The sequence below is a fragment of the Dicentrarchus labrax genome, unplaced genomic scaffold (assembly GCF_905237075.1).
Source record: "Dicentrarchus labrax unplaced genomic scaffold, dlabrax2021, whole genome shotgun sequence".
Lineage (NCBI taxonomy): Eukaryota > Metazoa > Chordata > Actinopteri > Moronidae > Dicentrarchus > Dicentrarchus labrax.
This window is the reverse complement of record NW_026136709.1, coordinates 4,555,607-4,802,860: the sequence shown is the minus strand read 5'-3', so window position 1 is coordinate 4,802,860 and position 247,254 is coordinate 4,555,607. Positions and strand designations below refer to the sequence as shown.

Genomic DNA, 247,254 nt, shown 5'->3' with positions numbered 1-247,254 from the left:
ATAGTTTGGCAAAACCCGGTTTTGAGGTTAAACTGCAAAAAAAAGCTGGGACCCTTTGGACGGCAGTTTGAATGAATAAAATTTTAACAAACTGTCAGACTGTTTTAGCATCTTTCAGCTCATTGTTTTTTTTAACAGGTAGCTGTTGTAACAGAGCTAAAACCACAATGAATGTTGGACTTACTTTCATCAGGTGGACATAAAAACGGCTCTAATGTTAGTCTGCGCCCGCTGGATGTGTAAATGGACAACTACTCGCAAAACAACTTTAGAATAAAATGTCAATGTTGTGTTTACCACTGATTGCACCGCCCCCACGTGGCCAAAACAATTCAATTAATGAAGGCTTAATGTAATCGGCAGGGGCTGGGCCCAAAACATTTGTCAGCAATAAAAATGCAAATGGCTCTATCTAGAGCCAGTGTTTCCTTTGTCCATTCTGAGCTACTGTAGAAACATGGCTGACCCCATGGAAGGCAACCCACTCCCCTTTGTAGATAATAACGGCTCATTCCAAGGTAACAAAAACAGAATGATTCCTATATTCAGATTCTTACACACTTACCTATGGATATTATATTCCATCCTCCAATCCTCCTGAATGTTACACACTGGACCTTTTTAAAGGGTGGCCTAATTCCTGCAGGTAAAACACTATAAGAGAAGTGGGCATTGCCCAGGAAAATGCACAGAATAAAAAGATACTTGTACAATTGTAAAAGTTGTAGGGTACAAATAAGACAATTATAAAGGAACTAGTAAGTCCCTAGTATCAACTACTTGAAGCTGCATCTTCCAACAGAGATGAAATAAATCAGTTATGGCTGCTGTGTGAATAAGGTGAGTAGGTGAACAGTACACCCTGTCTTTATATTTACGGCCAAAATCAGGTTGCACCTCTCAGACAGGCCCTCTCTGTGATCTGCACCTCAGACCATATCGTGTGTTGCTTTAAATATACCTCTGTGGATGGTTCATTTCATGGTCACTTGAACATACAAGGCATGCAGGATTTAGCGCCTGATTGTGTCACTTCCCGTGTTGCTCAAGAGAAGCAGTTTGAGCTCTAACCGGCTTAGCGTGGAGAAGAATTTCTCCTTTGTGTCCTCACGGCCGGCCACTTGATGTGGTTCAGCCTCACGGAGTCTCAGGCATGACCCCGGGCAGGTGTGCGGATCTCCCCCAGCCTCATTCCCTCCCACACTTATTCACACACCTACAACACACACGTACTGTACATACTCATAGAGGCTCTCAGGTTCCCCTGAAATGAAAGACTGGCAAAAGATCTATCAACAGAAAAATCACGAGGTAATGACATACTTAACTCCCTGGTGTGTGCGCATGTGTGTTCACATGTGTGTATGTGCTCACTCATGTTTGCACGTGTACAAAATGCAGCCAGGACAGCCCCCCCGCCCCCACCTCCAAACTCTCCTCAGCCACTCTGCAACTTTTGCCTCGCCTCATTTGCTTCGTGGTGAAGGGGCTGATTAAATATTTAAAGTATGGAGTACTTTCCCTTGGCATCAGGTGTAAGTCACTCCTGTAATCTCAGATAGCCTGGTGCACGGCGCAGTAATTATAGTCGAGTTAACCATGTGAGGCGGAGAGGGTCTACGACAGGCAAGGCTTTGTTGTTTATGTCTGCTTACAAGTTTATAGGCCTGTTTTTGCTCTCGCTTGCTCCTGTGTGCAGGCATGTGGCCTTTTTGCATCCATTCTTGTGAATTATGATATTGTTCTGCTTTGAGATGCAACAGGGCATATAATGGTTTTGTGAATATAATGAAAACATTGAATTCAGTATATTTTTTTATTTCTCCATAACTACTAATATGAAATACAGATACCACTTTCTAAAAAGGAACCCTTTATTAAGGGTTTGTAGGGTTCATTGATGGTTAATAAATAATTAATTTAATGCCACATACATCAGTTATAAGCCATTAACAGGCCATGCCTTGTACTCAAGCAGGGAACGTTATTGAAATGTCTGTCTGACTTATTGCGTGTTTTATCAGTAAACTAGGCTATTGCACTTTGCAAAATGGAGAAAACTAGCAGGCTGTGCTAAGTGGATAATCATGACACCAAACCAGGGTTAGACAACCTGCGGCTCCGGTTATTTTTTAAACATTTTTAGTTATCCATGTTGTAGGCCTAAAGTGAGCTAGGCTAGCTGTGGATTCCAAAACCAAAAAAGGAAAAGTCTCAAAGGAAAATAGAGACTTTAATAGTGCATTCACAGGTTGGTTTACTTTCACCAACAACACTACTGGTTTATTAGAATGCCTAATCTGTGGCAAGAGAATAGCATTAAGTATAGGTTTTGTGGCTCCAGACAGATTTTTCTTTCCTTTTTGGGCCAAAAATGGCTGTTTGGATAGTAAAGGGTGCTGACCTCGCCGCCGAACCATCAGCATCAACAAATCCACTGATGCCAAAAATGTAGAAAAATGCAAAGCTGTTTGCTCACATGGTAAAATGCAACTAACGTTAGCTTGTCGCTAAATGAAGCAGCACCATGAGCAGAAGGAAAACCATAAATTCTTTTATGTATTTTAGGGTTTTAATTACACAATTCATTAATCACAATAAATTTTGAGGTAGCTTGGATTTGTTTACATTTGTTGAGTCGACGACGCTATAATCCATCATTACATCAAATCTGCCATCAAGATTTTTATGAAGGGGTTTGTATGATGTTCTCTCAAGTCTGCAGTCGTACATGTTAAATTAATACTGTTAATGTTTTATGTTTAACCTTTTTCCAGAAAAACGGTGTCATGGTGGAGAAGGATGAAAACCAAAAGAGATTTTTCACAACCTTGTCATTTTTAAAGATTCATAACTCATCGATAAAGTAAGTTAGTAAATTATTTATTGATCATTAAAAGAAGGCGGGAGGCAATAATTTGCATGTATGAAACCCTTACCAACCAAAGCTACTTTGCTAAAAAGATTTTTCTCCCTGGGGAAATTAACATATATAAAATGTGAAAAAATAGTTGAGAAAAAAGTAAAACTTAAGGCCCAGGTGAGATGTGCTTTTACATAAAAGTACATTTACTGAACTTATACCCTGTGCTGTGAAGCCTTGTGGACAGCCTCCTTTAATCTTTAAAAACAATACACTTCCAACTGTGAAGCACAACCTAAGAGCCTTTAGAAGAAGAACAATAGATGGCAGTGTTTGGCACCTCCAAATGTCTGAGCCAAAGCTCTGCTGAACAGACAATTCAGGAGCTGTAAGAAAGTCACAGTGGGCGGCTGGTTGAACATCAAAGCATACAGTCACAAAGATACAGTGAAGAGGATCTATGCCTAAATGTCTGTTTTGTACGTGGAGTGAATTGTGACTTTAATCCATTTAGGTGCGTACCTCCTCCAAAAAAGATCCCTTGAATGTAAGATGAGTAATAAAGCGAAAGGAGCCACATCCATGCTTTACCTTAATCCCACACACTCTCATTTTTGTCACTAATCTGACAGATTTACACCCTTTATTACCTGAATATGCCGCCCTCTACACATTTCACCTCATGGAGAATCCTGTTTGAAAATGTTTAAGTTGTAGGAGCATTTCTTCATGGTTTCTGAGAACGCGTTATCTCAGACAACAGCTGAATAGACTGTGTGGAAAAAGGTGAAACGCTACCCCAAGTAACAGCAAAGGCCTTTTAACTTGAAGGTCCTGGAAGCTGTTGAGCTGCAATCCTAAATAAAGTTTCTTGGATACAGTTATTATTCCATCAGGACTTGAAATACAAGCCCCATAATTATCCTTCAGAGGAACTAATGTTGTAAGTTTAGGTAAGATGACAGTAATAACCTGCTAATGCACGAGCCGTCCTGACTTTATACTCGTGAGGAGCAGAATAAGGGAGAGTGACAAATTGTGGTTACTCATGTCGTGTTCATAAACCTATTCCTGCAGGCCTTTAGGTTTATATATTGCTCTATTTCCATTACAAATGTGGAAGGTCCCTCTCTTGCTCACCGCTGTTCTTGTTCTGCAAAGCGCTTTGTTAATCTGTACCGTTGCCAAGGATATTTATGAGTTTTTGGCTAGTGAATCAGTCAAATAAACAAACTTCCTCACTGTTTCCACAGCAGAGAGAGCGCGGCCCCGCAGTGTACTGTAATGATCAAGGGGAGTTTCAACTTTTGACTAAATGCAGGGGCCTCGTCATGTTGAGATGTGCCGCGAGGCCACTCTGAAACTCGTGTGGTCGCATTTGGAAACGGGTCTAATTTCTTACTTGTGTCTGCGAGGGTGTGAATTCACAAACTGTGATTCTTGTTGGCTTGCCTGCCGCAGCTTTTATCATGTGGATTGATGAACTGATTGTAAGGGAATGAATCTGCCGAGCTCAGGCACTTCGGTGATGTAAGTGTCTGACTCTGGGTTGTTTCCAGCGGGAACAATGAAGAAGCTCTCCCTCAGCGTTTTAGTTTCACCCTCACTTTCTGCATCGCCTCAAATGCACTCCGAGGTGTGTTTTCACATGTGCTTCGAGAGATGAGAGAAAATCTCCCAGGTTGTATTGAGTGGGCGGAGGTGAGTTTTCGTGAAACGGCTGTGTGAGAGGTGCTTGTTTTCCCACAAGTCTTCGGGGGATTCCCCTCTCCTCTCTCTGCTGTAAACCAGCATCACAGCACCGCTGATGGACGTCTCTGTTTGGCAGGTGCTCATATACTTGGCGCCTACTGTTGCCCACAGCGATGAGGCTGTCAGGGCAGAATGCTTCCAAGAGTGCAGGGGAACATTATATTTCACATTATCTCAGAACAATAGGCCATTTCCTGCTCGCTGCAGGCCAGAGAGGCTGATCAGGGGCTGCCAAGCTCCAGGAAGGGAGCACAGACTGCAGGAGAGGTTGGCGTCTAAAGGGGGGGAGCTGTGTGAAGTTGATGAATTGTTAGGTAGGTGGTTCCAGAGTGGGTGCGAGCTAACCTGCTAGTGTGAACTAGTGTTAGGGTGAGCATGAACAGCCACGTAGTGTAGTTCAGGTATGATTTGAGAAGAAACACGTGTTCATAACTTTACCGCCGGTTTCATTGTCAGTCTGTCAGTTCACAACGTTGGTCCAGACTGAAATGTTGTCATATGACTGTTCGGTTAAATTACATTTGGTACAGACTTCCATGCTACCCAGACAAATACTTGTAGTCACCTGACTTTTCCTCTAGTGCCACCAGCAGGTCAACGTTTCACCCATCCAGTGAAACATGTACTGGGTACACTGGCAGAGAGTTTGTACAGACATTCATGGTTCTCAGACGATGAATATTAATGACCCTGGCGATCCCCTGACATTTGAGTGAAACATCTCAACACCTATCGAATGGATTGCCATGAAATTTGTTTAGACATTCATATTCCCCTGAGGTTAAATTGTAATAACTTTTTATCTAGTGCCATCATCAGGTAAAACATTTTTGAAGTCTGTGCAGTTCTTTATACCTGTCAACTATGGACATCCCCAGTCGGACTTAGCAAATGGTAAACTAAGATGTTAACCCTGGTAAAAATAGTATCATCACTGTGGGCATATTAGCATGCTTAGCATTTAGCTCAAATCACTATGTTGCCTGAGTACAGCCCCACCAAGCTGATAGCATGGCTGGAGACTGTAGAATAAAGTCATTTTTGGAGCTGCTGTGGTAGTTGGTAAATCTCACAGATTTCAACACACTGTGGTTATGTGGAAAACAATCGGGAGGTCAGTCCGGGTCACTGGCTCACCCTCTACCGCACCCAGGTCTATCCAACCATTTAGCACAGGCGCCAAATGCTTCGCAACCTCTGGAAATGCCTTTTCACTGAGTGCTCTTTTTGTCTCTCTCACCCCTTTCTTTGGGTTGCGTAACTGTTCTTGTGTTGTATTATTGAAACGTTTGGCTCTGATTAGTGCAGCAGATGAAACGGCTAAATGCTAATGTGTGATTTCCCAGGGGGCCACCCGGCTTCATGGGCTGCAGGTGTTTGCAGGGGAGGAGGAGGGCCTTTAAAGTGCATCAATGCCAATTACGCCCTGCATTGTTTGAATTTTCTGTTACTCATCGGGGCAGGTAAACACTCCAGGTTTGCTTCCTAAGTATTTTCGTGGTGCCTGTGGATGCCCGGTACAGTTGGTATCGAACGCCTCCTCCCCCTGGCCATGGTGTATGAGCTGTTAAAATCAGTCAGGCAGTAAATATGAGAAATGTTGGGAGCACCAGAACCTCTCCCTGGCTGTGCTCTAGTGAATAACATGGTATTGATTATCTTGATGGACACGAACCCTCCCACATATCAGCCCTTGGTCATAGATCTCTTGTTCTTCTCAATAAGATATGTGATACCTGAGCATTTATTTCAACAGCTGAGCATCTAAGGTCTAAGGTGACTCTGCTTTGCATTCATGTTGAACGATGTTTTTACAGCTCTGGCTCAGGAGTGTTTAAGGCTTCCAGCTGTATGATATCCTGTGAGCAAACTCAGCTGCCTTTAGGATCAAGCACACAGGGTCCAAGGTGAGTAACTCTCTTTTACTGTCCCGTTTCACCCTGCCACTCCCCTTTTCAACCCCTCTATCTCCCTCCTTTTGGGATGGACTGTTCTTTTTTTCTGCTGTGCTGAGCAGACAGGCAGCAGCGCCAAGCCTCCCGGCTTCCCTTCTCTTCTCCTTCATTTAATTTTTTTCTACAGTACATCGCCACAGATTTATCACCTCGTGCCGTTTTCCTCCCGAAAGCGTCGGAAAAGGAGGGGAATTATTCCTGGGTCCTGACAGTGGGGGCCTCAGGGTGGTGGGGAAGGGTGGGGAGGTGTGTCATGAAGGAAGAAGGGAAGGAAGGAAAGTGGAGGCTTGAGACGGGGTCTGAAAAATGTGACTCATGTAAATGCTGCCAAGGAGAAAACGGGGGATGAGTATAATTGATTCTGACGACCCGAGTCGGATGGCGGTCTTCCCCAGGGGGGAGACGGTTAACGGATCCCAGCCAGAGTCACCGTTGTGGGGGAAGGGACAGGGGATGAGATGGGGGTGGAGGTGGAGGTGAGGAACATATATTTCTCTGTTTCGCACACACACACACACACACACACACACACACACACACACACACACACACACACACACACACACCCATCCTCAACTCATTTACCATGTAATCCAACACATCCCCTTCCCATCATGCTTTGAACAAAATGCCGTGAATCCAGGCCATCCTCTTTAATCTACTCAATCTGTAGTTAACTGCGTATGACAATACATATGCATGAGCTAATTAACCTATCAAATCAGTGATGAGAATTTCCCCACTTGTCTCTTTCTTGTCTTAATTGCAGGTGGGAGTGAAAAGAAACACAACGGGTGGATGATGGGCCTTAAATCAAAACCTCTCCTTCTCTTACACACACACTCTTACACACAGTGCTGTTCAGACGAACCCTCTTCCTCTTATTAGTCCACGCCCACGGCTCCTTGGAGCCAGACTAAATAAATAAATTACAGATTCAGATGCCAGCTTACTTGCTAACCTTGTTAGCTTTTGCACTACAGCAAACAGAAACCTCATTGTTTGTTTGTGAGTGTGTCTGGAATGATTGTATTGATGATTGTTATATGTGTGTGTGTGTGTATGTTCATACAGTATGAAGGGCCCATTCGTCCTCCAGCAGGCCTGATTCATTAACCTTATGTGTAAGACTGCTCAGTAAATGTAGGTTACTGCTCAGGCAGACGTAATTCCCCACGGGTGAAGAGCAGCATTAGCATCCGGTTATCTCGCCACATTCCCCGGAGCTAAGATGACTCCAGAAAGATGCTCTCTGTCTCGTTTGAATTCTGCCGGACACCCACACACACACACACACACTCTTACAGTACACTGACACACACACACACACACACACACACACACACACACACACACACACACACAGGTAGCAGAAATAGAAGCTGATGTGAGAGCAAGGAATGAGGACAGGACATTGGTAAAATAGGCCCATCATGACAGAATACAGGCAGCGTTTTCTGCAGCTCCCGGTACGTCTGTGCAGATGCTTCGATCTCAAGTTGAGCGGTTCTTGATTTTATTTACTCATCAGTCAAAAACACAGGATGGGAAAGGATCAGACAGATCTGAACCCTTACAGTGAGTGGATGGAGGCTCAGAGAGTTACATGAGAAGATAGGAGAGGATTGGAACAGATGGCAGGAGTCCCCCTGGGCGAACGGCGCCTACCCCGCTGAACACTGGGAGCTCTTGACCATCTGGACCAAAAGGCAATGAGCAGCACCCCGTAGCGGATTCCCCATCGAAGCGTCATGCAAAAGGAGAAGCGGGCTCACTCGGAGCAATGTCACCAACATACCGTCCATCAGCTCCATGTTGTTAGAATACAGTGTCCCACGTGTAGGGTTGAGTGATCAGGTCTGTTGCTCTTCCTGTACAGGAATGATTGCATGTTGAGTGCATGTTGGGTCAACCCCTTCCACTCTTAAACTGCTACATTTCACACACAGATCAAGCTTGTCTTAAAGTCCATGTAGTCTCAATGTTTGCATGCCCGATCTTGGAGAGAAAAATGTTTTATTGCTAAATCAGAGTAGATGCAAGCAGGGTGGAGATCTCTCTGATACAGTTTAAGCTGTCCGTCATTCCATGTAAGCACTTGCTGGAATGTATGAAGTTGAAGTGGTTGGTTGAACTTGCTCCTTTGGCAGAAATAATGTCTCCTACAAATCAAAAGTTTATTTTTGATATGGCTTTGTTAGTTGTGCAGTCGTCTCTCATGCTGAAGCGCATGGGGATCCAGACTGGGAATGGAACAGGAGAGAAAGATATGTATTTAGTAAAGGTACTTGATGTGAACCTGTAAGTGAGTTGTTCTCAGCACATTCATTTGCACTTCATTTGGAAGTTTTAGTCTTAATGTGGCTTACCATCCAAGCATTTGTTATCTAGGCTTACATTAAGTGTAGTGGTGGGGGAAAACAGTTTTGTTAATGGAAGAATCCTGACTTTTTTTGTGATTCTGATTCAATTCACACTGCTGGTAATGTTGAGGTGCTGCGTGCTGTTTCCGATACAGTTGCAGCAGGCTATGTGATTAATGGCTGGTCAGTCGCTGCTAATGTTAGCTCTTGGAGTTGGTAGCCCATCGACAATGGAGCAGCAAGAAATTCAGCCAAGTGTTTGGGTGCACTATGGATTCTACAATCTCATGGAGAAGGAGGAGCTTGACATGACTCATTCAGTACGAAAGGCTTCCTTAGCGTACAGCAGACTGGAGTAGATCCTGAAATTAGCATCCCTATTTACTGAACTGAATCGTGACCCCAAGAATCAAACCAGATCAGGTCAGATGAAATACCGGAATATTCACAGCCCTAGTAGTATTTTTAGAATGACTTGTAGGAGTTTCTCAAGGAAAACTGGTCTAGTTTTGTTCACATTTGCTTTTCAAAAATGAACCAAAAGGGAAAGATGAGGATAAATGGACTTAGAAGTAATTTATCAACTGGAAAGTTTTGGTGACCATCCTGCATCATCAGTGCTACATGACCATGTGGTAAAATGACATTCTGGACAATAGGCCTACAAGTGACAGACAGTGGTCATAATGTTATGCAGCCCCATACCAACAAACTGTGATGCACTGTGTGTTCTGACACCTTTCTATCAAAATCAGCATTAACTGTTTCAGCAGTTTGAGCTACAGTAGCTCGTCTGTTGGATCAGACCACACAGGCCAGCCTTCACTCCCCACGTACATCAATGAGACCTGGCCACCCATGACCCTGTCTCCGGTTCACCACTTTTCCTTCCTTGGAGCACTTTTGATAGGTACTGACCACTGCAGACCGGGAACACCCCACAAGAGATGCTCTGAACCAGTCGCTTAAATCCTCACACTGCCCATTTTTCCTGTTTCTAACACATCAACTTTAAGGACAAAATGTTCACTTGCTGCCTAATATATCCCACCCACTGACAGGTAGTATGATAACCAGATAATCAGTGTTATTCAATTCACCTGTCAGTGGTCAGAATGTTATGACTGATTGGTGTATATTCATGTTCGCTAGCTCATGTACAAAATAACTAGTTATGAGCATTATGAGTATTATGTGTGTAGCATACAGTATTTCTGGGCCAAAAATAAATACACAGACAATGTATAATTACAAGCGTTATTTAAAAGTGGGCATGGTTTAGCAAATACATAGCAATAGAGGACTGTTGTGTTGTGCCACCCACACCTCCCTCACTAAAGTCCGATCAGGAGCGGAAGCGGGAGAAATGAATAAATTGGACCTCAAGCACATTCTTTATGCTGCTCTATTTGAAAAGTGTCCTGAGATAATTTCTGTTATGAATTGGTGCTATACAAATAAAATTGAATTGAATTGAATTCATAAATGTCAAAGACAAGTTTTTGCAGATTGACATCCAAACACACATCGCCTACTATGATATTGATCGCCAAGGTAAGACCCACAAGCTAACTATGAATTGCGGTTCCCATCCCATCTGATTGGATGGCTTTATGTATATGCCCCGGGCCTAAATAGTCTCAGACCAAGGTCCCTAATGACAGCAAACATTCTTCCATAATATGGTGAAACAAAGTTTCATTATATGGGGATCCTGATGCATGCTTTTGGGAAAAACTGGTGAGGCCCATGTCGTCCAGAGGTGGCTCTTTATCCTTTTCCACTTCATGAAACTGACACAAGCACTGACTCTGAATCCCAATCAGCCCGTACAGCACAGAGTGTTGCAGTGATGTACCTGTGCCTGCTTATCCTCCTGAGGTGTCTCCTTCCCTGCTCCATTTAGAGCCACAGCCCTGCTCGGATCGATGCCTTTCTCCAGCCGCCTGTCATCAATTATTCACCTGATCAGCCCTGCTGCTCATTAGATGACTAATCTGGGAGGGTGAGGAGAGACGGGACGCTTTGAAACCTGAGACCGAGAGGCAGCAGGGAAGGGAAGGGCGGATCACATCTCCAGATCGAGAGAGAGAGAGATGGAGGCAGAGTTCATAGATGTGGGATTACCGATTTGTACATCTAAGTCCTGACATCCAGGAGGGCTTATAAATCTTTGATGAAACCATAGAATCGCTTTGATGAATGTGCACACGTATCACCAACATATTGCACGTGCCGACAGCAGCTTCATGGATGTTAGTGTATTAAGACAGACTGGCAATGGAGCGTCAACAGTGAGAAGTGAGAAGGTGGGAGTCAAGCTTCCGTTAGCCAAAAGATTGCATGTTGCACTCACATTACACCCCACCTAAGTTGTTCTCGAGAACATCTGTGGTCAGTGTGGGTCACATTTTTACTGTCCTATAAATCTCCCCCGGCATTCTTCCAGTGAAGCCAGTTTTGTTATTCCACGTCTCCCTGCATGTTGCTTAGCGGTCTTATTTCCTCCCTGCTAGATCTTTGCGTCAGGGTTACATGAAAGAGAGACAGCCAAACAGGTACACACATGAAGTAAGTAGATTTCTTCTGGCACTAGTACATCAACATGCTCAACATTTCTCTCTGAACTGGATTAAAAAAGCAGTGTAGCTGTTTGTCCCTCACCTTTCTCAACACTTCCAGGGCCACAGTAGTGTTGGAAGGGGGTGTAGCTCCGAGACCCAAAGAAAGAAAGAGAACGAGGGAAAGAAAGAGAGCAGCCCCCAGTTCTCCTTCTTTCCCACTGATCATGTACAAGCGGGGGGGTGGCTTTGATCTCCCCTGTCCCCCTGAGAGCCACAGTGAGGTGGGAGTGCAGTGTGACGGCTGTGGTACATGTTAGCTCTGATTAAAGGGAAATATGCATCACCGTATAGCGCTTTCCTTTTTATCTGCGCCTGCGACGTGGTGCGATGGCGGCACTAGATTGGGCCCCGATATGTACTGATGTCGCAGCTTTATCTGTGTTCCACCGGAGCTGAAAGTCACCTGAAGTTGAGTCACTCTCATTTGAAACCTTTGAGTCCTTTTATAAAGAGTTTGAAGAAGTTGACGATTTAACGCAAACCTAGCTGAGGTTGTTTTGTGTCGGGGAGTTGCTCTTACTCTTGGGCTGTTGCTTGAGTAGAAATCACAGCAGAAGTGCTCTTTGACCTTTGATGTAGGGTCATGTGCCTTCAAATCAATTAGAGCTGAGGACCTGCATTCCACAACTGTGTAGCAATGACTACCAGGGCTGGGCCTGCAGCAGAGTAGAGAGCTTTTGGTTCTGACGGCATGGAAACTAATAGAAAATGTATTGTTGAATTTGAAAAGAGTGATTTAGTGTTTCTGTTTCTCTAAATGCATCTTGCAAAGCAGAAAAGACAAGCAGAGGGAACATGGAGATCACAACTAAAGTCAGCTCCATTCATAAAATATGAAGCCATCACAAGGCATACAGCTATTGTTTTTATGCGCCTCTCAGAACATGGAAACCTTACCTTTATCTGAACTTCCAGTCTTTCAAACATGGTCCCCAACCCACTATCATGTTGCATTTCTAAACTAGTCTTTGTAACCTGGATCATGCGTGGCCTATTTAGTAAAAGAGATACATTGATGTGCATTAAAACCAAATGGTAGGAACATTTGCACACTTATCTGTAGGTTTGATTATGCTAAAGCAGACAGATGGAAGGTCTGTTGGGAGGGGAGGAGCACATAGGTAAGGCATATGTAGGCTCTTAAAAGCCCTTTGGCTATCCCACTTTGCTTGACCTTTACATACTGCACACATGCTCACCTTTCCAGAGTGAAATATCAATCCCATTCTGCCAGTCTCTTTTGATGAATCCACAGTGACTACCCTCCGGTCTGCCTCAACCCTACACTGTGTCTGTCTGTCATTTTTCTGTAAGGCGTTCACGTCTGCAGGGTATTAAGTGTGTATGTAGATAACTTTATTCTGTATTTCTGCTTGTTATTAAAGGTGAATAGGCAGTTATTTGTCATAGGCATTTGTTTACATTCTCTGGTTCCAGCCTCTCAAAAGCAATTGGTCTGTCGGTCCACCAATTTGAATGAGAAATATTTCAAAAACTGCAGAATGGCTTGAATTCAATTCAGTTCAATTCAATTTTATTTGTATAGCGCCAATTCATAACAGAAGTTACCTCAGGACACTTTTCAAATAGAGCAGGTTTAGACCGAACTCCTTATAACAATTTGTCAAATTTGGTTCACATATTTATGCCCCCACAGAAATTTTTCATTTGTCCAGTAGTTTGTTTTATGACCAAATACCTGCAAAAATGACATACCTAACAGCCTCAGCTGTGTTTAGTGCTAATTAGCAAATGTTACCATGCTAAGATGCTAACCTATGATGGTGAACATGATCAACATTATACCCGCTTGAAGGACCAGTGTAAAGGATTTAGTGTCATCTAGCGGTGAAGTTGCAGATTGCAACTAACTGAATACCACTGGCCTTACAAGTTTGTAGGAGAAACTTGTGAAAAAGCCAATGTTCAGTTTGTTCATTCTGGGCTACTGTAGAAAAATGGCAGTTTAACATAGAGGCATACCTTAAACAGCATGCTGATGTTATCATTTAGGTATAATCACTATTAGTTAAGTACAGCACCACTAACGTTACTGCAGACTCTTGGTCTTATTGTTGTGAGCTGTATCTTTTGTGTTTTAACTGTTGGTTTGACAAAACAAACAATTGGGAGACGTCTTATTGGGCTTTAGAAAATAATAGGCAATTTACCTGCTTTTTTACACATTTTATAGACCAAACAATTCATCAAAAATAATATAATCATTAGGGTTATCCCCTTCACTATTTTAAGTGTTTCAGTTTCCAAGAACTTAAATCTCTCTCAGCTTTCCTGGAACCATAACACTGTAATTGTAAGATGTATTGGAGTGTTCTAAGAAAGCACTACAGTCATAAAGTCCTCAACAAAGCATATCTTTATTCTCATAAACATCAGGTTTTCAGGTACACAAACAGTCACAAGCACAACACTCTCAGTCTTTTTTTTTTGGACACGGTCAACATAAGTGAGCCAAACAACATTATATCACCAAATATGGGATTTTTAAACTTTCCGATTTGTGCTGACAGTCATGTATGTTTCTCATCTAACTGAGGAAAGAAGAGTCTGAACCTTAATTCTGTCACTTCCTGGTTTGTGTTGAGGGCTTGAAAACAAAGGACAGTTCACTGATGAACACTCAAACATCGCATTCAACGAACAGTAGTACAGCATACCGTAGTTTACCCAGTCAGTGTGACATGTACACATCAGTGCTTTGCCCTTCATTCAAAGTCCTACGTTTTGTGTCAGAAAGGACAGCTCTACATGGCTTTTGTTGCCTGTTGTGGCAATGATATATTCATCTCTTGTTGCCCTCCTCTCCCCTGTGACAGAACAAAGCAGCTGATTCACTAGTTACTCTATGTAAATATATATATTTTTCTCAATATATCTATATATTCTATCTATAGAATTAGTCTATATAGCATACATATACTTTTGGTAGGGTTTTTAAAACATTCAGGTACATTCACTTTGACCCTGTGATGTTTTTTTTTTTCTTCATATGAAAGATAAACACAGACAAATGTTAGCAGAGCTACTTGCCATGTAGTAATGGCCTCCCAATCAAGAAACAAGACATTAAGCATCCCCAAAATTAGAAGAAGCAAACATAACAAATGTCTTAGTGCTGATTCCTTAAGGACCGACAACAAGCTTAAATATACTAAAAGACCTCTGTATTAATCTAGAGTATAAAATAGCATATTTTTCTGGACTTGACAACAGTTTATATTAACTCTAATAATAGAGTCTGGGTGCACACAATTCCACAGGTGCGTACATGAGCTGGCAACAACAGGTAGGCAATTCGATGGTTTCTTTTGCGTATTTACTAAGTCAACAAAAGGTATTCCGTCAGTGGTTAAAACGCTTAAATGCAAAACTCACTTCTACAATCACTAGTGTAAAGACCCTTGGCATATCACAGAATACACATATAGGCATTAATCAACAAGTCAAGGAGATAGAACTTGGCCTACAGAGGACCACACTGACGATAAGCCACATTACGCATGAACACCGATTTTTTTTCAGAAGGCCACAAGGATGTCACTTGGGTGCTGGTTAAGAAAGTGTTCCTTCATGGGTCCAGGTTTACAGAGGACCCTCATACTGCCCTTAATCAGACTATGAAAGTTCAAGTCATGACTGAAAATATCGATTTTCAATTACAGGAGCAATATTACATCACAGAATCGGGTACACGTCTGATTTCATTTAACCTGTAATAATCCAAGGCCAAGAGATAAATTGTCAGCCAGTGTGATAGTAGACAGTGTGCCCTTGTTATGAGATTTACATTTCTCAGTATTTGAACGGTCAGTCCACCCAAATTTAAAAAAACAAACATATTTCCTCACTTTCCTACAGTGGTATCCAGACATACAGATTGGGTAGTTTCAGTCAAGATGTCATCTTTGAGATTTCTGCCTCCATCACTATAAAATGGAGGTCTATGGATCAAAATCAAAATTGCCTTTTACAAATGTGGAGCTGTGGTTGATGGGTTAAGATATCAACCATGAACTGAAATGTTGCCGGGGACCTTTGTTGTTTCTCTCTCTCTTGTTACGTGTCATCGCTCTACTATAACTATCAAATCAAGATAAAAAATTACCGGCAAAACAAATTCTCTCCACAGAGTAACAGGGACACTGCTAGAGGATTTTGTTGAACATTTAAAAAGTATTTTTTCATTGGGGTGGAGGCAGAAATCACATACAGATATATCAAAAACTGAGCACCAAATTATTTGCATACTAGATGTCACAAGAGGTAAGTGTTTGGGTGAAATTACCTTTTAACAGTTTTACTGTGTCAGACAGTTTATAAATTACCCTTCTAATAACATTTAAATAAGCAGTAGAAAAAAAAATCCAATAGGATATTAAATACATACCTCTAAACAAAACATCCAAAACAGAACAGTGCAATCAAAATAATAACATAAAAAAAATATTGTCTATAAAACTGGGTTCTCTGACCTAGAGAGAATATCCCTTATGAATTGTAACACAAAGGTCAATTTTCACCATTAGCTTAATATTCTCTTTTTTTCCCCCTTTTGGACCAAGTCAAATACCTCAACTGGTGAAAGATGAAACTTGTGCTAAAAGACCAAAGAGAAACTCTCCATCCCTGTGCTGCTGATTGTTAGGACTGAGCGTGTATGAGGAGGAGCCATAGCAAAGGACTCGATGCTCTCAAAGGGCTAGGCTGGATAGTGTGGGCTTGGAGCAGGAGTGTCCAGATCCCCGTCCGCCTCACCCTCCTCTTGGCCAGAGTATGAGCTCAAAGCGTCCCACAGCAGGCTGGGCTGCTCGCAGTGGTGCCGACTCCTCCAGTGCTCCATAACCCCCTCTTTAGTGTCCAGAACCTCATTGCAAAGCACACAGTTAAAGGCCATACCTGCAGCAAGGATCCCGAGGCTGTCACCCCTGTCTTGTGATGAGAGGGTCCCACTGTCCTCCCCCTCCCTTCCACGGTGGTGGGACAGGATGTGCCTCTTAAGCTTGGAGAAGGAGAAGAACTCCTCGTCGCAGCTGCCACACTTGACCAGGTTACGCTTCTCGTTGAGCTGCCGCCAGTAGTGGGCAGCATGTTTTACCAGCTCATTCTCAGCCTCACGGCCACCTCGCAGGGCTTGGCCATCGTGAGGTCGTACCTGGTCCTCCTCCCCATGCACATATTGCAGGTGCATCTTCATGTCGGCAAAGGTGGGAGTGATGGTCTGGCAGCGGCCACATTTAATCTGCAGCTCCACGGGGTCTTCACGATCCTGCTCATCTGATGGCTCCGGTGAGTTAGCCCTGGAAAAGAATGAATATTGCTTATTTACAACTTTGTTATGAGTTTTTGGAAAAAGTTACCTGGTTAGGCAAACAATCAGTATCTTAAGCCGCTAATCTATATGTTAACATCTGTGCATAAATCCTGGTACAAGGTTATGGTCACAATGAAGTATGTGCACGTGTTGAGTTATCTAAATCGATAATAATCTCACCCTTCCACAGACACATCATCCTCATGATGGCTAATGGACGGCTCCACGGTCAGCACCACTTTGTGGACCTCTCTCAGATGACTGAAGTAAACTCCCACGTATCCAAAGGCCTTCTCGCAGAACTCACAGCCTAGAGACCGACGCGGGCGTACCTCAGAATGGTGAAGCTTCATGTGTGTGCTCAGGCTGCCGGAGTGAGCGTATGCTTTGCGGCAGACTGGGCAGACGTAGGGCCGACTGTTGGTGTGACTGTTTATATGGCTCTGGAGGTGATGCTTGAACTGGAAACAGCGGCTGCAGGTGGGGCAGCGGTGCAGTGGACGGCTGCCTATGAACACTCTTGGATGGGAGGCACCTCTCAGGTGGAGGGTTAATGGGGGTGGTTGGGGAGGACAGTCCAGGGCCTTGGTTGTGGTACTCGTAGGGAGCTGATGACCAAGTACAAGCTCCTGTTCTTGACCATCTGGGGTAATGGCAGGCAAACTGACCAATTGGGGAACTGTCTCCATAACCAACATGGGCTTGGGTCGAATGCTGCGGTACTTCTTTGAAATATCAACTTCTTTTTGCTTGGAGCCTGGAACAACTGCTGGCGGTTTCTCTGGGACCCTTCTACGGAAGAAAGACAAGGACCTCTTCTTTCTGGCCTCAAACGCCAAGATGTCTTCCATTGTCTTTCTCTTTCTCCCCCTCTTCTTGCCAGGTGGTTTCTGGAGGGTTCCCAAAACAGGCATGAGTGTGGTCTTGGTCTGTGGCTGTAGAGTAGAGTTTGGCATCTGGTTGTGACCCAAGGCTTCAGATGTCTCAAGGGTGCTGGATGTAGGATCTAAGGGGCTGGCAAGTCCTGTCTGGCTAGAGAAACTGGTCTTCTCTGGGGACAAATTGCAATTGAGTTTGGCAGTTGGGATAAGGGTGCTCTTCATTTTAGAGTAGGGCATGATGGGCAGTTTACCCTTAGGTGGGGATGGGATAATCTGGACTGCTTTGCTGAAGATGGCTGGGGACAGGACAGTGATACTGCTCTGGGGCTGGGCTGCAGCAGGCTTAGATTGGCACAGCCTCACTGTAGTCTTACTCTCCTCCGGAGATTTGCCTGTGGAGCTTTTGACAGCAGCAGGGGGGTACTGGAGGTTTTGAATAAGGCCAGTTGTAGCAGGTCGTTCAGAGCCATCTGATGCTCGCTCTAACTGAGAACCCGGGTACAGGACAGCATTGTCTGGGAGTAGAGCAGTGACAGAGATGTCAGACGAGGCTGGGTCAATCAGAATTACCTGCTCTGAAGGCTCTTCTTTGGGAACGAGGATTTCCTTTGTGTTTTTGGACTCCTGTTTTTTCTTCATCCCTGTTGATGTTCCACACCCCACTGACTTGGTCTGCACTGTCACAGCAACCTTGGAAGCTGTTTTCACCCTGGCAGCTAGTGGTGGTGATTTAACCTTATCTGTGGTCCCCTTGCTTCTCACTGGCTGGTATCTGGGAATGGGCAACTTGAGGTTCTTTTGAATTGATTGGGTTTGCTGCTGTTGTTGCTGTGGTGTTTGAGAGGAGACAGAAGGGGGCAGTGCCACCAGAGAGAAAGTGCCATCCTGACCTGCTATTTGCATCAGTGCATAGTTTTGAGTGGGCACAATAATGGACTTAGGACTGGAGGCGGTGGTAGCCTCAGGGAGGGAAGAGGGAGGCTGGCAGGACAGGACCGCAGGGGAGGGGGAGGGCACCACGGCTGGGGCCTTAGGGGCAATGCTCCTGAACTGAAGGCTCTTCATCTGAAGGTCTGGACTCACTGGTTACCAACTGAAACAGAATCACAAAAGAAACAGAGTTTTATTAGTCATTGACTAGCAATCCATTCCAGCCTTAACTTTCCCTTTTAGCCCTAACCAACTAACCTCAAGTTTCCACAGCGACAATAACTGCCAACATTGCAACACCGTGTATGATTGCAGTCTTAAATCTGTTTGATCTAACGCACTTAACAGGAATAATCGAGATGGCTGCATGACTTCCTGTGGTCTCTCCTGAAATCTGCCAAAATCATGAGCATAAATGTGACCCAACTACACAAGGCCTCAGTTTAGGGTTTTAATACTGTGCAGTCCAATCAGAAGAGAAGGAAACATGCACTGTCAAAAATACAGGCATCTGCAAAAGTGTGACAAGCAGTCTTATTACCTATGTCTCTTTGGTCACACATACAGCAGACTCACTCTCCCCCAGGCTAAGGACAGACTGCCCCCTTTGATTTGGACTCAGCATACATGCTGGGGCTCTGTGGGGGGTTCCTTATACCCCCCCCCTACTTCCTGGAAGGATCAGCCGGTGGAGCATGAAAGCTGCCTAACGGCAGGATCTTTACCAGATGAAGAGGGACTCCCCTCTCATCTCCCCCTCCACTGACCAGCACTGTAGCCTGGCCAAAGGCAAGAAGGATGCCCCTGAAAAAAGCCCTGGATTTACTTTATCTTCCCTTGTACACAAACAACGTTTCATGGTTATCCAGTTGGGGATAAGGCTGTTTCACTCTGTGGATCGCCATTCTGACTGTTGATACAAAATACTGCTGAAGTCTATGGGGAAACTATAACCTCAGAGTGAGGTTTTAAACAAGTCTATATTATCTAAATCTGCTGTACAGTTTCCATCCATCAATCAAAAGCCACAGGTATGGCTTTAAAAACAAAGGCAAAATTCCCTTCATTTATATCAATACTGTATCTTTATATCAAAAGGAGGGAGAGATTACAGTGGAATGTTTCAAAGGGCCTAATTGTAAACAGACTCTGAGGTTTGAATTTCACATTATGACCTGACTTTCAATAGCAACGTTTGATACAGGCAGAGTTCCAACTCCACTCTGTAATACTAATCAGCATAAAGTGCAACAATCTGGAGGTGTCACTAAAGGCAAACATTCAACAACATCATTTCTCAACACAAAAAAACCTCAGTATTCATTTTCAAAGCAGTCTGGGCAGGACGCTTTATACATTCAAAAAGAAAGAGAAGAAAAGAAAAACTGCAAAGGGCATATTGTTTAACAGCTGGAAGTGTTTCTGCGCAGAGATTATTTATACAGTACCCCTACCGCATTACGACTCCATAAAACTGGAGATATTCCTTCTCTGTGTGGATAGTTGACTCCAGTTTGACTGTGACTTTGGCTGAAAAGTGAGTGGAATAAAACCGTGGGATGTGTGTTCCTCTGGGCATTTTATGTGGCTATAGAAAGTGAGAGAATGGGATAGAGGCAACGTTTGGCAATTAATTCTACCATGTGAAAGTTTACAGTTGGGCATGAGGGGGGAAGAAAGGTGTGTGTCAACAGCTAGAGAAGCAGCCAGTAGGCCTATAATCCGTTTGTCACAGATGATTCAGCAGACATCACCTGACAACAAGGAACTCCATGCAAAAACAAGTTCAGCTTTACTATTTGGTTTATCTCATTCCACCTGGAAAAGTAGGAAAAGTACTGGAGCAGCATGGTCATTGAAGGGGGATATCATGTTTGATCTTTGAAGAAAATCAATGCATTTGATATTATCTAAGACCACATTGAATTCATCATAATCCTAAAAAGGTAATAGATTTTCAAACACAAAGCCAGTCCCACCAATTTTGCTCATTCATATGCAAATGTATTCAGCTAGGTGAACCAACATCTAACTTGATTATGTACACTGATGTTTCTATCACGCACTGTTCTTATAAGTATATCAAATTCACAAGGGAGAGAGATGTACAATGGCAAGAAAAAGCTGCTAAGACCAAGTGTATCTATAACTGATCCTACAACAGCTGGTATTTTTGTAGTACAGCTTTGTACTGATCCCTAGAGGCTACTGGTTTAGCTCTCACTCACTGAGCTCTACTACAGGAAGTACGCTGATACAACAGGTGAGTGTGTAGATGTGGCCTGAGGCTGTATCATCATAGTTATTCACTATACAGAACGAGGCAATGACAAAGTCTCTTTTACTGGTGTGGGCCAACCAATATAATTACGGTATTTGAAGAAGCACTCAAGGCTACCCATTTCTATCCTTCCATCCTCTCTCCATTATTCTTCACATTTTGAGATGCTCCTCTCAGAATTCTGCCATCTGCATAATAACAACTTCTGCAGTTCAGCCACATGGGAGAGAGGGTAGACAAGAAGGGTGGGAGAGAGGGTAGACAAGAAGGGTAGATGAGAGAGGAGAGAGGAAGAGAAGGCTTGTGGATGTACCAGTAACTGTCAACTTGCCCTGTCATCATCATTCTCTATTCTCCTGAGGTGGTTCTTGTGGCATTCAAGTGCTGTGAGAGGCAGAGGAAAGAGACAAACTGACTGGAAGAAAACAGCTACAGCTGCTTAATAGCCAGACCTGTAAACCTGTATCTGATCATGATGAGCTAGACTCAGATGGGAGAACAGCAGAGACAAAGGCAGAGACAAAAAACAAAGGCTAGAATTGTATCAAGACAGTGCTACCACTCTGTTAATTCCCTTCAAGTGGTATTTTAATAAATTTTCAATATAGGGACAGTTGTTTATTTCAGAGAAACTAACAGCCTACAGGGGGGAAAAAATCTCAAGGAAATAGACATTTTCAGTATTTGTCAATACTACACAAATGACGCTGTCTTGGAAAGTTTTCAGATGCCTTCATTTGTTGCTTGATGCTGCCACCCCCATTGCCAAGTCATATTCATCAGATAGTTCACAGTTTGTACATGTTAACGATGAATCTTCAATAAATACTACAGTTAGTCATGGAGTTCCACAAGGTTCTGTACTTGGACCAATACTATTTACTTTATATATGCTCCCTTTAGACAACATTATTAGGAATCACTCCATTAACTTTCACTGTTATGCAGATGATACGCAGTTATATCTATCGATCAAGCCCGATGAAATTAATCAATTATCTAAATTACAAACATGTCTTAAGGACATAATATCCTGGATGAGCTGCAATTTTCTGATGTTAAACTCAGAAAAAAACGAAATTCTTGTTCTTGGCCCCAAAAACCTCAGAGACTCACTGTCTAAAGACATAGTTACTCTAGATGGCATTACCCTGGCCTCTAGCACCACTGTCAGGAATCTTGGAGTTATCTTTGTTCAGGATTTGTTATTTAACTCCCACATAAAGCAGACCTCCAGGACTGCCTTCTTTCATTTACGTAATATTACAAAGATTAGACACATCCTATCACAGACAGATGCAGAAAAACTAATCCATGCATTTGTTACTTCAAGGCTGGATTACTGCAACTCCTTATTATCAGGTTGCCCCAATAAGTCCATTAAAACGCTCCAATTAATTCAGAACGCTGCAGCACAAGTACTGACAGGAACTAGAAAAAGAGATCACATCTCTCCTGTACTAGCTTCTCTGCACTGGCTCCCTGTAAAATTTAGAATAGAATTTAAAATCCTCCTCCTCACCTATAAAGCTCTTCATGGTCAGGCCCCTTCATATCTTAAAGAGCTCATAGTACCCTATTACCTCACTAGAACACTGCGTTCTCTGAATGCTGGGCTACTTGTGGTTCCTATAGTCTCTAAAAGTAGAACAGGAGCCAGAGCCTTCAGTTACCAAGCTCCTCTCCTGTGGAACCAGCTTCCAGTTGTGGTTTGGGAGGCAGACACCCTCTCCACATTCAAGAGTAGGCTTAAGACATTCCTCTTTGATAAAGCTTATAGTTAGGGCTGGATCAGGTGAGTCCTGAACCATCCCTTAGTTATGCTGCTATAGGCCTAAACTATCGGGGGATTTCCCATGGTGCACTGAGCTCCTCTCTTCCTGCACTCATTCACGTCCCATTAATGCATGTTACTAACTTCACTTCTTCCCCGGAGTTCTTGTGCTTTCTCGTCTCACAGGTTCTTATCGATCCTGGTGGAGCCTCCTGCCATGGTCCTGCTAGATTGCCATTGCCAATACTGTTTCTGTCTGTCTGTCTGTCTCCCCAACTGGTCGAGACAGACGACCACCGACCTAGAGCCGAAGGATCTGTCCTAGGTTTCTGCCTTTTAACAGGCAGTATTTCCTTGCCCTTGTCGCCAAGTGCTTGCTCATGGTGGTACTGCTGGGTCTCTGTAAATAATGTTATAAAGAGTTCAGTCCAGAACTGCTCTATTTGAAAAGTGTCCTGAGATAACTTCTGTTATGAATTGGCGCTATACAAATAAAATTTTATTGAATTGAATTGCGTTGTCATAAGTACAGTGATGAGCAATACCTGGCTTGTTCAGGTCAAATGTTTCATTCTTTAAGTTGGAAACCATGAGATATGTGATTGAAAGCTTTAGAAACAGCAGACCTTCTGCTTAGAATTTTTGTCTCATCAGACTAGGGCATCCTTTTCCTCATGCTCTCAGAGTCCTTTAAATGCAAAGTCTCGGCTTGCTGTTATATATCTTTTACTCAGTAGTGGCTTCTATGTAGCCATTCCACCATAAGAGCCTGACTGTCTAAGTGTTTCTGAGATGGTTGTCCTTCTGGCAGGTTCCTCCCATCTTTGTAAAGGACCCCTGAAACACTGTTTCAGTGTCCGGAGTTGTTCTTGGTCACCTCCGTGTTCAAGGCCCTTCTTGCCTGATTACTGGTTTTGGCTGCACAGCCAGCTCTCTTCTCTGGACTCAAGGAACAGTCTCGGTAGTTCCACATTCATGTGCTCCAAGAAACATTCACAGTCGAGTTGGTTTTATACCCATGCCAAAATAAATGCCTCAACACAATTTGATTGCAGAGCTCTATGGAGAGTTCCTTCATGGCTTGGTTTTTGGTCCAACAAGCACTGGACCTTACCAAATCATGCCAAATCAACTGAATTAATCTCCAATCAAGTTCTACAGTATCTAGAGATAAGGTATCTTCAGGATAATAAAAGAAAACAAGGCACACCTAACTCAATTTAGAGTGCCATAGCAAAGACACTAAATGTGTATGTAAGAGAGATGTCGTGTTTTGATTTTTAAAAAATCTGAAAACATTTCTCAAACATATTTTTACTGTAAATATGGGGTATTGTGTGTAGACTCATGGGGAAAAAAATAACTATATTTTAGTGTATTAAATAGAAATCGCAATAAAGCTTGCAAAAAGTGAAGGGGTCCGAGTACTTTCCAGAGCTTCTGCAACGCACCTATACAGCATGGGCACTTGCATTAGCCCATTAACTACAGTATTGTTTCAGTGCCTGCAAATGCCCTCAACTGCCAACCTACGTCTAACTGTTAGTGAGATCTGACCGCCCTTGTCTTGACTCCTAGGGGGTATAGCACAGTGGGGCAAAGGGAGAAATGTACAGAGAGGTCACAGATGCTACTCAATCTGCTGCTGGATTTGAAACGCCAACCACTCTAATCTGACTGGGGTCGGAGGTCAGGGCTAGGGTGATGCAAAAACCTGGTTTCTGGAGAGAATGTGGGAGACTGAGGGAGAAAGAGACAGATTATCAGGTAAAGCCAGAGGGGTGAGAGGTGAGGGTCTGGTGTTTATGCTGGAACCAGGTCAGGGTTGAGCAGGAGGGCAGTGTAGGGACAGGCCAGCCATCCACCTGGAATGGAATGGAATGGAAGTGAAAGCGCTGCTCTGTGACATGTCAAAACATGGAGAGTGCTGTGTTTTGGTAGCATCCCTGACGCATTCTCTGATTCCATTCAGTCTTGCTTTTAGCCAGCTACTCTTAAAAGTCCAGCATTTTGCTCCCAGTCTATGCAGACTGCAGACAGAACTCAAACACAAGACAACCTAACCTGTTGTTAAAAAGGTTAGGTTATTAAAAAACATCCACATGTGAAAATGTCAGTCTGTGGATAGAGTTTGTTGACAGTATAAAAAAGGGAAAGGGAGGTAGTTTCTTTTTCTCTTGTAGTGAGTTTGAAAAAAAAAAAAAAAAAAAAGTGTTTTGAGGAAAGTAGAGCAGAGAGCAGAATGGTGTGAGGTTTGTTATCTGCCTTGTAGGTGAGAGCGACGCTCATCTGGGACTCAAAGATAGAGCCTGGAGATGGAGGGGGTCTGGAATGAAGTGTGTGTGTGTGTGTGTGTGTGAGGGAGGGAGGGATAAAAACCCAGCAGAGGCCAAGCTCCCCCAGGTTTTAGCCCAGATGAAAGGCCAGGATCTGGGCTAGATAAGAGGGCAGATCACGGGGGGTCGGGGCCAGCCGGCTGTGAGAAGCCATGTCCAGCGGCCATCTTTCACCAACCTCCTCCCTATCCCTCTCCCCCTCTCTCCCTCACACACACACACACACACACGTGTGGGATTACTGACACACTGACACACACACTTAAACAAAACAAAAACACACTCTCCCACACTTTTTCATTATTAAAGCACAATAAAGGACCATTCTGGGAATCTTGCAGTGCAAGAGGGAATTAGATCATTCCATTTGTTTTTTCCTCCTGAGTGAACTTAAGCGTTATCTGTGCTCGATTGCTTCTTCCTGCATGCATGCTAACTGCTCATCTTTGCTCTCCGGGCTAAGGTGTACGTGTGTGTGTGCGGGCGTGCAGGGGAGCTAGGGTCTGGAGCGAAGGCGGTCATGGGGAAAATGAAATCAGTGTTTGCAGAGGTCCTTGTTTCATCTCAGAGCTCTGCTGAATGAGAAGGCCAAGAGTGGGAGAGTAGGTGCACACACACACACAAGCCGATATGGTAGTGTCAGCTGCTCCTTTTACCTTTTCACCGGACAGCAAACAGTGAAAGGTGTTGCAAGAGAGAACATTACAGCACCATATGGTATTCATGGCATGCGCACAAACACAACCGTATGTCATCCACTGTCACCTGAGCAAATCAATGCAAGGGAGAAATCCATTCCAATTAGGATCCCGCTGCTCTGCCCTGCATGTGGATGTAGATGAATCGATATAGAAATCCCCCTGCTAACCTGCCGTTCCTCTGAAGAGAATATGCTGAACTGAGACTGGTTGTTTTGCTTTCACTGACTTACATCTCACAAGTAAGAAAATTCACTTTCATTTGTAACTGTTTTCTATACACACTTCAAGGAAAGGCGCTCCGTGGTGTAAGGATTTCAGAATTGGTGGTCACTATGGACAAGCTGGACGCTCAATAAAAAAATGAGGCAGTGCCCTTTGAAGGCAGGATGCTGTAAACCCTTGACAGCCAATGACCTTTGACCCGATGTCCAATAAGGCCATGTGTCATCCCTGGGAAGCGGTAATGTCCTCAATCAGCCATGCTCACAGATGAACCAAATGAGCATAAGACTGCATACACAAACACACACTCACAGTCACGTGCACACAGATAACACGGCCGCCGGCTCGGAGCTGAGTGGCGTCGACATGGAGTGGAGGTGACAGCAGTGTGTCCGAGTGCGTGTATGCGTGTAGAGGTGTGTGTTCAAGGTCTCAAGTGTTAACGTGCTCCCCCCTCAGGCAGCCAGCACTGCGTTAGCCAACCAGACTTTGCTCAGCACTGAACCTTTACTTGACCTTTCCCTCTGCCGTGACATTTGGACCCTGGCGAATAGGTCAAACAGCACTAAAGAGTGGTGGAAAAATGGAAGGGAGAAAAAAAACTGTGCAGTGAGGTGACAACCAATGTGCTTGGAAATGTGTCAAACGTCAACAACTAAAAGTTTCAATATTCCTCAAATTCCCACAATTGAAACCTCAAGTGGAAGGGACTATTTCAGTTACTATCCCAGACCTAATTTAGTCATGGTGGGTGTAGTTCTTGGGCCATCATTTGGTGCAACAGCCATGAGGATGGAAAATTCAAAATGCTACTCTGCTGAATTTAAGTCTGTGAAAAAGCACTGTCTGTGCTTCTGTTTCATAAATGTGCAGGGTCACTGTTGTCAGGAAGCTGCTGCAAGAACGTTTTGCCGAGTGACCAACAGGAACAAGGCAGGGAATATGCTGATAAGATTGCTACAGAAGACATTAAGACCTGTGGAAAAAGGGGTAATGTGGATGTATGACATTGGATTGTGTACCAATGCGGTAGCTGAAACAAATAGTTCTGTTGTGCAAGAGTAATAGCAACAGTAGTAACGCATATTATGATGAGACTTTTATCCACCAAAATTCCAGAGTTTGAGAGGCATAACCCAAATATCAAGACCATGTGGAGGTGACAGCTGGACGAGAATACGGAATATGAATTGGAATGAAATACTGTTGGGCAACCAATCATCAAAAAAAGAGCCACAACAAGGAGATTGGTCAACCGTAGACCATGTCTCAATTGTCGAGAGGCACGCACAGGTCTGTACATGATTGTGACAATCGTGTAAATGTGGATTTTAGCAGTAGGGTGCGCAAGAATGCATAGACTAGAGCAAAAGCAATAGACCTAAAGGCCTTGGTATGCTTCAAAAAGAGTGTTAGTCGGACCATCCAACTAAATCTGCTTTGACCTGGAGCGTGGAGGAGTCATCAGATGAGTTTTGTGACAATCCAACAATCACACAGAGCTAGACAGGGTTTAACCTTATTTTTCAAGCTCTTCATTTTCATTCGTCACGAAACTAGGACCTTGTCAATTTTTGTGCGAACAACTGAATGCAACATAAGTGAATTAGGGATGTCATGATACACGTAACTTATGGTTTAGTACAATTCACAACACTGGGCTCACAAAACGACAAAAGAAGATTGAAGACAAATTAAGACTTATTTGTTTCCAAGGTAGGGTATAAACTACAAAACAATGCATATTTCCTTTTCTTTGTGCTTTGATACCTCGATTAATATCACAATTAATTTTTCATCTCACCGATTTGAATCTTCACATAATTGTCTCGCAACATATCTTTACATTCCTACAATGAATGCCTTTGAGGAAAGACTGTCTGAAAGTGAAGTTGAAGGATATTGAGACCTTAAATGGAGGGAACAATGTACAAAAGATTTATATATATATATATATATATATATATATATATATATATATATGTATATAAAATTTTTATTGAATCAGGCAATCTTTGATGAACACAAAGATGTTGCAACCTGCACTGCCGGCAGAGGCAAACAGCAGGACATGTCCATTACAATCGGGCACTGTCCTCCAGTCCTCTCCCTTCTTCCTTCCTTCATTAATCTGCTCCTCCATCTCTACTGACAGACGTGCAGTATGTGCAGTAATGCACTGATATGCATACTCACAAGTAGAAAACCTGTTCAGACACACAAACACTCCTACGGATGAGGACTGCAAAGGGTTTTTGTTTCAAGTTGCCCCTGCCAAGGAAAAGTGATGCCACTGCAACCTCGACTGGGACACTAAGAAAACACCTGCGCTACCGGTCCCACCTTAATGATCACTCATCGCAATGGGAGAACTTTAATGGGGGCCCTGGAAGGAAGGAAGCAAGCTGCCAGCTTGCTAATTTTAGGCACTCTGCATCTCAGATGAAACGCTGGAAAAGGCAGAGAGGAGGCGTGGAGAGGCGGGAAAGTTCTCTGTCTCTCACTTTCTCGACTTTCTGCATCATGTCTTTTTCTAACTATCATTACCCCCTGTATCCGCTATGAGAGAGAGTCTCATAGCTCTTTGATTCTCTGAATCATTTCTCCCTCTCTTCCTGTTCCCAGCCCTCCCTCTCTCTTCCTCTTCCCGGCTTTCTCTGTCTCTTTCTCCCCTTTTTCTGACTCTCTCTTTCATTCTCACCTCCCTCCCCTTCTGTCGGTACCTGAGTAAATAAACAGTGTTGTGTGGGATGCTAATTAGAGCAGGTTCAGGGACGTGACGAGCTCAGAGACAGATAAACAGCAAGGTGGGGAGGAGAAGAGATGAGATGGAGGGGGTGGGGGTGGAGGTAACCCACCCCAAGGGCAACACAACACAGACACAAACACGTCAGCTTAGCGGTGAAGGACAGACAAGAGTGGTTTTGGCTTTCAACCCAACTTAGGGCGGCTTTGAAGCGAAGGGCGGTAGCAGGGTAGAGGACTTTGAAGGAGCTGCCATGGAGTGAAGGGCACTAGCAGAGAAGGAGGCACGTGGTGGAGCTTCAGCCACGATGAGAGGAAGAGGGAACGTCGTGCAAACTTCCTTAATGACGTGCTCCTAGAGACCCGGTGCAAGATCAAAAGAATATGCAGATGATCCCAACAGTTCTTCTCCTGTTGAGGTGAGCCTGGGCTTCTAAAAGCAGGTCAATGTGAGGCAGCTTGTTCTTATTTAACATAAGATGGCCTTTCTGGGAGGAATAAGCTGCTGGATATGCAGGTGAAAAGGTAATATTACAAAGGAGAGGTGAACACAAACAAGTACGCTTACACTTGGTGGTGACACTGTCAAAGCAAAAGCAGAATTTCATCAGACAGGCAGCAGGCAGACTTCGAAAACCCTTGCACCTTAAATTGTATTATCTTTTAAAATCACTTCTTAAATTAATCTCTACATAAGCTATGTTTTACGTGACATGGCAACAGAACTGCAGTCACAAATGCAAGAACTTAATCTGTATCCCTGGACTTCTCATGACCTGGATCTTCAAAACCTCGTGAAGCTTTGGTTCGCTACTCTTCCGTGTATTTCCACTCCATTTTACAAAGTGGGACATTCTGGATGTATCTGACTGAAACTAAACTGAATTGAAAACAAAAATTCAAAACAAAATAAAAACTAATGAAAAATACAAAACTGTTATAACTGACATGTTTAAGCTTTTGTGGGACAGTCAAAGGAAGAAGTAGCACTGACATTGTTAATGATTTTCTTTCAAGCTTACTTGAACATGTTAATACACTGATGTAGGAACCCGGGGCACTGCTGGGGCTGGACAAGCTGGTCAATGGTCAAACATGGCCTCTAGCGCATCTAACCACCAGAGATGAAATGCAAGTAGAAGTTTAACATATCCGTGAATTTGTAGACTGCCAAAACACAAGCAGCGGTTTATAATAATAATACTCTCGGATAGGATTTTAGAACAGTGGAAAGTTAGCACAGGGGCAATTATTTTATCTTTCCCTAATGATGATTGTGAACAGTAGACTTGGAATGTGCACTTGCATGCATTTTACTGGCCAGTGCAGAGCCTTGCCAGTAGATATTGTGCTGCGGTGTAGCAAAAGTTGAGCCTGGTTTTTGCTGGAGCCCCTGCGTTGGCACCCCTGCTGCACTGTAGAACTGGCTTCATTCAACTGAATAAGGGGGCTGTGTATCTACATGCAGGGCTGAAGACAATCTAATCACAACAAATATTAATAGTCACTTTTACTAAACTATCAATTGATCACAGGCCCATTCTATAGGGTCCATTGCAATTTAAATCCTCTAGATTACAGAAATGAAAAATGATGCTGCTTTGTATTCAATGTCCCCCAAATTATAAGCCAATGTCACATTCCACACACTGCCCCCATCCCCCTTATTCCCCTAAGTGTTGACTTTAAACTGTTTTTGAAAACTGCAACACAGTAATGGTTATTTATAATAATTTGTATTTTAATTATAATTTCTGCAGATCTTCAGTACCCCGAGCTGCCGGAGTGGAGTGGCTCAGCGGCCAACAGTGCTGCGCCTGTATAAACAGCTCCCAGGGGTGACTGTGTGTTTAACCATGAATGTAAAACAGGGCTTTACTGAAATACAGAATGAAGGCTCAATCACCTGTTCCTTTAAAGTCTTCAGAAATCTTTCAAAGCTATTCTCATTCCTGAAGATTTGGTGGATCCTTCATGTCTGTCTGTCTCTGTCTTTGTCTGGAGTCCATAAATTGAGCATCTGCTAAGGTGTCTTTGTTGGGTTATTAAAACACTGTCTGGCAGGATCAAAGCCAGCCTTGGACTGTAATGATCACTGATGCTGCTGTTAAATTAACCAGACGTGAGCGCTGTTCACTCTAATGGGGGGGGTGGTATTTTGCTCCACTAGCAGAGGAGGTGAGGAGAGGTGGTGGACCAGGTACGAGAGAGGAGAGGACGCCCAGGGAAAATAACGGCGGAACCTTAGCAAGAGACATTAACAGATCATGTAAACACCGTCTTTAATGTTACTCAGAGATGTTTCATGATTAAAAGACATCTTATGATCCCAGATTACGGCCAGATTGGTAATGACAGGTGCGAGAGGAAACCTTACCGTTACAAGGACTTGCGTAAGCTTTTAATCTCACGTTAAGTCCAGCGCAAACACTGATGAGGAGCCGGAGAGGGGAGAGTGGAAGGGAGACAGGATCACGATATATCTAAGAGATTGCAGAGGAGAGGGGAAATGGAGGGAAATGTGATGGCTGGATAGATGAGCTATTTTTATAATGAGGTCAGTGTGAGCTGTGGGATTTCATTCTCCTGGGAGACACACACACACACACACACACACACACACACACACACACACACACACACACACACACACACAGGGGAACTGTGGCGATGTATCGCTCCTGCTGAGTAGGGCCGCCTCTGTCCATAGGAGGAAGAGGAAGAGGAGGAGGGGGAGGAGACACAGAAGGGAGACAAACCAAAATGTCCCAGAGGGGATCTTGAGGATTTTGGTCATAACCTGACTGTTTGGAGCGGTCTTATTGGCTCCCTCCAGTACCAGAAGACGAGTACAGATGCTTAATTATTGAATAAGACTGACATTCACTCACTGCCTTTGTTTCAGAACAAACATATTCTTCCACTCCCATGACTCCAACTGTCTCTAATCCAGTCAATTTGGAAAACACTGCTACCATTTTAGACACAAGACACTTTACCCAGCACCTAATGGCATCCCCTCAAGTGCAACTTCTGATTCAAGTGCATTTAAAAAAACTTTCTCTCCTGACATTTTTGTTACTATTTATAGTATTTAGTACCTTTTATCTATTTTGTTGATGCTTCAGTTGAATATAGGCAGTGCTCATTATGTATTTAATATTTTTAAGTTATGGGTTCTCGTACTTCTGCTCCTGTCACACCTTAAGTGTATCTTCTTCTACAAACAACTCATGTCCAACCTAAGTGTTTACCAATTGGATGATCCGTCCTCCTCAGCTGCTCCCTCGCTCCTCCTCTTCCTGGGTGGTGCCCGGGATGTGGTCCTGTCCCCCCCTCTCCACTCTCCCCCTGTAAAGAGAAACAAACAAACAATAACCATTAAAATATATAAAAAGTAGAAAAAAAGTGAGAAAAACAAAAACACTCACAAACTCTAGAACAGAATTGCTATGCCATTAGTATGGAGCCCCAAAGTGTCCAATAAATAAAGAAAACAATATATGAATGAACAAAGTACACTAAATAAATACACAGTTAAAGTGTAAAATAATTCAATTATTGATTTAAGTATCGACTTAATAATTGTATTATTATTTTTGTTGTCGTTATTGGTAAATGTATATCTTTTTTATTTAACTGTAAACATTTTTTTTCAAAATGTTCTTTTTAAAATGTTTTTATTCAATAATGCAAGTTTTCAAAACAGTGGCGCCCCCCCCCCACCTTTAGCCTCTGTTAGCACAGTTTAGCCAGTTAGCTCCTCTTAGCTACTGCAACACAATGCCAAAGTCTGTGTTAATCTACCACCTACAGGCTGCTCCTGCACATAAACACAGTGCACAATTACAATACAATAACTAACTTCTCCTTTTATTCACACATGGTACCTTACTAGTTAGCTAACTAGCTGGGTGGGCTTGTTTTATTACCCCACATTAAAGTGAAGAGCCAGCACCACCGGCCAGCAGCAGCTACCTAATTCATTCAGTGTGACCTCAGCAGTGAAGAGAATGTTAGAACGGCCTCAGATAAAGACGCACAGCCCCGTGAGAAGCTGCGTCTTTCTCTTTGGTTTTAGCCAAATGGATCAAGCTAGCTTGCTGGCAGGAGGTTAGGGGGGCTGAGGGCTGATGTGATTGGCTGAAAGGTGAGGGGGCGGGCACTGGCGACAACTCCACTGTCATGAAAAGTGACATGACTTTGTACGTTTTGGAAAAAGGGCCCTTTGAAATAACAATTAACAAAAGAATTGGGTTCTTTTTTGTCAATAAAATAAACTTTGTATAAATATGATTATTTATTTCATAATGTCCTATGATCTATTTAATATTGATCAATTTGGGGCTCCATAAATAAGCACCAAAATGAGAGTTTTTCAATGCATTCATCGGAGGATGAGCATTATTCCAAATTCCTGGAAGCATTTTGAAACAGGCGAAGGCTCTCTCACGTGATCTGCCTGCATCAAGGTATAAACTGTAACATGGTGCAGGTACATTCAGCAGCGACAGGATTCACACACTAACACGGCTCTGCATGGCCTGTTTCACAAACACACACGCACACCCTACAAACGCTCCCTCATGCACCCCCTTGCTCTCTCTAAATGCCTGTCGCTTTGGCCCTCCATTAAGCCAAGCGAGCGCTCGTTTAGCCAGTGTCTCTGCAGTTGGGGACGCAGGCTGCCCACTCAGTCAAATCCAGCCGTATTAAATAAATAAGGAGCGCTCTTCTGTGTAAATTATTCATTTAACACGCCTTATCCTCTTCCAACAACCTTGTTAGAGCAACTCAGGAGTGGAGAGGGGGCGAGCACGAGGGGGGGCAGAGGGGAAGAGGCAGACACCGCGGCTCATGTGCGACTCAGCAGAACCTGTGGTGCATCCCTAAGCTCTCTGGGCGTTCAGTCGTAGGGGGGCTAATTCGCCCTGACACCTCCTTTGTTTCAGGGGGGAGAAGAGCTGCATACACACAGCTACGCGTTTGCTCACATGCACACACACTTGAGCACACACCGACATGCACAAACTTAGAGAGAAAGAGCACAAGAAAGGAATTTTTAGTGCATATTCATAGAATAATCATTCTAGTTGTCTGGATAAATTATTGAGAAACGGGAGTTCAGGACACGAGATGCTGGAATGCGGGTGCTTTTTTTTTTTTGTACAGCCTGAACTCGAATCAGACAACACAGCAAGTCATCCACTCTAAACAAGCTGATTGTAATGAGCTGGGATGGGGCCGGAGAGGAAAAATGCTTATTGTGAAGAAAACAAGTGTTCTGGAGATTAACCTGGAGGAGAAGCTAACGTTTGTATAATGTAACTGTATTCATGGGATGACTAAGAAAACATTTATTCAAGGTGAATTAGGGTACGCAATAATAAAATTATTCTATGGTTATTCATGCATATACGCATAACTTTTATTTAAATATGAAATTACAAGTCAGAAACCAAACTGCATTCAAATAAAACCTCATTTCTAATACTTGAAAACTGCAGTGAGGCAGTTTGTAGAGAAGGGCATTTAAATCTAAAAGAGAAATTAGAGCCCTGCACTCTAATGCCTCACATTACAGTGCAGGGCACGGGCAAATACCAAGCCAATGGCCAAAACACAGCTGAACCTGACTGGGAATTTCAATGGTTAATTTGCAGATAGTCCCAGGATCAACGCGGCATAGAGAGAACCAGCTCTCTTTCTCTCTCTCTCTCTCTGTCTGACTCCAGTGTTCGGCCCCAGAGCGGGAGGTTGTTATGTCAACTCTGACAGTGCTCATTACCAGCCTCTACGCTCTGAATTGGAGTTAACAGGCTTTGGCCCAGGCAGAGGCCAGCTAGACCCGACCGCTACAATGGGATCAGTGTGTGTGTGTGTGTGTGTGTGTGTGTGTGTGTGTGTGTGTGTGTGTGTGTGTGTGTGTGTGTGTGTGATATGCGCTGAGAGTTAATCACAAAACGCTCTTTCATTTCTAAATCACGCCCTGAGGCCACTGTACATTACAGACGCACTGATGCACAGTGACATGTACTGCTGCTTATTTTCATTTTCACTCACAAACTCGTCCACACGAGGGCTGATCGCTGCATCCTGCTACCAACAAGCTTCTGTTTGAGTTTGCACATGTAACACTGCTACTGCGCTGCATTTCTACGTGAATGACCATCATACTGGGAACACATCATTCTATGGTTTAAATGATAAATCACTTCCACCACCAATAACATGTCCTTCAAGGTGTTGAACATCAATCTCATGATGTAATGTTGCATGTTAGCATATGTCATGACACATTTGTGTAGAAATCATTTTCAAATTTACAAACTGACATGTTTGTACAAGCTGCAGATTCACCACAAGGGTTATTTCAAAGCCACCTGCAGCAGGGGTTAGCCACCTGTGCTATAAAAAGCCGTAAATAGAGCAGTGAGCCTTATAATGCTAATTTCTCGCTGCAGATCAAGCCAGCAGCGCTGGTGGTGAAAGCCAACAAATCGGTCTACGCACTATTAAATTATTTTCCTCAAACACTTGGATTTGGAATCCACAACTAAACTGAAGCCTAGCAGCCACCGCTATTGCAGTTCGGCAAAATATAAAGGAAAAGGCAGCAGGTCAGGATGTAATGTACGCCCCATTATTCTGTGTGTAATGGACCTACATCAGTAATAAATGATAAAGCCACTGGAGAAGGGCTATCTATTTTAGTTGATCATCTCAATGAGATGTATACATAATTTTTACTTAATGATGCAATTACTCGCTCTTCATAGTTAAACCAGGAAGCTAACAGCTAACTGAGGGCCTTGATCAAACATTAAAGACAGTGTTGATAAGTCAACAATATAGATATTCATGTAATTTGACTAAATATGCTGGTAGTTATAGGTCCAATTATGTTAAAATCACAGCATACAACTGTCGTCACTTTAATCGGATAGTCTGCATACAGGTAGCTTAGACCAGCTTTATTTGGTTGCAAATACATTTCAGAAGTTCCTTCTCCTGCTAAATGCACATGTTTTTTTCTCATTTATAAAGTATTTAAAATGTATGCATTGTTGTGCTCATGATGGAGAAACAAGATTCTTAACTGCTAAATGCACTTAAATTGTCTTGTTTATAAAGTGAGTGTACATTCTGAAAGAAGGAATTTTCAAAATGGCTGCTTTACCTGTTCAAGAAAATATGACGTGATGCAGAAATGGGAGTAAAAAAAAATAAATTCAGCAATGTACATTTATGCACAAATTTGCTCTTCTCACTATGAACTGGGTCAGAAAGTGGGCCCCCAGATAAAAACAACGGTTGGAGAAACACTGGTTTATAGAGTATTTGTATCATTTGTCCTTTTTTATCAACAGGCGCTTTTTGAGGCCCCCGAGGGGCTTGAGCAATTTACGCGAGTTTTGCCGCCACTGTATTCTCTCCTTCACACTTCACAGCCCGTTCTCGTTCCCAGGTCTTCAAATATAGACGCGAGTGGTGTTCAGTAGTTGCAATCTGAAACTCTACCACTCTATGCATGCCCCTGAATCCTACACGCTGGTCCTTTAATATACATAAACAAAGATCATTTGTATGAGATTGGTTTCGGTATTAGCAGTTACTTGATGCTGTAATATTACTTTCAGAAGTAAAACGTAAAAAGTGACATTAAACTGAGAGAGACAGAACGTAACTGATCGTCTTGTCTCCTGCTGCTATCAGGCGTCTCTACAGGCCTTGATGGTAAACCTTGTCCGCCCCTCCTCTCTCAGGCCAGCAACCACCTAGCAATGTCAATGATTACACTTGTGATTAAGGCTTTCCACTTCAAACGGGCCTGATGTTTACACAGCCCCTGATATGGCGGATGGGATAAAGAGCAGGTAGAGCTCTGTGTTTGTGTCGGTGTGCGTGCGTGTTTGTGTGTGCGTACTGGATGGGAGGATGAATGTCATTACGCCCAGGCTCTGTGGACACACAATCATAATGACACACCAAATGCCATTCTGCGTATTACAGCTGCTTCTTCCTCACGCTCTTACTCCTCCTCCACCTACGTAGGCCTATATAAACCACATTGTGCTGCGCTGACATATGCTGCTTTACATTCAGAATGAGTCTTCAGGCAGGAGGTGGTGGGAGGATTTATTTCTTCAAGGTTTACCTAAGAACTTTGGTGGTTTTGCAACAGGCAGTGAAACATTTTTTACCAAAACCCTTTTAAAGCCCAATTCCCATGTCTCGTTGGACAAAACGTGCCAAGTCTTCAAATGTCTCACCAACAGTTTACTGACTTATGCTTCATTCTATCAGTTCTACTGTGTGTCTAAGATTGGGCATGGTCAAAGTCCTTTATATTACCTTATAAACAAGTTGCTTTTCCCATATTTTTTTCATCTCTAGGCAGAATGAGAAGGACAAAAGTGTGAGGTGTCCCACAGCTGCAGCACTGCAACCTAAATTAGCCTGGACCACATGAAAAGCTGTCGTCTCTATTCCAGGCCGGGGCGGGAAAATTACAGCCCTGCTCTCTCTACTCTAGCATTAAACCTCAATTAGCGCACAACTACACAGATGATGTCATCACCGAGGGACCCAAGAGCTCTGAAAATAAGGGGTCTATTAGCTTCACAGAAACAGACGCTTGCAAGCGAACTACCTTAAACTTCCAGGTCCCCTCTGAACGCTGCAGCAGCCGAGGAAAGTATTCCATCAGACGGGCAAGAAACAAGATGATGTTCTTTTGATATGGCCTGAAAAAACAAAAGACCAGAACCCGTGGCCTGGTTTGGCTAAATTTACCAGGAATTTTAATCCTGAGTCGTGACTGGAGTTTTCCCAAGAGACCAGAGGTCAGTAAGGTAGGACAAGAAAAACTCCTGTTTGACCTCCAGTGAACTGGCAGGAGAGAGAAGAGAAAGAGGAGGAGGAGGAGGGTGATGGGGCCTGGCTCCTGTCCAATAGAAAGCTTCCACTGCCCATTCCTCAGAAAACCAGTTATACTACACAACAAGCTCACATCATGCACTGAGGAGATTTCACACATTGCTGCATTTATTACAACCTATTTTCATTCATTTGGCCATCATTCTATCGAGGATAAGGGATGGGTACCAATATGCTTCAGTACTACCAAGTATTAAAAAAAAAGGTTCATAGGTGGTTCTCGAATGGATTTCGAACGGGGGCGGGTTCTAAATCAGTAGAAACCTGTATTTTGGGGTCATCTGTGTGTACTAAGGAACCCAAGGAGTGAGACAAGCATTACAATAAACATGGTTCTAGTGTAATTTTCACATATCACATATGGTAGTCTTGGGTTTCTCTTTTCTTTCCCTCCTCAGGTCTTCCACCCCGCACACAGTGGGCAGCAGAGCAGAAGTCACGACAGACAGACAGGAAAAAAAAAACGGTTAAAGTGTGGTTACATCTTTGTAACACCTCATGAACAAGCAGAACACACATATGCAGACTGCTCCGCCCGCAGACCATTCCTAGTCCCAACTTCCTCAACCACTGGTATGTTTTAGATTACCATATGGAGACTGTTAGGTTAACAGTGTATTGTTATAACCAAGCTACAAACACAAGTTAACCGTAAGCTTGGGATGCACCGATACAACTTCTACGGTGATACAGAATCCATTACCCCAACTCCGGAGTACAGATCCAATACCCGTGAACTCATTTTCCCCAACTTATAAATGGCAGTAGCCGTGTTTCCATACAAATATAGCGCATATTTTAATCAAATGATGATTAGTAATTTGAAAATGAAAATGCAAATGAATGCTTGTTACCATTATGTAATTATTGGGTGTTAGTTCATCAAGATAAGCAGTTGTGTTGATAAAATGTTACGACATCCATCCATACACAGCGAAAATGCCTCATGTAACTTTTATTTAATAAAATAGATTTAAAAGTTAGATGGATTTTTTTATATAGCTGTATAAAGCAGAAAAAAAGTAGTGAAAAGGAGTATTGTTAGGAATTGGTATATGTCCCAGTAGCAATAACAGGTGCTAAACTGTCTTGTTTAAACCCCGTCCTATTATCTCAACACTCATGTTTCTGGCCCTCCGTTGTAACAATGTTATTGTGTTCCCAGATTACAATGTCAACATAACCGATCGGAATTATGTCCTAAAATCAGACCCAAGTTGTAATAAAGCAGAATTATCCTTTAACAGCGCTCTAGGTTTCCAACAAAAACATGAAACCCCGGACAGAGCGCTCCCTAGTCAGTTATTGTAGTCTTATGTAGTCCCTCTTGCTCCAGGGTCACTGTTCCTTCATGTCGTACAAAGGAGGGAGCACCTTCAACACAGCTCAGCATGGGAACGCTCCCAGGCACCACCTCGTGCCTTTCTCCTCTTTGTAACAGAGCAAGCCGCTCCCCACGCTGTGTGAATTATGCATTGCACCTCCCAGCAGCTTCTCACCAGTTGTTCGAGCGAGCTGCCCGAGGACCACAAGTCCTCTTCAGCGTACCTCCACCTGAAGAGACAGATCGCTCTCACATCTTCAAAGAGAAGTCAATCACGCCATAGATTGTTAGTACCACCCAGTGGGTTTACAAAACTTTTACTCCGTCTCTCACAGGTGCAGAGAAAGGGGATGGGGCCCACATTTCTCAGAAAGTGGAACAGATTTTTTTTTTTTTTTTAGAGCCAAGCTCTGACAAAAACTTCGAGCAGGGGTGGGTGGTGGGCTTTCAGGAGGGGGGATGGCTGAGATCAAAAGCCTGCAAGTTCCTGGCGAGCGGACCCAATCAGCCAAGAGGGCCAAGGAGAGGAGGAGAGACAAGCGCTTCCTTTTTAAATTGATCCCACTGAGACCCTCAAGGTTCCCCTCGCAGGACTCGCAGAAAAGCGATAAAAATCTGGCCCTGTGGATCTGACGAGGAACTGGGAGGGGGGAGAAGGCGAAGAAGAAAGGTGGTTTCGGGGGGAGAGGCACAGAAAGAACAGAGGGGAACTGTGGGTAGAGAGGAGCCAGTTGAGGCAGATCAAGGGGAGACGAGGGAGACGAGAAGGGTGGGCTCATTCTCCGAGGGCGCATCCAGGCATCGTTGTGTGCCAGCAATGAGCTAGAGCAGGGACGACTGGTTAGCTATCATCAGCTATCAAACCCGTGTTACACGTCTGATGATGTGCTCAACCAATCAACCACGGCTGTATCTTTATCCTGCCCAGGTCCTGGCAGCTGAAACGTTGGATCAGTTCGCGCTGGCCTGAGATCAGACTCTGGATGAAGCTGGTGTCGTTATCCACAGCATGTTAGGGCCTCAAAGGAACAAGCGCTATCAGAGCAACCCAGAGACCCCGTAGCCTGCCAGACACACGGCAGACCTGCCCAGTTGACACCAGGAGCACACAAACACACAATGAGGTGGTGTGTGTGTGTCTCCACTGAATCCAGGGGTGTATTTTACAGTACAATATGGAGCCATTATCATAGGGTTCCACAGTCATCAATGTTATGACTGAAGGCAGATGAGAAAATAATTATCTGCAAATAAGATTTATTCATTGAGTTTCATTCACTTTTACCAGGGATCTGCATATCAGAGCATTCACAACTTTCTCATGACTTTTCAAAAACAGGGTTAAACCACTTTGACGACCTAAAAATGTGATTTCCTTCTGGTTTGTTAATATTGTTTGCCTTCTCAGAATCTATTAAAAATGGGGAAAACAACCAGATTTCTACAGTTGAGCTGTAACAAAAAAATTTGTGAAAAATAACTGAAATATATTATCTAATTAAATAATATGCAGCACATGTAAGTACATTCTTGCATTTCTGCACTGAAACCTCTGTAAAATAGGAATCACCGATATTCATAACATTTTATAATTTTTCTTGACTGGAATACACTTTCAATGACATTGGATTTAAAATATTCAATTATAAAAAGGAGCAGTGTTTTGTGTTTGCCTGACGGGGAAATATGCATTTGCATTTGTCACAGGGAGAGTGTAGAAGGTCAGAAGTCCAATGCCAATTTTTTGTCCTTAGTCTGTCATGGCAGTCCTTGGTAGGTCACATCACTGCAAGGCCTTGCTGGTAAAAACATGTGAGATCTCTTCCCAGGTCGGGGCACTGCATAGTATCTTGTTAAAGCTGCAGTAGGTAACTTTATGAAAAAAACTTTTTGTCATATTTTCTAAAAATGTCACTTTATAGTACATGAGACAGATAATCTGTGAAATAATCAGGTTCCTCTGACTCATTGTAGTGCTCCTAATGGGATTTTGAAGAATCCACCAGGCCTAAATAAAAGGCCAAATAACAACGCTTTGGGTCCCAAAGCTTCAAGCCACCAACCCAAACAGTCGCTATTTGATGCCCTGGGAATAAGATTCAACAATCAACTATCCTTCTCAGCTCTGATTGGTTGTTTTCCCTTCAAGTTATACTAAAAAAGAACTAGTTTGTACAATGCGTTGCCCGACCACATCAGAAAGCAAAAGTGTTTATAGTTGGACCCAGCTGCAAGATGTGATAATTGTTTAACTATGGGGATAACCACGCACACTTTCAGTCTCTCCTGGAAGGCTTTCATAGTGTTCTGCTCAGTTGTACACTCTAAACAGTTGTGTAAAGGATTAGAAAAGTTTAAATCCTGCTTACTTTCTCACCTATGCACATATGGCCAATTGCTAATACGAAAGTCACAGAAATTGTCGGACACAGCCCATCTAATTTTGACATCAGCAAGGCGCGAGGGGACTTTCAAACCAAGAACAAGCTGTTTTGTCGAAGTATACTAAAGCCTTCATCCGTGTTCGGATAATTTATTGCATCAGACTACAAGTTCACATTGCAAACCTCAGAGCTCAATTTTGATTTACTGCTCAGATCTGATTTGATTACATTATTTTTGGAATGAGGCCCATATCAGATTCCGGCTTGAACAGGTCACAGTCCTGACGTGACTTGCATGACGAACGTCGATCAAGACTGACGTAAAAGTCACATGAATTGTAATATCACTGATCACACTGAGGTCACATAAGAGCCCAAAAAATATATAAAATCAGATCTGGGCCACTTGTGCCTGCAGTGGGAACGTAGTCCACAGAGCTCTTGGAGAGAGACACTGGGGAGACAGGCTTTTTACACCACATTCAACTTTGGACATTTAGTAACAGCTATACACACTTTTGCCCTTAGACAGGGTCAGACACATTTCACAAACTAGACACTTTTAAGGGTACTGAACCTGTAAGAGGGAGCAGGCAGCATTCCTCTACAGCTCAGACACTGAGGACAAGTAAGAGGCAAGGTGGACCAGCAGGCAGCAGCATTCAAACCCTCCAATATGATCCAAATGACCAGATATTAAAGGAGATGATGAACAAAGTTTTTGAGTATCAGGCAGTCTGGTAGCAGCACTGCTTAGCTCTGTGCAATAAACCCACCTAACTGTAAGGGACGGCCAGCGCTGAGCATGAATAACTTACAGCCTCATAAATAAGCAGATCTCTACTAATATCATTAAAGCTGCCCTGGGGCTGACACGCCCCCCTTATTCCTGTGCAACACCTCCGTCAACTACCCTCCTCTCCCTGAGACGAATGCCCTGAAATCGCCTAACTATTCAACATCAATATTTTGACATTTCATTCAGCTGACTCTCCAGACGGAGCCATTTATTTAACTAGCTGAATAAAAATTGGCAGGAGAGGCAAATTTACGTGACCGGGGCTCAGTTGCCACAGGTAACCTTTTTGGAGGGACTTAGTGTGGCAAATTGATTGCTGAGAGCGCAGACTCATCATGAGTGCTAATTTTCAGCAGCAGCGCACAGCGGAGCAGGGAAATAAGAGGCTCTATTTATAACGGAGGGAAACAGGAGCGGGGGATTAGCTTGTCATTAGAATAAAGAGCGCAGAAGAAGAATCAATTTCAGGGTTTAAAAAGCTGACAAACACAGTTCACTTATTCTTTCCCTCCCTCTCTCTCTGCTTCTGGGCTCATCTTTGGACTGAACAGCCCACAACCTGCAAGGTATGAAGGGGAGGCTCAAATTTGAACTTTGATGACAACTCTCCTAATGTCTGTCCTCGTTAGGGTCTCACTGACCAGAGTTTGAGAATGATTGAAAATGAGTGAGTCCTTCGTTCTGATGGCAGTCAGACTCTTTAACACCAGCGTGACATAATGTAGCACTGTTCATTGTCTCTGTCACATCACTCACCACTTACAACATCACAGATGCACTATTTATCATATATTTATCTCTGGTTATACATCCTATTTATTATTTATTATATATTATATATGCACATTTTATACACATACCCTTTACATAATTATATCTTCCTATACATATATCATTTAAATTACACGTACTTGTGCAGTTTTTCCCGTGCAATTAGATTTATTGACACAGTGCAAGTACCTCCTCATGTTTATTTTTTGTATAATTCTACACACACAATAATCTGTGCAATCAGTTCTGTGCAATGGTCAATCAAACACTGTTATGTGACATCACCTGTATTATATGAAAGGTGTATATAACCTTTTCTCTTCTATCATACCTGCTATTTTATGTATATTCACCACATTTACCATCACTTTATCACTCTTGAGCTGCTGTAACAAGGTGTGGGTCCATAAAGTCTATCATATCTTATTTTATCTTATCATACCACTAAAGCTTATATACTTGCATCGTAAGTCTGAGTTGGGCTAACTTTTCAAAAATATCCTATTACTCATTTTTGATTGAGGAAGAAACCCAAGTACTTAATTTACTCCCTGTGGATTACACTATGCGAGTAACAAATAGCACTGATACCCAGTTCGGAACAGCCTGTAAATTGTCTCTATGTACATTAGTCAGTACATTGTAGCCTGGAGAACCAACAAAATCTCATACATCCAGATAATCCTCGCGAGCCCGTCGACATCACCACTAAATCTCTGTGACATGATCCACATTGTTTCCAAATTTGAGGGACTTAGCACAGTCACCATCTAGAGACAGTATTCATGGACGCAGAGAAGATGGGGCCCTTAATCTGTCAGGAGTGAGAAACTTTAAAATGCTAGACGGCAACACGGACTGGCTTTAAGGACAGATCATACAGGTGGGGACGGCAGCAACTACCCCTGAACCAAATTCTTTGTAAGGAATGACATTTAATAAAATGCCTGCATGCATGACTCTTCAGAACTGAACTCCACCAGAGGGATGAAGACAATTTTCTCAAAATTAGTCTGCAAATGTGCTGCTATTAAAGTATTAGTAGTAATATTATCATTTTCATCACTGGCAGTCCACCTGGTCTCACTCCAGGTGCGCGTCATGGAAAAGGCCTTGGGGAAAAAAAAATCAGGTTTCCCAGTATGCCCTTGGGAACGAGGCCAGGAAGGAAGCTTGGGGCTGACTATCGGGCAGAGAGGCGACCCAACGTGTTCGTCCTACCACCCCTTGCCACAAACCCCTCACCCCCTCACCCGGGTCATCGTGTGCCCGCTGTTTAACCTGGACAAGTCTTGGGGACAGGAACCACACAGGAAACGGTGCAACTCGACACGAGCAGGAACTCAACAGGACGGGGGTGGGGGGTGAAAACAAAATACCAGAAAGTAAACTTTTCCCACCAACGCCGTATTACAGCTAAGGCGAGTTTAGCAGGGCGGAGGCACTGGCGCATTTTCTCTTTTCAGCCCAGGTTAGGCCCACATAGAGGAGCTAAGCTGGCTGTAGGAGGCAGTGAGGGAGGGATTTAACATTCACAAGGGATTGCTCAAGCAGGCATCAAAAGCAGGGATGAACTAAAGACAACCTCCCAATGTCGCCTGCAGAGGATGCTGCCAAGACTCTTCACATTACTAATACAGTACCAGGAAAACATATTCAATTAATACACTACGGCAGACAGCAATACTGGACTCTCCAATCCAATCCGCTTATGGAGCATCTAATAGCATACGAGGAGGAAGGATATTGTGCTAATTTGTCTTGTCTGTGGAGCGCTCTGACAGCCCCATTGATGCTGACATCTCTTTAACATGAGGTTAGTGGGTGTTTGGCCTCCCCTCCAGTCGTTTGTGAGCTGCAGAGCCTGGAAATGATTAGGCCTGGGAGGGCAATTAGCCTGAGCATCGCTGGGCTAAATATAGTCCGGCTTGGCCCAGCTCTGCTCCTGGGTCATATCCACACCACAGCCTCCAACCCAGGCATGTTAGCTCAATCTGGATCCCGTTTGTTTTATGACTGATGCAAAGGCTCGGCTGACTCAGACGAGATAACATAACTCAGCCGTCGATCAGGTGTCTCGAGAGGAAAGGAAGTGAGTGGGAAGGAGTCGTGGAAGAAAAAAAATACAGGGATGACGTTTGAAAGGGAAGCACATGTTAACCTCGGCATCCAGAAAATATGACTTGGAGGAACATGTTTCTCAAAGTTGACTGACTCATATTTATATTTATCACATTTTAAATGTGTGCCCTGCTTTTTCACAATCAAACGTTCAGCTTGAATGCAGACCTCTTTCACAAGAAACACTGTGTCAAACAAACCGGGGTTGGGAAAACACGCTTTCCCACAGCCTTACACCAACTAAACGGAATGCAAAGAAAGAATGCTTTCCCATTGCATGGCTCCCTGCCCCTCCAGTCCCCGTATCTCCCACCCCTTGTGAGAGATTTTATCCTTAAAAACAGGAGGTTCGCCCACTCGTTCACCTGGGACGGCTCTTGGACGGCAGAGGCAAGCTAGAAGGTTATAGGAGCCTGGGAATGTTTAACATCAAGAAAGCAATCAGAACGTAGCCGGAGCTCTGGGAATTGGACAGGAAACATGGAGAGTAACCCCTTCCTGCCTGAGAGGAAAGAGAAGAGGAAGAGATTTGGGTTATGTGACGAAGGGAGCCTGTTGGCATTTATAGAAATAGTAGGTTTTTACAATAGCTAAATTTAGTCAGTTCACACTTAAGACTAGTTTCACTTCTCTTGCAAGTTACACTTTTTGGCTGATCTCTTCCTACATCAGCATTCAGAAAGGGTGATGTGTGAAGACCCAGGGTTCAGATGTGACACAAGAAAAGCACTGGAAGAAAATATAATGGCCTCTAACTCAACATAGACTCCGTTTCAATTTCCCCATCACTGACTTTACCCGGTGTGTCTTTCAGCGTTTATAGACTGAGGTGAAACACAAGTGGAAATGTTCTGGGGCTACACCGAGCTCAGCACAAATTGCACAAGACAGCTCAGGAAACAGGGGTTTGCTTTGTACCCTGAGCAGAGAACACTTGTCAACCAGTAAGTCGCACCATAAGAGGCCTATTTCTGCACTGTCCTACGACCGAGCCGGGCAACAAGAGTTACACGCATAAAGACATGTACACAGGAGTCGCAACAAACAAGACTATGAGTCTCCAGCCACACAAAGTGCCATGTGATGCTATGCTCATTGTAAAGGAAACCCAAAGCAAGATAGATTGAGGTTGAGGTCCACAGTCTGACTCAGATCATTAGCATTAGTCATTGTTCAGGAAACTGATTTGGTTGTCTATTTATACGAGTAACCAGGTTTCCAATTGGCTTTTGTTTTGTTTTTTAAGTACGCATACATGACGAAGACTTCAGAAGGAGACAGTAACACTGTGACAGCAGTGTGGCAGGATGAGATCAGAGATAAATACAAATAATGATGCATCATGTATTCAAGGTGATTCCATTCCACTGAAGCTCATACAGAGTAACCTCTATAAGTTTAGATCATTGTGTTTCAAGTGTCTTGGAACACTTTTTGGAACAATCTTTGTAATCATTACATACTTATTGCATGTGCATATATTTACAGCACACAGATCACCAGAGAACATCATGTAAACATCGTCTGATTTCCTACCTACTTTTTCCGAGTTAAGTGGTAAGAGGGCACGTCTCATCTGAAATAAAGAAGGAATTATTAAATATTTATGAAATATAATATTAGGCTTATTAATCTAATTGGAAAACTCACACTGGCGCTATATAACACAGCACATGTTGCATATTTAATGAGTGAAGCAATTGCTTAAATTGCCATCTAGTGGCCACAATGATAAGGAGATGCATCAGGATCTGTCTGATTCAGCTCAGCAAGTTGTTAGAAGTAGAGAAAGAGAGCCAGATCTGTTGCATTAGGCTGAAGTTTGTCTTCACCTGTGCTGACCAATTTCCTGTTCATGGAAACTTATGCGTGTTAAGATTTCATGATACCATTAACACCATCATTAATTATAATAAAATATTAAGCCAATCCTATTATAATCATATTATCCATCCAACAATAGATGTGTATATGTTTCACTCCATAAGTGAAACTTTAGACTTACCGGTGGCATCAGAGCAGAGGTTCATAGTATTCCATCCAGATACACTGCTGGCTTAAAAGAAATATGCTAACTGTGCTAACTGTGCTAACTGAAATATGCCTTTAACTGTGAGTGAAGATGAACTGTGGTGTCTACTTTGTGGAAATCAGAAACACTGTTTACATGACATGAGAGCGTGCTGCAGCACTACCGCAATTCCACTCAAGAAGCAGTTCAGGGAAAAGATGCAGCATTTCAAAAGTCAACACACTAGATGACAGCACCACCTAAATACTACCTACCAGAAAAAGCCCACTGGACTTAATCCCAGCCATAAATTGCATCCACTGTGCGCCCACTATATGAAATTCCCTGTAAGCCCTAACATTATGGCCCTACCTGCAGATATCCCTGCAGCTTGTAGCAGCAGAATAAAACTGGAAAATACATCCATCATAAAGAGAGGTTATTTTGGCAGTGTGCGGCGATGATAAAACTGTGGACATGCTCGGTGCCCTGTTTATAAATTGTTTGTTAATCTATCATTCGCCACAAGAGGAATGAGATAACAATACGCTGTGGCTTACAGTCGGCGTGGCCACCGTGGAAAGATCGAAGCGTGTCCTTGGAGTGACATTATTTATTGAAATAAATTCACTCAAGCTGAAATATGTATAGCGAATGCATTATGAACAGTGCTTCTGATGGAGCAGAGAGGGCTTTAACTCACCATAACATTGGCTCACTCTTTTCAACAGATGTCCCTTGTGTGACACACGGCGGGGATAATAGAGAGGAGAGGGTCTGAACGCTTTAATTTACCCCTTTCATGAATGGAAGGGATTTCCTTTTGATGGCCTATTTGAACATATAGACAATTTAGATTCTGATCTTAATTACTTTGTTAATTAGCTGTGATTCACAGGGAGAAGTCTTGCCCTATCCATGGTCCCTCTGCATTGCTGAGGGGGCTCCTCAAAAGCCCTCACATCCCCGCTCCCATTTTAGAGCACCTATCCTGCTCTTGTGACACTGATTTGCAAGTCTGCCTTTGCTGAAGCTGGGCTTTTTTTTTTTTTTTTTCCTCAAATGTCAGCAAACCCCATAGAGCTCCGGCTCTCTAATTCTACTGCCTGAAGAAAGCAGACCAGATCAACACCCCCCCGCGGTCTGCCGTAGACCTATATCACACAGACGCATTCTGCAGATTTATGTTTATCGTTTTCCAATGAAAGAGGGACAGTCGGTGCAACATCCTGCGCGCTCCTCTCGCTGTGTGATAAATATTGCTCCCTCGCTCCAGGTGCCTCAACTTGGCCGATCGATGGAGCATTTAGCTAATCACAAAAGCAAGCCACAGTAGGAAGAATAAAAAGGATTGTCATAAGTAGTGGGAGTTGAGTGAACTCGCCGGACGAACAATGATGCTTTTCATTTGCACGCTATGCTTACACCAACGCTGCCTCGCAGGAAGTTATCGCTCATCAAGGTGGATCAAGCTTTTTTTTTCCTTCATCCCGATTACACGCCACCTACAGCAGTTGGTGTCTTGAACAGGCAGTGCAGAACTTGAGCAAAAGTAGGTGTTTTGGCATGCAGGCTTGCTTGAGAGAACAGCAGGCCAACAGAAAGGAAAGGTAAGGTCCAACTGAGGCAGCTGCTTGCTATTACTCCACCCCCCCCCCGGCAGGAAATAAGCAATCATTTAGTACTGACAGGTACATGCTGAACCATTGCTATCTGCGCTCTCAAACCAAACCAAATCATGGATTACAGCAGTTTAGTATTAACCTTAAGCCTCTCGAGTATCTCTGCCAAGGTTAGTCAAGGTATGAAACCTTTCAGATTGTGAGTGTATATTTTCCTGAGTAGGATAAAACATTAAGTAATACTGCTGTGGCACGCACATGTGAGTATATGTGAAAGAGATTTTACTTCTACTTTCAACAGCAAAGAGAGTATCAGCTCACACAAGCAGAGATATCAGATGTACAAACCATTTCTGTGTGTGTGTGTGTGTGTGTGTGTGATAGTGTGTGTGTGTGTGTGTGTGTAACTTGCCGCTGAGACAGAAAAAAAAAACATAACGGCAAACAAAGAAAAATCTCCCCTTAAATCCTCCTCAAACATGTGAGGTGCTTTTCTGCTCGTGAAAAGCAGCAATTTAGAGGCCTCTGGTGAGCTGTAGAGGGCTTAGCGTGTCCAACTGGATCTGGAGTGTAGCTGCAGACCTGCCTCAACGCACCGCCAGGTGACTGTTGCTGTGTGAAAATGGCAAAGCAAGGCCGGTATGGCTGCTTGTAGCTTGGGGCACATAAAGAAGGTGGCAGCCTTCTTTATGTGCCCCAAGCTACAAGCATGATCAAAAAGCTGAGTGTTTTACCACTCAAGCACTGTGCAGGAACACGAGAGATACGACATTTATCTATACTTGAGTACTATTACAGATCCAGTGTGTAACATTTAGGATCTATTGGCAGTAATGGAATATAATATTCATAGATAGTTTTCATTAGTGTATAATTTTTGTTACCTTAGAATGAGTCGTCTACAGACAATGTGGGTTGCTTTCCATGGAGTCTGCCATGTTAAACCAAAATGTCTCTACAGGAGCCCAGAACGGACAAACCAAACACTGGCTGTAGATAGGGGCCTTTGCCTTTTTCAGCTACCATAGTTTCACCTTCACACATGGAAGGGGATGAAGGATAAAGGATGGAAGGGTGAAGCAACAGAGTAGCAGTCTGCAGCTACACTAGTAGATGCCACTAAATCCTACACGCTGGACCTTTACACTATATCAATGCTGCATAAATAAACCACTATCATTACATAGTGATTCAGTAGTTAATGGTAATTACTAAGCCATATAGCCTAATTAACCGCATTCTCCACAAGAGATCTGAAGGCAGCTGATCATCTATGGAAGCCACAGTGCCGAGATTATAATGATAATTCATTCAGTGTGCCATTGAAACAAATGTTGCTGTGGTTCCATAAAAAACAATGCAAGAAAGAATTAGCATTGAGGACACATTGCAGGACGAGATGAAGACGGTGAGATGGCTCACTCATCAGCTACTTTCACCATCGGCTCTGGAAAAAATGATGTGTTTCATTCTATTGATCGGGCAAGTGAGTTGCTAGATTGACTAGCCCGAAGTGACAAGACCTTAACATCAACTTCAAATAAAGTTACCCCTGACCCAAACTGCGACAAATGCATAGGGATTAAAAGCACGGCTGCATAAAATTAAAAAGGAAGTGCTGCATTAAGGATTGTTGATGGTATCAAGAAAACATTTCCTTCAGTAATTTGAAAATGGATGCCACAAAAGTGCTCCACAATTAAGTTAGTTAATCTACTAAATTAGGGAGGCCAACCAAGGTTCAAACACATCCAGATACAGCATTTGTGTGGCACTTGCTGAGGTTTTGCAGTACAATTGAGCTCATGAGCAAAAGGTTTGTGCACTCAAATCTAAAAAGCTGAGCGACAACATCTCTCTCCAGACAGAATGAATTACTCATGATAATAAACAGCCAGGTGTATCTTGGTAGAAATAGTTCTCAATGAACTGCTCACAAGGACTGTAGATCACCGTGATTGTTTCAGGCACCAAAAACCACATGCCTCTGCGAAGTGTGAGTTTATGCACCCAAATCACATCTAAACTATAGGCACAGATATGGCAGTGCATTGGAGTAATACGGTTTTATTATATTTTTCTCATAAAAACAGTTGCCGTGAGACTCTGCAGTGCAACACCCTGCAACTGTAACAGGTTGGGTGACCTCTGACACCCACACTGTATTTACAGGGTGTTTGTTGAAGGCCCAGGGTGCTCAGGTGCCCCTGGGCAATCTAATAAATGTGCCAAAATAAACTGTATTAGTTTTGTGTTCATACAGTTGTGACCAAAATTATTAGCCCCCCTAATGAAATTAGACAAAACTCTTGATTTCTCCATGGAAATGGCCATTAACAACACGTGTTTGTTATTTTGGAAACAAATACACTACAAAAACAAAAATTGACAAGTTTGATTAGGATATTTTATTGATACAATGAGTTAAAACAAAAAAGGGCAAAAAATGAGAAATCCAAAATGATTAGCCCCCTGGCCATTAATAGTCAATAGTACCCTTTCTGAGCCACAACTAACAACAACCCCTTAGAGTAGTTCTTTACTAGGTTGGCACAGGTCTCCTGAGGGATTTTGGCCCATTCTTTCATTGCAAATTGTTCCAGCTGGTCCAAATTGCGTGGTTTCCGAGCATGGACATTCACTATGAGCACCCGCCACAGATTCTCAATAGGATTGAGGTCTGGGCTCTGTGCGGGCCACACCAGGACCTTGGTTTTGGTATCCTTCAGGAACTGTTGGACCAATTTTGATGTGTGCTTTGGGTCATTGTCTTGTTGGAAGACCCAGCGATGACCTAAGGATAGACTACGAGCAGATTTCTGCATAACATAATTTTCTTTTTTCATGATGCCAAGCACCCAAACAAGGCTCCCTGTGCCTGAGGCTGCAAAACAGCCCCACAGCATGATGCTCCCACCACCATGTTCAACTGTGAGAACTGTGTTCTTAGGGTTCAAGGCCTCTCCCTTTCTTCACCAAACATAAGCAAGATCCAATTCCAGTTTAGTCTCATCAGACCAAAGCACAGACTTCCAAAACTCATCTTTACCTTTCAAATGTTCACAGGCAAACCTCAGTCTGGCTTTGATGTGCCGCTCCTTGAGTAAGGGGGTTCTTCTTGGACGATGGCCCTGAAGCCCACCATGATGGAGAGCCCTCACAACTGTGCTCCTTGAAACATCAACTCCAGAAGAGGCCAGGCCAGCAACAATCATCTTGGCAGATGTCCGGGGATTCTTGCTGACATCTCTGACAATTTTCCTCTCTAGAGTTCTTGAAATCTTGAGCTTACGACCACACCCAGGTTTGCTTCTTACAGAATTTGTCTCCTTGTACTTGGCAATGATGCAACGTACAGCGGTTCTAGACACTGTGAAACGCTTGGAAATGGCAGTATAGCCTTCCCCCTTATCATGAGCCTCCACTATCTTCTTTCTGAGCTCAAGACTGATTTCCTTTGTCTTTGGCATGCTATGAGTAAAAGTAATCCCTCTCAATAATGTGTTCAAGTGCACTGTTCCTTGGAGTCCTTTTATGCTGATTGAATGTTCAGGTGTCGTTAGGAAGCCAATTGAGTGCACAGGTGTGGTTTGAAAACTGATTGGTTAATTAGGTGTGTTCTTGAAGGCAAGAATTCACATGGGGGGAAATATTATTGACCACCCCATCATGGGGGCTAATATTTTTGACATCCCCATTTTTCTCTATATTTGATATAAAGCAAGCCTAAAATGTTATTTTATATTCCAAAATGTACCAAAAGCTACTAAAAAGCACTGTTGAATGTTTGATTATATCAAGTTTTATCAATGCTGCAAACATTGGGAAGAATTTTAGGAAAATGTTCCATAATTCCTGGGGGGCTAATCATTTTGGTCACAACTGTATACACATAGGCACGCCAATTAAGACTAAATAACAGTTAAACCGATCCTTGTAACAACAGCCTAAGCCGACAGTCTCACTATACTTGCAGTGACAATTTGTGGCCTAATCATTTTATATCCGGAAACTACAGAGCATGATGGGAGATGTAGGGAATGTGAGCCTAATATTAGTAGATTCTCTCCTCTGGGCAAAAATATAATATGCCCTCCCATACCCTTAAATACCCTTACCCCAAATATCCCAAATGTATCATTCTTTCCAATGAAATAACGCAAATCTAACATTAGCATGAGACCGTGCCGAGGCCCAATAAAAGGCCCACGTAGAGACGGGAGTAAACATGCAGTCGGCTCTGTTGCTTTGCCTGTGACAGCCCTGGAGGCCCTCGGGCTCGGGAGCCGTTTCTCCCTCTACAAACAGCTCTGTTCTCCAGCCCCAGATGTCTCATTACTGTAAAACAAGCAGAGAGATGAGCGACATACAAGCCACTGGCCCACAACGCTGCCTCCCTTTCAATTAGAAAGGATTAGCCTAGCCTGAGCGGGCCTTCCTCTGCGATATGTTACCTTGCATCACACAGGACGGCCATATGTCAGACCTAAATAAATTACCGAGGAGCTGAAAGCTTGCCGATCGCAGAAAGGGAGTTATGGCTCCACTAGAGTGCACAACGGCCTTAATAGGAGGAGGATGCTGTAGCCTCAATAAAATTTTACACTCTATGAAAGGGCATGGGCAGAGACACAGGTATACACCTTCCCTCGCTGACTCTCATAAATTAGACCTATAGGATCTCACAATTCCTCAGTAGATTTAGGAGTTTTTACTCAGCATGCATTAATCAAGCGATAAAGCCAAGCTAGTGAAATTTCTGCAGTGTCATGATTTGGCTAAGCCAACTGGACAGATCCCATCCAGCCCCATGACACATACAGAAGGAGGAGAGACCAACCTAAACGGGATAGAAAGGCCCTCATACCGCCGCCTGCATCACTCACTTTTATGGGAATAGGGCGGCGTGGGGTTTAACAAGAGGTTTTACTCGTCAAGGGAACCGACATTACATAACCATAAAATGATGAGGGCCGCAAATCATCGGTCGACTTGTGACGCATGGTAGGGCTGGGCTTGTCGTGCAGCTCGCAACCTGGCCAGTAAACTCTTGTGTTTGAGGGTGTCAGCGTAAAGCCAATAACAAAAACATTTCATCCTACAGTCAGATGAAGGCAGACTTTATGCTGGAGTTTCCTTCACCCCACATGGAATTGAAAACACAGCCCTGAAACTGCAGCTCCCCGCCACTCGCAGAATTTTCCAGCGACTCTATGCCATAGCTGGAGCGACTCCACTGACCAGGGGCGTCTGTGGTTGAACCGTGCTCGTCCGCAGGTCCAGAGAGGCAGGCAGCGAGCAGGCAGGCAGGCTCCGCTATGCCTGACATGGAGCACCCTCGCAGGGGGAACGACTGAGTAATGGCAGGGTAACTTGATCCAGGGCTGGGAGGGAGTGGGAGCAACCCTGACGCCTAAATCATAGCTGTGGGATGGAAGGGAGGGAGACACGCAAATGTGTTTGCAAGAAATGTACGCACGGGGATGAGAGGCCGAGGGAGACAGCGGGTGGGACGAGCAGAGAAATGAGCGGCGGTTAGACAGGATAGTTGGGACGCGGCCAAATGACAGGGGATGAAAGTGAATGCCTCTCTGTTGCCTTTCATGCACGTGCCATCTCCGGGGTAGGAGGGACCACAGAGGAATGACAAGGCGTGGGCTTGAGTTTCAAATTCATAAGCCTGTCTGAGGCAGAATAAACACGCGTAGGCCCAAAATGACTTATATTTTCCCTGGTGTCTGAGGCTAATTGAGAAACTTAGGCTGGTAGACATAAATAAATGTATACCTCTTTGTATAGGCCGAAACATTTAAGCAGGAATTAACCTGTCCTACGGCTCCAACAGATAATCACTTTATTACATCTAGAGCCTAGACGTAATTAACACCACAGCTGAGTTTTACACAGTTATTTCAAGAGGGGCCCAGCAGCTAACCTGCTCATGTTATACTGTCTAAACAAATTAAGATCTAAAAGCGAAATATCTTATTTTTACGATTCATGCTCAGCTAAAGAGTAGTGCTAGGGATGGGTTTCGAGTAGGGGTGTAAGAAAATATTTAAAAGTATTGTATTTCGAGATTTTGTTTTATGATACTCAAAAGCACTGTATCCATCCACTTGTTTAAACCCCCAACCGTCACATGTCACATTCACCCATTCACCCACATTCACACACTGATGGAACCACCAACCTTCTGTTTAGAGGATGACCAGCCCCCCCCCCACCACCTCCTAAGCCACAGACGACCAAATTGCATCTGTGGCTCGTGATGTTGGACGTAGAGCTTTGATCGGGCTCGAAAACTCAGGCCCAACCCAAGAACAAAACAAAAAGAAAAAGCACGAACCGAGCCAGAACTACAGAAGCAATTTTGGGCCCGAGCCCGACCTGAACCCAAACTCTGTATAAAAAAATAACTTGAAATAGTTAATCATTTAAACTACATTGTGCGTAAAATAGTGCATATTATTATCAAAACGAATAAATAACAAATTCACTCATTAATTATTGCTTGCATTAAAAATAAAATATTAAAACGTATTTAAAAATAAATAAAACTGAAAAAAATGCTTTAATTTTTGCCACAAAATATATAAACAGTACCAGTACTGCTAATGATTCCACAATTAATTTATTTTATTTGGTCAAATCATGTCAAGTTGTGAAAAATGCCAATCCCAAATTCAGTTTATCATTACAGCAGAGAAACAGCAAATCTTCACACTGTAGAACAAAGTATTCGGCATTTTTGTTTTAAAAATGTCACAACTGTTGCTGATTAATGTTCTGTAACTGTTTCAGCTCTAGTAAACGCAGTAAATTACAGGCAAAACATGTTTGCTTATTTATACTGATACTAAATTAGAAAAAGAACCCAAAAAATTTCCAAAGATTTTGATATATTCGTTTTCTTTTAGCAACCATTACTGTGTAACACGCATGACAAGCAGTAAATATCCCTGTAGAGAAAAATAGACCTTTGAAGAAACACCCTGCCAAAACACAAAAACACAGACACAAAAATAGAAAAGGATGAAAACCCCTGATTGCAGTAACTCATAGCACAGCTAAGCTGCTAAGCCACTTTTTCATAAAAGTGACAGAAAGCTACTTCCTCTTTTTAAGCCTTTATTTACTGAGCACAAACGCTGTTTTACAGGAACACCCTGCTCCACATTGTGAGTTCCTTCAAACTGGCCAGTACAACCGCTGTCTTATCTGCTGTCGGCTGCTGGAACAGTTCAGCGTCTTTGCTCGAGGGCGCTTCAGCAGGGGTAATAAGGGAGGGGCGGATTTACCCAGATTTATAAAAGCAGGCCTTTACTGCACTCCATTTTAAAAACTGACTTCACTTTTTTTTTTTTTGAGGGGGGAAGAGACTTATGATGTATCATAAATATATGATTACACTGAGCAAAATGACAGATCTGAAAACTACCAGCCAGTTGCCATGCCGATGACCGTAATGCTGCAGTCTACTCTCATCAGCCTCTTATGATGTTACCACACGACGACAAAACACAGCGAACAAAACACTTCGCTAGAAGTGGAACATAGCCAGGAACTATGCTAATGCTCAAAGGAGCAGCCTAATATAATCATATGCCTTAGCTGCCTGCAGCCTACAAATCCTGTAAAAGTCAGTCATTAAGCTTCACATGTAATTTTCATTAACTTTTCTTGGAAACAAGAGACCAACAATTTAGCAGAGAAAGAAATGTTCACCAGACTATTACGGAACCACATCCTCCCTTTTTCCATCCACAATATGGCCTCCATTCATTATTCAGACTAGAGATGCACTTTCCTTGTTCCTCAACTCTCCACTCATGACATCTTTGGGCAGCACTTAACAGACGGGATACGTATCAGCTGCTTATAATTCAGGTATATCTAAAGAAAAAAGAAACTTAAGGTTTTATTCAATTAAGCTAAACAGGCTGATGGACTTTCTAATTTTGTGTCAGAACTTAAGGTTTTCTTCCAAAACTTAAGGCAAAAAGGATTCTGTCTTTGAATGCATCGCGCAATTAGCCCTCGTATTAATGCTTCTAGGGGAGAGCTGCATTTTAATCCAGTCTTGTAGTGCCTATATTACGCTCATAATGTAGAGATGCCATAATGTGAGAAAGTAGGCCAAGCCTTAAAGCAAAATTCAAATGGGGGGAAAAACAGATACAGTGTCCAACCTGTGAGCCGCTTCATGCAGAATGAATGTTTGGCTGTATTATCATGCACCTCGTACAAAATGTCAACAAGATTTGGGAACGCTCTCAGCTTCTTTTGTCATCACCTACTTCTTACGCTGCTACTTCAAAGTCTGGCTATGAGTGGCGCCTCAGTGAAAAAATTTTGCGTGTGTTATGGTAACATGATCTTGGTTATGATTGAGCGGAAATGTTAGACAAGCATCTAAGTTTCCCCTGCCTGCTTCCACCCTCCTCATCTAGCCACATGTGAAACCACACTGGAACAGCTCGCCGGCCAAAGTAAACGCTCCAGCCGTTGGCCTGGCATGTGTTTACACTGGATGCCAGGTTTACATGCCAGCCCCTTACTCATATTCTGCTGATAAATGATACCACGCGGTGGAACTCTTCTTTTATAATCATTGTATTCGATGAACCTTAAAGTGTGAGATGTTTCCCACGGTGAGCTGTGAGATAAAGGAGCCAGTCAAACTCTGCCGTGTGTGTGTGTGTGAAGAAGGGAGGGTGTTCCTCACACTGACTCATCTATAAGGCAGAAAGCTGCTCTGAGTCTGCAAAATGTATTCACAACAAAAATGTGTAGGCTAACCAATTTTCTAAGTGAGCAGCAGGCTGCTCTAAATGAACAGTGGATGGAAATGCAATGTCATTTAGCAGATGAACTGGAGCCAGAATTAAAGCTGATTTATGTGTGTGATTAGCTTCAGAATTGGCTATGTCACATACTCCTTAGATAAACTGTATGTTGGCCTGTTTACACTGCTCTGCTCAACTGAAGTGACCTGCGCTTATATAACATGAACTGTGCTGAGTTCTCACAGGGCGAACAGAGAGCAGCCGGTTAAGGCAGAGAGATATTTTTATAAATATATATATTTAAGCTGAGATCATTAAAGGGTCATGTTAAAAAAAAACAATCGGTAGTCCCTGCTGACTTTTTCTGTATGAAAAGCACACCACGATCTTTCCCTAAACATAACCAGAAAAACCTGGAATCAGGGCTCAACAATAGGGCAATGAATCAAAGTGTTATTGAAATCGCAATTTGGCTAAGGGCAATATCCAAATGGCAGAAGCTGCAGCTGTTTGATAAAAGGTAAAATATGTGACAATACAGCATTATAATCACGTGCTGTAGTGCTGCAGAGATGTCTTGGCCTACAAATCTGGCTTATCCAGATGTAGAAAAAATGTTTGTTTAGTACACACCCCAACAAATACCACATCATGATTGATGATCATTTTCTTTTCCAGTCTAAATTATGTGTAGAAAAAAAAAAATCACAATATAATGTTTTTATCATATCGTGCAGCGCTACTCAACAAGATGCCCGCTTGCCCGGGGAAAGTAAAATGCCACATCCGTCTAGCAAATCTGGCACTTGCCCGATCAAGTGAGAGTTACACAGGCGCAGTACCGATCGGGCACTCTCGAGAAAATTGAGGTGGGTGAGGACAAAGTTTATGAGCACAAGTGAGCATTTCAATTATCCTGGAATCAGTGGTTTAGTCGAGTGGCTTTAGAATAGGTAAGCGAAACTCCAACTATGCTGCACAGTTTGAGATGAAAATGAATAAAAGAGGCTCGTTTTTCAAAGACACCTTGCATCATGCAACAAGCATCCTGGATAGGGAGGGGTCTGTGTGTAAAGTGTTTCTCCTACCATGTTCAGTACCCAGCCCTGATCCTGGGTGATGATGACTGATTGCTCACTTTGACTATACAATGTTTGAAAAACATGAAACATCTTTTGTTTCCAAGAGCTCGTCTACAAATGTCTTATTTCAGTCAACAGTCCAAAACCTAAAGATATCCTGTTTACGATGATAAAACAGAGAAGCAGCAAATCCCCACATTTAATGAAAGAAATATCGCCAGGGCTCCACACTAGCTTTCTCAGTTGGTGGCACTAGCACATGATTTAGTTTCACCCTTTTTTTTATTGGTACAGCAGCGTATGAATCAGTGACCTTTCATGCTGATGAACAGAAAGGCCCCGCCACTGAAAGTTTTTCAAATCAGACATAACCATGAGCTCTACCAAACAACTCAGGTCTGTTTTACTGAGTGGAGGCAGAAATCCTGGACGGCTATGATAGGGTGCCCCTTCTTCACTAGCTCAGTCGGTAGAGCTGGCGACCCATATATGCAGGTGCCCGGGTTCCAGTCCGACCTGTGGCCCTTTGCTGCATGTCATCCCCTCTCTCTCTGGCCCCCTTTCCTGTCTATCTCCAGCTGTCTCTCTATCAAATAAAGGCCAAAAAAATAATACTTAAAAAAAAAAAAAAAAAAGATAGTGAAGAAGAGCCAGTATGGAGTGCACGGCTGTGTCGAGGGAGTGTGAATGTTGTACCCAAGGTGAAAAAAAAGTGTTTGCTGATTTGTGTGGTGTGACCCGCTTTCTGTTATCAGCACAAAATATTGCTGAGGCCACAATTTTCCAACAAAGAGAAGGTGTAACAGTGAGAGCGTTTTTCTCTTTACGGGTCGTGGCGTTTCCTCATCATGAGTCAGATCTTTTTTTAACTGATCTTACAAACACAGACGCATACAAAACCAAATGACGCCGGGTTGACACCAGACCCCTCGAGCAAGGCACCGAAGCCCCAACGGCTCAGAAGAAAAAAAGAAAATGCTGTTTGTATTGGGAAGCTCTCAGTTCAGAGCTCGAGTGAACTGTAAAAGTGAAGCTGCTGCTGAAAAGGAAATACTACATAAGATCCTGAGGCGTGTGGGGTTCGACCTTTACGGCATCTTTTATGTGACAAAAACTGGGCTGCTGCAGATAGTGAAAATAATAAATTGTTGTATCTGGAGAGGAAAACCAAGAACACTCTCTGGAACATGGTGTATACCGCAGGGAGAGAGATTTCCAGTTCCAATGAGGATGGATCTGACTGGAGGGGAATTTTCTCCTTCGCCATAATCCGTCTTCATTTCACCACAGTGGATCATATTCCTCCTTTTTAAACATCTTAGAGGCGTTTAATCTAAATCTTCACTCTGGACCTCAAAGATCATGGACTGCCTCAACACCAGACACACAGCCTGCTCACTGAGACTACATCAGTACTCCCAATTCAAAGAAATCACGGTCTCGGAGCTTTGCCTGAAATAAATGCCTCACTTGGAGCAACAGGGTCATTCAGCTACAGAAGCAACATGTGTGCAACATACAAACTGCCTGCCAGCACTAAGGGAGCTGTCCTGAAGCTGGCTGACCTTTGACCTCTCCACGGAGAAGTGCAAGGAATATATTAATACAGAAACACAATTTTTCTACATGCATCACAAACTGTAGCTGTGTTTCCAGCCAAAGCACTGCATCACGTCATCAGTCACGCACTCATTTTACCCGAGACACTGATCTGATAGCAGTGCTTTCACAATCTGTACAGTATATATCACTGTGCTGAAATAACTGCAATTATTTTATGATTCACAGTTAGAGGGAATGGTCATTTTTGCATCACAATTTTCACTGAAAAAAACTATGAAAATCCTTCAGATGTGAGACTTGTAATGGTCTGTATCAAACATACATGCTTTCTTACATCTGGAGAACAAGATTTGTAAGCCAGGATGTTTCTATTAATTGTGCACTTCTATTGAAACAGTTTTTTTTTTTTTTTACAACAGTTGTAGAGTGGCATGACTCAGAAACAGTGCAGTAACAGTCCTCTTAATAGTGTCAGACTGAACTGGTGCATCACTAATGATACAGTCATCATTGTGTCAGAAGCAGAAAACATAAGCGCCAGCATGTCTGAGCGACAACTGCCCTGGAAAAGGTGCAGTGTCATCGCAGCAGATCCTTTGCAATTACCCAAAAACCTTCAGTGCTCCATATTATAAAACAACACAATGAAAGGGATTATAGTGGGCTCAGGGAACCAGGGGCGTATCCAGACTTTTCAGCCATTCCCAATTCATGCAACACTGTATGGGGACCCCGGTATGCAGAAATATTCTAATTAAAGTGGGCATGTGTGCAAAGGGGAGACTTGTGAGTACCCACAGAACCCATTTTCATTAATATGTCTTGAGGTCAGAGGTCAAGTTTTTCCATCATCAAAACGTAGCCTAACTTTGGAGCGTTATCTAGCCGCCTTCCCGACTTGCTAGCATGACACAGCTGGTAACGATGGATGGGTTAGATCATCTAGTTTCTAGTTATGATACCAGTATCTTCACTCTAGCTTTAAAACAAGAGCCCGCTACAGAACACAACTCTGAGCACAGTTTTTAAAGTGATAAGTGATGATGAGGGGTATGAATAAACTCCTAGTATAAATATAGTAGTACATATAATCTTTAATCAGAATATAGTAAATATACTGAACTCATATAGCCATATATAAATAAAATGACCAAATGGGGACGTTCCAGATGCAGAACTGCTGTAAATCCAGTCTGCTGAGTACGTTCCTGCAGTGGCCTGACACAGCGAGAACTATTAAACACACCAGAGTATGAACACCTACAGGCAACATCATCTTACAGTATACGTCAGCAAACTGCCCACACCCTTGGCCCGCATCAACTTGAAATGTAAATTGAATTATACAAAGTGCAACAAGGAAAGAATCAATCAATACTAACTGGATTAGTCCTGTTTTCATATGTCCATCCCCAATCTACATTTCAGCTCTAACTGGGCAACAACTGGGCAACTGCAATTAGTGTTTATTACATCCATAGCAACCAAATAGGTTGAGTTAACCCAATATGTTTAAGGTAAAGACAGGTGAGCCATCCAAGTGCACTTAATTCCCTCCTCTACCTGAGGTACCTCATGGGGTACGTCTGCAGATACCTGGGGGAACTTGGAAGAACTGTGAAGGTGCTCAGCTAATGTGGAGGAAATACACAAAAACTATAACAAATTGGTGTGAGGCTAATTTATTTTTAATTTTTTTTAAACTACCAGCTACGATAAGCCGACTGTGCAGTTTACCACCGCGTTACCTGAAGCTCCTGAACGCAACCTGCTGCGATTGAGAGACCGTAAAATAAGTTTACACAAATCTAGTTAGCAGAGAAGTTGGAACTGAATAGCTGAAAGCAATAAATGATTGAAAGTAGTACTTCTGTAAAACTGACCAAACAGAAACATATTATAAGAATATCCACTTGTATATAACAGTAGTAAATAACCTCCAGTTTAAAAGAAGTTCAAATGAACACATCAAGGTGTCACCTGACAGGGTTGTGGGAACAACTGCCGTACACTACACTAGAGGTTCTCAACCTGGGGTATACAGGGACCCCAGGGGAGGTCAGGGGGTCCCCAGAAAAATAGGGATGACACCCATCCCTGTTAATCTACAGCATAGACAGTTGTGGAATTACTAAATGCAATCAGACGGGGATCCCCGAGACTACATCTTATCAAATACAGCTCCACGGCCTGATGGGGATCAATCTGAGGGTCCTCGACACCATAAAGACCGAGCGCCACTACTCTACACCATGCAATGCCTGTTAGAAGAACACAAACCAAATCCCACCAAAACTTCACACACACACACACACACACACACACACCTCTGAGATTCACACACACTCCTGCACTCCACCACTGCTGACACTCACTTCACAGTGCAGAGACAGTTCAGTGTCTCAGATCTTGTTTATGTCTACACACACACACACACACACACACACACACACACACACACACACACACACACACACACTGCAGGGAATCCTGGGCTGATGACGTATGTCACAGCTGCAGGGTTAGCCTCAGGCCTGCTCTGCATTAGCTCCACACACACTGTCTGACACCAACGACACGGTCGCCCACGCGCTGTTTGTTGCGTGTGCACTCTCGCCTAACACCCACACTTTGTGCACACTGTTATTTGACTTTGAAGCTGTTGTTCATACTGTAAATACACACAGAAGCCAGGGCTGCTCACTGCTGCAAGTACAGCCTACCGTGATAACACTGCAAACGAGCCTCTGTTTGGCTTCATTGTCTGTCCCGAAAAGCGGCGGGCTGTGTGAAAATGTCGGATTAACTGTAAACATGTCTCACCTGGGTCCCCAGTTATGTGGAGGAGGCGCCTTCAAACTACACACAGGCTCATTTTTCGTAAATACCTGGCAAAACCGTCGATCCTCATAGCTGTTTCTCTCCAGCCATTTTGAGCCAAACCGTCGGCTCGCTCCCGGCGGGTGGAACAGATATGTCCGAGTTATTAATTAAACGCATTTCTCGGCTCAAGCGTACCAAACGAATAAAACAAAAGTCAAAACAAAGTCTAATGTGTATTTCAGTGAGTAGTGTGTGTGTTTCAGGCGGGCGAGGAAGCGACATCCTGTAGTTACTAATTTCCCGTACCACCCCGCGAAGGCAGAAATGGTACGGCTCGTGAAATTCCGGGGACCTACTTTGCTGTGCTCGGTCAGCGCAGCCAATCAGCGGCTGTGTAGTAACCTGTAGCAGTACAACAGTGCTGCCACTCACTCACACAGCTGAGAGACTGTCACACACTGCTCAGTGTTCTGCTGAATGCTTATTCAGGAGAGTTTAACAATGGTTTTATGACGGCAGAATAATACAAGCAAGCACTGGTGGAGGTATTCAGTATTAGTAAGTATTCAGTTCCTGTATTTCAGGGAAAAACTGGTTTGGAGAAATGCTGCATATGAGTGTAATATACTTACTGGTTTTAATGGAATTATCGGGGGTTAAGTTTGTAAGTTGGTACAATTGTCTTAATTTACCCAACTTACCTTTAGAATAAATGCCTGTGGTACTTGTACCCAAAAGTACAATATCTTCCTATGAAGAGTATAAAGCCACATGCAATTGAAATACTCAGTCAAGTACCTCAGATTGCATGTGAGCGCAGTACTTGGTTAAACTTCACCAGCGCAAACAAGTCCAATAAATGAAGCTAAGACCCTGGTCAAAGGAATCGCAGCCCCTTTCAGGCTATTACTGCTGTAACTTCTGCTGCTACAGCCAATTGCTCCCACTAAGATTGTGTTCTTGCTGCAATGTTCCCACTAATGTTACATTCTTACTGCAACAATAAAAGAAATAATACAAATATCATTTAGAGTCCTCAGTGGTGGACAGGGGCAAAAAAACAAAAAGGACGCCAGTGCACAGAAAGTTGTGATGCATGTATGGGGAAACAGCTTAGTCAGGGTTAGGATTAGCACTCTAGAGGGTACTTTACCACATTTTCTCCACTGGAAGGGCACTGTAGAGGGCACTTTATTAAGTTTTCTCCAATGGAAAGGCACCCACATTTTTCTTCATTGAAAGGGTACCCTAGAGGACACTTGACCACATTTTCTCCACTGGAAGGGCACTCTAGAGGGCATTTCATCACGTTTTCTCTAATTGAAAGTCACCCTAGAGGGCATTTTATCGTGTTTTATCTACCATAGGAGAGTTTGTGAAGTATTTTTTCTTGTTGTTTATTTTTTTCTTTATGCTTCAGTCAGCTTTTACAATCCTAATGAAGTCCATATTAGTTATAGCAATACACTATGGTAATATGACACAAATGCATATTCATAGCACACACATTTAGACATACATGTGAATTGACACGCACGTACACACACACACACCCTTTCTACTGGTATTTCACACCGCGTTCTTGGTGCAATGAAGCATGGTGTTGTTAGTTTTGCAGTTTGAGTCACCTGGGGCTACACATGTCCTGTTCTGTTAACCACTGTCACAGGCCTCCGCGTATAGTCTGTGGCAGGTGGCGACGCTTGTGCAAGTGTTTGTTTGTGCATGCAGATGATTGACAGACAGCCAGACAGAGACAAAAAAAGACGCATTCAGTTTCATGCTGCTTAGGATTTCTCTGTGTCTTTTTCTGTCTCTCCGTTAAATGCCTTTTCATACACACACACATAAACACACACACACACACAGGCTGAGAGGCAGCAGCAGTGACAGAAGCGTTGAGAACAAAGACACGTAATCAGGAACTTCAGTACAGGTGTTATGACTGCTGCTTTACTGAAAGGCTCTGTTTCATGCTGATAGTGCCTCGGCCGACTAATATCAATATTTCTCATCTCCCAAAACAGGATATGAAAGAGGGTTGCCTTTTTCTGTAACTCTTGATGAAACACTGAGGTACCACTCACATAGCATGCGCCTTATGACTGTAACACTTGATTAAACCCTAAGGTATCGTTCTGAAACATATGTTTAAACATTCAAAGTGATGATCTATTCTTCAGTAGCATGTGGCTGTATATCCCACTCTGACTATATGAGCTAAGAGCTTTTTCTTGAACAACACATAGAGGTCTTAACTAGAAAAAAGTAGTTGTGGCATCCTGACTTTGTGATCAATACAAGGATCTTTAGCTCAGGGCCAAATAGAATTAAGAATTGCTTTAGGATAATGACAGTATCGACCAGCGCTCAGTAAAGCGTTTCAAGCCGTGGCAGGTTAATTCCCATCTATGAAGGTGTACAGGGAGCTAGTGTGAGTCAGGTTTGACGGTCAAAGTCATTCTCTCCAGCGTGGTGCTACTGCTGCTGTATGCACCTACTCTCCCGCTGTATCACACAGCCATTTGAAGCCGCCGCGATATAATTTACAGCCTATTCTTTGGAAACTCGTTTAAGAAAGACGTTTGAGAGCCTCTGTGCCATAGCAGAAATGGAGAAGATTTGGCAACAGCGTGCACTTACATAGACCACACTAGTAAAATTCAACTACTGCAAGGTTATGGAATAATTTATCCTCTCTATTGGCGTGCCTACATATCTGTAAACCCAAAAGTCCTCAAGCGACTCATGGATGACATGTCATGAATTACAGGTCAGTGTGAGTTATAGCCAGATCAGGCTACAAAGCATTAGGGCTGACACTGTAATATAACATAATAACACAATTACAGCTTAGAAAAAGAGCTAGGCAAACAATCATAGGAAAGAATTAGCTCTTTTTGCGTCTTAAAACAACCTCTGAGGACACAAAGAATTCTGGCAAAATACAAAAATAAGTGGTGTAAGTTCTCTCCCTTTCTTTTTAAGCTGATATATTTTTTAAGCAAGGTCCTTTGAGTGAGCATTCCTTGTTGCATATTCCCTCAGTGAATAAAAGTAATTTACCTTGCTCATTATGTGAGACGTTGAGGTGTTTTGATGTTTGGAGATGAAAATGCTTTGAGATGAAATATTCATTTTTTTTTAGTTGGCTTAATTATGTATGTGTCCACTGTCAAGTTGGAAACTGCTGCTCCTGTGAGGGATGTTTCAAGCGTACCTTTTTGCCATTGGCGCAGAATACATTACCTCCTTATTACAGGGATTGCCCAGCGCACACTCATATGCAACCTTATGGAAATATTAAATGAAAAGGCTGCACACCTCAGTGGACACACTGAATAAGCATGGAGCGTCTCTGGTTCGTGACTCATAATGTGAAGCTTGGGCTGATTGTTTTTGACTCATTTACTGCGTCATCCGTTGTTTTATCTGTGGCTTTGTTCTTGTCATATAGACAAAGAACATACCTGTACACTTTGTTCTTTTATTTAAAATAACCTTCTCCCAACACTGATGTAATGAGTTAGTGCTCTGGATTATGAGCAGATGGTACGGGTGCCTTAGGTGTAATTTGCCTGACATCATGAAAGTCACATCCCTGTGTGTGTGGCTTTCTGCTCATGTGAGGAATCAGGATGTCAAAGGGGGCATGTCAAAGGAATAGCTCAACATTTTGGGAAACACTAAAAGTGAGAGTGAGATCAGAAGAGTGCTGTCACACTCTTGTCTGTACAGTAAATATGAAGCTACAGCTAGCATCCAGTTAGCTTAGCCGAGTGAAAGCAAGGGGGAACAGACCTGTGGTTTGTACGCTCCGGCTTTTGTACTGATTAAGCACAATGTAATGTGTATTAGTGATTCCAGTATTTATGTTAAGCTAAGCTAACTACCTGCTGGCTCTAGAGTAATACTGAACAGACAGATATGAGAGTGGTATGAATTTTTTCATTAAAGTCAAAAAAACAATACTTCACACTATTCCTGTAAGTAAAGGCTGGAGCCAGGACAGTTAGGATTAGCATAAAAGGTGACCTAACCTGGGTCTGTCCAAAGTGCGAACCACCCGACTAAAGCTCACTAACTACACCAAAAAATATATAAAAAGAGTATGTGGTTCTTGGTGAGCAACAACTGGGCACAGTTGAATCCCAGATTAATTTGGTATCACGGAATGATACCTGCCACGTCACTAACCATATCTGACAAGTCATGATAGCCATAGAAGCTGATAATTAAAAGCTGGCTAATTAAAATGTCCAAATAACTCTATGTATTATTTTTATGCTTCTAATTGAATGTGTTAATTAGTGCTCTTTGGGGGTTATGGTAGGCATCGTTTTGAACTAATTAGCTGACAGGCTAGCGGTCCCCTCCCTGTATTCATGCTAAGCTAGGCTAAGCCTTTCCCAACTCCAGCTCCATACTTAAAGGGATAGTCTGAGAAATACATTGTACAGTGTTAGATGTCTGTTAAATATGAATATAGACAGCAGCCAGTTAGCCTAGCTTAGCATTAACAAAATCTGTCTACCAGGACCTTTAAACCTCACTCATTAACACATAATATCTAGTTTGTTTAATCTATACATAGTGTAAAAATTACAATTTGTGATTTCACTAAACTACACATTGCACCCTGAGCTATTTCTTGGCCGGGCACAGAGACATACTGGAGTCTCTGCTGGCTGTCTGGCAAACTCACAGTGACCACAATACTGCAGGCATAGTTAAACTCAGTTAACCATCTCCTGGTTGTAGCTTCATATTTACAGTACAGACATGAGGATGATATAAATCTTCTTCTAACAAACTCTCCGCAAGAAAGAGAATAAGAATATTTCCCAACATGTTGAACTGTTCATTATATGCTCAAACATGCAATTTCTATACATCTTTTCTTCTCACTCTCAAAAAGAAAAAAAATCAGTCAGACAACCAGGGCACATGGGGCAGAGGAAGAGAAATATGGAAAAAGCGAGTCAGATGAAATATCTGCAAAATGAAGGAAGGCACAAATTAAATTTAATATTTTTTTTCTCTTTGTTGGATTATCTGCCTGTGCTCAGTGTGTGTGTCCTACCGTGTGTGTGTATTTGCATGTCAGGTTTCCAACAGCCTGGCTTTGTTGCTCTTTGGACCTCTTCTCCTTTCCAAGCCATGAAGTCAAGGCCCTCTGCACTCCTTCCAAAGCTGTAAAACATGAAAATGAAACACTAGTCTATCTCGCTTTCAGTTTTGTCCAGATGTCACACTGATGTGTGATGCTCTCCACATGTTTCTAATAGGGACTTTCAGTGCACACTTGGCTTACACCTTTGGGGTGAATACTCAAGGGGTGATCAGGGTTGAAGAGTTAAAATACACGTGTACTAATCAGCACACATGTATGCAAACCTGAAACAATGAAAATGCCTAGATATGACTATCTTTTATACCTGATGAAGTTCAGTCCTTCACGAACATCTTTCTAATCATCTGTACATAATTTTCTTTGACAAAGATGCAGTTCTTTAGGCCTACAGTATGAGCTTTGTGCCATATTTTATACATAATACTGTCCTTTCAAATAGAGCCAGGAAGAGCTGTAGAAGAATTCAGCGTTTAAACCAAATCTTGCAATGCATCACTAATAATATTCATAATGTAACTGCAAGAATCCCTCTTGATTTCTTTAAACCTTTCCACATGAGATTACTGAATGTACCCACTGCTGAGAGGGTCTCCCACTCCTGAACACTTCATTACAAACACTAAATGAGGACTATCTCTGTACATGTTTATTTCCAAAGCCTTACTGGCTGTTATGTTATTATTGCAGTCATTTCCTGTGCTGGAATTTCATTTTGGGGCTCCCCTTTCGCTCCTAAAACTTACTAGCAGCCTGTCACCCTTTCAGCACCTCTCACTGGCTCTTGTAAAGGTGTGGGTGGCCATGGTTGGACCCTGCAGTGGCCGCACGGACGCTGAGCTGTGAAATTACATTAAGCCGCCAGCCTAAGGCCCATGGCAATCCTTCCTTAATGAAAACTGTTTCACAGCGCAGGCTGCTCGGAGCACCGGAGACAATCTGTTTGACAACCAGGGCTTAATATGGAGAGGTTGAGTAAAGGGACACCATAGTAATTGGCTGGCATTTTGGATGTTCATTTATAGTGCTCCGCCGCTATTCATGTACAGAGAAAAATGTTCCGATGTTCTGCGAGTGTGTGTGGGAAAAGAGTAGGTGTGTGGTATTCATATTCATCCAGTGAAAACAGCAGTGGCCTATCACAGATTGAAACATGAGCACATATACAAACATAAACCACCCACACACTATTCACTCATAGAGCCTCAACATTGTGCCTATATAACCACACAGTCTCAGATGTGTTTCCTTGTAATGGAAATGTGATGTACACACAAATACACTCATATGGGGGAATGCGGCATATTAGTGTTTGTTAAAAGGTCACATCATTCATCAATGAAAAGTGAGCTCATATTTTGTGAGCTGCCATGGGTAATTTTCATTAAGAGAAGGGGAAAGACAAGTCAAAATGAAAAACACCTCTGTTTAGGGTATTAGCCCAGGGTTTGAGATTGCAGATTTAATCTGAGATTTCGGCTTCCACTCTAATCAACCCGGTATCATGCCAAAGCGTGTAATACACTTGCTGAGGAACATTCCAGGTGACATTGCAACGCCGTCCTTAAAACACTGACTAAATTAGCCCTTGGTCTCCTGTATTTCACCTATCCGTCCACCCCAACCTCGTCCCTATAGGCGAGACTGACATGGTCCCTATGATGGATCGGTGAGTGTTTTGGCCTGAGACTGGCCTTCCCCAATACAATGGAGGTGAATGAAATTTTGTTTGTGATGCTCACTGCATTGAGGAATTACATTTAAAGCTGCTTGAGTCAATATTTTTATACTTAAACTGCAGTAGGTAACTTTTATTTAAAAAAACATATTGCTCCTCCAAGTGCTTCTAAAGGCATTTTCATGAATGCACTGGGCCTGAATAAAAGCAACCAATCAGAGCTGAGAAAAAACTGCTAATTGTTGAGTCTCATTCCCAGGATGGGGTATGAGACTCAACAGTCAACTATCTTTCTTGGCTGTGATTGGTTGTTTTTATACACTGGGCAGGATATAGTGAAAATTTCAGCAAATATGACAAAAAGTTATATTTCATAAAAGTTACCTACTGCAGCTTTAAAGCTGCAGTAATCTTTTTTTTGTTTGGCTCAAATAAATGTAATATGAAAGCCGAGGCTTGAAGTGACAACCCCACAGAGGATTATAACCCAACACTGCAGCACTCCTCAGTTCTACTGAACTTTCTTGCTTCTTTTAGCTCATTGTTTTGATTTTATGGGCCACAACTTTACTGGTTTGGTTTACTCTCACCGCTCTCATCAACCTTGATTGCAGCCCCAGCAGGGAGCTGTTTTCAGTGAAGTAGCTCTGATAAACTCACTGCACACTACCTCCGCAGCTCCAAACCGCAGACAGACAATGTTAGCAATTAGCTGATGGACACGGTGGACCATGTAGCAAATAAAGAGACATATATTTCCCTCAGGAGATGGTAGAGACCAAAAGCAGAGTTAAAAGAAGAGTGTACATTTGACTTACATTCACCAGGTGGCGAGAAACAGCACTCCAAATGAATCCTAGTGTTGCTCTATGTCAGATGGATATGTAAGTATGCAACTGCATATTGCTTTGCACATTTAACAACTTTCTATGTGTCAGTATGTTTTTTTCACCTTTGTTCTAAGTGGCTGAAAACAGTGTCCTTGTAATCCACGGTGCATGTTGTGAACAGTGTTAATTTCTTTGATAGAAGGTAGTTCCATTGAACAGTTTTGTCGTAATGTCTAAACATAAAATTCCACTCACCAGAGACAGGTATCTCAAAACCTGGGCACACAAAGCAGAAACTATTCTGCATGGGTAAACCTCACCAGTTGAAAATGTGCATTTGTTTAAAATTTGGGTGATCCAACTCAATACAGAACACAGGAAAAAGTGACTTCCACAGCCAATTTTAATTCCATACAGGATGGTATTGGGCAAACCTTGACAAGCTAGAAGCAGAAAGGAATCATCACCTGCATCACCTGATTAATAACATCATCTTGTCACAGCAGTACACCTCAGTTCACACTTACTATTTCACCACACACTGGTTTCAACTGTGTGAGAAGATGCCTCCAAAAATAACGCCCTGATAGACTGAGTTTGACGTCTTTGCAGAGCGCACAAATGCTGTTCCAGCCGCAAAGGACAAATGAACAGTAAAATGCAACAGGCGCTCCAATAAATACAGTATAAATTTACTCTGGGCTTTCCAGAGGATGGCTGTCTCCTTTTGACAGTCACAAGAGGAGGGAGAAGGCTGGGGCAAGCCTGTCTGGAGCACCGAGGTCGTGTGTGTGTATTCATGTGTATGTACGCGCATGTGTTAGGATAACTTCACACACGTCTAGCTAGCCAAAACAAGTATATATCTTGGCCTGCCGTGGAGACAGGCAGCGTTACGTTCACCCGCAGGTCAGAAGCTCTCAGCCCCGTGGCCACCCACCCCTGTGGAATCATGGGAGTGCAGAGGGAGAGGGGGGGTTTGTGTTTGTTTGTGTAACTCTAAGTGTCAGAGGGGGCTTCTTCAATCCTGTTTTACACCAATCCTCCCTCAGAGTTATTATCTAATCTTGATTTTTGACTCATGAAGTGATCAAAGAAAATTTTTTTGTTCCCTGCACTTTTTCCTGCGATTAAAGGTGACTTTACAAAGCAAAGTCAGTTTATTTGTCATGGGGATTCCTACACAGCCTGTGAAAACAGCTGTATAATGCCTTCTATGGCTGTGTAGGAACCTTGTAAAATCTGACAAAATAACCCAGATGTTATAAGGGTTATCTTGGGTTGGGCTTGAGACCTTTAACAATGGCACACCATAATGGTCATGGAGGTGTAATTTAACAAAAAGCATTACAAACTGAAGGTTGAAAGGCATGGGTGTTTACTAGGGAGGAATGATGTAATCGCAACCATGTCAACTTGTTGTTTTTGATTGGCTTGTTGGTCTGTGGTACCCCAAAAGCAAATCACATCCTTTCCACGGATTATCTGTCTCATGTACTACAGTCAGCATATAGTGAAAGTAACAACAAATATGACCATTTTTTTTTTTTTTTATATAAAAGTGACCTACTAAAGCTTTTATAAAGTATCAAAAGTAAATGGCCCCTGTGACCATTATATTATCATATTAGCATGTATAATTGGATTGTTCTTACTCATGTATTAATGTGTAAGAAGCATTTTACTGTGTATAGATAAGGGGATTTTATTTATATAGCACATTCATTACAGATAAATTCAATGTGGAGCCACTTTTTAATATTTTACATACTGTTGGGTAGTTTCATCTCTTTTTATGCATTATATTCTATAAGCTCGTTAGGTGTTTTGTGTGTAAAAACTTAACCTGTAAAGTGACTAAATGAATGAATTGCCCTCTGAATTGGAGTGGAGTATACGAATAAAGTGGCATAACATGAAAAGATTTAAGTAATCTAAAGTACTGTCACTCACAATTTTATTTAAAGGTCCAGGGTGTAACATTTAGAAGGGTCCTATTCTACAGAGCCCGCCATGTTAAACCACCGTATTTCTACAGTAGCCTAGAAAGGACAAACCAAAAACTGGCTCTAGACAGGGGTTTTGTGATTTCTTCTCTACACACTTGGATGGTTGCTGTATTCAAAAGATTACAATCTACAACTTCACTGCTAGATGCCAAAATCCTGCACACTGGTCCTTTAAGCACAGTAACTGCTTGCAGTTTGTAATGAAGCTTTGTGTTAAAAACATTCAGTCTCTAATTCCAAGCAACAACAGGGTCATTTTTTCCATTTGGAGTGCTCCCTCCAGAGCCACAAAAGACATTATTCAACTGCTTTAATCGGATGATTAGTACTCCTCATAACAAGTAAATGGAACTGTTGAGCTGTGGAGTGCCCCTTTAATAGAGGAGGAGTATTAGAATACATTGGGATGTCTGAGTGAGTGTTTTGGTTCTGTCCTTTTCACCTTTTCCCCTGTCTAAGATGTTTGAGGTGTGGCTCACTCCAACAAGTGTGTCAGCTACTTCCTGCCTTGAGAAAAATCCATAGAAGGAGGCGGAAGCCAGTCGTGAATACTCCGGCTTGGCGGAGGAAAACCGAGAGATTGACATCTCGTCCTCAAAACATTGTATTGTTGGGCTTCAGACTCTGACAGCACGCATTCAACTACTGCTGAATACTACAGCTGATATTTTGTTTTCGGGAGTTTCCCCGGGGGGGCGACTTGACCTCTCTCCCTCAAGAGGGAGAGGGAGACATGAGAACATTCTCAGGCTCGCGGTGAGATCTGTTTATTTGCTGCGAGCCAGATTGTTAAAAGCAACAGAATTTATAAATCACTAACTGTGTTTCCCTGCAAACTTCCACTCTCACAGCTCTTTTTGTGCAGCGTGGCGCTTCAGGTCTGGGCTGAAATTGATCTTTTCTCTTCTCCACAGTATCAGTTGCCATGAAGGCTCCACCTGAGCACTTTTAATGTGTGTGTGTGTTTGTGTGTGTGTTTGTGTGTGTGTGTGTGTGTGTGTGTGTGTGTGTGTGGATCTCTTTGCCGGATAACTGCCTTGACTGCCTTGACTGCAGCTGAGTGCCATGGTGGTGATAGTGTTGTGTGGGGGTTGCTGGGCTGTGGAACGGGGAGGAGGAGGACCTCACATTTAGCTGCCGTCTCTTGGGAGAGATTAAGCAGTTTAGTCTTTGCTGTGTCTCTCTCTATCACTGCCTCCTGCTTCTCCTCTCTATTTGGAGCAGGGCAGGGTGTACCTTTTCTGTCATCCTCCTTTTGCGCTTTCTGTTCCTCTCTTCTACTTTCGTTTCCTCTGTTCCCTTCACTTGCTTTCTTCCATCATTCATCCTGCTTGCCTCTGACCCCCCCCCAACACTTTTTATATTTACACTTCTCCCTTTTTATTTTTCATACCCACCCCTCTCCAACCCCCAGACGTCCAGCTGATTCTCTCAGCCCAGATGGCACAGACCTAGTGGGATTGGGGCTGTATGTACGGGACAGTGCTGCCCCCACCTCCTCCTCCTCCTCCTCCTCCTCCCTTCAACTGCACACCAAGCCCCTCTGTCCCCCACTCACCGATAGGCTGCTCTGGCTCGGCCATCCCACTGAGCTGATCCCCTGGTCCTGCGTGGAGCACCATGGAGCTCAGCCACTACTCACATTAATCTCCTAAACGATCCTGGACCTAAGAGGATCAATACTCATTTTCAGGGAGCAGCATGATCCCTTAATGTAGTGGAGGATGGCTGCTTATCCCTCACTCCCCCCCACCCACCCACCAACCCTCCTCGCCTCAGTTTCAACTCCCCATAGGAAGAGCAGGAGTCAGCCTTTGATTGTATTTCATGGCCCATTTTAGTTAAGAAGACAATATCAGGGTTTTATTGCTGATGTCATTATTCAGGTGAATAGCACTTTCTTCTTATTTCTTTTACTCCTCTTTGGGGGGGGGGGTTGCAGGGATTTCATGATAAAAATGGCCTCTGTCTTTATTTGCTGAGGTCTTAATTTTAGTGTGAGGCAGCCATTTTTATGAAATTAAATCAATGCCTTGTAATTGACTTATCTGACCCAGCATTCATCCAAATCATAGAGGGGTCATCAGGAACCCTGTAAGCAGGTCCATGTATTTCTCACTTGCTGGTGTATGAATTTGCTCCGGTACAAAATACACAGAGATTTGCCAGAGAAATAAATCACCCTGTTTCACTCCAGTCCCTCTGAAACACATCAGAGATGTCTTCAGGCTATTTCGCATTTAGCAGCGGTCGTATAATTGTTATTCTTTGTTTTCCACAGACGCTGAAAAATGACTTCATGCTAATGGCGGCGTGATCCAAGGAAAATGGGAAAGATTGGACTTTCCATTGGATAACAAGCATCCTATTTTTCCAGGCTCGGTGTGCAAGGAAACACCGCTACGGCTGCACGGTTAGCGTAGCGTCTCATCATTGATCTTTGCTGATGTAGACTGTTTCTGGGGCCTTTTTCATCAGAGAAGGAGGAGAGAGAGGGAGAGTCTGGGCACCCTCCCCTCACCGCGTCCCTCTCAGACAGGCTGCCTATTGGTGGAAGAGGCCACCTGGAGCAAGTTTGGAGGTGTTGTTTATGCTAAAGCTATTACTCTCTGGCTGGGCAGCCTGCCCCGAGAGCTGGACTGGTCTGCTGCTACTGAATTATTCAGGCCAGAGAGCTGCCATCCTATGTATACAAGCTGTCACATGTAGCTGAATGATACGCTGATTGTCTGGCAATGAGGAGTTTGTTACCTAGAGTTTAAATATGTGATAGATTTATATGGAAGCTGTACGCCTGTGACGTAATATCTAGTATATGATGAAATGTCGGGCTTGTCGTTTGGTTATGTCACGGCCTCATTAAACAGTCCTGACAATGCAGGACACCCAACTTGAGGCGAAACTGGGTTACACAGTCTAGCTTCCACAATAGACTGAATGATGACAACATCTCACATACCAGAGGTCCAGGCACCAGAAACCTCATCTGCTTCAAGAATAGCCACAGCCTCGCAGCAACTGCCGCTTCTCTGACCTATAATAACATGTCATGGGACCTCGAGCATCATTTCATCCTGCGCTGAGTTTATAAACTTCATCTTTCCTGCCACTACAAGTTTCCAGAAGAATTCACCTCAAACACGTGATCCTGGATTTCTCTCTTCTATTTACACAGAGCCCAGTGTGATAAGTGGTGTGTGTGTGTGTACGTGGAGGTATGCCTGTGTCCTCTTCATCACCGTTGCAGCGAGCTCGGCTCCGGAGGAGAACAGCAGGGCCTTTCTTTAGGTGGAGGATTGAATCAGTGATGACAGTCTCATGACATCTTCCTCTCTCTGACACACACAAACACACATACACACACACACACACACACACACACACACTGTCTGGTGTGTTGCTATCCTACTGTGCAACACATACACAACACGGGTCAGTAGGTCAAAGTTGGGTGGCAAAATGCCATATTGGAAGGTGCTTTTCATAACATGATGTACACTGTTTATGTCACAAAATAATTCATCTTCAACCAGTTACTTAAGTGTGTGTGTGTGTGTGTGTGTGTGTGTGTGTGTGTGTGTGTGTGTGTGTGTGTGTGTGTGTGTGTGTGAGTGTGTGTAGGAGAAAGTAAGTGATAAATTACCAAATACAACACAATATAATATTACATCTAAAAAATATTTTCTTGGACAAATAAATACATCCAAATATTAAAAAAAATATATACATTAAATTTCCAACCTGCATTGTGTTCAGGTAAACAAACTGCATTAAGCACAGCAAGTCGTTTGTGATGTTATAAATAATGCAAACTTACACAACCACTAACCACTATCACCTATATGCCTGCACCTTTTACTCCCCACTATAAAAAGACAGAGAAATAACAGTGTATCTTTACACATTAGTGCACATTAGTGAAAGGCTGGGCAGGTACAGTGGGCATGCAGTCATCCCTCTCACTTCCAGTACTTACTGTGAGTGGTACTGGCAGCGTGGGTCGGGGAGGTGCGGGAAGGTGATGTCGTAAAGCTGAGCTGTCGTAAACCAGGTGCGGAGAAGGGGAGGTGAAAGAGAGGGAGAGGAGGAGGAGGAGGAGGGGGGAGAGGGGGTGAGAGAGGAGGTGACTCTCCGGCAGCATTTAGACACAACGAAAGGATCATGGCGGATGGCCCCAGGTGTAAGCGCAGAAAGCAGGCGAACCCGAGGAGGAACAACGGTGAGTAAAAGTGCTCCCGACGCGGGGCTTTTCTTTCGGTGAGACGGTCCGGAGGCTGTTCTGTCTGCCGGTAATTTCACCGAAAAGTTTGGCAGCCCACAAGTCCGGTTTTCAGTAACGGAAAGTGCTGGGAAGTAGCAAGTGAGCGCTGTATTACAGCCCTATGTGGTGTACCGTTATACCTGGGTCGCGTCTCTCCCTCCGCCTAGCGGTCCGCTGCACCGGAGACCGTTATACGCACCTCACCCTGTTATGAACGGGGCAGCTTTTGTCTCCACTTTATACATGTTTATTCATTTTAATACACTTTGACCCCCTTTACAGAGTCTGCATTCATTGATTTAGTTTCATTCTGTCGAGTTCTTCAGCCCTCCACCAAACTCGGACCTGTTTCTGTGGCTACCTGATTGTTATTGCGGACCTCGACAGACCGGTTGTCTTTTACAATTCGGGTTGAAAAATAACATTAGATACAAGTGTTGTTTTGTCGAAAACGTCGTGGACATTATTTGTGTTTGTGAAACAGAGGGAACACAACTGTTTGGTTTGTTCTTTCTTTCTTTCGCTCACTCGGAGCAGGTAGCGATAGGACACTGTTGCTGCACTACACGGGCTGACAAAACCCGTTTTACCCCATATTGTCCTCCCTGGTTATGCGCCTCAAATTATGTTTTCGTTATAGACGACACCGTTTTACTGTTTTAAGACAGAAAAGAGAAGAAATGAGCGCTGTTGTTGTGTTGAAGCGCGTTTTGAGCTGTTTTCTTCATTCTCCAACTTATTACAGTGTTTCAGTTCCGCGCCGCTCGTACCGTCCCCGGGAAATGTTTTAACGGGTGTCTTTTGTAGTCAAGTAACGACAGAAAGCTTAACAGAAACATGGATGGGGTAACAGAGGTTCCGGAAAACGAGGAATATCTCACGCGCTGTTTGTGTGAGCAGGGCGAGCGCAGCCCATATAAGGACAGCGGATCCTCTCCAGTCGCGCGCTGGGAATCCTGATTCTTTCACGACAGTGGACGCGAGCGAACACACTCACTTTCCTTCTGTTATCGCCTATTTAAACACAGCCTGTATACTTGTAACAAGTGGATACATAAGCTCCGTTTCGGTATGCGAGGCTCAGCGGGATTTACTGTGGTGGGAAAATATTGTTTGTATGGTTACAAAGTAGCCTACGGGGCTCTCTTCATTGAGTCTTTGTTACTCTCCTTTTTGTATAAACGTTAATTTCGGTTTTTTTTAAGGTAAATTGGAGGTAAAGGTTAAGCTTATGGACTTTTGCTAGTTGTTATAACGTTGGAACATCCTTTCACGCATTTACGCCGTTTGTTGTTGTGAATCCGTAGAGCGACAATTGTGCCACGGCCGTAACTATTTAGGATTATTTTATTGTGAAAGGGAGCCTTTTTTTGTCGCGGGGCTGACAACATGTGTTGTGTATCAGCTGCTCATGTGTTGTGCCACCAAGTGTAGCTGAAAGGAACTGGGGTAATGCAGGAAATTCTGCGTTATTTTTGTCGAAACAAACCAGTCTGATCAGATATGGGATGAGCGGAGAGTCGCTACTTTCTGAAAGCAGTAGTTCGTGGGAGGAGAGGCAGCGGTGTTCTCTAGTGCGGGGTAACTGCTGTCTGTGAATTCTCTGTGGATACCCGATGAGTGGCTTCTTTTTTTTTTTTTTTGCTTTCCACTGTTTTTCATGGGCTGAGTTCAGCTATTCATTTGTGCGCAATGTGTGCAAGGTGTGGACACACCTCAGATAACGGTCCTCCTGCTGTCAAGGTGTGGATATTCCTCTGGCCTGTGAGGGAAAGGAGAGTCTTATTTACTCTGGAGAGACTTCAGGATGTCTACCTATCATATGTTGCTTTATTTCCACCCCTTTAACTTAACGGGGTTTTATTAAACGTTTCTGAATAATGACACAGCCCTATTGTCATTTAAAGTCACATCCTTAACCAAACAGATGTGTCCCCTGTTACTCAGCCTCATTTGCATTTGCTTCAAAAGAGCCATCAAGGTCTGCTTTTAAGCCCTCACTTCCTCCCACCTTCTGACAAGGCCGGTGATCTGTCATGTAAATCAACATCTCTGCTTTTTGAAGGGGAAGTTTGAGCGAAGGCCGGTGTTGTAGTCCCATTTTTACAACAAGTTGGCAGTTTAACATGTGCTGCTGTCTCCTCAGGCACCAACTCCCACCTACCTTTTTTTATGGTGAAAAACCCCAAAAGTTTCAACAGAATCACTATTAAGCAGGCCCTCGAGCTGGGCCCAGCTTGTTATGGTCGGTGGCTTGGCTAGCGGGGGCAGCTGAGATCAAGGTGAGCTCCATTCCCCGCTGTAAACAGAGAGGTGTTAACAGCCCGCAGGACGACAGGTGTTTGCAATCGGTGGGACACTACAGCTTCCTTTTGTCGCTTCTCCCCAGTCAGCTCCCCTCAGGAATTGCAGCCGTTCCCTGCAACGGTAATTTAACACAGCAATTTGGGAATAGAGGAATGCGCCCGGTGTTAACATTGCCTGCAGAAATAAACAGGGCCGTGCTCTGACAGCTTTGTGCCCCTGCTCAGGAGCTCGGGCCGGTGTTTGCAGAGACACCTTGAAATGAGTGTGCATACAGGTAGCTAGGATTTCTGTCAATATCATAAGGGTCGTCTGTCTCATCCCCCTAATCCCTCTCCCTCCACCCCTCCCTCCCTCTCCCTTCCTGAGGCACACTCACACACACTTGCACCTTGATGAATCATCCATCAAATAAGGAAAATGAGGTTGTGGGCTTGGCACTTGGCAACAACTCGTGTAATGTTGAAGAGCATGTTTATTGGCCTGGTAAAACTATACTTAAACTATACTTAGTGCCCTGGACTCGCTCACCCTGTCTAGAAACTATTCAACACAACCACACGCTGTACATTTGTAGGAGAACAATAAAAAAAAACCAGTATACGGTGAGAGGAGCAATGGCGGAGGCTTGGGAGGAGGTGGGGATTGGCTCTGTGGCTCCACATGCCACTTCAGTGTTTTTAAAGACATCTGTTTACATTTAAAAGGTCCACCCCTGTTGTGTGAAGAGTTTAGCAGAGGAGGAAATTTTTCATTTATCTCGCTGCTTTTCACCAACTTCCTCAGCAGCTTCATTTGAAAGTGCCAAGTAAGAAGAAAATCCCCCCGCCTCCGCTCTCCCTCTCTCTGTCTCTGTCTCTTCCCTCTCACTCCTCCCTTCAGAGACCGTCTTTTATTCTGGGGGGGGTTAAGACACAGTAGCCAGGGGTGCTGTTGATTGCCCCCTGACCTAGGCACCCATGCGTGCGTAGAGTATGACTTCACTTTCCCCCCCTGTGCCATTGTGAGGCTTCCAGCATGTCCAATTGTGTTTGTGTTTAAGTCTGTTCAATGAAAGGGGAAGAGAGGAGGAGGAGGAGGAGGAGGCTGGGGGGGGGGGTGTTGGAGCTGAAGCTTTTTCTCCTTCACTCCGTCCATTCCTCTTTGACCGCTTCAACTGTAGGGCTCCATGTTCCCTGTGGAGCCGAAAGGGGGGATGGAGAGAGTTGGTGGGAAGTGGCTGAGGTGACTAAAGAATTTTACAACAGGTGACAACTGAGGTACTGGCGCTGGCAAATGGGAAGCATGACACACATGACAGCTATCTCCCAGGCCTGTGTGGGTTTTAGGGTCAATAGATGAATGTAAGCAAAAACAACCCCAAAATATGTTAGATCTCCTACAGGTAAAGATCAAAACCTTTACGTGTTAGTATTTATTAACTACCTGGAAAAAGTTTTCTTTTTGGCTAAGCCTCGTCCCTCAACACGTCCATCAGGGTGGGAAAAGGCCTGTCCTCGCCTGACCATTCAGCGGAATTAAAATTATGTGATGTACGACCACACTCCCACCTCTGTTAAGGCAGCTTAATGATTAGCTGCTCCCATGGAGGCTGAGAGCATTAGCCTATAAAAGGTGCTCTCCCTTCGTAAAGAAGGAGTTTTAAACCCAGAGTCAGTTTCAGTAACCCCCTTAACTGCGCTTGGATGTGCTTTATTGGGGTTTGTGTGGCTGAATGCTTAAATGAACCATTGTGTGTTCAGGCTTTAGTGAGAAAGCCTAAGGAGAAAGAGCCTAGTTACCTTTGCAGTTTGCCTGCTCTACCTCATACACTTTCAGTGGCAGAAGAAAAGGCCCATTCAGCGGGCCCGGCATGGGGAGGGAGAGCCCTTTTCACACTCGGCTTGTGGGAAACTTCTCCTCCATACTGTGCATGCCATTTGCATATGACCCATTCTTTTCCCAAAGGTCCCCGTGAGGGAGGAATCCGTGGAACGTTCACAGAATTCATCAAATCCCTCTCTCACGCAGCCCTCAGGCCCTCAAGGGCCTGCTTTGCAGCTCTCTGTTTGACATTTTTGTCTCGGAAATGTAGCTTACGTCTGCGTCACGCTTTGCTCGCCTTAACAGTACCGCCGACGCATCCCCATAGCATTTCTGCCCCGTGTATTTTAAAGTGGCAATGCGCGATACCCAGTGTGCTGTTTTTAATGTCAGGGTGAAGGCTTAATTTGGCACAGCAGGCAGGAGTTTCCCCAGATCCCCAGCATGGGTCGTAAAGAGGGCCCATCTGCATGACAGGCCAATGTGATGGAGGCCATGCACCTCGGAGGCTCCCTAACTGATGCACCCTTCTGCAGATCGCACACTCTTCCTGAAAGGACAAAAATATTATGGAAAGGGGTAACAAGGATGAGGCGGTGGGAGCTGGTAGCAACGCGTCAGCTCAGTGAACTGAACAAAAACACAACCGTTGCTCTGGAGCCCCCCCCGCAATAGCAGATTCTCACCAGCATGAAGGATCATTCAGGTACTGTAGTGACCACAACCGCTGCCTTGATGCCATACAACATGTGGAACAGTGTCCACACACTGGCATGCTTGTTATTGTTGAGTCACTTGCGTTGGACTGCAACAGCTGTGACAGCCCTGACCCTAAACACTGATACTGACACAGAAAGTGGTGCAAGCAAGTATTTGTTGCAGTGCAGGGAGGAGAGATCAGTTAAGTGTATCATGTAAGCTAACCGAGCAGAAAAGCCTCCCCTGCCCTCTTCTCCTCTCCTCACTACAGAGCGCTGAGTCACAGGCAGACAGGTGTGTTTGCAAAACGACTTGAACCTCACAAACTCTCTTCTTCATTTCATTTCTGTTCTTTCACCTTAACTGTCCCTTGTTCCCTCTTGGTCCCTCCCTCCTCCTCAGCCCCTCCCCACAAGTGTGGGGGTGAGAGATAATATTCTCGAGTAGTGTGTATACTTGAGGGAGAGATTACCTCTAAATTGCCATCCTGGTGGAGGTAAATATTGTGTACGGTGTGCCCGGCGCTGCCTGTTGATGTGTGTTTTTAATCATGTATTTTGTGGCTGCTCTTCAGGTCCATAGCTAGTCCCCTTGGGTCTGTCTGCAGACCCCTCCTTGTCCCCCCAGCATCACCACCACCACCTTCTTTCCCTTCCCGCCCATCTATCCCCTCCCCTCCCCTCCTTGTGGTCCTCAGTGGAGCGGTTAATGAAAAAGACTGGACTGACACAATAGGCAGAAGGTGGGCCCGGTAAGGGGGCTCTTACGCCAGCTTGTGTTTGTGGCAAAAACTCATCAGGGCAAACCTCTGCTGTAGCTTCACTTCAGACCACCTGACAGGCAGTTTGTGTGTCTTTTGTCTGTCTTATCGTATTTGTCGTTTTGACATAGATGTTGGATGTCTAGTCCCTTTTAAATGTGCTTGACCTTATTATAGTCCCACAGTGTCTCTGTCTACAGGGATGAAATTAGATGACATCAGATGAGGAATAATCCGCTGCCATGTATTGTGCTTTGAACACAGCCTAGTGGCTGGCTTTGTGCCAGGCCGTTATGATGACCATATTGATTTTCCTCTCTGTAGCACACAGTACTGATAATGACCCTCCTGAGGGGGTACGCATTCATATTCACATACTGATTCCAGTTGCACAGCCTGGCTGTGATGTGACTAACAAATCGAGTGCCCCTCTGTCCCCCAAGCTAGCAAGGCTAGGCTAGCCCTGTGACACCTCCAGCAAAAAAAGAAAACCTTAGTCACCCTGTTTGTTAGTCAGAAAGAAGGCCGGCTGCAATGTTGAATGTCAACATGGATAAACATCCACACAGGATTAATGAGAGGAGAATAGCCAGCCTGAAAACAGAAGGGAGGGCAGAATAGAGAGGGAGGGGGGGGTATGGAGCATCCACATCGCCCCATTTAACTCATGAGGGTTTTGTTGAGCTCCCCATGACCCCGCTAGTGTGACCTGACTGAAGGAGGCAACCAAGCCCAGACACACTCAATTGTTATAAGAAAGGAGCTACAGTATGTGTTTGTTAATGAAAAATAACGCATGAACAGAAAGGTAAAGGCGTAGTTATACTCAGCCTGGACTACACTGACACTGTCTCTAGTGCACATCAAAACAAAGACATCAGAATCAAAATCAGAATTGGGTTTATTGCCAAGTAAGTTTTTACACATACATGGAATTTGCCTTGGTGCACTGGTACATAAAAAATCACAAAATCATATACAAGAAATTAACTGTATTTATTAACAGTGTTAATGGTCATACAGTTTCATTAAGTTTCTCCTTGAAAAGACTGAGAAATACCTTTATATGTTTATTCCCTTGATACATCACTCCATATGTTTTCTACTCCTTCCTCTGTGTCACTATTCTTTCTACTATTGCCTTAATACATAGTGAGTGTTACATTTAACCTTTGGGACTTTGTACAGCAGGGTTAGGGTTGGGACTGTGTTCTGGCTCTTGTTGACCTGTAAATATAGGCTGTCCACACGAGCACCTGTCATACATGCTCAACGGCCTTCTAGAGCAAAGTACACGGTGCTTTTTTTTTTTACACTGGCTGTCTCGGACTCAGGGAACTGGAATTAAGCCAGTGACCTTTGACCTGTCTCTGACTACCTGTCCTGACTGAGCTCACCGCTATCAGTGTTCAGGTGTTTACAGTCAAAACATACATGCATAAATACGTGTGTGTGTGTGTGTGTGTGTGTGTGTGTGTGTGTGTGTGTGTGTGTGTGTGGCGTGCAGTAATCTGTGTGTAGCAGGTAGTGAAGGGAAGGGGAGTAGGTACCTCTCAGATCTCCATAGGCAGGCGGTCGTACATCTGTCTTCTTACTCATGCTGACAGGGCCCTCCCCTCTCTTGTTACACTGGCGCCGGCGCTTTTGCCTGCAAGTCAATGAAGCATGGCCTTTAATTGATCACGTTTGGAGTTGTGCGACACTATTAATTAGTGCTTGCTCATCGCTTGTTTGTTTGTTTTGTCCCGCTGTTCCCGACATAACACTTCATTAGTCGTATGATCTGCATGCCAGTGCACTTACAACATCACAAAGCCGCACACTACTGCCCCAACATCAGATACTTGCCTCCACCTTCCTTCTAATTCTCTTTTTCTTATAAAGCGTCTCACTCTTCGTTGTATTCTTTCCTCTTTGCTGTCTCTTTCTCCTGCTCCTCTCTCTGGCAGCTGCCTTGGCTCTGATTCTCCAACACCAGCAGGTGCTGTAGGCATGCAGCAACTCAGCTTATACAGCACTCATAAATAACACCTGACAAAAGTATGAGAGAGCCGGAGCTACAGCCAGAGTGAGGGAGAGATTGAAAGTTTCCTCTGGCAGGAGAACAGGGTGTGGCTCACGGTCAAATACTGGCCTTCTCAAGAAGGACATGTTCAGAATAGAGAGCGAGAATGTGAGCGCAGGCAGCAGAGAAAAGGGGAAGGGGAGGAATGTGAGCTTTTATTACTATGAATGCGTGAGTATGTTGCCCGTTCTTCTGTAGTTTGCGCGTCTTGTCGATGCAAACTTTTCAATAAACCCCTTTCATGCAAATGTCTAGTAAATGGATCTTTTTAAACACAAGGCCAGCACTAAGTGACTGGTTAAGGAGGAACTTGAATTTGAAGGAAGGGAACGTTATCTTTTCTGTAATTAGGATGTAAGAGCTCAGAACAATGTTAATTGTGCTCTAAAAGCAAATGAAGAGGTCAGGAAAGAAATTATATGCACACTTTTATAATCATCATCAGTAATGAACCAGCACTCGGAATAAATGAACCCATAAATCAGCCCTGATCAAGGGCTATTAATGAACACGGCTCAAAATCAAATCCAGGCTGTCTCTTTGTCATTTTACGCTCTTTAAATCCAGCAACGCCAGACACACATCCTGTCTCATCAGAAGCTATCGATCAGCCTCTAGGGCCGAAGGTTACTTTTTCATTTTCTCTTGCCTCACCGTGAACAAAACCAGGAAGTGTGTGAGAGATTACGGCCCAGGATGCAACCTGAAAGCCCTTTATCTCTGTGAAAACAAGAGGCTTCCTGCGGCCCTGCTCCCATCCAGGCCTCCTCCCCCTCCTTCACCTCCCCGGCCCCCAGCACCTGTGGCAGCCTATTTAAGGCTCCTCATCAGGGGCTGCGGAGACCACAAACCGGGGCAGAAAACATGGAAGCCTGGGAAAAGAATCGGCACTATTGCTAAGCTGCAGACCCGACTGTTTCACACAACACAGAGGGCAAAGAAAAACAGCGTCTCTTTTCAGACACATTAAAAAAGATTTGGCTCTGTAAATTGATGGGTTAGCCCGGAACGAAAGGTCAGGGTTTTTTTTCTGTAGAGCACCTTGCTGTCCTGTTGAGACTTGGAAACGGGGCTGAAGAACACTACGCCTGTGTCAACCCAATGACTCCCAGTGCTTCCAGTCACATCTGACATGCCCATAAAGAGCAAAGAGTGCCTGGACACGGTATGACACATAGGCCTAAAGACAAAATAGTCCCGCCTGTCATGTCAGTGTCATTCTTTTGAGGAAGTTCATGACTTGAATTAGGCACATTTGCCTCTTTTGTTCAGCTTTAGTAAAACCCGTCTCTATTTCAACATGTGATTCCACCTCTCATCATGGTATTTTTGATGAGTAAGCACATCAAATCCTGTCCCTAAATGTTGCGTTGTTAACCCAAAACCTCAGCCACAGAAAAACACTCCCTTCTTGCTCCTTTGAGTTGCTGCCACAGCTGGCAAGTGTGGTTTGTCTTGACAGAAGCCTGCGTTGAATTTCAATGACCCCCCCGTCCTCCCCCTGGTCTTATTATGCCATCGCTGCTAACTGGCTCCTATTCACTGCAGTGTCCTGACTTCCCAGAGGGGCCTAGATAAACAAGGGCTATTCAGTCACTGAAAAGCCCACCCCCTGCCAGCCTCGGCCTCTCCTTGTTTCAGTGCCAGGCTGCAGCGCGTCTCGCTTGCCACCGACGCCAGCAGCAACGGGCACCGTGCCATGGATTCTTCTCCGCCACACAGCACACTTTTAGAGGGATTAAACTTAGACTTCACCGTGATGACTGATAAATGGCTGCCGCTAATGTAACGTCTGAATGATGAGGAAGGGTAGTCTGTGCATGTTTCTGTGTTAATATGTGCTGTGTGTGAAAGAGGGAGCAGTTATCTGTAGGTGTGGTGTGATGTTGCAGGCCGAGCTGACTTCCTGTTGTTATAGTCCATCAGGGAGATCGGGGTGGGGGATGCTCCCATGAGACTACCCCGTGAGAGTCACATGGTCTGGCTGCATTGCATTTAAAGGCCATGATTTGTGTGTGTGTGTGTGTGTGTGTGTGTGTGTGTGTGTGTGTGTGTGTGTGTGTGTGTGGCTCAGTGTGTTAAGCGTGGTTTGTGAGTGCATTCCTGACCTCCACCTGAATCCTGACCCGAATGTGAACTGTCTCCGCAGTTCTTCCTCTCTTTTTTTGTTTCATTTTCTGCCCTTCCCTCCATCCTTCCTGCTAATCAACAGATCTCAGAGGAAAACCACACGTCTCCCTAGGGTGCCTCTCTCGTCCTCTCCCTATCTCTCCTAAGCAGATGTTTAAAAGCTGTTTGTTTGTTTACCCAGTGGAAGTCACTTTGATTGATGCCTACCATAAAACGGTGCCTGCACACTCTATGCTGCATACCTCTGCGTTAGAGTCAAATATTTTAAAGAGAATATCACATGAATTGGCCTGTTTAAGTGTGTGAGAGAGTTGTCTGCAGCCCTTGTAGTGGAAATGATTACAGACGTCATTGTAAAGGCTGGCGACTGTAGTCCATTGGTAAGCAAGAGGAACAGTGTCCCTTAGGCTGTAATGGCCCTCCTGTCCGGCCCACCTCCATCACTCCCTGACTCGCCAGCTAATTTAAAGCAGTGCCCTTCTAATCGAATGGCTGTCTGATAAATCTATTGAATCAGGACAGATGTCCGGCGGGGTGTGGCAGTGACACAGCGTCTAGACGGGCTGAGGGAGGTAAGCGGACGACTCCAACGTGATTCAGATCCAAAGGAATCTCGCCCCCGTGCTCTCTGCTGGTCGTGTTTGCTGGCGCAGTGTGGCATTTTAACCAAATCTGTTCCACCTGAGTGTCTGAGGGTCGACTCCTCGGGAGGACGGAGAGAATGTTTGTATCAGGGTAATGTGGATTATTGTGGAAGCACATTCTACTGTACGCCCTCAGAAATGACATTAGAGTTGATTGAAGCGTGCATTATAGTAACAAGGTAGCAGGCTTATATTCGGGTCAGGCTTTATCTAGCCCTCTTCTTGGGAGGGGGCAGAGGCCTAGGGCTGAATAGTGCCTAATAATTGTATTGCCCCGTGACAGATAACATTGATGTAAAGCTGTTTATTGTTGATGATGAGTCCATTGAACCCAGGCATGCTCTTTCCCTTGTCCTTGGGGAGCTTATCCCTCAGGCAGGGCTGGCTGTGTTTTTATTAAAACCCAGGTTTAAATGGACCAGGTCCTCTGATCGACAAGCAGATTACCCAACTAATAAAACATACATCACGATATATAGAGAGGCCCCCTCTGAGACTCTGGCTATTAATATACAAATATGGAGGATTACTGTCTGCTTGTCTCCATGGCCGTGGAGAGGGGATTAGGGTCCTGGTCCTGACAGATTGGATTTAATGTGTGTGTCAGACTAAACGATTGGTGTACTACAAAGCCCTTATGTATGTGGAGACTGATCTCTGCTCTCGGGCCGAGACGTCATAACATCCTGTTGTGTTTGCGGATCAGTTGCATTACATTTGTGGGTCAGTTCTGACCCGTTGAGAGAAACTTTTTATTATTTCATCCTCTATGTTGATGTGCCATAGCTAGTCATCTGCAAGTCTAAATCCTTGCGCTTCACAGCCTGCACTAACCTTATTTTCACTATTATATAACACTTGTTTGCTTGACCAAACATGTAGGTATGCAAGAACAATTTTGATGACCTCTTTTTAGCATTTGTGTACTTTCCTGGTATTTAGTTTGTTGTGTTGACTCAACAAAATAGACCACTTATTTTGGATTTTGTAAAAAAACAAAACTAAAATAGGTGTAGTATAATAGTATATATCATTGTCCAGTGATCATTTAGGATCTATTGGTAACAACTGAATATAATGTTCATAGGTATGTTTTCATAGGTGTGTATAATTGAAAATAAGACTTTTGTGTTTTTGTTACCTTAGACTGAGACGTTTTTATCTGCAGAGGGAGTGGCTCGCCTTCCATGGAGGCTGCCATGTTGAACTGCAATGTCTCTATAGTAGCTCTGAACTGAGACAAACCAAAAAGTATCCGTGTAAGCATGACTACCTACCACATGTTGTGGATGGATTGTTCATAAGTCCATGTTCTTGAATGTGTGTGTCTCCAAAGTCATGAACCTGAGCTATACCTGTTCTGCAGCACAAGATGCACCAAGATGATGTCAGCCTTCATAAGAAGCATCAGACTTGTCTCTTACAATTTGCCCGTACCTGTACATAGCTTTCTGTTGAGGATACCATCATCTCTCAGTCTGAAGTTGTTTATGGATGTCTCAGTGAAACTGGAGTCTGAAACAGATCAATTTGGACCCAAACAAAACAGGGGAATGCAGGCAAACTTGCACAGAAACACACACACACACACACACACACACACACACACACACACACACACACACACACACACACACACACACACACACACACTAGTAAAATAGAAAATCATACTAAGCCCTTAACTTACAATCAACAATTTCATAGTCCACAGCATGCGTGACACTCGGAAATTAGCCCCAGTCTGGCATACATATTGTTCACTCTAGCAACTAATGTGACTGCATTTCAGCCTGATGCACTATTGAATTGACAAATTACTAGATAATGCACAAAAGTATGGCTTCAAAAGCACAGGCTTTGATTAAAACAGCAATCACTTTTATACAGAATAGTCATTTTTTCTTCTATCAGAATATGTAAGCCCTTCCATTCTCCATTCCCAGTTACGACAGGGGCTGTGTGCTGGGAAGCTCTGGAGTCATCCTCCCATGCTGCAAAAATAGGAAAGAAAACTCCAGGGATTTGTTTGAAGTCCCAACTTCCTCTCTCTGGGTCCCCACTCCATGTCCCTCAGCATTAAACTGTAGCCTTAAGGGAATCCTGATACAGACAAACTTAGATCTTTAAGGAAAGATGCACAGACATTAAAGACTGAAATTCTCAGTGGCATACACGTGATTCAATTCACTGTGGCTGTAATCACTGAAAAGTGAAAACATGTGTAGTGTCTTATCCCACAGATGTCCTAGAGATAGCATTGGGTGTGTGTCCTTTACCTGTTTTAACATGCGGCCCACACAGAAACACACACCCACCCTGTTTATCCCCAAGGGCGCCCAGCTAAAGGAGAGAGAGCCCCTTAATCATGTCCCTGTCCCACATCCTCGTTATCAGCCACGATTAATGAGCTCTCCATTAATGAATAAAAAAAAAAAAAACAGGAGGTGCCAACCCCTCCTGTAGGAAAGAGAGGCGAGGGGGGAGGTTGTGTGTGTGTGTGTGTGTGAGTGAGTGAGGGGAGCTGATAGTAAACGCTCCCCAGGTGCAATGACATCACCCTCCAAGGTAGATATGATAGCTGTCACAGCTTGCTTTTCTTAGGGATGACAGGGTGTGTGTGTTTGTTTAAATGTGTTTGCATGTGTGTGTGTGTACACATGGCCTCACACTCAATAGTGTGTTTTGATTGATCAAACCCAACCTCTTGGGTCTAATCCGTTTTGCCTTTTGTATATCTGTCTTCCTCTTTTGTCTATGGTGGCTATATGGCGTCAGGAGGGCGAGAGGGCGGGAGGGAGGGAGGTGAGGGATAAGGAGGCCTTGATGAGACAGTGTAAGAGGAGGATGAGGAGGAGGAGGGGAGGGCGGCAGGTGCAACGGACACCCGGCGCAATCACCGGCGCTCGGCATAAGCGGCAACAGGAAATCAAGGTTGTCTTGGCAACCTGGCACTATCGATTAAGCGCGGCCGTCTCCAAGCTCGCATCAGAGTCCCGGTGGAAATGGTGCTGCGTTGGGTTTCAGGAGAGGAGAGGAGGGAGGAGGAGGAGTTGATGATGGACTAAGAGCTGGAGGGAAGGGTGTAGCAGGTGAGGAGAGGAGGGATGGACAGTGTAGGTGATTGCATCTCGCTCAGTGTCTCACCAACACTTTGGCTCTACTCTGTCACTCAGTCCGCCTTAACTGGACGCCCACCTCAGCTCCATGTCGCTCTGAATCTCTTCTAGATTTATGAATGCAGAATATTTCTCAGCACTCAGTCATTTCCATGGTCGAGGCCTTCTCAGAACCCTGCAAACATTTAGCACGCCCGTGTCCCTCCGTCTCCCCCTGCCTCCTTTGTACTCTCCCCCTGCGCCTGTCTCTATATATGGGGCTATGCGAGCGCAGTTCTCTCACTTTTTCCAGGCCATTAGTTCACATTGTGCCGTTTGAGTTAAGGCCCCTGTGGCACACACGAGGAGTTTTCTTTTCCGTCTCTACAGGGCGAGCAGGTTGCTGTTCAAACCCCTGCCCGCACACAGTGATTTCACCATAATTGTACACTGAGGTGGGGATGTTGCATAAGCCCAGTGCAGAAGTAATCGATGTGCAGTATTGACTTGTTAGGAGGAGTATTTTTGGCTGATACTGCACTCAGTTGGTGTATCTTAGACGGGCCGTGTCTCTTTCACACTTGCTCCCCCTCTCTTTCTTTCTTTCACTCCACTGACAGAAGGTGAAATCGTGCCCTGTCCCAAATCCCTAGCAGATGTGTCCTCACTCCCTCCCGCTCTCTCTCCCTCTCTTACACACACATTCACAAACAGGTGAACACTGAGAGAAACTAAAACAGTGTCCACTTCTCCTTTATCATAACTTGACCTTTTTTATTTGAATTTTCTTTTTCTCTTCCTGTCCATCATCCAAACAGAATTTATTTTCCCGCCTACACTATGAACAGAGCGCTCCACAAACTGGGAAGCTGTGTTGCTTGAGGAGGTTTGCTGCTATCTTCTTATTGGAAGGACAACAGCACAAAACTCTCCCTGTCTCCATGGCTCCCTCCTCTCACTCGCTTCCTCCTACCCCCCGTGGTCAGTCGAACACAGAGCAGCCCTCTGTCCTGTCATCATGTGGGTTTTACAGCCTGGTTAACCCGTAGCTATCTGCTGAGCCAGGCTCTCATTGTTTTACACAGTGTTTCTTTGAGTGAACTCATTTCTGCCCAGGCACTTAAAGGAATAGCGAGATACTTTGGGAAATATTTTTATCTGCTTAGAAGATAGACACCACTTTTGTATCTGTAAGCTAAATATTAAACTACAGCTCTCTGAATTGATTGCTTAGCTTAGCATAAAGCCTGTAAGCAGCTAGCCTGGCTCTGTACAAATATAACAAAATGTACAATATGAAGCTTACTATGTTATATCTCGTTGGTTTAATCCATAAAATAAACCAATTTGTGGTTTTACGGGGGGGTTATTTCCATTTCTTGGCCGGGTGAAGTGATTTCCTGGATTCTCCACTGGCAAACTTTTATGAGTCACCGTGCCAATAACGTGTTCATTAGTGAGCTTTAAAGGTGCTGCTAGTCAGACTTTGTTACCTTCAGACGGAGCCAAGCTTACTGTTTGCCCGTTTCCAGTCTTTTTGCTAAGCTAAGCTAATGACAGCTGGTTGTAGCTCCATATTTACTGTACAGATGTAAGAGTGGTATCAATATTCTTCTAACTGAGAGCAAGAAAGTAAATATTTCCCCAAATGTCAGAATATTCCTTGAAACTCTGTATCACAGCTCTCTGTTACAACGTTAGCATGTCGTCTCATAATTGCTACTTGTTAAGTAATATAGGCAGCTAAAACTGTGGTACCTTCCTAGCAGTGTAGAAATGCTAAAGGCTGTGTTTCACAGCTTGCTTCTCTGCTCTGTCAGCTCAAACAGCACCACCCACTGCATCATGGGTAGATTAAAATGATGTCCAAACCAGTCAGTTCCCACTTTTGATCATTGAGTGCGGCCGATGCAGAGATCAACTGGGTAAACAACTCTTCTGTCAACGCTGTCCCAGTTCACTTTCAACACACTTTCAGCGTTCATGTCATTCCTCCATAACTTGATGATTTGTCATGAAAACTTAAAAGACATGCCAGCTTTGAGCTATTGCAGTGCAACATAATGGCTCCCACAACACATATACAACAAAAATCAACTTGAGTGGCTTCATCTATGTGGACACTTAAATATGTTTTCCCTCATTATCCAGTAGTGTCTAGAATCACTTATGAGTCGTAACAATTCTACACATGCAGGACTTGGCAAGGTAACCAACTAGATTAATAAAATAGAAACAATTCTATACTAAAATGGATTAAATAGTGCAGAATAGATGCAAATAAACAGGTGAGAAAAGAACTGAACACGATGAAATGGCATGCGGCCTAGAGTAATGTCTTACAAGACTGTGAGGGCGCCTAACATCTCAACTCCCCTCTCATCCCTCTTTATTTGGGGCTATTCTGGGCTGGACTAATGTGGCGGCGGTGCTGCGCGCTGAGTGAGTCAGCGGTCATTAGGGCGTGCAGACAGCACTCTGCCGGAGGCCACAGGAGCCAGTCAGTCTAATGATGAGGCCAGTGAAGTGCCGGGGACCTGAGAGCTCAGGACGTCCTATAGCTCCATCCAATTAGCCTCCCCCGACCCCGCCCATAGTCACAGTTACTCCGACCATGCAGGACAGCTGAGAGAAGATCTGCCGTGTGCTTCTCAGATTCTGGCTGATTTCTTAAGTTCCCTCATATGCTTGCACTTCCTTAAAATCGGATTATTTTTATGTTTGTATGTCCATATTCCTTTGTTATCCCGAGCAACATACCAGCTAGTCTCGACTGTATGCTTGTATATGTCTGCCACCCCTATCTGTAGTAACTATCATGTAACTGACTTGAGGGAGAGAGGCTCAGCCACAGTGCTCAGATCCAGTCATCCTCCCCTGGGAGAGGCTGACTGAACAGGAATGTAAACACGGCAGCTAAATAAACTGCTGTGTGGGGCACGGAGAAAGAGAGAGAGAGAGAGAGATGGAGAAGAGCAAGAGGAGAAGGGAAAGAGAGAGTGAAAGAGTGTTTGCAGAGGTCAGGATCACTCAAAGAAAAGGACGGACTATTACAGGGTAGATCTTTTAGCGGTTGTAATCAAAGAATTTAACCTGGGAGTGGAGAGGACGTCCACCATGCACCGAGGCTTACAAGGACAGCTCAGCATTCCTCTCCTTTTAACACCTTATCTCAAGCTCTCGCTCTAAAATAAGATGCACTCACACCATGTCACATGGCACCAGCCATCACCCACAGCTCCTCAAATACCCCCCAGACTTTGAGAGCTTGGAAGTGCAGGAGGCTACATTCACACTGGTCCGCGTTTTTGGTGAAAAGGGCGGTGCACAGTTGGGTTGATTATCAGTAAACAGCGCTTAACACTTTGTTACCACGTTTTGTGATATGAGGAGTCACTACCTATCTCCACTTTCAGGGCTGTATTATAACTGCCAGGTTTTGCATGAACTGTGACGCCCTCTTTGTCACGATTGGCTAGCTGCTACAGTCTTCTTTCCACTGGTCCCAGTTCAGGGAGAAAAGTGTCTTTAAAAGCGCCTCTCTGCCTGTGCCTTCTTTAGGCGCCCTTTCGACTCCGCCCCCAGGACTAGTCTAATCCTCCAGGCTCGTTTTGATGTGGTGACCTGACTGTTGAGCACAGGTGCTGCCGGCTGCTGCCACGAGGTCTCTCTGCTCGCTGTAAACCAGGGGCAGGTGGCAGCCATTACGACTCTGTCTGAGGTAGCAGACTGGCAGGTCTAGCCATCACCATCCCACAGCCTGTTCTGCTCTTTCAGCCCACCGACGGATGGCTGTTGACATAGCTGGTTAAGCTGCGCTGCCGTGGCACGGTGTCCCACTACCACCTGTCCCTTCCTACCATCTCCCCAAAACCACCAGTATTTTCTTAAAGGCATTGCTTTTTAGATCGTTATTTCCACGTTCCTGTTCTCCCCTGTCTTGCCTTTTTCTTCTCTTTCAATGCCTTTCATTTTCTCCCAAGGTGGATCAAAGAGAAGAGGTCTGTGGAGGCGTATGGAACCAGACTCAGTGTCAACAAGAAGCTTTCTCTGCTGTCTCTGCTTCTCTAAAAAAATCCCCTTACAACTTCTGAATGCTATATATTTAGTTACAGTATTCACTGAAACTGGTGCATGTCCTCCTCTTACACCATGCTACATTCAAGCCAACAATACATCCATTCTGTCATTCACCAGGTCATCCATGCATCCTGATATTCTACCTGATGTGTTCCTCTCATCCCTCTCTTTGTCCTCCCGCTATCTCTACCTCCCTCCAGCCCTGCCTCCACCACCGGGCGCCGGGCCAGAGGTGCTAAACAGCGTCTTAACCTGGTGTCTGAGCCTCGACTCATCCTTTATTCATTCCCATTAAAGGAGCATGAGAGTTGTTCTCTGCCTGTAGTCGCTGCTGTTTCCCCCTCCATTAGAAAGACAAACGGCCGCAGTGCGAGTGTGCCTACCTAGTCTTCCGTACATAACTAATGGGTGGGCGTGGATGAAATATGCATGCTGGGTTTCTCCCGATACCTGTAAGTCCACTTTGTGACAAGACGGACCATATGGGGAGGCTGTAGGAAAACACAGATACAGTACAGGGGTATTGGTGTTGCTGTATTAAAAAGTCTTGAGTAGTCTGTTTCTGACGGCTTAAAAATATTTTCAATGGATTTTTTTTTAGCTCTGTGGGTCTTAAAAATGTTTCCTGGTAGACCAGTGAGAATTCAACCCACTCTGTATTCAGTCAGATCCATGTTCCGATCCAGGTAATTGTTTTCTTGTTTATTAAATTTGGTCTCATGCTACTTTCAAAATGGCATAAAACGGTGGTAAAAACCTTGAAATTCTCATTTGAGGGAGCCTGCAATCATCTTGAAATATTTATATTGTAAAACAGAGGCACAGAGGCACAAACACAGTACCACACACAGATCATAGAGCACACATGTGCACACAAATGCCACCAGAACTGCCATTTAGCTGGCGCTATGCCAAAATCTACCCCAGGATATAAGCCCCTTGGCTGTCTTATATAGTACTTCATGTAGAGTGCACACACACACACACACACACACACACACACACACACACACACACACACACAGGCCAAACAATATCAGCATCTCCCACCTTTACAACCTTGTTTCCCTGTGAGGAGCCTGTTTGAAAAAAAGGAGAGATAAAGAGAGCAGGACAGCAGACGATGGGAGGAGAGGAGTGAGATAAAGGTTAAGAATGGCGATGAAAATGGAGAAAAGTGCTACGCCAGCGACTCCGGCAGGGAGACAGACAGGAGTGAGCATTTCTGCTCCGCTGGTGGAATTTTGAGGGTGTAGGGAGGGGCATGTGTGGGTGTGTGTGTGTGTGTGTGTGTGTGTGTGTGTGTGTGTGTGCGTGCAGGGCAGGTAAATTAAATATCAGCATATCCTGCGGACTGTCATCCTCAACCTCTCTCTCTTTCTCTCCTCACCCTCACTGGACTGTACTTGCTGCAGCTCAATCAATTGATGTAAATGATCAGAGACCTGAGGGAACAAAGATCATTGATGCCTTAAAGAGATTCTCTTGTGTGTTAGTGCGTCTTTGCACGTGCATGCATTTGTGCATCAGTGCAGTGGCGGGCTTTGGCAGAGAGAAAAAAAATAAAAAGGGCACCAGCGTGCACAAGTTGTGATGCAATTATGGTAAAGCAGTTTAGTTAGGATTAGGATTAGCACCCTACAGGGCACTTTACCACATTTTCTCCACTGGAAGGGCACCTTAGAGTGCACTTCATCATGTTTTATCTGCCATAGGTGCATCCAAGAGGGCACTCTGCAATGTTTTTTTTTTTTACCAAACCAAAATGTGATGCTCAGCAGCGGTGGGCGGGGGGTTGGGTGAGCACCTGAGCGGTAATCCAGCCAGTTAGTTTTGGAAGAGCCATTTAAAATGAGCGGAGGCATTTAAAGAGAGGTGGACGAGGAGGTCAGGATTTCCCCTTTAATCCTCACACTGCTCCTGGCAGCGGAGAGTGATGGGGGCAGAAAGCAAACTGTGCTACTGGGACAGTATGGTTTGGGGGGGGTGAGGTTGGCACTGTGCCACTGCAACACTATATGTTAAAAAAAACACTAATCACAGTCAGTTAACATGGCAGTGGGGTTACATACATGGTATACATAGCTACACAAATACAAACGCACGCATATAGATAACCACACACCAGATGTATATTAAAGCTGCAGAAATGTGACGTTGGCACACACTCATACACAGCCATACAAACATCAGGGAGCTTTCCCACATATCACCCACCATCCCATTGTTTAACTGAGGCCTCTCTTAATAATGAAAAGCTATCGTGTATAAAGGTTCAGATCAACCCCATAGGCACACACACACATGCACTTCCTGCCCTAATCACCAGCCCCGTGGATAAAGGGACATTACAGTAAAGTAGCAGGTGCCTGTCCACCTCGGCAGAGCACAGGCTGATTTGATGGTAATCTATAATCTGTAAGGCTTTGATGCCACCGCCGTGCTTATCAGCCAGGTTTGTTTGGCCAGGCTGGTTTTAACAGGATGACAATGTTGCACGATTAACCTTTGGTGGTGTTTCAGCGCGACTCTTTGTATCATTGCTGCTGTTTTTATTTATGCGGGGGGTGTCTGTGCACAGGCATTTCTGTGTGGGAGTTTTTTTATAGCTGACAGGTAAAATGTTCTCACACTACAAAAAAAATGATGACTGATGACTCATTTAGACACTTAGGCTGGGCTTTAAATCATGGTTTCCTGTGCTGTTTGTTTTGTCTTCAGTGTGCTGGTAATTCAAAGTTAAACACTATGGCAGGCCGCCTCCTATACATTATACATGAGAATGCATTGTGGATCTAATTTGTCTTTAAGGTATTCTTCCATCCCCCATGTCTCTTTATCTCTCACTGTAATCCAGTCTGTGCTGGAGGTTTGTGTGTTCACTATGGTGGTTATTAATCCAAATTTGTTGGTGGATCCAGTTATGTGCAGGCTGGAAATGCAGCAGACAGTGGGGCTGTTGGTGGTGACATGTGCAGCTCACATGGCGCCAACTGCTTTTATTGGACAATAATGGGAGGCTGCCCACGGATGACTTACAGGGACGTACCCGCAACCGTCCATATGGAGGGGTTTTATTTGAACACAACACACTTGTTGCACAACAGTGGAAGCTTTTGCTATAACGCACGTGAACCACTGTATGATGTATTTTCTGGACTCTGAGGCTTCACACAGCAACACTTATAACTGTGAGTGGGTGCGCCAGTTGGCTGTATGATTGATTGTGTTTGTGCCTCATAGTGCAAGATTTTTTAAAACATGCATCATAGGTGAAGCACTGTGGAACATTAGGGGTAATGCATTTGTCGGTTCCTTTTTATGCCTTCTTGTGCTTGTGGCTGGGAGTGTCTTTATGCTTGTGTGCTTGTAAGTCACACCCTGTAAGCCTTCATGGCGCTTAAAAAAGCCCCAGTTCTTGTATAACTCACCGGTCTCATGTTGTGACGAGCTGCTAAGATGTTAGTTCCACCATACTGGGACGGGACTTCAGCTTACTGCCCTGTCCTGCATGTAGAAGTCTTTTCAATGGGACATTAAGGCAGCCACTGAAGAAGTCAGGACTCATCAGCTCATTACACGGTCTTGGGTTAAAGTCAGCCAGCTAATGAGTTAACAGTGTTAGGTTATCAGATCAACCTAGACACGCACCTCAATGGCATTACCACACTGTGGTATTATACTTGTTACACTGTATGTGATGTACTCTACATACATTCATACATCAGCAAACTAAATAAATGTAATGAGAAAGAAGCAGGTTAGCGCATAACCCAAAAGCTGTGGGTTATTTGCTCTCACCTGTAGCCCACTGACTGTTTTTGAGCGAGTCACATGCATTCACAGTCAGCTTCCTCTGAAAATAGTCACCATCCTGTCTCCTCTGTCAGGTACTGGAAGTGTTGTGTCAGCTCTGTGATAGCCCCTTCAACTTCCTTCTACTCCTAAGATAAAACTTCCCCACTGCCTGCAGGGGCTCAGTAGGAGAGGATCTGTGGAAACACACTGCAGTCTGTCTGCGGTGGGAAACAGGGAGATATTAGAATGTGGTTAAGGTTAGTTATGCGGTGATAAATGGAAATTCTGGTTAATTATATACGAGACAAAACACCAGTACCTCTTTCTACATTTGTTCTTCTGAAGAGCCAGCTTCTCTCTCTGCTCTCCCTTCTCTACTTTCTCCCTCTCTCCCTCCCTCCCTCACTCCCTCCCTCCCTCACTCTGTTGATGTCCAGTTAGAGCACCTGGGAGGAAGCAGCTGTAGGTGGTGATTACAGTTCAGAGACTCCAAAATAACCTCTCCTCCTCCCTGCCGGCTCTCTCCCTACATTCTCTCCTTCTCAGCCGCCCTCTCCCAGCCTTCTTTTCTCTGAATCACCCCATCATCCAAATAACAAATGTAAGACGTCCAGCAGATAATAAGAAAAAGACAAAAGAAAAAGAGCCACAATGCTCTAAATTGCCTCTATTCTCTGCTTTTTAATGTGTGTTCCTGTGTGTGTGTGTGTGTGTGTGTGTGTGTGTGTGTGTGTGTGTGTGTGTGTGTTACCATGTAAATAAAGTGACTGATACACACTGCCTGGCTCATCAATATGGGGAACGGTGGGCTCGGCTCACACAGATGAACACAGGATGAATAATGTTAGCTGAAAATTGCTGCATATGACCACCCCTCTCTCCACCCACCTCCACTCTGTGTGTGTGTCTGTGTGTGTGTGTGTGTGTGTGAGTGTGTGTGTGTGTGTGTGTGTAATTGTGTGTGTGTGCATGTGTTTACTGTGCTAAAGCTCCCATCAATCACACGCCCAGGACCTTTCAGCAAGCTACACACACACACACACACAAAGACACTAACACACACACACACACACACACTCCCGCTGGGTTTATTAAAAGCCAAGAGTGTTATCACCGATCTGTCTGACAACAGCTGCACACAAACACACACACACACACTCACACACATATACAGTCAGCTCCAACACAACCATCAACACAAGTCACACTCATGTTGGTGGCGTGGTGTGACGAGAAGGGCCAGTCCTTGGACAGAACCGTCTTTCTTTCCTCTTCCTCTCGGCTACAGAGCACATCCCCACAGCCGAACAGGAAGGCCAGTGTTCAGGGTCACGCACTGCCCAGTGGAATTCCCCCCCGAACCACAGGGAGCTCACACAGGCAAAACACAGCTCTGTTTGACCCACTTCAGCCACCATAGTGTCAGGGCAACAAAGAGCAAGTTCCTCTTCTATCCACACTGTTAGTACCCCAGCTGTCTTATCTCTAGTGGAGTCTTACCGTTATAACTGTAAAACTGTGATGAGTCATTAAAGGCACGCAGGTCAGGAAATGCAGCAAGAACTGATAACATGAGCAATGTGCATGGTTTGTATCAGCACTGATGTTTGCTGCCCTAAAGCGGAGGTTAGAGCTACGGGGTGAGACGTTCTCCAACAGGGAGTAGTGTTATGTAATATCAGTAGAATAGCAAAAGAAACCAACTCAAGAGATAGAAAGCCGTAATCATTATAGATATAGCTTGTGCAACTTGTTAGGCATCTTAAGTCTTTCTACTTGGGGAGACTGAAAAAGAGAGGTGGATCTATCCTAGAAAACATCTGGCTGTTCCCTGCTGAATGACTTCACGTTATGGGTGACATCACATGGGATAGTCCCGAGAAGCCAGTCCAATGATTGCACCGCACTTGGGTAATGGGGGCCCCACCCTGTTGGTTGGCCGTCGCATTCTAGAAACCTTGGTCTGGCCTCTATCTTTCAGCAATCAGGGAGCAGCAACCAGCATCCAACCAGAGCAGAAAAGAACATGACTAAGCTGAATGAAGGGCAACGACAGCTGTATGTAGCTTGCGTACAGTCAGAAACTAACATCACTACTGGGCCCAACTGTTCCAACATAATCAATCAATGCAGCATCTGAGTCTGGCTGACTCACTTCCACACTCAAAAGCAACAGTTCGTCTTTCTCCTGTTTACAATGCCGGGATACTCTAAGCGAGGTGATATAACACAAGAGTCCCGCGGCAGCAGTGTTTGACTCACTGTAGGCCCATCACCATAGATGGCAGAGGGGAGTGAGAGATCTGCGTCTATCGATTGGCCCAGCTGGACTGTCGATACTCCCCTTCGAATTCTGACACAGCGGACTAATGGTCTCCCTGGCTGGTGGCAACCAGACACACGCCCCGCACCGTCCCAGCACCTCTGGGCGTTATGGACAAAAGGGGGCACGTCAATATGTCAATACGTGACGACCCGCGTTTACCTGCTACCTCAGCCATTTCACCAATCAGCACCGCACTGAGAGAGCGCATCAACAACGCCACTGCTCACTCAGCCTGTGATCTTTCATCTGTCCGCCCCGTTCCACAGATCATACTTTATGTGTTAGTCATAACAAGAACAGTCTTAATGAAGGGAGAGGGTGCTGAACTGGGGGTGGGGCACTAATTTGACCCCCTTGTACACACTTTAGGTGAGGTCTTGCAACATGTGTACACACACACGTACCCACTCTTTCTCGCCTGGTTTAGCAAGACTGATCTTGGTAGCTGTCCATCCGACAGGCCGCCTGTAGTCCACCCTCATGGTCATTTAACAGCAGGGTAATGGTGTGAGCAGTTCTGGTTGACTGCTCTTCAGCTCTAGTCGCCCCGGAGGCTTGTGCAGTGGGGAGAGGGGGCTAACCCTTCCTGGTCACACGGGGGAAAGGACACTTTGCCTGGGGAGAAAGGAAAGGACGTAAGAGGGGGGGTGTTGGTGAAGGACTGAGGTGACAAAAGAGCTTTTGTGGATGTAAGTTTACGGCATTAACCCCTTTCTCTCCCTGCCTCACATGAATAACAAGAAACCAGTGTGACAACTGAGCAATAGCCCTGGGCAGTGTGTTTGATTGCGTGTTGTGTGTGTGTCAGGGGTTTGTCCAGGACGTTTGGCCTCGGGTGTCTTGTGACAGAGTTGACATTCTGGAGAAATGAGAGAGTGGTCAGCTGTTGTCAGAATGCCACAAAGAGGAGGATTTTCAACAAAAAGGAAGAGCTCCCGCTGCACTTTTGCGTGTTAGTGTCAGAATTAGTGAAGCCACAGTAGGTTGTCAGCATGGATCTTGGCCCCGGCTTCGCTGAGGTGTGCTGACCTGCTGATTGCTATAAATGGGGGAACTTGCAACGGTTGTAAAATTAGATGCAACCAATAAACAAAAAGGCATTTCTGGGTTATTTCTGCACTTCCACCTGTCTGAATGTGTGTACAAGTGTGTACGAATGTGTGTGGCTGCGCTGCCTGCTGCCCTACGGCCTGTCCCCTCACTGAGACATCTGTCAGGCAAAGCCACAGCGTCAACGACTGACCTTTACTGAGGCAACCAGAGAATACACACACACACACACACACACACACACACACACACACACACACACACACACACACACACACACACACACACCCAACGTAAATGCTGCCCATTGCCCTCACTCTTTTAGTTTCTATCTCTTTACTCCTGTCACTTCCTGTTGTCTCTTACCTACATTTTATTATTCACTTGATTTTCCTCTTTCAGCAGCCACCCTCGCCTCAACCTTTTATGTCTACTTTTCCCAGCCTCCGTCTCTCCTGTGTTCTCTCCATCTTTCTTTCTCTCAGTCTCTCTGACAGTTTGTGACACTCCCTCCCTGGGGCAGCCATCAGTTCAGATGAGCATTGCATGTGACAGGCCAGCTTTGTCTTTTTAAGCCATTAGCAGTTCCTCTCCTCCCACCTTGCCATCATTCCCCTCCGTTTACCTTTTCTGCCCTCTTTTGTCTTTGTGTGCGCTCTCTCTGCTGACTGGCAATCTTTGTATTAATCTACATAACAAACACAGTCTCGACCCGAGTGAAGAATTGACAAGTGTAAATGTGTGACAGCGCTGATGATGGCGATGTTCACTCTCCTTGATGAACTGGGGTGTTGGTTTGAATTTATTTCGCAGTAAGGTATACTTACAGGTAGGCAAGATTTAATGAGGTTTTCCAGTCGGAGAGTTGCTTGGCATTGTAGTTCCCTCCCTCTTCATAGGCTAGTGTAATTCTCCCAACTCTGTACTCCCCCACAGTAAACTGTCAAGCCTAATACAGGCAGGAATGTCCAGTCACCTGCTCCTAAAATGCAACAGCCTTGTGCTACACTAACCTAATATAGACCTGCACGACACGAGCAGGTTGGATAACACCGTTGTTGCTCATTGCATATATTTAAACATGCACCTCAACGTGCTCCAGCTCAGCTGTTAGGCCTCAGATCTACAGTGGTTGAATCACGCTATGCAATTAGACATGCTTTTTGAAAATATGTACAAAACAACAAAAAAAAAATGATGGATTAGATTTATGTTGTTCCTGTGTTTATGACCCCTAAATTTGATTTGCAATGAAAGCATGATCTTGTACAGTATAAACCAGGCATAAAGACAGACTGATGTCTTTACTGATGACATTTCTGGCCATAGCTTGGAAGCGCTCAGGCGTCTGACCCGTGTGTATCTATGACAGAGCTTGGATCAAGATGTGAAATTGGATTCTGTTGTCTCACAGCACATAGAACAGGCTCAGCAGTTTGGCCTACCACTTGTTGATGACAAATGATTATCACACCTCTGGCTACATTTGCTCATTGTCCAGCCTTAATGCACGAGTGGATGATTTTCACACGTGTGGGCTCAAACAGTATCTGCTGACCAAGGGGTTCTGCAGCCATTAGTGCAGAGGAAGAGAGAACAGGCTATGTGATGAAGTTTGATGCTACTGATGTAACTGACTACATTTAAACGGGCTGAATACCTTTAGGCAGTTGCTCTAATAATATCCTCACAGAGCCTCCACACAAAATGTCAAGCCTAGACACAAACTGGCAAAATCAAAGGGGAAGAAGACCATTATACTCCTGCGCAGCTTTCAAATCCTATCAGTCTGTAACTGCAGCCTGAATGGAGTCTGACAGCAGAGGTGACAGGGACATTTCATTTTGCCTGCGACACTCCAATGAGATTTGACGGAGGCTAACGCAACATTAGCCAGGTTTGTGTTTGGTTGCTTGCCTGGTATTACAGAGGTTCTGCACTTAACTTGACACAGCTGCCAACAGAAGAGAAACAACTGTTTACCCAGTTTCATGCGCCACGGCTAAATATTTGCTGTTTTGGTATCGTTTCTGTGCTTGAGGTGATTTCCAGTGCAGTCATCAATGAATAAAATCAAGCTAGAGCTCAGGTAGCATAGGTTGGATTGTTATTTCTTGGTATAGGCCTGATAAGTGATAGCAGTGACTGAGACAAAGAGGAAAAGCAGTGACAGTCACACCAAGCGTAAAAAAGGAGCACAGAGGTTAAAAGGGGAGAACAGGTTGTCGGAAGCGTGACTGCAGGTTTTCTGGGCTTACCAGAATATACAGCAGATGTTTCCTCTCTTCACCTTTTTTTTCTCCCCCTGCTCACCCACCTCTTACCCACTGTCTACATCACTGCTTTCTCAGTCACCTGCCTGTACTGTGTATAGCTGGACTGGTTGACTGGGTGGGCATTCTCTCACCACAGACCTGCTGAGTGTTGGGGAACTGGAGCAGGCCTCTTCACTGATGGACAGAGGGAGGGAGAGAGGGAGGGAAGGTCCAGAGATACTGCAAGTGGTAGCATAGGGTTTAGGTGCATGTGTTTGTGGGAGTTTTGCAGGGTGGCATCAGTTTTTTAGGACTTTTTTTTGTGTTGGGTGAATGTGTTAATCGTCTAATAGTTCAACACGGCCTTCTCTAGAGGATATGCAGCCAAGGTCATGTGGCCACCTATAATGACTGAAAGCTCTCTACATGCCAAGCATGTCTTTTAAAGGCTTAAGATACAGAACACACACACACACACACACACACACACACACACACACTCTTCACTCTCACTTAGGTGTACCACTGTTATTACCGTGGATGGGGCTGTCTCACCTCCAACATAAACATAGGTTGGGAGACAAGTGTAAACTTGGTGGCCGGGGCATTGCTGTGGATTATGTGTGTGTGGTGTGATCACACCCTCTAGTCCCTACCAGCCCACCTGGCCTTATTTAGAAGAGCTGAGAGGAGCCAGGAGCAGCAGCTCTCAGAGGACGCCCAGTTCAACAGAATGTGTGGCTCATCACCATGCTCATTAGGCCCGGAGAGAAATACCACAGCCTGCGACTGCCCCTCAGTACAAATACAGTTTATTATCCGTGTGTCATTTAGGTACATTGGCACTATTAGGACTAACCCAGAGTAATAAAGGCATGTGGCAAGCAAAGCACATAATAGGTGAGGTTTAGTCATTTTCTCTTTCGAAAAGCATTCCGCAATCTCTGAAGCGCAGTTAGGTTTTTGTGCTTTTCCTAACACTCATTAACACCCACTGACTTCCCTTACACTTCGAAGTGCCATCATGCAGATTAAGAGAACAATAGCCTCCATTAGCAATAGTGTTATCATGGAAAGTGCTCATCTGATGGGAGATGAGTGACCCACGGAGGCCCAATTAGCTCACATGCTAAAACCTTGATCAGCTTCATTAGGAAGTCAAGAGCCCATTATCTTCTAGTTCACCTCTGAAATGATTCCTACACTCCACAGGTTGTTGAAGTGCTATGACTCTTATGGAATAATCTTAACCAATTGTCTGTGTTAGCCATGTGTTGTTATTTGTTGAATTTGCTGCCTAAATCCTATGAATGGAACATTTGAGATCTATAGTATTTGTGGCACAAATACAGAACTGCATCAAAAGTGACTCATTCTCAGGACTTCTTGGTCTATTTTTACCTCCAGTCCATACTTGTGGTTCTGCTTTTTTGCCCTCCCAGCCTAACTTAAACCAGTGAGTTAGAGTCATTGGATATTGTTTGGGGAGTTTTGGAAGCAGTGATCCAGGATATGACTGGTACTAGATGTGACTGGCCTCCTCTGGTATGGTTGGCAGACCCTTGTGGTGGAGAGACTTGGCATTAGCTGCTAGGCAAGGCTAAACTTGCTAGTCTCCTGGGACCCTTAGTGCCCTCTACAGCTAACTGACTGTGTGAAGGGATACTATTATGTGTCCACACTTATGTCTTTTAACTACTGGAGCCAAGCAGCCTCAGCCTGACCTAAATGGCCTAGCAAGTTTGAGGCAGCCTGCGAGTGAGCTAACCATGAAAAATCTCCAATTCTTTTGTTTTGTTATCAGCACTTGAGTTGACCTTCCTGACTCTGTGGGAGGAAGGCTGTTGTTTTAACAAAACCAGCAGCGTTTACCTCAGTGCTGAATGAGGCGCCTCACCTTGAGACGGCATACTTGAGGTTTTGAATGGCACGGCTTTGTTTTACTTCGGTTTGAGCTGGGTTTTTTTGTAGTGGTTTGCTTCCCTGAGAAAATGGCATTGCAGAGCCGCGAGGGCAGACTCTCTGACGGCAGGGTCTGCACTCTTTGAGGATGCCTGTGGTAGTTCCACTGCTGCCTGCCTGGCCCTGAGCTCCGAATGAGATAAGTGGCGTACCTCAATGAGGGAGCCTGTACCAAGGCTAAATATAGACTCAGAAGAGAGGTAGAAGGGCAGACAAATAGTTGCTGCTGTTCACGATGAGTCAATCTGTCTAACCACAAGCAGAAACAACAGCAGACCTTTGAATATGTGTCAGTCAGTTGACTGAAATTAGTAGCAGGGAGCGAGCACAACCTTTGATCTGTCTCTTTAAGAGCCAAACTCAGGGAAAAGTGTTTTGGTTGGACATTCCAGTCATACCTCCTACACGTTCTGGTGTGGAGTTGTCGGCCTGCACATAAGACGCATAGGTTTTGGGTTCCTTACAGATGTCCTTGTAGGTAATGAATCAAGATAAAGGCTTACTTCAGACGGTAATGTGTTTGTTCACAGACTATATATGTTTCTCTGTGTCCTCATCTAAAGCTCAGCTATTAAGCCAGTCACTCACACCTTGAGGGCCTCAAAGCACAGAGATAGCTCACTCCCACAGAGGTTGAGATACTGCCATTCCTATCTGGCACGCCTCAGTGTACGAAAGCACAAACCAAGCCATCTGCTGTTGTACAACCACCACTCCACAGTGATTTTAAGTTCCTGAAATGTGTCTTATTCATCAACCAGGCCAAGATCACATAGCATGAGCCTAAAATAAGTCCCAGCGAGTTTACACAATTACAGGACAGAATCTGCTAAATGAACCTCTGTCAGGGGACATATGGCGCTTCACGTACTGAGCTGACGGCTCAGTGATGATACATGTGCCAAGGTGAACCCCTCCGATGGGGTAACATTAGGCCTGTTTTGGGAGTAACCCACCCAGTCGCCCATTCCTTTGCCGGTAATTGATACAGCCTGGCAGGTGTCATAACAACACAGCCCTCTCTCCAGCAGGCATATTTAAGTGTGGCTGATATGGAGTGTCTGGCACTGTCCTTCAATAGACTCTGGGAACTTTGCAAGGGGGAAAGAGGGTGACGAGTGAAGGTGACGGTGAAGAAATCCAAGCGGATTTGGCTTCAGTCATTTACTGAGGCATTACTGGGGAACTCCAGCCTTTGCCAGCATCAGCACATATCTGTAGCATGCTGCAAAGATGTGTAGGTGAGGAGTAAATAGCACGCTGAGAGGCTTCCATTTCACATCAGCTCGTCTGCTACCATCAATAACAGTTGGAATTGGGACCAGGGTGCATTAGGTCTTTCCTGTTAAAGGTCTGGCTTATCATGTGATGCGGTTAGCTGTAATCAAGACGTGTTTGTATTGATTGTGCCCTATTACCCAGATCCATGGAATGTTTTTGTGTGGGAAGGTATTGTGAAGGTGTGATCTATGGCCTGGAGTTACGTACTAACTTAAAGCCGAGGTCATGGTTACAGGCTATTATTTTCTCAGGTGTTGAGTACACTACAACCTATAGAGGAAAGCAAACTTTTAGAAGTAAGCTCCTCACCTCCTCCACCTACCAATGCTTTCTCTCTCAGCTGCGTAGGAGTCTTCCTCCTGTTGTGTGCTAGCATGCTAGCGCTAATGAGGCCAGCTGTCCAAACGCTCAGCCGGTCAGCCAGAAGGGACTGCAGCCTTTGTTGATGCTAGGTGTTACATCTCCCGTTGGAACACACATTTTTGTTTCAACACCGCCAACCATTTGGCACAGGAAGGCCGTCTATGTTCACCCCCCACACCACCACCAATCCTCTACTCTTTCTCTCTCCAACCTTTGCTGTACTTCTCAGCTCCCACTTTTTATTGTCCTGCTGGCCGTTGCCACCTCCCGTCTGCACACACCAGCACATTGATTTTCTCTCTACAGCTTTATATTTGATCATTTTCTCTTGACACCGCCGGCAGAGAGTGTTGCCTTTGTAATCGCTGACCTCAGCTCCACACCTGAGTGGCTGTAGCCCTAAACAGCCTCTCAGACTCGTCCTAAAGCGCCTTCTGTTTCAGAATGAAGTGTTGCACCCTGTTTGGGCTGCTGAATGGACAATACATCACCTGGTGGAGTCACTCTGACACAAAAGAGAGGTAGGGATGAGGAGAGAGAGGTGGTGTAAGGCAGACGAGGGAGAGGGGAGAGAAGAACAAGGACAGACTAGTTTATACAGTCTATATAAAGCCAATTAATTATCGGTTTATTTGAATGGGATCCCAGCTTTGTGGCTCCCAGGTCTTCAATTGTTCTATTGGCTTGCCTGTTAAGACCTTAAATAGAGTATAGTGTAGCCTGGATAGCAATCCAGGTACAAAGGATGCGCGTCACCCCTGACTGAGCTGAATGTTCCTCTTCAAAAGTACAATATGGAAGCGGTCACATCATGGTAAAGGAAAAAAAGATAATATCGTGGAGCGAGGAATAGTGTGAAGAGAGGAAAGAGGTTGAGAATGAAATAGCTCTCCTGATGAACCCCGATAGGATTTCGCAGCTGCGGCGCAGCGGTGTTGACCCTGCGAACGACTCGCCAAATAACAGTGCTTCTCCCTCCTCCTCCACCACCTTTCATCCATCCGCCCCCACACCTCCTTCCTCCCGCCTCCCCCTCAGCCTGAACCCTGCACGTCTAGCGAGTGTGTGTGTGTGTGTGTGTGAACATCAACCGGTTGTAATGACCTGCACAATGCAGAGAGAAAGGGAGAGACCTCACCAAAACAATTCTCATTGATTGAAACGGAGGATCATGATTCTCCCAGATACGCCTCCTCCCGACAAAAAAACATAAGCAGCCACTTCAGAAAGACGGGGGCGAGTTTGGTTGGGGTGAGTGAAGATAGAGAAAAAAAAAAGTGTTCAGGTGCTTTGTACTGGCAGTGCATATTCAGAGAGTGAATGCAGGTGGTGTGTGTGTGTGTGTGTGTGTGCAAGTGCTGTGTGCAGTGTGTATGATGTGAGATAAAGTAGCTGGAGAGGTAGTTTCAGTGCTGCAGCCCGGGCCCTCTGCTGACTGGGCTGCTCTCACTGGAGAATTGATTTGGCCTCCGAGAGGATCTGTAGCTCTCTCAGTGAAACTGAGGGATGGACGGGGGTGAGGGGGGTGGGGGGGAGAAATGGAAGAAGAGTGGGTGGAAGTAACACAGGTGGAATTGAGAGATGGAGGAACTGGGTGGAAATGAAAAGAAGACAGGAACACACACTCACACACACATCTGAAGCAGACAGTCGGTCAGGAAAATTTACTCCCCGTAATAACCCTCTCTGTAGGCTGGCTGTCTCTGTGTCTCCTGGCTCCTTCAGCCCATAACACAACCGACCAGGTCACACCGACTCCCACACAGCACACACACCACTTCAGCCTGCAATCTAATGATCTCACACACTGGTACTCTGTGTGTCTGCAAGTGTGTTAGTGTGAATTTTCTCTGTTTCTCTGCGCCGCGGAGCCTGTTGTTACAGAGTTTGTTTCCACCGTGGCTTCATATCTTTCCCCAATTATTCATTTGCATACCTTTACCACACCGAGGCATCAAAATGGTTTTAATAGCCCTCCCTTCACTCTGTTGTTAGTGCCCTGGCTGTTTTATTCTCTCCTGCTTTAACAACCCACTTTCCCCATAGGGATCATTTAAAGTTTCATCTCCTCTATTGAAGTTAGGCCATGGTCTATTTAATTGGTGTTTCCAGCTCCTACCCCCACCTCCTTCAACCATTCCCTTTAATAGTTTTGACATTTAAATGACATAGTACATATATTTAACCTCTCCGACTCATGGCCTTTCACATTCAGCGCTCATAATCAAGAAGCACACACAGTACACCTCCCATTATCTTTATCTAGGATAAGAACACTAAATGTATGTAACCCGTTCAATCGTCTTTAAAGGCTAATTTAAAAAAAATAGGTGTAATCCGACCAGCTGTTCTAACCCCTGTCCCTCATGTCTCCTTGCGCAGTGACCAACTACAATAATGTGGTGGAGGCCGGCTCAGACTCAGATGACGAGGACAAGCTGCACATCGTGGAGGAGGAAGGCAGCCTGGCGGACGGGGCCGACTGCGACAGCACCCTGCCAGACGACGAGCACCCCAGGGAGCGCTGCTGGGACGGAGGTGAGACCAGACGCACTCTCACAGGGCACACTATTATCACACGTCCGTACTGAATCATACAAATACACACCTCAACTCCCCACCCACCACTTCCGTAATGTTCTGTCACTTAACTTCCACTTTTCTGCAGTGCACAAAAGTTCAGCACAAGTGCTAATTTAATCTTATTTTCTGCTTTAAAATCTTATTTTCCTAGAATGTGAAATAATGATGCCAGTGGAGGATAACAGCACTTGATTTACTATGTGCCAGAATTGTCTTTAGACGAGTGCCAGTTTATTGAGACATGGCAAAGTCAGGTCTTTCATAACACAAATATCATCCAAATTCACTTCATTTCAAGTATCAGAACCAATGACTTCTTAAGATGTATATTATTATACCAAGTGTCTCTTTCACTGTCAGTCCTGCCATCATTAGGCTGGCAGAGTGTCTCTGAACGTAACACATACTCCTATCTGCTCAGGATAAGAGCATTACTTACAAATGCCTCCAGCACATAAATGCAAATGAGTTACGCAGACTCTTTATTTTTTGTTATGACATCAATTGTTTGACTGCTGCTGTCTCATTTTGACCTTGGCTGACGTGATGCACGCTAAGTTAAGAAACGTCTTGCTGACATCTGTGTGCAGTCAAGTACCAGGCTTTGTCTCATTGTGAAACACAGAGTGTAAGGAAACAGGTACTACACGTGGTGGGTCTCCAACTAAGGCAGGAAGCACGATATTAAACAAAGACAATGCCAACAGAGGGAGAGACCTTCAAGCACAGAAAATAGCCTCGCAACCAGAGAGCCAGTGGAGAGCTTTATGGCACTGGTGGGCATTGGAGGGGCCACCGTGAACTTCTTTTTACCTCAAACCGTGTGGAAGTGACATCATAGGCAGCCCCCTGCCACAGGAAGGGCCGACGTCACCCCCCCTCCCTCCGAAACAACAATTGCAGGTGCTGAAGGATGTTGGTGTTTCAACCTGAGCCCAAGGCCTCTTATGTTGCTCTCCTGGCCTCATACTGCATGTGTGTGTAAATCTGTGTGTCTGACGCTGTTAGTTTCGGGCCTGTGCCAAGTACAGTATGTGCAACACTGTGACAAGTCCATATGAGATGTAATTAGATATTCAGCCACAAGAATATTTATTTTAGGGTGTTACTCTGAGCAGATTTTGGCTGGATTATTCATGGGTGAGAGATGTGTGAGACTGGGGGTGGGGGAGGGGTTGTGATTTAGCAAGAGGTCAAATTAGCACATGCGAAAATGTCCAGGGACCTATCACTTTAAGTTTAGGGAGGGATTTTCAGAAATTCCTCTCCAGTGAGTTGCCGTCAGTTTCACTTGCAAGGTTTCGGTTGCCCATGCACACATACGTGTACACGCTTAAACCACAGACCTGTGCACAGCGTAGCCACGTATTCCCCTGACTATGCTGTCATTTTCATCTCTGTTCTCCAGCTGTACCTCCTTGCATAGAGGGGAAAGTTGGAGGAAGAATAATGTCATTGGTTTTGGCCACGGCTTGTGAACATTAAACACTTCAAAAGCATGAGTTACACTGAAACAGCTCAGCGAGCTGGCTGCGCTCCACAGTTATGCCTGATCAGGCATATTTTCTTTTGCCTTCACTCATGTGCACACACACACCTCTCTTTCTTGCTCTCTCACTGTCTCCAGTCCTCGTCTCATACATCATACATACTTTGCTGTCACTCTGGATCGGACTGATGAAACGCGGAGAAAGCCACAGTCCTTTAAACAAACACACTTCTCTCGTCTCTCATCCCTTCATCCCTCCCCGTGTCGATTTCACTACTGAGAACAGAGAAGTCTCTGGTGCAGCCTTGAAAAGTGACCACCACCCACTAATCTTCTCCTCAGCATAGCCCAGTTTGCTTCAAATTAAAACCTTGACACCCCTTCTCTTGAGACTGCTGTGCTCCAAAACCAAAAGGTGGTTTTTCAGTGCTTTGCCATCTCTCCTCTCCTCTCTGTTTTCATGCTCTCGTTCCCTCTCACTGTTTCTCTTGTTCTGAATCATTCCTCTTGATTATATGGTATCATGGGCCCCCTGCTCGCTGTCATTACTCATTCACTCCTCAGTGATTATGTAGTGGTGGAACAGCCCAGTGTTGGTGCAGTAAACTGCAGCCTGCTCTCCTCTAAGAACAGGCTGACTAACTCCAGGGGAGTAAAAGGTAGAGAGAGTGTTGACCTGGGAGGGCTTCTCGATGAGTTGTAGAGCATGATTACATCTCAGAGAATGGGCAGGGTGGAGCTGGAGAGCTTTGATATCATGGGCCTGCAATGGCACTTAATGAGAGCAAAAGGCTGGGTTTAACTGCATGGAAGTATAGCTTAAGGCCACAAGAAGATGAGCTGGTTGTTTGTTGAGAGTGTTTGATGGGCACTCATGCTGTACTGCATTATTCCAACAAGCAGTGAAGTTGCAAGGCTCTCATGCTTAATAAAACGTACTTTTCCTCACTGTTGGCCTGCAGTGATGATAATTGATGTTCCTTAGAATTGGTCTCAAATCCATTTGGATCCTTTTTACTGCAGGGACTCTGTGGACACACAGGAACACCTACATTCCTGCGTGCATTATGTCACGATGTGATGATAACACTGGGCCACCCTTCTGGACAGGAAGGGGAGAATCTTCAGAGGGAGCTGAGCTGGGAACATTGTCCAGTGGGGACACGCTGCACAAATGCATTACAGCACTAAACCAAGGATTAGCAACTCATCCTAGATTTGGAAAAACCTCAAATCTTTTCTCTGACTTACCTCCTGCTGATAGGAGATAAAGTGTAACATCTTTACTAATGACTGTGGAATATTTGAGCTGTTTGTGCAAATCCTTATCGCTGATATGTCTCTGCCGTCCAAGATAGAATCTACGAATGGGTCTGTAAGCACGGCCACAGGAAGCAGTGGGGGCAAAGGTTGGCCAGGGCAGGAAATGCATCATTGGATACTGTTGTATCATGTTGCAGAGATGCGAGCAGAGAAGGATGAGAAGGGAACCAGGGAAAGAGAAGAGGAGAGAGTGGGTGGTCTGGTGATTTTGTTCTAAGACGTACTACGGTAAGCTTACGCTGCAAAATAAATAAAGAACAAACTACTTTTTTAGATCAGAACTGCAACAGAATGTCCTGCCACAACCTCATGGGGGCCCTCGTTCTGGGGCTTTTGAACCGATTTTCCACTTGTGCAGTGGTGCATTCACATCCCTGCGTCAGCACATAAATGGCCTGTGTGATGTTTCATGCCAGGGGAGCAGCCTGATAACACGGGGCCGCCTCAGTGAGGCTGTGAACCCTTCTGGCCCCGCTCTGTACTTAACAAAGAGCCGAGAGAGACAAACACACACACACACACACACACACACACACACACACACACAAGGAGCGAAAACAACAGCTTGTCATACCTTTGCACCACAGACCCCCAACTGGGACTCTACTTCACACACATGCTCAACATTTAGTAGCCTAGAGGTGTGTCTGAGTGTTTGGATGCTGCCTCTGAGCAGGGGATGGGAGCTAAACACAGTCAGATCAGCACTTTCCCACATGCAACACGCTTTACAACGTCAACAGCCAACAGCAATCTGAAAAATACGAGACAGTTAATTTAAAGCAATGGTATGACAAGTGGTGAAAGTGTCTTTCTTCTCCTATACCACCCTCATATCTGTCTCTTAAATATAATGCTACAGCCAGCAGTCAGCTTAGATTTGTAAGACTGGAAACAGCTAGATGGTAAGGTTTTTTTAAACTTACAGAGCCAGGCTAGCAGTTTCCACTTATTTCTAATGTTTCTGTAAGTTAACCAGCTGTTAGCTGTAGCTTCATATTTAATTCACAGATGTGAGAGTGCTATCAATTTTCTGAATAGCACATTTCCCAAAATGTCAAACTATTGCTTTAAGATGCTAAAAAATGTCTATGGATGTTGCTGATGCTGTTGAGGTCATGGGAGAAAAGCTGTGTGATATGTGGGGGTTAGCAGCCCCTAATGTGCTCCTGACCCCCCTCTGTATGATGAGAATTCCACAGTTTGCCTTTCTCAGCACCAGCTGCTGGCTTCTGCTTTGCATACACATGTTCACCAACACACAGCCTCTTCCTCTGTGTTATGTCTCACGGGTTTCTTACAGGGCGGGAGGTTTCTTCGAATGGTCTTCATAGCCATAACCATAGCAACAAATGACTGCACTCGTATTGTTTCATGGCTTTGTTAAGGTGCACCAGAGGAAGCCGGAGCAGGGCTGTAGTATGTTAAGAGTACTGGTATTCACTGTGCGTCGGTGAGTCATGAAGCGCTACACCTGTTCCCATCTCTGAGGAGAACACAGCTGGCCCTGTCTTTCAACACGCACACAATTCACAAAACACAATTCTCAAATCTCCTGTAAGCAGGGGGAGTGCTTAAATCAATCGGTAAAACATCTGCCCAGTAAACACAACCACAGTGTCCACAGTAGCCTAACTTTGCTTTTAGCTGATAGCTCACCCTTGTAATTATTCTGTGTAATGATACACAAAGGAACACTAACATATCCATTGAGGAATAATGCCCGGTGTAATCGCCGACACACTATACTTGGTTCCGGTATCCTCTTCAGGAAGCTCTGGGAGAGCAGAGATGGAAAAGGGGAAGGAAGCTTTGTGCATCCTAAACTCATCCTCAGGTTACACTTCCTATAAGCCTCAGCTTGGTAATTAGTGCTCGTTAGACTAGCTAGCCGGGCTCATGTGATGTGGAGGAAGAGCGCGCTCGGCTCCCACATGCAGGCTCTCATTTGCTGGGATATTAAGCACAGTCTGAAGGCCAAGCCTCTCCAGAGAGCAGAGCATGGTGTGTGTGTGTGTGTATGTGTGATATCTATCCACCGCAATACATCAGGACAAGATTCATCACCTAATTATCAGTCCCAGTCTCAACAAGTACCTTACCTAACATTGTGAATAGAGGCTTGCCATTCAGTTCTTACAAAGAGCTTGATGCTCATACAGTAGCCTGTGGCCTTTGATGCTAATTAGTTTTCTCTTCCTATTGTGAACAACAGCATTCAGGATGTTTGTTTTTTTTCTCCCGGCGCCGCATGCCTCATTCCAGGTTGGTTTACATGTCATGATCAAGGGCTTGGACACTAAGATCCGGCTCAGCTATAATGACACTCTCTGTGACATTATTGGATTATCGCATTTCCTATACAAAGGTTAGGGTTTCATATGCACAGCCCTCATCGATAGTAAGACATGCAAGTCTCGAAATAACAGGGTAGTCGATAATTCCTTTCGACTCTAATCAGTGTGTGTTTGTGTCTTCACAGTGAAGGAGGATTGTGTGTCTGACGGCGAAGATGACGTGAGCACGGACGCCCTCATGGAGGAGATGCTCCAGCAAGGGGACACGGCCGTCATCTACCCAGAAGCCCCCGAGGATGAGCCTCAACGTCAGGGCACCCCTGACACCGGTGTCCACGATGAGAATGGTACACACACAGCATTCACAGCCCGTTCATGTCATGCAAAAAACTATCAAAACGCTCTTAACGAGATTATTTTTGTGTCCCTTTCTGGAAAAACTATTATGAGCTTTCGCTTTAAATGTCATTCATATCTTTATTAGTAGCACACACATGCAAGGTGTAGTGTCCCTAAATCATACAAACACTGAAACACACACCACTATTTCCACCCAAGAGCGCACAGTCGCTGAGCTCTCACACTATTACTGCACCTACCCAGTAATTACTCGCCCCCTGGGGATGGCTCTACCTGCTCCCTGTCTCACCTCAGGTGTTAACTCCACCCCATTAACGCCACTCTCCAACATCATTACACACACCGCTATTTGTTAAGTGCGGCACACTGGGGCCTTTATTGCTCTCTGGCTTTTGGCTTTTACCTGCTACCACAGAGGGGAAAAAAGAGAGGGAGGAGGGGAGGGTGAGAGGGTAGGAAGAGAAACAGCAACACCTGAGTAAATTTTGTCACGTATGTGCAAGCTCTGACTCACATCTACCTGGGCGATAATGTGTGTGCATTCCCATCCCGAGGCCCTCACCTGTCCCACAGGGGAACTTAATACATCACCTGTTAACAAAGTAATGCTTTACCTGTGTGGGAGCCAGGCAACTGAGACCCTCTGTTAACCAGCTTGGATTGAGGCAGGCGGCTGTTGTTTACCGACCTCACTTTTCCTTGCATGCGTGGGTGTTTTTGAAGCAGTTCTAAAGCACAATAGGCAATCAAATGATGGAATTTCAGGCGTGTGAAAGCTGTAATCGCTGGGCTTTGTGTCAGTACAAGCACAAAAGCAAAAATAAAATACACTCCTGCACTGACAACCCAGCATACTGTTTTTATAATGACAGGAAGGCATTACTATGGATCACTAATCAGCTTTTATCCATTTGGTTACCTGGGTGCTGTTTACCTGTGGGGGACGATCTCGCAGAGATTGGTGAAATAGCAGAGGAGTGTTACTGTGGCAGGCCTTGTGTAACATCAAAGAGCCCTTATTGACCATGTGTTTTTACCCCCCCCCCCTCACATTTGCCATTACAACACTCCTTTTTTTTCCACCCAGGAACTCCTGATTCGTTCTCTCAGCTGCTCACCTGCCCGTACTGTCAACGTGGCTACAAGCGTTACAGCTCCCTGAAGGAGCACATCAAGTACCGGCACGAGAAGACCGAAGAGAGCTTCAGCTGCCCTGAGTGCAGCTACAACTTCGCATACCGCGCTCAACTGGAGAGACATATGACGGTCCACAAGGGCGGACGGGATCAGGTAAAAACTGACTTACAAACTAGTCAGGACTGGATACTGATAGAACATTCTGCAGAAACTGAAAAATCTCCTATTCTGGTATCTTCTAAGCTATCTAAAGGTGTAAGTGGAAATGCCGTTTAAGCAACTTCCCTTTATTGGATTAAAATACTGTCATGCAATGCAGCTAGATGATTTGTGATGATCTTTTATGAGCATATTTCTGCTCTGGTACTATAATAATGAAATATACTCATTAACATGAAATATTTTCACAATTTAGCCAGATAGTGAAACTCAACATTTTATTTATTTTTATATATCTTTTTACATTTATGCCTGCTTCAGTTTGATATTCTAATATTTATATGTATGTCTACACGAGACATTTTCTTCTTCAAAGGTGTGGCTGGGTTACTCGTGATTGGTTTCAGTGACACATTTCTTCTGTAGTGCTGTAGTAATTCTGCACTGACAAAGTGATTCTAAATTATGCAAACCTACATAGAAGCTTAGTCCTGTTTCTTTAACAGCTCATTTCCAAACATGATAAATAAACATGAGCTTTTGCCCCCGATTGATTAATGACATTGTGACATGAATTAGTAGCAGTTCAAAGGTTGTGTTTTCATCGTGTATCTCGCTGAATGTCCTCTCTCCCCTCGTCTGACAGAGACACATCACACAGACATCAGGAGGCAATCGTAAATTCAAGTGCACTGAATGTGGCAAAGCATTTAAATACAAGCACCATCTGAAGGAGCACCTACGCATCCACAGCGGTGAGTGGACAACCCCTTTCACCATGGCAGCATTCTGTGTGTGAGTGTATGGCTGCGTGCGGTCTAGTGTCTACGTCTTTGCCATCATTATCTGCTTACCACAGATGTTTCAATGTCCATTGAACCAATATTTATGTTCTATTTATGTTTGAGCCGATTCCCTGTGTTTAGATATCCTTCATCGTGTTTCAGTCCATTGTGTGCTCTTCCTTAATGTGCCATAATTGTGTTTCTTTTGGCATTATGGGACAGCAATTAGAGAAGGGCATTTCCCAATGGTACCATTACATCAGCGTTTAAGCATCATTGAAATGCATTAGAGCTTTTTCCTGCCGTACTGCTCATAGCCTAGCTTCCTCATTTAGCTTCATTCACTAATGGAAATCTGTTCTCCCCCCCCCATCTCTCTCTGTTATACACATCGTCGTTTTATACAGGAGAGAAACCCTATGAGTGCTCAAACTGCAAGAAGCGGTTCTCCCACTCAGGCTCATACAGCTCCCACATCAGCAGTAAGAAGTGCATCAGTGTCATCTCAGTTAACGGCAGAGCACGCTTGGGGAACGCCAAAACCCAGGCCCAGGGTCCATCACCAGTGCTGCCCACGCCGCCCTCAGTCCTCCGCACCCAGATTAGAGAGAAGGTGGAGCACAGCAAGCCCCTGCAGGAGCAGCTGCCATTCAACCAGATCAAGACTGAGCCTGTGGACTACGAGTACAAGCCGACGGTGATAACATCCCCAGCTGTGACCACCATGAATGGTGGGATTTTCAATGGAGGTGCTGCAGCTCCTCTGCAGGGCACAGTGCAGGCTGTGGTCCTGCCTACCGTGGGGCTGGTGTCGCCCATTAGCATCAACCTGGCAGACCTGCAGAACGCTCTCAAAGTGGCGGTGGATGGTAACGTCATTCGCCAGGTGCTGGAAAGCAATGCCAAAGGCCAGGGACAGGTGAACTCGGGGTTAACCACTGGAACTCTCCACGCCCCGCAGCAGCAACTCATCTCAGCTATCAGTTTGCCTATTGTGGGTCAGGATGGAAATGCAAAAATCATTATAAACTACAGTTTGGACCCCAACCAGGGCCAGCTCACAGCCCAAAACCTGAAGAAAGAGCCTAAGCCAAGCTCACCAGCTCAGACCACCACTGACACCTTCAAGTCCCAGAAACTCCCAGAAGACCTTACTATCAGAGGCACCAGGCCCAATGAGACTAAAGAAAAAGAGGAAAAGACCACTAAAACCTGTCTCCTGTGTGATAACTGTCCCGGTGGGCTGGAAGCACTCCATGCCCTCAAGCACTGCAAGAAGGATGGTCTCAGGCTGAACGGAGCAGGCCTGGATAAGTCTGAGTCTGCTGTTGCTGCCCTGCTGTCAGAAGGAGGACTCTGCAGCCAGCCCAAGAACCTCTTGTCCCTGCTCAAGGCTTACTTTGCCTTAAATGCAGAACCCACCAAGGATGAGCTAGCCAAGATCTCTGACTCAGTCAGCCTGCCAATCCATGTGGTTAAGAAGTGGTTTGACAAAATGCAGGAGGGTCAGATATCACTTGGAGCCCCAACACCTCCCTCAGAGGAAGAGGACACCTGTGAGGCTAACAGTGTGGTATCTCTGGTCCCAGGAAAGGACATGGCCAATATGAGCCCTTCTGTGACCCAGGATAGCCCTACAGAAGCCACCCCAGCTGAGGTCAACGGCACTCACAGCTCACCAGCCTCCCCCTCACCACTAAACCTGACAGCCGGCGGTCCCGTCCCAGCCCAGCCTTCCCAGAGCACTGAGGGACCCCTAGACCTGTCGCTGCCAAAGCCAGCCAGAGAGGAAGTGGAGAGAGTGGTGGCTAAAGCCCGCGTTTACCCCTCCCCTTCCTCTGGCTCTACCAATGTGGATGAACCCCTAAACTTAACTTGCACAAAGAAAGAGGCATCGCCACTCTCAGCCATGGGCACCAGCCCCATCGCACTGTACGCCAGCCATCCAAGTGCCAAACCCCTCGACATTGTGACCACAATGCAATGCCTAAGGGCACTAGCCACTAACAACAAACAGACTATCCTGATCCCCCAGCTGGCTTACACCTATACCACTACAGCAAACAGCCCTGCAGGGACGGAGACGCAGGAAACCATCCACCTCAACGGAGTGAAGGTGTGCAACCATTTATTTCCCCTTATGTTGGTAATAGTTTGACATGTTGGGAAATATGCTTAGTTATATAGTTAGATGATCAAGCTACAGCCAGCAGCCAGTTAGCTTAGCTTAGCACAGAGACCAGAAACAAGGACCTCTAAAGGTTACTAATTAACTTGTTTATTTAATACACACAAACAACAAGTGTAAAAATGTAATGAGTAGTGCTGGATTTTTCATTTTTCATTGGAGGTCAGCCACGGCCAACAAGTTTGACTCTAAAACTCTTATTTTGTCAAGGAATGGACTCAGCGTCCTATCCGATAGACATTTCAAGAAGCAAGTGGATTGGAATCAAGTTGGCTTTTCTCTTTGTGGAGCGATCAGTCAAACCCTTCCGTCCAGATCATTACTTCTTATTGTTCAAAACCACCGGAACATGATAGATAGTCTGAAACCATCCAAAATCTAATCAATAAGTCATATATAGAAATGTCAGAATTCAGCGCTTTGTAAAAATGATAACCCTTAATAGTTCTTCATTGTGCGGACACCTAATGGGCCCGTAATGATGGATGTAGATCTTTCTGGGTGTATGAGTGATCTTCCTGGGCTGTCACCAAGAGGACATGAGGCTGCACTTTACTGCAGAGCCCCTATTGATCTGTGGGAATCTGTTTAAACGTTACACCTCTGCCTGCCTCATTGATTTATTGTTGTTGTATTATACGTTCGTGTTAAGTGGATTGGCATAGACCTGCCTTGTAAAAAAAGAGCCCTGTGTATATATCTTCTCTTTAATATTGCCTCACATCCTCTCTCACTGCATCAGTGGATGCGTTTTACCAGCACAGGCCCAGGAGAATACAGAATGTAGGTGTGCTCCAAAGTGAACAGTGTGGTTATGTTTCAGGCCAGGCAAAAGATTGGTGAAGTGCTCACCCATAACCTGGAATCTTGGCCTGATTTTCATTTCACAACTGCCTCCAGAGAAGCTATGAGTAGGACATGACACAGCATCATTTCCTGTAGTGCACACACACAGGTTGTTCAATAGTGCTGGCACTTTTATGACTTTTTGCTGTAAAACAAACAGAAAAACCTCACTTTGAATTCTTACCAATACATCTGTGTTTTGTAATTTCTCCAGGAGGAGAAGCAGGACACGGGCTCAGAGGGCGTGTCCACTATGGAGGAGCAGAACGACTCTGACTCGGGCCCTCAGAGGAAGAAGATGAAGAAGACGGACAGCGGCATGTACGCCTGCGACCTGTGCGACAAGATCTTCCAGAAGAGCAGCTCGCTGCTGAGACACAAATACGAACACACAGGTAAATAAATACAAACTCTGATGTGCTTCCCATGAACACAGCCAAAAAACACAGATGGACTCTGAAAAAACACAGAACCGGAACTTGTCTCACCATCACTCACTGTTGGATCCTGGGAAAGATGAGTCAGAGTGTGAGCGAAAGGGGGATTTTGAGCTACAGCGTAAAGAAGGGTGGACACCTCCATTCCAGCAGGTATTACTCAACATGCACAGAAGAGGTCTGAGAACTTCTTTCCGCCAACTCCCCACCTCTGCACTGCCAGCTTCTCATGTGAAGCACCAAATGTTGCAAGAGGCGAGCTCTGGTAGTGATTTGGATTGCTCTAAGATGGTGATTCTGTGGCCAAGTGTAGGTCAACGCTTTCAGAGGCGTTTTAGTTTGTCTTTTTTTTTTTTTTTTGTCTTTATTGCTCTGATACCTGGCTTGCAACCACCGTTTTCAGCTCCAAATGACCTCATCTTAGGTGAAACTAGCTCTGTTCCTTGCCTGGATAAAGTTTCCTTGAAGGTTTTCAGGCAGAATTGTTGTAATTTTGTTGTATTGTTTTGAAATGTTCTCCTTGGATACCTCGATGATAGAAGCTGTTATGGGCCTCTCAAGCTTTCACGCTTTTACGCAACAATGTGGGGGATTCACTGCGATCGCACTGCACTGTTTATTGTTTTCCTCCCGTGTCTGTGCTTTGTTACTCAACAGCATTTTTAAATTTTCTTAAACAGAGATGTTGATCCGTATTTGTTCTCTCTGCAGGGAAGCGACCTCATGAGTGCGGCATCTGCAGCAAGGCCTTCAAACACAAACACCACTTGATCGAGCACATGCGGCTCCACTCGGGGGAGAAGCCGTACCAGTGCGACAAGTGCGGCAAGCGCTTCTCCCACTCAGGCTCCTACTCGCAGCACATGAACCACCGCTACTCCTACTGCAAGAAGGAGACGCAGAGCCAGGGCGAAGGCCGGGAGAGCCCAGAGGAGGACACTGAGGCCCAGGCTGAGATGGAGGCCCTGAGCCGGGTGCAAATGCGGCACCTGGCCCCCTCCCTGCTGGACTCGGACGAGCGAGGGAGCAGCACCAGAGAGGATGAGGAGAGCGAGGAGGAGGAGGAGGAGGAGGAGGAAAGTGCTGTGGACATGGATGACATCCAGGTGGTGCAGATAGGTGATGAAGGAGGGGATGAGGAGGAAGAGGAGGAGGCAGAGAGGAATGAGGAGGAGATTGAGAGAGTATTGGTGGAGGGAGGAGGAGAGGAGGTGAAGACAGAGATGGAGGTGAGAGAGGAAGAAGAGGAGGCTGACACAAGGCAGGAGGAGGTGCTCGGGAGCATTCAGGAAGAGGAGGAAGTCCAGATGGAAGAAGAGGAGGCGATGGATACGGAAGAAGGGGTGACGGAAGAGGGGGAAGCAGCGGGGGAAGTCACAGAGGAGAGCGGAGGCGAAACAAACAGGAACACGGTTTCTGAAGACCAGAGCCAGACGCCGCAGGAGAAAGGAGATATTGACTAAAAGAGGAATCAGACTCCTCCACGTGACACAATCAGATTCCTCCTCTCACCGCGAAGAGGAGGAACGCAGGAGATGATGTCTGGTCGCTCTGACAGTTCGTTTCAGTTCACTACTGTGTAGAAATCCAGGTGTGCCTGAAAAAATACTAGTGACTTTTCCACAGGAGAACGATTTCTCACTGTTAGAAAAATCCATTTGTAAAGAAAATGATGAAGACGAACACAAATTTTAACAAACGAAGGAAATGCATTATACAGACTTTGGAAGCTAGAGCCGACACGTTTTAGATAATGTTTTATTACTAAAACACCGTGGGTCATTTCTTTTTATCAGTGTTACTAATTTTATCACTCATATTTTAACCTTTAAAAGCTGTACAGTTGGGAGATATTTCTATACCTTTTTATTGCCAATGAACAAAAAAAAGTCAGTATTTTATTAAGTTGGAAGGAAAATAAGAAAAATCCTGTGCACTACAAGTGGCTTGGTTTACCTATTGAGCAGTTGAGTTGTGTTGTCTACCCTTCAGTATTACCGCACTAGATATACCACGCCACCACGCTTGCAGATGTGAGCATAACATGTCTTTTGATGTTATTTTGATTGGATTGTGAGCCTTAAGAAGAAAAACAGTGGAGAGAGGCCACGTTTTTTCGGTCATTTAGTTCCTTTTAGACACAAGTTTCTTTACCGATCAGTGTTTTACAGGAATAGTTTGACACTTTGGGAAGTATCGTTATACCCCTTCTTGGTGAGAGTTGGATGAGAGGGTCGATACCTTATAGCCAGCAGCCACCAGAACAGTGGGGAAACTGCTAGCTAAAGCTAAATCTTATGGAATCCCATTTCTGCCAATGTGACAAAAAAGGATTCTGTAAGTCATTATAATGAGAAACTTTGTCAATATTTTGACTTAGCATCATAAAATAATGACTTTGTATCAGCAAAGTCATTACTTCCATAAAATCTGAAGCTGCTAAAGCTAACAGTTTTTTGAGTTAGATAGATATTGCTTATCTACTGCTCCACACTCCAGTCCAGTAGGTGGCGGTAATGCATGCCGGACTGTTTCTAACTTCCAGACAGAGCCAGGCTAGCCGTTTTCCCACTGTATTATTTGTGCTAAGCTAAGCTAACCATCTCGTGGCTGTAGCTTCATATATACCGGACAGATACAAGTCTGGTGTATTTTTGGTGTCCCAAAATGTGGAACTATTGCTTTAGATGTTCAGAGCGAGCAGAAAAGGGGATGTAGAAAACTGTCTGACCTTCCCTATACTCACCCCCCACTCCGAGCCATATGCAAAAAATCTAACTAAAACAAGAGAAACATGCATATCAAAAGTGCCATTGAATATTGCTGTTGCAGCTTAGCAGCTATGATCAGGTATTGCCGGGTCCCAGATCAACCAATAAGCCGGAATACTGTTGACTTTGGCTCGCCACCACACCTGAGAGAGTTTAGCCTACCACCTATTCATGTATCATAGACTATAGATAAGTTGCTTTTCTTTCCAATCTGAGCGGCTAAAAGAAATACAATGCACATGTTTTCTAATGGATGATGATGAAGTATGGTTTCTAATTGTTAACTGTGTCCTGCCTTTTCAAAGCTTATTCAGTGCACTTCTTTAACACACCATGAAACGCTCAGATGTCTCTTCAGGTAACAAAATGTAGGCAAATATGAATCCCAGGAGTTTAATTCAACAATGTTTTTACCTGTCAGTATTATTTTTTTGTCTCTTATGTTGTTGTACGTTCTGTTTCAGTGTGTGTACTGTATGTTTTCAGCAATGGCAGTATTATCCCCACCCCCAAGGAGATGGGTATGTCTGTTTAGTCATAGAGAACTTTTATATTTATGTGTCTTATTTTTTATATTTCTTTATGGTTATTTATTACACTATGTAGTGTACAATACTGTAGTTTGTATTAATACGATAATATATTTTAGTATGGAAAAAAAAAGATTCAAAGGCAAATAACTACAAGCCTGGAAAAATGAGACTCCAACATACTGAAGTATGTTTTTCGAACAAACAAAATGATGTTTTTCCTTGGGAAAAAAAGAAACTCGCACCCTGCAAGCCTGAAAATTGGAACCTGTGACCTCTCTGCATCCATTCTCATGTTAGTTTAGTTTTCTTTCCCCTCTCTAATATGAAGCTACTGAACTTTTGAAAACTAATAGTATGTCTAATAGCATGAGTGTGTGCTGTTTTATTGAAGGATTATCCTTAACCACACAAACTGTCCTTTTTGCCAAGCCAAAATAATATTGACGTATGTTCTTATGTTTTTATTTGTGCCAATTTGTTACTTTATATGTCAGTGTCAAGACCACACCCACTTTTATATGCCCCTCCCCTTTAACACCCTCATCTTTTTTTATAGTGATTGTTTTTTGTTTGTTTTCTCTTTTTTTGTTCATTTTTTATGACTCCCCATCTCACAATAAAATTCATCAATTACAAGCTGCTGGGTTTGTTATGAGATTGTTATTGATAAAATCACACAATATTAAGTTGTTGCTTACACCGCAATATTCAAGAAAATATTACAATTAAAAAATCTCACGTGGGACCACTTCAAAAATGTAAGAAGAAAGGAAAAAAGATTCAGAACATCATTTAAACATTAACCCTAATGTGGGATCCTGGAGATCTGGGCTGTCTTTAATAGCTCAAAATGATGGGGGTCTGTGAAGACCAGTATCAGTAGTACAAAAAGCTAAAAGAAATAGTTGCACATTTTGAGACAAAGGGCTTCTTTGCTAAGCTAACCAGCTGCTGAATGGAGCTTCTTATTTGACGTACAGACATGAGAGGTGGATCAATCTAACTTGTTAAGAGAGCAAAAAGGTGCACTTCCCAGAAAGTCAAGCAACTCTTTTAGCTAAACTCCATTATCTGAATATATTGTGGACCTGCTCATAGCCCTCAGTGATCAGTCAGAACCCCCCTTTCAGTCCAGTCTGCCTGTTAGAAGCCCAGCCCAAGGTCAACCCTATTGATCCAGATTAGGTTTCCAACAGGGTCGACCCTCCTCCTGCCCCCCTCACCCCCAGCCCCTCCACCAGCATGAATTAGTAATGGAATGGACTAAAAATCCATAGTCTTTTGAGGAGTTGAAAATGATACAATAGCTGGTGAACATATTTGATAGTTCTCTCCCTGATGTTTTTTTTTTTTTGTCTTCCCAGAAGCACGGACTCGTTCTGCTTCCGAAGGACAGTTTTGGGGGGCATTTTCAGGAAAGTCCTTAAGTCTTAAGAGGTGCCACTGATTGTCTTTGTTTTAGGGGAAAGTAGGTGTGAATTGGATGGGATTCAGACTGCCACAGCCTCTCTTTGTCTGTGGATGGAGTGCTAGAACTGTAACTACCTGAGCTCAAGAGAGGGTGTTTGTTGGGGGACTGTGTGACAGAGAAGGTTTGACCCTGCCATCATGTTGAATGGGTCCCTGGAGACATGCAGAAGAGGGGGGGTGGGGGTGGAATAATGCTTTATAGGACAGCTCACGCCATAACATTACTGTGTCAAACTGCTCCAACTGCATCTTGTAATTGTGCTTATTATAAATGTCTTTAACAGTGGTCACAGCAGCGCCGAGGCACCGCTCTCAAACACCAAAAAGGTCAAAGAGTGTGTAGCCTGTGGCTGCATGTTCAGGATGCGGGGCTGTTTTACAGGCTTTCAGTCCAATCCGGGACTTAAAGCCAAGATATTGCCATATGTTCTGCTGGGCTCAGCATTTCAAAGGAAAATTGAAAAGCTATAACTGCTAAGAGGATATGGAGTGCTCTTGCCAATAATGGTGCAAAAGCCTGATGAAGTATCATGGCTGCCGGGACTCTGACACTGAGCCAAACCCAGGGGGCTGAAGCTCCCCGGGGAAATTTAGAGAAAAGCCGGGAGGAGGAGGAGGAAAGAAAAAGCCAGGGCTCAGGAAATAGCAGTCACTTAAATATCATGTTCATTTACTCAACCACTAAATAGCAGAACGTACACAGAGACATTATATATGTGAGTGTGTGTGAGTGTGTGTGTGTGTGTGTGTAAAGGGGCAGGTTAATATGCCACTTCAAGTGACAAATTGCTGTTTCAGAGCTCCATTTTTAACACAGTGGTCAGCATAAGCTCATACGTAACTGAAAATCAATTTACTCACCTATAGAACCTGTGAAACATACAGGAAAACATTCTAAATATATTGCTGGTCTTTACAGTCCAATAGACTTGTCAAACCAACAATTACACATTCAAGTCACAATCAAAACATAACTCACAGACACACTTTGTAACTTAATTCTTGATGGCAAAATCATTTTTTACTGTTGTTTGGATATTAAAATTCCATGTATGGTATGACTTATTGCTTACACTTGTATATAATAAGAAACCTGATCAGGTATAAATAATCAAAGATGGATCTAAATAGTGAGTTTTTTTTTTATTGATTTGACTATTGATTTGGGTCAATAATCAAGAAGTGCACAGATTGGTCAGAAATTCAATTAGATTGGCTCTATAATAGACAGCACATGCACCTTCATATGATACGCACACAATAACATAACATTAAGCATAAAATAAAGTACAATATAACATCACATAGTATAAAACATAACAAGGTATAATATTTATAAGTTTATGTGTTGCTTTGGTATATTATGCAACAAAGCATAACACGCTAAAAAAAGTACAACATAAAGCATGATACAGCAAAAAAGCTTAACATAACATGAAAAATAATAATAATGTTATGTCAGGTTTTGCTTAACATAACATAAGGCATGCGTCATTGGTCAGTTCAATATTCAAATCACTCTGATTTCCAATATCAAAAGCATAAAGGAATGCATGTATTATACTATAGTAGTAGTAGTTAACATTAACTTTTCTGAGGCACTCCTGTGAATTAAACACAACTCAAAAATGAATTCTTGAATAACTCATCTGTTTTGAGTGCACTTCAATTTGTGCAGTTTTTCCAGTATTGGTCATATACAGTTTGTTCCACTGACTCATTTTCTTTAAGTGACTTGATATAATTACAACAGTGCTGTAAGGCTGTTTATAGGATTTTCCCCTTTTCTTTACCACTTGGATAATCAATTAATTATAAGTTGTTTTTATCCTAGTCAGCTGTTTTGACAGGTAATGTAATCATTTGCTGTAGTGGAAGAAAACGGAGTAGATCCAACGCAAGTGGTAACATTTGGATAAATAAGATGGATTTAAGTAACTCTTTGTTTATTTATTTTTTTATTTTCATGGTTAAATTGTTTGAGTTAATATACTTACTTGTTTTAGGTTATTTCCATTAGAATTGTACCCAATGACACATATACATGATACAGAACTTTCAGCTCCTGCAACGTTTGAACAGCACTTCCTCACCTTTTGTCAATCTATTTCCTCTGATTCTGAGAAACAATCTGCAACACATGCACACACACGCACACACACACACACACACACACACACACACACACACACACATCTGTGCAGCGGTCAAAGGACTCCAGGGTTAACAACCGAGGAGGTCAGTGTGAGTGTGTGTGTGTGGTGTGTGTGTGTGTGTGTGTGTGTGTGTGCAGCAAAGGGTTGATTGGATTGTCATTGCGCTGTATTTAGCTCGTACCTTAAACATCTCCCTCGAGAATTACCCTTCAGCTACAGTAATATGAAACCAATCGTTAACCATGTCGAGATCCACCAAGGTTTTAGGTGTCCTTGTTTTGCAGGGAGTCATTATCAGTCGTGGTCACCTTTTACCAATCACTTCAATCACAAGTAAAGCTTCTCTACTCCCCAACTCACACACACACACATACACACCCCCTGTACACACATCTTTCTTCTCTTTCCTTCCGGCTGAATCCTATTACAGTGTTTCTCAGAGATAAGGCCTGGTGAAATCTATCTATAAATGAAATTTATGCATCATCGTTTAAGCTTGTAATTGCTTAGAGACTCTATTCATTTTATTAGACAGCATATCTTCTCCATTGAGTGAATGTGTTCGTAACTGCGTTATTTTGTCCTCTTTTGTGCACTTTGGGTTGCTTTGTAATAAGGACAATGAGTTGATAGCTTTACACACGCTCATTTTCAAATCACATTCTCTCACTTTCACTCTCTCTCTCTCTCTCTGTCACACACACATACACACACACAGTCGCATATATTTAGTATTAATGTTCTGGCAGTTTCATGCTTTCTTTTCAGGGTGAGGTTCAGGGCTGACTTTCACCACTTCCCCTCCTCGTTACCACATCGGGACTCGAGTTGCGCTACAAAAACACCAGCGCAACCACAATCACCTCACAACCCCTGCCTCTATACACACACACACACACACACACACACACACACACACACACACACACACACACACACACACACACACACACACACACACACACACACACACACACACACACACATATGCACACAGAGGGAGTGCAAACCAGCCAGTGTTTGCAGGTACGGCCGGCCCTCCCACACTGCTGGGACAACATGGAGCGGCTCTCAGTCATGACTAGAATAACAAGGAGCTGCACAGAATTCAATTAAATGGTCTGCTCTTTGAAAAGCTACCACCCACCTGCCTGCACACAAACATACACACACTGCACTATTTTGTAAGTAACACACCTCCACCCAACTACCCACTCTTGTGTGCTTTGGTCCTCCCACACTCACACACAGGAAAGCATGCATGAACATACACACACACACACACACACCACACACACACACACACACACACACACACAAATATCCATTTCTCCTCTCTCCTGTGTCTCCGCTGTGTGTGTGTGTGTGTGCTGTGTAATCCCATTGTCCCGTCCTCCTCAGAGAAGCCTGGACCTTCAAGCGTCGCCTCCAAAGCTGCCTCCTGATTGGCTGCTGGAGGTCAGTGGATAAGCCCATAAAAAGGCGTGACATCTCTTTACACTCTCTTAAATGTTCACCTTTTTGTCCTTACAGGGCCCATGTGCTACAAGGACTACATCTTGCTGCCATTGTGTCGTTCACTTAGTGATGTTTGTTGAAGCAAATTAGACAAACGCCCTCTCTGTTGTAACCCTTCTGGTTTGAGGCGAAGTCGAGTTCAGTCGTCATCTCTCATGAGTTCCGGATTTAAAGGTTGACGAAAACAGCTTTTCTTCTTCTTCTAATCGGCACCATTATAGTCCACAAACATCTGAAATAGGGAGGACTTTCTGTGCTGTTGCCTCAGGGGAGAACTTGCTGCTCATATTCTGAAAAATTAATATTCATTCAAAACAATGTGAGCACCAAACCATAATTCTGAGATGAACTAAGAGCCTTATGGCTTAACCAACCAATTTGCTGTTTTAAACACCAAGAGTCTGGCTGGTATTTCTTAGGGAAAATGCTCCAGCACACAGGAAATGATTTGTTTGGAAGCATAAAACTGAAATAGCAGGAGCTGTACCCACAATTACTAAACAGACAAAGACAACACCACAGCATCAAGGGTGTCACCGAAAGAAGTGCTTTAAGACTGTCCGATGAAGAGTCCCCTCCAAGTCAATACCGTAAGACTTGACTAAAGGTTGAGCGTGCAACGGTGTTGCTCAAAGATCATGGTGCTGCCATTTTTTTCTTTTATATTTATAGGACTTTAGGTATAACAGTAAGTGTTTGGGTTCAAGTTGGGATCAACCAATCAGCTTGATGCACAGGGGCACATACTGCGTTGTTGATATTTGGGAGACGTTCATGTTGGCTCCTCTGCAAGCCTCTGTGGTCAGCCAGAGGCATCGGTTGGTTGGTCAACCACTTTGGTCCAGACTGAAATACCTCCACAAATATTGAATGGATTGCCATGAAACATTCCTGGTTGCTGGGGAATAAATGAATCCCAGTGACTTTGGTCATCCTCTGACTTTTCCTCTAGTGCTCCAGCAGGTTGACATGTCAAAACAATAATCCCCATCAGAATGTAAACCTCACTTGATGAAAAGGGCAGGCACTTTCAGCTTCGGATTCTCACGTGATTTTATGATCCAGCTTCTCACAAAGTTATACAACAGCCTTTAAAGTCAGCTTTTAGAGCATCAGGTAGAGAAATTCTCAATATGTCAAATTACAGAAATATGATAGAACAGTTGAGTGAATTAAAGACGGAAAGATAGCACGATCAATAGAAAGTTTTACAGAGTTTTCCGATCTCTGGGCTGCAGGGTGGATGCTTCTTTCTACATTTTTCTACAGCCCTGCCTCTGAGGAGAGTACTCCTCTTACTCTGTTGACCAGTAGGCGATGAGTGTAGTCATGGAGCAAACATCCAGATGTGGTAGAAGTCTGCGAGTCACTCAGCACCCGACAGCTGACAACTCAGATAGACCAGCTCTCAGGCCTCTCACGCTCAGGTCCCCTTGCCACAGAGAGGTTCTCTCTCTGCATGTCTCTTTTGTGGGCTGTTCTGCGGCCCCCCTCGTCATCCATCGCCTCTATTAGGAATGTGTCCACTACCTCCGTCCCGCTGTGCTCAACCTTTGGTTCCTCCCCAGGTGTACACTCCTCGCTAGAGATGACCTTTAACCTTGGCCTTTGTTTGACTCTGCTGGGAGATGTCTGTGTGTGTGCATGTTTCATGTGAGGACAAAGACGGGATGTTCCATGCTTTAGCAACCCTGGCCATCACTTCACTACCCCTCCTTTCCACCACTAGTTGAGCTTCTGTCCTCCATTTACCTCTCTGTACTTGCTCCTGTACACCCTGCTCCCTCCCTCACAGTCTTTGTCCATTCACTCCCCTCCTCCCCCTCCTCCTCCTCACACACATTTCACCCTCAAATATGTGGTTTTCCTGTTTCTCCCCCAGCTAATCGGGCCGAGAAACTTGGACAGCACCTGTTGTTCCAAATCCAGCGATTATCAACAGTTTTAGTCTTCCTCCCCGAGCAGAGCAGCAGACACTCACAGCTCCAAATCAGCTGCTGTTGTGTCTAACACACCGGCTCCAGAGGCCCCATAGCTTTTTACATAACCGTGTAAAAAAGTACAAATAATGAAAGGAGTGTGTGTTTGCTAATTAGACACAGGGGCTAAGAAAGGGAGTCTTGTTTGTGATAATTTCAGATCATTACTTTTGTGTGAATACCTTGCAACAAAAAAAAAGTCTTTTGGTTTTTTGTGTGATCATAATGTATTTTGTAAGTGGCTTTGGAAGGTGTTTTCTCATTCTTGCTGAAAGACGGTGGAATTTTCTCACTCAAAAGATGAACCACATAGAGAAAAGTGGTGAACTGAGAAACCTTTTATACACTACAGACTTAGTTGGTCATGTCCTTCATCATCTTTACACACTGATGTTAAGTTAAGGGTCATGATTTCTGGAAAGAGACATTGCTGTTGAGTTTTTCAAATGTATTTTTTGGCACTTTGAGCACCACAAGCTGAGTGCCATCTGGTTCCATCATATAGGAGAGAAGGCAGGCATCTCTATGGCAGATATCTCCAAAACTTGGTGACTCACACCAAAACAATCCAGATGGATAAATAAAACTACAGGTAAGAGGAGGAGAAAAATATGTATTTTGGATTTTGGCATGAACTGTCCTTTTTAAGGGTGTCCTGATTTTTGTGACTGAGCCATTGACAGTTGACATTGAGCAGAAACAGCAGCAGATTTAGAGTAAGTTGTTGAATTTTGCGCTGCATTGCTGGATGATGTTATGTAAAATGGTACACGGCCAGGAGCAACTCACTGTATGATGATGATGATTATTTTTCTTATCATGGTTTATAGTAGTACTAATCATTACTGACACTAACTCACTGACAGCAGGCAAAACAATCTGAGCTTTTAGTCCTAACCTATGACATATGATAAAAATAAAATAATAAATCAATATAACAAATTATATTATAAGTTCTAAAGCAGGACAGGTGAAGAGAGAAATCATAATGAAATTCTATGTATTGAATAAGACCATTGGTATATTTTTTGTGTCCAGGTATTATGAAGCCAAACTGCTGCACTGTGTCCAAACTTCCAATTTACTTTAAAGGTCCAGTGTGTAGAATTTAGCAGCAACTCACAAGCTTCCCCATCCCTTCCAAACATGAAGGAGAAACTATGGTGGCCGCAGAACATGTGAAAATCGTAAAGGGTTTGTTTTGTCTGTTCTGAGCTACTGTAGAAACACGGCGGTTCAGCATGGCAGCCTGCATGGAGCCCACAATTTTTCAAAATGCAAATCAGCTACCTGACTAAAAATAACCTAAAAACAATAGCATGTGTCTTCAGAGTCATGGAACGTCAGTACAATAGCTAAGCTCAGACAATTAGAAGAGGATACCTCACTAGCTGAATGAATTCAAAGCTTCATACGTTTTTGAGCCGCCTGGAGGAAGAACATCATAACAAGCTAAAAATCCAACAAGTTAGACATATCGATTGTTAAGCTGTTATTGCTAATGTGTATGAAAACTATACTGCCTCTGTACACATACAGTAGACACAGAGCAACATGAGCATACATTCCCATCCTGTTTGTAACCCGATGAATGTAAGTCCAGTCTCCTTCCTGTTAGCTCTGCTTTGGTTCTCAGATCTTTAGCTGCTAAATGTTCCACTATGTTCACCAGCTAGTCACTAACTTTGTCTGTTTGCTGTTTCGGTGCTGGGCAGGTAGCGTACAGTGGTTTTATCAGGGGGTTTTGGCTGAAGCCTGCTGCTGGAAATGGGGTTGATTAGAGCAAACAATACAGTTGCAGGCTGTAAAACCAAAACAATGAGCTAAAAGAACAGTTCAGTGATAATTGTTCAGTGATAATTCTTTGTGGGTTCATCTCCTTGACCCACACCTTTCATATTACAGATAGTCATTTGACTCATTGTTCATATAAAAATATTGATTAGTGCAGCTTTAAAGAACCACCAGTTTCAGAAAAGAGAGAAGTAGCTCCTTTGGCAGGTGGTGTATTCAAAATTACTCAGTTCTCAAACTGTGTATTTCCAATGTACATCAAGCTTAGGTGTCACTAACATTTCAGTGCCTGGTGTAAAGTTACATGTCAGCCAGTGTTTTCAAAGATAATTTTAGCTTCGGCTACACTTCCCCCTCATCTTGGGCAACTTGAGCCAGTCGTATTTTTGAAAGTGTTTATTTTAGAAATAATCTTGAGATTTCGGATGATGCACAACATCCTGAAATACGTATACAAATCTTACTTGGAGACATCATCACCTCGCCCCAGGGATGCCAAAGTGGCTCATCTCACCCCCCCCGTCCTTAAAATGAAGTGAAAAGTGCCAAAATTTGAATGATGAGGTTTTCACACATCAGTAGAGTTCTCTCAGTATCGATGGCAGCAGGTTACAGATTCTGACAGTGATTTTTGTGTTCAAATATACACTGAAGTGACAAAAATGAAAGGTAATTGCTATCACTTCTCAAAGTATCGATCATGCAGACACTCTCATTTGCTTTTCTTATCATAACCTTTAAAATGACCCTAGAAATGAGGTTACTAGTCAGAGGAAGGGCGATAGAGGGAAATGAAGGAAAGAAGGGGGGGGTGGATAAAGGGAGATGATGAGGAAGGATCCTAATCAGTGCAGGCAGCATCCATTCTCTCCTTCTGTCTCTGTCTGTCCCCATTTCCTCAAGCCCTTTTCATTAAGACACCAGAGGCTTCGTTTCTGCGCCGGCGTCCATCAGTACCCCCTGACCTTTTGATCCCCACCCGGGCTTAAGAGACCAGGGTTAAGAGACATGTCTGTTTCCTTTTTGGCTGGGGGCCCACCCCTCCGGGCTCTGTGATGCCGTCTGTCCCCATCATCATTCACTGGGTGTGTGCTGGGAGGCGGAACCAGTGCACTGGATTAGTAAATGATCTAGAAAAAGAAGCAAAGGAAGACACACTTTGTAACAAAGGTGAGTGTGTGGGTGAAAGAATAAGAGATATCATAAAATCCCAAGGAGTGTGTCGTGTGTGTAATCCAACCTGACTCTCCTGATGCCACCCCCCATCCCCTCCCACCTCAGGAAGGAGAACAGGTTGGAGGCCCATCTTTCTGTGCCAGATGGCTCCACATTGACAAATCAATTAGGCTCCACCTCATCACCAGGGGGACCGGGGCTACAAACCTGCCCACCTCCACCCCCACCACCCTGGGGTCCTCGGTCAACCACTCCTCCATCTCTCCTCGCCTTAATCACCCCCCTGATCCCCAGAAAGCTTTGCCTGGGTAAAGAGGGCGAGGAGGCAAGGAAAAAAAGATAAAACAAAGAGGCTGGCAGCACATGAATCACCTAACATCAATATGGATGACTTCCATGCTAATGCAGAGGGGGCCGGAGAGGAACAGTGGCAAAAAGCTTGATTTTGTGAGTGTGTGTGTGTGTGTGTGAGTGTGTGTGTGTGTGTGTGTGTGTGTGTGTGTGTGTGTGTGTGTGTGTGTGTGTGTGTGCGTTTACAAGCTCAGTCAGAGCAGATTTGCAATATGATGAAGAGCCAAGTGTCTCTAGTTGTTTTTTCTTTCCCTGTGTGGAGGTGGGAGAGGAGGAGGAAGATGAGGAGGAGGAGGAGGGTGGACGTTTGGGGAAGTTAATCCAAGGAGAATAAACAGCGCAGCCTGGAGCAGGTATGCATCTGGGTCGCAGAGAAGAGGGCAAATCAATGTTCTTCACTACACCCTAGTGGGAGAGGAGAGGCACAGCAGGGAGGAAGATGGACTCACAGTGCGTCAAAGATTCTTCTGTTGCAGGAATTCCTGATGAGCTGCAACGCTGTTGGGAGGTTTGATTGGAGTTACAGATGATCTAAAATAAAAATCCATTCAAATGTCAAAGATTTATACAAACCTGTTTTTATACAAACCTGGTACAGGTATTTTCACATACCTGTACCAGTGCCTGGTCCGTTCACTGATGAAGACCATGAGATGGTGTTTAAAACCCTGAAAAGGTAAGTGGGTTTGATTTTAAGATAATTTTGTCACAAAGCCTCACTGGATTTTGAAAACAGAAAAAAGGACTAAGTTAGATAATGATAATAGTAAACTTAATTTCTATATCACAATTTATGCAAACATGCAACATAAAATGCTACTTAAAAGCAAATAAGGATAAACATTTACATGAAACAAGGAAAAATACCATAAAATTAATTCGAATTAAAAAGACAACATAAAATATTTGTATGGATGATACTAGCCCTGTAAATCCTTATGTATACTCTACTCTACAGCATGGAGACTAATATTGCTTGGTATCTTAATGTGCTGTTGTTCCACAATGTGATACAGCTGGAAAAAAAGTGTGGGAAGTGTTGAGCTCCAGGAAAACAAAAACTGAGAGACTAGTTCATCGCACACTTGCACACATGTTATCTTGCATTATTTCCTATTAGTACAAGACATTAAAGTACATTCATGGTGTGGACTTAGCACACTAAATCTTAGGACACTTTATGTACATCCTGCTGCCTCAGCCAGAGTGTCTAATGGCCTTCTGTAGCAGTTGTTAACCTGCATTAATTGATTTTCTTAAGACTACTCTGGGGCAGCACAACAAGCTGTAAACACAACTTTGATAAATGATCACCTTATTAAGTTGATACATGAAAATGTGTGCTAGTGTTTGCTAGTTTGTGTCCACCTGATGATTGTAAGTCCCATATTCTGTTTCTTTTAGCTCTGTCTCCACCAACTCCCCAAAGGGAGACGTCTGTATTTTTAGCTGCTAAATGGTCCCCTATGTTCAGCAGCTAGTTCAGCAGCTTTTACTGCTGTTTGGTAGTTTAATCTATAACAGTGCATCATATTATGTAAATTGCTTACATGTTTTATATGTAAAATGTTAATCTGCTGTAAGTAAGTAGCTGTCAAATAAATATAAATATTTCTCTCTAACTTTTGTGGAACAGATGTATAAAGATAGATGAAACTTAAAGCAGCTACAACAAACTTCCATTTTGTGTTGATTATGGCGGCCCCTGTGGACAAAAGCAGTAGGTGTTTCCACCATCTCAGGCATTAGGAATAACTACATAGTAATAGCTATTCTTCACACTAATGGTCTCGTGTGCTTATGTAGGTCATAAAGAGGCATCAGTATTTAACTGAGGCTGTTTGGGCCCCCGGTAGCTTTGATTCCCTTTGCTGCATGGTTAAAAGTTAAAGACACCTTGTAGGTTTAAAGGACCATGGTGCAGAATTTAGTGGCATCTGGCACTGAGATTACAGATTGCAATGCCATTGACTCAACCGAGTACAAAGGAGAAGCTACGGCGGCCACAAAAGTACCAAAAAACAGCCAGTGTTTGGTTTGTCCGTTCTGGGCTACTGTAGAAACATGACATTTCAACATGGTGGACGTGAAAGATAGAGATAAAAACGGCTCATTCTAAGTTAACAAAAGCACAACAAGCATTATATTCAGGTGAGTATACACTAATGAAAACATACCTATGAATATTATATTCCATTTCTGCCAATAAATCAGGTTGTTTGGTGAAGATAGCTGTTGCTGGAAAGTGGATTGATGAGAGTGGCGAGAGTCAACCAAAACAAAGAAAAATCAAAACAACAAGCTGAAAGAGGCTAAAAAGCTCTCTAGAGTTGAGGGGAACAGCAGAGTTGTGTGATAATCCTGTGTGGTCTTGTCACTATGGCCAACACCTTCCAAATTACACAACAGTAGATCCACTGTTTGTAGAAAAATAGTGTAATTAGTGCAGCTTTAAAGAGTCTGTGAGTGTAGAATGTAGGTGAGAGAGAGAGAGAGAGAGAGAGAGAGAGAGAGAGAGAGACAAATCAAAAAGGCTCCAAGTTGAGGCAATGAGCTCACCGACGAAGGAGCGAGGGGAAGGTGGGAGGCAGGGTTCTGCGTCGGGGAGGGGCAGTGGGGTGATGGAGAGATGTGTGGGTAGCCCTCCTGGCTCGCCTCAATCCCTGCGTCCCTTTACTCATCCGATCTGGGGGCAGCGACGAGAGAGAAAGAGGGAGCTGATGCCGGGACCCCTGGGGAGAGATTAGCGCTGACAGCACAACAAAGAAGAATTATGCCACAGGCCCTCAGCTCTTCGACAAATTCAAATGTAATGTATGGCTTTAACTGCGCCAAGGAGGATCAACATAATATATGATCGACCCACTTTGCGGTGCGCTCCGTTGGCAGTGATGTAAAAGCGATTTATGCCCGTAAAAATGTGCAGGCTAATTAAGTAAGACGTTGGCACGGAAGCAAATCCAATGAGCTTATGAGATAGCTGGCAAAGTAGTCCGGCCCTCCCTCTGGAAGGTCTACCTGCGGCGAGAGGAAGAAAACTTCTACTCGACTTTAAATCAGAAACGTCCAGAGTCGTCTGATTAGATGTCCACGTGTGAGGCTGTTGATCCTTTAATTAAATTCTTGTTTGTGATTTGTTTAGGGGCCCCCCTCCACCCCACCCCGGCAGAGTCGGGCCCGGGTCCTCTGTAATTACGCGGGGCCTTTTCCTCCAATCAGACAGCTGTGTTGAAAAGGCTGCGGATGAAATGTCCTAATTACAGCCTCAGTGGAGAAAGGCTCCACCGGGGGAATACATGCGCTGTTAGCTAACAGATTCTGGAGCCAACAGTGTTAATGAGACAGAGAGGGAAAAAAAACAGTGAGCCCCCCCCCCCTCCTTTTCTCATTAATCAGAGCACCCAGTTCTTCCTGTCTCACTGTCAATTCTTATCAAGACCAACCTCAACCTCACATCTCCATCCCGGCTTGGTAGATCACTGCTCCTACTTTCCTCTGCTTTTGGAGCCGGCTGCACCTGGACAACCCATCAGTCTTAAAGGAAATACACAGAGCACTCACCGGCTGTACTGTAATCATCACTTAACGGCCCCAAACACTCCTGCACGCCACCAACACATAATCCCTCCCAGGGTCTCCAGGGGAAGAGTGCAGAGGAAGGAGGGGTGGTCAGCCAGCTCAGCCCATTTCTCTAATGAGCTGCTGAATAGGCCGTGTCAGAGACCTACAGAGGCTAACTACCAGTTAAGGCCTGTGGTACTCCACTTCATGGAAAGGCAAAAAGTATGTATGATGATAATATTCCAGCCTGGATGAAGATGTTATAACCACCAGTTGACAGAAGATTTTCTTTTCTTCACAACAGCAGGAGTGTTGAGCTGATTGAAGTCCCCCCTCCACCTCTGCATACATACAGCATGGCACTATTGTCTTTGTGTTCTCACTCTCTATCTACAGTTAATTTCCCCAGACCCCCATAGCAGCCGCTGCAGGTAGACCTCAGAGAGGTGTAACACAGGGCCTCATCTCAATTCTCCTACACGCCCTCCTTTTCTAACAGCCAACCTGTTTCAATACTCAATCACAGCAGGGAAAAAAACACCATATAGGACTGAGGTTGTCAGATCTCCTTTAGCAGGTGAAGAGGGAAAGGGAGCTCCGCCTATAGAGCGGCGTGTGTCTGCTAAAACAGCAGCTGTAACTGTCCAAGGGTAAATAAATAGATATTCTGGAGAGGGGCCATTATCTGTCATGGAGCGCTCATACAGTCTTGCCTTGTATTTATTGCCTACTTAATGGACTTGATTGTATTACTGAAGGTAAGGAGGGAAAAAAAATCCATTGCCAGCAAGAAGGTACTTTCAGCATCCTGCAATTACCTTATGTAAATCCTGGCCTGGAATGTTGATCCACTGCTATTTAAAATGCATTGAATTTCCATGGAAAATGATCCACTCCTGCCGCCTGAAGCTCATTAATAACAACGATGAGCCGGGCTGACATTTGGAATACTTACACGCTTACTTAGCATTGCCATGCATGCGAGAACACAGCCTAGTCCGCCATGCGCTGCAGCTATGACAGCACATTTGGAAAAAGGATGGCTTTGAATTAAAGAGCGCCAGCAAATGAGTTATTTCTGCAACTGGAACCAGTTCTTCTTCTTGCATATGATGTTGTGCTTGTAAGTGCTCACGCAATCTTTGATCATGCAGAAAGAGGAGTGCAGGAAGTGTGCAGGCTTCAACATGTTTGCTGAAATGGCTTCATTGCCCTGGATTTATATTATATTAACATGACCAGTACACTGTGCTGGATTGTACTGTTACAGTTGGTTTTGAAAGGAGCAGTTCACACAAATGATACAAGCCGGGGCGGATCAAGAAGGGTGGTATGGGTGTCAAATGCTGTCAAATCTAACACATTCATTTAGACTCATTTAAAAAATAGGCTTAAGTTTAATGAAAAAAAGATGTATTTGTAAAGGGGTCTGAAGATTTGGAAATAAAATAAATTAATCATTTCTAATGCCAACTTTAGATATTTCTATTTAATGCTTTACTAATGTGCCGCAATAATGTCATGTTTTTGAGTTCAAATATCAGGCCTGAATAAAAATAACTAATCATAGCCAAGAAAGTTTCATTCACAAGGCGTCAAACACTGAGGCTTTGGGACCCTGGGAAGAGTCAACAGACTGAGCTTCCAGCCCAAAGCGTCTTTTTCAGTTTGATTGGTTGTTTTTGTTCAGGCCCCGTGGATGTATCATGTGCTACTGTCAGGATATAGTGAATAGTGAAAGAAAATATGACAAAGTGTTATTTATTATAAGAGTTACCTACTGCACAAATAAGACAAATAATAAGTTAGCTTGACAGTTGCTAACAGTTATATCTCAGCCCAGATAATACAGTCAGGTTATTAACAGATAACAGACTAACACTACTAGCTCATTCAAAAATGCACTGATGTCTGGATAATTAATATCAGGGCTGTGTTGGGTCATTGATATATCTGAATCGGGGAAAACTGAAGGCTTGTGATGGCTGACCAATCAACCTTATTCATCAGGGTATCAACAACAAATGTTCAGGTGAGGTACAAAAGAATTATTAGACGTGTCTATAAAGCAAAGGTCTGTTTAATACGAAAGGAATGTACACAAACTTGAACTTTGGTTTTCTGTCCCCAAAAGGATGTGTGGCCACGATGTTTTGTGCCGGTCTGATGTATTCTGAGGAAATAACTGATGATATCAGCAGGGTTATCTCAGATTAAGTTGAGGCTTCAGATCTTCAGAACAGATAGCTGGAGGCTGAAAAAGGCTGGCCTTTACAAGGAGGGCCTAATGAAAGATGATATTGAGTTGCATTATGGGAATTGTAGGATTCTTCTTCTTTTAGGGGTATTCTCTCAGGGCATCTCGCCCACTGACTATTCTTTCTGCAATGTATTGTAAGTCTCCCAACAGTGTGCAATACTAAATTGCTTCCCAGAAGTATTTTGTTTATTACTATATGTCTGGATAATCAGTCATTGGGATAATTAAAACCAAACTATCTGCATGGCTAGATGAACTGTGCCTATATTTCTATTTCTATTTCTTTGGATTTAAATCCAGTATGTGATGGATCATAAGACTCTCACATACACACAACCACAGTGAGTCAGAACAGCTCAGCTGAGTCTCGTGGGCTCGCTGTAAATATGGCTCCTGCATCTGTTGCCTACAGGCTGATGGCACATTAGCCCTGCTAAGCAAATGGGGGCCCAAGGTGGGTCCCACTTGCCAACATCACTCTACCAGCGGTGTAGCAAAGGGCCTTATTTAATGGATTACAATGGAACAGTTGTTCAGACTGGATGTTGGGTAGGGGTATAGGCAGACACTAGATGCTGAAGCTGTACATTAGTCTGTGAGAGCAGTCAAATAAAATATTACATGCTGTCAAATGCTTCATTAGCGTCTCAGACAAATGCCAGATAATTTGGAGAAAATATCAGGTTTTACTGCCTCTATGTAAAAATGTATACAGTGAAACTTAATTTAAACTGTCTAAAGCTGCACTAATCAATATTTTTATATTAGTTATGGATCAAAAGGCAAAGTGTTATGTGAAAAGTAGCGCTTAGGGTGACAAACACACAAAGAATAATCATCCAGTTCTACAGTTTGCCCCAGCTAAACACAGCATTTGTTTGCTTTTACAGCCTTCAACTTCACTGTTTTGGTTCAGTCTCACCGCTCTTATCAACCTCATTTGCAGCCGCAGACAGCAGATGTTTTCACCGAGAAAGCTCTGATAAACTGTCTGTACGGCTGAATGCTCAGCACCAAACAGCCGTCAGAAAAAGTTAGCTACTAGCTGGTGAACATATTGGAGCATTGAGCAGCGAAAGAGCCAGATAGATGGTGGAGAGGAAAAACAGAGCTAAAAGAAGAGTGTATGTTAGTTGCATTCATCATCTGGCTCAAACTAATTAATATGTTGCGCTGCAACTGCTGGATGTGTAAATTACCAACATGTGATTTGATTCCTAAACTGTATCATTTATGGGGTTTTAAAAGTGTCTGCTAAAATGCTGTTTCAGCACTCTAACTCTTTCATAATCACAAACTAACAGCACTATTTGCTCACTGAGCTCTGAGTAAAAAGCAATGGGTAAAGTAACGGGGTCTTTACCACACAGTGGCAAAACCTCCAAACCATTTTGTTCCTCATCCAGCCACTTTGCCGACAACCCACCTGCAAATGAAGCGGTGGGGGGAAGCACTGAAGACCCATAAATCTTTTATGCTTCATAATGGCTTGTTCACATTACCTGCCCACACCTCAGCCTCCATGGAGCAGGTCGGGCCAGCACTGAGCAGATCAGGTCTGAAAACCACTGTGAGCATATGGAGCACTTCAAACACTCAAAGCCTCTCTGGGCCTGAGCTGTGGTCGCACCCATGAATTATAGAAATGATCTAATTGTTTTCTCATTTGGAAATACTGGGGGCCCTCCTCCCTGCATCTCAGGTTTTAACGGCCTGTGGTTTCCAACGGGGCACATGATTCAGTGCTACCTACCTCCAACACGTTTGTCGAATCCAAGGTGGTCCGTCCTGTCAAAACAGAGCCGTAGCTGGGGTATAAGTCAAACCTGTTGCAGTAAATTAACACGTAGGCAAGAGAGGTGAGGGAGTTCGATTTGACTTCAAAGAGGAATAGTTGCGATCAGAGGAGGGAGGAGGGGACATGTGGTGGTAAATACACATAAAACAAACCTGGGATGAAAACGTCCATTCTGGGTCCTCAGAGAATGTATGGAAGGCCGTTAGTGCCAGAAAAACGAAATAAATAGTTGAAAAGATAGGAATAACAAAAGTAAAATACTCAGAAGTAAATATTATGAGTATGTTAAGAATTCAACATTACTGAGTCAAAATCTTAACTTTGTGTTAATTGTGTTAAGTGTAATTATGACAAAAGCAGTTTGGTGAGTGTACAATCAAAAAAAGAGAAACCAAAGAATCCTGCATTCAATTTATGAAATACAAAGTTATAATTATGACTCAACCAAAATTTACATAACAAGTCAGAGAAAGATATCATAATATAAAACAATACGAGAGAATTTTGATGAGATTCTGGCAAGCACTCACACACTCCAGGGTTCCCACTCCTTTTAAGAAATTAATTTTCCAGGGCCTTTCCAGTTTTCTTGACAATACAAGACAGCACTTGTTAAACTGTCATATTATTTACCGGTAGGCCTAGTATTTAAACATTTAAGTCCAATTTTATTCCTCCTTTTTTTACTGATGCAGGTACATGATGAAGTGGCTCAGGTTTATGACAAGTAGGTGTTTAGCATTTATGAGACACTCATAAAATGAACCAACTTGCCGACTAAATGCTAACTTTTCTGCTGCGTCATCCAGTTAATTGATTGAATTGTACTAGTTTTCCTCTAACTGTAACATTTCTTTGGTTCAAATTATGTAGAATTAATTTTATTTTACATCAAATTCATATCCTGACCTAGTTGCCAGTTAAAAGTAGAAGCAGAAAGTGTTTGTACAATTAACATCGCCATACACGTATTTATCAATGTCAACAAGACAAAGAAGGGCTGAAATAAATTACAATTTTCCAGGACAAAATAGATTCCCAGGATCCCTTACAAAAAAACACATGAATTTTACATGTAGGAAAGATGCTACCACATGTTGCAACACAATCACATAAGTTTCACACAGTACACCACAAAAATGTTCCAAAACCACGACAAAAATACATGCATGTGTGGTCATATGTGAACACATGAATTTCACACGTTTTTGTAAATGTGAAATTCAAGTTTTCCTGTGAAGGGATATTTGGTCTGGTTTGCTGAATTAGCTTCATTCCTGAATTACATTAACATAGTACAGTTCACTCTATCAGATTTGATATTGTTGCAGGAAGTTTTAAAGGTCAGACTATTTCTTCAACAGAAAATAGTTCCAGTGATTCCTATTGACAATGTTTTTTGTTGGTTGTCAAGAGTAACATCTTTTCATTTCATTTTTCATTTATTTCATCTTGCAGTGGTTGTTACACAGAACCATCTGGGAAGTTGTTGGGAACTTTTAAGAAATTGGTAGGCACTTAAAAAAAAAAAAAAAGAAATACTACTATACTAATACCTGTTGATCATAATTTTTTTTACAGGCAAACTGCAACCAAACAGATCAACAGACAATATAGCTTCTCACTGAGGCCAGTCGGGAGAAGAGTAAAGACATCTTTTCCATTTAGAAAATAGTTCAGTGCCGCTCTTTGTTCTGTAGCAGCGGTACCACTGTTATTTGACATACAGTGGGTACGGAAAGTATTCAGACCCCTTTAAATTTTTCACTCTTTGTTTCATTGCAGCCATTTGCTAAAATCAAAAAAGTTCATTTTATTTCTCATTAATGTACACTCAGCACCCCATCTTGACAGAATAAAAACAGAAATGTAGAAATTTTTGCAAATTTATTAAAAAAGAAAAACTGAAATATCACATGGTCATAAGTATTCAGACCCTTTGCTGTGACACTCATATTTAACTCACATGCTGTCCATTTCTTCTGATCTTCCTTGAGATGGTCCTGCTCCTTCATTGGAGTCTAGCTGTGTTTAATTAAACTGATTGGACTTGATTAGGAAAGGCACACACCTGTCTATATAAGACCTTACAGCTCACAGTGCATGTCAGAGCAAATAAGAATCATGAGGTCGAAGGAACTGCCCAAGGAGCTCAGAGACAGAATTGTGGCAAGGCACAGATCTGGCCAAGGTTACAAAAGAATTTCTGCAGCACTCAAGGTTCCTAAGAGCACAGTGGTCTCCATAATCCTTAAATGGAAGAAGTTTGGGACGACCAGAACTCTTCCTAGACCTGGCCGTCCAGCCAAACTGAGCAATCGTGGGAGAAGAGCCTTGGTGAGAGAGGTAAAGAAGAACCCAAAGATCACTGTGGCTGAGCTCCAGAGATGCAGTAGGGAGATGGGAGAAAGTTCCACAAAGTCAACTATCACTGCAGCCCTGCACCAGTCGGGGCTTTATGGCAGAGTGGCCCGACGGAAGCCTCTCCTCAGTGCAAGACATATGAAAGCCTGCATAGAGTTTGCCAAAAAACACATGAAGGACTCCCAGACTATGAGAAAGAAGATTCTCTGGTCTGATGAGACCAAGATTGAACTTTTGGCGTTAATTCTAAGCGTTATGTGTGGAGAAAACCAGGCACTGCTCATCACCTGCCCAATACAATCCCAACAGTGAAACATGGTGGTGGCAGCATCAGGCTATGGTGATGTTTTTCAGCTGCAGGGACAGGACGACTGGTTGCAATTGAAGGAAAGATGAATGCGGCCAAGTACAGAGATATCCTGGAAGAAAACCTCTTCCAGAGTGCTCAGGACCTCAGACTGGGCCGAAGGTTCACCTTCCAACAAGACAATGACCCTAAGCACACAGCTAAAATAACAAAGGAGTGGCTTCGGAACAACTCTGTGACCATTCTTGACTGGCCCAGCCAGAGCCCTGACCTAAACCCAATTGAGCATCTCTGGAGAGATCTGAAAATGGCTGTCCACCAACGTTCACCATCCAACCTGACAGAACTGGAGAGGATCTGCAAGGAAGAATTGCAGAGGATCCCCAAATCCAGGTGTGAAAAACCTGTTGCATCATTCCCAAGAAGACTCATGGCTGTAGTAGCTCAAAAGGGTGCTTCTACTCAATACTGAGCAAAGGGTCTGAATACTTATGACCATGTGATATTTCAGTTTTTCTTTAATAAATTTGCAAAAATTTCTACATTTCTGTTTTTTTCTGTCAAGATGGGGTGCTGAGTGTACATTAATGAGAAATAAAATGAACTTTTTTGATTTTAGCAAATGGCTGCAATGAAACAAAGAGTGAAAAATGTAAAGGGGTCTGAATACTTTCCGTACCCACTGTAAGCTCATAGCTTGAAACCTGGAAAGATGGATTCTCTCATGATCTGGTGATCTTGTGAGTCCAGCTGTCTCGCAACGTTAGGATAACTCAAAACCTGGACAAATATTAAAGTTCGGAAGAACAAAAGACTTGTGGTACATGAAACTAATGAGACAAGTTTGAGTTCAGTTACAACAAAAGTAGGGCTGAAGAATCCTGTGCACATGAACCCATTTAATGTTTCAGTCCTTAGATGGTGAAATTAAGATCCCTTTTTAATTTCAAATTATGAAATTTTGATAAAAATCAAAATGAGATATTTAATTTTACAAAAGGTTCATCAGAATTACATAAAGACTCATAATTTAAATTTGTCTCAGTTTAGACTCTTAAAGAAATAAGTAGGTTTTTTCAACTTATAACAATTTTAAACTTAGAAGTCAAAATGACTATCATGATTTTGACTTATAGGAGTCGGATGTAAGACTTTTAGTTTAAAACATAAAAAAAATACTAAAATACAATAACAGTTTTGACGTTCATGTATTGTGTTGTTAGCAGGACCAGTCTGACATATTGACATCCGAGTTTGACGGACATCGGCAGGGTGGCTGGCTATGCAAAATGAAAATAACTTCAATATACAGTATACTGATTTAATATACATTGATTTGATTTAATTTGAAATCAACAAACACTGATTTAAATGAATAGTACCTGATGAAAATATCTGATAGTAGCATATAATACTCATTACTGATAATATATTATGCTTTACAGTTTTTTAATCACAGTAATTTTCCCCTCTGTTTGGCACAAATGAGCTTCCATACTCTTTTAAAGCATATCCCAACACAGAAGCGCACACACACCCTGCAGTAAAAACAAAGGGAACACTAAATGGAGGCTTTTGCTCAGTGCTGCCTGCAGCAAGCAGCTTTGCTCAGCACTCGCTCTGCCTCGTGCTTCTTAATCAAAACTGGCACCGTGGCAATTACCTAATTAGACATCAATTAATCCACACCCTTCAGGTCTGCAGCCAAGTTTGACCTGAGGAGTAATGACAAAAATGCCTTCGAAGAACGGAGAAATCAGATTAATGGAAGCCAAGCGGCAGAGGTTGCGCTGCATTTGAGAAATCTCCAGAAATATACTGCAGTTAATTTCATAATTAACAGGTAGGAATATAATTGATTGAGACACGAAAGCTTAATCACTCAATTCAATAACCAGGATATCAGTTGAGTAGATTAATTCAATTCTGTAATTAAAGCCGAGGGAAAGGTGAAGCATTAGAGTTGATTGAAGGTTAAACAGCAGACTCACCTTTCTCTCTCTGTCGTCTCCGTCCACTGTGGACATTTCACTTCAGATTCTGACAAAAAACACACACTTCACAGTCTGAGCGTTTGGTTTGTCTTTTTTATTAGACATAGCAATTTCACAAACAGCAGTTAGCCTGAAAATTACATTCAAAATGTGCAGCTGACCATGCGCAAACACTCCAGATACACCTTCAAACAAAAGTAACAGTCAATCATGTGTTTGTTTTTTTCACAATCTGTGTATTGTTTTAATTCAAATTTACAAAATCAAAATCCTCTTTCACTAGTTCACCATGAAAGCATACATACCTGTCACTATAACACATTTTAACAACTAGTTTCTGTCACTGTACATATGTTCTGAAAGGTTTGTAAAGGCTCTTCTTTGCATTCTAACACCCATACGCTCCCATACATCAACCTTTGAAATATTCTCAGTACCAATTCCCATTCTCTGGATACTCTTTAACATTAGCTTAGGTGAAGAGAAGGGTCATCTGTCAGAGACAATTCATGTAAAAATCAGTAACACTGCAGTTCCCAGAAATCCACTTTTGCTGTTTTCCAGTACAACCAGGACCTCGGTGACTTTCCCTGCCACTGGAGAATCCAACACTGAAGTTCACATAGGAGCACAGACGATGACCCCCGGCAGCTTAACGGAAACTACCAAAGCACGTAAGACTACACGACACACAGTTTGTACAAAGTGGCAAGACGAGGATGCTTCCGCTCAGGTTTTATTCCATTTAGGTTAATTTGCTCACACACACACACGGAGGGTCTGTCCTCAATCATTCAAGTCACAGGACGCTCATGTCACAGGGTTAATGCTTAACACTGGTAGAGAGGGGGGAGGTGGGGGCCGAGGGAGGAAGGGCGGTGATGTCACTTAAGGGTTAGGGTACTGAAGTTGGGGGACACAATCTGTAACTCCAGTTCATCCAAGTGCCAAAAGACAGACTGTTAACATAACACTGATTATTTTTTCCACCTAATCCAAAACCACGCACGGCTGACACATCACAGACAAAGCTCCACAACGCAGAAACCTATCCAGTCCAGACTCTGTTCCTTCCCTCAGCGGGGTGATGAGGTTTGCCGGTTTGGCTGCCCTCCGCCAAGGTCCGGTCGGCTTCCAACCAGGAGGCGAAGGGTGCCACCGGCTCCGCTTTGAAGTTTGAAAATTACTGGCCACAGGGATCCAGTGTATGTGAAAACACCTGAATACTCAAATCCACCAAAATCACACGGACGTCACCACGGCATCACTCTGAAACACTGTCCATTGTCCGGCCCGCTACTCGCAGCAGGAATGGCAACTGAAAAAAGCGGGTGAAATCTGTACACCTTTTTTTTTTAAATTCATCTGCAAAACTTCTGTAAGTGCAACACTTTACGTAAACTGTCCCGCAATGAATGTGAATTCGATTTTTTTTCTCCTAACTGCTTGGTCCACAGCAATGTTCAGCTCAGTCAAAGAAAAGGGGGGAAAAAAGGAAAAGAAGCCCGTGTTTGAAGAAGCCCTGCATCCTCTTCCCAGGTGGGTGCCTCTACCTGCCGAAGATGCTTTCGTACTCGAGCAGTATGAGCTCCACTATCTGGTTCTGGTAGACCATGTGGACCGCGATGTTGCCCGTCTCAGTCTCGGGCCGGAGCAGCGTGGGTCCGAACACGATGGCCACACTCTGGGTGGTCATGCGGTTGGCCTCCCCGTGGTCGATCACCCTGGGGGGAAAGTGGCGAAACATGAGGAGATTTTCAGATGGAATGGGTCATAAATGGCTTCAGGTGAGCGTGGATTTATTTGACAACCTTTGGTTTCAGAGAGGCTTCGGGCTTTCATCAAGAAAAACAACATTACACATCTTTAGGGCTCGAGCGCTGAGGCAAGCCTCGCAAGTTGACGCACACTCTGTAACACTACTGAACGCTCCGGGCTAGAGCATAATAGCCTTTTTAAATAGAATCTACATCCTTGCATGCAGATGCACAAAACAATAACATATTCATAGAAGGGAGGGAAAAAAAGGAGATTAAATCCGCCCGCTGATATACGTAGACCTCCATACACTGAATGTCACGCTATAAATTTCCTCAAGAAACAGCACTTCATAGGTACTGAATTACAGCAAACACAGCGCCATATAAATGCAAATTGGAAACCTAGGCAAATGTCATTGTGAACATATGATATTGCCACTGGCTCCAGTGGGCTAAGAATACACGTTAAACCTGGCTGCAGTTTGTGTTTGCCCACAGGCTGATCAGTCTGAGGAAAGGTAAACACAAAGTCAAACAGGAGTTCATATACACACAATAAAATATCCCCAGTGCCATTTGTGACCCAGTGCTTGTGCACTAGTTCCTTTTTTTCTTAATAATTTGCATTGTATTGAGTTATATAACTACAGAACGTACAAAAACCAATAATCAGATGCCAATCCCATGGACAGCCAAAGGCAAATCAAAATGTGAGTTCACCATATGAGAAAAACAGTCGAACTGTCCAATGTAGATCAACAAAGATATTGACATTAGAGATGGGAATTGATAAGATTTTGTTGATACCAGTCACGTTATCAATTCTGCTTAACCGTCCAATTCTTTGTCGATTCCCTTATTGGTTCATTTATTAGCTCTGAACACAGTAAAAGAGTAGAGTTATAGTAGTTTGAGTGTTTTTGTGAAATGAGGCCACACTTGACAAGACTGTCTCTTCCTCTCCTCGATGACTCCTTCTTGTTGCATGTTTCCAGCAGTGTAGACACTGTGTGAGTTTGCAGTCATTGTTTTGAAATGTGCAACTGTTGGCATTGATAATACGAATCATACGATTCTGATGGGTTGGAACCACTCAACGGATGTGAAACATAACTTTCAAAGCCACACTGTTACAAAGCGAGTTAACCACTGACACATCCTTTCCAGATCTTTTAAAAGACGTGCATAAAATGTGAGAGGAACCCAGGCAGAAGTTTGTGGTAGGCGTCTGTCTGTCTGTCTGTCTGTCTGTATGTATTGGGGAAACAATTTATGTTGTTCACAATTTTTCTTTGGTACTGATTTTACCTGGCTGTAGCTGTGGCTGTTTGGTTAGCTATTCTTATTTAGTGATAAGACAGATGTTTTGACTGATCAATCTAATATTATATGATATTGTAATAGCAGTTGTACAGTTTCTCCACTGAAAATATTCAATTTGGTCCCTGTTGGATATTTCAGAATGATCCATAATGGTGCCAATAGTAGTTTGTTGTTTTGTTAGTTTCTTTAATTTCACTTAAACAACTAAATTAAATTAAATTAAATTAAATTAAATTAAGTTAAATAAAGATCTTTGCCTTTATAAAATAAAGTCAAACAGTACAAGGTTTCAGATTTTATTCAAGAAATATAAAAATAATAAAGATATGTATAAAAATAATAAAAATATAAAGATTTAAATGAGGAAATCAGGACATAAATAAGCATAAGAACTCCAAAAAACTAATTAATGGTAATAATATCTAAAAGACATCACTGTGTAAATGAAGCAGATTAATAAAAGTGCTTTTGCTCTTTTCTTACCTGCGCAGGTGTTTGAAGAGGACTTGCATTGTGTCGTGGTTGGGTTTTGGCAACTTCTTTATTAAGTCTTTGATTGAATTCACTCGCTGCTTGTAGTCGGAGCATTCTGGAGCACAGAAACAGACAGCCAGTCAGTGAACGCACATGAGTAGAGCACCATCTTGTGGCCAAATTGGGGCAAAAAGTATGCACTCTGAACACAGTGAATCAGGTCACTCACTGATGGCGTTAACAAAGTCATTGAAGGATCCGTATGAGAAGAGAGGCTCAGGAAGCTCCCTGAAGAGCATCTTGAGAGCTCCGGTGGTGACGTGGATGTCCTCCCACTTACTGTCATTCAGATCCACCTTCTCATCTGATGGAGGGAGGGGAGAAAATAGTGTTTTCTACAGCAGAATCTCATGCATCAACATATGTGTGTGTAGAGACTGTGTGTGTTCTGTGTGCTGAGAGCTTCGTATGTGTCCCACAAATACCATCTGTGTCATCCCATATGAAAGGAGCTATTTCTTTAGGTCCGTTAGTGGTTGGAGTCCTACCGTGATTTACAGCAAAGCGGAGCTTCTGGATCACGGCCAGGTTCCCGCTCACTCTGTACAAGCCGTCAATACTGAGACCTGCGGGAGAGGGGTGAGAGGAGGGAACACTGTGGGTCCCGACATGCCGAGCTGACCTCAAACAAACAGCGCCAACGAAGGCTGACTGATCCAAACACTTTGCATTTCCTTGCATCACCTCATGTCTTCTGTTACAAAGGCACAGCTGAACACAAACAAACATACAGCTGACGACACGCAAAGATGCTCTGCATCAGTCGTCTGTAAACAGCCTTGATATAAACTTGAAATATGGATAGAAATTATGTCACAGAGAAAAAGTTGCAACACCAACTGTTAAAAAATCGTGGTGAAAAGGTGGAAGTGAAAAATAAGTAGAAACTGCACTGCAATTCAATACAGGGCTTTCAGCTGATGCAAGTCGAGCTGAAAATGATCTGAATGGATTCACCCGTAGCCTTTATGTAAGACAGAATAGAAGTCTGAATGAGTCACCCCTTCCTCAAGCTGAAGTGGTTGTACTGAATCATCAGTGTCACTGAGCGAATCAGTAGTTTTTAGTATTGAAGCTCCCCTCACTGACTACAGTACAAGCGGCATTGTCAGCTCAGCTTTATTACACAGGATGTTACCTACTGGTTCAAAGCTTACAGAAAGAACATCAAGTCCACTAGCAGATAGGCTACTGCACTTTTAACCCTCTAAACACTGGCTCTAGGTCTGGGTTTGTACTGAAATGAACAACCAGCCACAGACTGAACTTCCTGCTGGACAGAAGCATCATAATGTCATGTTATAAACGGTGGTGCATCAAACAAAACAATTTAAATCAACAAAGTGTTTCGGTCATTTCTACCTCAAAGTCAGAACTGGAAATGAGAACCAATGAGCTCAGATAGTCAGGTGGGTGTGGCTCATACCTGTGTTCTCCACATGGTCGATGCACATTTTGACAAAGTTGGGCACCGATGTGTTCTCCCGCTGGCACAGACTGGTCAGACTGCAGCCAAACACCTGATCTGTGAAGGAGCAAACACACACACTGGTTCTTAACTTTCACCTGTCCAGTGGACACACACCCTGCTGCTGGCGTCAGGGTTCCTACACATTTTCCACTTCAAGATTCCATAACTTTCCAAACTCAGATTTTCAGCCTTCTCTGTAGGTTTTTCTGACCACATTTAACATTAGAGTATTATGCAATTAAATAGTTTTAAAGGTCCAGTGTGTAACAGGGTAATGTTTTCACTAGTGTATAATCTGTGTATAATCAGAATATAGGAATTGTTGTATTTTTGTTACCTTAGAATGAGCTGTTGTTACAGGGTTCTCACTCTTTTTAACAAATCATAGATAGATTTGATGTCAAAAGTTCAGCTCTTGGCTGACATGGGAGCAGAAATGTGTGTGTATGTTAACCTGCATGTGTCATAGCACGCAGCTTATCCTACCAACAGTCGAGTTTCAAACAAAATACACACCCCAGTTTTATTCCAGAGTGTGGAGTGAAAATACAATTAGATTTTTCCATGATGTTTAGTAATTTTAGTCCATTTCCAAGTGTTTTCCATGACTGGAAACCAGTCTCTAAATTTCAATGTTTTCGTGATTTTCCAGATTTTATCTATAGAAGCCGCAGGTCACCTTTCAGGACCGCCACGTTGACCGGCCATGTCTGTTTACTTTTCTGATAACTAATCCTAAATGTTCAGACAAGCTTAATATTTGGTTATAACTGCCCATGCACAGACAGCAGTACTATTTCTACAAATATGAAAGTATATCAAAAACATAATTAGTATGATAATTAGCCTTCTCTGGGGCAGAGCTGAGCATACTTATCCAGACCCGGCAATGACTCAAATCAAATTCCATACTTTTCCATACTGCGTGGGAACCCTGAGCAGTGACATGTATCCATACAGGAGTTAGTCTCCTACCTTTGATGTAGCCCTTGTCTCGGACTGCCTGATAGGTGGGTCGACGTATCAGGAACTTCTTGAGCTTCATTCTGGTTTTCTTCTGGTCTGATGAGTCCATACTCACAGAGGTCTTCATCACTGAGGAAGACAGGCAAGATTTGAGTGCATTTCAAACCATATAGAGTATGCTGTAGGGACATCAGCAGTCTCTGTCTGTCTCACCTCTGTTCTTTTTGGAATCCCGGTGGTCTTTCTCCTTGTCCTGTTTCTCAGCTCCTGGAGACTCTGGCATGTCCTCCTCAATGGCCTCGTCTGACTCCCAGGCCTGGATAGGAGGAGAGACACATATGGACTGTTAGATACATTCACATTTAGATCAGCTCCAACTTATTTTAAGGCCCATTTACCCTGACCAAGCATACAGCATACTCGGTTATATTCAACTATTAAGTGAAGTTACTCTGGTTTGGACTTTTTACTAGTGAAAGAAGTCTCCTCACATGTGTGTTGATGGTCTCTGTGAGGGCCCGGTACCAATCGTTGACGACACTGTCGATCTCCGACTGAATCAGCAGCTCCGTCCCTTGACGAGTCTTCAGCTGAGGGAGGGAAAGTCGACATCACTTTTTACCAGAACCATCACATTCAAACATATATACGGGCTGATCTAGAGTCAAACTCCACAGCAGATCCACTGTGTCCGTTACCTCGATGACGTGTTTCTTGCTCGATTTGTCCTTGGAGGCCCACTCCACCGACCCCCCTCGCAGATCGACGGTGAACTCGGGCTTCGACTGGTTGCTTCCGAACTTCTGAAATCAAGGAAACGGTATGAGTCTGACGCAAAGATGATGTAACAGGGACACGCTGTTGTTTTAGGAGGATTTTTGTCTTAATGTTAAAAACAAGAAATCCGAATTTCAAAATGGGATATGAATTTCTGACAAGTGTCCTCAGCATTTTTAAAAGCACAAACACTAAATGAAGCAGGTGTCACATCCTCAAACACTTAGAATCTTATTTTGGAACTCTTCATGTATACACACATATTTAGTATTGTGTTACAAGAACAGCAAAAACACTGTTAGTTGTTATTTATATCATGTGCATGTTAATGAACACAAAATGTTTTTGGTTATATTCTTAGATATAAAATCCAAGCTGTTCATTGACTTTCACAGTCATGTGATATTTTAAGCGTAAACCTGCTGGGTGTAATGCAACCTTGAGTGGCACACAGAAGATTTTTGTGGTAACCAAACAACAACAATGTTGTTACCATTCTGCTTGTGTTTCCTTCCCACCATTACTGTCGAACTGACAACTGACAACTGACAACTGACTGAATTCTGACTTCAGACCAGTGTGCTTCTAGTCCTCCAGGTCAGGGCTCAGCAACCTTTACTATCAAAACAGCCATTTTTGGGGGTGTTTTTTCTGGAGATGCAAAACATGCCAGTAAGCCAGCAGCATTGGTGGTGAAAGCAAGCGCTCCACGTACTATTACATTCTCTTTTTTCTGCCGAGACTTTTCTTTTGTAGGATTTGGAATCCATAGCTTGCTGTGTAATGGCTACACATTTTTAGAATTGGAGAATGACTGTGAATGAAAATTACTTTAGGTCTACAACAATGATAAATAAAATAAAAATGTTTAAAAAAATACCTGTTATTCATTTCCATATAATGTTTTTGTCAAAGCCACAGTGAGCCACTGGAGAGAGCTAAAGAGCCTACCCCTGTTCCTGGTTATCACACAGAGCTTAAAACCTAAACTGACATTGACACTGGTAAAGGGCCATCCTTGTGTCCTCAGGGCTACAGTGCTAAAGTTGGACAGCAATATCCCTGTTTGGTATCGAGCTTGGGACCTTTGTTGCATATCTTTCCACATCTCTCCTATCAACAGGGACTTTATATCTTACACGTTTTCATGCAAATCAAGAAAATAAATCCAAGTGAAATTCTATTTTACAACCTTTCAAAGGCTTTAATTTAATCTTTCCATCCAACTTAACCAACACTAACTGATTTATTTGCCACTTGGAGGAAGGGAAACAATCTGTAAACACATTACTGACATGTATTATCACCTTTTAAAGTCGTTATGGCGAACACGTTAGCCAACTGCCATCTCCACAACCAGCAGGTGCAGAGCAACATTAGCATTTATTTGAAGTTGTGTTTGTGTCCACATGATGACTGCATTTAACTCTGAGAATAATATCTATTAATAATAATATTAGCTTCAAGATGCTATACTATGCTCACTGTACCAGCTAGTTGCTAACTTGGTTTGGTGCTGAGCAGGTAGTGTACTGTTTGAGTATCAGAGCTTTTTGGCTGAGAACAACTGCCTTCCACTTCTGGAAATGCTAATGAGAGTCATGAGAGTGAACCAAAGCCAGAAAGTTTTGGGCTGAAAAACCAAAACAATAAGCTAAAAGAAGCTAAAGCGCTCTCTAGAGCTGAGGGGATTCTGGGAAGTGAGGTGATATTTCTCTGTGAGTTTATTATTACAACCCAACACATAAAGGTAATTTATCCAATGTTAATGTCAAAATATCAATTAGTGCAGCCTTACATTAGAATGAGCTAAATGAAGCTTCACACACACATAAACACATAAACACACACACACACACACACACACACACACACACACACACACACACACACACACACACACACACACACACACACACACACACACACACAGCTTTCTCAGTCAGATTAAGCAGAAGTGAATGAAAGAATGAAAGACAGGGGGTAGCAACACGTGCAGAGAGAGGGGACATACAGCGGCAGCCTGCACAGGCCTACAGTTCACATAGGAGACAGCAGGGCGGGGCTTGACTGAGCGCTTCCAGTTGCTAAGGAGCGTGAGGAGCAGCTCAGGGATGGAGCCGCTGCGGTAGTAAGACTTCAGGAAGGAAGAGAGGAAGGGGGAGGAGAGGGAGAGAAGCAATAAACTGAGGATGACACATTTCACAGCACAGGTTGGAATGAAGACAGATGACTATGCAGAGATAAAGAAGAGAGAAATAACACGGAGAGGAATGGAATGCTAAAAAAGCTCTAGCCTCTTGGGGGCTGCTGGGATACGTACCCAGCTGGTGCTGCCTCCTTGACCCTTAGCAAAGAGCAGGGAGGAACCCTGCAGCACTGTCCACGAGGAGGTCCAGTTCTTCCTGTATGTCACAATCAAACAAAGACACTGAGCGTCTGGGACTACAGAAAACTCTCCAGGATTTCTGAGTTTCACGTAGAGTCGTTAAGATTCCTACCTGACTTTCTTTCCATTTTCTGTGATTTTGGTGACATTGAGGACACCGCACTTCTCTGACGGCTGAGGAGGAAGACACAGATGCAGATAAGAACCTGCTAGAGCATGAAAATACACACATACACACACACACACGCTGAAGCTTGAGAAGCGAATGGGATAATGTTGGAGGCCGGACGTGGCTGTGCTGCTTGATGTTATACCCAAATATCACCAGCAGATGGCAGCCTGACACTGCTGCAAAGTATCAAAATTGCTGCATTTCTGCTGGTAGGACTGTTTTGCCATGGTGTTAGATGTGATGTGGTTTGGTTAGACGTGGGATGTGGCATGCAGCTGATGAGAGAAACCAAATGCAATGCAGACGTAGAGAGTTTAGAAGATGTCTGTATTCAGATGCAAGCAGGATGATGATGTAAAGTGTGGTGTGATGCAGTGCAAGCTGGGATACTAACTGTCGAGGGATGCTTAGGAGATGAGGGGCAGGAGTCAGAGTCTGGAGAGCTCTGCTTGGGCGCCGGAGCACACTCCTAACAACAAGAGGCACAACATGATGAGTGGCTAATAACTAGCAGCTAACGAGGAGATACATGAAGACAGTCAGTCTGAGGTTAGTGAGGAGAGGAGAATGGATCAGAAACCTGGAGAGGAATCACAAGATAGTGTTAGATATTAGGGTAGGTCATCAGAAGATAAGGATGAAGGGAAGTTAGGTGCATGCTTTTGAGCATCTGAGGGAAAAGTGCATTAGATCAGTGTTAGAGAATGATTCCAAGACGCTGCTTCCTTCCTGTTTATCAGTGATAAGAACAAATCAGACGTCTTTGATTGCCGTATTACCACAGCTATTTAACAACTACAATTTAACGTTTATCAAAACGGATCATCTGTTGATTAGAGAGGAGGGGGGCCGGAGAGAGGGGAGGCTCTGCGTGGTACCAACTTTATCACGGTTAAGAGAGAGACGCAATCTCCTCTTGTGCGAGTGGGGAGTGAACCGCCAGAGTTTGAAAGAGAACTGCAACGAAAGCGCCACACAGTTAGCCTCCCATATGTTCTCCTCACTCTGAGTTTAAAGTTGATGTATGACAGAGTTCATTAACATTTAACATTCCTTTCTGTTTAAATGCACTGCACATCATTTTACAGAGAGAAAAAGAAGAAATGAATGAAATACTTCAAGTTACAAAGATGCCAAAAATAAAATATGACAGTAAAGTTTAGGTTGCATTATGGGGCATGTCGGATCCAGTGTTTTTGGAGCTTGACTCATATTAGTCAGGATATCTCGGCTTCCGTAGCTCCACTTTTGACCATTTCTTTTAGATTTGTCTCTTCACAACGTTATAAGAGCGCAATACTACAGTAAATCACTAGCGCATTATTTTAAGACATTATGTGTGCTGTAGTGGATCACCTTGCTCCATGAAAGTTATCTTAATTAATGCAAAACAGAAAGATCGCCGTCACTGTCTGATAACATTAGTAATGCACCAAGATCGTCAAGATTCCCAAATAAAAGAGAAAGATTAAGCCATTGTAAGCCTTTTCCTCTGTAGAGCTGAAAGGGTCATTAGTGCTTTGGGATTAAACTCACTGCCAATAAGACAGGTCATGGAAAGACCACATAAAAGCCTGTGGCGACAACAGTGTCTGTGTCCACACCTATCAGGCCCAAAAGTCAGCCATCTTCATCGTGCCTTACCTTATCGTTGAGGTCTAAGACGTAGGTGCTGTGTCTCCACTTGGTGAGGACGATGGGATCCTGCTGCTTCCTCTCCAGACTGCGACTCTTGGGAACCTCTCCGGACTGAGGGGAGATATTGTACTGTAGAAACAGAGAGGAGAGCAAACGTTTAGATGTCAAAAATTGCTAGATGGTAATTCTAGCTCACCCTTCAGTATCTTTTCTCTCCTCGCCCCCTACCTCTCCTTTTATTCTCCACAGCACCATTGGACAGAGGGACTTCCCTTACAGCCCAGGCATCGTCTTCAACAGTCCCCAGTAAAGTCCACTGAATATATCCATGCCCGCACTACTGCCCATTCAGCCTGAGAATGGTTTCTGATCTGCTCTCTAGATTAGCAAGAGCCAGTAATAGTCCGCCACCCACAGTTCAACACAAACTTAGCTCCCGTGTGAGCTCCTCAGACACTCATCCACTTACACTGACAGGACCAGTCTTAAGAAAACACACCAGGGGGGAGGAGGAGTCACATACATGTGTGTTACTGGGTCGTGGAGTTAAGTGATATAATGTGAGAAGATCTTCCATTTTCAAGAGAAGGAGATTACTTAAAATGGGCTGTGAATGGAAGACAAGAGAACATGGAGAGCTAATGTTCATAATATAATCTCACCTTAGGCAGCTCCCATTCTGACCTGGACCCATCAGCACTGTAGTAGTAAGGCCGGCCTTGTTCGTCCACATGTTTTATCCACTGCGAACACAAACACTAGTCAGTTTTCCAAACAGAAGGAAAACAGTATTTACAATTTATTTACAAACAATATACAGATACAGTATGCAGGGGTGAATCTAAACATGATCGACCCCGGGCCACTGTGATCAGTCTATTATTTGTGTGGTTAATCAATAGACTTCACCTTCTCCTGTGTGTATTCAGAGACGTAGAGCGTGTGTCCGTGTTCATCCAGCTCCTCAGACCAGCCTCTAGGGGGCGACCCGTACTGGCTGTCGGACTGACTCGAGTGGGTGCTGTGACAGTTCTCCTCTGAGGACAGCGGCTGACCGACAGAAGAACAGGTTTTATGAGCCATTCATGAAGACATTGTGAACCTTTTACTTTACTTGAGTATTTCTGTTTTATGCTCCTTTAAACTCATCCTTTAGCAGTAGGACCAACAGCCAGTTAGCTTAGCAGTAATGTTACAAAGACGTGTTATTACGTGTCCCAATGCTTTTCTTTCCAAGACACTCCCTGCGTAGTATTTAAGCGCTAGGATTGGCCAGGAGCCCATGCTCGTCAGTTGACATACACAAAGCTTACCAACAAAAACTTTATACGTAGTATAAATAGCAATAATCCATGTCTACCTAGGAAGTAGTTGTGGATTAATGGGTTAATCACAGGAATTGTACCTCAGAACCTGGGGTTCGATACCCCTATTTTTCAGACTTAGCTGATTTTTGGAGACGATATGGTTAGGGTTGGGAAAATATCATGATTTGGATTAAAATTAAAACCATTTCACAACATTAACCACTTGTCAATGGTCAAGGTTTGGTAATCCTAGCGCTTGAATGCTACGCAGGGTATGTCTGGCCATGAAACACAGTGAGAGCCATAAAAATGCTACAAAGACAGGAAAACTGACAACAAGGCACAATATAATAAGGTATTAATAAGTGTCTTCATGTTTCCATTCTTGCTAAGCAAAGCTAACCAGATGCTGCAACTACAACGTCACCATGCTGCTTATACAATGATGCATCTGTAATAATTACGCCTATAAACAGACTGATTAATCGGGCTGATCATCTGGCATTTCAAGATAACTGGAATCAGCTGATGAGGCCGATAAACAAAGAATGTCAACTGTCAAAGACACGTGCAGGTACCGCTGTCAGCGTGGCTGCTGGGAAACGATGTTACCTTGTGAATTTTGGGAAGGTGGTGATACCAGTCAGGTTCTGAAATCTACAGCATAAACCAATGTTTTTTTCTGTTTCATTAATAAAAACTGTCTGAAACAACATGTTACTGGTCAGGATAACCATGTATATTAGATTGTAATAAATACTGGAACTATACATGACTTTTCTCTGTTTTGATATTGCCATCATATATCATCTACTTAAAAACCTATATCGGTAGACCACAAATTATAGCTTCTACTTATAATAATTCTCGCCATTTAATACTGATATTTATTATACATTATAAATTGATTAATTAGTCTATTAATATATTTATTCATAATATAATGATATAAAACAGAAAACATCATTAACCTATCAATTTAGCACTCATTATATTCCAGTAATCCTATAATTAGCCATCCTCTCTCTAACATAATACTGCAATAAAATAAACCACCACACGGGGGCAGTGTTTGATAGTTAGGCAGGAAACTGCAACCTGACAGGAAACCATGACTTCCCCATATCAAAGGCGCTCTTGTTTCTCTACCTTCAGTAACCACAACACCATTTTAAAAGCCCTTTGAGGTCCACCACACCTTCACCGCAGCCTGTTTGTTTAAGAGCGACTGCCAGAGAATCCAATCACAGACTGTTTATGTCCTCCACCACTGTAACTTCAGCCCAGACTTTTTCTCACATACAAACTGAACACCTGCATCGTGATCACACCTAGTGTTTGATTGAGGGGTGGAAAAAGACCAGAAGTCTATGTGTCTCACAGTTCGATGTCTTTTTACAGTCCATATGAAATGCAAGCACATGAAGAAATGGCTTTATCTGGCTCAAGCATCCCTCACCTCACTCTCTGCTGTGCCCTGGCCGTCTCCTCGGATGCTGCTGGTGCTCCCGCTCGTGTCTCTGGTGCGCGGCGGCTTCCAGGTCCGCTCTCCGGTGGCACGGTTGTAGTAGAAATGCCTGCCGCTCAGGTCTTTGTGGGTCTCCCAGTCGCCCAGGATGTGGAGAGGGGAGCTGGAGGGGACGGGCGGCAGACTGGACTGAGAGATCTTCAGCTCCTGGAGGTTGGTGTAGACCGGGGAGTCGGACCGGCCCTGACCTGTGGGTGATGTTGTCTGGTGGAGGGAAGGAGAAAAGGAGAGAGGTCAGATCACGTACACTTCTGCACGACTCTTTTTATTAAAGATCTGAACATTCTACTTTTTCATGTTTTTCAGCAGATACTCCCTAACGTCTCCAGAGACTTTGACTGTCCTGATTTTCCCCTGAAAATTGAATGATAGGAATTCCCTAACCAGAAAGAGCCCTGAAATCCCACCAGAGTCTGCTGATACTTCTGAGATATAAGTATCTGTAGGAATGTTGGTCCTGTCCAGCACAGAAACCAGCAGCTATCACATCCTGGACCGGACTATGGAATGTAACCGTCAAACGTTTGAATCACAAACATGCACATTCAGCGGCAAAAATCAGACCTGCTGTACATAAACCCAACTTCTCTTTCTAAGAGCACGAAGGTGAGGCAGTGAGTTATGAGTCTCTGACGGTCTGCACGGCAGGATGCAGCTGCTGATCAAATCAGACGCCACATGTGGTTTGCAGATATTTTAAAACCATATCAATCCGATTCTAATCATGGACTCAGCACAGTTACATAATCCTTTATCCGTCTAAACCTAGCCCCTACCCCTCACCCTGTCCAGCACTACTTAGCTTCAAAGTGTTACAAAGTTACAAAAAGAGCAGCTCAGATTAATCAATTACTTGTTAACTATTAAATTAATCAATTTAAGTAATTTTTTAAGAAGAGGTCTGTTTGTGAACATCTTTAGTTTTCAGCCTTGACCTCTGAACCAACATAAATCCCTGCTTTACCTAAATCCCAGATCTAAGCAGCTAAAATAACTATTTTAAGTACAGAATGCCTTGTATGTCAAGAGTAAAACTTATAAAAGTCCTGTAAGTGACACGGAACCGAAGGAGAGAAGCTAAAATTGGACCAATGTGCGATCTATGCCTAGCTTGTGTTAAAAGCTCTGGGCCAGCTAGAGAACATATACAGAGGCAGGTGATCAAAGTGTTAGTGGCGACCAGAGTGAAAGCAGCGCAGGGAGCTGCGCTGAGCAGTCGTACAATGAAATACAAGCCAGGAAGTGCAGTAGCAGCAGTAACAGATAATGCGTTTAAAGGCTTATCAGAGCAGATTTTACAGCTCAAGTTATCAACGTGGCAACTATGTTGTCTTTCGATTGCGAGGTAGACGAGATAATCCACCAGAAATGTGAGTTTGCATGAGTTTGTTTTGCTAACGCAGCGCCCTGCCGGATGATGTTGCATTGTAGACAGAGTTGAGCCAGGTTCAACTTTTTGATGGATGACCCTGCGCTGGCACCCTCACTTCAAATAAATGACGTGGCTTAATAAAGAGACGTGACCTAATAAAAGCATGCATGACTTTTTTTTTAAATATTTATTCTTCGTGGGCTTTTCCCCTTATTAGATAGGAAAGGCTGAAGATATAGAGGACAGATGGAGAGGGAGGGATGACACGCATCAAAGGGCCAAACCCATGGCTGCTGCAGCAAGCACTAAGCCTTGGTTCATGGGGCGCCAGCTCCACCAGGTGAGCTATCTGGCTGCGCGTAAAATCTTCTCTAAACAAATAGACGAAGTCATTCTCGTTAGCAATGATACAGAATCTACAACGAGTGAGTAGATAGTTAGAGCTGCAATGATTAGTAGATTAGTCGTCAACTATTAAATGAATCGCCAACTAGTTTTTATAATTGATTAATCGTTCTCAGTCATTTTTGGAAGAAAAAAATTATTATCATTATTTCAACACTTATTTTTTGGTTTCTTTAGTCCACTATGAATAACACAAGACATTTGAGGACATCACCGTGGTCTTTGGGAAATCAATTAAACAAGAAAATGATTAACAGATTAATGGATAATGAAGATAATTATTAGTTGCAGCCCCACAAATAGTAGATTCAGTATTTTGACAAGATACTTGTTGCAGTCCCTTTTCTGTTTTCCGACAAAGCAAGCTCCTTGGCAACCATGCTGGCCATAAAGAATGCTGAATATTGCACAAAAAAGGTTGGTTAAAAAAAGAAGAAGAGTGGGGAAACAAGCAGAATGTATGAAATGCATAGAAAAGAGGAAGTGGAGGAGATAAGATAAGAATCTACATCTGAGCAAAGAGCTGGTGTCAAGTGTTAATAAATAGAAAACTCAATGAGTAGCATTAGAGTACTACAGAAGAATTATTAAACAGCCTGCTTTGTGTTGAGAACATGGACCAAATGTACTCAAGTTATTCCACATCACTTAGCTGCATACATTTGACTGGACTCACTGCAGTTTTCTTTTCTAAATGACTTAATAACCCGAGTCAACACAGTAAACTCAATCACAAACGTGGCCCCGCTGTGTCAGTGCAGACAAACTTCAAAGACAGTGATTTTTGAAAACTTGGCAGCATCCGAAGGTCACTCCACAAAAGCCAAAATGCTCAGTTTCCGTGGCTACAGCTCAGCTTAACGCCGTTGTGAATGCTTCTGAAAAATATTTTGGGGGCTTTGGAGTCTCTGAGACGGATGCCAGCCTTGGGTCTCTCTAGAGGAGATCCAGCACCAGACATTCTGTGAAACACAGAGCAGATGAATAGCCGAGCAGAAAAGAGATGGATTGGGGGTTGTGCCAGCACCACACCTCCCCCCTCGGTTTGTTACAGGTGAGGAATGTGGGGGTGGAACGCACTTCAGTCAGGAGGATTTGAACCGTTTTCAGGACACAGATGGGACTTCCTGCCGCTCTTGGAATAACAGGAATATTTTTCACATAAATGATTATTTAATATCCTGCACACATGCTGGAGCAGAGGAAAGGTTTCAGCGGTGTCCTGCTGTTTTCAGTTAGGTTTGCCCGCTGTTTCTCAGTTTCAGTCCAACACACAGCAAGTGCTCGAGCACGGAGGCAAACCGCTGAGAGATGATGGTTTGGTTGAACTTGGGTTCAGACTCATCAGTCACAACCAGAATGGAGCCAGTGTGCTGCAGCTTTAATTGGGTTTTTAGGGAATAATGTGGTAACCATCAAGTCTAAATGCAGATGATTGAGTGTGGCCTGAGAGTGAGGCTGGGGTCAAATCCATTTAGATTCCACTCAGGCCAGACAGACCAAACTGCATCCGGTGGAGGAGTAATTAACAAGCTTTAACGTCCATTTTGACAGAAGTTAAACCAAAACATTTTCCTGCGGTCTCCACTATCATTTAGACAGTAATTTAACAATCATTTTGGACAGAGCGGAGTGTGCAGACAGCCTATTACTGCGCAGGCCCACTGTTGACATGCATACTGCACATGTCACAATCATTTACTCTCATAATGTTCATTCCTTCTAGAACTGTACTTAAAGAGGCAGTTTAGCTATTCAGTATGGCACCACTGTAAAGTTAGGATGTGGCCAGAGACTTAAAAAGAGTGGTTGAAATTGAAGCAGCAGACACTAAGTTATCTTGACTTTTATGGATTAAGATAAAAAAAAAAACCTAGATCAAACACTTCCCATAATGCAACTCAGTGCAGTTTCAGTATGGTCACAGGGATTATTATTTTGGACTTGACAAAAGCACCCTGCAGAGCCACAGAAGTTATTATACAACTTCCACAGGCTGAGCAGGACTCCCTATATGGATCTTAATGTGTAGAAAGTGTGGAGTCACACTGACGCACACAAACTTCTACTGAGAACGTAGACACCGTCCAATATCAATATGGAGAGTAAAAAACTAAATCAATACAATATACATCAGCTGGTATTTGTTTTTAGCAACATGCTAACAATAGGTGTAGCTCTAGGGATAAAAAATGTCCGTCCACCTAGACCAAAAACTAATGACATTCCCATCAGCCTCAGCAGTACTTAGTGTTGAGTGCTAATTAGCAAATGTTAGCATGCTACCACGCTAAACCAAGAGGATGAGCTAGGTAAACATTGTAATTGTGAACATGTTAGCGTTTAGCTCAAAGGACCATAATCTACAGCCTCACAGAACTGCTGGCATGGCTGTCGGGCTCTAGTAGCACCACGAAAGGGTTTTTTTGTGTGAGTGGGTGTCTGTTTTCTCTCTCAGGCATGCACATGGGGACACAGATGCACAGTGTACAGTGTGTGCACTCGGGTGACACACATTGCTGCCAATGGTGTCACACTATTCCACTGATCTACAGGTGGCTGTAACGCACCACAAAACACAAAGGCCATGAAGAACAAGACCGCAAGCTATTGACCATAGATGTAAACAATTCAGGATTTAAAATACTTCAGCGTTGCAAATGTATGAGGAAGAAAATGCACTTGACATGTTTGTTAGAGCTCAAGCATGCAGACAATGAGTTTTGGTGAGTAACTCTGAAAGCAAACATAACTTTTCCACAGTCCACAGGCTTCCTTTAATTAGACATGTAATTCGATCTCGGCATAACTCGGGTAAAGGGACACGTCTAAGTTTTATGTTGAAACCTCTACACACAAACTTTTCTTGAAAAGAATCATTTAAAGTTGATAAAGAATTGTGTTTTCCCTGGTGGACAGATTATGTCATGAAGACAGTTTCTAAATTATCTCAAATATAAATTGTCAATTTATCACCCGACACAGCACTAACTCTATATCTTTAAAAAAATCTTTTTAGAAAGAAAAATGGATGACTAACTGCTCCCTTGGGTAACAAACTCAAAATAGAAGCGATGTCAAGAGACAAAGGGTGCCCTCTTTTTCAGAAACATTCTGTATCAGACAGAAAGGCCTTATGCAATGTGCACCATATGCTGAGAGAGAGAGGTCCGACACATGCCTGCAATAGCAGAAAGCACTTCTCTACAGTAAATGTTTCATTGAACTCAACATCAAGTGTTTCACTGGCAGACTGCAGTCACATAGTGTCTGCTAGTTTCTGACGGGCAAACTTTTGTTAGGACCTTATTAATGCTACCTGGAATTCAATTTAACAGTTTAAACAGAACAAAGACGACCATGCCTGCCAGCGTCTGATGGAAAGTTCTATAAATGGACAGTTTGAGGAAAAAGGACACCGGGAAATTAATTGTTATGGGACATGAAATCCATCTGTTGGCAAAGCAGACGCCTCCCTCTTCTGTATTCATCCAAGAGTGGACACAGTGCACAGATACCTGGCAGGGTAAAAATATCACCTTCAAGACTTTTTCCAACAAATCCACATATTATCAGGTCCCTATCTGTTGTGTCACCTTGTTTCCAGGGCTGCACACAAACACGTCGTCATCATCCTCGCTTGCTCTCCTGTACCCTCTGAATATACTGAATGCACGACGCATGGCGATGCACGGTGGCCATCAACAGTGGCAGGACACACGCTGACCTCCTGTGGCTTCACCTCACTCCAACACACACAAAATTTCCTTTTTCCTCTCGGTCCTCCTGGCTGTGTAACAGTCTGGTTCAAGGTAGGGAATCTGAGACTGACTGTGACAGAGGCAAAGGGGAACCGGATCTCTCTGCCTCAAATAACACACAGCACAACACACAAACTCATTTAACACAACAGGAAATGACAGTGAAAAAAAGCCAAAGCTTCCTCTATCAGTGTGATTCTGTGCATTTGAGTCGAACTGGATGACAGACGTGTGTTGACACACCGGCAGTTGAGACCTTTTCACCAGAGTCCACTCTCTATATTTAACCTGGCTGCCACACACCAGAGTGGGGAGACTCAGTGTGTCGAGGGAAGACAATACCACTGATCACTAGTGCGTGGGCGCTCCGTCCTGCTCTCATCTTTCACCTGAACAAATGAGTGCTAAGAAGACGAGTGACTCAGGAACAGTGTATTGGCAAAGTTATTGCCCAGTTTGAAGGGCAAAAGAACCTTCACCTTTAATGGCTGAGGCGAGGAACTGATAAAGTATATTAGTGTAAATAATCCCATGAAAAGGAGCACACTAGTGTCCGTTTTTAAAGTACCATTATCCACTTCAACAGTTACCTAGTCATTTTGCAATATGTGTTGTAATGTTACTAAGATCTTTCAACATTACAGTACAAGATTTTTGTACATGCTTTACAGACTATATTGGTTGTATTGTTTAATAACCTCTAACAGTAAGTTTAAAAGGGTTTTATTTTTATTAGTGATAGGGCTGTGTATTGGATACAGTACGTATCACGATGAAGGGGTTATGATTCAATATACTGCCATATATTGCTACTGTAACCAAAACAGTGGGATCTATATTTGTATTCATCAAAGTCGCTCTAACATTCAACATAACAGACCTCAGTTTACGCTCTCAACACTGCTATGTAGCAGTTGGAGGTTCTAACACAAAAATCAATACAGTATTCAATATAATTGAATCGATATATCACAATACAATATTTTCTTACACTCCTCATGAGTGACGGACATTATGTAATCATAAACCCAGATCTACTGCTACTCATACACGTTGCAGACAGTAAATACTAGTTAGGCAGACTGGTTGATATGGCAACACTGATTTCTGATGATGATATATTTCAATATTCATACTAAAGAATATGTAATATAAAGTGTGTCAAAGTTACAATGTAATAGATATAACAGATATTATCAGCTCATGCACTCTCATAACAACAACAAAAAAAACTCACTAATCTTCTACACATGCATGTCTGTGGTCAGTGAAGACGAGTCCTTCCCACAATGCACTGGCAGTCTTGTCGATGTCTGCCTGATTGTGAATCTCTCCTCGCTGTATTGTCATAGGCAGATTCCTGGCTATGGTTTGAAGTGAATGAGATGTGTCAGAGAGCTGGGAGGCAGGGGATCAAGACCCGGGTCTCTGACAGGTAATTAAAAATAGAGAGGACCTGAGGGGCGGGGGGATAGGGGGGGATTGCTCGTACAGCTCGGGGGAGAGAGGTGTGTATGAGCGATGGATGAAGTGAAAGGCAGGAGTGAGGAGAGAGATGTGCTGTTGAATGCAGAGCAGAGTGGTCTGTCTGTACAGCTGTGATGAATGAGTTTCAGACTACAGGCCAGTACAGTATAGAATCCCTGCAAACTGCATTAGAATGCATTATGCAGCCTGGAGAGTGTGTAGGCACACCCGGCATGGAAATGTGTGATTAATTCAACTCAAGGGTCTAATGGAGTGTGTGAAGGCAGAGGGGAACAGCAAAAGCAAAAGGACTGATGAGAATTGGCTCTCTAACGGAGCCCGATGAGATTATGCTCTGTAGCGTGGAACACAGTTTACTGTGGCCTTTGTATTTATCGCCAGGTTGGGAATACTACTCTGTGTTTCCCCCCTTCCTCCCCCTCCTCCGGTCTATCCAGCGTCCTGTCCCACTGTGCTTGTACAATCACTAGAAAATGCCTGAGCCTCCCATAAATTATTCTGCATGTAAAGGAGTGCAGGTCAGGGTGAGGCCAGCATGCGATGTGGGGCTGGCAGTTGCGCACCGAGTCCACAAGGTGTCTCTCTCGGGTTGGGAGGGAGGATGGGGAGCAGGCGCGCTGGTGAGTGGGTGGGAGTCTCCATCAAATGCATCTGTCCACGAGGAGAGTAGCGTGAGGGGGAGGGCTTTCTCTCCGAGCACACATGGCAACCCACTCTGCAGCATCTCCACGCTGCACTTTGAGGCGTTATGAGGCGTTAAATCACTGAATGCCTCAACCCCAGAATATATTACTGACCTGCTGGTGCAATATGAAACTGTCAAACCTCTCAAGGGTTCAGTGCACTTGAAATGAAACAAGTCATACAATGTTTCACCTGACCACCTCTGAAGGTCTACATGGACACAACTAAAGTTTAAAAAGGCTCATATCCTCCTGATCTCTCTCCAAGAACTTCCTGCTTTTGAGTGTCTCTATGTGATGACTTGAAGCGACAGTAACAGCGCACACTTGGACATCCTCCCCTTAAAACACACTCATGGCGTTACACTACACAGTAACAGAAGTAGTTGTGTGAAGAATGAAAAGAGACCTTGAGAGAGTTCAAACCCCGCCTACTCTCACAACCCTTTCATTAAGAGGCTGTGATTGATGGATTTTCTTTTCCGGAAAGTTAAAAGTGACAAGGTAAGATTCTTGGACCCAGCCCCCTACCCAATTCTGACAAGCACTTTGTTTTAAGCATACAGTGGCTTGCTTGCTGTTCACACAGTACCAATAAAAACAAAAGCTGGATGAAGGTCTATTTAATAGCGCTACACCAATAAACTGGCTGGCAGGCAGATATATCAGCCAGTATTAGCTGATTGCAGAGAGATTTGACAAAACAATACTGTAATAAATGCTATCTGCATATATATTTTACAACTGTTAGAGGTGTTGACAACTGTATGGTTGATAATGGAGGCTGCAGTTATTGGTGCGGTTGTATTACATTGTGTTATATTGAGATATTTAGTCTTCCACATTCACAGTATAGATTATTATTATTATCATTCCATTAATTTCATAATTTAATTAATACTTAATAATTACTTTGCAGATTTATATTATTAATACAACATAAATCAACTAATAAATTATTTACTTTTATTGCCAATACTTTTGGGTTTTTAATAAAGATTTTGAATACAGGACTTTTACTTGTAATAGTTTTTTTACACTGTAGTATTGCTACATTAAGTAAACAGCTTTGATATGTTTAATAAAAGAGAATTTTTCAAGGCCGGTAATCAGTCTACCCCCAGTGACTAATATGACTGTATGCCTACAGGTCCACATATACTTTGTTTTCCATTCTCTTTAATATCCTTTCAAATAATAGTCTTACACGATTTGCACAATTAAATCACAAACATCTTTAAAATTCACTGACAGCCTCTCCAGTCTCGATTTGTCTTTGATTCTTTTGGTTTTAATTCTTTAAGCTAAAATGTTTGTACAGCACTTTCAAACTGCCTCAGTGTGAGTCATGCCAAATAAATAGCTTGCCAAATACATGTGGAAGCATTAGTCAGACACAGTCTGAACACACACACACACACACACACACACACACACACACACACACAGATCTTATCTAAAGGTGACCGCTTTTCATGTTAAAGGGTGCAGACGCAAATAAATAAAAAAGTGTGTGTGTGACTGCAGAATTATTCTGGGTTTAGTTTAAAAGGTCTTCCCATCTTCTGTCACAGATGGGGACTGCATCGATGTCACACCTCAGAGCGTGGTGCATTTCCCCTAACTACGTTACATAATGTGATTGTGTAATTGAATTAGACGAAAGCAGGTTAAAGGAAGTGTGGTGGGGTTGCATGGTGACTGACGGATCTGCATCCGTGACCATGGTGACACCTATCAGGCAGGCAAGCAGAGGAGTGTTTGAAGATGGGTTAGAGGGGAGGCGGGGGGGAGCACACACCACCTCCGAGCCAATGCATCAATCCACTCCACTCCCTCTGTTCTTTTGTCCTCAGTCCTCTCATCTTTCTCCGCTGACCTCTCCCCACCTCCTTCATCTCTCACTTCTGTTTCCCCTTCTCTAGCGCACACACACAGCAAACACTCCCTGCCCTTTTCCTCTGCTGCATCCTCAGATTATCATGCGCAGGCACCCTCTTTGGCCATCCTCTCTGCCCCCTCCCAGGCTCAGCCAACGCCCCACTCCTCCTCTCCCCCTCTCGGCTCCAGGAGCTATGATGCTGATCATGATGGTTGTGTCCATATGACCAGATTAACCTACATTTCCACCTCACTGGGTGTCAGACCACATTCGCCCACTCCCCCATCATCACATTTGTGACATTTCACAAGCCAAAGCCCCCCTGTCTCTCCACAATCTGACACAGAAATGCATCAACATGAACACACGAGCAGATGCTTACAAATCATACACAGTGATCCTGACTTTCCTTAGCAACCAGTTCCAGCCTTGTACTGTAGTTCAACGAGGCGGGGGAAAAAAAAGATTGAATAGTGAGTGTGGGTAGAAAATGTTAATGGAATTCGAAAATTGACTTCACTCACAAATGCAACTCTCGCACATACACGGGTCAGCAAAACATGACCGGGGTTTGTAAGCGAAAGCACAAAAAATCCAGCGAAATCCTAGTATGAAAGTGAGTCAGCATCTTTTCACTCGTCAGGATGACGACAGCTACTTTCATTTCGCGGATCAGAGGGTTTGGTGTGGCTCACAACCTGACAGAGACGAGAGCAATTAACCTTTTGGTCCTGAGCTGATAGCGCTCGGCTAAAATGTCAGTTTGTGTCTGTGGAAATACACCCTGCTTCTGATAAAGCTCTAGTAGCTGGATGGAGAATAACTGGTCTAATAGACGCTGCTGCTGCTTGGATACTGCAGACAAAGGAGCTTCAAGGCTGCAGAAAAGGGCACTTTAGCAGATTAGAGCACGAAATAGTATAATTGTGTAGAAAACAAGCTGCAATTGACAGCTGATCTAGAGTTTCTGTGTCAAAATGATCTGTTTTACATAATTTCAGACACTTTTACAAACTCAGACAACATCTCTGCTGTTTTCATGCCTTCTCTGTAACAGAAGGGGTTTACTGTGCCACACACTGCCTCTTCCAATCACATTTTCCTCTTGAAATGTTAATGAGCAGGGGGAGGGTGGATTTTGAGGACGGGGGAAGCCTGCAGCTCCCCTCCCTCATGTGCAGTCTCATATGGGGAGACGCTGCCATTGGCCAAGAACCAGTCTGCCGTACTGGGCCAGAGATTCTGCAGTACGAGTGTGCCAGTAAGTGAGCTTAACTAGAGCGAGGGAATCAAACAATTCATATCTGGGACAACATGTCCATGGTTATTTTATAGGCACCCAATGGATCACAGGGTTTGGCATCTATTTGGGTCTCCGACTCGAGTCGGGAGCGTGAAATAAAAACACCCACGAGACAGAATCCGCCAGACATCTCCTTTTTAGTCCAGTTCTTCTCTTTAAAGCATATGGAGACATTCCTGGAGTGTCTAAGAATGTGCGTGTGTCTGGGTGTGTATCTCAAATATCACCAGGTCTGTGAGTGTATGTGAGGATGCACAGTTGCATACACAGAATCGGAGACCATGTTTTTGCATATGCTGCTTACTGTCAGTGTGCATGATATGATTTGTGTAACAAGCTGCTTGAGGCGGCGCCACCTGTGTCCCTGGAGCACCTGGACATGCTTTGTCTCAGAGTCTCAGTATCCTCTGGTGTGTGTGTGTTTTTCCTTTCTCAGTATAATCATCAGCTCTGTTCAGCCTGGACACACCACAGAGTCGTACAGCAAAATTAATCCGCACCTCTGCAGAACATTTTGTTGCTGAACCTTGGCAACGTATTGACTACACTCACGAGGCTAGTTGGTCAACTGCTGTAGCTGGCGAGCTATGAAATAGCTGAAATACATATAAAAATAGAGCTCTCCAAATTGGACAGGTTTATGTTATTTATTCAAAAGACGTATTTGTATCATTTAATCTGCATTTATTTCATTTCAGAAGAGGTTAAATAAAAGGTGCAAACACAGCTAATAAACTACAACCACTGCTTGTTATTGGTCAACGATGCAATTTCGAGGTTCAACTCATAGACTAAATAATAGCTAGCTTGTGATTGAGAAGTCGCTTCCACAGTGGGTCCACGGATTCTTCAGAACCAGTCCGGATGTAGGTGTAGCAATGCATGTCAACCCCAGCTCTAACCTCTCAAAATGGTACTCCAAAAACCAATGGGTGTCGTCACAGTAAGTTCAGACTTGGTCAAACTTCACCAAAGATGAACCTTCGAAAAGTTCAAAATCCATCAACTGCGACAATTCCATTGAGTTTTTTAAATGCTGGTGTGACCAGGCCTTTCCTCTGAGAAACACTGAGAAAAAGGGTGTGTGGGTGAGAGGGTGAAACAGACAAAGAGACTGCATGTGCACATGAGCATGCAATGCAGAAACTCCTACGTTTCTCTCTCCGGGAGGGGTCAAATGCCACAGATCCACACAGCAGGAGTAACTCCCAGAACCCCAGCAGTCTGTCCAGCATGGGTGCTGCGCTCCCACCCCTCCTCCTTTTGACCTCCTCTTTCTCTTCATTTCCTGCCAAACCTGGACTGAGATACACCACTTTTCTTAAAGCTGCACAACAGTCGCGAGCCAGCGTTTGTGCTCTGCGATCAAAGTGTGAGACAGACAGCCAGACTTGTGGGACGGGATGACAGAGCAGCACTGCAATCTGTTACCCACACAGCCATCCAATAAAAAGCAAGAACAGGATGTGATGGATTCTGCGTGCACTCCTGAGAGAGAAGACTGAACGGGAAGGAGCCCGGTAAATGAATTCTGGCTGCAGAAGTCAAACGACCTGCCAGCGCCATGACAGCATCAATTTGTTCTGTTTAGTTGCGGACAGGTTGGGTTTTTTTTTTTGGGGGGGCACACATATCGACGACTCGCCGAAGGAAAATTCAATTTCTTTAATGGAACCGGCATTGCCAAATCTCTCTCTTATTACTCATTTTGAGTGGTCTTTGCCGTACAAAGACTCTCTGTGTTCAAACTCGCTGCCATCGGGTTTTCTCCCACTGCAGGGCCAAAGCAAACAGAGCGTCTGTTCTGTGCTGACACCACTAAACATTACACATTAGATTCTCACACTTGGGACTACGAAAACTTGGTTAATTAGTGTCAATGCAGACTGTTTTCAGGTCAGTTTTCCTGATGTTACTACAGCAACCCCATCTTCAGGATGTGAAAAGAGCAACACCCAGGCTACATATGCGACAGAAACATTTAAAGCTGCTGTCTGATCCATCCATCCACCCGTGGCTCTGGCTATTAACAGACCAGCAGACAGTGCCACTGTATTTTAAGAGAATTATTATTTCTCGCTTATTTCTTGGTGGAAGGTAGCACAGGGCTGAAGCAGAGATTTAGCAGCATTCCTCTGTGGCTGACAGCTGACAGTTAAGCCCCCCCAGTTAATGACTAATCCTGCCCTCATGCCTTCAGCGTGATTGGTTTGAGCTAATTACACGAGCTCCCTTCACTGGGTGCTGAATGGCTGGTCGGACGGGGCGTGGTGGAGGTAATAAGCAGTGTGGGCGTGTACAGTGGATTTTAAAAGGCACAGCTCCAATAATAAAAAATTATTTGCATCTACTTTAATAATTTGACAACTTGTTTGAAGCAGAAAGCCCAAATATTTGATAGTTTCAGCTTCTCAAATGTGAGAAGCTGTGTATAGTAAAATATATTCCACTGGACTGGAATAAATTGTGATGAATATTTTTTACTTTTTTCTGACATTTTCTAGACTGATGAACTAATTAAGGAAATAATCTGAGGATTGATAGATTAATTACTAATAAAAATAATCAACTCGGTTCCTACAATCTTAGAGCTGACTCAGGATCTGAGTTGGGCTGGGTTTAAACTATATGCAGTCTTATTTGGTTAATAGTAATGCTGCTACCTTGTTCAAAATATATATATATATTCTTTTTTATATTATTTGGGACATTTCGAGCCCTTATTGGACAGTAGAGAGACAACAGGAGGCGAGAGAGAGAGAGAGAGAGAGAGAGAGAGAGAGAGAGAGAGAGAGAGAGAGAGAGAGAGAGATGCAAGAAAGGTGCTAAGCCGGACTAAACCAGACGGTTGACATCTTGACCCCTGAGCAACACTTGATTTTTTTTCTACTTGAAAAGTGAAGACCTCTACTGGGTCAGTGGTAGACCAGAGCTACCTTAGATAAAGTCATCAAAAGCAGATGTGTTTCCACTTGTTGTTTCTAATGGTGAATGACAGTTTGATCTGATATGGACAGAGGCACAAGCAGAAAAATTGTGCTTTCACACCATGCAGAGCAAAGTGTCATAGGATCTTCACCAGAAGCATACATGGGTCAACCCACATGCAGTATTTTGCTGGTAATTCAGTGTGACAGGCATATTAGTTCCCCGTATCAGTTGTCAAAAGCAGCGGTGGAGACCGGTCTCCATACGCACAGAAAACTCTCAGTCGTGCCAATGTAAATCCATTTTTGTTTTTAGCTCAAGACTCATTTTCTTTTAAATATAACATTACTTCACACTGGATACAATACATCTTATTGTACCTTACTGAATGCAAAACCAGGCAGCAAAAATTGCATCATAAAAGCACATAATCACAACTCATTATACTATGGAACCAGCTCATATTAGACAAACCTCCAGTAGCTCTCCCCCTCTGTCTTTAGCAGTGGTCTGGAAGGCAGCTGGCTGTGGTTTATAGTCGGTTATTAATATTCTCTTAAATCTTCCTGCTAATCTGCTCTGTTTATGTGGAAACTGATAGATACTCAGGAGGGTTCCTGAGAGCTAGATCTCCCTCAGCTCCACCACAAAAACTATCAATCTCCTTTTAAATGGGATGATAACATCTAGAATAATAATTAGAAATGCAAGCTATTTAAAATGAGGGAGTTAACAGAACATTAAAGCCATCTTTGAAGTGAAACTATATACAATGAAGACTAAAGGAAGGATCAGGGTTAGACGCTACATGGCCAAAATGAAATGGACACCTGAACCTGAACAATACACCCATGGCCATGGTGGAGTTACAGGTAATTCCAAAACCATCTGCATTCCTTTGCTGCTGCAACAGCCTCCACTCTTTTGGAGCTAGGCTGCAACAGCATTAGTCAGGTCAAACACTGAGTTCCAGTTCATCCCAAAAGGTGTTGGACAGGGTACACGCACGCATTTCCCCCACATTTCATGGCTACCATAGTTTCTCCTTCGTACTTGGAGGGGGAGAGTGGAACAACAGAGTTGTGATCTGCAACTAAACCGCTACATTTTTCACACTAGACCTTTTAAGATTTCCATTCATCGTGTCCACATACTTTTGGCCACACAGTGTATATTTGCCAATGCATTGAACAATTATTGCCAATTTACAGGTGAATTATGTTCCATATCGGACTTCCAAATTCTATATTGCTCCAACCAATACAACTCACTTTCAATTATTCTTACTGCAGACTGTCATTGCTTTCCTTACTTCATTCAGTTGTGTTAATGTCAGTATGTTAACAGTGTGCATGCACGTGCATGATAAACGAGAGGTTACTTCTGCAGCGCAACAAAGCTGGAACATTCACAGTCTTGCACATATTTTCCTCAAGCTGCCCAGTTAGCCAAGTCTCTGTTGTCTTCAAACATCAATGGGACTTCCATGAGCCTTTGAGAGGGGAGAATTTACGCACGTCCACATATCCCGTTTTACACATGTGCAACACAAACCCACATTCTCCACGTGCCTAATAAGACCACGAAAAGCACATAAGCCTCATCATGTAAAAGAAAATATCACTCATACAGTAAACAAAGAGCCCTCAGTACTTCCTGTTTCAGTGGATTTGGGTTTCAGAAGAAGCAGATTACATGCAGTATTGAAGCTTTTATATTGGACTGATGAATTAATGACTGCTGTTAACATGTTGCTAAAATAATTGTAATTACTAATTGTAGTACTCCAGCATGTGTGTGAGAGTGTGTGTACCCTGAGCAGCTGAGAAGAAAATAACAGGATGTGTCATGCACTTCCACTGCCAGCATGATTACATGGCATGTTGAACTCATACGGTTTCAAACTGGTATCAGTTTAAAAACTTGATTGCATGTAAGGAAGGATACAAAAACAACTAAATGTTGAGGTCAGTTGATGACAGGAAGTGCAGGTACACACTTCCTTCCTCCATCCTGATCTCAAGATCCAGGAACTTTACCACTGCAGACACATCAGCACATCAAGCTGGGACTGTGACAAAAACAGATCATGTTACGGTCTTCACAGTACAACCGCCAAATATATCAAGAGTCAGCTGCAGCAGAGCTGAAATATCAACATGTTAGATAACAGGGACGCCCCAGTAACATTTCTTCATGGCTGATAACTATTTACAGATTACTAAAGCCTACATATGTGCTGATAGCACACTGATAACATGTGTTTCTCTTACAGAACAGCACAGCCTTTGTCAGTCAGTTGAAGGATTACACTGGAGAGGTGGTAGAGACTTTGTGTTTTGCTCAAGGACACTTTGACAGAGTGGGTTATTGTTGACACAAGGGGTTCAATTTCAGCCTTTTGAACTAAAGCGAGGTCTCTTGCACAGATGATACTATATAGATATATATATATATATATATCTATCTCGGCAATTGCCGGTTAGAAAGATTTTAACATATGGCCCAACCCTACAGTAGACTAGGTTATATATATTAAGGCCTATAGCAGGAATAAAAAAAGATCACATTCAATTTGAGGCATCAAAAAGTCTACATCAGGGGTCTTCAACTACATCTGTCTAAGGGCCAGAAGCAGCTCACTGAGAGGTGATGCAGAGTGCAGTCCTGATTGTCAGGAAACATTAAAACTATAACCGGTGCTGATGCTATTATGCATTTGCACCATTATTGTGCATGTGACACCTTTAAAACTACAGGTCACATGATTCTGGGGGCAGTGAAACTATTGTCGTTTTAATAAAGAAGTCAGGCAGTAATTGGCCTTTTTCCATCATTCTGCAGCTGCACTCTTCATCCAACAGCTCGCTGTGGCTGCTCCTTCTTGTTCCATTACTCCCTGCAATATTTCAAACTGCTCCGCTGGCAAAAAATAAACCATAGCGGTGTCGCTTGACAACACATTGCATTTCCTGTGATTACTCCTACTTCATAATAAAAGTTTACTGGTGTCTCACCAGTTAAATGCTTAATGTTAAGGTGCAGAATTAGCAGTAACTTCATCAGTATTTTTTCCAGGAATATATCGCCACAGATACTCAGTTTGTAATACAGCAGATACATAAATATTCATACTTCAGTGATCAGTGGCCATCCTAAAGGACCTGATGGAAAGCTTTGGCGGGCCTGCGGAACACCAGTTGAAGACCCCTGGTCTACATTGTGTGGCTGCTAGGAAAGGATACAATGTACTGGGAAAGTTTTAAGCGCCTGTTAAGAACAAGGATTTGCTACATATAAATAACCTATAGATAATCATGCCTGGGCCTAAAAAGCTTATGGTACCATGGTGAAAGGCATAAAAATTAAACTAAATCAAAAAGAATTGCAATGGTGTGTATTTCTGACAGTGTTGATGTTCCACTGTTTGACACTTTGATGACACAATCTTTTCTCTGAAGCCTTTGTGGCAAAGTGAAGAAACACAGAGGATGCTAAATCTAATCAAGGCAATCCAGGTCATACATGTCAATCATTATTTCACTTATAGCTGCTTTGAGGTTGCCTCTCTGGTTTTCACTGATTTGTGAAGTTCAAGCATCCACAGAAATCAAACGGATATCTGTCAAATCTTTTTCTGCATGTGTGTACATGTAACCTGACTGACATGAGTAAAATAATAAAGTAACCTTTTTTTGGGGGGGGGGCTTTTATTGCCTTTATGATAGAGACAGCTGAAGATAGACAGGAAAGGGGGACAGAGAGAGGGGATGACACGCAGCAAATCAGCCTCAGTACATGGGTCGCCAGCTCTACCCACTGAGCTAACCGGGCACCCATAAAGTAACCTTTTTAAGATTCACTAATAAAGAATTCTATGGAAATACAGAGCTAATCAGTAACCAGGGCTGCAACTTACAGATGTCTAATTGATTCACTTTAATTGATTAATTTCAGGTGGTGATGGTCTCTGGTGGTCAATATTCACAGAACATAAGGGGCAAATGAAAACAAACAGAATGGGAGAATGCCATCTTTCCATACAGATGGCAGTTTTGGACTGGTGTGTTATCGGCACATACACATACAGTACTGTAGAGTATAACGCAGTCACGGTTTGCTGCAGTGGTGGGAATGACAGGGAACCTCACACCACAGTATTATCCCAACACACTGACTACAGTAATTAAGTCATTGCCTTTGTCAGGGTACAAATTTGGACTCATTCCATTAATAATGGATGCATTAAACATGTCGGTTCCAGGGGGCTGGTATAGGCCTGTTAAGAGCAAACATGTTGACTGTAATAGTAGTAAAACCCCATGTGTTACTTATAACATTATTAATGGCTCAGTTCTATATATGTCCCAGTCAGCCATGACAGCGTGAAAGTGAGACATTTTTGACATGTCCTAGCAGGGAAATCCTGTTGAATAACATTAATGACGGCTGTATTCTACGTATAGGAGCTATCCTGGTATTGTGCGTGCTGGCTTACTGGGACAGCTTACTGGGACACCTGGTGGAACTGGGCCATCGTTGATGTTATAAATTTCACCTGTGCTTCTCCTGCTATGTCTCTGTTGTGTAAACATGTCTATATATAACAGGACCCTGAAACTGGAGCAGCTAAATGCAATTCAGTTATAATCAATGTTATTGTTTACACAGTGCTTTTCCTCCTCTAACAGGGTCAAAATGTCTAATGTGAAAAAGATCCGTGGCAGGACGGTCATCTATGATGCATGACATGATTGTAACTGAAATGCAAGGGAGATTAATGGAAAATGAAAATAATTGTTGGATGCTGCCCTAGTAAAATATTACACGAGTACAGCCCTGTTGTCACAACTGCAGGCTCTCCTTCATTCGCCTACATGACGATATGCCACTGGCAGGTTTCAATACAAAATAGTTAACATGCTTAATCACATAGCAGTCCAGGTAAGAGGACATGTTTAATTGTATCCTGGGTGAAGTGACCCTTCAAACTAGGCCCTGATTTTTTTGAATCCCGGCAGCCCTACAGATTGGGGGGTTGATGGGCATGACAGAGCAGACCCAGGGGGCCTGGTGGCAGTTTGGCCTGAGGTCTATTGATGCGGTGCCACATGAAGTGCAGAGACAGCGCGGGACACAAGGGCTCTTGGTACAGAGGAAAACAATGGCCAGTCAGCCTTCGGTCACTACAGCTGAGCAGCTGACAATGACAGGAGGAGAGGGGAGGTGGGGAGGAAGAAAGAAATGAAGGATGGGAGGGTGGGTTAAAGAGAGGTGTTAAGAGTCACACGGGTTATGTGGCTCCTCCAGGAGGGAGGGAGCGGGCTGAGACACTGTGACACAAAAAGAAAGACAGAAAGGACTGGAGCAATAGAGAATAAAGAAGGCACAGTAGGAGTGTTAGGAGGGGGGCTCTCTGCTCTCTACTGTTCTCTGAGGAGGGCAGGTGTGTGATAGCTGAGGAGACAAGGGGCCTTTAACCTATTATATGTTGAAGAAAGACTTAAATCATGAATACAATCACCTGTGTACGCAGACATGAGTGCACACACGCAACCTCAAGGCACTGTCACATCTCACAATATCAGCTCTGTTCACTGACAGACTCTATCCTCGTCAGCACGGCCATTCGAGTGGAGCTGCATTTGTCCTGCGGTTAAGTGAAGGTCAGACCCACTTTATATTCTCTCTCTGCATCAGTTATGGACTCCTTTTGATGTTGAAGGAGGACAGTGAAAACAACCATCAACCTCTACTGTAACACAAAACCGTAACAATGGACCAGTCGAGGTTTTCTAGTACTCCTGAGGGCAATCTAATTACACTAACCAACGCTTTCAAAAATACAGTAAATTAGCATCAATTAACAACATTAATTGAAAATTAGCAGAATTCCCCTTGGACCTTGTACATGTAGTGTTTCCCTGGAAGAAACAGCAACAGCAAGTATGTAATTAGTAATAAGTGTTAAAAGGTAATACATACAAAATTCACTGACACTACAGCACCAGAACAAATGGGCGCTACAGCCCACCAGACTCCATTGACAAAATCAGTATTTTTACCTCGCTGATAATCATAAAGCACACTTCAGAGAGGACAGAAACATTATTAAACCCACCAGAGCCATCTTTGATAGTCTTTCCACTGTTCCAATGATCATCAACCCAAAATAAACCCATAATTTACAGAGTTAGATATGAATATATATATATACATTTTCACGAAACAGGCTTCAATGGCAGCGCCCATCAAAACATGTCCACTAAAAGTGCTTGTTTGTGGCTAACAACATTATGGAAAGGATAGAACTTTCTGTAAAAGGAGTAAGATCCTTTTTGTTTTCCCAGTTTCCCGTGGCCATAACACACACACAGAGGGAGTGTGATATTAAATGTTCTACATCTCATATAACCTTTAAATAAACAGTGGATTTCCCTGTGAACTATACTGAAGGAGAAGTATAAAGCAACATTAACATTACATTACTCTTCATACTTCAAGAATCTCAACATAATTACACCACTGACAATAGCTAAAATAAAATTCACATGCAATGCACACAGCTAGATCAGACAGTAACACAGTTTGTCAGCGCAGCGCTGCAGTCAGAGCACAACAAGAATCGAGACCCACTAACACATGCTCTACTTTTCCCTCGGCCAAATAGCCTAAGCCTCAACACCACCATCACGTCCGCTGCCTTTGGACAGTAGGTACTCACGATGTAGTGTGGGCTCCTCAGGTATGAAAACATGGTCCAAAAAAAAAGAGAGACGAGTGTGGCCGGGGCTGCGGGGGTCCCAAGCAGGTACGTGGATGTGCCAGGTGGTGGCTTCTGTGAAAGCCTCACTGCATCCAGGACTGTCGTCATACAGAAGAGGCCTCGGCGGCCGATTAAAGGATCTTAAGAGATCTATTTAGGGCCCCGGTGCTTGTCTTAAATAGGAGCGCTCATTAGCTGAATGACCTGAGCCTCTCAGAGAAATCAGAGAGACAGAGAGAGAGAGAGAGAGAGAGAGAGAGAGAGAGAGAGAGAGAGAGAGAGAGAGAGAGAGAAAATACAAAACAGATGAAGGAGGGGAAAGAGAGAGTATTGAGTGGATTGCTTGACGGGTGGCCATGCACAAAGTTCACCCAATATGCCATTAAGGGTCAGAGTTCGCGATCCTGGGGTCATAAAGTCTGTGGTTCACACGCTCCAGTTACACAGACAGACGCTGCAGGGAAATCTGCACTTTAAAGTCTTCAGAATGTAACCGAGAAACAAGTCAAAACCTAACTCCGAGGGCCTAATCTCAGCAGTGTCTGAGCAACACAAAAACAGCTCAACAAAAGCCATTTGGAGCCCAGTTTTACATGGCAAATAACACCCAACAAGCTGCAATCATCAAATTGCCAAAATCCCCTGTGTTTCTCTCTTTTGTCGAGTGCCGGAAGAAGATTACCGATATTAGATTTTGGAGTTGTGGTAAGTCTGCTGCCAGCTGTGTGCGAAAACAAAGTGATCACAGCTGATCCCGACGTCCCCTTTCAATGCTTCCTCCCAGTCTGTCAATGGAAAGGTCAGCCCAAATAGATGAGGATGATGACAGATTAGTGCCATTATCTACCTCGTTAGGCGAGTGGCAGATTGGTGGGAGGGGTTATCTGTCACGGGAACGTCGCAATTTTTTTGGGACAAGCCAGGTGAGAGATGGACTCAGTGATAGGGTTTGTGCCTCCGGTGCTTAATCTGGGTACAGTTCTTGAGAGTTGTGAAAGACACCCAGACACCGTGCTTAGATGGGCTTGTTTTGGTAGATTTTTTACATGATCAATTATTGTTATCAAAGGTCCCTAGAGGCCAGGCTGGCATCTTCAAATCTCTTGCTTGTCCAAAGGTATTCTACCCATAAAAACAGAGAAATCTTTTTTAGAAGGAGCCAGAAGAATTGGAATCGGTATCAGGAAGGAAAAAATGCAATCAGAACATCTCTACAGTTCTCCGAGATTTTATAAGCGAAACAATTAATAAATTAATGGAGAAAACAATAAAATAAAATAAATAAATCACAAGAATTCTAAATCCATGACGGGCCGAACATCAGCAGAACAGATGTAAGACTGAGACAGGCTTACCCGGCTATGCTGATACATCAGTGCAAATCAATAATGAATCCCTGATTATAGCTTCAGGCTGCTTACCAGAGCTGACAAATAATGGAGCAATACAGTACAACAATTATGGATGAGTCACCCTGTAAACTTCTAAGCCCCAAAAGATATAATTTCTGCTGTTTAACTGTGCCGCGCCCACATGGGAACATACTTGGAATCATCATCTCGCCTGGACAGAGATGGTCCTGGCTATCATTCAGTACCAGAACACCAAACCTGGTGCAAAAGTTTGGCTTTGAGTTTAAAGTCAAGGTAGAGTTTTTATTATCTTCGTGTCTGTGCTTTATTTCTTCACAGAATGCCCAGAGACAAAGACGAGTGGGTCTGTATGTGCTCAAACAGATGATGAGTCATTACTTGCAAGAACGGAGTGGGAACACCTTGGAGCCGGCGAGCACTCCGGTTGCGGCGCATCAGGGTATTAACCCCAGTGAATCAGGTTAATTGAAAATCAAACACACAGCGAGGAGTGCTTTTATCTCACAATGCCATTTCAGCTTTAGGTACAGCAGGAAAAATAAGAAAAAGGATGGCAAGCCGTGGTGTGAGTCGGTGTGTAGCTTACGCTTTGTGTCACTGTGTGATTGTGTTTGAACCATGCATATGCATTAGTGTGTGTTTGTGCTCATGTAGCTGATTTCTAATGCTCCAAATTTAATGATCCCCCTCTCCAGAATGTGACCCAGATAAGCGCCACCCTGGAGGTTCAAATGGTATAATTCCACACATCTCTCCCTGTTTCCTCCTCTGCTGCCACACTCAAACATAACCCTTTAACCCTCTGTGGAGTGCTATAGGGTGCGTCTGATGTGCCCATCAGCATGGGACCACAGGCTGAATTATTCCAGCCGTCTGTATCATACTCTCCAGAACACCGATTGAAACGGTGGTGGAACTGAGGTGGCGTGTGCCACTTCAGCAGGCGACAGCCACCCACAAGAGAAATGGAAACTTCCTCCCAGATGAAACCCTCAAACCAGCAGGCTGTGGTAAAGTCACAACCGGCCTACAGACACAAAGACACAGGAAGTGGTGTGCTTCAAGGTTGAGGTTTAAGACGGGTTTCTTGGAACAGCCGGAAGGTGTAGAAATTTTAACATGTTAGCGAGCTACTCCGTGTAGGTTGAAATATATTCAAGCAAACATCAGCAGAATGAAAATGCCTGGTTGCTATGTGTTTTTTGTGGTTGCTAAGTAAAGCATATTTCCATTAAAAGACCACACAGGATCTGTGGGATACCCTGGTTTAATACTCCAAGAGCAGAAACAAAGGATGGGGTTTTTTTGAACATCAGACAGGATTATGACTAAAGAGTCACAGCAGTGGTGGCATTTACAAAGTAGTGAAAGATCAGCGCTAAGAGACGAGGGATGGGAAGGAAAGAGGAAGCCTGAGGATGGAGGGACTGGGGTCGGAGAGGAGAAACAGGTAATGGAGGGAGTGGGTTGTTTTGGGGACCACCAGACAGTGACAACACATCTGGTCTGACAGCAGGGACCTCCCACAGAGGGGACAGCACATCTACAACAAGGAAATGGAATTACCTGAGCAGAGAGAGAGAAAACCAAAAGCACAGTGGGTGGTTTGGACAACTCATTCTATTCCTCCGCCTCAGGCACAGCACAGGAGGAGACTTCAAGGAAGGAACAACAAAGCTGCGTATTCACACTGATTTCTATTCTGCTAGTCCTCGTAAAGTATAATCAAAAACTCCATCATATGTATGGAGTATTTGCTAGTTACTGCTGGTTAAGGGCTGGCAGAACAAATAATGTGGATGGGATGCAGTTAGCTACAGGGCAATGATTAATTAACAGAAATACAGTGGTATCAGACAGTGGGGTCAGGGCAGGGTCAATGTGTCCGTCTGCATTCTACATTCATTCACAATATATAACTGACTGATTATTTCTACAGAATCTGCAAGTTAATGGCAACACCATGGTACTGAGATTTAAACTGTTGGCATTTAGTGAACATTAATATGCTGGTGTTACAACCCCAAAGTAACCCCCCTAAATTAAGCACTTATGGCAGGAGAGGAATTCACTGAATCATGATGCTGAAGCTCCAATGGAGATAGTTCAATTGATATTTATACTTTTTTAAATTTTATGCTATGTTTTGATTCCAGGATTCAAGGAAATTGTGATCGGCATTTTTCAGGATTTCCTTGCCTTTTAATAAACTAAAAAATAATTTAGTAATTGTATTTTCATTATCAATTAATCTGCAAGATATTTTCTCAATTAATCAATTATTCATTAAAAAAATAATAATAAAAAAAGATCATAACTCCCCAAAGCCCAAAGTGACAAATAGCTTATTTTATCTGATCATTAGTCGACAAACCAAAGCTTTTTAGTTCACTATCATCACACTGTCTCTGTCCATGTGCCAGATAATCCAATGGGTTTTAAACGGTTTGTTTAACTTAAAAGATAGTTCTGGTTTTATGAGCGGGTCCCAGTTTTGCTCATATTGTGTATGCAGAAGAGGACGCAGATGATGTGATACACATTCCTGCCAGAGGTAACACCCACCGCTATTAGTTACAAAAAAACATTTAATTATTATTTACTCAACTTTAAATCATTTTAGCTTTAAAAATAACCTACTGATTAACTGATGTAAATAAACTGCAGCCCTAAACAGAACACTGCATTTACTTAATCAGGCCATTTTTTTCCTCTCAAGGCTGTGTGTCTCTGCTTTACAAACTCTAATCAGAGATAATTTATTAAAGTCTGTGACAAAACGGTTACTCAATTCATTCAAGTGACCAAAACTGAATTGATAATAACATCACATATCAGGTAAGAATATCAAACGTGTATTGGTTACAACTTCTCAAATGTTTGGATATTCTTGTTTCCTTCTGATATCATTAACTGAATACACAGGGTTATTACACACTGGGTTATTCAGTTAATCAGATTAAATAAGTAGAACTTGCTTTGGGCTCTGGTTACTTGTGATGGGCATTTGTCATTGGAGGCGAATGAATAATAATGACTATGGCCTTGTGGCGACAGGGAAAGTGGGCTACTGGGCTACACAAAATTAAAAGGGCATATTTAAATCTCCAGCCCCTCCACCCATCGGCCCACATACCGTGACTCAGGGTGTTTGGGTGTGTGTGTGTGTGTGTGTGTGTGTGTGTGTGTGTGTGTGTGTGTGTGTGTGTGTGTGCGTGCGTGTTGGGGGTGGAGATGCAGTGACAGAAAGATCCATTGTGTCCTGTTCGAACGGGTCATGGGTCACTCAGCCCACAACCCAGAGACTGCCAAGCTGGCCAGCCCGCCCCTCTCAGTCCCCCCATCCCTCTCTATACCCGTCCAGAGAAAAGTTCCAGTAGCAACGCAGCCACTGTAAAGCCATTGTTGTGTACAGTCCCTGCCAGAGAGAGGGCTGCCTTGTCATCTATACTGCCCAGTCACATGCTTGGGGTCTTTAGAAAAAATTAACTGCCTCATCAGCTGGCCACTGGTCTGCATGTCACACTGAAAACATGACCACATACTGAACTCTGGACCGCCTGCCACCTTCCGATTCACATGTATTCTTTTTGATCTGACACCCATCTGTTGCTGTGTGATACCTGCATTTGGGTCAAGAAATAAGAACGTATTGGCTTAAGAAACAAAATGCAAAACCGTCTGCTTTTTCTGGAAAAATAACCCATATATAATATCCAGGAAAACCATCATGCCACTCCAAAGTACCATCACAGAACCAACAGTCACATACTGCAACACTTTCCCAGGGTCTAATATCTCGAAGTGGACAGCCTTGTTCCCTTTTGTCCTCCGAGTGACCCATAAAAGGTTCTTGGTTGTGTAATTGATCGTCACAGAGCTGCCTGTGTAGAGAGCAATTCAATTTCCACTGGGCATGTCTTGCCACATTAACGAGAATGGTGCTATTGTTTTGTCGAGCCGGCAATGGCACGTAAAGGCAACTCTGTCCGCCAAATTGTCCGTGGCCCATTGATAGAATGCGCACCGGGCAGGGCAAGAACTGGGGCACTGTGTAACCTTGAGCCAGGAGGTGGTCCTCTCCTGCTGAGTGGTGCTGACAGTGATCTGGAGCAATGGTGCCACTGGGTTGGATGGGAGTTTCAAACAGGGTCAGTGGGTTTGCTTTGGATCAACAAAGGGACACTGGATCAGGGCCCAAACGGGGAAATAGAGATGGTTCAGAGGAGCTGAGATGAGACCTGTTCCCCTTTCCTGTTCAGGACAGGGACTTGGAAGCGAATCTGGTTTATGTGCTCAGGATTCTAAAATGTAAATTTGACAATTGTCGAAACAAGAATGTGCTGCGTAATAGAATTGTGGGAGGAGTTATTTCAGGCATTCGGGGAACTGAAAGTAAAAGTTGTGTTCATTTTCTGCTTAAACAACGTTAGGTGACGGACAGATGGTCACTTCCATGCTTGGATGAGTATGTGTGAACTCTTCAACAAGACAAAAGATGATCAACTGTAAATATCTGGTTCTTTGACAGAAATTCAAGGTGTAAAGCTGTACATAAAAGTCAAGTAGAGTGTCTAAGGAGAGAGTATATATATATATATTGTTATATTATATATTGTAGTTTAAATTATTCAAAAATGACAGCGACATAATCCTATAGCATCATTACGCTATCTGAGACTACTGTATGCTTAGGAACGTTGAATATACATTGAAACCAGTATTTACTATGGGGAAAAAATATTCTGGAACCAGCTCTCCCAACGTTGAACATTAATTATGAATATAATCTTTGCAAATTACAGCTGTTACCTACATTTACCTTATCACTTATCACAAGAAACAGATGTTCCTCATATTGTTTTCACATTTAGTGTATTGTAAGGTAGATCTTCCCTGAGGGTTACTTCTTTGAAGAGAAATAACAACGGTTCCCCTTGTATTCCTTTTTAATTATTCCCTAATTTAAAAGGACCTTTGTGTGTAGTAGCTTTTTTCTCTTTGACATCCTCCTCAAACAGAGCATGCTAAACATATCCGAAGCACCGCAACCCAATAGGCACTGGAGTGGCTGTCGTCTCATTTGAATATGTCGCCATGGCTGCAAACACCCACTCATTTCAGATCAATAGGGGCTCAAGAGCCTGGGGATTGGCTGGCAGATCAACAATAAACCTCTCTCCTGGCCACCCGGAGGGGGTCTTGGCCCAGGCCACAGAGCAGCCACATAACCCCCAACTCTAAGCAAGGCAGATTATTCGCCTTTCAATTAACACCAGGGGCTTTCAGCGAGAGACACAAGTAAGGAGAATGAATTTGTGAATGAGGCAACATGGAAGACATGGAAACTAAGCAGCAAATACCATCTTGATTCCCCCCTAACAGTCTTAGGGAATCAACAGTATGGCACACTTGGTCCTGAACAGGATGGGTTTTGTTTTTCTCTGCACCACAATCAGGGTCAAGACCAAATAAGCACATTGTTCAACAAGATGAAAAATGTTGGAACATGCTGGTGTGGGATGAACCACAGTTTGGGGGGTGGAGGGGGTTTAACCCAGGAATGTACTGTACACAACCCCTTAATCCAGATATGTAAGAAGATTGCATTCTAGTATGTGTTTGTGTGTTGAGGCGGGGGCAGTCTGTCCAGGCTCGGGCTGACCTGTAAGCCCCTCTGTCCCACAGTTACCAGTGCATGAAGCTTAGTCAGTGAAGCCTACAACACTTTTTAGATGATTATGGCACTCTGGCCTGGTCCGTTTCTGTGATTTAATCCAAAACAATGTTTTCATGTTGTCAATTCTCCATTACAAAAAAACACTTTAGTCCACCATACATATGCCCCCATCTAATTCACTGACGCACCCAAACAACAGACTCTCATACAGAAAGTACAATAGAGGGAAGTAAATCTGCTGTACTCAGACAACTAACCTTTGTCACCAATTAGTTTACCCTAAGAATTGTGTTCTTTATAACTCATATTCATCAATTACTTTTTTTTAAATGTCAGACTAAAATGAACAAAAATTAAAAATAACATTAATTCTGTGTAGGTTTCCCACCTGTGTGTCACATACTAAATTAATCTGAATGGTGGCCACCATGGGAATGAGCTTAATGGCCACTTAGGATAATCAAAGTACACCTACTGATAGTAATGTGTATGCACTTATAACAATGAAATGATGTGAAAAGATGTAAACGAGCATTAATGAGATATGCCTGTGTGAGCAGATGGTGAGAAGACTGGGGTCAAATAAGCTCAGCTATCTGGTGACCCTTCACTGTCGAAACATTAGCAGAATGGATTTAGTCTGTTTGACCTCCACCAGTGGTAAACAGTCCCTGTCTGGTCCCCCCACTGACGCAAATTGAAGGAGAAGTAAAGCAGGCTTGTATATAATAATCATGTTATTGTGTTGTATTAGTAAGTTAATCTCTTTAAATTCCCCAAACTTTTCATATTCATGTAGATAGAACTCCTATATGTGCCTTTCTGTAAGAAGATTATGTAAAAGAGTGCATAGCCACGATTAGGTGTAATAATCTGGGACCAGCTATATGCTTAATAGACATAGTTTTAAGAATTTTCTCATTAATACACCTCTGTGAAATTGACAGAATTGAATTCACATCAAAACATGACCGCTGAACTATCCGATTTGCATTTCTTATAATTCTGTCCAATTTTGGAATGCATGGTTTGAAGAACTTTGAAAAAAGTGGAAAAGGGAACAGAAAGTGACACACAAGGCTGGGAAACAGCCCTGGCACTGGCAGTCCCAAATACACGTTTGTTTTGCTTCAGTGCAGTCTAGATTATGCTGACCTGACCAAGGTCCATCACAAATGAGTGGGGAAAAGATAGCATGCTCTAAAAGGAATAGGGAGACAGAACTATGAAACCAAGAAGGCTCTTGAAGAACAAAAACTGTAAGGTTTAAGAGCATTACTGTTCCCTGAAGTGGGTACTCCCTGTTCTATACATTTATGACTCAAACTTTGCGGTCCCCCCCTGACAGAATAATCAACAAGCTGTCAATCAACTATACAACAATCAAACCAGCCAATGGTGTTGCGGAGCTAACAGAGCATGAAGGAAACACTGCAGCATCCGTTACCGCTGGCATATCCATTTCATTAATGGACACTGGGAGTGCCTCTCTGCCGATCAAGCACAAGGGCACTGAAAGGATGCTGGCCTTGGAAGTCTCTTCCGTGTGCTAGAGAGAAGACTGATCAGCCTGCGAGTGTCTCTGTTTTATCTGGGAGCTATTTCTGACCAGCTTTGAGGAAATGCACAGAGACATACTGTATCCCCAAAAGGCAGAGCTCGGTTGACAGACTCCCCGCTGAGCTTAAAGCCCATCTGAGAGCAATTATAGGACGTGTGTTAATGCTGTGTTAAAATTGGATTTGCTGTTTCAAATGACTGTTTGGGTACAGAGCTGTAAAGCTGGCAGAAGGATCCAGACTGATCCACAGTGTGCCCTCTCTCTGTATCCCCTTTGTTTCTCACTGTAGTATCTCTGTTCAGTGGCAGATGCTAGTGGAAAGTTCTGAGGACAAAAACTGAGTTTCTAGAAAGTCAATCCAGTTGTAAAAACAACAAGGCTGGTAAGGGACTGTAGGAGCAGCACATCCTCAACTACTAGTGTACAATTTAGCTACAAAACTAGAACTGGGGATAAAATGCAACAATGGATCTGACAGGAAAACAAATTCCAGTGACAGAAGATCAATAAACTGAGCAGCACAACGTCATTGACAGAATTCAGAGGTTAAACACACATCACACCACACTCCACTAACTCCTCTACACCTTTCCACAACTCTGTACTCTCTAAGCAGACACCAACAGCTGCTAGATGACGGTGACAGACCAATCTCGCATTCGCAGTAAATGACCTCTAGCAAGACGGAACTGTTTCAGCGCTGATCGATTCACAGCTCATCCTTTGTCTCTTTGGCAGCCACACCGAGTAATTAGCGATAGCAATGGCATATGACGGAGACAATACGTGCCCCCTTGATGCTCAAAGACGCCTACGCTCCGATGCTTCCACTGGTCGTTGCTCACACCAGAAGCAGCTGTGGCTCTCCCGAGGAAGACAGTGAGAGCAGATCTGTAGTAATGTGCAGTAATGTGCCGTATTGTTGCGCTAAATCAGTGAGAGGTGCAAGCTGTTATACAAAAAGACAGAGCGCAACAAGTAGAAGAGGAGCAGAAATACATGAATTAGGGAAAGCAGGGAAGAGATACACTTGTATTACACAACAGATCAGATATGCCCCCATGCTGAACTCAGTTGCAGTTTGATTTCTTTCGTAAGGAGACTAATTTCATAGAGAACCAGCCGTACAGGATTCCCTCTGATGTTACAAGCAACATCCTTAATCATATTACTTGTGTTCCCATGTTTTGGATAGACAAGACGTGCAACTTAAGACTACAGTTCTAAGAGGCATTTCAACAGGAATTTTAATCTTCGAAAGCGTCATTTACTACTACTTTCAAATGTAAGTCTCTATGCAGGAGAAACACCAGTGTGGGCGAAGAACGAGGTGAGGGCAATAAAACACAAAGCCAAGCACTGTGAGGAGTGACGGCGTTCTACTTTAGCGCTCTGCTGGCTCCGATCCCCCAAGGTGGATTTGGAAGTAATAGGAGAAATCGGAAACAGGGCACACCACACAGAAAGCACCGGGGCCAAAAACGCTTTTATACCCGGAAAGCGATATCTAAATTGCTTCGCCGCCATCGCGCTAATAGCCACATACATCTAACACAGACAGCTTTGTAAGAGATACTAAAGGAAATAGTTCACCAGACCGTGATGTCCTCAGAGAGTTGAATGTAAGCATAGCTTGACCTGTCCGCTCATCCAAAGCAGGAGGCCGCTGGGGGGGAAAATGACTAGCAGCTGTTTAAAAGGCTCTGGCCACAGCAGGCATCAGTTATGTAACTATGCACTGAGAGCCCAGTGCCCTGAGCATCATCACTTGTATGCAAACACGGACCTCTGTGGATAACACAGCGGAGGGCGGTCAAGTTACTTGCTAAATAAATCCCACACAAGAACACCCACACGTGCCCAACGCCGTATCAAACGCATAACAGTGCACACAACAGTTGGTGCTGTCAGTCTGAATCTTTCAAGCTGAAATGTCACGGGCAGAAGGGGCTCTGGTGGTTAGAAAGCAATCACGCTGGGACCCAAAAATGTCCCAAACAGCCAGGGGAGGGAAAGACCCAGGGAGGATGCTGGCTGAGAGATAGAGGGAAGCAGAGGGAGAAGGTAAATAAATCACTGTTATCAAAAGCAGGCCAGCTAGCTTACCTTCTCTGGGTACATGCTGTCTCAGTCCACCGAGCTACAGTAGCGAGCCGGGCCCAGAGAGAGGGACAGTGAGCGACAGGGGAGGGACTGAATAAACCACAGTGCGCAATGGAGCGAGAAGAAGAAGAGAGGAAAGAGTGGGAGAGAGCAAATTAAATAGGTGATGTATCCCCGTCATCCGCTCTGTGAATAAACGCCAGGCTGCATCACAGGCTGACAGGCAGAGCAGCTTTATGGACGCTGGAGCGGAGAGAACTACAACCAACTGGGTAGACAGAGAGAGAGAGGAAGTGTTCTTCAGCTACACGAACGCTCCTGCAGTTTGGTCTATCGTAGACCTGTTGGCAGACAATCAAATTCTTATATTTATTACCTCACCTTGGTGGAGCTGCAAAGAAGTTAAAGAAGTCATGTGACAGGCATTTCCACCTTAATTGTATGTCTGTGTTCTAGACGTTGGTCTATTTTGGGGCAGATCTGTGAGTCTAATAGAGTTAGAGCCCGGACATGCCAGAGTGTCTCTGCAAAAAGGCTTGTGCTGGAGGCTGGATGCTGTAGTGGTTACTTGTAGGTCACCCCTTGCCTGATTACCAAACTGAATTGCCCTTTGGTTTCACTTGTCGTGTTCATGTTGAACATTCTCTTTGTTTTGCTCTAAATGACGTGTCCGAGCTGCTTATGTCAGTCTGGTTGAAACAGAGGCTATAATAGTGGTGGCTAGAGATCAAACAGTATGAAAATATCATATGACAATTATAGTGACCAACATTTTAAATGTCAAAAAAATGTTCCCCCCAAAATAAAGATTTTTGTTGGCATCCCTGGTCTTGAAATACCCCTTAAACCTAAACACAAATGAGAAAAATGTGTCTCTAAGAGCCTGTCCACACGAATACGCGGCCTCACCCAATACGATGTCGCCTCGAGAAAAATCTCCATAAACACGGCGTAATTTCCAGAAATATCTGCGTCCACACGGATTCACTGAAACGACCCAAAACGCTGTAGTACATATGCCAGGCCTGTATGTGGCGCTGTGACGCCACCACACCAATACACTAAAACCGAAAGAGGAGCCATGGAGCATGCGCTGTTTACAAACAAGTAGTAGTAGTCCGCCATTGTTGTTGTTGTTATGACAAGTCTAGCGGTGGCGGCTGAGGTTAAAGGCTAGAGAGGCGGGGCTAAAACGTCATAGTTTCGTTCGTAAAATCCGTTTTCGCCGTCCAGACGACTCCGGGCCATCCGGTGTTTTCGGATTTTCCCACTCTGGGACCAGTTTCCAAAAAATACCGTTTTCACACCCCGAAAACGCCGTATCCGTCTGGACACGAGGCCGATACGATAAAGTATTTATCCGGATTCGAGAGGCCCTCAGTATGTAAATAAACCTTTCTATTGTCTCACCTTTAGCCCACACTTCATGGAAAGAATTAAAAACATTAAACCCTGCACCTTACACAACAGACATGATTCTCCTTAACACCAAGCCTGATTTGTCAACACCAGCTCTTGTGGTCATCTTGACGGCTCAGGGGGGGGTCTTGAGGGTTTAATCCTCTTGTTATATCACAGAGGCCTGGATCAGGACGGATGTGGGGAAGAAGGAAAATAAATGGTGGTCACAGGTTGGAGTGTGGACCAGGAGCTCTGGGTTTCCTCACTGTTGTGCTGCCCTTCACCGAGACCACATCTGACAACACCATTCAGTAGTGAGACTAAGGGGGGGAAAGAGGTGAGCGGAGGGGAATATGAGGCTGACAGCAGGAGAGGAAGCAACTGAGACAGCGAGGAAGAAAAGTAGAAGGGAAACTAAAAGGACCAGACAGAGGAAAGAGAAGAGAAATAATAGAAAAAAATGCAGGCAGGCGGATAAGCAGACAGACAAACAGAGAGGAGCAGACTCTCACATGAACACAGCAGATGCATTAGCTAAAGTTTAATATTAGATTACTGAAAGCTCCAATGCTTCACTTTTAGGGGAAGCAGACCTTCATTGACTTAGCTAGCCTCACTATATGAGTGTGTGTGTGTGTGTGTGTGTGTGTGTGTGTGTGTGTGTGTGTGTGTGTGTGTGTGTGTGTGTGAGGCACTGAGGCAGGAATGTCAAGTATGCACTGGAAAACAAGCAGGGGCCTCCTTTTCAGCCGGTCCAGGAGCAAGATTCTCGGCGGAGCTCCAGATTACGCAGTGCAACAGACAGGAGATGGCTACACTTTACAGCACTGCTTGCACTCATATTTGGTGGGTTTTACGAGATCATTATGCAATAAGAGCACGCACTTTCTTGTACTTACTTCAAAAGATTTCAGCTTTTTTGGAAATTGGCTGTAAAGAGAGCACTGCAGCAAATTTTAGACACCGCAGGCAAAGAATCCTTTTAGCACAACGTGTAATTAGCAGGTTATTGCGGCGCTGGGATGTTTAGGAACAGGTCTTTTCTGTACAGTAAACTGAAGAGCTTCCCAGGACCCTCAAGTGCGGGAGAAAGGCTCTTTCATCGGTCACCACGCTGTTCTTTATATGAACAATACACACATTCTGCTTCACGTGGGAGAAAACTCACGTCATTGGACAATAATGATCCAATTCACTGCACCAAAACAGCAGCAGTAAATTGATCAAACCTTTCTAGGAGTGAATGCATTTTCAAAGTGCACTTAAGAGTCCCAACCACCTCCACATAGCAGTCTATTTCAATACACCGCTAAACCCCTGATACACATTCTCAGCCTTTGCTCTGTTGCACAAGTCAGCAAACAATTTGGCGGAGCCAATCCAAGGAGCACATGTGCGCATGTTGAAAGAAACAATCCATGTACATTCAAGTGCATCTGAACAGAGGCTCAGACATTCATGACATCCAGTTTTAATGCTCTCCTCCATCTTTAATGGTGGCCTTGTAATGTTGCTCTTTCAAGTCATTCATCTCTCCATGGCAGCCATTTACGGCTGACAGCGTACAACTAATCTCCACATTCACCCAAACATGAAAACATATCTGTCTGGCCTCCTGTCCCCGGGTCTCTGCCATCCCACAGGGGCTAGAGCGGTTCTGTCAGGGCCCAGGGCCCTCGCACTTTGTCCCTGTCTCGCTACGCCCACAACCCCCTCCCCCTCCCCCTCCTTCGGGCACCGCCAGCTAGCAAGGAGACCACACAGCAGGCTGAAGGCAGACAGACTCTGGCCTCCACTCAACTGTTTCCTTTAGTTTTTAAACCCTTTAAGAATCTATCCGGATACATTTACAAGCCAGTTATGTCATTGTGGCTATAGGCATCCTTAAAGCGGATCTTTAAGGAGATTTCTGTGAAACAAGACATGCCATACTGGAAGACGCCTTATTTTAGGGGAGTGACTGATCCAGCTTGTAATCTCTGGGAATTACTGGTTTTATTATTAACATGAACCACTGCATGTTACAGACTGTGAGGAGTTACTTAACAGCCAAATGTGTGTGAATTGTGAAAGAGAGTGCCCGTCCAGGGCCTGATAACTTGTTTGGAGTGTGATTGTGTGGAACGTTATAAAGGCAAGGGTGCGGGGCCTCTCAAGGTCTTTCTAATCAGACAGTGAGTGAGCGCAGGGCAGCCCGCTGGCTCCACAGTGCAAAGCCACAGACACAAACACATCCAGGGCCACCACATCTTCCCCTCGGTGACACATCTCAGAGAGAGAAAACAACAATCTGGCCTCTCACACAATCCCACAGAGTGGCCTTCATCCGCTCATTAAGCCGCTGCGTTTGAAAAAAAAGGAGTTTCCCATCAAAAGGACATGTCCTATTTCTAAGACGATATGAGTAAAAGTATTCCAAAATAATCCAACTCAAAATAACTTTCTTGAGAATCTGTGTGGTCATGTTTTTCTGTTGAGTTTTAAAATAGGCAAAGCAGCAGTGACTTCAAATCTGACTAGCGATAGAGAAACCCAATATGTTTATGTGAAAAACAGGCTTCTAAATCATATGGTTTGCCACATTCTTTTAAGAAAATAAACACTCTAACCCACCACCAGGTTTTTGACAAGTGAGGAAAAGAGGTTTATTTTGCAATCCCTTAAGAGCATAGGAGCTGTCCTTTTGGGGGGGGGGGGCTAAATAGGATTCTGAAATAGGATTCAGGAGGGCTGCAGTGTGACCACAAACCCCAGCAGTGGACCATTGCGCTCTGCCGCTGCCAGAGCCCCAGAGATAAGCAAATTACATATGGAAAGCATGGACAGACACAGAGGTGTTAATCGTCACCCGGAGATCAAATCTAATCAATTAGAGGTGGCCAGCTGGCACTCGATCGCAGGCATGTCGGAGACAAATCCTTCTAACAGAGCCATCCATCTAGCCATCCGTCCATTCATCCCGCAGCTCCTTCTCTCCTTTACAGAGTGGACGTGTGAAGGAGAGAAGGATCTATGGTTGTGGAGGTGAACTGTTTTGGTGGATGAATAACAGGAAAATGGCGAGTAAGCGTTAAAGAAACCTGAAACGGCACCTTTATTTTATCTAGATTCATGGGCCCGATTTTACACATAAAGATTGGTTCACTTGAGAAAAGGAGCTCATCCCCTTAAAACAGTTGTGTAATGTCCTCTGTGGCAAGAAACAGGGAGGGTCTAACGAAAGATACTATCAAGTGGCATTATGGGAAATGTTTTATTTTCCTTTTGTATGAGTTTGACTACAACACCAACATCCTTCTACCTCCGCTGCACTGATTTTGACTATTTTAATCTACCTCTTGCAAGTTCCTCAACTACTTCAACAACTACCTTACTTTGAATTATGAGAAATACTACAGATAGTGTTTATGCCCTAGTCTGTCTAAATGCTCGGACAGACAGCAGTAGAGTACACGGGGGTGACTGGGTGAATTAGTGGTTTATTTCATACAATTTAACTACAGGGAACAGGTCTGAGGCTAACTCAGACATTTACACACCACAGTTAGTGACTGTTGTACTTATTTTTTTTGTTTATAAGTCTATGGTAACAAAGATAAATCTGATTTTCACTCAAAAATCAGCAAGGAACTAATAAGTCTCCAAAATCAATTTCTACAATACAGCATTGTCACAAAATGATCCTCTCTCTGTTCTGTCTCTCTTCCAGGCCCGGTCTGTCTGCAATGACAGGAAGCAGTGGAAGTAGGGGAGTTGAAAGAATTGGGTTTTTTGCAGGGTCATTCACTTGGCTGGCAACATGCCAAAAAGAACAAACTGACACAACACCACAAAGGCACAAAGACCAAGGGAGTGGGTTCCACCTGCCCCGGCGACCACAGACAGCGCTCAGCTTCACAGGGAGTTTTGGCTGAATCCTGTCTGCTGTCTGTTTCTTATCCGCCCCTCCAGCGCTAACTGTAGCCTGACAAAAAACACCCCAAAGAGCTGCCCATGCAAATGTAAATGGCTGAGAGTGAAATGTGTTTATTTTGGCCCGTGTGATTTGACAAGCGTGAAATTAATTCAAAAAGGGTTGCTGAAGGCAGGCAGCAACACAGAAAACAACCCTTTTCTCGCCTTGATAGGGGCTTTTGAGGTATGTCAAGTCCGACCCACAAACCATTTAGCCATCCTGCATGTGGGGCTGTGAGGCTGTAAACTGTGTCAGTGTGCTTCCATTCTCACTTTCCTTTCCTTCACATGGCGCATCGCACATGGCACTCACACTCGCATACGCTCTCGCTCACACAGTGGTCCCCACGGCGGGGCGACTGGGGGCAACAGACTGATCCTCCGCAGATATGACCTACTTTCTATTCAAGCCTGTCTCTCTTTGTTCACACCATGGTGGAGGAGGCTGCTGCAGCCTTTGGAACAAAGAGCGCAGGCAGCACTTGGGAGCCTTCAAACAAGCTGACCCTGCCTAGATACAGCCACCCCGAAAATGGCTCGGTGTAGCTTGGACTCCCACTGTCTGGAAATCTCCTCCTTTTTCTACTTTGATCGACCTCCGCAGCAGACGAGGGAGGTTAAGCCCCAGTTCCTGCAGCCTTCCACCCAGTCTCCCAGTCTCCTGGCTCAGAGGGATCAGACATATATAGTGGAGGTGGGAGGAGGCCTCAGTTATCAATCTAGGATCTGAAGGGACGGGTGGAGGGAAATTTTATTTGATGTTTTGTCTGGGGCATCAGGAAGTGTGGATCCCTACACAGGGTTCACTTTATACAGATACAAAACCTCTTGCAGAGATTATCTGCCTCAAAACATTGATCTTTGGTGTAATAATACCTTTACACACATTCCTGTGATACAAGGACATCAGCAAGTTTAAGAAGCAAAGGCAGCACTACAAAATTACACAACCATGTATTAAATGTACCTGAAGACTCAATTACAGAACCCTCCATTTAAAGCTGTGAACAGACCATTTAGTCTTTAATGACCCGACCGCAACAGCCGCCTCCCCAAAAGATGCACATCTGTACGAGCCAGACTCATGCTTCAAGGGCAACAGTAGACGATTTTAATAAGCACCTGCAACTGTGGCTGCTTTCGTCAAATCTGGCAAATGAGGCACAAAATTGTTGGAGGTAGAGCGTTGCGGCGGCTGATGAATGAACGTAGCTCTGCAAGAGACAGCGAGAACATGCAATCTCTGAAGAGGCAGAATCTGATGGGGACGAGGGCACTTATCTGCAGCCAGCCCGAGAGAACAAAATGAGCACAGGGTGGGAAATAAACCAGGGAGAGTGGAAGAACAGGAACTGAGAGGAAGGCACAATTGAGATTACAACAAAGGACAAAACCAATGGTGCTCCTGAGAATCAGTACTCCAAATTTCCTGTTTGGAAGGCAGAACTAAAGGAGCTACCTTGCATTGTGTGCAGTGCCCCTGCAAACTGCCAAACAATGCACAAAAGCACACATGCATCATGCTAAATGAAGCAGATCCTGGAAAGACGCCATTTCTAAAAAGAGTAAAGTAGCAATTTACCTGCATGTGTTCTGTTGAGCTGCTGCTGAGCTCGTCCCCAGACTCAGAGTCGTTGTGGATTTTGTTCAGCCCCTCTCCTGGCAAGTCGCCCGGTGGTGAGGTCTTGTCGCTATCGGGACTTTTGTTGTGGTTGTTCCCAGCTTTGAGCGGAGGCGAGTCTGCCCGTGTCCTTGGCAACGTGGAATTGTTGGCGTGGTGATGGTTGTTGTTGTTGTGAAGAAGTACTAGTTCAGCCACCACCTTGCAGTGATGTGGACTCCCCAGATTCTGGTTAGCATCCTTGGGCAGAACTGGCGGTGTGACGCGATCAGAGGATGGCGACGGGGTAGAGGAAGGCGAAGGACGCCCAAAGCTGGACATTTCCGGCTGGGGTCTGTTGAGGTTTTCATTAGATGCCCGGCAGATATCCAAAACAGTGGGCTTGGCCCTCAAGGTGGGCTTCTGGGGGGGCATGAGTGCCCGACGCACCTCCCTGACGTACTGCGCCGGCACGTAAAAGGCCTTTGTGCCTTCCTCCTTCTTCACCTGCCACCAGTCCTCATTGGTCTTCTTCACCAGCATATACCACTCCCCCTGGCGGATAGTCACCATCTTGTCTTTGGCCTTGTACTCATAGTCGTACTCCACCTCGATGTAGACCTGGCCCGGGGCGACCGGCAGCCCCTCTCTGTCAGCCATGACTGCCAGAACAAGCACTTGAACTCTGACCTCAGCTGCTCAGCGACCCACGCCTGGAGGGCTCCTCATGTCTGACTGGGGGAACTGCTGGACTGTAGGACAAAGACAGGGGATGTTTTTTTAAGTTAAATGTCACAAGCTGTATTTTTAAGACCTTAAGCAAGCTCAGACACATGAACATACACCCACCAGACCACACAGACATGCTCCGTTTCATCATACAAACGTCCCAGCCTTATTACTCACCTGATTACCACCAACCACAAAGTGCTACTGCTGTAACACACTCATACTATGACATGATCCACTTCCAGACAGACATACTCTATTGGTGAGTAAAGAATGGAAACTCCTCCCTCAGATCATCAAAACCCACAACAGACAGTCAACACTGATTGCTCTGGTAACTGATACCACAGCTAAGAACATCCAACCCGGTAACCTGATCACCCACCGCGGAGCTAAAGGTGATGACAACATGACCCACACACACTGATCCTGCATGCGATCCAATGACTACAATGACTCCCCCGAGCTTACATTCTCCTCAGAGACCACATCCAAAAATAAAGCGCGTGTCCCACTCTGCAGTTTGGCATCATTACACATTAATGCAGTTACAAGACACAGTCAGAACCTTTAAAAAGCTTAGGGTGCTCTCCTCGATATATCACAGAGTGTGTGTGTGAGTCAGAGGACAGCTGGGTCCCCCGCCACTCCTGCAGGGTTTGTTTTGGGATGAGGCCTGTCATTGATCCGTCTGTCAGACTGTCCCTTCGTCGGTTAACCTAAATAAATACCGGGGCGCTCCCATAGCAGTGGAGCTGCTACCGAGCCATGGCTCCCCTCGTGTCAAATTCTTCCTCCCTGAAATAGCAGCCGCCGTGGAGCGACATCCTGGAAGTGCAGGCGGTAAAAGCAGGTGCTTTTAGTGAGGCGTGAGAACACGCCACTGAATCTATAAGGGGCCCATCCTTATGTAAAGGAATATGTACACACGCTCTGAGGCTCAGACTGTCAGCTACGTACCCAGAATAGATTTACGGTGGTGAGAGCCGTCTGGGGCCAGAGTGGGAGCCCACGAGAGATGAGCTGCATGTTCATAATGGGCTTAAATTGTTTCTGTTTTATCTGTTTCAACACCATGAAGCACACATACACACACAATGTTACGTCATGCTGGGTCTTTTAATGTGTGTGTGCCTGACAGTGGCTGAGTCTGAGCCTGCCGCAGCACGAGCTTCAGCTGTGATGTCAACACACACACGTTCAAGCCTCTATGAATGACTGTCTCTCAAGGAACAGTCACTGTCTGTTTTAATTTGTGTGAGTATTTGATTGAGTGTTGGGAATCGGTCACAGATCCTCACGTGGCCTCCCCACCTCTAACACCACACAGACACATCACCATCACACCATCACCAGAGGTGCCAGAGATGAAGTCAGGAGTCTGTCAGAGCTTCTAGTCACGCACATGATAACGGCACTATCAACCATGTTGCATGGCAGCCACTGTCCTGACCCCCTCACAGGGACTTCACAGTGCTGCTGCTCTAAAACACTGTTTCTGGTGGGTGTTTAAGCTGCGTGTATTGCATTCTAAAATCAAGAATAAGCCCTGTAATAAGTGATGTGACAATGGTAGAGTACAGGTATGTCCCACTGATTAACTTTACCTACAACTGTCCTCTTCATATTATCAGCATCTGAAGTCGGAGACACTTATCCAAAAGACTATGGCTCCCAAATATGCACCCGTAGAACCCAGGCAGTGTCATAGAGCTGATTACAAAAATCACAGTGCGCAAAATCAAATGAAATGATCAAATGTGGAGTAACTTTGTCTTCCTAGAGGCAAATCAAAACCCAGAGAAACCTTTATCAGGGGCCCCGCATCTGACTCACTACGACAAAAACGTACAGTTAAAACTGACTCAGACACAATACGGCAGAAATTTACAACTCCACTCCCTCCCCCCTCTCTCTTTCAAATGCTGCTGTGTCCCAAAGTTCTGGCAGAGGACCCAAGAGAGTAAATTTCGCTGCAATTGAATCCTCGTCACAGCGTGGTGTCAGAGCAAAGTGAGGTCTCAGGGGAGCGCGCCAGCCAACTTGTTGCTCCGTGGAGACCCAAAGGCTGGCGCTCATGTTTAGAAACATTACAGCAGAGACTGAACAACTACTGTCCGTACAGACCAAAGCCCACTGTGCTTTTAGTGTATCTGGGAATCTTCAACGTGGGGCCCAAGGTGTCAATAACAGCTAGTTTTAATCCGGTTCTACTGCATGTACTCACACCACTTGTCCATGCTCTTATAGCCAGACCACTAACCAACTTTTTAAAATGTCAAAATCTCACCTGGTCTTTTACGACATGACATTATGTAAGCTTATATTGCTGTTGTTGTGACTGCAGAGCAAATTTAATTCCATTTCATCTGTAGAGAGATAAGCATACATATGTTTATAGAAAAGCTCAATCAATAACACAAATCAGATGGCAGATGTGGTTAATGGTGGCTATTGCAGCAGGAAATGTTAATAAAAACATGTCTGAGCACCTTGCCTACATGGCTCTGTAGTGGAATGCTCTGCAGTGTCATTCAGTTAAAAACACGTTAAATGGCATCATGAAAAAAGCTCTATGACATGGCCCTCAGTGTTGGCTGTAGCAGCAGATAATCAAGGTGTGCATGGACGCAGAGATCACGACCTGTGCTTTCGTCTGCATACATCTGCAGAGCAGCCACTGTGGCAGCACAAACACCCTGACACTCGGACTGCCTTTGTCCCTGCGCTTCATTCAGAACAGATGTGGCCGAGCAGCATCCACTCCAACATGTGCTGCTGCTGCCGCTGCCGCATTTCACCCCATCTCTGCGGCTCAGTTTCTTCCATTTGCATATGCACTGATTGAAAACGGTGTTGCAATTGAAAGCCCCGCAAACAACCAGCGTGGGTCTATAAATTGCGGGGGGCTGAGCGGCCAGAGCATGCCTGCGGCGGGGGGTGAGGGAAGGGAGGAGAGGGAAGAGGGGGGCAGGGTCCCTTCCAGCCCTACACGGACTGCAGAAATACAACACAAAGGAGTTTAATCCATGAGCATTCATAACAAAGGACTCGACATCACCAAGGATTCCCAGGAGCGAGAGAAGGGCAGGGACAGCGCCTGCCCGGAGAAAGCACCCCCCTGAGCGGGGACAAACAGCCCAACACACCGCGAGAAAATAAGCCCAACATATGTGTAGGTGCGTGTCACACAGGCACGAGGAATTTTTAATGACCAAGCCATTAAAATGTCTCAAACAATCAACATTTAGATTGTTCCACCGATGGGAGACATGTTGGTGACAATTTCCAGCGGCTTCGTGCTCGGACAAAAGGTTGGCACTGCAGGTTCACTCGGATACAAACCCCCCGATCTGCAACAGCGTGCATAGCAACAAAGTAACTCCGACAGAAGCCAATAGCCTCTCGCTGACCGGGCGACGGAGCAACCCCACGCAAAACTCAAACACACTCACCTCGAAAAACTCCAGTGGGGTCTCTGGGTCTCTGTGTCCTGCGTCTACCGTACAGCTAGTTTCACAGTTACTTTTCCCACCTATTTCACTGTCGGCTGCTCCGACTGAAGTCCGCAGCAGACCTCCAGTCAGTCGCTCTGTTCGCAATCCCCCGCCTCTCCACGCGCCGTCAAGCTCGGTGCGGCAAACACAAGCCCTATCCGGTCTCAACCTTCAAAGTAAAAGCTTGAAGTGGACGGACTTGGATGTGTTGTTATTTGGGACTTAGTTACAGCAGAGCAGCTGAAAATAATGACAAAACATAGCTGTGTATTTATTTTCAGTTAGCCCCTCTTTTGGATGGTCATTTTCCCTAGTATTTACCATTTATTTGACATATTTGTTGATAAGGAAAACAGGAAACCAAATTTTTGAATTCAACAATGAAAAAGTCTAAAACTGCCTCAAAATATACATTCAAACAATCACAACCAACTATAAGTTACACATAGTCCATCCTATGTGTGTGTTATTGTCTGAAATCTCCCCATTCATGCCGGGTAAGCTTACTGAAATGATAAAATTCACTGCTATAGTCTATAGAACTATAGTCCTGCTATCCCCAAATACTTCCATACATATAAACCTAAAACACACATGGCCATCCAAAAGGTGTCTACAACTTTCTGTTGTGGGTTTTTGTCTCCATATATGATCAAATGCTGCCACTCTTAAATACAATCTTATTTTGGCAATCGTTTGTTTTTGTTTTATTTTGAAGGGAAATCCAGTTCTAGTCAGTGTGTTTCCGTTCAGCTTGACGCGGTTGTAGTCTCCAGCAGACGCTGGTCTATCGCGCCCACCCCAGCCGTCTGTCAGCGCTGATAGACGGCGTCCAGAGCCCCGCGCCGGCCTCCCCCCTCCAGGTTCAACACCTCACTGTCCGGTGCTTCCCAACCGTAGGTCCGCGGACACTCAGGGCTCCTTTTGAGTTTTTAGGGGATCCCCTGTTAAATCTGGAATAGTTTCAATTTCACTATTTGATTGTGGGAGTCATGAAAAATGTCACTGCAATTATAAGAATAAGATTTTCATTTCCATATTGTTTAACGTAAATAACGTAATTTAAACCTGTAGGATAAACGTTTAAAGATGCCCCCCCCCACCCCTACCCCCTCTCCTCAGCTGAGCTCTATCTGGCAATCACAGCAGGGAGTTTCACCATCCAAGCAGGATCATGAATGATTTAGGGCTTGGATGATCCAGGAACACAGCAAGTCTTCAATGGAGAACACTCAGACTATAGAAGGACTGGGATTAGCCTCAGGCAAGAAAAATCCAAGTTTACCTTATTTCAGAATAATGTATGAACGTCTACAAAGTGATTAAATCACATCACTTCTCATCTCAAATAGACTTCTTCTAGTCTATTTGTGTGAAAGCACACCCTGTTGGTGTGAGGGGGGAAGTGACAGACATGATGAATTGTTGATTTCAGTGACTTCCAGTATTGTTGGGTGAAATCTAAGGACATTGGGATATAAAGTTAATCAAGATTAAACACCACACAGAGCTCTTTATTTACATGTGCTTTTGTCAGGATATCATAGGGAATTCATCATTTTCATTTAGCATTTAAAGCGGCAGTAGGTAACTTTTATAAAAATAACTTTTTGTCATATTTGCTGAAACGTTCACTATATCCAGAGTCCTATCCTCCTAATGGCATTTACAAGAATCCACCGGGCCTGAACAAAAACAAGCATTCAGAGCTGAAAAAAGATAGCTGATGGTTGAGTCTCATTCCCAAACTGTTAAATACCGATACTGGGAATGGGACTCAACAATCAACTTTCTTCAAGCCACCAACCCAAAGTGTCTTTCTGTCTTTCTCAGCTCTGATTGGTTGTCTTTGTTCAGGGCTGGTGGATTCTTGCAAATGCCATTAGGAGCACTAGGAGGAGCTTTTTTTCACAGATTATCTGTCTCATGTACTACTGTCAGGATATAGGGAAAGTTTCAGCAAATGTGACAACACGTTATTTACCTACTGCAGCTTTAATTAGTTGTTTCAAATCTCTTATTTTATTATTTTCAAAAACCTTTGAACAATTTCTACAAGTTAACAATCTTTGGGGAAAAAACAGTTGTCTGACTATTCAAATCCATGGTGGGCAAAAAAAATGAACCACAATAAGGTTTACAATTTAAATTTATTATTTCTAAGTAAAAACTTACAGGAAACTCCTGTGAAAACAGACTGCAGTGTGTGAAACAAACATGCACAGGGCTGTTGGAGCCTGCACAAACTGCACAGGCACGTACACATTAAGACTTCTCATCATGAAGTCATCACTAATACTGCTTTGGGTGTGCTCATTTTCTGAAAGTGAAAAGTGTAAGATGCATGTTAAAGGTTCAGCTCAGCAAAAACATTCAGAAAATGTCAGTTCCTGTGGGAGCTTTAGCTTTATATTCTGTACAATAATAGGATGACATTGCACTTGTTTAGTGTAAGTCAGGAGTGCTAATGAGGCTACTACAACAGAGCTGACAGACTGTTAAGTATCAATCATCCACTTCTTACTGTAAATTCAAGCATTTCCAGCTCACTCTGGATACATTAGCAACAATACATAATGCATGTTTTACAAAACAAAGTAAACATAAGTGAACTCTTGACTTCAGCTCTCAGGCATAAATAACATCTGTATCAACCTACTCCCAGAGCTTTTCTTGCCCTGAGCCAAAACGAGTGCTGTGCCAGTGTCAGGGAAGCTGAGGACTTAATGGCTTTTTGAGATAGTTTGAAGCTGTTAATAAGAACAGTGATGGCAAGCGAGTCTGAGCATGCATACACTTTCTTACTCTTCTTTACTCTACAGGTGTAATTAAGTGGGGTATTCAGCTAAATATTGTCTCTCTGTCAGCTCTTACTCACCCAGTGAAGCATCATTTTGAACCAACAAGATGTGGTTAAATATACTTTTGAATGGTTAAAGGGACAGTTCATCCCAAAATCAAAAACACATTTCCTCTTAATTATCCTTCTGGATTGTTTTGGTGTGAGTTGCTGAGTTTTGGAGATGTCTGCCTTCTCTCCAATATAATGGAACCAGATGGCACTCAGCTTGTGGTGCTCAAAGTGCCAAAAAATACATTTGAAAAGCTCAACAGTGGTGTCTCTTTCCAGAAATCATGACCCGGTTACTCAAGAAAATCCACAGACCTTGTGGCAAATAGTTTCATGTAGGTAATATTTTCTTTCTACCGAACTACACCCACCAACAGTAGCTGAACGCTAGCTATCTCTGTGGTGCTAGGTGAGATAGCAGCTCAGATGAGGAGGGCACCATTAATGTTTAAAAGCACTGTCAGGAGCACCAGCCTCTCATCTATTAGTGGATGCACGTTTCCTTCTGCGTGGTGATAGATGGAAAGAAAATAGTTCCTACGTGTAACTGCTCACAACAAGGTCTGTGGATTATCTTGAGTAACCGCTTCATGATTTCTGGAAAGAGACACCGCTGTTGAGCTTTTCAAATGTATTTTTTGGCACTTTGAGCACCACAAGCCATGTGCCATCTGGTTCCATTATATTGGAGAGAAGGCAGACATCTCTACAGCAGAAATCTCCAAAACTCAGCAACTTACACCAAAACAATGTGGATGGATAAATACATCTACAGGTAAGAGGAAAAATATGCATTTTTGATTTTGGGTGAACTGATGCACAGGCAGAAGAGTGTCACTAAGAGATTTCTGTGATCTTCCTTTGCCCCCAGCTCAGTTCAAAAACCAATCCACAATCTGTGCTAAAACCAAAGGAATCCCGAGAAATATGAAAAGCAACAGGACCAGTGCTCTCTCTTCTCTGTACAGCACAACATCAAGGTCTGATACGCACAGTTCAGGGTAAGCTGCTGTTAGCAGAGCAGCACGTCATGTGTTGATTTTGCAAGGCAGTAATGTGTTTTGGTTTCTTTTAGAGTCGGAGGCTTGAAGGACTGCACAGTACAGGCCATACTTATAAATAGTATATACACACTTTGCTGTTGGAAGAATGGCGCAGTGGTTCCAGGTAAAAGTTCAATATTTTGTAATGTAAATGTCTCTGGGCTTCTGGCTTCCTGTTTGGGTGACTGTGTTGCATCCTCAGGAGCTGAAAGAAAAGAGAAAAGGAATGAAACTGTACTTTCTGTTGCATTTCCATGTTTGGTTTTGGATGTCTTACCTAGATAAGGAATACATCTGAATAAAAATACAAAATCTCAGAATGTCTTCTTTAGCCAATGACAAGTGACTAATTAAAGGTGCCATATGTAAGACTCTGAAGCATTTTATATATTATGTTTACGCACTAATCACTTTTTATTGCCAATGAACAGGTAGTAACGTAACCTAAAAACATTATTTCTCAGTTGCCTGTGATGGACGTCGCATTTCCACTTTCTAACCCTAACCCTTGATGTTATTATTATTATTATTATCATTATTATTATTATCATTATTATCATTATGACAAACAGTGTGGATTTTAGCCAATAAAGAATGTGACAAAGATAAGGTAAGATACAAAGCAAACAATTGCTTTCTACTAGCCAAGAGCAATGCAAGGCGCCTGCAGTCTGCATACGGAGCATGAGCGTACACTCAGTTACTGTCAGTCAGCCACTGATCACAGTGCAGACTCTAACCTGCCGTTGCCCCCTCCCTTGATGATGAGGTTGGACCTGTTGACGCTGGGGTTGATGAGAGAGGCTCCTGGCAGCTGGCCTGGTCTGATGGGCTTGGCTGGGTGGGACACAGAGGGATGACATGGGTCACATAGACAGAGATCACATGTTACTCAGGGCGTTCTCATTTCTTTGTTTTAAAGTAAAGGAACAGTTTGGCATTTGTGGAAATAAGCTTATTTACCTTCTTTCTGAGAGTTAGATGAGAAGACGGTCAGACCTGCATATTATGTTTGGAGTTTGAGCAAGGGGGGGCCTAGTTAGCCTAGCTTAGCATAAACACTGAAAACAGGACTAAGTATGGCTCTGTTTGTGAAGCACTGTTTAACTGTGTGTTATAAATAAATATCTATAAATAAAGCTTTACATACTTACTTACTCTGCAGTAGTTGTGAGTATTGGGGTGAGACATTGGTGCTTAATTAACCAGGAACATTATGTATTGTTTTTTACAGTACAACAGAGGAGAGAGAGAGCTTCTCCTGATTCATCGGCGTTGAGTTTAAAAGAGAGACTGAAGTAAAAGACAATAAAAAAGTAACCAAAGTAACACTGTCACTGGCTTCCATGCTGCTTTCTTGCTTTTGATGTAAAATAGGGTACATGTTAGATCTCCTTTGTTTAATCTGCACACAAACAGAAATCACAATAAAAACAACAATTTGTGGTTTTAGTTGGAGTTACATGCTTACATTTAACAGTCTATTACACCCGGGAATTCATTGCACCTGCCTGTTTGCCAAAAAACTGTTACAGCACATAACTTGCTGTAAAAGCACATATTGTCCTGTTTGTGAACGGATTAAACAAAAGACTTGTTCTTTGGTGAGCTTTAAAGGTGTCAATAGGTTTTTATTTGAAATTTCCACAGAAATTTGGTGCACCCACGTGACAGTGGCATCAATGTTCTCATCTCACTCTCGGCAACAATGTGAAAAAGGGTATTTTAGGTGCTAAACTGTTCCTTTAATTTAATACTTGCCTGTTGCCTCAAAATACTCAGAGGAGGTTTTTCAGAATACTGACTTGCAAATCACCACATCATTACTCTACACAGCACTCACCACCTACCTATCGAGGGTCTCCTTCCCATGTTTTTGGGCTTGACAGCGTCCTTAATGCGCTCCATCTCTTGCTCGTAGCGCTTCCTGTCGCGGGCCGCGTTCTCTTTGGCCTCTTTCAGAGCAGACTCCAGGGCTTTGACCCGCTCAGCCGTTGCCCGCAGGCGCTTCTCCATTTTAGGGATCTCACCACGAAGGTCTGCGTTGTCCCGTAGCAGCTACAGAGGAGAAACAGATAGCACAGAGTGAGGAAAGAGGGTGAAAGTCACTTCTATGATCAGTTTAGGGAGGACGCACTGCATTCATTGTGTGTTTGTACTTGTTTCTACCTGCTTGTGGACTTTGGTGAGCTGCTCGAGGTTGTTCTCCAGGAAGCAGATCTTTTGTTTCTGGGCAGCGCTGCCTTCTGTGTCATCTGAGTCCATCTGAGCGTTCTGCTCAAGCAAACACACAGCTTTATCTCACTGATTTCACTCCATGTTTTACCTCTGCAGTCATTTATCAGTGGTTTCTTTCAACCTAGTGTCTCTAACCAAAACCCCCAATTCCAAAGCATTCTATCTGTGCCTAATGAGATGACAGGTAGCAGATTTGGGCGTATTCTGCGTCTTCCAGGAAAGCCTGCTTTGCCTTTGTTTATTTCATCAAGCCTCAGCCTGGGGGCTGGAGACGAGCGGCATACCGAGGGCCTGGGTCCCCAATTTACAGCTGCTACCTTTGAAGAATCAGATGGCCTACTTATTGCAGACACTTTCTGTTGTGTTCCCCGGATTCATTAAAATTTCATCATGGTGCAAATTAAATGGAGTGCAGCCGCTGGTGCATGAACCAAATATGGATTTGTTTGTCTCGTTGCAGGTAAATGTCGAAGACGGGACACCAAGAGCTCATGTGATATTTCTCCAGATAGGTGATGAAATCACACAAAAAAAACAGATCCCAGGATGACGACTGCAGGCATAAAGCAGCATGAGCAACTCACATACTGTCAGGACTTTTACCTTTTTGACTCTAGTGGCCAGGTCTTGGACAAAAAGCCTCCTGAGGTTGTGGAGTGTCTGCAGTTCTCGGGCCTGTGTGAAGGCAAGGAGAACCAGCTCAGAGAAGAAAAAAAAAACAGTTTGTAGACATTAAAGGGTTGTTGATTCACCAAAGTTACATCCAGACTTTGTCCAGATTTTGAGACATCCTCCCCTGAGATTTCTACCTCCAATCTAATATAAGTGTAGTAAATATAATTTAATTTGTGCTGCTCACAACTCTACCAATAAATGAATAACAAGAATCTCAGAGCATAATTCAGCCTTCAGATGGCTTGATATTGCTTATCATTTTAGAGAAAACAATCCGTTTTCAGTTACCTGATAGATTTGTGTGTGTCAACTCTTTTTTGTACTTACTGGCACTCACAGCATTGACAATGGGATTTAGTAAATGGTACACCAATTTTAAAATTGGAAAATAAAAATTAAATGAAATTACATTCACCACCATTGTATTTAAAATCAAATCAGATCTTTCTTTTTTGATAATTGGGTGAGTTCTATGGAAGCCCTGAGAGGCAAGTGAGAATTTTTTTTTAGAATTAAATGGAGTGCAGCCGCCGGTGCATAGAAAATTAAAAATTTTCATTTTTATCAAGTTTTGCTGGGATAATAATAAGTTCTTTGTTTATTTTTTTTCATCTGTGAAAATTTTTGCAATCTGTGAAAGTTATGGCAGATGAGAAATGTTTTTTTGTCAGGATTATTTTTCTGAGTAGTTGTAATACTAATTTCACCCACACAAAGCTATAATGCACCACTACCCTATGTTCTTAATTAATTTCTCTTAGTGTCGATTAAAATGCATTTCTAGCCAAAAGAAAGGCATGACAGTAATGTTACATAACTTGCTAAGTACATTTCGACAGTATATGTAACTTGTGTTTAGAGTGCATGAAAAACTTCAAACTCACCTGGAAGAAAATATGAATTCTTTTAGTCCTATTTAAAAGATGGGCTAGTGGTGCACTTCAGCCTCTTGTGGCTGAAATGAGTATTACAACAACAAACCAAAAAATCCCCAGCCAAAACCTTTATTTTTATTTTTACCTGCTCTTCAGTCATGAACACAGGCAAGAAAACAACTTAGACCAGACAATTCAATCACCAGATTTTTGTTTCTCACTTGCCTCTCAGGGCTTCTTTAGAACTAACCATTTAATTGAATACGTATTTAAATGGAAATGCCAATAACTGACCACAGTCTCCTCCAGTCCCTTCAGGTCCTGTCTGGCCTGCTCCCGCCTGTCCTGCAGCACCCTGCAGAGTGTAAGATGGATGTTAGTGCTAATGGCAGAATGGGAAACGGACTGTGGTAGACTATACGTAGAGGCATTACGTGAGCTCCTGCAGCTGGCGGCTCTTCTCCTGATCTGCAGCCTTCAGCTTCTCGTGCTCCACCCTCAGCCTCTCCTGCTCCAGCATGATCTTCTGGTTCAGACTACACAGATGTCAGTGACAGTATCAGTACGGAACTATCAGTCACATTTAGAGAGAGAAGTGTGTGTGGTGATGCTGTGACTTACTCCTGCAGCTCTGTGATGAGTTTCTCCTTGGTGTCCAGCTCGTCTCTCAGGCTGCTGATCTGTTTCTGATGGGTCTCTCTGTGGGACTGGATCTGTCTCTCAACAGCGTCCTGAGGACACACAAACAAACAGCTGTAGTAAGAACTTTTGAGAGCATGTGTAGTAAGGGACAGCTTAGTGGGACAATACCTTGACTTCATTGGCTGACTGGATCTCATTCTCCTTCTCCATGGTGTTGACTCTCTCTGGAAGAAGACAAGAAAATCCCAAAGGTGATCATCCCAACCAGGAAAAAGTTGTTTTTTCAATTTTGAGCCTCAATCAGACAATAGAGCTGTCCATTCACAAAAACAAAACACATCTGCTTAGATTTCTCTCCAGTAAAGTGAAATAAAGGATGGTTTTTAATGATACATCATACATCCTCTTTATGGACAACCAGCAACAAAAAGTCAAATAATATGGATTTCAATCTTTTGTGTCTGTACTTGTTTAGTGCCTTTCGACCATTTTCTACTTTTACACTACATGCCACATTCACATGCATTCATACAGAGATGGCAAAGGCCATCACATACTTATGCTAACACGTTCATCCACATTCAACTCAGACTTGCATTTAGCTCATCAGTGAATGTATTTTAACATATTAATTTCAACAAATATACAGCAGAATAACATTAGATTTATCATATTGACAACAATTTATCATTAAAAAAGTTTGAACTCCACAGAAATATACAGACTTTGTAGCAATTATACCTTTATCAGTATATGATAGATTTCAATCAACTGCTACAGTTGGCTCAGGTGCTGGATAGGGATGGGACGCTATTATTGCGATAAAAAACATTCAAATAAGTTTATCGTGGTGAATTACTATTATTGGGATAGTCGTGAATACCCTCACATGAGTGACTTGAAAAAAAGCTGCCTAGCTTAGCATAGTCCAATATCCAGATTTGTTACATATTGAATGTTTTGGACATATGAAGGAAAGCAATGGATAAACAATCCACCTGGGCAAACACTTTGCAGTTAAGAAAAAATATATAATATATATAAATCACTTTATATACACACACACATATATATATCTGTATTGATTTCCTGACATACTTTGACTTGCTACAAGGGTGAGCCCACCTCTTTGCAGTCATTCCATTTCAAACTACAGGGAACTGTGAGGTTCCTGTCTGAGGTGTCCCCTCTGTTACGCTATAAGAATATTTGTTTATTAACAAAATGTAAGGTTAAGTGATTCCCCTTTTAGCGGGATAATATTATGAATTATTTGGTCCAGGATAACCGTGAAGAAAGGTCCTGTGCCTGGGTTTGTTATATGCCAGTAAGCTGTGCTCACCCTGGGCTTTGATCCTGACTATTTCCTCATGGAGCAAGTCCACATTTTCCTCCAGCTGTCTTTTCTTCTGCTCCACATTCTGGAGGGAGTCTGTCAGGGACTTGATCTTAGCTTCATGCTGAACGCCAACAGGAAAACAAAAAAGAACACAATTATAAACTCACACTAACTCCATGACATAAACCCAGAACAAACAGTGTTACACATGAAAAACCCCATCAACTTATGAAGCTGCTGTTTGACTGATAACCACACAATTTGCCATTTTAATTAACCGCCACATTTTGTCACTATGGTGACAGTATCCATGGTGGCGGTGAGCAGCAGTTACCTGGGAGATGCGGAGCTGGCAGGCAGTCAGCTCCAACTCCATCTCCTCCATCTTCTGGGTGCTCTCGGCCTTGGTGCTCTCCAGCTGTTTGCTGCGCTTCACCATCGTCTTCACCTCCGACTTCATCTTGCTGATGTAGAGACGGGCCACAGTGAACTCTTCATCAATGTGACCGCTGCTCTCTTGTTGCTGAAAGGTCAGAAATAACATTAGGCCTTAGAAGATGTGCTTCATGTTGTCCTCGTCATTTTGTCTCTATAGCAATAATTAGACCTGTCACAAGAGTAGTTATTGCCTGAATGACTCTATAGCCTACCCATGTGCTTTTACAGTCTGTAATATATCCTCCTAAATCTGACATAAATGACAGGTGATCTCTGACCTGTGCGGTGCACAAAATAGCAACACAGAACAGACCCGAGTGTAGCTCTAGCATAGGGTAAGGTTAAATTCCCACTTGGAACTTCAGTACTGTAAGGACAATTGCCATTTACAGAGTAGCGGTACTGTATGTTTCCACAAGAGATACTCGACCTATCTTCTGCTGAGGCATGGAGTTTAAAATAGACTGGGCATGATTTTAACCCTGCAGCTGTGAGTATATGAGACACTAAAACCTGTGCAAAATGAAATGGTTGCCAAACTGCTGTTGAACACAGCACTGCAAACAAGTGTCAGTGAAGTGTGTTCATAATAACGGCCTGCAGTAGGTGTGTTTACTATTGGATAAATGATCATAAGTGCATTATTATATTTCTAAACATGAAACCAGAAGTCCATTTATCAAGAAAAATGCAGAAGATTAGCTGGATCCTTCCTATGAGGATTTGCTGCTTTTCTCCGGTTCATATCTTTGTAAACTGCATGTTTGGGTTTCAGGCTGTTGGAATTGTGAAGAGCATTTTTTTCAATTTACTGACATTTTATAGACTTAAAAATAAATAAACAAGCTACATAGTAAAAAGGCTGTAACAAGAAAGTGGATAAAACCAGAGCCACCCACCATCAGTGAATGGATACATGATATAATACATATCATATATATTATATTATATATGTATATAATATAATACATGAAATACATATTATGGAAAGGCTGTCATTCCCCCTTAAGTCCACAAAGATGTTTTTCCAGATTTGAACAAAGTGGACTGAGTACATTAAACCTATAAGGTCAGACATTAGCTAACTTGATAGAATAAATAAGTGGTAATGTGATTTAGATTACTCTTTATTCACATTTACTTTCCTTTCCTTTTCATTCTTCTCTAATATGACATTTTCCCACATTCAGTTAATAATTACAGCTAATGTTATATAAGGACATTTCTGCTGTAAATCATGCACAGTATTGTGTGAATCTACCTGCAGTAGTTGCGATATTGATCATTGTGAAATGAAAATGCTTTTCTCAAATAAAAAATAAGATAATATAAGATAAATAAGTCATCAACAAAATTTTTTGGCAACTATTTTGTAATTTTTTGGGAAAATGCATAATATTACCTAGTTTCTGCTTTTTAATTCTGAGGACTTTTCTTTGTTTCTTGTGATAATACACTGTACGTGTTTTGGGGCAAATTAAAAAATTTAAGACCCCTTGGTTGGGAAATTGTAAAAGGGCATTATGTAAACTGAATGTTTGTTCTAAATGAACTAAACATGACAATAAATAACTGCCGGCTGCAAGTATCGCATGGATGCTCAGTGCTGATGAACAGATTGTAAATGAGCAGACTAAAGGGCATAACATTTGACATCAGATGCAAACAAAGACAAAACAGGAAGCATGTGACCCAAAGGGCACATGTAATGGCAGCAGATGTTCCAGCTGCTATGATGGTGGTCATGTCAATGTCACTTAAATCAGTGTGTAGTTTCAGTTTCCAGCTCATTACGTCTCTGACAAAATGCCAGTTTATTCTTAGATTCCGTTATATTTCAGAATTTGAAACAAGTCTGGTAACCTTAATGTCGTTGCTTCCCACAGCGATGCCTATCTCAGCCAGGTCTTTGAGTAATGACGACATCATCTCCGTGAACCTCTTTTTCTGGTGGTTGGTCATCTCCTTCAGCTTCTGCAGCTCAGAGTCGATGGAGGCCAGGGAGCTCTGGAGGTGGATCATAGAATAAACAAGCACACGCCTTACAAAGTGATCATGTGTCATCACTTCCAATGGATTCAGATAAAAACAAAAAGTACCGATTTCTCATTCAGCTCCTCACTGAGAGCCTCAAACTCTCTCGCTTTGTCCTCCACCTCCTGACTCTTCTGGTCGTAGTTAACGGCCAACTCCTCCAGGGCCTGCAGCACCTCCTTCACCTCCTCCTTGGAGGCTTCGTTCTCCGCCAGCAGCCGGTTTAGCTCTGTTTGCAGGATGTCGTGATCACGGCGGGAGGAGGATAAGAGCTAGGATAGGAAGTGAAGATAAGACAGGGATGCTCAGTCTAGGAATAGGGCGAGGAGGGCGTAAAGTCTGAAAACCACAACAGAGTCTACAATTTACATTTCTGTACAGCTAAAAAAACCTCCTGTGTTCAATCTGTGAGGTTCCAGTGCTGCTTTCTGAGGGTGAGTTACAGTCTGACCTCTCCTGCAGGGCTACTAATGGTCCGCTATCAGCTGTCAGACTGGGTTTGTGCTAACAAGGAACGGCTGGAGGGCTGAAACGCGGTAGGGGGGAGTTAGGGGGGAAAGGAAGGGGGCGGGGTCGTGTCACCTCCTCCTGGTCCAACATCTGTTCATTCAGCTTCTCCACCAACTGGGACTGCTGGTTGATCTCATCGTCCTGGAGGAAGGGAAGGATGGTGGAAAGGAGAGAGGTAAAGACACATATAATCCAACAGTCATTTGTTTCCAGCGTAAGCACCAGCAATACTGAACAGCAGCCAACTACGCCATCTGCTGGCCATCAGAAATACTACACCAAGCTTTACACATGTAAGAGTATGAAAAGTAAAGACACATTTTGTTAATGCTAGCAATATCAGCAACATTTAAATATCAAATATTGCGTATAACATTATTTTATTATTTATAATATCTTAATAGTAATTCCTTACATTATTAGTAAGTCAGTAATAAATGTGAGAGGATCTGGCTTTGGAGTTTGATTGTGACATTTTGCATGGACACCGGGCACTATTTAGGTGAAATTTTAATTTCGTAAATCCTTTATGTGACGCAGCTTTTAATAACAAGCTGAGAATGTACACTGCCATTAGCTGTTCAGTCAGGCTACTCTTTTCTTGTCGTTGGAGGATTATAAAAGATTTCTGTTGGCAATGTAATTTTCTATGTAATAAGTTATATTCTTCTCTCACAAATGTTGTTTCACTATTGCAATAGTATATTTGGTACAGAGGCAGCACAAAGTTATTGTTTTGCAAGTCTCAAATAAGTCTCAAGTCTCAGCTATGAAGGCTGAACTCAAGTCCAAGTCCTAAACTTTGTACTTGGTAAACAAGTCACGATATACCCTTCACCAAATTTAATGTCATTTAAAACTTTTACACTTTTTTCCACAACAACAACAGTTTCTGTGTCAGTTTAGACCAGAAGACACTTTTTTTCTAAGTGGTTGTTGTTGTAACACTCATTTTGGCCACAAGAGGCTGAAATTCACCACTACATCATGTTCTGAATGAGACTAAACGCATTCATGTTTCCTTCCAATTGAGTTCTAATTTGTTGATGCACACTAAACAGTACATATTGTGTGCTATGTGACATTATTAAATGTCTTTTTTGGAAAATTTTTTTTAATCCCCCCAAAAGAAAGAAAACTTACCTGGAACGAAGCATGAATGCTGTTATGTATTAATGCATTATCGTGCTTGACTCTGATGCACTGACCTATTCATCAATCCCATGAGATCAATTATACTTTTCTAACGTGACCAATCAAACCATGCTACAGGATTGAACTTTTAAGTGGGTCAATACACTGCTACAGTCATGCTTGGTGTGTGTACATCATAAATATGTACAAAAAGCTTAGACTTTCTGAGAGGTCTCAATGGATGTGAACCAAACAGTGTATAGTGGATCTTCCCTCACCTTGTCATCCATCTCTTTGTAGAGCTTGGCCATCTCTGCCTCGTACTTCTCTTTCTCTGCGTCTGTGAGTTTGACTCCAGGGAGCGTGCTGAGGGCAGGTTTAGCTGGTGTCTTATCATTGTTGAGTGCGGTGTCCAGGGCCTGCACCTCTGCTTTGGCCTTCTCTTTATCAAACTGTTCCTCCGCCGGCACGCTCTCTCCTGCAGGGGGCGGCAGAAAAAGACGTCAGTTCCAGTCTCCGTGGAGGTCTGTGATGTGTGTCCTCTGTCGCTCGCTCAATCAAACCATTGTGTTAAGAGGAAGACCTGTGATAACTCTAGATGTCTCATATCTTTAGATCAGTGTAACGCAGACATGACCATGCATATTTTTTGAAGAGAACCACACCAGTATTCTTAATGGCATTGCTAATATGGAAACAAAGCGTTCTTTCTTTAGCTGTGTCCTTTTCAAGCCCAAAATAGAACCAGTGTGTGATTCAGATTTAACAAACTAAGACAAGGATACTTTGGTGCTTAACTTTTTTCATCTCTTTCAAACCATTTTAAACAGCTGATCATCTTGAATTTACATAAACATATGGAAGATTCCTACACTGCAAAACCTTTATGTCAGGCCTTAGTTGAACAGTTCTTGCTTCCTGTTCCTGCTGGGATATAACAATCTAAAATATATGTGCTCTGAACAAGTAGGCCAAATGATCCCCACTAGAGCCTTCCTAAGTCCCGCCCCTTTTTGCTCTGTGCTCCAATCACAGCAGCCTCCATCTCCTTTCTTCTTTCCTGTATATGCTATGTGCTAGGCTAGTTGAAAAGACAACCACATTTTGAAGATATCGAGCCAGCTAACGACTGACGTAATGCTAGCTAGTTACATCTGAAAAGTTGTAATGTCATGTTAGCAAAGTGCTAGCTCACCAGCTGGCTAATTTACACCATTCATTAGTTAGCTAGTTAGCGAACTAGTTGCTAATATTAGCTAACTTATGATGTGGTATACATCGCGTTTATCTTTTAACCATCTTCAAAATGCAAAAAGGAGATAGCACACATCCACTTTAAGGGCCAAAGTTCCGAGGAGGGGTCAATGTGTCCAGTGTGTAGGATTTAGTGGCATCTCGTGGTGTAGTTGCAGATTAAAGCTCCATTTCCAAGCACCAGGGAGAAACACAGTAACAAATCTCGAACTGCTGTTTGGTTTGTCTGTTCTGGGCTACTGTAGAAACACGCTGGGCTCCACCAAAAAGGTGACCCAGCAGCGTTTATAGATAAAAAAAACCACTCAATCTAAGGTAACAAAAACACAATGATTCTTATTTTCAAGTAATTATACACCAATGAAACAATTCTATGATTATTATATTCCATTTCAATCAATAGATCCTCCTAAATGTTATATACTTGACCTTTAAAACATATCCCCAAAATGAGTAGCTACAGTATCATATCAGGACAATATCACGGGCCTCTGTTTTAACACTGAGTCATAATGTAGCATTATGTAGTGCCTAGAAATGTGATATGTTATTGGCAGCGTGGTCCTCACCGTTCCTCCAGCGGTTGAGCTCGGTCTCCAGCCAGGTGACGGTGTTCTTTAGAGTCTTGTTCTTCTCCTTCTCTTTCTCCCACTTGCTCTTCCACTGCTCTGCGGTCAGCTCCACATTCAGACACACTGTGTTCTTGACAGTCTTGGCCCTGGTGAGACGGGAAAGTGAGAAAAATATCAGCAACCCAGCATAGACTGGTTTCAGTGCACCACCAACTGATGGGCTGCAGTTTCACTCTCTTTGTTTCCCCTGTTTTTATCAATAAGAGGCAAGAGACCCATATGATTGTTCAAACTTGTAATTCATTTCTTATATACAAGCATTGTACAGTACGGTATGTGTTTTCTACCCAGCCGGGAGCTTTTCCAGGAGGCTGTTAAAGGAACATTTTGGGAATCTTTGCTTCATTTCCTAAGGTTCGATGAGAATCAATAGCACTCTCATTGCTGTATGCTAAATATGAAGCCAGCAGGTAGTTAGCTCAGCGCAGTAAAATGAAAGTGGAATCAGGGGATAAAAAGAAAGTCTGGCTAGTCTTTAAAAAGCACAGTGGATCATTCTCCTCTGTGATCTCACTGATGCACAAACAAGAACATGATCCCTCACTGGCTTCCCTCGTGAACAGGCCAGGCCTTTGTCTGATTTACATTAAATATAGTTTCTTTTCTTTCTGTCAGTTATAAATGTCTGTGTTTCCACTATCAGTAACATTTATTTATTTATGGTTTTTTGTGTGTGTGTGTGTGTGTGTGTGTGTGTGTGTGTGTGTGTGTGTGTGTGTGTGTGTGTGTGTGTGTGTGTGTGTGTGTCTGTGTGTGTGTGTGTGTGTGTGTGTGTGTGTTTACCTCTGTCCAAACAGCAGCGTTGACCTGGTCTCAGAGTCATTGAAAGCGGAGGGCGAGCAGCAGATGACCATGGTGGTCCGACAGTTCCCTCCCAGAGAGTCCTGCAGGATCCTGGTCATCTTACTGTCTCTGTATGGTACATAGCTCTGACAGAGGACACAAGTTCCGCAGGGTACACGTGAAGAACATTTATTAACAGCACTGGAATATTTTCCATATTTAATTTCAAGTAGGCTGTGTTAGTATGGCCATCATTTTTAGATTACACATTATTATCACTCCTATACATTACCAACCCTCATTAAAATTGTTATGTTTCCATCCATTGAACTAATTATAAACCTTTAATCACATTAACACCCTCATTAACAGCAGTTGTGATGGTCCCTCTGAACATCCCTCAGGAAGTGCTGACTCACTCACCGAGCCCTCTGCCAGAGCTGAGATGACAATTCCCAGTGAAGACAGGGACTTATTGATCATCTTGGCTTCATCCAGCACTGTCCCCTCTGCTCCAGTTTTACCCACCTATTACACGCAAACACAGAAAGGTTCTCATAATGAGACTGGAACCAGACATCAGAAACAGAGGATTACTCTGTAACATTATAACTGGTCACAATCTGGTCCAAAAGCACAGTAAGAAAGATGATGGGGAGGCCTAATGATCATTGAATAACAACAGGATGCAAAAGGAGATTAATAAAAGAAGGCTGACAAAGTCCCTGGCTCATTCACACCTCATACTGTTGGATAGATTACTGTAGTTGCTCCCTGCTGACAGGAAGCAGAAGCAGCGGTTTGTCATTAAAGTTTCATTACATAACCAGCCAGTCAATACAGGTGAGCAAACTGTGCCTTCAGGAGCAATGAAGATTAAAAGATCAAAGGAGTAATTCCAATGCCTGGTTCTTGCTGTAACTGTGAATAGAAAAACTACTCAAAATCTACTCTTTGACTATTTTACTGGTCTAAAGCTTAGAAGCAAAATATAGGAGACAAATGTAGATGTGGAAATGGGGGAAGCTACAGAGACAGAGAGGTGGAGGACGAGGTAGAAACACACTTTCTCACTGCCAGCCAGGTCCACCAGGTACAGCTTGCCGGTGAGTTTCTGCTCAGTCTGAGTGTTTTCCTGCTTGATGTTGATGAGGAAGATGCTGTGACTCCTGGAACTGTGCTCATTCATGTCTGACACACACACAAACAACCACACAACATACAGACACATAATTAACAGTGTGCTAATCCTACATTACTAGTATCATTTATAATTATGATTAATAATAATAATCATAATGATAATAATTAAAATAAAGGTATTTCACACACAGTATGTAATTTCTGCCACCAGGGGTCTCTCACATCAAAACAATAACACAAAATGTAATTTGATGATGTTGTGAAGTACCATGGGATCATGGGAGGTTTCATCGTGACCTATACCTACCTGCTATAAAAAATACAATTGAATTGAAACTATACCTATAAATTACTATGAAAGTTATCCTGTATGAATGATAAGAAATAGCTATTTATACACAACACGTAAATTATTTTGGGTGATTTATTCTATTGCCTATTGATAGACAAGGTACTTTTAATTTTAGACAATATTAGATTCAAAAAGTAAACTACAATCAAGTTGTGAAATCAAAGAGACTCTGAAGACGCACCAAAGAGATTAAGTCTGGTTTAGCCTCATTAAGCCAAATGTCCAGGATTAGAAAGACGTATTGACATCACATAGTGTGTATTATTTAATTCATGCCTATTTTCATTTCACTTCTCTTTCCTGGTCGAGTGGGTAGAACAGACTTAGTGTCTCAGCTGATGGGAGTCTTGCTGCAGTCAGGAGACTCGGTGAGGTTGAACCCGTGAGAGGCAGCCACACTGAAGGCACTCAGTGTATGAACTCACTTGTGACAGCCACGATGCGGTTGTTTTTGCCTTGCTCTATGGTGTCCATGACCTCGTCAGGACTGCACACAAAACGCTCGGTACACCCCTGGGGACACAGGGCAATCACAAGGAAACGCTGTGTTCAACAGCCCCGCAGAGGGCCGGCTTTACAGAGAGACAATTATTAGCCGAGGAGACCATGACATACAGTAGTTATGAGGATAGAGGGTTCTTATTACTTACTTTTCTTAGTATTATTAACTTTACTAACTATCAGCTATATAAAACCTATAGCTGAGAATGATACGAAAGAGAAAAAATCTTATTGACTGATTGTAAAAGTCTGTATTAAACATGTTATGTAACTTATACTCTCATCGTGCAGATCACAGTTGTGCCATTGCTTTGATCATATTCTCTAACAGTATGTCATTCATAGCTAATGCATTACAACCGGCTGGGACAAACTTGTGACTGAGTGATAAAAAAAAATCAATGCTGCACCTTAAATAACATTTCTCAACATTAAAACAACCCCCCCACGTGTCTCACCTTGACATAGGGCACCCTGTTTTTGTCCTCGTGTACGGAAAGGTTGGTCTTTGTTACTGCGGAGGAGAAAGAAAGCAAACATCACGTCTGAATGAATCCTCTTTGTTTGCGTCTGGCTCTAATTCATAATGATTAGACCCAAAACATACCATCCAACAAGTCCCTGATTTTGTCCAAATAAACTTCAAAATATGAAACCTGCAAAGCAAAAGCTTCCAATCAGACTTAAACAACAATGACGTGTGCTTGACATTTAAAAGCGTCTGAGCCCCTGGTTGACATGTTAACATACTTTGATATGAAACTCCAGGTTCTGATCCATGGAATAAATGTAGTTGAAGATGTCTTGAACAATTCTGGGAATGACTCCCATCATGTTTGGGTCATGGAGATTCCCCTTTAGGAGACAATTATATGAAAAAGTATAAATGAGACAGAAGGGAATTTCAGGCTTTTCAGTCACTACTCTTAGTATTTTTGTCCAGTGGGAAACAGCTGACACTTCATATTACCTCCATTGTGTGTGTTTTGCCAGAGGATGTCTGCCCATAGGCAAATATGGTCCCATTGTAGCCATCCAGCACATCTGCAAGCATCAAGCCAAAGAAAACACACATTAAGTATTGAGGTTAAGGCGTGTATTTCCAGGGTTTCAGTGTGTCAGCCAATGAGAATACATCTGTATTCTACTGTATGTATCTTACCTTTGACAATCTTCTGAGCCACAGCGTTGTAGAATTCCTCCTGAGTTGTATTGGACTGGAACACACGGTCAAAGTAGTACGGTTTACCCTGTGAAGGAGAGGTGGCAGTGATGAGCACCAGAAACATGCCAATGTGAATTGACCCTTCCTAAGCCCCGCCCCGGCCCCAGGTAAGTTAGTGTTTTGCTAACATTAGTTATCAGATGTAACAAGCTGGTTAATGATACATGTAGATTAAATTTGAATTGCTAACATGCAGTGAAGCAGGGATGTGCCTGAAAAGGTAGTGGCTAGTAACTGGTAAAAAAAATACTCCAGTAAATCCTTCATTAATTGTAGCAGCATACATGTTGGCTACATGCTGAAATCTTCCTGTGGTCTGTTTTATGCTGAACAAACAGAAAGACCTTTAAAGATTAGCATATCTGAAAATGTGTCCCTGAAATGTGGATTATACTATTGCAGCTCTGCAGCATCATTTAAATTATGGGGAATAGAAAAAACTGTCCCCCTCTCCTAGAGGAGGTGACCATCAACTCACTGCTCTGCAGAGAGACATGAGCATGCGCATGAGCATCTATAATTTGCCAAGGAAATTGGTAGTTTCAACTAATCTGTATACAGACATAATGACATATCATAAAAGCTCACCTAGCCTACACTCATACAGAGATTACATAAACTTCCACCATGAGCCTCCAGAACGGCTTCAGTGAGATGAACAGTATTCTAACATATTCGCTCATTTAGTGTTTTGATGATGTGCTAGAGCGCTCTCCTATACTGTAGGTGTTCAGTTGAGTTGAGATATGTTGACTGTGAAAGCCATAGTATGATTTCACTCGTTCATCATTTTCATCCTCATCAAAACGTTCAGTGAGACCGTAAGCTCTGTATGGAGGATTTCTTTGTTTCTCCACTCATTCATTTATTGAAATTACATTTTGGAACAACAACATTTCAAAGTCATCTTGTCAGACTCAACTTTCGTCAGAATAAGTTTTACTTTTTTTTTTACTTAACTAACAAAATCCAGCCTAATCTGCGTTTTGTGAGCTTCATCATGTTTATTGCTAACATAGCATTCTAACAAGCTAAAATTATCATGATTTTTTTAAACTTTGATTTCTTCTTTCATATACCAAGTCAGACACTGCGACAAATACGCATGAACCTATGTAAATACATTAGCCTGTTAAGGTTAGCATTAACCCCAAAGTACTGTGTAAGTAAAGTGCCGGTGAAGTTGAAGCTGAAGAAGTAGATAAAATGGATGCAATGTAGTTTAAAGTTAATTTCAAACTAAAGTTAATTTAAAGTTTAGTTGTTAATTGTCAGTGTTCAGTTGATGTTCTTGCTGCATTCACATGTAAGAATATGTGGGTGTGCAGAACATACCTTGCATTATACTTGAAGCAGGTGCACTGCACCACATGCTTCGCTGATCTGTTGAGATATCACTTCCTTATTTCGTGGACGGTGTAATAAATAGTGGGCGTAGCCACCGTCACCCATTGGTTTGTGTATTGTCATAAAAGCCTTGAGTTTGACGTTATGGCTGTCGTCATCTGTTTTTTTTGTGAGAGGGTGGAGCTGGCTAAGATACGCATTGCTTCCCTCTATCCTGATTGGATCTGACTGACAAACCGAGGACTCGTGGTATAGCGACTTGTCAATTACAAGGTAGCCACGCCCTAAAGTATACCCTGCTTTATTGTCTATTTCACTGTAAATAGGACCAACATTTACTAAATGAACATCATGCTGTATGGAAGAAGACTGAAACTAGCAGTTGAGACCATAAACTCATTAGAAAACTGTTTACTGAGCTAATAAATCAAGAACGAGTCATCCAAACTCCTTTTTGCAACCAGTGGAGCTGCCCTCTGCTGGCCATTAGAAATAGTGCAGGTTTTAGGCACTTTTGGATTGGCTTCACTTCTGAGACCTGGAAGCCCTGTGCTATTTATTAAACAGTCTTCTTTGATAGATAAATAGACAGACAGACAGACAGACAGACAGACTAGATAGATAGATAGATAGATAGATGGATAGATAGATAGATAGATAGATAGATAGAAAAAGACAGACAGATCAACCTAGTTACACAGGGCCTTATCAGCCTCCTGGGATACCTCATTACTATGAGCTACACCTCACTGAAGGCACAGAGCTACAGAAACACGATACAAGCAAAGACAGGAGAGGAAGGAGAGTTTGTATCATTGCATATAAAGTTCTCTCTTCACAGCCAAAGTTCATAAACCTAATTTATGGGTCACCTTAAATTGTTAAAATTTTACATTAAGTCTGATCTAATGTTCCACAGATACAACCAGAGCTCAAAGCAACTAAATGAAGGTTTGTCTTACAGTAAATGTGTGTTTGGTAGTTGTGACTACATTATAAAAACTAGAACCGAGGACAAACTCTATCTGTATTATTTACTAAGGAAACATTTTATTAATAATGATCTGAACAGTGGAAGAAGTGGAACACCTATTTCAGTAAATCTTCTGATCCCAGATCTGTACATAGAGCAGCACACTCACCGCAATGATCACACAGTCATCCCCTTGAAACTTCGGGATGTACTTGTCTCCCCGGGCCACCTCCGACCTGTTCAGCGGCCTGAAACGGCACACCACCTTGATAGAGGTCTCCGCCGCGTCCGCCATCTCCGCCGCTGTGGCCTGATGGAGCGCTCCGTCCTCCCGTTACACAATCCAGCAGGTAGCCCAAGGGGAGGCCGCGCCCCTGACACTGAGGTTTGCTGACTGGGGAACTGTGTTAAAGTAGTCCTCAAAAAGTCCCACTAAGGCTGGACGTGAGACGTGAGATTTTAAATATTAATTTGTAGAATATTATTTTTTTGGTTTGTTTGTTACAAAAAACATAATTTAGTTGAAATCGCTCTTAGTCTATTTACAAAGGCTCTCATAACTCAATGTCAGCTGCACAAAATTATTTAAAAAATGAGGTAGAACTAAAAAAGGAAGAAAGTTGCAAGGCGTCCACTTTGATGCTCAGAATGACTAGAAATCCAGCTGTGATCAGGGTGGGACTAAAGAATGGACCACAGTCACATGAACAGTCACATGGAACTTCGGGATGACAAACTAGGATCACTGTAGTCTTTCTGCTTGCAGTGTGCAGAGGTCAAGGGCAGCTATAGATTTGAGAGCTGGTTTAATAGAAATACATTTGAGTTGTCAAGTGTTCCTCAGTGCAGTGCTCCATTACTGTAAACCAGACAGTGGAGGAGGGCAGATGTGAAATATTAATGCCTCTCCATTACATCAGATTATGTCCGCCTGTTCCCGCAAAATGCTTCATTGCACCTGAATCACTGTACCCAGAGTCGGTCCTGACCTCCCCGGGGCCCTAAGCAAAATATCTACTACCTGACCTGTGAGCTGTGTAAACCATTTGCCTTTTCCACCAAACACCCCAGTTCTCCCACTACAATCCTCCCTCCTTTAAAACAGTTTGCTCCATCTGTCTAAAAATTGATTTACATACAGTAGAATGACGTATAAACGAACAATATTTATTGAATAGAATATTTTCTATAGAATCTTTAGTGAATATTAACTCTAACATTGTAGAAAATATAAATGTAGAAAATAACAAAAAGAGAAAACTGAGCTTTGGCTCTGCTGCCTGTTAATTAGTCCAGTCCTCACAATATAATAACATTAGCTTTAGCTATACAGTGTAAACAGAAGTCTATAGGCTCTGGCTGCAGCTTTAAGTCTCAGAATAACTACATTCAAAGTAGCTCCCCAAGATTTCCTTTTATAAATTTTTTTCAAATACGAAATACTATTTATACTATGGCTTGGCTGAATACTTGATGGTTGTTATTTGCAGAGAAATGTGTATCCATATTGCCTGGTATGACCAGCTAATCAACATTTAAATTCAGTAATTAATCAATAGTCGGTGTTAATCCATTGCTTTCCATCTTGCATTACAGAGTTGTAAATAAACCTTGACTGACTTGCGTAGTAAGCGTATAGGGCCGACCTCCTACCTGTAAAATGTACCTGATATTTGTGCTAACTACTGACTACATGCTGTATTTCAGTGGCTTACTTGAATACCTGAAATAATGTCTGCCTTGCACACACACTTAGTGTCACTGCCTTTCTACATGTGCCTTTTCAAACAACCAATGGAAGTTGTCAGCCTATTATTTCATTAGAGAATGAGCATGTTGAAGACAGGCAGAGGGTGTTTCTGTTATCAGAATGTGGTGTGTGCATTGGCCCTGAGACTGGACAGCTATATAATCAGATGTAGCTTCTTTGAAAGGAAAATTACAGATCTGAACAAACTGTGTTGGCATTGTTGATAAGAAACAAAAAGTCCAAGCTAAATATGTCCACAGCCACACTTAAAAGAATGAGCTGAGAGAGCTCGATGATGAGGCCGTCACTTGTGCTGTTACACTGTCTGTGGTGCCACAGTGTTGACTGAGTAACTGCATAAATAAATCAGATAAATTGGAGATAACATACATATATACATATATACATATATATAAATGACAGTGTGAAAACAAATCAGTTGTTGCAGGTTTATACTATTAATTATGTTTCTTTAGAGATTTTTGCTCCTGTTTGAACCCTCCCCAGAATGCCTCATTACAAATTAGGTCTGACTTAATCAAACAGTCAAGGAGCAAGGTTATTATAATTAACTTAGGCTAGGTGTAAAAAAAATATTATTATTATCAAACATTCAGTTAACTGAAATAAAATTAAAACTAGACTTTAGAAAAAAACTAAAACGATATTGAGTACTAATATAATATAAACCAAAACACTAATAACTAACAACTAAACTAATGAAAACTATAAAAATATATCAACTCTGTCAAGGACTCTCCAAAACAAACATTAATAATACTTTATTAATCACTGTTAAACTTATTGTCAAAAAAAAAACCTAACACAACAGAGGTCTAATGGGCCGACCAAAATAAGAACTAGGACCGAATGATCTGGGTTCTTTCTGTCTACCCTAAAGCAACCTTAAATGAACTAAACCCAACAAACAGAAATAAAGCCATCAAAACAGGACTACCAGTCCCATCAGAAAGTAAAGGAACAACAAAACAACCTGGAGTCAACATGACACAGAGTCCTGCCACAACACAAACTTCTGCTCAGGGCCGGAGAGTGCAACAGAGAGTGAGGTTGCTGCCCCCACTTTATTGGTTTATCCCTCTAAATAAGCAGATCAGCTACACCTGGGGGAAAAACAGGACAGCATGAATTATCTTCTTATGCACCTCATAACCAATGGGGGGGGGGTGTGACATTTCCATCAAGCTATTAGATTTAAAATGGTTAAATAGTCAAATTTATCTTAACTGCTTCCTGAATTGATGTCACCCAACCCCAAAATGCGACATTATACTCACATCATCAAATAACACAATGTGTAAAACATCTAATGTTTCTAAATGGGGGGGTGTGAGGCTCAAAAAGTCTTTCTGGTGCCTCGGGGCAACAGTATGCAGTAGAAGGTGCAGCATAAAGCAGCCAGCAGGGGTCAGCAGAGGCTTTCAATACGTGTGCAGCCAAGGTGGAGCTGAAGGACTCCTGTATGTCCTCCCATCAAATATATTACAGTTGAAACTTGACACAAACCATCTCTGAGCAATAGCAGGATTTTTTTGGTATTGTCTGTATGTCTTTCATCTAACACAATTTGAATGCAGTGACAGGGGTTTAGATGGGATATTAATTTTATAACATGTCCCCAAAAAATAGCCTTTATTACTGTAAATATAAAAAAGAAATTAGAGTCATTATGGATGTACATTTTTTTTTATTCCATAGAAACTGCAGCATTAGACAAGTGCTGAAGCCGTAAACCATGTTGCAGACACACGCACAGACACCAAATCACACTTTTCCCCCCCCACTTTCACACACACCCTCATTCACACACATTCAACCGATGCCGAGCACTGGTGCAGTGAGACGAGACAGTAGAACACTGAGTCAGGAGTAACACAGTCAATCAAAAAAGAACAAAACAGGATGGGAGGGGTCATTTAACTGAAGTGCACCATCACACTTTAACAGCACGCAGAGAACTCAGGGGGGCTTTTACTTTTGTGACACCGACTGACCTCCAAAAAATGGCGTATTGTCCTTAATGGATAGAAAATATAAATTATTACTACAGTAAGTACATTCTCTAGATTAAGAGCCATAAATATGCGTTTGAGAGCTCAAATTACAGTATGTACAGAGGTCCATGCGTCCACAATATACATACAGAACAATAAATATCGGATATAGTCACAATACAGCATCCAGGTGGATATTTGTTTTTCTTTGAACAGGTTAAGGGTACAGCAAGACATGGCAAGAGTCAGCATTCATAAACCAGCTGAGGAAAGGCATTCACAACCGGTATCTGTCTGTTATTAGTGTTTATTAAAGGGGTTGCCTTGGTTACTGTTGTCCTGGCTCCAAAAGGCATGTGAAGAGGAGAGGAGAGGAGAGGAAATGTTTTTGGGGGAAGAAGCACCAGTGAGCTTGTACTCCAGGCTTCAACCTGACTCACAATAAAAAGAAAAAGAGAGAGGGAAAGAGGGAGATAGAGTGAAAAAGAAGAGACTGATAGGAGAAAAATGTGAGATGAGAGATCAATCACAACCCCTGTTAAGAGTTCATCCTTTGACCAGTCAGTCAGAGAAGGAGGGGGGAGAGAAAGAGGTGTGTAGACATATGGAGGAGTGAGGGTAGTGTGTTACTGTGTGAGTGAAAATGAAAGAGGGTGGGGGGGGAGACAGGACCTAGTTTTGGCAACGTGGCTTCCGGTTGCTAAGTAACGGTCTCCGAGGGCAGAAGAAGCGCTTCTTTGAGGGTGTTCGTCTCCAAAATGAACAATTTTCACCCCATCCCTCCTCCACCTCCACATCCACCTCCGCCCCCCCCTCCCCTCTGTAAGAGAAAGCCTTTCCTGAGCGGTTTGCAAATGCTGGCACAGCGAGAACAAGCAATTCATAGTCACAACTTGTCAGCAAACAAGGCAGTCAAAGTGCAAAGTTGGAACTGGATACCTCCTGTGTTATTTTTCTGCAATGTCCTTTTTCTGAAGCACAGAGCCGGTTTGTCCTTAACAGGCCACAAGCAACAAGCTAATGCTAACAAATAATAAAAAAACAGTTCTTGGCAACAAAATATCTACATCAGTACATAAAGCACAGCATTTGTACTATGGGAGACATGAGAGAACAAGCTGCACCGTCCACACTGTTGATGATGTATCACCTGGACATCAATTTGATGAATCAATAAATGAATCAATATGCAATGAAAAATAAAATATTCAGCAATTCAACATTTAAAAGAAAACATAAGAGAATCAGTCGTTTGATGCTGCGGACTTATTTTGAAAATGTATGAAATCTGCACACTACTGTATCAGCTCATTAAAATTCCACTCATTAAATATTCAGTGCTTCAGAACCCAGATATTGCCTCATCTGTTTCAGACTGCTGCCCACTGCAACTACATGCAGAGGCGAGTGGGAATCTAGCTGGGGTTGATCACTAAAAAGCCTTTGCAGATGTTTCACTACTAAGCTGTGTTATTGTGCCTGCATCACTATCATTATCAACATCACACCACAGAAAGGGTCAATTAAATTCCCGTGCTTTTGTGTTTCAGTGTTTTGCCAAGTCCTTGCTGAAATGAAAAGTCTGGTCTTGTGATGTTCCTAATTTAAAGCAGATGCTAATGGCACATTTAGCACAGAGCATGGGCAGCTGGCTGTGGATGGGTCTGCTGAGCTATTTAATTGTGTCTCCATGGAGGAGGACGGGTCTGTGTGGACATAAATTGAGAGTAAATCCAAATTTCAGACACTTGAAAGAACTCAAGAAGATTAAGCTGATATTATGAGCCACTGTTGGTTCTTAACGACCTAAACTTAACCCCCCGGGACACTAAATATAGTTAATTCAATCTTAGCATGAGATCCAAACTGATTTAAACATACTGGGTCTATTGTGCAAGGATCCTCACACACAGAAACCAAAACCTGGGCAATCCTGCGTAATGAAACACTGTGAGCCAAGTTGCCATGGTCCAAACACAGATGTGGGATTAGGAGACAAAAGGGAAGAAACAGGAGCAGGTAAAATATTGAGTGTAATTAAAGCTGAGTTTAACTACTAGTGTGTTTCTTTGGGGGCTGGATGAATTTCTGCAGCTTAGTGAGCAAGAGCAAGCTTATCATTTTTTGCCTTTACCCTCCAGAATCTTTCAAATAACCCCATACTGAGAACAGCACTAGTGCAACAAGTATGCAGAAGAGGGATTTATGTCATGACTGCATCTAGAATGTTCAAATATGATAACAAGGTAACACTTTATTTTACAAATCTGTAAATTTCTAATAATTTTCAATTGTCTAGGAAGTTTCCTGGAAGAAGAACAGTGTAATTTGAACCTTGGTCAGCTTTCTCCTTTCCTGTACTTAGATATGCTATGTGCTAAGCTCGTCTATGTTTAAAAGACAACCACAGATGCTTGAAGATGCCTAAAATAAAAAAAAAAAAAACAGCTATACTAGCCTAGCACATAGCATATCTAAGTACTCTACAAGAAAGGAGAAAGTTGACCGAGGCTTGCTCAACTGTTATTGGAGAGCAAAGCAAAAAGGGGCGGTACTTAAAAAGGGTTCATTATAGGAAAAATGATCAGTTGGTACACTTCTATTAGGCTAACAAACTCTATGCTAAACTTGAGACTGAGCATGCAAACATGTAAAATGTGTCTACTGACAAACATACAATACAACATATATGAAGAATACATTTTCCAAGTGAATAGTTAATATTTAGTTCAAGGACCTTTCTCTAAAAATCAAAGAAACTCAATTGAATTTACTAACAATCTCACAATTTTGTCTTTATTACAACTGTAATTAGCACCAAATCACATTGTACTTTCCAGGAAACTTTCAATAAATCATAAATCATCAAGTGGTACTAATAACTATGGCATGAAATGGATCCTATTGGTGAAGCTACTGGAAACAAATAATTAACCTTCAGTTTGTTTTGTGTAACCCTATAAATCAAAATGGTATGGCCTTCCATCTGTGGAAGGCAATGTATTCGACCTTGGTGGACAGAACCATTCTCAGGGTTTAAGGGGGATTATCTTCTTGTCAAGCATTTCCAGTCAGCTTAACTTGCTGTCATCACAGAGTAATACACGTACAAATGATATAGTTGTAAGAGACCATCAGCTGCATGTTTTCTATCCTAATTGTATATGCAGGTTTAAACTCTGGTCTCTCACCTTAGATTCCCTGTGCACATTTATCAGGTAACCAGTGGGAGAGACTTAACAGCCAAGGCACAGTACAGAGCCATAAATTAGACAGTAATAAAGTATGTTTACAGGCCTGACGAGGGAATGAAAACTGTCTGATGACAAATAAATAGTTGCTTAAACTTGAATTCATGTTTCAAACCATACATTAATTGAGGCCTCCACTCTCATAAATCCTCAGCTCATAATGCTGCCCCTTTGAGCTGAATAAGAACAGGGAATTCCAATGAACATCTTGTCTAGGTTTAAATCAGGCATTCGTATTATGAAAACTGTTATCAGACAAAGGTGGAAAGTCTATATGCAGATGTGATAATGCACTTGGTACACAAGGGGCAATAATGTAACTCAAGTTATCTTACAGAGTGATAGCTTATCAGTGTTGGACTCAGAGCATTTTCAGACAGATTAGTTAACAGGGGTGTTTTTTTCCCTAAAAATTGTAACTTCAGTAACTTCAATGCAGCTGATTGCACTGCACCATGGGTTGTAATGTGACACATTATATCAAAACACTAAACAATAAAAGCAACTGTTGATTTTTCATATCAGAGCTTGCACTGGATGACAGTGTGGTTATGCTGGATTATGATTGTGATGACTTATGATGCATCTTAAGAGCAAACATAAAGCTTTTTCATAACAGTGTTCAGAGAGGAGTATTTTGGTCAATAATTCATAGATGGGGAACTAGAAGAAGCTGAACGCTCCAAGGCCTCAGTCTGCTGTTAATCTCCAAAACACACTGCAGGTCAGTCCACAAAACTTCAACAGCAAAAACAAAGAATAAATACCTTAACACTCATCGAAACATGTTCCAGTTCCTTGGTTTTTACAAATAAAATACATACAGTACTTGTTTATTTCTTTAGACAAATGCGTATTGTTGTTTTATAATATTTTTATATGTACATTTTCAGTAGTTGTTGTTACATAGATAGTATTTCAGCACAGTTTAAGAACTTGAAACCACACAGGGGAACAGAGATGCATAAAAAAAAATCAATCTTTTGGCTTGTAGGTCAGTGTTATTCTTTCACCTGCATTTAGTAATACCAAACCTTAAGTCAAACTGTATTTGCAAATACTTTCTGATGATTTGTTTTAGCTTTCTTACGTGATTGACAGATAGTAAAGTGAGTAGTTAGAGTCTGGCTGCACTAAAGTTCTGAAGGCCAGTTGCACTCATAATGCATGTAAATTATGCCTTACAGGACATGGGTGGTGATGTTCTTTATTTTTCTTACTAGAGCACCAAATGTGGATTAGTGAACAGCTGAAAATAGTCCTTAACAAAAAAGCTCTACTCACTCCTGAGTAGCATAACCTAAAAAATACTGTGCTCAGCTGTTTTGTGGAAACTGGTCTTTGTTTAAATTAAAGCTATATATGTTACCTGCTTTTAATTGTAACGCGTTAGCAAAAAATTGCCAATTTACACATGCAGCAGACAAGTCACAATCCAATAGTCATTCTCTTTTAGCTCAGTGGAAAAAACCTAGCTCTTTAGTTGTGAATTGCTCTATTATGTCTACCAACTAATCGCTAATTTTGTCTGTCTGTCCGTCTTTGGTGCTGTCGTGGCTGCAAACGAGGCTGATTAGAGAATGAACCAAAACAGCAAAGTTGTCGGCGATGAAACCAAAACAATGCGCTGAAACATGCTAAAATGCTACGTAGAGATGTGGGAAATTCTCTGTGGGTTCATCGCAACACCTTTCATATTAAACACTGACCATTGTCATTGTTATTCAAAAATTGTTATTAAAAATCATATTGACTGATGCTGCTTTAATGATTACATCTTCAATAAGAATGAATCAATGGGCTTGGGGCTGAGTAGGGTAGTCAAAATGTGTTGAGAGATGGATTAACGCGTTAATAATACAGAATAACACCAGCCTTAATATTTCACACCTCTAACAGAAACGGAAAAAGATGCTAATTTATTCCACTATCTACCACACTGTGCTGCACAGTTATGTAGCTGACAGTTTTGCAGTTTTACTGTACATACAGGTCTGAACTCGATGCATACTGACAAACCTGCATTTCACTGTGCATGTTAAAGAAGCTTCATAAAGCATGCTAAATGCTAAATCACGGTGGGTTGATGCAGGTGTGACCCATTGCATTGCGATATGAGGATAAAACCCCCACATTTCTCAGAAGACTATTAATATCCACAGTTAAGGCTCAGTACAGATATGCTCACATCACACAGAATTCTGTGTATTTCATGGCCATGCTTCATGAAAACTAGAAAAAGCATGAAATAAATAAGACAAACAGCAAAAGTATCATTGTACTGGCTTCTCATACAGGACTCGCAAACGGATGCACAGGCTACTCTAACTGCATAAAGGCATACCATAGAGTATTTTAACCCTTTACCCCAGGCTGGAAGATAAAAGTATCTGTGCTGCAGACTACAGCCTGGATATATTGCATACATAAACCAGAAGGTAAACCCTTCTGAAAAGCCCACCAGCCAAACCATTGATTTCTTTTCTCTCTTGTTTCACACATACGGAGAAAGCCTACAGAGCAGACAGAGACTGAAACTATCAAGCACACTGATTTTTTTTAAACATTCACTTGGTAAAACTAACAAGTCCTTCGGAGTATAGCAACAATACAGGGGCACAGTTTTAACTGAGAGGACTATCGTTCTTCCTTGGCTGTCCTCGTTTGGACCCACAGTGTAAGGTGTTGTCTTCCAGACCCAGTCATATAGAAGAGAAGCTGAGAGGCGCAATACCATTATGGTTAAGCAGAACACAGTAGCATTAGTTTCACTCCCTGATCTGCCTCCATTGTAGGACTATGTCTTGAATCAGTTTGATTTACAATCTCCCTGGAAGGACTCAAGTCTTCTGTCAAAACAGAAAACAACAGGATAGGCTTCCCTATAAATAAAAGTTTGATCATTGATCGCATTGCTTTGCCTCTACTGCTGAGGCAGGGTATTGGGAAACCATAACTGTATCATAGTGGTGTAACCTTGCTGTCTGTAACAGTAACAATACAGATTTGACAGTATTAAAATGAACTGGTGAAGAATTTAAGAACTGAACCCAGTAGCTGTATGAAAGTTCCAACAACAACAAAGCCTTTGCAGCGCAACCTCCAATTCTATTTTAAAAGGGTCAACACATCAACCGGATGTTAACAGTATAGTGACATCCTACTCCGCCGCATGGCCTCACTGATCAAATAGGCTGGGCTGATTTCCGGTTCCTCCGTCATCACCACAATGTTCTGCCACTCTCCACACTGGTTGGATTTCTTGATGGTATCCACCACGCAAAGAGCATAAAGACAGTCCTCAAAGGTAGCAGCCATTGTCAGAGGCCTCCCATCCCATGTCCTCCTGTCGTCTTGGTCCTGAAAGGCCTGCCGCACAGCCTGGATCATGCGGATCGTTCCGGTAAGATACGGGGACGGAATGTCACTGAAGGCCTTCTCCGGTAAGGAAGCCTTCTCTAGAGGTGTGGTGTCTTTAAGCAGGAGTTCAGGACCTCCCCCGCTTCCTCCACCCCCACTGTTCTTCTGTCCGTACAGGTCCGTCCCAATGACCGTTAACCTTCCGACCGTCCCCACAACGATCACCTCCTGCCGAAACTCTCCGGGCACGTTGAAGTTGAGCGTGACGGTGCAGCAGGCTCCTCCTTCCAGTACCATCTGGAACGTGCAGAAGTCGTCGCTGGTGATCTGACGGATACCCCGGATGTGATCTGTTTGTTTGACAAAGGTTTTGAGGAAGCCATGGACTTTTGCTGCACGCTGACCAGTCAAAAACGTAAGCAGGTCGATGATGTAACTGCCCACCGAATGCAGACCACCGCCTCCCATCAAGTCATCGCAACTCCAGTTGTATTTCTTCCCCAGGAGACTACCGCTGTGGACCTTTAGGGCAAAGAGAAGAAATTGTGACAACATTTTTTGACACTGTATTAGGTCTTTTTTCATTTGAATATGATCAGGACAACAAAAGAAAAAACATGAAACTGTTGGGGTACAGTTGGGATGGTCACTAATTCCTTGCCAGCTCAATCAGTGCTGCTCTCAAACTCAAACTAACCTCAAAAGAAAGTATTACATTGTTGTCATTGTTATAAATGGCAAGAAAGCAACTGAAAAATCTCAATTTCATTTATAGTTTTTGTCGTACCTGGGCCTCACAGACCAGAAGCTCCCCGATGTACCCTTCCTCTAACAACTCCTTCATCCGCACAAAGGCTGGCAAGAAACGTAGCACATTTCCCATAATGCTCAGCAACTTGGGGTAGTACTGGGCTGCCGACATCATTCGAAAGGCATCCAGAGGCGTTGCTGTCCGGTCGCAGATGACGTTCTTTCCAATACCTTATAAAAGACAGGAGAGACAGTTGGGAATGAGCCAAGTGAACTTTTGCTGTCAAATTTCAGTGTTTTGACAGTACTGTTTCTTGCTCTACTTTCAGTGTAAAGATGAAGGAAGGAACGAGAAAGAGAAGTAATGTAGTCAGCCTTAGCAACACTCGCAGACATAATATCCGCTTGAGCATAAAAACATCCCCTGAAGAAACAATGCAGAGTTAAAAAATGTAGCAACTCCCAGAATAGCTGACTCAAGAGTTCCTAAAACTATCTGGGCTTTCTCCTCTGAGTCATGGGAATTTTATGACAGAAGAGGGTTCTTGCAAGAAGACACAACATACATGTACTGTACTTAGCAGGAGTGTTCCAAGTCTGAGACTGTGGGCCTCCTCTGAGACAAAGCTTGTCTCCTGACTCCCTTTAGTTTACTTGCTTAGTTTCACTCAATTCTGCCTTTCGGATCATCATTATGGTATTTGATCCTATAGACACTCAACAATTAAGCCAAGATAGTGCAATTCTGATGCAACTAAAGACAACACCAAATATACAATTATAAGTTACTGAATCTAGAAACATTTGAAATTAACTATATCTTGAACCAAATTATGCAACTATTCTATGCAATCTCCTTTTAACTAATGTAATAACTAATATAATATTTTTTCACTTCCATTCACCGAGCCACTGTGGAACCCTGTGATTTGAATCTAAGTGAAAGGCTTAAATGTTGGCAAGCATGCAATAAGTTGCAGTCATAACTGTGTGGTATAAGCCAAGACTGCAGAGCCCAGACAGCTCATAGATGCTTCGCTGGTAATACCGGAGGACTGATGGAAGACTGATAAAAAGACGAGCACAGAAGGTGCAGAAGAGACGGAGAAGGAGGAGAGAGGCTGTAGACACAGTGTGAAACCTAATTAAAATCTCTTCCAGCACATTAAAAGGTCCACTGGTGCCAGCAACACCCAAACACAACTGTGAGAAGACTGACAGAAACACTTTTCTGTTATGACATTTCCTTTTCACTGGACAGTCAACTGGATGGAGACAGATGGGAGCCAGTAAATGGCATGCAAAATATAAAAAGCATTTGAACCTGACCCTGCGCTGTCATAGAAACATATTATTTTCGTTAGGATCAGATCATGTTAAAGAGTTCGGTCTAGACCTGCTCTATTTGAAAAGTGTCCTGAGATAACTTCTGTTATGAATTGGCACTATACAAATAAAATTGAATTGAATTGAATTGAATTGAATTGAATCATTTTCATTATTGATTAACCTGTTGATTATTTTTTCAGTTTACTGATTAATAATTCAGGCTCTACATTGTCAGAAATGTCAAACACAGTTGCCCAATTTCAGGAATTCTTAGGTTCTTCAAGAGGAAGGAGTATAATATGCAATATGCAAACGTGTTAATAGTACAGCCTAGCACAGAAGACAGAAAGCCTTTTCTGACTTTGTAATGAGACCGACCAACCCATGAGCATATGTTGAATCATTGCAAGTATTGATGAAGACATGCTTTTATGCATCAAAATTGTCCAAATGTAAGTAATTATAGATTTTCTCCAAACAACAGTTTATGAGAGCAGCAACTGTGGCCACAAGTGACATTTACGGGATAGATAAATGCTAAAATGCAGTGTAATAGTAGCACAAGTAGAGAAGAGTCATAAAGTTAGCAGACTTTCAGTATTGTCCATTACACAGCAATCTATTATGAGTTTGCTAACATTAGCCAAAATTAGCCCATCTTTGGGCCTGTCCACTGCATGGGCGCAATTCTTTCCTTTGTAAAACTGTCAAATCTGCCACTGTGGTTTGTGAGAACCTGAGTCATGGCCCATTCCAAATTCCAAATGCTAACTTGAACCAGCCACACAAAGGTGAGATTTATGCTTTATCTGAACTGTTTTCAAAGTGTATGCTTTGGTTTTATGAGAGGAGGTTTCAAGGATGAAGAATAATGGGTTTAGCAAATGAGAATGTGTGAATTTACTGAATTAAGCAAGGGCACATTTGTATTCATTCATTTGTAAGATTAACAATGTTTTAATTGCTCTTTCAAAAGTCAGTTCTGAAAACACAGGACTGAATACAAGGATATTGGTTGGCTAAACCTCTCAGCTTTCTCACTACACCTGAGGGATTTATTTTGACCAATGTTCCATCTAGATGTTCTTCACACTTCAGCCGCCGATAGCACACAATGTCCTCTAATGGCTATGGTCACACATTGTCAGCATGGAGTCAGACAAAAAATATATATATGCACACAATATAGGGGGATCACTCTACACGCACATTCCTCAAGCCCCTGGAGTGTGAAAGCAGCATGCTGCTTCACTTGCAGTCCTGGCTGAGGATTGTGGGTGGAGGGGCTGTTTTGGAAGTGAAACTTCCCATGCTAATCTGCCATTAGCTTCCATCGGCCAGGCCAGGAAATTAATCCCTCTGACCCAGTTCTGAAGAGCGCCCTGGGAGCCCCCACCCATCACCCAACCCCTGCAGACACACAAAGCCAAGCAACAACAGTGCACCCCCGTCCCCTTCTTTTTGGCAGTAAGATACACAAGAACAGATACTGGAAAGATGCACTGTCCTGGGTATGGCCCTTCTGGGTAAATGCTAAATGTTTTTGAGTGCTTTTTTGGCACTCACGTTGACCTCAATGTCTTGACAGAACAATAGCTTGGCTAGCTACTAAGATGCCTAAAGGCAGATCTCACTTGATTTCACCCACAGCTATTCTTTTCATCATTTGGCCAAAATATTTACATAGTCTCTAAAGCAAGTTATTAAAGCTATAACACTAAAGTCAGAGATAACGGAACTCAAGGCTTCTAATGCAGTGTCATTCCAACTCATGACTGCACCAACCTGTCACCTCAGGCTCTGAATGTCACCTTTATGGAGATAAAAACAGCTCCTCTTCTTCAGATCAACAATGACCTTTCGTTCCTTGCACACAAAGCTCTAAAAGGTCGAGCCTGGCTTAGACAGGTCAGTCTGTTGAGTCATCAGAGCTACTCAGCCACAGCCTCCCTCAGACAGTGAGAGGATGTTGTTTGTGCATGTGTCCAAAAGATTATGGATGCACCTGAGCACAGCAGCCACTGCACTAAACCAACAGCTGGCAGATGAAATGACATTGGACCAAAGTGACACTTGGTAGAGCACAGCAGAGAGGAGGAGCAGGGAACAGAGATGAAGGAAAAATAAAAAAGGGGAAGGAGACGAGCTTGAACAGAGAGAAAGGGGTGAAATAAAAATAGAGTGATCATAAAGGAAGGGAAAAAGTGGCACACAAGAGCATCTGCCAGTCTGTCAAACAGTTCATGCAGAAAAGGCTTTGAGAGACAGGATGCCATAAAGAGAGACAGTGTATGTGTGTCAAGTGATGCTCCCATAACCTTTCCCTCCCCACACACCCACACAGCTGTTCCCATAAGATGACTGCTTGACACAAATGAAGAAGCAATGGTCCCAAAAAACAAAAACTACTAGATGTTGCAGTGCAGAGAGGCCACATACTCTATGTCATCACCACTACAGCTAGGATCAGAGTCAGAACATCCAAGTCTGATGCCATGGTCCTCTGAGAGCGAGTTGCTCCCAAATTCTGGTTAACAGAGGGAGAGATAAATAATCGACAGGTGGATGGCTGCAGTGTCAGCGGTAGGGCTGGGGGTAAACGATTATTTACTAAACGATTAATCGGGCGATTATTTGATCAATTAGTCGACTAATCTAACGACTAATTGGACGATTAACGTGAGTTAGATAATGTTAGACAGATAACGTTAAAAGCTACTGCAATCTTCTTGCTACCGTTAGATAGATCTAGCAGCTGTGCACTTTGGTGGTGCTAGGCTAACCAACGCATCTTAGCTCTCTCTCTCTGAAACGGAGGCACCTCTTTGCCACTTGCGAAGGAGACAACAACAACAACAACAACAAGAAGCACCAACGCTGGCCAAATCAATCTCATGCCCGTGCAGCCAGCCCACGCCAGCCAGCGTTCTGTGAGGAGGTTGTTGTTTCGTCCTCCATTCTGCAATGTTTTGGTCTCCCACATTTAGAACAACTACAAATGACACACTGTAAGGACAGCCCTGTAGAGACATACAGAAAGAGTTTGGTGCAGAACCGCTAAAAGGACTCAGTTGAGGTGGTTCAGACATCTGATGAGAATTCCTCATGGATGCCTCCCTCTAGAGGTTTTCTAGATACTAATCAGAAGAGCCCCAGGGGCAGTCCCAGAACTTGGTAGAGGTTCCATAGAAGGAGCTGCAGGAGAAGTTAGGATGAAGGATGTCTAAGGCTACCTTGCTTAGATTGTAACAACACAGATAAGCAACAGAAAATGGATGGATGGGCAAAACAGTGGACATTTTGTGGACATTTCTGCACCAATATTCAATATTTTTACCATAATGTGACACACACAACTTTTAGTGTTTTGGCAGCACTGTAATCATGGATAAACTTCATGGATTCCTGTGGGAAAGTTCTCTTTTTGGTTGCTTCTCATGGGAAGTCAAAGACAAGTGACAGAGCAGCAGGCCTGCAGCTTGTAACCTCCCTTCCTACAGTCTAGGTCAACCTGCTGCCCCAGTATTGGTTGAATTACACCAGTCCCAGTCATATTCCTGGGTATTGGTGCTAGTAACTGTTATGTGTACAGTATGCTATATACCAAAATGTCTAAATAGAGGACTTAGACCAGACGTTGGTAACTAAACAGATGAAAGCATTGCTTTCCAAATTCTTTGTCTTTATCAAGAAATAAGATTAATTTCCAACATAAAAACTGCATGACTGAGTAAAGCTGAATACACTAATAGTAAGGCTCCTGTTATTTAGACCAGTGTCAACAGATACAGCTATAATTCAAAAACCTGACACTGGTGGCCGGGTTAGTGAAATAGGTACAGTAACTCTGTGATAGTGAGGGCAGAGTGGAGCTCAACTTGCAGGTAAAGCTTGGGCCCAGTGGGAGAGCAGTAATGGAGCAGAAAAAAACTCCACAGCAGCTCAGTCCCCCAACATCAATTATTAATATAGAGGACATATCTAACCAAGAGACTTTAAAGACAGAGAGAGAGATCCTGCAGATATGATGCAAGTATTACAGCAGAAATAGCATGGACATTTCACAGGACAGGTTATATCCAAGCACAGTTCATATACATCACTCACTGCTTTCTAAGATTAGAAGAATTGCTTCCCTCAGCAGCGGTGAATGGTGGCAGCCTGCTTGCCTTCAGGTGCCTTCAGGTGCCTTTGATGTGCAGACTACTGACATCCTGTCGGAGAGAATCAGCTACCCTCACAGACTGAAATCACATCCTGTCGTCTCACAGACCTGAGGCCTAAAACTCTTCAAACAGATACAAATGCAAGTGGTTAACATAGCTGTGTGTTGTCACGAACACTAAGGCCCTTCTTCTTCAACAGTAAAGCACAAACACACTCAGCAGCAGGGGAACATCATCAGCATCTCTTTTCTCATTACTACTTAATCATTTGCTAGCACATATTCTGCGAGAAAAAAAACGAAAATTAATTCCTTAATCTCGTTAAAGAGAGAGGCGAATGAGAGGGAAGAGAGCCACTATAATTAATTGGATGGAACAGGTGACTCACTGAATCTTCATTAAATGTGCCACGTGCAGCATTTTCACATCATTACAGCATTAAGTATCAGCTATTGTACAGTAACTTTAAACAGAGAGACCGCTGCCAAGAGTAGCAGCCTCGTAAACTGCTGCAGCAAGGTCAATTTGTCAGGAAGTATGCTGAATGGTTTGCAGCACAAAACATGAAGAGGGCGCCATTCTTCCAGTGAAAACAGATTCTGATAATGACAGATATCACAAATAAAACCAAACCATCTACTAGGCTATATATGTGATAGAAGAAGAAAGAAAAAGGGTGGTGCAGTGCAGTATGAGACTGACGAAAAACAGGGTGAGCGATGGAACAATAACATTTTCTGTTTATGGTGATTGTGAGATTTGTTTTGCGATTTGTAAAACGACTAACAAAGGCAGATTAATGCACAATAAATAGCCACATTAACGGTCAAGATGGTCGTTAATGTAAAGATGGCTGCTCTGGTGTTGACGGAGAACGTTGCTAATGCACAGATGGTGAAATTGTGCTGCTGCTTTGCTGTTCTTTTCATTGTATTTATAGACAAACAAGTGATTAAGGACTACATCCATTCATGGTAATGGTTTCATTAGAAAGAACCACGTACAAGGATATACAAATCTGATGAAAAAAAATCTAATGCATATTATAATGCATAAACCAGTGTGTAGGATTTAGTGCCATCTCTCTGTGAAACTGCAGATTGCAACTAACTGAACACCCCTCGCCTCTGTTAAGTGTGTAGGAGAAAAAACAACAAAAGGCCCTATCTACAGCCACTGTTTGGTGCGGCTTCTATAGATAAAAACACCTCATTATAAGAAAACAAAATGATTCCTATATTCAGGTGATTATACACTAATGAAAACATACATATGAATAATTTAATTCCATTTTTGCCAATAGAGCTTACTAAATGTTAAAAAGTGAAAAAGTTTTAGTTGTGGTTTTAGTTGTCAACCTACACAAAGCTCTATGCATCTGTCCCCAGAACTGATGATGAAACAGAGATTTGTCTCCACCATGCCTTCTTACTTGTTACATGTAAAATGATTATATATATATATATATATATATATAGATCTTTAAAAAAGCTACACTAAAGCATATTATTACAGATAATCATTGCAAACTGAACCGAAGTGAACAAACTATCGATAAGCTAACCCTTTAGGGCCTGTAAGAGACATGTGGGTCTAACATTTTTACCAGTTTGCTATGAAAGCAGCAGGAAGAACAGGTTACACTTCTTTTTGGAAAAACACACACACTTACAGAGAAAGGAACTGAGACAGGGAGAGCGAGAGACACACAGAGACAAAGAAAGGCCGAGAGAGAGAGCAGCTGCATCATTACAAGTGAAGGCCAACTCTCTCCAGTCCAACGCTCCTCTCGGCTCGCTGCCACACACATCATCTGGGCCTCGCTGCATGGCTCCAGTGTATTCTACAGAACACCAATATAAACTAAACACACACACACAACACACACACAGGCCTTAAAGAAGCAAGATAAGGCTTTAAGTGTGTGTGTGGCAGACGGAATGTCATTATTGCATGAGATCTGGCGCGTTCACACCTCCAGTGACTGTGCACAGGAGAGGTAATGCGGAGGAAGGAAAGGCTGGAAGTGACGGCTGTGCAGGAAGGTCAGGTTGGGTGTAATGAGGGCGAGGCTGACATAATTTTTCTTCTTGACAGCAAAGCTAACTTGTGTAGCATGTAATTACTCATTGTTTATTGTACATTTCATCACAGCAGGATGGAATCATGCCATGGCAACTGTGATGCAATACACTTGACTTGTCTAAAAGACTGAAGAAAGAGTAGTTCTGAGCATTTCTGGTGGCATAAAAGAAACAAAACTTCAATTTTTAGATAAAAATACAAGCAAACACCTCTCCTCTTCTTTTTTTCTTTAAAAATCACCAATTCTCAAAGACCAATGCGTTTCCGTGCTACAATTAAGTGAAATCTAGAGAAGAATCTTTTATGCGGCCAGTTGGCAAACAGCTGGAAATCACCACAGAGGAAGACCAGGTAGATTAAGAAGGATGCTGAAAGCTCCATCATGACAGCTTACACAATAGGCCCTCCGCATAAGAATGCCAGAAATAGAAAAGCCAGGGGAACCGGTAGGGAGAGATAGCCATCTGCCACGCTGTGCCGCGCACGTGCTCCTGCAGGGCGAGGGTCAGAAGGAGGAGACAGGTCAGGGAGGGGCTGTTTAGATTCCTACATACTGATGAAAATCATTTGAAGAGGCACTGTCAACACATCATTCCTGATTTACAAGCAGTAGTATTGTGTCGTGTTTACTGAAGTACACTCAGGGAGTCTAAGGATTCACAAAACCAATATCAAACTATTGTATAAGCTGCCTCTAGTGGTATGCAGATAAATCTCATAAATATATTTTAAAATGAAATAAATTCATTTAAAATCATATGATACTATCAAAATACTACAAAATCTAAAATAAAAATAAAAGAGGTCACTGAAATGTAATTTAAAATAAGTTTTGCATTTCCTGTAATATTTTATTGTAATATCAGCCTGCTACATAGTCATGTTCATGGGGGTGATGGCAACATAGTAAGCAGAGGTAAAATGAGGTTCAAAAACACTGCAATAGCGGCTTCAAACAGGAACTTGTGGGAAGAGAAATGTGGACTGGGAGTACCCCTTTTCCACTGAATTAGCTCTAGTTCTTGAACAAGTTCCATTCAGGATTCAGCAACAGTCAACAATAAATAAGTCTTCTTATTAGGAATAAACCTGCATCCTGTCCATAGCTGAATAGGGTTGGCCCACACTACTGTATTTCAATGTCATAATGGTGGCATTTGGAGCCAAAAATTATTATTCTGACCTTATATGTGATGCAAACAGATTGACAAACAGTGGATTAGTTGACCAACAGAAAATGGAAGTTTAATGACAGTTTGTCAATGACTTAATCTTTTAAATAACTTTCTGCTATAGAATAATAATACCAAACATTTCTGCTTCCAGCTCCTTCAATGTTAGGCTTTTCAGTCTATCAAATTATAATTCAGCATTCCTCTGTTCAGCAGGCAGCTGTTTTTGGCTCACTGTACACTACCTGCTCAACACCAAACAGCAAACAGGCAAAGTTAGGAAAATAATGGAGCATTCAGCGGCTAAAGGACAGATACTTCTCTCAGGAGTTGGAGACTAAAACAGACCTAAATGGAGAGTGAATATTGGTTTACAGCTTGTTCCACGGCTGCTAAATAAATCAATTCATACTGCTTAATATGAGCCAGCTGAATCGCTGAATAAAGACTTTAGAAAGAATTTGATAAGGTTGGAAAGTGAAAGCTAGTAAGTGGACTTTTGAGTTTAGATGATTTTAATGCATATACTGTGTTCTCCTGTCATAGTGTATACTTTGCTCAGAAACTAAACCATACTTATATGTTTGTTGTAAATGTGTACATACAGTGTGCATTTATGTGTACAGTATGCACCTGCATGTGTACTTTTATGCAATTGTAGCACATGAAATAGCTGCCTCAAAATTCCCCAAAAAAGAAATCATTTTATAAAATCCTGTTCACTCTCGAGCTGCAGTGCACTGAGCTCTCTTGGCTCCAGCAGAGACGATTGCACATTCACAAAAACTCTGTACAAAAATTTCCAGTTTCAAAGAAGCACAGGGGATACAAGGGAAGAGCCTAACGGTGCACTCAGTCGCTCAGCTGTTTGCCCGTCTGCTTTGGAAAAGAGTCTGTGGCTCTCTGGTGAGTATGTGTGTGTTGTGTTGGGATCAGTGCATGATTACACACTGTATAATACTATGTGTGGCAGCGCTGTGATCAGACAAAGGGGAGTGAGTGGGCCTGAAATATCACAAAGCATCCTCCACCACCGGAGCACTGGAAAAGTAATTAGCTTGGTCTATTAAGCCTGTGGAGGTGGAAAAGCTCTGAGAATCAAACAGACACACATAAACATACACGCAGCAAGGGTGTAATCAGGCGAGGCAGTTACAAATGTTCAATGAAAGATGACTAACTCATCCTTGCAGAATGGCCCTGCTTTGTGGGTCTGCTTGATAACAAAAGCTCAAACATTCTCAAGACATGACCAACAGAGGGACAAAGACAAGACAATTTAGGATTGGAAGGGCTTATATTGTTACGGTATTGTATGGCATGGCTTATGGTTTAATATAATATCAAGACTAGGATGTCTTAAACGTGTTAGAGTAGTAAACATTGGTTATACCCATATAGAAAGCTGTGTCTACACTGGCTTCAGTACAGAGGAGTAGACACTTGGAGAGACAGGCCAGGCTCATCTTTCTGCTGATTATCCCAAATTAAATTTAGCTTAAAGCAATTACAAAGAGAGGAGGGGGTGAAACAAAGAGCCAGACATGGAGAACTATACGTTCTCGTCAGTGTATAGCTCTCTTGGTGGATGTAAATGAGAGAAAACAAGCTTCCTGCTGACTAATTTGCCCATAGTGTATGACTGGCATACGTTCCACCTCTGAAATTAGCATGTAAATAGCAACCTTGGTAGCGGAGATGGATGAACACAGTGATGTTAGCCTTTCCCCTGCAGCGGAAGCAGGTGCAGGCACAACCCTCTGCTGTTATGTGGAAACACACAGACAATGTAGGAGACTGGCAGGTTTAATGGGATTTTATGGGGTTTTTATTTGTGTTTTAATGAAGTTATGAGATGGGCAGTCAGCTTGGTCAGTCTGCCATC

General features: G+C 43.3%; 5 protein-coding genes and 2 long non-coding RNA genes across 18 annotated transcripts in view; 3 read left to right on the top strand and 4 right to left on the bottom strand.

The window, feature by feature from the left end:
• Positions 1 to 13,916: 13,916 nt before the first annotated feature.
• On the bottom strand, positions 13,917 to 63,253 carry znf438 (zinc finger protein 438). Of its 2 annotated transcripts, none has more exons than XM_051411340.1 (4): positions 62,989 to 63,253; positions 32,014 to 32,110; positions 17,070 to 18,863; positions 13,917 to 16,875 (listed from the first exon to the last, which is right to left on the bottom strand). In XM_051411340.1, exons 3-4 carry the CDS (start codon positions 18,833 to 18,835, stop codon positions 16,278 to 16,280), a joined length of 2,364 nt encoding a protein of 787 aa, XP_051267300.1. In that variant the 5' UTR covers positions 18,836 to 18,863; positions 32,014 to 32,110; positions 62,989 to 63,253; the 3' UTR covers positions 13,917 to 16,277. The 2 variants fall into 2 exon arrangements, with proteins under 2 accessions (XP_051267300.1, XP_051267302.1); XM_051411342.1 differs by having other exon boundaries at positions 63,054 to 63,253.
• Positions 63,254 to 63,442: 189 nt separating this feature from the next.
• Positions 63,443 to 76,401, top strand: LOC127369710 (uncharacterized). Its single transcript, XR_007886108.1, has 2 exons — positions 63,443 to 63,546; positions 74,918 to 76,401. It is a non-coding gene; the product is annotated as an uncharacterized LOC127369710 (long non-coding RNA).
• Positions 76,402 to 76,709: 308 nt separating this feature from the next.
• On the top strand, positions 76,710 to 125,059 carry zeb1b (zinc finger E-box binding homeobox 1b). The gene is made up of 8 exons (XM_051411328.1): positions 76,710 to 76,855; positions 109,898 to 110,053; positions 115,393 to 115,554; positions 116,655 to 116,857; positions 117,510 to 117,618; positions 118,056 to 119,764; positions 120,897 to 121,077; positions 121,831 to 125,059. Exons 1-8 carry the CDS (start codon positions 76,798 to 76,800, stop codon positions 122,580 to 122,582), a joined length of 3,330 nt encoding a protein of 1,109 aa, XP_051267288.1. The 5' UTR covers positions 76,710 to 76,797; the 3' UTR covers positions 122,583 to 125,059.
• A 22,171-nt stretch (positions 125,060 to 147,230) lies between these two features.
• arhgap12b (Rho GTPase activating protein 12b) lies at positions 147,231 to 203,628 on the bottom strand. 11 transcript variants are annotated; one of them, XM_051411329.1, is made up of 20 exons: positions 203,461 to 203,628; positions 199,259 to 200,028; positions 160,948 to 161,220; positions 159,091 to 159,231; positions 158,844 to 158,924; positions 158,188 to 158,310; positions 157,426 to 157,500; positions 156,938 to 157,012; positions 156,484 to 156,545; positions 156,306 to 156,387; positions 155,997 to 156,119; positions 153,904 to 154,008; positions 153,697 to 153,795; positions 153,419 to 153,521; positions 153,215 to 153,334; positions 152,195 to 152,293; positions 151,257 to 151,334; positions 150,938 to 151,072; positions 150,718 to 150,823; positions 147,231 to 148,875 (listed from the first exon to the last, which is right to left on the bottom strand). In XM_051411329.1, exons 2-20 carry the CDS (start codon positions 199,934 to 199,936, stop codon positions 148,701 to 148,703), a joined length of 2,733 nt encoding a protein of 910 aa, XP_051267289.1. In that variant the 5' UTR covers positions 199,937 to 200,028; positions 203,461 to 203,628; the 3' UTR covers positions 147,231 to 148,700. The 11 variants fall into 11 exon arrangements, with proteins under 11 accessions (XP_051267289.1, XP_051267290.1, XP_051267292.1 ...); XM_051411330.1 differs by having other exon boundaries at positions 153,904 to 154,005; XM_051411332.1 differs by lacking the exon at positions 157,426 to 157,500 and having other exon boundaries at positions 153,904 to 154,005.
• Positions 157,006 to 160,258, top strand: LOC127369709 (uncharacterized). Its single transcript, XR_007886107.1, has 2 exons — positions 157,006 to 157,092; positions 158,431 to 160,258. It is a non-coding gene; the product is annotated as an uncharacterized LOC127369709 (long non-coding RNA).
• Positions 203,629 to 207,020: 3,392 nt separating the features above from the next.
• On the bottom strand, positions 207,021 to 226,122 carry LOC127369664 (kinesin-1 heavy chain-like). The gene is made up of 26 exons (XM_051411232.1): positions 225,661 to 226,122; positions 223,109 to 223,196; positions 222,917 to 222,990; positions 222,697 to 222,801; positions 222,554 to 222,602; positions 222,405 to 222,460; positions 221,871 to 221,958; positions 221,017 to 221,141; positions 220,374 to 220,478; positions 219,951 to 220,096; positions 219,105 to 219,253; positions 217,560 to 217,759; positions 216,220 to 216,288; positions 215,703 to 215,909; positions 215,467 to 215,610; positions 213,500 to 213,688; positions 213,169 to 213,286; positions 211,995 to 212,050; positions 211,806 to 211,915; positions 211,619 to 211,720; positions 211,479 to 211,539; positions 210,238 to 210,309; positions 209,566 to 209,670; positions 209,247 to 209,454; positions 208,137 to 208,233; positions 207,021 to 207,601 (listed from the first exon to the last, which is right to left on the bottom strand). Exons 1-26 carry the CDS (start codon positions 225,784 to 225,786, stop codon positions 207,595 to 207,597), a joined length of 2,856 nt encoding a protein of 951 aa, XP_051267192.1. The 5' UTR covers positions 225,787 to 226,122; the 3' UTR covers positions 207,021 to 207,594.
• Positions 226,123 to 228,929: 2,807 nt separating this feature from the next.
• The window catches only part of gfod1 (glucose-fructose oxidoreductase domain containing 1), a 38,268-nt gene continuing 19,943 nt past the window's right edge, over positions 228,930 to 247,254 (bottom strand). Inside the window, exons 2-3 of the mRNA XM_051410624.1 lie at positions 236,655 to 236,848; positions 228,930 to 236,389 (exon numbers count right to left, since the gene is read on the bottom strand). Of these exons, the coding sequence (XP_051266584.1) occupies positions 235,649 to 236,389; positions 236,655 to 236,848 (935 nt within the window). The 3' untranslated portion in view covers positions 228,930 to 235,648. The remainder of the gene's footprint in view (positions 236,390 to 236,654; positions 236,849 to 247,254) is intronic.

Coding starts and splice junctions, on each gene's coding strand:
- znf438 (XM_051411340.1), bottom strand. CDS start 18,835: ATGAAGAGCCTTCAGTTCAGGAGCATTGCCCCTAAGGCCCCAGCCGTG. Junction 16,876..17,069: donor GATGATGTGTCTGTGGAAGG/GTGAGATTATTA, acceptor ATTCTTTTCCAG/GGCTAACTCACCGGAGCCAT.
- zeb1b (XM_051411328.1), top strand. CDS start 76,798: ATGGCGGATGGCCCCAGGTGTAAGCGCAGAAAGCAGGCGAACCCGAGG. Junction 115,555..116,654: donor CGGTGTCCACGATGAGAATG/GTACACACACAG, acceptor TTTTCCACCCAG/GAACTCCTGATTCGTTCTCT. Junction 121,078..121,830: donor ACACAAATACGAACACACAG/GTAAATAAATAC, acceptor TTCTCTCTGCAG/GGAAGCGACCTCATGAGTGC.
- arhgap12b (XM_051411329.1), bottom strand. CDS start 199,936: ATGGCTGACAGAGAGGGGCTGCCGGTCGCCCCGGGCCAGGTCTACATC. Junction 153,796..153,903: donor GCAAGAAACACGTCATCGAG/GTAACGGACACA, acceptor TCCCTCCCTCAG/CTGAAGACTCGTCAAGGGAC. Junction 150,824..150,937: donor TGACTTTGTTAACGCCATCA/GTGAGTGACCTG, acceptor TCTGTGCTCCAG/AATGCTCCGACTACAAGCAG.
- LOC127369664 (XM_051411232.1), bottom strand. CDS start 225,786: ATGGCGGACGCGGCGGAGACCTCTATCAAGGTGGTGTGCCGTTTCAGG. Junction 213,287..213,499: donor GCCAGCTCCGCATCTCCCAG/GTAACTGCTGCT, acceptor GTTGGCGTTCAG/CATGAAGCTAAGATCAAGTC. Junction 212,051..213,168: donor AGTCAGGATCAAAGCCCAGG/GTGAGCACAGCT, acceptor GTCTTCTTCCAG/AGAGAGTCAACACCATGGAG.